Genomic DNA, 246,740 nt, shown 5'->3' on the forward strand with positions numbered 1-246,740 from the left:
TATTGTATTCTTTCTCTTCTGTTCTACTGTGTTCAATTCTATTCTTCTCTATTCTATCCTACCCTACTCTAATCTGTTCTACTTGAGTCGTTTCCACGCATTTCGATGCGATTCGGCTCAAATCGGCTCCATTCCACTCCACTCATCCCCATTCAGTTCAAATCTGTTCGATTCGGCTCTAATCGGCTCCATTTGGCTCTAGTAAGTTCTATTCGGCTCTAATAGGCTCTATTCAGCTCTATTCTCCTCTATTAGACTCTACTCAACTCTATTATCTCTTTTCGACTCCATTCGACTCCATTCTACAGCATTCTACTGCATCATACTCTATTCTCTATTCTATTGTCTTGTACTTTATGCGACTCTAAACAAAAATGTGTTTTTTAGAGTAGTAGTCTATTCTAATCGATTGGATTGTATTTGACTTGAGTCGATGGGATTCAATGCAATCCGACGGGATTCGAAGCGATACGGCACGATTCCACGGGATTCGTCACGATTCGTCTTGATTTCTATCGTTTCGGCTCTTTTTTTCTCTTTCTGGCTCTATTTGTTAATATGGAACTCTATTCTACTCTACTCTTCTATACTCTACACTACTCGACCCTATTCTATTCTTTCAGTTCTCTTTTGTTCTTTTCTACTGCATTCTATTCTACCCTACCCTACCCTACCTTACCCTACTGTAATCTGTTCGATTCCATGTGACACACTTGAAAGAGATTCGACCTGATTTAGGTCGTATCGGTTCGATTCAGCTCCTTTTCCTCCATTAGATTCAAGTCGGTTCTACTCGGCTCTTTTCCGCCCTATTTGGCTCTGTTCAGCAGTATTCGACTCTATTTGTCTCTAGTCTACTCTACCCTACTTTTCTCTACTCTACTGTTTTCTTTCAGTTCTGTCGTAGTCTACCCTACCCTAACCTTACCTGCCCTACACTAATCTATTTGATTCGATTCAACACATTTCAACGCGATTCGACATGTTTCATCTTGATTCACCTCGAATTTGGTCGATTCGGGTGTATTCAGCTCTGTTCGGCTCTTTTCGGCTCTATTCACCTCTATTCAACTCTATTTCACTCTCTTCTACTCTACTTAATTCTATTCTATTCTTTCTGTTGTGTTCTCTTCTCTTCTCTTCTAAACCTCTCCTACCCTACCCCCCTCTACTCTAATCTATTCAATTCACTTCAATGCATTTCGACGCGATTCCATGTGATTAGGCTTGAATCGGCTCCATTTAGCTCTATTGGACTTGAATCGGGTCGATTCGGCTCAATTCAGCATAGTTAGGCTCGATTCAACCTTATTCAGCCCTTTTTGGCTCTATTCAGCTCTTTTCTACTTTAATCGTCTCTATTTGGCTCCATTCGACTCCGTTCCACACGATTCGACTCCATTCTACTGCATTCTGCACTATTCTATTCTCTTCTACCCTACCCTACTCTTATCGATTTTAATCAATTTGATTCATTACGATTTGTCTCATTTCCTCTCCATTTGACTCGATTCAGCTTGAATTGGATCTATTCATCTATAGTCGTCACTGCTCGACTCTGACTATTCTACTCTGCTCAACTCTACTCCATTCTACTCTTTGTGTTCTCCTCTATTCTATTCTACTCTGCCCTAACCTACCGAATCCCAGCCTAACCTACACTACTCTAATCTATTCAATTTAATTGGATTCCATTCAATTCCATACCATTCTGCTCTATTTGACACAGTTCAATGTTATTCGGTGAGACTCCACGAGATTCGATGGGTTTTGGTTGGATTTCATGGGATTCAATGAAATTGGATGCAATAGGATGCGATTAGTTGTGATTTGGCTCAGTTTGGCCCGGTTCATTTTTTTGTCTCTCTCTGGCTTGTTTCAGCTCCATTCGGCTACATTCAGCTCGAATCTGGTTGATTCGACTCGATTCGGCTCGATTTGGCTTGATTCGGCTGGATTTGGCCGTATGGGGCCCTGTTCGGCGCTATTCAGCTCTATTCCACTCTTTTCTGCTCTATTCATCTCTATTCGACTCCATTCGACTCCATTCCACACCATTCTATTCCATTCTACACTATCCTATTCTACAGAACCCTACCCCACCGTACCCTATCCTAATCTATTCTATTCTGTTGTATCCTATTCTCTTTTTCTATTTTCCCTATTCCATCCCATGCTACTCTACCATACCCTACACTAAACTAACCTACCCTGACCTATGCTGTTCTATTCTATTTTCTCTGTTCCACCGTATGCTACCCTACCCTACGGTACCCGACCGTACCGTACCCTACTACTTAGGAGTACTCAATAAGGGTAGTAATTAAGGGTACTAGTTAGGGCAAGGGTACTATTTCCGGCTACTAGTTCATGCCAGGGTACTCGTTACGGGTACTAGTTAAGCTAAGGTTTATTAGTTAATGGTACTAGTTAATGCCAGGGTAATAGTTAAGGGTACTTGTTAAGGCACTGGTACTTGTTGAGGGTACTGTTTGAGACAAGGGTCGTATTTAAGACCACTACTTAAGGCAAGGCTACTAGTTAGGGGTACTAGTTAAGGCCAGGGTACTAGTTAAGGTAAGGCTACTAGATAAGGCTACTAGTTAAGGCAAGGGTACTAGTTTAGGGAACAAACTCAGGGTACTTGTCAAGGCAAGGGTACTGTCCAAGGCTAGTTGTCTAGGCTACTGATCTACGCCCCTAGTCTAGCTCACTAGTCCAGCTTATTAGTCTAAGCTACTACTCTAGCCTTTTCTTGTCTACTGTACCATAGTCTACCTTCATCTACCCCATCCTAAAATACCGTACCGTACCCTATTCTCTTCTAATCTATTCGATTTGATTCGATTCGAAGCATTTCGATGCAATTGGACGCGATCGTGCTTGAATCGGCTCCATTCGGCACCATCAGCTCCATTCAGCTTGATTCTGCTCGTTTCAACTCGATTTAACTCAGTGCAGCCTTATTCGGCCCTACTCAGCTCGATTCGACTGTTTTCTACTCTGTCTCTAGTCAACCCCATTTGGCTCCATTCTACTCCTTTCTACACTATTCTACTCTATTCTTTTCTACCCTACCGTACCCTCCTCTAATCTATTCTAACGGATTCGATTGGACGCGGTTCGAAGCAATTCGACACGATTCATCTTGTTTTGTTTCCATTTGGCTCGATTCGGCTCGAATTGGCTCTATTCAGCTATATGCTGCACTATTTGTCTCTATTCGACTCAATTCTACTCTACTCTTCTCTACTTTTCTTTGCTCTACTCTACTGTACTATATTCTATTCTTTCTCTTCAGTACTGTTCTATTCTATTCTACCCTCCGCTCCCCTCCCCTCCCCTTCTCTAATCTGTTCGATTCGATTTTATTTGACACATTTCCACGCGATTCGAAGTGATTAGGCTTGAATCAGCTCAATTCGGTTCGAATCGGCTCCATTCAGCTCGATTTCACTCCATTCATCTCGATTTGGCTCAGATTGTGTCGATTCTGCTCGATTAGGCCTTGTTTGGTCCTATTCGGCCCTATCCTGCTCTATTCCACTGTTTTCTACTCTATTCATCTCTATCCGTCTCTATTCGACTCCTTTCAACTCCATTCTATTCCATTCCACACCATTCTCTCCTATGCTCTTGTACTCTGTTCTATTCTACCCTACCCTACCCTACTGCACCCCACCCAGAACTACCCTACTTTAATCTATTCAATTCAGTTCGACGTGATTTGATGGGATTCGACGGAATTGGACGAGATCTGAAGGGATTCAATGGGATTCGAAGACATTTGAAGAGATTCCATGCGACTCGACGTGATTCAGCAGGATTCTATGAGATTCGATGTAATTCGAAGTTAATCGATGTGATACGAAGCGATTCGGCGTGATTCGATGACATTCGACCTAATTTGACGCGATTCGACCCGATTTGACCCAAAGTGATGTGATTCGATGGGATTCGATGGGCTACGACTCTATTCAGCTACAGTCGGTGTGATTCTGCTTGATTCAGCTCGATTAGGTGCTTTTCGGCACTATACGGCTCTTTTCAGCTGTATTCACCTCCATTCAGCTCTATCCGTCTCTATTCGGTCTATTCGACTCTACTCTTTTCCAATCTATTCCATTCTTTATATTCTGCTCTAATCTCTTCTATTCTACTCTAGTCTATTCTACCCTCCCCTCCCCTTCTCTAATCTATACGTTTTGATTCGATTTTACGAAGTTAACGTGATTCGGATCGATTTGGCTCTCTTCGGCTCAATTAGGCTCCATTTGGCTCGTTTTGGATTGAATCGCTTCGATTCTGCTCGAATCGGCCTTATTGGCCCTATTCTGCTCTATTTGACTCTTTTCTACTCTATTCATCTCGATTTCACTCCATTCTATTCATTCCACACCATTCTACACTACTCTATTCTGCTCTACCTACCCTACTCTAACTCTAATCGATTCAACGCGATTCCTCTCCTCTTGTCTGCATTCGGCACTATTCAGTTCTATTCGACTCTATTCGACTCTATTGTACTCTAGTCTACTCGTTTGTACTCTAGTCTACTCTTAGCTGATGTATTCTATAGTATGGTTTCTATCCTGTTCTATTCTACTCTATTCTACCGTACCTTATGCTACCCAACTCTAATCTATTCTCATCCATTTGATTGGATACGATTCGACCCATTTCGACGCGATTCGGCTCGATTTGGCTCTATTCTCACTCTATTCCCCTCTACTGTACTCTAGTCTACTCTTTTCTGTATTCTTTCTGTATTGTTCTGTTCTGTTCTATTCTGTTTTATTCTATTCTACTCTACTCTAGTCTACCCAACCCTACCATACCCGAACCTCCCCTACTCTAATCTATTCAATTCCATATGATGAATTTTGACCCAATTCGGGTCATATCGTTTAGATTCGTGTCCATTTGGATCGAATAGTGTCGATTCAGCTTCATTCGGCTCCATTAGGCTCGATTCACTGGATTCGGCTCAGTTTGGCTTGATTTGGCTCAATTCCGCTCGATTCGGCCCTCTTCGGCACTATTTAGCTCTATTTGGATCTTTTCTACTCTCTTCGACTCCATTCGATTTCATCGCACCCCATTCTACTCCATTCTACACTATTCTACTCTACTGTACTCTAATTTACTGTAATTGATTCGATGGGATTCGACGTGATTTGTCTTGTTTCGTCTCCATTCGGCTCGATTTGACTCTATTCGACTCTGTTTACTCTACTCTCCTCTACTTTTTTCTACCCCATTCTATTGTATTCTTTCTCTTCTGTTCTACTGTGTTCAATTCTATTCTTCTCTATTCTATCCTACCCTACTCTAATCTCTTCTGCTTGAGTCGTTTCCACGCATTTCGATGCGATTCGGCTCAAATCGGCTCCATTCCACTCCACTCATCCCCATTCAGTTCAAATCTGTTCGATTCGGCTCTAATCGGCTCCATTTGGCTCTAGTAAGTTCTATTCGGCTCTAATAGGCTCTATTCAGCTCTATTCTCCTCTATTAGACTCTACTCAACTCTATTATCTCTTTTCGACTCCATTCGACTCCATTCTACAGCATTCTACTCCATCATACTCTATTCTCTATTCTATTGTCTTGTACTTTATGCGACTCTAAACAAAAATGTGTTTTTTAGAGTAGTAGTCTATTCTAATCGATTGGATTGGATTTGACTTGAGTCGATGGGATTCAATGCAATCCGACGGGATTCGAAGCGATACGGCACGATTCCGCGGGATTCGGCACGATTCGTCTTGATTTCTATCGTTTTGGCTCTTTTTTTCTCTTTCTGGCTCTATTCGTTAATATGGAACTCTATTCTACTCTACTCTTCTATACTCTACACTACTCGACCCTATTCTATTCTTTCAGTTCTCTTTTGTTCTTTTCTACTGCATTCTATTCTACCCTACCCTACCCTACCTTACCCTACTGTAATCTGTTCGATTCCATGTGACACACTTGAAAGAGATTCGACCTGATTTATGTCGTATCGGTTCGATTCAGCTCCTTTTCCTCCATTAGATTCAAGTCGGTTCTACTCGGCTCTTTTCCGCCCTATTTGGCTCTGTTCAGCAGTATTCGACTCTATTTGTCTCTAGTCTACTCTACCCTACTTTTCTCTACTCTACTGTTTTCTTTCAGTTCTGTCGTAGTCTACCCTACCCTAACCTTACCTGCCCTACACTAATCTATTTGATTCGATTCAACACATTTCAACGCGATTCGACATGTTTCATCTTGATTCACCTCGAATTTGGTCGATTCGGGTGTATTCAGCTCTGTTCGGCTCTTTTCGGCTCTATTCACCTCTATTCAACTCTATTTCACTCTCTTCTACTCTACTTAATTCTATTCTATTCTTTCTGTTGTGTTCTCTTCTCTTCTCTTCTAAACCTCTCCTACCCTACCCCCCTCTACTCTAATCTATTCAATTCACTTCAATGCATTTCGACGCGATTCCATGTGATTAGGCTTGAATCGGCTCCATTTAGCTCTATTGGACTTGAATCGGGTCGATTCGGCTCAATTCAGCATAGTTAGGCTCGATTCAACCTTATTCAGCCCTTTTTGGCTCTATTCAGCTCTTTTCTACTTTAATCGTCTCTATTTGGCTCCATTCGACTCCGTTCCACACGATTCGACTCCATTCTACTGCATTCTGCACTATTCTATTCTCTTCTACCCTACCCTACTCTTATCGATTTTAATCAATTTGATTCATTACGATTTGTCTCATTTCCTCTCCATTTGACTCGATTCAGCTTGAATTGGATCTATTCATCTATAGTCGTCACTGCTCGACTCTGACTATTCTACTCTGCTCAACTCTACTCCATTCTACTCTTTGTGTTCTCCTCTATTCTATTCTACTCTGCCCTAACCTACCGAATCCCAGCCTAACCTACACTACTCTAATCTATTCAATTTAATTGGATTCCATTCAATTCCATACCATTCTGCTCTATTTGACACAGTTCAATGTTATTCGGTGAGACTCCACGAGATTCGATGGGTTTTGGTTGGATTTCATGGGATTCAATGAAATTGGATGCAATAGGATGCGATTAGTTGTGATTTGGCTCAGTTTGGCCCGGTTCATTTTTTTGTCTCTCTCTGGCTTGTTTCAGCTCCATTCGGCTACATTCAGCTCGAATCTGGTTGATTCGACTCGATTCGGCTCGATTTGGCTTGATTCGGCTGGATTTGGCCGTATGGGGCCCTGTTCGGCGCTATTCAGCTCTATTCCACTCTTTTCTGCTCTATTCATCTCTATTCGACTCCATTCGACTCCATTCCACACCATTCTATTCCATTCTACACTATCCTATTCTACAGAACCCTACCCCACCGTACCCTATCCTAATCTATTCTATTCTGTTGTATCCTATTCTCTTTTTCTATTTTCCCTATTCCATCCCATGCTACTCTACCATACCCTACACTAAACTAACCTACCCTGACCTATGCTGTTCTATTCTATTTTCTCTGTTCCACCGTATGCTACCCTACCCTACGGTACCCGACCGTACCGTACCCTACTACTTAGGAGTACTCAATAAGGGTAGTAATTAAGGGTACTAGTTAGGGCAAGGGTACTATTTCCGGCTACTAGTTCATGCCAGGGTACTCGTTAAGGGTACTAGTTAAGCTAAGGTTTATTAGTTAATGGTACTAGTTAATGCCAGGGTAATAGTTAAGGGTACTTGTTAAGGCACTGGTACTTGTTGAGGGTACTGTTTGAGACAAGGGTCGTATTTAAGACCACTACTTAAGGCAAGGCTACTAGTTAGGGGTACTAGTTAAGGCCAGGGTACTAGTTAAGGTAAGGCTACTAGATAAGGCTACTAGTTAAGGCAAGGGTACTAGTTTAGGGAACAAACTCAGGGTACTTGTCAAGGCAAGGGTACTGTCCAAGGCTAGTTGTCTAGGCTACTGATCTACGCCCCTAGTCTAGCTCACTAGTCCAGCTTATTAGTCTAAGCTACTACTCTAGCCTTTTCTTGTCTACTGTACCATAGTCTACCTTCATCTACCCCATCCTAAAATACCGTACCGTACCCTATTCTCTTCTAATCGATTCGATTTGATTCGATTCGAAGCATTTCGATGTAATTGGACGCGATCGTGCTTGAATCGGCTCCATTCGGCACCATCAGCTCCATTCAGCTTGATTCTGCTCGTTTCAACTCGATTTAACTCAGTGCAGCCTTATTCGGCCCTACTCAGCTCGATTCGACTGTTTTCTACTCTGTCTCTAGTCAACCCCATTTGGCTCCATTCTACTCCTTTCTACACTATTCTACTCTATTCTTTTCTACCCTACCGTACCCTCCTCTAATCTATTCTAACGGATTCGATTGGACGCGGTTCGAAGCAATTCGACACGATTCATCTTGTTTTGTTTCCATTTGGCTCGATTCGGCTCGAATTGGCTCTATTCAGCTATATGCTGCACTATTTGTCTCTATTCGACTCAATTCTACTCTACTCTTCTCTACTTTTCTTTGCTCTACTCTACTGTACTATATTCTATTCTTTCTCTTCAGTACTGTTCTATTCTATTCTACCCTCCGCTCCCCTCCCCTCCCCTTCTCTAATCTGTTCGATTCGATTTTATTTGACACATTTCCACGCGATTCGAAGTGATTAGGCTTGAATCAGCTCAATTCGGTTCGAATCGGCTCCATTCAGCTCGATTTCGCTCCATTCATCTCGATTTGGCTCAGATTGTGTCGATTCTGCTCGATTAGGCCTTCTTTGGTCCTATTCGGCCCTATCCTGCTCTATTCCACTGTTTTCTACTCTATTCATCTCTATCCGTCTCTATTCGACTCCTTTCAACTCCATTCTATTCCATTCCACACCATTCTCTCCTATGCTCTTGTACTCTGTTCTATTCTACCCTACCCTACCCTACTGCACCCCACCCAGAACTACCCTACTTTAATCTATTCAGTTCAGTTCGACGTGATTTGATGGGATTCGACGGAATTGGACGAGATCTGAAGGGATTCAATGGGATTCGAAGACATTTGAAGAGATTCCATGCGACTCGACGTGATTCAGCAGGATTCTACGAGATTCGATGTAATTCGAAGTTAATCGATGTGATACGAAGCGATTCGGCGTGATTCGATGACATTCGACCTAATTTGACGCGATTCGACCCGATTTGACCCAAAGTGATGTGATTTGATGGGATTCGATGGGCTACGACTCTATTCAGCTACAGTCGGTGTGATTCTGCTTGATTCAGCTCAATTAGGTGCTTTTCGGCACTATACGGTTCTTTTCAGCTGTATTCACCTCCATTCAGCTCTATCCGTCTCTATTCGGTCTATTCGACTCTACTCTTTTCCAATCTATTCCATTCTTTATATTCTGCTCTAATCTCTTCTATTCTACTCTAGTCTATTCTACCCTCCCCTTCTCTAATCTATACATTTTGATTCGATTTTACGAAGTTAACGTGATTCGGATCGATTTGGCTCTCTTCGGCTCAATTAGGCTCCATTTGGCTCGTTTTGGATTGAATCGCTTCGATTCTGCTCGAATCGGCCTTATTGGCCCTATTCTGCTCTATTTGACTCTTTTCTACTCTATTCATCTCGATTTCACTCCATTCTATTCATTCCACACCATTCTACACTACTCTATTCTGCTCTACCTACCTTACTCTAACTCTAATCGATTCAACGCGATTCCTCTCCTCTTGTCTGCATTCGGCACTATTCAGTTCTATTCGACTCTATTCGACTCTATTGTACTCTAGTCTACTCGTTTGTACTCTAGTCTACTCTTAGCTGATGTATTCTATAGTATGGTTTCTATCCTGTTCTATTCTACTCTATTCTACCGTACCTTATGCTACCCAACTCTAATCTATTCTCATCCATTTGATTGGATACGATTCGACCCATTTCGACGCGATTCGGCTCGATTTGGCTCTATTCTCACTCTATTCCCCTCTACTGTACTCTAGTCTACTCTTTTCTGTATTCTTTCTGTATTCTTTCTGTATTGTTCTGTTCTGTTCTATTCTGTTTTATTCTATTCTACTCTACTCTATTCTACCCAACCCTACCATACCCGAACCTCCCCTACTCTAATCTATTCAATTCCATATGATGAATTTTGACCCAATTCGGGTCACATCGTTTAGATTCGTGTCCATTTGGATCGAATAGTGTCGATTCAGCTTCATTCGGCTCCATTAGGCTCGATTCACTGGATTCGGCTCAGTTTGGCTTGATTTGGCTCAATTCCGCTCGATTCGGCCCTCTTCGGCACTATTTAGCTCTATTTGGATCTTTTCTACTCTCTTCGACTCCATTCGATTTCATCGCACCCCATTCTACTCCATTCTACACTATTCTACTCTACTGTACTCTAATTTACTGTAATTGATTCGATGGGATTCGACGTGATTTGTCTTGTTTCGTCTCCATTCGGCTCGATTTGACTCTATTCGACTCTGTTTACTCTACTCTCCTCTACTTTTTTCTACCCCATTCTATTGTATTCTTTCTCTTCTGTTCTACTGTGTTCAATTCTATTCTTCTCTATTCTATCCTACCCTACTCTAATCTCTTCTACTTGAGTCGTTTCCACGCATTTCGATGCGATTCGGCTCAAATCGGCTCCATTCCACTCCACTCATCCCCATTCAGTTCAAATCTGTTCGATTCGGCTCTAATTGGCTCCATTTGGCTCTAGTAAGTTCTATTCGGCTCTAATAGGCTCTATTCAGCTCTATTCTCCTCTATTAGACTCTACTCAACTCTATTATCTCTTTTCGACTCCATTCGACTCCATTCTACAGCATTCTACTGCATCATACTCTATTCTCTATTCTATTGTCTTGTACTTTATGTGACTCTAAACAAAAATGTGTTTTTTAGAGTAGTAGTCTATTCTAATCGATTGGATTGGATTTGACTTGAGTCGATGGGATTCAATGCAATCCGACGGGATTCGAAGCGATACGGCACGATTCCACGGGATTCGTCACGATTCGTCTTGTTTTCTATCGTTTCGGCTCTTTTTTTCTCTTTCTGGCTCTATTCGTTAATATGGAACTCTATTCTACTCTACTCTTCTATACTCTACACTACTCGACCCTATTCTATTCTTTCAGTTCTCTTTTGTTCTTTTCTACTGCATTCTATTCTACCCTACCCTACCCTACCTTACCCTACTGTAATCTGTTCGATTCCATGTGACACACTTGAAAGAGATTCGACCTGATTTAGGTCGTATCGGTTCGATTCAGCTCCTTTTCCTCCATTAGATTCAAGTCGGTTCTACTCGGCTCTTTTCCGCTCTATTTGGCTCTGTTCAGCAGTATTCGACTCTATTTGTCTCTAGTCTACTCTACCCTACTTTTCTCTACTCTACTGTTTTCTTTCAGTTCTGTCGTAGTCTACCCTACCCTAACCTTACCTGCCCTACACTAATCTATTTGATTCGATTCAACACATTTCAACGCGATTCGACATGTTTCATCTTGATTCACCTCGAATTTGGTCGATTCGGGTGTATTCAGCTCTGTTCGGCTCTTTTCGGCTCTATTCACCTCTATTCAACTCTATTTCACTCTCTTCTACTCTACTTAATTCTATTCTATTCTTTCTGTTGTGTTCTCTTCTCTTCTCTTCTAAACCTCTCCTACCCTACCCCCCTCTACTCTAATCTATTCAATTCACTTCAATGCATTTCGACGCGATTCCATGTGATTAGGCTTGAATCGGCTCCATTTAGCTCTATTGGACTTGAATCGGGTCGATTCGGCTCAATTCAGCATAGTTAGGCTCGATTCAACCTTATTCAGCCCTTTTTGGCTCTATTCAGCTCTTTTCTACTTTAATCGTCTCTATTTGGCTCCATTCGACTCCGTTCCACACGATTCGACTCCATTCTACTGCATTCTGCACTATTCTATTCTCTTCTACCCTACCCTACTCTTATCGATTTTAATCAATTTGATTCATTACGATTTGTCTCATTTCCTCTCCATTTGACTCGATTCAGCTTGAATTGGATCTATTCATCTATAGTCGTCACTGCTCGACTCTGACTATTCTACTCTGCTCAACTCTACTCCATTCTACTCTTTGTGTTCTCCTCTATTCTATTCTACTCTGCCCTAACCTACCGAATCCCAGCCTAACCTACACTACTCTAATCTATTCAATTTAATTGGATTCCATTCAATTCCATACCATTCTGCTCTATTTGACACAGTTCAATGTTATTCGGTGAGACTCCACGAGATTCGATGGGTTTTGGTTGGATTTCATGGGATTCAATGAAATTGGATGCAATAGGATGCGATTAGTTGTGATTTGGCTCAGTTTGGCCCGGTTCATTTTTTTGTCTCTCTCTGGCTTGTTTCAGCTCCATTCGGCTACATTCAGCTCGAATCTGGTTGATTCGACTCGATTCGGCTCGATTTGGCTTGATTCGGCTGGATTTGGCCGTATGGGGCCCTGTTCGGCGCTATTCAGCTCTATTCCACTCTTTTCTGCTCTATTCATCTCTATTCGACTCCATTCGACTCCATTCCACACCATTCTATTCCATTCTACACTATCCTATTCTACAGAACCCTACCCCACCGTACCCTATCCTAATCTATTCTATTCTGTTGTATCCTATTCTCTTTTTCTATTTTCCCTATTCCATCCCATGCTACTCTACCATACCCTACACTAAACTAACCTACCCTGACCTATGCTGTTCTATTCTATTTTCTCTGTTCCACCGTATGCTACCCTACCCTACGGTACCCGACCGTACCGTACCCTACTACTTAGGAGTACTCAATAAGGGTAGTAATTAAGGGTACTAGTTAGGGCAAGGGTACTATTTCCGGCTACTAGTTCATGCCAGGGTACTCGTTAAGGGTACTAGTTAAGCTAAGGTTTATTAGTTAATGGTACTAGTTAATGCCAGGGTAATAGTTAAGGGTACTTGTTAAGGCACTGGTACTTGTTGAGGGTACTGTTTGAGACAAGGGTCGTATTTAAGACCACTACTTAAGGCAAGGCTACTAGTTAGGGGTACTAGTTAAGGCCAGGGTACTAGTTAAGGTAAGGCTACTAGATAAGGCTACTAGTTAAGGCAAGGGTACTAGTTTAGGGAACAAACTCAGGGTACTTGTCAAGGCAAGGGTACTGTCCAAGGCTAGTTGTCTAGGCTACTGATCTACGCCCCTAGTCTAGCTCACTAGTCCAGCTTATTAGTCTAAGCTACTACTCTAGCCTTTTCTTGTCTACTGTACCATAGTCTACCTTCATCTACCCCATCCTAAAACACCGTACCGTACCCTATTCTCTTCTAATCGATTCGATTTGATTCGATTCGAAGCATTTCGATGTAATTGGACGCGATCGTGCTTGAATCGGCTCCATTCGGCACCATCAGCTCCATTCAGCTTCATTCTGCTCGTTTCAACTCGATTTAACTCAGTGCAGCCTTATTCGGCCCTACTCAGCTCGATTCGACTGTTTTCTACTCTGTCTCTAGTCAACCCCATTTGGCTCCATTCTACTCCTTTCTACACTATTCTACTCTATTCTTTTCTACCCTACCCTACCCTCCTCTAATCTATTCTAACGGATTCGATTGGACGCGGTTCGAAGCAATTCGACACGATTCATCTTGTTTTGTTTCCATTTGGCTCGATTCGGCTCGAATTGGCTCTATTCAGCTATATGCTGCACTATTTGTCTCTATTCGACTCAATTCTACTCTACTCTTCTCTACTTTTCTTTGCTCTACTCTACTGTACTATATTCTATTCTTTCTCTTCAGTACTGTTCTATTCTATTCTACCCTCCGCTCCCCTCCCCTCCCCTTCTCTAATCTGTTCGATTCGATTTTATTTGACACATTTCCACGCGATTCGAAGTGATTAGGCTTGAATCAGCTCAATTCGGTTCGAATCGGCTCCATTCAGCTCGATTTCGCTCCATTCATCTCGATTTGGCTCAGATTGTGTCGATTCTGCTCGATTAGGCCTTCTTTGGTCCGATTCGGCCCTATCCTGCTCTATTCCACTGTTTTCTACTCTATTCATCTCTATCCGTCTCTATTCGACTCCTTTCAACTCCATTCTATTCCATTCCACACCATTCTCTCCTATGCTCTTGTACTCTGTTCTATTCTACCCTACCCTACCCTACTGCACCCCACCCAGAACTACCCTACTTTAATCTATTCAGTTCAGTTCGACGTGATTTGATGGGATTCGACGGAATTGGACGAGATCTGAAGGGATTCAATGGGATTCGAAGACATTTGAAGAGATTCCATGCGACTCGACGTGATTCAGCAGGATTCTATGAGATTCGATGTAATTCGAAGTTAATCGATGTGATAGGAAGCGATTCGGCGTGATTCGATGACATTCGACGTAATTTGACGCGATTCGACCCGATTTGACCCAAAGTGATGTGATTCGATGGGATTCGATGGGCTACGACTCTATTCAGCTACAGTCGGTGTGATTCTGCTTGATTCAGCTCAATTAGGTGCTTTTCGGCACTATACGGCTCTTTTCAGCTGTATTCACCTCCATTCAGCTCTATCCGTCTCTATTCGGTCTATTCGACTCTACTCTTTTCCAATCTATTCCATTCTTTATATTCTGCTCTAATCTCTTCTCTTCTACTCTAGTCTATTCTACCCTTCCCTCCCCTTCTCTAATCTATACGTTTTGATTCGATTTTACGAAGTTAACGTGATTCGGATCGATTTGGCTCTCTTCGGCTCAATTAGGCTCCATTTGGCTCGTTTTGGATTGAATCGCTTCGATTCTGCTCGAATCGACCTTATTGGCCCTATTCTGCTCTATTTGACTCTTTTCTACTCTATTCATCTCGATTTCACTCCATTCTATTCATTCCACACCATTCTACACTACTCTATTCTGCTCTACCTACCCTACTCTAACTCTAATCGATTCAACGCGATTCCTCTCCTCTTGTCTGCATTCGGCACTATTCAGTTCTATTCGACTCTATTCGACTCTATTGTACTCTAGTCTACTCGTTTGTACTCTAGTCTACTCTTAGCTGATGTATTCTATAGTATGGTTTCTATCCTGTTCTATTCTACTCTATTCTACCGTACCTTATGCTACCCAACTCTAATCTATTCTCATCCATTTGATTGGATACGATTCGACCCATTTCGACGCGATTCGGCTCGATTTGGCTCTATTCTCACTCTATTCCCCTCTACTGTACTCTAGTCTACTCTTTTCTGTATTCTTTCTGTATTGTTCTGTTCTGTTCTATTCTGTTTTATTCTATTCTACTCTACTCTATTCTACCCAACCCTACCATACCCGAACCTCCCCTACTCTAATCTATTCAATTCCATATGATGAATTTTGACCCAATTCGGGTCATATCGTTTAGATTCGTGTCCATTTGGATCGAATAGTGTCGATTCAGCTTCATTCGGCTCCATTAGGCTCGATTCACTGGATTCGGCTCAGTTTGGCTTGATTTGGCTCAATTCCGCTCGATTCGGCCCTCTTCGGCACTATTTAGCTCTATTTGGATCTTTTCTACTCTCTTCGACTCCATTCGATTTCATCGCACCCCATTCTACTCCATTCTACACTATTCTACTCTACTGTACTCTAATTTACTGTAATTGATTCGATGGGATTCGACGTGATTTGTCTTGTTTCGTCTCCATTCGGCTCGATTTGACTCTATTCGACTCTGTTTACTCTACTCTCCTCTACTTTTTTCTACCCCATTCTATTGTATTCTTTCTCTTCTGTTCTACTGTGTTCAATTCTATTCTTCTCTATTCTATCCTACCCTACTCTAATCTGTTCTACTTGAGTCGTTTCCACGCATTTCGATGCGATTCGGCTCAAATCGGCTCCATTCCACTCCACTCATCCCCATTCAGTTCAAATCTGTTCGATTCGGCTCTAATCGGCTCCATTTGGCTCTAGTAAGTTCTATTCGGCTCTAATAGGCTCTATTCAGCTCTATTCTCCTCTATTAGACTCTACTCAACTCTATTATCTCTTTTCGACTCCATTCGACTCCATTCTACAGCATTCTACTCCATCATACTCTATTCTATTGTCTTGTACTTTATGTGACTCTAAACAAAAATGTGTTTTTTAGAGTAGTAGTCTATTCTAATCGATTGGATTGGATTTGACTTGAATCGATGGGATTCAATGCAATCCGACGGGATTCGAAGCGATACGGCACGATTCCGCGGGATTCGGCACGATTCGTCTTGATTTCTATCGTTTCGGCTCTTTTTGGCTCTTTCTGGCTCTATTCGTTAATATGGAACTCTATTCTACTCTACTCTTCTATACTCTACACTACTCGACCCTATTCTATTCTTTCAGTTCTCTTTTGTTCTTTTCTACTGCATTCTATTCTACCCTACCCTACCCTACCTTACCCTACTGTAATCTGTTCGATTCCATGTGACACACTTGAAAGAGATTCGACCTGATTTAGGTCGTATCGGTTCGATTCAGCTCCTTTTCCTCCATTAGATTCAAGTCGGTTCTACTCGGCTCTTTTCCGCTCTATTTGGCTCTGTTCAGCAGTATTCGACTCTATTTGTCTCTAGTCTACTCTACCCTACTTTTCTCTACTCTACTGTTTTCTTTCAGTTCTGTCGTAGTCTACCCTACCCTAACCTTACCTGCCCTACACTAATCTATTTGATTCGATTCAACACATTTCAACGCGATTCGACATGTTTCATCTTGATTCACCTCGAATTTGGTCGATTCGGGTGTATTCAGCTCTGTTCGGCTCTTTTCGGCTCTATTCACCTCTATTCAACTCTATTTCACTCTCTTCTACTCTACTTAATTCTATTCTATTCTTTCTGTTGTGTTCTCTTCTCTTCTCTTCTAAACCTCTCCTACCCTACCCCCCTCTACTCTAATCTATTCAATTCACTTCAATGCATTTCGACGCGATTCCATGTGATTAGGCTTGAATCGGCTCCATTTAGCTCTATTGGACTTGAATCGGGTCGATTCGGCTCAATTCAGCATAGTTAGGCTCGATTCAACCTTATTCAGCCCTTTTTGGCTCTATTCAGCTCTTTTCTACTTTAATCGTCTCTATTTGGCTCCATTCGACTCCGTTCCACACGATTCGACTCCATTCTACTGCATTCTGCACTATTCTATTCTCTTCTACCCTACCCTACTCTTATCGATTTTAATCAATTTGATTCATTACGATTTGTCTCATTTCCTCTCCATTTGACTCGATTCAGCTTGAATTGGATCTATTCATCTATAGTCGTCACTGCTCGACTCTGACTATTCTACTCTGCTCAACTCTACTCCATTCTACTCTTTGTGTTCTCCTCTATTCTATTCTACTCTGCCCTAACCTACCGAATCCCAGCCTAACCTACACTACTCTAATCTATTCAATTTAATTGGATTCCATTCAATTCCATACCATTCTGCTCTATTTGACACAGTTCAATGTTATTCGGTGAGACTCCACGAGATTCGATGGGTTTTGGTTGGATTTCATGGGATTCAATGAAATTGGATGCAATAGGATGCGATTAGTTGTGATTTGGCTCAGTTTGGCCCGGTTCATTTTTTTGTCTCTCTCTGGCTTGTTTCAGCTCCATTCGGCTACATTCAGCTCGAATCTGGTTGATTCGACTCGATTCGGCTCGATTTGGCTTGATTCGGCTGGATTTGGCCGTATGGGGCCCTGTTCGGCGCTATTCAGCTCTATTCCACTCTTTTCTGCTCTATTCATCTCTATTCGACTCCATTCGACTCCATTCCACACCATTCTATTCCATTCTACACTATCCTATTCTACAGAACCCTACCCCACCGTACCCTATCCTAATCTATTCTATTCTGTTGTATCCTATTCTCTTTTTCTATTTTCCCTATTCCATCCCATGCTACTCTACCATACCCTACACTAAACTAACCTACCCTGACCTATGCTGTTCTATTCTATTTTCTCTGTTCCACCGTATGCTACCCTACCCTACGGTACCCGACCGTACCGTACCCTACTACTTAGGAGTACTCAATAAGGGTAGTAATTAAGGGTACTAGTTAGGGCAAGGGTACTATTTCCGGCTACTAGTTCATGCCAGGGTACTCGTTAAGGGTACTAGTTAAGCTAAGGTTTATTAGTTAATGGTACTAGTTAATGCCAGGGTAATAGTTAAGGGTACTTGTTAAGGCACTGGTACTTGTTGAGGGTACTGTTTGAGACAAGGGTCGTATTTAAGACCACTACTTAAGGCAAGGCTACTAGTTAGGGGTACTAGTTAAGGCCAGGGTACTAGTTAAGGTAAGGCTACTAGATAAGGCTACTAGTTAAGGCAAGGGTACTAGTTTAGGGAACAAACTCAGGGTACTTGTCAAGGCAAGGGTACTGTCCAAGGCTAGTTGTCTAGGCTACTGATCTACGCCCCTAGTCTAGCTCACTAGTCCAGCTTATTAGTCTAAGCTACTACTCTAGCCTTTTCTTGTCTACTGTACCATAGTCTACCTTCATCTACCCCATCCTAAAACACCGTACCGTACCCTATTCTCTTCTAATCGATTCGATTTGATTCGATTCGAAGCATTTCGATGTAATTGGACGCGATCGTGCTTGAATCGGCTCCATTCGGCACCATCAGCTCCATTCAGCTTCATTCTGCTCGTTTCAACTCGATTTAACTCAGTGCAGCCTTATTCGGCCCTACTCAGCTCGATTCGACTGTTTTCTACTCTGTCTCTAGTCAACCCCATTTGGCTCCATTCTACTCCTTTCTACACTATTCTACTCTATTCTTTTCTACCCTACCCTACCCTCCTCTAATCTATTCTAACGGATTCGATTGGACGCGGTTCGAAGCAATTCGACACGATTCATCTTGTTTTGTTTCCATTTGGCTCGATTCGGCTCGAATTGGCTCTATTCAGCTATATGCTGCACTATTTGTCTCTATTCGACTCAATTCTACTCTACTCTTCTCTACTTTTCTTTGCTCTACTCTACTGTACTATATTCTATTCTTTCTCTTCAGTACTGTTCTATTCTATTCTACCCTCCGCTCCCCTCCCCTCCCCTTCTCTAATCTGTTCGATTCGATTTTATTTGACACATTTCCACGCGATTCGAAGTGATTAGGCTTGAATCAGCTCAATTCGGTTCGAATCGGCTCCATTCAGCTCGATTTCGCTCCATTCATCTCGATTTGGCTCAGATTGTGTCGATTCTGCTCGATTAGGCCTTCTTTGGTCCGATTCGGCCCTATCCTGCTCTATTCCACTGTTTTCTACTCTATTCATCTCTATCCGTCTCTATTCGACTCCTTTCAACTCCATTCTATTCCATTCCACACCATTCTCTCCTATGCTCTTGTACTCTGTTCTATTCTACCCTACCCTACCCTACTGCACCCCACCCAGAACTACCCTACTTTAATCTATTCAGTTCAGTTCGACGTGATTTGATGGGATTCGACGGAATTGGACGAGATCTGAAGGGATTCAATGGGATTCGAAGACATTTGAAGAGATTCCATGCGACTCGACGTGATTCAGCAGGATTCTATGAGATTCGATGTAATTCGAAGTTAATCGATGTGATAGGAAGCGATTCGGCGTGATTCGATGACATTCGACGTAATTTGACGCGATTCGACCCGATTTGACCCAAAGTGATGTGATTCGATGGGATTCGATGGGCTACGACTCTATTCAGCTACAGTCGGTGTGATTCTGCTTGATTCAGCTCAATTAGGTGCTTTTCGGCACTATACGGCTCTTTTCAGCTGTATTCACCTCCATTCAGCTCTATCCGTCTCTATTCGGTCTATTCGACTCTACTCTTTTCCAATCTATTCCATTCTTTATATTCTGCTCTAATCTCTTCTCTTCTACTCTAGTCTATTCTACCCTTCCCTCCCCTTCTCTAATCTATACGTTTTGATTCGATTTTACGAAGTTAACGTGATTCGGATCGATTTGGCTCTCTTCGGCTCAATTAGGCTCCATTTGGCTCGTTTTGGATTGAATCGCTTCGATTCTGCTCGAATCGACCTTATTGGCCCTATTCTGCTCTATTTGACTCTTTTCTACTCTATTCATCTCGATTTCACTCCATTCTATTCATTCCACACCATTCTACACTACTCTATTCTGCTCTACCTACCCTACTCTAACTCTAATCGATTCAACGCGATTCCTCTCCTCTTGTCTGCATTCGGCACTATTCAGTTCTATTCGACTCTATTCGACTCTATTGTACTCTAGTCTACTCGTTTGTACTCTAGTCTACTCTTAGCTGATGTATTCTATAGTATGGTTTCTATCCTGTTCTATTCTACTCTATTCTACCGTACCTTATGCTACCCAACTCTAATCTATTCTCATCCATTTGATTGGATACGATTCGACCCATTTCGACGCGATTCGGCTCGATTTGGCTCTATTCTCACTCTATTCCCCTCTACTGTACTCTAGTCTACTCTTTTCTGTATTCTTTCTGTATTGTTCTGTTCTGTTCTATTCTGTTTTATTCTATTCTACTCTACTCTAGTCTACCCAACCCTACCATACCCGAACCTCCCCTACTCTAATCTATTCAATTCCATATGATGAATTTTGACCCAATTCGGGTCATATCGTTTAGATTCGTGTCCATTTGGATCGAATAGTGTCGATTCAGCTTCATTCGGCTCCATTAGGCTCGATTCACTGGATTCGGCTCAGTTTGGCTTGATTTGGCTCAATTCCGCTCGATTCGGCCCTCTTCGGCACTATTTAGCTCTATTTGGATCTTTTCTACTCTCTTCGACTCCATTCGATTTCATCGCACCCCATTCTACTCCATTCTACACTATTCTACTCTACTGTACTCTAATTTACTGTAATTGATTCGATGGGATTCGACGTGATTTGTCTTGTTTCGTCTCCATTCGGCTCGATTTGACTCTATTCGACTCTGTTTACTCTACTCTCCTCTACTTTTTTCTACCCCATTCTATTGTATTCTTTCTCTTCTGTTCTACTGTGTTCAATTCTATTCTTCTCTATTCTATCCTACCCTACTCTAATCTGTTCTACTTGAGTCGTTTCCACGCATTTCGATGCGATTCGGCTCAAATCGGCTCCATTCCACTCCACTCATCCCCATTCAGTTCAAATCTGTTCGATTCGGCTCTAATCGGCTCCATTTGGCTCTAGTAAGTTCTATTCGGCTCTAATAGGCTCTATTCAGCTCTATTCTCCTCTATTAGACTCTACTCAACTCTATTATCTCTTTTCGACTCCATTCGACTCCATTCTACAGCATTCTACTCCATCATACTCTATTCTATTGTCTTGTACTTTATGTGACTCTAAACAAAAATGTGTTTTTTAGAGTAGTAGTCTATTCTAATCGATTGGATTGGATTTGACTTGAATCGATGGGATTCAATGCAATCCGACGGGATTCGAAGCGATACGGCACGATTCCGCGGGATTCGGCACGATTCGTCTTGATTTCTATCGTTTCGGCTCTTTTTGGCTCTTTCTGGCTCTATTCGTTAATATGGAACTCTATTCTACTCTACTCTTCTATACTCTACACTACTCGACCCTATTCTATTCTTTCAGTTCTCTTTTGTTCTTTTCTACTGCATTCTATTCTACCCTACCCTACCCTACCTTACCCTACTGTAATCTGTTCGATTCTATGTGACACACTTGAAAGAGATTCGACCTGATTTAGGTCGTATCGGTTCGATTCAGCTCCTTTTCCTCCATTAGATTCAAGTCGGTTCTACTCGGCTCTTTTCCGCTCTATTTGGCTCTGTTCAGCAGTATTCGACTCTATTTGTCTCTAGTCTACTCTACCCTACTTTTCTCTACTCTACTGTTTTCTTTCAGTTCTGTCGTAGTCTACCCTACCCTAACCTTACCTGCCCTACACTAATCTATTTGATTCGATTCAACACATTTCAACGCGATTCGACATGTTTCATCTTGATTCACCTCGAATTTGGTCGATTCGGGTGTATTCAGCTCTGTTCGGCTCTTTTCGGCTCTATTCACCTCTATTCAACTCTATTTCACTCTCTTCTACTCTACTTAATTCTATTCTATTCTTTCTGTTGTGTTCTCTTCTCTTCTCTTCTAAACCTCTCCTACCCTACCCCCCTCTACTCTAATCTATTCAATTCACTTCAATGCATTTCGACGCGATTCCATGTGATTAGGCTTGAATCGGCTCCATTTAGCTCTATTGGACTTGAATCGGGTCGATTCGGCTCAATTCAGCATAGTTAGGCTCGATTCAACCTTATTCAGCCCTTTTTGGCTCTATTCAGCTCTTTTCTACTTTAATCGTCTCTATTTGGCTCCATTCGACTCCGTTCCACACGATTCGACTCCATTCTACTGCATTCTGCACTATTCTATTCTCTTCTACCCTACCCTACTCTTATCGATTTTAATCAATTTGATTCATTACGATTTGTCTCATTTCCTCTCCATTTGACTCGATTCAGCTTGAATTGGATCTATTCATCTATAGTCGTCACTGCTCGACTCTGACTATTCTACTCTGCTCAACTCTACTCCATTCTACTCTTTGTGTTCTCCTCTATTCTATTCTACTCTGCCCTAACCTACCGAATCCCAGCCTAACCTACACTACTCTAATCTATTCAATTTAATTGGATTCCATTCAATTCCATACCATTCTGCTCTATTTGACACAGTTCAATGTTATTCGGTGAGACTCCACGAGATTCGATGGGTTTTGGTTGGATTTCATGGGATTCAATGAAATTGGATGCAATAGGATGCGATTAGTTGTGATTTGGCTCAGTTTGGCCCGGTTCATTTTTTTGTCTCTCTCTGGCTTGTTTCAGCTCCATTCGGCTACATTCAGCTCGAATCTGGTTGATTCGACTCGATTCGGCTCGATTTGGCTTGATTCGGCTGGATTTGGCCGTATGGGGCCCTGTTCGGCGCTATTCAGCTCTATTCCACTCTTTTCTGCTCTATTCATCTCTATTCGACTCCATTCGACTCCATTCCACACCATTCTATTCCATTCTACACTATCCTATTCTACAGAACCCTACCCCACCGTACCCTATCCTAATCTATTCTATTCTGTTGTATCCTATTCTCTTTTTCTATTTTCCCTATTCCATCCCATGCTACTCTACCATACCCTACACTAAACTAACCTACCCTGACCTATGCTGTTCTATTCTATTTTCTCTGTTCCACCGTATGCTACCCTACCCTACGGTACCCGACCGTACCGTACCCTACTACTTAGGAGTACTCAATAAGGGTAGTAATTAAGGGTACTAGTTAGGGCAAGGGTACTATTTCCGGCTACTAGTTCATGCCAGGGTACTCGTTAAGGGTACTAGTTAAGCTAAGGTTTATTAGTTAATGGTACTAGTTAATGCCAGGGTAATAGTTAAGGGTACTTGTTAAGGCACTGGTACTTGTTGAGGGTACTGTTTGAGACAAGGGTCGTATTTAAGACCACTACTTAAGGCAAGGCTACTAGTTAGGGGTACTAGTTAAGGCCAGGGTACTAGTTAAGGTAAGGCTACTAGATAAGGCTACTAGTTAAGGCAAGGGTACTAGTTTAGGGAACAAACTCAGGGTACTTGTCAAGGCAAGGGTACTGTCCAAGGCTAGTTGTCTAGGCTACTGATCTACGCCCCTAGTCTAGCTCACTAGTCCAGCTTATTAGTCTAAGCTACTACTCTAGCCTTTTCTTGTCTACTGTACCATAGTCTACCTTCATCTACCCATCCTAAAATACCGTACCGTACCCTATTCTCTTCTAATCTATTCGATTTGATTCGATTCAAAGCATTTCGATGCAATTGGACGCGATCGTGCTTGAATCGGCTCCATTCGGCACCATCAGCTCCATTCAGCTTGATTCTGCTCGTTTCAACTCGATTTAACTCAGTGCAGCCTTATTCGGCCCTACTCAGCTCGATTCGACTGTTTTCTACTCTGTCTCTAGTCAACCCCATTTGGCTCCATTCTACTCCTTTCTACACTATTCTACTCTATTCTTTTCTACCCTACCCTACCCTCCTCTAATCTATTCTAACGGATTCGATTGGATGCGGTTCGAAGCAATTCGACACGATTCATCTTGTTTTGTTTCCATTTGGCTCGATTCGGCTCGAATTGGCTCTATTCAGCTATATGCTGCACTATTTGTCTCTATTCGACTCAATTCTACTCTACTCTTCTCTACTTTTCTTTGCTCTACTCTACTGTACTATATTCTATTCTTTCTCTTCAGTACTGTTCTATTCTATTCTACCCTCCGCTCCCCTCCCCTCCCCTTCTCTAATCTGTTCGATTCGATTTTATTTGACACATTTCCACGCGATTCGAAGTGATTAGGCTTGAATCAGCTCAATTCGGTTCGAATCGGCTCCATTCAGCTCGATTTCGCTCCATTCATCTCGATTTGGCTCAGATTGTGTCGATTCTGCTCGATTAGGCCTTCTTTGGTCCTATTCGGCCCTATCCTGCTCTATTCCACTGTTTTCTACTCTATTCATCTCTATCCGTCTCTATTCGACTCCTTTCAACTCCATTCTATTCCATTCCACACCATTCTCTCCTATGCTCTTGTACTCTGTTCTATTCTACCCTACCCTACCCTACTGCACCCCACCCAGAACTACCCTACTTTAATCTATTCAATTCAGTTCGACGTGATTTGATGGGATTCGACGGAATTGGACGAGATCTGAAGGGATTCAATGGGATTCGAAGACATTTGAAGAGATTCCATGCGACTCGACGTGATTCAGCAGGATTCTATGAGATTCGATGTAATTCGAAGTTAATCGATGTGATACGAAGCGATTCGGCGTGATTCGATGACATTCGACCTAATTTGACGCGATTCGACCCGATTTGACCCAAAGTGATGTGATTCGATGGGATTCGATGGGATACGACTCTATTCAGCTACAGTCGGCGTGATTCTGCTCGATTCAGCTCGATTAGGTGCTTTTCGGCACTATACGGCTCTTTTCAGCTGTATTCACCTCCATTCAGCTCTATCCGTCTCTATTCGGTCTATTCGACTCTACTCTTTTCCAATCTATTCCATTCTTTATATTCTGCTCTAATCTCTTCTATTCTACTCTAGTCTATTCTACCCTCCCCTCCCCTTCTCTAATCTATACGTTTTGATTCGATTTTACGAAGTTAACGTGATTCGGATCGATTTGGCTCTCTTCGGCTCAATTAGGCTCCATTTGGCTCGTTTTGGATTGAATCGCTTCGATTCTGCTCGAATCGGCCTTATTGGCCCTATTCTGCTCTATTTGACTCTTTTCTACTCTATTCATCTCGATTTCACTCCATTCTATTCATTCCACACCATTCTACACTACTCTATTCTGCTCTACCTACCCTACTCTAACTCTAATCGATTCAACGCGATTCCTCTCCTCTTGTCTGCATTCGGCACTATTCAGTTCTATTCGACTCTATTCGACTCTATTGTACTCTAGTCTACTCGTTTGTACTCTAGTCTACTCTTAGCTGATGTATTCTATAGTATGGTTTCTATCCTGTTCTATTCTACTCTATTCTACCGTACCTTATGCTACCCAACTCTAATCTATTCTCATCCATTTGATTGGATACGATTCGACCCATTTCGACGCGATTCGGCTCGATTTGGCTCTATTCTCACTCTATTCCCCTCTACTGTACTCTAGTCTACTCTTTTCTGTATTCTTTCTGTATTGTTCTGTTCTGTTCTATTCTGTTTTATTCTATTCTACTCTACTCTAGTCTACCCAACCCTACCATACCCGAACCTCCCCTACTCTAATCTATTCAATTCCATATGATGAATTTTGACCCAATTCGGGTCATATCGTTTAGATTCGTGTCCATTTGGATCGAATAGTGTCGATTCAGCTTCATTCGGCTCCATTAGGCTCGAGTCACTGGATTCGGCTCAGTTTGGCTTGATTTGGCTCAATTCCGCTCGATTCGGCCCTCTTCGGCACTATTTAGCTCTATTTGGATCTTTTCTACTCTCTTCGACTCCATTCGATTTCATCGCACCCCATTCTACTCCATTCTACACTATTCTACTCTACTGTACTCTAATTTACTGTAATTGATTCGATGGGATTCGACGTGATTTGTCTTGTTTCGTCTCCATTCGGCTCGATTTGACTCTATTCGACTCTGTTTACTCTACTCTCCTCTACTTTTTTCTACCCCATTCTATTGTATTCTTTCTCTTCTGTTCTACTGTGTTCAATTCTATTCTTCTCTATTCTATCCTACCCTACTCTAATCTCTTCTACTTGAGTCGTTTCCACGCATTTCGATGCGATTCGGCTCAAATCGGCTCCATTCCACTCCACTCATCCCCATTCAGTTCAAATCTGTTCGATTCGGCTCTAATCGGCTCCATTTGGCTCTAGTAAGTTCTATTCGGCTCTAATAGGCTCTATTCAGCTCTATTCTCCTCTATTAGACTCTACTCAACTCTATTATCTCTTTTCGACTCCATTCGACTCCATTCTACAGCATTCTACTCCATCATACTCTATTCTATTGTCTTGTACTTTATGTGACTCTAAACAAAAATGTGTTTTTTAGAGTAGTAGTCTATTCTAATCGATTGGATTGGATTTGACTTGAATCGATGGGATTCAATGCAATCCGACGGGATTCGAAGCGATACGGCACGATTCCGCGGGATTCGGCACGATTCGTCTTGATTTCTATCGTTTCGGCTCTTTTTGGCTCTTTCTGGCTCTATTCGTTAATATGGAACTCTATTCTACTCTACTCTTCTATACTCTACACTACTCGACCCTATTCTATTCTTTCAGTTCTCTTTTGTTCTTTTCTACTGCATTCTATTCTACCCTACCCTACCCTACCTTACCCTACTGTAATCTGTTCGATTCTATGTGACACACTTGAAAGAGATTCGACCTGATTTAGGTCGTATCGGTTCGATTCAGCTCCTTTTCCTCCATTAGATTCAAGTCGGTTCTACTCGGCTCTTTTCCGCTCTATTTGGCTCTGTTCAGCAGTATTCGACTCTATTTGTCTCTAGTCTACTCTACCCTACTTTTCTCTACTCTACTGTTTTCTTTCAGTTCTGTCGTAGTCTACCCTACCCTAACCTTACCTGCCCTACACTAATCTATTTGATTCGATTCAACACATTTCAACGCGATTCGACATGTTTCATCTTGATTCACCTCGAATTTGGTCGATTCGGGTGTATTCAGCTCTGTTCGGCTCTTTTCGGCTCTATTCACCTCTATTCAACTCTATTTCACTCTCTTCTACTCTACTTAATTCTATTCTATTCTTTCTGTTGTGTTCTCTTCTCTTCTCTTCTAAACCTCTCCTACCCTACCCCCCTCTACTCTAATCTATTCAATTCACTTCAATGCATTTCGTCGCGATTCCATGTGATTAGGCTTGAATCGGCTCCATTTAGCTCTATTGGACTTGAATCGGGTCGATTCGGCTCAATTCAGCATAGTTAGGCTCGATTCAACCTTATTCAGCCCTTTTTGGCTCTATTCAGCTCTTTTCTACTTTAATCGTCTCTATTTGGCTCCATTCGACTCCGTTCCACACGATTCGACTCCATTCTACTGCATTCTGCACTATTCTATTCTCTTCTACCCTACCCTACTCTTATCGATTTTAATCAATTTGATTCATTACGATTTGTCTCATTTCCTCTCCATTTGACTCGATTCAGCTTGAATTGGATCTATTCATCTATAGTCGTCACTGCTCGACTCTGACTATTCTACTCTGCTCAACTCTACTCCATTCTACTCTTTGTGTTCTCCTCTATTCTATTCTACTCTGCCCTAACCTACCGATTCCCAGCCTAACCTACACTACTCTAATCTATTCAATTTAATTGGATTCCATTCAATTCCATACCATTCTGCTCTATTTGACACAGTTCAATGTTATTCGGTGAGACTCCATGAGATTCGATGGGTTTAGGTTGGATTTCATGGGATTCAATGAAATTGGATGCAATAGGATGCGATTAGTTGTGATTTGGCTCAGTTTGGCCCGGTTCATTTTTTTGTCTCTCTCTGGCTTGTTTCAGCTCCATTCGGCTACATTCAGCTCGAATCTGGTTGATTCGACTCGATTCGGCTCGATTTGGCTTGATTCGGCTGGATTTGGCCGTATGGGGCCCTGTTCGGCGCTATTCACCTCTATTCCACTCTTTTCTGCTCTATTCATCTCTATTCGACTCCATTCGACTCCATTCCACACCATTCTATTCCATTCTACACTATCCTATTCTACAGAACCCTACCCCACCGTACCCTATCCTAATCTATTCTATTCTGTTGTATCCTATTCTCTTTTTCTATTTTCCCTATTCCATCCCATGCTACTCTACCATACCCTACACTAAACTAACCTACCCTGACCTATGCTGTTCTATTCTATTTTCTCTGTTCCACCGTATGCTACCCTACCCTACGGTACCCGACCGTACCGTACCCTACTACTTAGGAGTACTCAATAAGGGTAGTAATTAAGGGTACTAGTTAGGGCAAGGGTACTATTTCCGGCTACTAGTTCATGCCAGGGTACTCGTTAAGGGTACTAGTTAAGCTAAGGTTTATTAGTTAATGGTACTAGTTAATGCCAGGGTAATAGTTAAGGGTACTTGTTAAGGCACTGGTATTTGTTGAGGGTACTGTTTGAGACAAGGGTCGTATTTAAGACTACTACTTAAGGCAAGGCTACTAGTTAGGGGTACTAGTTAAGGCCAGGGTACTAGTTAAGGTAAGGCTACTAGATAAGGCTACTAGTTAAGGCAAGGGTACTAGTTTAGGGAACAAACTCAGGGTACTTGTCAAGGCAAGGGTACTGTCCAAGGCTAGTTGTCTAGGCTACTGATCTATGCCCCTAGTCTAGCTCACTAGTCCAGCTTATTAGTCTAAGCTACTACTCTAGCCTTTTCTTGTCTACTGTACCATTGTCTACCTTCATCTACCCCATCCTAAAATACCGTACCGTACCCTATTCTCTTCTAATCTATTCGATTTGATTCGATTCAAAGCATTTCGATGCAATTGGACGCGATCGTGCTTGAATCGGCTCCATTCGGCACCATCAGCTCCATTCAGCTTGATTCTGCTCGTTTCAACTCGATTTAACTCAGTGCAGCCTTATTCGGCCCTACTCAGCTCGATTCGACTGTTTTCTACTCTGTCTCTAGTCAACCCCATTTGGCTCCGTTCTACTCCATTCTACACTATTCTACTCTATTCTTTTCTACCCTACCCTACCCTCCTCTAATCTATTCTAACGGATTCGATTCGACGCGGTTCGAAGCAATTCGACACGATTCATCTTGTTTTGTTTCCATTTGGCTCGATTCGTCTCGAATTGGCTCTATTCAGCTATATCCTGCACTATTTGTCTCTATTCGACTCTATTCGTCTCAATTCTACTCTACTCTTCTCTACTTTACTATTCTCTGATCTACTCTACTGTTCTATATTCTATTCTTTCTTTTCAGTACTGTTCTCCTCTATTATACTCTCCCCCCCTTACCCTTCTCTAATCTATTTGATTCTATTCGATGCGATGCATTTCCACGCGATTCGACGCGATTAGGCTTGAATAAGCTCAATTCGCTTTGAAACAGCTCTATTCAGCTCTATTTGGCTCCATTCGGCTCGATTTGGCTCGGATTTCGTCTATTCTGCTCGATTCGGCCTTCTTTGGCCCTATTCGGCCCTATCCTGCTCAATTCGACTCTTTTCTACTCTAGTCATTTCTATCTGTCTCAACTCCATTCTATTCCATTCCACACCATTCTACACTATTCTCGTCTACCCTTCCCTACCCTAATCTATTCTAATCAATTTGATTCGTTTTGACCAGATTCGAAGCGATTGACTCAATTCATCTCGTTTTGTCTCCATTCCGCTCAATTTGGCTATGTTCTGCAGTATTTGGCTCTATTCTACTCTGTTGTATTCTTTCTATTCTGTTCTGTTCTGTCCTATTCTGTTGTACTCTGTTCTATTCTTCCCTACCCTACCCTACTGCACCTCACCCAAAGATACCCTACTTTAATCTATTTGATTCAATTTGATTCAATTCAACGAGCTTTGATGGGATTCGACGAGATCTGAAGGGATTCAACAGGATTCAAAGAGATTCCATGCGATTGGACGTGATTCAGCAGGATTCTATGAGATTCAACCACGTGATTCACTGTGATTCGATGACATTCGATGCAATTTGATGTGATATGAAGCGATTCGACCCAATTTGACCCGAAATGATGTGATTTGCCTCGATTCCATGTGATTCGACGCTATTTGAGGACAGTGGGAGCGATTCCACTTGATTCAGCTCGATTAGGTGCGTTTCGGCACTATATGGCTTTTTTCGGCTCTATTCAGCTCCATTCAGCTCTATTCGTCTCTATTCAACTCCATGTGACTCTACTCTTTTCCACTCTATTCTGTTCCTTTTATTCTGTTCTAATCTCTTCTGTTCCACTCTACTCTATTCTATTCTACCCGCCCCTCTCCTACCCTTCTCTAATCTATACGTTTTGATTCGATTTGATGCATTTAACGCGATTACACGTGATTAAGCTTGAATCGGCTCGATTCGGATCGATTTGGCTCTATTCGGCGCCATTCGGCTTGTTTTGGCTTGAATCGCTTCGATTCTCCTCGATTCGGCCTTATTGGCCTTATTCTGCTCTATTCAACTCTTTTCTACTCTATTCGTCTCTATTTGACTGCATTCTACTCCATTCTATTCATTCCACACCATTCTGCACTATTCTCCTCTACCCCACCCTACCCTACTCTGATTTACTCTAATCGATTTGACGCGATTCCTCTCATTTTGTCTCCATTCGGCTCTATTCAGCTCTATTCCACTTTATTCGACTCTATATTTTTTTTATTATACTCTAGTCTACTGTATTGTACTCAAATCTATTCTTTTCTATTGTGTGGTTTCTATTCTGTTCTGTTCTATTCTACTCTAATCTGCCCTACCCTATGCTACCCAACTCTAATCTATTCTAATCCATTTGATTGAATTCGACTCGACCCATTTTGACATGATTCAGGTCGATTTGGCTCTGTTCGACGCTATTTTACTCTAGTCCCCTCTACTCTACTCTAGTCTACACTTTTCAGTATTGTTCTATTCTATTCCGTTTTATTCTATTCTACGCTATTCTACCCTACCCTACCATACCCGAATCTACCCTACTCTAATCGATTCAATTCGGTTTGAAGATTTTTGACGCAATTCGGGTCGAATCAGTTTGATTCATGTCCATTCACCTCCATTTAGCTCGAATAATGTCGATTCGGCTTGATTAGGCTCGATTCGGCTCGATTTGGCTTCATTAGGCTCGATTCACTGGAATTGGCTCGATTCGGCTTAATTTGGCTCAATTCAGCTCGATTCAGCCCTCTTCGGCTCTATTCAGCTCTTTTCTACTACTCTCTTCGACTCCATTAGATTCCATTGCACATCATCCTACTCCATTCTACACTATACTCCATTCTACACTATTCTACTCTACCCTACTCTAATTTATGTAATGGATTGGATGGGAGTTGACGCGATTTGTCTCGTTTCGTCTCCATTCAGTTAGATTCGACTGTATTCGACTCTGTTCTACTCTACTCTCCTCTACACTATTCTGCTCTGCTCTACTCTTTTCTACTCCATTCTATTGTATTCTTTCTATTCTGTTATACTGTGTTCAATTCTATTCTACTCTATTCTATCCTATCCTACTCTAATCTATTGTACTGGATTCGCTTGCATGCATTTTGATGCGATTGGCTGAAATCGGCTCCGTTGCACTCCATTCATCCCATTTGGCTCAAATCGGTTCCATGCAGCTCTAATCGGCTCCATTCGGCTCTATTCAGCTCTAATAGGCTCTATTAGACTCTACTGAACTCTATTATCTCTTTTCGACTCCATTCAACTCCTTTCTACACCATTCTACTCCATCCTACTCTATTCTCTATTCTATTGTATTGTACTCTACCCTACTCTATTCTAATTGATTGGATTTGATTTGACTTGAATCGATGGGACTCAATGCAATTCGATGGGATTTGATGTGATACGGCACGATTCCTTGGGAATAGGCGCGATTCGTCTTGACTTCTATTGATTCGGCTCTTTTTGGCTCTATTCAGCAATATTGGACCTTATTCAACTCTATTCTATACTCTACTCTATTCGACCCTATTCTATCCTTTCAGTTCTGTTCTGTTCTAATTCTGTTCTGTTCTACTGCATTCTATTCTACCCTACCCTACCCTAACTTACCCTACTGTAATCTGTTTGATTCTATTCGACACACTTGAACCTGATTCGACATGATTTGGGTCATATCAGCTCGATTCAGATCCCTTCCCCTCCATTAGACTAGATAGGTTCTACTAGGCTCTTTTCTGCTCTATTCGGCTCTTTTTGGCAGTATTCGACTTTATTTGACTCTAGTCTACTCTACACTTCTCTACTCTATTTTTTCTGTTCTGTTCTATTCTACCCTACCCTACCCTAACCTTACCTGCCCTACACTAATTTATTTTATTCGATTCGACACATTTCAATGCGATTTGACCTGATTCGTCTCGATTCACCTCGAATTTGGTCGATTCGGCTGTATTCAGCTCTGTTTGGCTCTTTTGGCTCTATTCGGATCTATTCAACTCGATTTGGCTGTATTCTACTGTACTCTACTTTATTCTGTTCTATTCCTTCTATTGTGTTCTGTTCTGTTCTATTCTAACCTCTCCTACCCTACCCTCTTCTACTCTAATCTATTTGATTCAATGCATTTCGACGCGATTCCATGTGATTAGGCTTGAATCAGCTCCATTTAGCTCTATTTGACTTGAATCGGGTTAATTCAGCTCGATTCTGCTCAGTTCAGCATAATTAGGCTCAATTCAAACTTATTCAGCACTTTTCAGCTCTATTCAGCTCTTTTCTACTTTAATCGTCTCTATTTGGCTCCATTCGACTCCATTCCACACCATTATACTCGGCTGTACTCCATTCTACACTATTCTGTTCTACCCTACCCTACTCTAATCTATTACAATCAATTCGATTCATTGCGATTTGTCTCATTTCCTCTCCATTTGACTCGATTCAGCTTGAATTGGATCTATTCATCTATAGTCTGCACTACTCGACTCTGACTATTCTACTCTACTCAACTCTACTCCACTCTACTCTGCATTCTCTTCTGTTCTGCTCTATTCTATTCTACTCTGCCCTACCTATCCCAGCCTAACCTACACTACTCTAATCTATTCGATTTAATTTTATTCCATTCAATTCGACACCATTCTACCCTATTTGACACAGCTCGACGGGATTCGGTGAGATTCCACGAGATTCGATGGATTTGGGTGGGCTATGATGAAATTCGACGAGATTCAATGCAATAGCATGCAATTAGGTGTGATTTGGCTCGATTTAGTTCAGTTCATTTTGTCTGTCACTATTTGGTTCGTTTCAGCTCCATTCGGCTCCATTAAGCTCGAGTCTGGTCGATTCTACTCAATTCGGCTCGATTTGGCTTGATTTGGCACAATTCGGCTCGACTGGGCCCTATTCAGCCCCATTCGGGGCTATTCAGCTCTATTCAACTCTTTTCTACTCTATTCATCTCTGTTCGACTCCATTCCACACCATTCTACTCCATTCTGCACTATTCTATTCTACAGAACCATACCCCACCCTACCCTATCCTAATCTATTGTTTTTTCTCTTCTATTCTGTTGTATTCTATTCTCGTTTTCTCTTTTTTCTAATCCATCCTGTGCAACTCTACCATACCCTACACTAAAATAACCTACCCTGACCTATGCTGACCTATTCTATTTTATTCTATTTTCTCTGTTCCACCATATGCTATGCTGCCCCACCGTACTGTACCCTATTACTTAGGGGTACTCAATAAGGGTACTAATTAAGGGTATTAGTCAGGGCAAGGGCACTGCTTAAGGCAAGAGTACTAGTTCAGACTACTAGTTAAGGCCAGGGTACTGCTCAAGGGTAGTAGTCAAGCTAAGGTTTATTAGTTGAGGGTACTAGCTAATGCCAGGATACTAGTTAAGGGTACTAGTTAAGGCACCAGTACTTGTTGAGGGTACTGGTTGAGGGAAGAGAACTACATAAAACTATTTCAGGCCACTAGTTAAGGCAAGGGAACTAGTTAGGGCTACTAGTTAAAGCCAGGGTACTGGTTAAGGCTACCAGTTAAGGCAAGGCTAGAAGTTAAGGGTATTAGTTAAGGCCAGGGTATTAGTTAGGGCTACTAGTTAAGGGAAGGCCTTTAGTTGAGACTACTTGTCCAGGCAAGGGTACTAGTTCGGGGTACTAATTCAGGGTACTTGTCAAGGCAAGGGTACTCTTCGAGGGTAGTTGTCTAGGCTACTGATCTATGCCATTATTCTAGCTGATTAGTCCAGCTTACTAGCCTAGGCTACTACCCTAGCCTTCTCTTGTCTACTCTACTGTAGTCTACCTTCGTCTACCCTATCAAAAACTACTGTACCATAACCTATTCTATTCTAATCTATTCGATTTGATTCGATTCAAAGCATTTCGATGCGATTGGACGTGATTATGCTTGAACTGGCTCGATTCGGCTCGATTCGGCACCGTCAGCTCGATTCAGCTCGATTTGGCTCGAATCGCTTCGATTCAGCTCGATTCTGCTCGTTTTGACTCGATTCAGCTCGGTTCAGCCTTATTCGGCCCTATTCGGCTCGATTCCACTCTTTTCTACTCTATTTGTCTCGATTCGACTCCATTCTACACTATTCTCCTCTATTCTGTTCTACCCTACCCTACTCTAACCTATTCTAATGGATTCGATTCGACGCGAATCAAAGCAATTTGACAAGATTCGTCTCATTTTGTTTCCATTTGGCTCGAATCGGCTCGAATTGGCTCTATTCAGGTATATCCTGCACTATTTGACTCTATTTGACTCAATTCTACTCTACTCTTCTCTACTTTGCTCTGCTCTACTCTACTGTACTATATTCTATTCTTTCTATTCAGTACTGTTCTATTCTATTCTACCCTACCCGCCCCTCCCCTGCCCTTCTCTAATCTATTTGATTTGATTCGATGCATTTCCACGTGATTCGAAGTGATTAGGCTTGAATCAGCTCAATTCGGTTCGAATCGGCTCTATTCAGCTCGATTTGGCTCCATTCAGCTCGATTTGGCTCGGATTGCGTCGATTCTGCTCGATTCTGCTCAATTAGGCATTCTTTGGCCCTATTTGGACCTCTCCTGCTCTATTCGACTCTTTTCTACTCTATTCATCTCCTTTCGAATCCTTTCAACTCCATTCTATTCCATTCCTCACCATTCTACACTATTCTACTCTATTCTAGTCTACCCTTCCCTATGCTAATCTATTCTAATCGATTTGATTCGTTTTGACCCGATTCGAAGCGATTGACGCGATTCGTCTCGTTTTGTTTCCATTCGGCTCAAATAGGCTATGTTCTGCACTATTTGACTCTATTCTACTCTTTTCCTTTCTGTTGTATTATTTCTGTTCTGTTCTCTCCTATTCTGTTGTACTCTGTTCTATTCTACCCTACCCTACCCTACTGCACCCAACTCAAAACTACCCTACTTTAATCTACTTGATTCAATTCGATTCAATTCGACGTGATTAGATGGGATTTGATGAGATCTGAAGGGATTCAACAGGATTCGAAGAGACTTGAAGAGATTCCATGCAATTCGACGTGATTCAGCAGGATTCTATGAGTTTTGATGCAATTTGAAGTTATTCAACGTGATACGACGTGATTCGCCATGATTCGACGACATTCGACACAATTCGACACAATATGAAGCAATTTGACCCGATTTGACCTGAAACGATGTGATTCGGCGCGAGTCAATGTGATTCAATGCGATTTGACGCTATTCGGCGACAGTGTGATTCTGCTTGATTCAGCTCGATTAGGTGTGTTTTGGCACTATACAGCTCTTTTCGGCTGTATTCCGCTCCATTCAGCTCTATTCGTCTCTATTCGACTATTTGACTCTACTCTTTTCCACTGTACTCTATTCTATTCCTTCTATTCTGTTCTAATCTCTTCTAATCTACTCTATACTATTCTACTCTCCCCTCCCCTACCTTTCTCTAATCTGTACATTTTGATTTGATTTGACGCATTTAACACGATTACACGCGATTAAGCTTGAATCGGCTCAATTCGGATCGATTTGGCTCTATTCGGCTCACTTAGGCTCCATTTGGCTCGTTTTGGCTTGAATTGCTTCGATTCTGCTTGATTTGGCCTTATTGGCCCTATTCTGCTCTATTGGACTCTTTTCTACTCTACTCATCTCTATTTGACTCCATTCTATTCTTTCCACACCATTCTACACTCTTCTCTCTACCCTACCCTACCTTACTCTAATTTACTCTAATGAATTTGACGCGATTCCTCTCTTTTTGTCTCCATTCGGCTCTATTCAGCTCTATTCAACTCTATTCTACTCCATTCTACTCTATTGTACTCTAGTCTACTCATCTCTATTCTTTTGTAGGGTTTCTATTCTGTTCTGTTCTATTCTACTCTATTCTAGTCTTTTCTACCCTACCTTATGCTACCCAACTCTAATCTATTCTAATCCATTTGATTGGATTCGATTCGACCCATTTCGACGCGATTCGGCTCGATTTGGCTCTGTTCGACTCTATTCTACTCTAGTCGCCTCTACTCTACTCTTTTCTGTATTCTTTCTGTATGTGTTCTGTTCTATTCTATTCTGTTTTATTCTATTCTACTCTATTCTACCCTATGCTGCCATACTTGAACCTTCTCTACTCTAATCTATTCAATTCAATTTGATGAATTTGGACGCGATTCGGGTCGAATCGGTTCGATTCGTGTCCATTCAGCTCCATTTGGCTCAAATAGTGTCGATTCAGCTTGATTAGGCTCGATTCAGCTCGATATGGCTTCATTACGTTCGATTCACTGGAATCGGTTTGATTCGGCTTAATTTGGCTCAATTCAGCTCGACTCAGCCCTCTTCGGTATTATTCGGCACTATTCGACTCTTTTCTACTCTATTCGACTCCATTCAATTCCATTGCACTCCATTCTACACTATTCTACTCTACCCTACTCTAATTTACTGTAATTGATTCGATGGGATTCTACTTGATTTGTCTCGTTTCGTCTATTTGGCTCGATTGGACTCTGTTTGACTCTGTTCTACTCTACTCTCCTCTACACTATTCTGCTCTGCTCTACACTTTTCTGCTCCATTCTATCATATTCTTTCTATTCTTTCTACTGTGTTCAATTCTATTCTACTCTATTCTACTGGATTCGATTCCACGCATTTCGATGTGATTTGGCTCATATTGGCTCCATTCCACTCCGTTCATCCCCGTTTGGCTCAAATCGGTTCCGTTCGGCTCTAATCGGCTCCATTCAGCTCTATTTAGCTCTAATAGGCTCTATTTGGCTCTATTAGACTCTACTCAACTCTATTATCTCTTTTTGACTCCATTTGGCGCCATTCAACTCCATTCTACACCATTCTACTCCACCCTACTCTATTCTTCTCTATTCTATTTTATTGTCCTCTACCCTACTCTAGTCTATTCTAATCGATTGGATTTGATTTGACTTGAATCGATGGAATTGAATGCAGTTCAACAAGATTCGATGCAATATGGCACGATTTCGCAGGACTCGGCATGATTCATCTTGGCTTCTATCTATTCTTCTCTTTTTGGCTCTATTTGGCTCTATTCGGCAATATTCGACTCTATTCTACTCTACTCTTCTATACTCTACTCTACTTGACCGTATTCTATTCTTTCAGTTCAGTTCTGTTCTATTCTGTTCTGTTCTACTGCATTCTATTCTACCCTACCCTAACTTACCCTACTGTAATCTGTTCGATTCTTTTCAACACACTTGAACGCGATTTGACCTGATTCGAGGCGTATTGCTTTGATTCAGCTCCTTTCTGCTCCATTAGACTCGATTCGGTTCTACTCGGCTCTTTTCCACTCTATTCTGCTCTTTTTGGCAGTTTTCAACTCTATTTGATTCTAGTCTACTCTACTCTACTCTTCCCTACTCTCCTCTATCCTTTCTGTTCTGTTCTATTCTACCCTACCCTAACCTTACCTGCCCTACACTAATCTATTTGATTCGATTTGACACATTTCAATGCGATTCGACATGTTTTGTCTTGATTCACCTCAAATTTGGACGATTCAGGTGTATTCAGCTCTGTTCGGCTCTTTTTGGCTCTATTCGGCTCTGTTCAACTCTACTTAATTCTATTCCATTCTTTCTATTGTGTTCTGTTCTAGGCTAACCTCTCCTATCCTACCCTCCTCTACTCTAATCTATTGGATTTGATTCAATGCATTTCGACGTGATTCCATGCGATTAGGCTTGAATAGGCTCCATTTAGCTCTATTTGGCTTGAATCAGGTGAATTCGGCTCGATTCTGCTTGATTCAGCATAATTAGGCTCGATTCAACCTTATTCAGCCCTTTTTGGCTCTAGTCAGCTCTTTTCTACTTTATTCATCTCTATTATGCTCCATTCGACTCCATTCCACACCATCCTACTCCATTCTACACCGTTCTACACTATTCTATTGTGTTCTACCCCACCCTACTCTAATCTACTATAATCGATTCTATTCATCGCGATTTGTCTCATTTCCTCTCCATTCGACTCAATTCGGCTTGAATCGGATCTATTCCTCTATATTCTGCACTACTCGACACTGACTATTCTACTCCACTCAACTCTACTCCATTCTACTCTTTGTATTCTGTTCTACTCTATTCTATTCTACTCTGCCCTATCCTACCGAATCCCAGCCTAACCTACACTACTCTAATCTATTCAATTTAATTCGATTCCATTCAATTCAACACCATTCTATCCTATTTGACCCAGTTCGACAGGATGCGGTGAGATTCCATGAGATTCAATGGATTTTGGTTGGATTTCATGGAATTCAATGAAATTCGATGCAATAGGATGCGATTAGGTGTGATTTGGCTCGATTTAGCTCGGTTCATTTTGTTTGTCTCTATTTGGCTCTTTTCAGCTCCATTCGGCTACATTCAGCTCGAATCTGCTCGATTCGAATCAATTCAGCTCGATTTGGCTTCATTCGGCTCAATTCGACTCTATTTGGCCCTATTCGGCACTATTCTGCTCTATTCCACTCTTTTCTACTCTATTCATCTGTTTTCGACTCCATTCCACACCATTCTACTCCATTCTACACTATCCTATTCTACAGAACCCTATCCCACCCTACCCTATCCTAATCTATTCTGTTCTTTTCTCTTCTATTCTGTTGTATTCTATTCTCTTTTTTATTTTCTCTATTCCATCCTATGCTACTCTACCATACCCTACACTAAGCTAACCTACCCTGACCTATGCTGTCCTATTCTATTCTATTTTCTCTGTTCCACCGCATGCTACCCTACCCTATGCTTCCATACCATTCCATAGCCTACTACTTAGGAGTACTCAATAAGGGTAATTAAGGGTACTAGTTAGGGCAAGGGTACAACTTAAGGCAAGGGTACTACTTCAGGTTACAAGTTCAGGCCAGGGTACTAGTTAAGGATACTAGTTGAGCTAAAGTTTATCAGTTAAGCATACTAGTTAATGCCAGGGCACTAGTTAAGTGTACTAGTTAAGACACCGGTATTTGTTGAGGGTACTGTTTGAGATGAGGGTACTAGTAAAGGTTACTACTGAAGGCAAGCCTACTAGTTAGGGGTACAATTTAAGGCAAGGGTACTAGATAGGGCTACTAGTTAAGACAAGTCTTAAAATTAGGGGTCCTAGTTAAGGCAAGGGTACTAGTTAGGGCTACTAGTTAAGGTCAGGGTATTTGTTAAGGCAAGGGTACTAGTTAAGGCTACTAGTTAAGGCAAGTGTACTAGTTTGGGGTACTAATTCAGGGTACTTGTGAAGGCAAGGGTACTATTCAAGGCTAATTGTCTAGGCTACTGATCTATGCCAGTAGTCTAGCTGACTAGTCTACCTTACTAGTCTAGGCTACTACTCTAGCCTTCTCTTGTCTACTCTACTGTAGTCTACTTTCGTCTATCCTAGTCTACCCTATCATGAACTACTGTACTGTAACCTATTCTATTCTAATCTATTCGATTTGATTTGATTCAAAGCATTTCGATGTGATTGGACTCGATTATGCTTGAATCGGCTCGATTCGGCTCGATTCGGCACCATCAGCTCGATTTGGCTCGAATCGCTTCGATTCAGCTCGATTCAGCTTGTTTCAACTCAATTCAGCTCAGTTCAGCCTTATTCAGCCCTATTCGGCTCGATTCCACTCTTTTCTACTCTATTTACCTCTATTCGACTCCATTCTACACTATTCTACTCTGTTCTATTCTACTCTACCCTATCCTACTCTAATCTATTCTAATGGATTCAATTCGACGGGATTCGAAGCAATTCGACACAATTCGTCTTGTTTTCTTTCCATTTTGCTCGATTCGGCTTGATTTGGCTGTATTCAGCTATATCCTGCACTGTTTGTCTCTATTTGACTCATTTCTACTCTACTCTTCTCTACTCTTCTCTGCTCTACTCTACTGTATTATATTCTAGTCTTTCTATTCAGTAGTGTTCTGTTCTATTCTACCCTCCCCACCCCTCCCCTACCCTTCTCTAATCTATTTGATTCGATTCGATTCGACGGATTTCCACGCGATTCGACGCGATTAGGCTTGAATAAGCTCAATTCGGATCAAATCGGCTTTTTTCAGCTCGATTTGGCTCCATTTGGCTTGATTTGGCTCGGATTGCATCGATTCTGCTCTATTAGGCCTTCTTTGGCCCTATTCGGCCCTATCCTGCTCAATTCGACTCTTTTCTACTCTATTAATCTCTATCTGTCTCAACTCCATTCTATTCCATTCCACACCATTCTACACTATTCTACTCTATTCTAGTCTACCCTTTCCTACCCTAATCTATTCTAATTGATTTGATTCATTTTGACCTGATTCGAATCGATTGACGTGATTCGTCTCGTTTTGTCTCCATTCGGCTCAATTTGTCTATGTTCTGCACTATTTGACTCTATTCTACTCTACTCTATTCTGTTCTGTTGTATTCTTTCTATTCTGTTCTGTTCTCTCCTATTCTGTTGTACTCTGTTCTATTCTACCCTACCCTACCCTACTGCACCCCACCCAAAACTACCCTACTTTAATCTATTTGATTCAATTCTATTCAACTAGACACGACTTGACGGGATTCGACGAGATCTGAAGGGAATCAAAGGGATTGGAAGAGATTTGAAGAGATTCCATGCGATTTGACGTGATCCAGCAGGATTCTATGAGATTTGGCACAATTCGAAGTTATTCGACATGATACCACGTGACTTGCCGTGATTCCATGACATTCGACACAATTCGATGCCATATGAAGCGATTCGACCCGATTTGACCTGAAATGATGTGATTTGACACAATTCGCTGAGATTTGACGGTATTCATTGCCAGTCAGTGCGATTCTGCTTGATTCAGCTTCATTAGGTGCGTTTCGGCACTATACGGCCTTTTTCGGGTGTATTCACCTCCATTCAGCTCTATTCGTCTCTATTCGACTCTATTCGACTCTAGTGTTTTCCACTCTAGTCTATTCTATTCCTTCTATTCTGTTCTAATCTCTCCTCTTCTACTCTTCTCTATTCTATTCTACCCTACCCTTCCCTACCCTTCTCTAATCTATAAGTTTTGATTCAATTTGACGAATTTAACGCGATTAGACGCAATTAAGCTTGAATCCGCTCGATTCGTATCGATTTGGCTCTATTCGCCTCAATTAGGCTCCATTTGGACCCTTTTGGCTTGAATCACTTCGATTCTGCCTGATTCGGACTCATTGGCCCTATTCTACTCTAATTGACTCTTTTCTACTCTATTCGTCTCTATTTCGCTCCATTCTATTCATTCCACTCCATTCTACACTATTCTCTCTACCCTACCCTACCCTAAAAAAAAAATACCCTACCCTACTCTAATTTAATGGATTTGACGCGATTCCTCTCATTTTGTCTCCATTTGGCTCTATTCAGCTCTATTCTACTCTACTCTATTCTACTCTTTTGAACTCTAGTCTACTCTAATCTATTCTGTTGTATGGTTTTTATTATGTTTTGTTCTACTCTATTCTACCATACCCTATGCTACCCAACTCTAATCTATTCTAATCCATTTGATTGGAAAAAATTTGACCTATTTCGACACTATTTGGCTCTATTTTACTCTATTCCCCTCTATTATACTCTAGTCTACTCTTTTCTGTATTCTTTCTGTATTGTTTTGTTCTATTCTGTTTTATTCTATTCTACCCATACTCTATTCTGCCCTACCCTACCATACCCGAACCTCCCCTACTGTAATCTATTTAATTCAATTTGACGAATTTTGACGCAATTCCGGTCGAATCACTTCGATTCCTGTCCATTTGGCTCCATTTGGCTCGAATAGTGTCGATTCGGCTTGATTAGGCTCGATTTGGCTCCATTAGGCTCGATTCGCTGGATTCGGCTCGATTTGGCTCAATTCAGCTCGATTTAGCTTTCTTTGGCCCTATTCAGCACTATTTTGCTCTATTTGGCTCTTTTCTACTCTATTCGACTCCATTTGATTCCATCGCATGCCATTCTACTCCATTCTACACTATTCTACTCTACCCTACTCTAATCTATTGTAATTGATTTGATGGGATTCGACGCGATTTGTCTCTTTTTGTCTCTATTCAGCTCAATTCAACTCTATTCGACTGTGTTCTACTCTAATCTCCTCTACACTAATCTGCTCTGCTCTACTGTTTTCTACTTCAATCTATTGTATTCTTTCTATTCTGTTTTACTGTGTTCAATTCTATTCTACCCTACCATACTCTATTCTACTGGATTCGATCCCATACATTTCAATGCGATTGGCTCAAATCGGCTCCATTCCACTCCATCCCCCTTCGGCTCAAATCGGTTCGATTCAGCTCTATTCGGCTCTATTAGACTCTACTCAACTCTATTATCTCTTTTCGACTCCATTCGACTCCAATCAACTCCATTCTACAGCATTCTACTCCATCCTACTCTATTCTCTATTCTATTGTATTGTACTCTACCTGACTCTAAACAAAAAATGTGGGTTTTTTAGAGTAGTAGTCTGTTCAAATCAATTGGATTTGATTTGACTTGAATTGATGGGATTCAATGCAATTTGACGGGATTCGAAGCGATACGGCACCATTCTGCGGGATTTTGCGCGATTCGTCTTGATTTCTATTGATTCAGCTCTTTTTGGTTCTATTTGGCAATATTGGACTCTTCTACTCTACTCTTCTATACTCTACTCTACTCGACCCTATTCTATTCTTTCAGTTCAGTTCTGTTCTATTCTGTTCTAGTGCATTCTATTCTACCCTACCCTACCCTAACTTACCCTACTGTAATCTGTTCAATTCTATTCGACACACTTGAAAGCGATTCAACCTGATTCGGGTCGTATTGGCTCCATTCAGTTCCTTTCTGCTCCATTAGACTCGTTTCAGTTCTACTCGGCTCTTTTCCACTCTATTGAGCTCTTTTTGGCTGTATTCGATTCTATTTGACTCTAGTCTACCCTACTCTTCTCTTCTCTACTCTATTCTTTCTGTTCTGTTCTAGTGTACCCTAACCTACACTAATCTATTTGATTCGATTTGACACATTTCAACGGGAATCAAAATGTGTCCTCTCGATTCACCTCGAATTTGGTCGATTCGGGTGTATTCAGGTCTATTCGGCTCTTTATGGCTCTATTTGGCTCTATTCAACTCAATTTGACTCTATTCTTTTCTATTCTACTTAATTCTATTCCATTCTTTCTATTGTGTTCTGTTCTGTTCTATTCTAACCTTTCCTACCCTACCCTCCTCTACTCTAATCTATTCGATTCGATTCAATGCATTTCGATGCGATTCCATGTGATTAGGCTTGAATCAGCTCCATTTAGCTCTATTTGGCTTGAATCGGGTCAATTTGGCACGATTCTGCTCGATTCAGCATAATTAGGCTCAATTCAAATTTATTCAGCCCTGTTTGGCTCTATTCAGCTCTTTTCTACTTTATTCGTCTCTATTTGGCTCCATTCCACACCATTCTACTCCGTTCTACACTATTCTATTTTGTTCTGCCCTACCTTACTCTAATCTATTATAACCCATTCGATTCATTGCGATTTGTCTCATTTCCTCTCCATTCGACTTGATTCGGCTTAAATTGGATCTATTCATCTATAGTCTGCACTCCTCGACTCTGACTCTTCTACTCGACTCAACTCTACTCCTTTGTACTCTTTGTATTCTCTCCTGTTCTTCTCTATTCTATTCTACTCTGCCCTACCCTACCAAATCGCAGCCTAACCTACACTACTCTAATCTATTCAATTTAATTCGATTCCATTCAATTCAACACCATTCTACCCTGTTTAACACAGTTCGACAGGATTCGGTGAAAGTCCATGAGATTCAACGGGTTTTGGTTGGATTTTATGGAATTTGATGAAATTCGACGCAATAGGATGTGATTAGGTGTGATTTGGCTCAATTTAGCTCTGTTCATTTTGTTTGTCTCTACTTGGCTCGTTTCAGCTCCATTCGGCTACATTCAACTCGAATCTGGACGATTTGACTCGATTCAGCTCCATTTGGCTTGATGAGGCTCAATTCGACCCTATTTGGCCCTATTCAACTCTATTCCACTCTTTTCTACTCTATTCATCTCTATTCGACTCCATTCCACACCATTCTACTCCATTCTACACTATCCTATTCTACAGAACCCTACCCCACCCTACCCTATCCTAATCTATTCTATTCTTTCCCTTCTATTCTGTTTTATTCTATTCTCTTTATCTATATTCTCTTTTCCATCCTATGCTACTCTACCATAAAAAAAAAACATACCCTACACTAAACTAACCTACGCTGACCTATAGTGTTCTATTCAATTTTATTCTATTTTCTCTATTCCACTGTATGCTACCCTACCCTATGCTACCCCGCCGTACTGTACACTACTACTTTGGAGTACTCAATCAGGGTAGTAACTAAGGGTACTAGTTATGGCAAGGGTATACTTAAGGCAAGGTTACTAGTCCAGGCTAATAGTTAAGGCCAGTGTACTAGTTAAGGGTACTAGTTAAGCTAAGTCTTATTAGTTAGGGGTACTAGTTAATGCCATGGTACATGTTAAGGGTACTAGTTAAGGCCAGGGTACTTGTTACGGCAAGGGTACTAGTTAAGGCTACCAGTTAAGGCAAAGGTACCAGTTTGGGGTACTATTTCAGGGTACATGTCAAGGCAAGGGCACCATTCAAGGCTAGTTGTCTAGGCTACTGATCTATGCCCCTAGTCTAGCTGACTAGTCCAGCTTACTAGTCTAGGCTACTCCTCCAGCCTTCTCTTGTCTACTCTACTGTAGTCTACCTTCGTCTACCCTAGTCTACCCTATCATAAACTACTGTACCGTAACCTATTCTATTCTAGTCTATTCGATTTGATCCAATTCAAAGCATTTCGATGGGTTTGGACTCGATTATGCTTGAATCGGCTAGATTCGGCATCATCAGCTCGATTCAGCTCGATTCGGCTTGTTTCAACTCGATTCGGCTTGTTTCGACTTGATTCGGCTCGGTTCAGCCTTATTCAGCCTTATTCGGCTCGATTCAACTCTTTTCTACTCTATTTGTCTTTATTAGACTCCATTTGACTCCATTCTACACTATTCTACTCCATTCTTTTCTACCCTAGCCTACCCTACTCTAATCTATTCTAATGGATTCGATTCGACGCAATTCGAAGCAATTCAACGCGATTTGCCTCGTTTTGTTTCCATTTGGCTCGATTCGCCTAGAATTGGCTCCATTCAGCTATATCCTGCACTATTGGACTCTATTCGACTCAATTCTACTCTACTCTTCTACTTTATTCTCTGCTCTACCCTGCTCTCCTATATTCTATTCTTTCTATTCTGTACTGTTCTATTCTATTCTACCCTCCGCACCCCTCCCCTTCCCTTCTCTAATCTATTTGATTCGATTCAGTTCGATGCATTTCCACGTGATTTGACACGATTAGGCTTGAATCAGCTCAATTCGGTTCGAATCGGCTCTATTCAGCTCGATTTGGCTCCATTCGGCTAGATTTGGCTCGGATTGCATCGATTCTGCTCTATTAGGCCTTCTTTGGCCCTATTCGACTCTATCCTGCTCTATTCGACTCTTTTCTACTCTATTCATCTCTATTTGACTCTTTTCAACTCCATTCTATTCCATTCCACACCATTCTACACTATTCTAGTCTACCCTTCCCTACCCTAATCTATTCTAATCGATTCGATTCGTTTTGACCCGATTTGAAGCGATTGACGCAATTCGTCTTGTTTTGTCTCCATTCCGGCCAATTTGTCTGTTCTACACTATTTGACTCTATTCTACTCTATTCTATTCTGTTGTATTCTTTCTATTCTGTTCTGTTCTGTCCTATTCTGTTGTACTCTGTTCTATTCTACCCTACCCTACTGCACCCCACCCAAAACTACCCTACTTTAACCTATTTGATTCAATTCGACGCGATTTGACGGCACTCGACGAGATTTGAAGGGATTCAACGGGATTTGAAGAGATTCAATGCGATTCGACGTGATTCAGCAGGATTCTATGAGATTCGATGCAATTCGAAGTTATTCAACGTGATACCATGCAATTTGCCGTGATTCCATGACATTCGATGTAATTCGACGCGATATGAAGCGATTTGACCCGAAACGATGTGATTTGACGGGATTCGATGGGATTCGACGCTATTTGGTGACAGTCTGTGTGATTCTGCTTCATTCAGCTCAATCAGGTGCGTTTTGGCACTATATGGCTCTTTTTGGCAGTATTCACTTCCATTCAGCTCTAATTGACTCTATTCGGCTCTATTCAACTCCACTCTTTTCCACTATATTCTATTCTATTCCTTCTATTCTGTTCTAATCTCTTCTATTCTACTCTATTTTGTTCTACCCTCCCCTCCCTACCCTTCTCTAATCTATACATTTTGATTTGATTTGACACATTTAACTCGGTTAGATGCCATTAAGCTTGAATCAGCTTGATTGAGATCGATTTGGCTCTATTCGGCTCAATTAGGCTCCATTAGGCTCGTTTTGGCTTGAATCGTTTCGATTCTGCTCGTTTCGGCCTTATTGGCCCTATTCTGCTCTATTCGATTGTTTTCTACTCTATTCGTCTCTATTTGACTCCATTCTATTCATTCCACACCATTCTACATTCTTCTACTCTATTCGGCTCTACCCTACCCTACTCTACTCTAATTTACTCTAATCGATTTGACGCGATTCCTCTCATTTTGTCTCCATTCAGCTCTATTCAGCTCTATTCGTCTCTATTCTACTCTACTCTATTATACTCTAGCCTACTCTGTAGTACTCTAGTCTATCCTCTATTCTACTGTATGGTTTCTATTCTGTTCTGTTCTATTCTACTCTATTCTACCCTACCCTACGCTACCCAACTCTAATCTATTCTAGGCCATTTGATTGGACAGGATTCGATCCATTTCGACGCAATTCGGCTCGATTTGGCTCTATTCTACTCTATTCCCCTCTACTATACTCTAGTATATTCTTTTCTGTATTCTTTCTGTATTGTCCTGTTCTATTCTGTTCTGTTCTATTCTATTCTACTCTATTCTATTCTACCCTACCCTACCATACCCGAGCCTCCCCTACTCTAATCTATTCAATTCGGTTTGACGAATTTTGACGCTATTCAGGTCGAATCAGTTTGATTCGTGTCCATTTGGTTCCATTTGGTTCGAATAGTGTCGATTTGGCTTGATTCAGCTCGATTCGGCTCGATTCACCTCCACTGGGCTCAATTCACTCGATTCGGCTCAATTTGGCTTGATTTGGCTCAAATCATCTCCATTCGGCCCTCTTCGGCCCTATTCGACACTATTCTGCTCTATTCTGCTCTTTTCTACTCTATTCGACTCCATTGCACACATTATTCTACTCCATTCTACACTATTCTACTCTACCCTACTCTAATTTACTGTAATTGATCCAATGGGATTTGACGAGATTTGTCTCGTTTTGTCTCCATTCGGCTCGATTGGACTCTATTCGACTCTGTTCTACTCTACTCTCCTCTACACTGTTCTGCTCTGCTCTACTCTTTTCTACTCCATTCTATTGTATTCTTTCTATTCTGTTCTACTGTGTTCAGTTCTCTTCTACTGTATTCTATCCTACCCTACTCTATTCTACCGGATTTGATTCTATGCATTTCGATGCGATTCGGCTCAAGTCAGCTTCATCCCATGCCATTCATCCCCATTCAGCTCAAATCGGTTGGATTCTGCTCTAATCGGCTACATTGACCTCTAGTCGACTCTAATAGTCTCCATTCAGCTCTATTCGGCTCTATTAGACTCTACTCAACACTATTATCTCTTTTCGACTCCATTCGACTCCATTCAACTCCATTCTACGCCATTCTACTCCATCCTACTCTATTCTTCTCTATTCTATTGTATTGTACTGTACCCTACTCTAGTCTAGTCTAATCGATTGGATATGATTTGACATGAATTGATGGGATTCAATGCAGTTCGACAGGATTCGACGCGATACAGCACGATTCCATGTGATTAGGCTTCAATCGGCTCCATTTAGCTCTATTTGGCTTGAATTGGGTCAATTCGGCTTGATTCTTCACAATTCAGCATATTTAGGCTCGATTCAACCTATTCAGACCTGTTCGGCTCTATTAAACTCTTTTCTACTTTATTTGTCTCTATTTGACTCCATTCCACACCATTCTACTCTATTCTATTCTGTTCTACCCTGCTCTACCCTACTCTAATCTATTCTAATCGATTCGATTCATCGCGATTTGTCTCATTTCCTCTCCATTCGACTCGATTCGGCTTGAATTGGATCTATTCATCTATATTCTGCACTACTCGACTCTGACTTCTACTCTACTCAACTCTACTCCATTCTACTCTTTGTATTCTCTTCTGTCCTACTGCATTCTATTCTACTGTGCCCTACCCTACCGAATCCCAGCCTAACCTACACTACTCATCTATTCTAACCTATTCAATTTAATTCGATTCCATTCAGTTCGACACCATTTGACCCGATTTGACACAGTTCGACGGGGTTCAGTAAGATTCCAAGACATTCGACCAGTTTTGGTGGGATTTGATGGAATTCGACGAGATCCGATGCAATAGGATGAGGTTAGGTCCGATGTGGCTCAATTTAGTTCCGTTCATTTTGTTTGTCTCTATTTGGCTCGTTGCAGCTCCATTCGGCTACATTCAGCTCGAATCTGGTCGATTCGACTCAATTTGGCTCCATTTCGCTCCATTCGGCTCGATTTGGCTTGAATTGCATCGATTCTGCTGGATTCTGCTCGATTAGGCCTTCTTTGGCCCTATTCGGCCTATCCTGCTCTATTTGACTCTTTTCTACTCTCTTCATCTCTATCTGTCTCTATTCGACTCCATTCTATTCCATTCCACATTCTGCACTATTCTACTCTATTCTATTCTACCTTTCCCTACCCTAATCTATTCTTATCGGTTCGATTTGAATCGATTGACCCAATTCGTCTTGTTTTGTCTCCATTCAGCTCATTTTGGCTATGTTCTGCACTATTTGACTCTATTCTACTCTATTCTATTCTGTTGTATTCTTTCTATTCTGTTCTCTCCTATTATGCTGTACTCTTCTATTCTACCCAACCCTACCCTACTGCACCCCAACCAAACCTACCCTACTTTAATCTATTTGGTTCAATTCCATTCAGTTCAACGTGATTTGAAGAGATTTTAAGATATTCCATGCGATTTGACATGATTCAGCAGGATTCTATGAGATTCGACGTAATTTGAGGTTATTTGGCGTGATGCGACGCGATTCGCCGTGATTCGACATTTGAATCAATTTGATGCGATATGAAGCTATTCGACCTGATTTGACGTGAAGCGAAGTGATTTGACGCAATTCGACGTGATTCGATGCGATTTGATGCTATTTGGCGACAGTCGGTGCGATTCTGCTTGATTCAGCTCGATTAGTTGCGATTCAGCACTATACAGCTCTCTTCGGCTGTATTCAGCTCCATTCAGCTCTATTCATCTCTATTCGGCTCTATTCAACTCTATTTGACTCTACTCTTTTCCACTCTATTCTATTTTTCTATTCTGTTCTAATCTCTTCTATTCTACTCTATTCTATTCTACCCTACCCTCCTCTACTCTAATCTATACATTTTGATTTGATTTGACGTATTTAATGCGATTCAACACGGTTAAGCTTGAATCGGCTTGATATGGATCGGTTTGGCTCTATTCAGCTGAATTAGGCTCCATTCGGCTTGTTTTGGCTTGAATCACTTCAATTCTGCTCGATTCGGCCTTATTCGGCCATATTCTGTTCTATTCGACTCTTTTCTACCCTATTCGTCTCTATGTGACTCCATTCTATTCATTCTATACCATTCTACACCATTCTACTCTATTCTGCTCTACCCTACCCTACCCTACTCTAATTTACTCTAATGGATTCGACGCGATTCCTCTCTTTTCATCTCCATTTGGCTCTATTCGGTTTTATTCAACTGTATTCTACTCTATTTTATTCTTTCTGTTCTATTCTACTTTACCCTACCATACCTTAACCTACCCTACTGTAATCTATTCAATTCGATTTGATACATTTCGACGCCATTTGACACGATTCGGTCAATTCAGCTCGATCCGGCTCAGTTCAGCTCGATTATGCTCGATTTGGCGAGATTTGGCTTGATTCGGTTGTATTCTGCCCTATTTGGCTCTGTTCAACTCTTCTACTCTATTCATCACTATTCAACTCAATTCGACTCCATTCAATTCCATTCCCCACCATTCTGCACTATTCTACTCTACCCTACCCTACTCTAATTGATTCAATTCGATTTGACGCGATTCAAAGCAATTTGTCTCGTTTCATCTCCATTTGCCTCTATTCGGCTCTATTTACCTCTTTTTGACTCTATTCAACTCTACTCATTTCTGCTCTTCTCTACTCTATTCTATTGTATGTTTTCTATTCTGTTCTATTTTATGCTATTCTATTCTTTCTACCCTACCCTACTCTAATCTATTCGATTGGATTCGACTTGACGCATTTCGACACGATTAGACGCAATTCAGCTCAAATCGGCTCCATTTAGCTCCTTCCGGATCTGTTTGTCTCCATTCTACTCCATTTTTCACTTTTCTACGCTACTCTTTTCTTCTCTATTCTATTGTATTCTACCCTACTGTAATCTATTATAATCAATTTGATTCGATTCGACGCGATTCGACGGGATTCTACAGAATTCGACACAATTGGAAGCGATACGACGCGATTCGGCGTGATTTGTCTCATTTCACCTCGATTCATCTCGATTTGTCTTGATTTGTCTCGGTTCGTCTCTTTTCTGCTCTATTTGGCAATATTCGACTTTATTCTACTCTGTTCTCTACTCTGTTCTTTCTGTTCTGTTCTATTCTATTCCATCCTACTTTATTCTATTCTACCCTACCCTACCCTTACCTAGCCCACTCTAATCTATTCAATTCGATTCAAAGAGTTTCAATGAGACGATGCAATTCAGGTCGAATCGGCTCGATTCACGTTGATCTGGCTTGATTTGGATTGATTCAGCTCGATTAGGTTCGATTCAACTTGATTCGGCTCTATTCGGCTCTATTCGACTTTTCTACTCTATTTGTCTCTATTCGACTCCATTCTACTCCATTCTACACTATTGTACTCTATTCTATTCTATTCTACCCTACCCTACCCTACTCTAATCGATTCGATTCGAATAGACGCGATTCGTCTCGTTTCATCTCCATTCGGGTCGATTCGCTTCCATCCGACTCAATTCAGCTCGTTTCTACTCTACTCAACTCTATTCTGTTCTGTTCTGGTCTGTTCAGTTGAATTCTACTCAATTTTTTTCTATTCTACCCTACTCTACCCTCCCCTTCCCTATTCTAATTTAATCTATTTGACTCAATTCAACGTGATTCAACGCAATTTGACATGACTCAGCTTGAATCGGCTCGATTCAACTCCATTCTACACTGTTCTACTCCCTTCTGTTCCATTTTACACTATTCTATCCTACCCTACTCTACCATATTCTAATCTATTTTAATCGATTTGATTCAACTCGATTCATCTCCTTTTTGCTCTATTCGACTGTATTTGACTCTATTAGACTCTTTTCTACTGTACTCTCCTCAACTATACTCTGTTCTCTTCTACCCTAATCTATTCTTTCTATTCTGTTCTGTTCTACTCTATTGTATTCTATTCTACCCTACACTACCCTACCCCACCCTATGCTACCCTACTCTAATCTATTCAATTTGATACAATTCGATTTGAGGTGATTTGACACAATTAGAGCCTTGCCTTGCCTTGCCTTTTTGCCTTGACTTGCCTTTTTGCCTTTACTCCTTCTCGTCTTGCATTTGTGCCTTTTTGCCTTGACTTGCCTTTTTGCCTTTACTCCTTCTCGTCTTGCATTTGTGCCTTTTTGCCTTACCTTACCTTTTTGCCTTTTACCTTAACTTGCCTTTTTACCATTTTGTGCTTTTGCCTTGCCTTTTTCCGTTTGCCTTTTTGCCTTGCATTTTTGTCTTTTGTCTTGCCTTGCCTTATTGACTTTTTGCCTTGCCTTGCCTTTTTGTCTTTTTGCCTTACATGCCTTTCCTTTTTACCATTTTGACTTGGCTTTTTGCCTTACCATTCTACCTTTTTTCCCTTTTGCCTTTCCATTTTACCTTTTTTCCCTTTTTGCCTTGCATTTTTTACTTTTTGCCTTTTACCTTGCCTTTTCGCCTTTTGTCTTGCCTTTTTCCATTTTTGCCTTGCCTTTTTTCCTTTTTGCCTTACCTTGTCTTTTTGCTTTTTTACCTTTTTGCCTTACCTTGTCTTGCATTGCCTTTTTACAGTTTTAAATTTTTGCATTGCCTTTTTGCCTTTATGACTTTTGCCTTGCATTTTTGACTTTTTGCCTTGTCTTCTCGCCTTTCCTTGTCTTGCCTTTTTGCCTTGATGCCTTTTTGCCTTTCCTTGTCTTGCCTTTTTGCCTTGCCTTCTTGCCTTGCCTTGTCTTGCCTTTTTGCCTTGCCTTCTTGCCTTTCCTTCTCTTGCCTTTTTGCCTTGCCTTCTTGCCTTTCCTTCTCTTGCCTTTTTGCAGTGCCTTGCCTTTTTGCATTACCTTTTTGCCTTGCCTTGCCTTTTTACCTTTTTGCCTTAGCTTGCCTTGCCTTTTTACAATTTTGCCTTTTTGCCTTTACTTTTTGCTTTTAAGCCTTTTTGCCTTGCGTTTTTGCCTTTTTGCCTTGCCTTGCCTTTTTGCCTTTATACCTTTTTGTCTTGCATTTTTGCCCTTTTGCCTTGCCTTGCCTTGCCTTTTTGCCTTGCCTTGCCTTTTTACCTTTTTGCCTTACTTTCCTTTTTGCCTTTTTGCCTTGCCTTTTTGCTTTTCCTTGTCTTGCCTTTTTGGAGGGCCTTGCCTTTTTGCAGTGCCTTGCCTTTTTGCATTACTTTTTTGCCTTTTTGTCTTGCTTTGCCTTTTTACCTTTTTGCCTTACCTTGCCTTGCCTTTTTACAGTTTTGCCTTTTTGCCTTGACTTTTTGCCTTTAAGCCTTTTGCCTTGTGTTTTTGCCTTTTTGTCTTTCCTTGCCTTGCCTTTTTGCCTTTTTGCCGTGCCTTGCCTTGCCTTGCCTTGCCTTTTTACCTTTATAACTTTTTGTCTTGCATTTTTGCCTTGCCTTGTCTTTTTGCCTTTTGCCTTGCCTTTTTGTCTTTTTGCCTTTCCTTGTCTTGCCTTTTTGCAGTGCCTTGCCTTTTCGCCTTGCCTTTTTGCCTTACCTTTTTGCCTTGCCTTGCCTTCCCTTTTTGCCTTTTTACCTTTTTGCCTTACTTTGCCTTGCTTTGACTTTTTACCGTTTTGCGTCTTTCCCTTTATTCCTTTTTGCCTTGCCTTTTTGCTTTTATGCCTTTTGCCTTGCCTTTCTGCCTTTCTGCCCTTTTGCCTTTTTGACTTGCCTTTTTGCCTTGCCATTTTCCCTTATCTTTTTGCCTTTTGTCTTGCCTTTTTCCATTTTTGCCTTTTTGTATTGCCTTTTTGCCTTACCTTGCCTTTCCTTGCCTTTTTACCTTTTTAATTTTTTGACTTGCCTTTTTGCCTTTATGACTTTAGCCTTGCATTTTTGCCTTTTTGCCTTTCCTTGTCTTGCCTTTTTGCCTTTTTGCAGTGCCTTGCCTTTTTACTTTGATGCCTTTTTTCCTTACCTTACCTTGCCTTTTTACCTTTTTGCCTTACCTTGCCTTGCCTTGCCTTTTTACCATTTTGCCTTTTTGCCTTTATGCCTTTTGCCTTGCCTTTTTGCCTTTTGCCTTGCCTTGCCTTTTTCTCTTCTTCCTTGCTGTGCCCTACCTTGCTTTTTTGCCTTTTTACCTTTTTGCCTTGCTTTGCCTTTTTGCCTAGCCTTTTTGCCTTTTTATCTTCATTTTTGCCTTTCGTTTTGCCACGTGTTTTTGCCTTTTTGCCTTCATGCCTGCCTTTTTGCCTTTTTGCTGGTTTGCCTTGCCATTTTGTCTTTTTCCTTTTTACCTTATTGCCTTGCCTTTTGCCTTTTTGTCATTCCTTGTCTTGCCTTTTTGCATTTTTTACCTTTTTGCCTTGCCTTGCTTTTTGCCATTTGCCTTGGTTTTTGACTTGCATTTTTGCCTTTCCTTGCCTTTTTCCTTGCTGCGCCTTGCGTTGCCTTTTTGCCTTGCCTTGTCTTTTTACCTTGCCTTCCTTTTAGTCTTTTTGAGGTGTCTTTTTGCTTTTTTGACTTGCCTTTTTGCCTTAACTTTTTCCCTTTTTGGCTTTCCTTTTTGCCTTTTGTCTTGCCTTTTTCCCTTTCACCTTATTGTCTTTGCCTTAGTGCCTTTTTGTCTTGACTTTTTCCTTTTTGCTTTTTTGTCTTTTTACCTTGCTTGCCTTGCCTTTTTGCCTCTTTGCCTTGCCTTTTTCCTTTTTGCCTTGACTTTTTGCACTTTTCAATTGTCTTTTAGGCTTTTTGCCTTTTTTTCTTTTGCCTTATCTTTTTGCATTTTTGCCTTGCCTTTTTGCCTTTTTGCAGTGCCTTGCCTTTTTGCCTTGATGCACTTTTGCCTTACTTTTTTGCCTTTAGGCCTTTTTGCCTTGTATTTTTGCCTTTTTCCCTTTCCTTGCCTTGTCTTGCCTTTTTTTCCTTTTTGCCTTGCCTTGCTTTGCGTTTTTTCCTTTTTGCATTTTGCCCTGCCTTTTTGCCTTGTCTTCTTGCCTTTTTGACTTTCCTTGTCTTGTCTTTTTGCCTTTTTGCAGTGCCTTGCCTTTTTGCCTTGCCTTGCCTTCTCTTTTTGCCTTTTTACCTTTTTGCCTTACCTTGCCTGGCCTTTTTACCATTTTGCCTTTTCGCCTTTAGGCTTTTTTGCCTTTTATTTTTGCCTTTTCTTGCCTTTTTCCTTGCTGTGCCTTGCGTTGCCTTTTTGCCTTACCTTGTCTTTTTGCCTTTTTACCTTGCCCTGCCTTGCCTTTTTGCGTTTTGCCTTGCCTTTTTGCCTTCTCTTTTTCCCGTTCCTTTTTGCCTTTTGTTTTGCTTTTTTGCCTTTTTACCTTATTGTCTTGCCTTTTTCCCTTTTTCCCTTGCCTTTTTGCCTTTTTTCCTTTTGCCTTATCTTCTTGCCTTGTTTTTTTGGCTTCTGTTTTTGCCTTTTTGCCTTGACTTGTCTTTTTGACTTTTTTGTCTTTTTGCCTTGTCTTCTTGCCTTTTTCAATTGTTCCCGTGCCTTTTTGCCTTTTGTCTTGCCTTTTTCCCCATTTTGCCTTGCCTTCTTGCCTTCATGCCTTGCCTTTTAGCCTTTTTACCGGTTTGCCTTACCTTTTTGCCTAATTGCCTTCCTTTTTGCTTTTTTGCTTTGCCTTTTTCCCTTGCCTCTTTACCTTTTTGCGTATTCCTTTTGACATTTTGCCTCTTTGACTTTTTCCTTTTGCATTATCTTTTTGCTTTTTTGCCCTTTTGCCTTGCCTTGCCTTGCCTTTTTGCCTTGCCTTGCCTTGCCTTTTTGCTTTTTGCCTTTTTGCCTTGACTCACATTGCCTTGCCTTGCCTTTTTGCTTTCTTTCTTGCTGTGCCCTACCTTGCCTTTTTGCCTTACCTTGCCTTGCTTTGCATTTTTGCCTTGTCTTTTTGTCTTTCTACCTTTTCTGGTCTTGCCTTTTTGCCATTTTGGCTTTTTGTCTTTCCTTTTTGCCTTTTTACTGTTTTGGCTTTTTGTCTTTCCTTTTTGCCTTTTTACCTTGCTTTTTTGCAATCATGCCTTGCCTTTTTGCTGGTTTGCCTTGCCTTTTTGGCTTTTCCTTTTTACCTTATTGCCTTGCCTTTTTGACTTTTTGCCATTCCTTGTCTTGCCTTTTTGCCTTGCCTTGCTTTTTGCCTTGCCTTGCTTTTTGCCTTTATGCCTTTTTGCCTTTCCTTGCCTTTTTCCTTTTCCGTACCTTGCATTCCCTTTTTGCCTTGCCTTGTCTTTTTGCCTTTTTTGCTTTTTCCCTGACTTTTTGCCTTTTGTCTTGCCTTTCTTGCCTTGCCTTTTTCCCTTTTTGCCTTGTCTTTTTGCCTTTTTACCTTATTGCCTTGCCTTTTTGCTTTTTTGCCTTTTTGCCTTGTTTTTTTCCCTTTTGCTTTTTTGACTTTTTACCTTGTTTGCCTTGCTTTTTTTGTCTTGCCTTTTTCCCTTGCCTTTTTGCACTTTTGCCTTGCCATTTAGGCTTTTTGCCTTTTTACCTTATCTTTTTGCCTTTTTGCCTTGCATTTTAGCCTTTCCTTGCCTTCACTTATTGCCGTTTTGCCTTGCCTTGCCTTTTTTAATTTTTGCCTTTCCTTGCCTTTTTGTCTTTTTGCCTTGCCTTTTTGCCTTGCCTACTTACCTTTACTGATTTTTCAGGTAAATGTTTGATGTACCTACCGTTTTCTCATAGTGCCATTCCTGTCTGATTTGTTCTTGTTTCCAGACAATAAAATAACATTTTCAGAATCCTGCACTCTGAAGATTGTAAATTTTAATTGCTTCTTCATATAAAGCAGAACAGATGGCCAGTGTGGAAAGAACATTACGTCTGACTGTATTTTTGTGAAGAAGAAATTAAAGAAGTTGGTCTCTAAAGGGTATAGCAGAGCACCTGTGTTTAAAAAAAAAATAAGTCATCCAGTATTGGTTTTCATGGCAAGTTGCAACCCCTGAAAATAAGAGTTTTACATTAGAAAAGGCAACCAACATGCAATGATAGCATACAGTCCCCCAGCTGTGAGATGACATGGGACTGGATACCAAAATATGAGAGAAAAAGAACTCGACAACCTAAAAACCAAACACTGAAAATGTCTTTGTATGTACAAAAATAAGGAGGGTTTATGTTTAAAACTCAGTTCTGGTCATGTGTTATCCAAACATAGCAAATTCTAAAAATATGTTCCCATAGATTCTACAGAACTATGTAAAATAATATATTATGTAAAATGCAGAAGAAAAGAAAGCTCAAGAAAGTCACAATATTTAGATATATATTTTCCTACCATTTATTTTTAGTTCGAGGACATTTACTCTTATAGGAATGTTAGCAGTGTATTGCCATTTTAGGAAAACAGACCACTTAAAGACAGAGGAAACAAATCATACTCTTCCTGTCACTGTAATTCAAGTTACTTATCTCACTGGGAAACCAAGAGGTTTTTTTTTTTAACTATAACTACTTAACATGAAAATCCCATAAAAGGATATTTCTGAAGAAAGAGATAGATACTTAATCTAAACTGAATATTTTCTGTGAATAAAAATGACTTCAAACTTCTGAAATTTTAAGTACTTATGACTTTAAATTTTTGTATTTGGAAAAAAGAATACAAAATCTCTTTTCTCATTCTTGCCGTGTTTTACATTAGCAACTCTTAAAACAGTTTCCTTTGTGGACATGAGGTCAACTTCAAGAGATACTAGAATCTGTTTTCTATGGAATAAAGACTAAACCAAGTTTATTTTTGTAGTTTTCTTATCAAGTATGTTTTATTATTGTATCTTTTTTAAATCTAAATATGTTTCACATCTGTCCCATATTATCAATTTCACATTTTTTGCGAGGTTTTTGCCAATGCCTCTTAGATAGACGTCACAGTCACTTGGTAAACCTCTTATATTAGGGCTTTGCTCCTTTCCTCCCAAGCTTTCCCTTATAAAAACCATATTAGCTACCTTTTTGCCTTTCCTTGTCTTGCCTTTTTGCCTTTTTGCAGTGCCTTGCCTTTTTGCCTTTCCTTGCTTGCCTTTTGGCCATTTTTCCTTGAATTGCCTTTTTTCCTTTCCTTGCCTTGCCTTTTTGCCTACCCTTGCCTTTGCCTTTTTGCCTTGTCTTGCCTTGCCTCGCGCTTTTGCCTTTTTGCCTTGCTTTGCCATTTTGCCTTTTCCCCTCTTTGCCTTTCCTTGCCTTGCCTTGTGTTTTTGCCTTTTGGACTTGCCTTTTTTCTTTTGCATTTTTTGCCTTTTTGTTTTTTTGCCTTTTTCCGTGCCTTCCCTTGCATTTTTGCCTTGCCTTTTTGCCTGTTTTCCTTGGGTTATCGCTTTTTTGCCTTTTTACCTTGCCTTGCCTTTCCTTTTTGCCTTACCTTTTTGCATTTTGCCTTTTTGCCTTGCCTTGCCTTTTTCCCTTTTTCCTTGCCATGCCTTGCCTTGCCTTTTGCCTTGCCTTGCCTTTTTGCCTTGTCTTTCTGCCTTGCCTTTTTCCCTTTTTGCAATGCCTTTTTGCCTTGCCTTTTTCCCTTTTTGCAATGCCTTTTTGCCTTGCCTTTTTCCCTTTTTGCCGGTTTTCCTAGCCTTTTTGCCTTTTTACTTTATTGCCTTACCTATTTGCCTTGCGTTTTTGCCTTTTTTCCTTTCCTTTTTGAGTTTTTGCTTATTTGCCTTTTTGCCTTTTTACCTTGCCTTGCGTTTTTGTCTTTTTGCCTTGCCTTTTTGCCTTTTTCCCTTGTCTTTTTGGCTTTTTTCCTTGCTTTTTTTCCCTTTTTCTTTTGCCTTATCTTTTTTCCTTTTTGCCTTTTTACATTGCCTTTTTGCTTTTTTGCCTTGCGTTTTTGCCTCTTTGCTTTGCATTTTAGTCTCTTTGTCTTTCTTTGCATTGCCTTTTTGACTTTTGACTTTTTACCTTTTTGCCTTGCCTTGCCTTGCATTTTTGCCTTTTTTCCTTGCCTTACGTTTTTGCCTTTTTGCCTTGACTTGCCTTTTTGCCTTATTGCCTTGTCTTTTTGCCTTTTTCGCTTTTTCCCTGACTTTTTGCCTTTTGTCTTGCCTTTTTGCCTTGCCTTTTTTCTTTTTCGACGTGCCTTTTTCCTTTATGCCTTTTTGCCTTGCATTTTTGCCTTTTTGCCTTGCATTTTTGCCTTTTTGCCTTGCCTTGCTTTGCCTTTTTGCCTTGCCTTGCCTCGCCTTGCCTTTTTTCCTTTGCCTTTTTGACTTTTTGCCTTGCTTCTTTCCCTTTTTGCCATTTTTCCTTGCCTTTTTGCCTTTTCCCTTTTTGTCTTGCCTTGGCTTGCCTTTTTTCCTTGCCTTTTTCTTTTTGTCCTGAGTTTTTGCCTTTTTGCCTGCCTTTTTACCTTGCCTTTTTGCCTTTCCTTGCTTGCCTTTTTGCCTTCTCTTTCCTTTTTTTTTTGCCTTGACTTGCATTTTGCATTTTTTGCCTTTTTGCCTTTTTCCTTGTCTTGCCTTGCCTTTTTGCCTTGACTTTTTGCCTGTTTTCCGTGGCTTTCTGCCTTTTTGCTTCTTTGCCTTTTTACCTTGCCTTGCCATGCCTTGCCTTTTGACCTTTTTACATTTTGCCTTTTTGTCCTTTTGTCTCGCCTTTTTGCCTTGCAATTTTGCATTTTGCCTTTCTGACTTGCCTTTTTGCCTTGCCTTGCCTTTTTTCCTTGCCTTGCCTTGCCTTCCGTTTTTGCCTTCTCTTGCCTTTTTGCCTTGCTTTTCCTTGCCTTTTTGCATTTTTGTATTTTTTCCTTACCTTGCCTTTCCTTGCCTTTTTGCCTTGTCCTTCCCTTGCCTTGCCTTTTGGCCTTTTGCCATTTTGTCTTGCATTGCCTTGCCTTTTTGCCTAGCCTTGCGTGTTTGCCTTTTTGCATTGCCTTGCCTTTTTCCTTGCCTTGCCTTGCCTTGCATGACTGCCTTTTTGCCTTTTTTCCTTGCCGTTTTGTCTTCTTTCTTGCCATACCTTGCCTTGCCTTTTTACCTTTTTGCCTTGCCTTGCCTTGCTTTGCCTTTTTGACGATTTGCCTTTTTTCCTTTTTGACTTGCCTTGCCCTTTTGCCTTTTTACTTTCTTGCCTTGGCTTGCCTGGCCTTGCCTTTTTGCCATTTTGCCTTGCCTTTTTCCTTTGCCTTTTTGCCTTTTAGTCTTTTTCCCTTCTTGCCTTGTCTTGCCATGTCTTTTTGACTTTTTGCCTTGCCTTTTTGCCTTTTCTTGTCTTCTTTTTTCCCTTTTTGCAGTGCCTTGCCTTTTTGCCTGTTTGCCTTGCCTTGCCTTTTTGCCTGTTTGCCTTGCCTTGCCTTTTTGCCTGTTTGCCTTGCCTTTTTGCCTGACCGTTTTGCCTTTTGCCTTGCCTTGCCTTTTTGCGTTTTAATCTTTTTGCCTTACCTTGACTTTTTACCGTTTTGACATTTTGCCTTTAGGCCTTTTTGCCTTGCATTTTTACCTTTCTGCCTTGCCTTGCCTTGCCTTGTTGCCTTCTTTCTTGCCGTGCCTTGCCTTGTTGCCTTCTTTCTTGCCGTGCCTTGCCTTTTTTCCTTTTTGCCTTGCTTTGCCTTTTTGACGATTTGCCTTTTTTCCTTTTTGCCTTGCCTTGTCTTTTTGCCTTTTTACCTTTTTGCCTTGCCTTTTTCATTTGCCTTTTTGCCTTTTTCCCTTCTTCCCTTCTTGCCTTGTCTTGCCTTGTCTTTTTGACGTTTTGCCTTTTTGCCTTTCCTTGCCTTGCCTTTTTGCCTTGATACCTTTTTGCCTTCCATTTTTGCCTTTTTGCCTTTCTTTTTGTTTTTTGCCTTGCCTTGCCTTTTTGCATTTTTACCTTTTTGTCTTACCTTGCCTTGCCTTTTTGCATTTTTACCTTTTTGCCTTACCTTGCCTTGCCTTGTCTTTTTACCATTTTGACTTTTTGCCTTGCCTTTTTTGCCTTTAGGCCTTTTGACTGGCATTTTTACCTTTCTGCCTTGCCTTCCCTTTTTGCCTTGCCTTTTTCCCTTCCCTTTTTGCCTTGCCTTTTTTCCTTTTTGCTTTGCCTTCTTTCCTTGCTTTTTTCCCTTTTTGCTTTGCCTTTTTGCCTTGCTTTTTTTTCCTTTTTGCCTTGCCTTTTTCCCTTTTTGCATTGCCATGGCTTGTGTTTTGGCTTTTTTGCCTTGCCTTTTTCTTTTTGTCTTTCGTTTTTGCCTTTTTGCCTTGTCTTTTTGCCTTTCCTTGCTTGCCTTTTTGCTTTCCCTTTCCTTTTTGCCTTTTTCCTTATCTTTTTTCCTTTTTGCATTGCGTCTTTGCCTTTTTACTTTGCTTTTAGCCTTTTTTCCTTGCTTTGCTCTGCCTTTTTGCCATTTTACCTTTTTGCCTTTTTCCTTGCCTTGACTTGCCTTTTTGACTTTTTGTCTTTTTGCCTTTTTCCCTTTTTGTCTTTTGTCTTGCCTTTTTCCCTTTTTGCCTTGACTTGACTTTTTGTCTTTTTGCCTTTTTCCCTTTTTGTCTTTTGTCTTGCCTTTTTCCCTTTTTGCCTTGCCTTTTTCCTTGCCTTTTTGCCTTTTTACTGGTTTGCCTTCCCTTTTTGCCTTTTTACCTTATTGCCTTGCCTTTTTCCCTTTTTGCCTTGACCTTTTGCCTTGTCTTATAGGCTTTTTGCTATTTTGCCTTTTTCCCGTTTTGCCTTTTGCCTTATCTTTTTGCCTTTTTCCTTTTTTGCCTTTTTGCCTTGCCTTCCCTCGTTGCCGTTTTGCCTTGCTTTGCCTTTTGCTTTTTGTCTTTCCTTGTCTTGCTTTTTTGCCTTTTTGCAGTGCTTTGTCTTTTTGCATTGATGTCTTTTTTTCCTTTCATTTTTACCTTTTTGTCTTACCTTTTTGCCTTGCCTTGCGTTTTTACCGTTGTGCCTTTTTGGCTTTATGCCTTTTTGCCTTGCATTTTTGCCTTTCCTTGCCTTGCCTTTTTGCCTTTCTGCCTTTTTGCTTTGCCTTGTTGCCGTTTTGCCTTGCCTTTTTTTCCTTTTTTCCCTTTTGCCTTGCCTTTTTGCCTTTTTACCGTTTTGCCTTTTTGCCTTGGCTTTTTCCCTTTATGCCTTTTTGCCTTGCATTTTTGCCTTGCCTTGCCTTTTTGCCTTTCTGTGCCTTGCCTTTTTGCCTTGTCTTGCCTTTTCGCCTTTTAGACTTTTTGCCTTGCCTTGCCTTGCCTTGCCCTGCCCTGCCTTGCCCTGCCTTGCCTTTTCCCTTTTTGTCTTGCCTCGGATTGCCTTTTTCTTTCTTGCATTGCCTTTTTTCCTTTCCTTTTTCTTTTTGTCCTGCAGTTTTGCCTTCTTTTCCTGCCTTTACCTTGCCTTTTTTCCTTTCCTTGCTTACCTTTTTGCGTTCTCTTTCCTTTTTGCCTTTCTTCCTTTTTTCCTTTTGCCTTATCTTTTTTCTTTTTTGCATTTTTACATTGCCTTTTTGCCTAGCCTTTTTGCCTTTTTGCTTTGCCTTTTTGCCTTTTTCTTGCCTTGCCTTGCGTTTTTGCCTTCATGCCTTGCCTTTTTACCAGTTTGCCTTCCCTTTTTGCCTTTTTACCTTATTGCCTTGCCTTTTTCCCTTTGTGCTTTTTTGCCTTGCCTTTCTCCTTTTTTGCCTTTTTACCTTGCTTGCCTTGCGTTTTTGCCTTTTTGTCTTGCCTTTTTCCCCTTTTGCCTTGTCATTTTGCCTTGTCTTTTAGGCTTTTTGCCTTTTTTCCTTTTTTCCTTACCTTTTTGCCTTGCCTTGCCTTCACTTATTGCCATTTTGCCTTGGCTTGCCTTTTTGCCTTGTCTTCCTGCCTTTTTGCCTTTCTTTGTCTTGCCTTTTTCCCTTTTTACAGTGTCTTCCCTTTTTTTCCTTTATGCCTTTTTGCCTTGCTTTTTTGCCTTTTTGCCTTGCCTTGCCTGTTTGCCTTACCTTTTTACCTTTTGCCTTGCCTAGCCCATTTCCGTTTTTACCTTTTTGCCTTACTTTGCCTTTTTACCGTTTTGACTTTTTGCCTTGCCTTTTTGCCTTTTTACCTTGCCTTGCCTTGCCTTGGGTTTTTGTCTTTTTGCCTTTTTCCCTCTTTGCCTTTTTGCCTTGCCTTACATTTTTTCCTGTTTGCCTAGTCTTGCCTTTTCACCTTTTTGAATTGTCTTTTTGCCTTGCCTTTTTATCTTTTTCCCTTGCTTTTCTGCCTTTACTCTTGCCTTTTAGCCTTGCCTTTTTCCCTTGCCTTTTGGCCTTGCTTTTTTGCCTTCATGTGTTGCCTTTTTGCCAGTTTGCCTTGCTATTTGCGTTTTTGAGTTGCCTTTGTGTCTTTTTGCTTTTTTGCCTTTTTACCTTGCCTTGCCTTGCGTTTTTGCCTTTTTACCTAGCCTTTTTCCCTCTTTGCCTTTTTCGTCGCCTTTTTGGCTTTGTGCCATCTTGCCTTGCCTTTTTCCCTTTTCACCATTTTACCTTGCCTTTTTGTCTTTTTACTGGTTCGCCTTGCCTTTTTGCCCTTTTTAGCTATTGCCTTGCCTTTTTGCCTTGCCTTTTTGTTTTTTTCTTCCCTTTCTGCTTTTTAGCCTTTTTGCCTTGCCTTTTTGCTTTTTTGCCTTTTTACCTTTCCTTTCCTTTCCTTTTTGCCTTTTTGCCTTCCCTTTTTCCCTTGCTTTTTAGTTTTTTACCTTGTCTTTTTGACTTTTTGCCTCTTTGCCGTTTTTCCTTTTGCCTTGTCTTATTGCCTTTTTGCCCTTTTGCCTTCCCTTTTTGCGTTTTTTCTTTGCCTTTTTGCCTTTTGCCTTGCCTTTTTGCTTTTTGCTTTTTACCTTGCCTTGCCTTCTTGCCTTTTTGTCTTGCTTTTTTCCCTGGGCTTTTTGGATTTTTGCCTTTTTTCCTTGCCTTTTCTCCATTTTTACTTTTGCCTTATCTCTTTTCCTTTCTGCATTTTTGCATTGCCTTTTTGCTTTGCCTTTTAGCCTTTATTCCTTTCCTTGCATTGCCTTTTTACTTTTTTACCTTTTTGCCTTTTTCCTTGCCATGCTTTGCGTTTTTTTCCTTTTTCTCTTGCCTTGTGTTTTTGCCTTTTTGCCTTGACTTCCCTTTCGAGTTTTTGCCTTTTTGCCTTTTTCCCTTTCCTTTTTGCCTTTTGTCTTGCCTGTTTGCCTTGAATTTTTCCCTATTTGCCTTGCCTTTTTCATTGCCTTTTTGCCTTTATGACTTGCCTTTTTGCCTTTTTACCGGTTTGCCTTCCTTTTTTGCCTGTTTACTGTATTGCCTTGCCTTTTTGCCTTTTTGCCTTGCATTTTACCTTTTAGCCTTGTCTTTTGACTTTTTGCCTCTTTGCCTTTTTTCCCTTTGCCTTATCTTTTTGCCTTTTTGTCCTTTTGCCTTGCCTTTTTCCTTTTTTCTTTTTTCCAATTTTCTTTTTGCCTTCCTTTTTTGCCTTTTTTCCTTGCCTTTATTCCTTCTTGCCTTCATTCCTTCTTGCCTTCCTTTTTTCTCTTTTTCCCTTTTCTGCCTTCCGTTTTAGCTTTTTGCCTTGTCTTTTTGGCTTTTTCCCTCTTTGTCTTTTTTACTTTTTGCCTTTTGCCTCATCTTTTTCTCTTTTTGCCTTGCCTTTTTGCCTCTTTCCCTTGCCTCTATTCCTTTTTGCCTTGCCTTTTTGCCTCTTTCCCTTGCCTCTATTCCTTTTTGCCTTGCCTTTTTGCCTTTTTTCTTTTTGCCTTGTCTTTTTCCCTTTTGCCTTTTTGCTGTGCCTTTTTGCTTTTTGCTTTTTTGCCTTGCCTTTTTCCCTTGTTTTTTTTTTTGGCTTTTTGCCTTTTTTCTTTGCCTTTTTTCTATTATTAATTTTGCCTTATCACTTTTCTTTTCTGCATTTTTGCATTGCCTTTTTGCATTGCCTTTTTGCCTTTCCTTGCATTGCCCTTCTGCCTTTTTGACTTTTTACCTTTCTGTCTTTTTCCTCGCCTTGCCTTGCGTTTTTGCCTTTTTGCCTTGCCTTGCATTTTTGCCTTTTTCCTTGATTTGCCTTTTGAATTTTTGCCTTGTCCTTTTGCCTTTTTCACATTTTGCATTGCCTTTTTGCCTTTAGGGCTTTTTACCTTGCATTTTCGCATTTTGGCCTTTGTGCCTTGCCTTGCCTTTTTGCCCTTTAGTCTTTTTGCCTTGCCTTGCCTTGCCTTTTTCCCTGTTTTCCATCCCTTTCCTTGCCTTCCCTTTTTGCCTAGCCTTTTCTTGCCTTTTGCCTTTACCTTTTTGCCTTGCCTTGCCTAGGCTTTTTGCCTTTTTGCCTTGCTTTACCTTTTTTGCCTTGCTTTGCCTTTTTGCCTTTTTCCTTGCCTTGCCTTTTTGCCTTGACTTGCCTTTTTTCCTTTCTGTCTTTTTCCTTGCCTTGCCTTGTGTTTTTCTCTTGCCGTTTTGCCTCTTTTCCTTGGCTTTTTGCCTTGCCTTTTTTCCTTTTTGCCTTGCCTTTTTGCATTTTGCCTTTCTGCCTTGCCTTTTTGCTTTTCCTTACCTTGCCTTTTTCCTTGCCTTGCCTTGCCTTTTTGTTTTTTTGCTTTTTTTCCTTTTTCTCTTGCCTTTTGCCTTCTCTTTTAGGCTTTTTGCCTTTTTGCTTTATTTCCTTTTTTATTAACTTTTATTGAGCTTCAAGTGAACGTTTACAAATCAAGTCAGTCTGTCACATATAAGTTTATATACATCTTAGTCCATACTCCCACTTGTTCTCCCTCTAATGAGTCAGCCCTTCCAGTCTCTCCTTTCGTGACCATTATGCCAGCTTCCAACTCTCTTTATCCTCCCATCCCCCCTCCAGACAGGAGATGCCAACACAGTCTCAAGTGTCCACCTGATATAATTAGCTCACTCTTCATCAGCATCTCTCTCCTACCCACTGTCCAGTCCCTTTCATGTCTGATGAGTTGTCTTCGGGGATGGTTCCTGTCCTGTGCCAACAGAAGGTTTGGGGACCATGACCGCCGGGATTCCTCTAGTCTCAGTCAGACCATTAAGTATGGTCTTTTTATGAGAATTTGGGGTCTGCCTCCCACTGATCTCCTGCTCCCTCAGGGGTTTTCTGTTGTGCTTCCTGTCAGGGCAGTCATCGATTGTGGCCGGGCACCAACTAGTTCTTCTGGTCTCAGGATGATGTCAGTCTCTGGTTCCTGTGGCCCTTTCTGTCTCTTGGGCTCTTAGTTGTCGTGTGACCTTGGTGTTCTTCATTCTCCTTTGCTCCAGGTGGGTTGAGACCAATTGATGCATCTTAGATGGCCGCTTGTTAGCATTTAAGACCCCAAACGCCACATTTCAAAGTGGGATGCAGAATGTTTTCATAATAGAATTATTTTGCCAATTGACTTAGAAGTCCCCTTAAACCGTGGTCCCCAAACCCCCGCCCTTGCTCCGCTGACCTTTGAAGCATTCCTTTTATCCCGGAAACTTCTTTGCTTTGGTCCAGTCCAATTGAGCTGACCTTCCATGTATTGAGTGTTGTCCTTCCCTTCACCTAAAGCAGTTCTTATCTACTAATTAATCAGTAAAAAACCCTCTCCCTCTCTCCCTCCCTCCCCCCCTCGTAACCACAAAAGTATGTGTTCTCAGTTTATACTATTTCTGAAGATCTTATAATAGTGGTCTTATACAATATTTGTCCTGCCTCTGACTAATTTCGCTCAGCATAATGCCTTCCAGGTTCCTCCATGTTATGAAATGTTTCACAGATTTGTCACTGTTCTTTATCGATGCGTAGTATTCCATTGTGTGAATACACCACAATTTATTTACCCATTCATCCGTTGATGGACACCTTGGTTGCTTCCAGCTTTTTGCCATTGTAAACAGAGCTGCAATAAACGTGGGTGTGCATATATCTGTTTGTGTGAAGGCTCTTGTTTCTCTAGGGCATATTCCAAGGAGTGGGATTTCTGGGTTGTATGGTAGTTCTATTTCTAACTGTTTAAGATAACGCCAGATAGATTTCCAAAGTGGTTGTACCATTTTACCTTCCCACCAGCAGTGTATAAGAGTTCCAATCTCTCCACAGCCTCTCCAACATTTATTATTTTGTGTTTTTTTGATTAATACCAGCCTTGTTGGAATGAGATGGAATCTCATCGTAGTTTTAATTTGCATTTCTCTAATGGCTAATGATCGAGAGCATTTTCTCATGTATCTGTTAGCTGCCTGAATATCTTCTTTAGTGAAGTGTGTGTTCATGGCCTTTGCCCACTTCTTGATTGGGTTGTTTGTCTTTTTGTGGTTGAGTTTTGACAGAATCATATAGATTTTAGAGATCAGGCGCTGGTCGGAGATGTCATAGCTGAAAATTCTTTCCCAGTCTGTAGGTGGTCTTTTTACTCTTTTGGTGAAGTCTTCAGATGAGCATAGGTGTTTGATTTTTAGGAGCTCCCAGTTATCTGGTTTCTCTTCGTCATTTTTGGTAATGTTTTGTATTCTGTTTATGCCTGTATTAGGGCTCCTAACATTGTCCCTATTTTTTCTTCCATAATCTTTATCGTTTTAGTCTTTATGTTTAGGTTTTTGATCCACTTGGAGTTAGTTTTAGTGCTTAGTGTGAGGTATGGGTCCTGTTTCATTTTTTTTTGCAAATGGATATCCAGTTATGCCAGCACCATTTGTTAAAAAGACTATCTTTTCCCCAATTAACTGACACTGGGCCTTTGCCAAATATCAGCTCCTCATATGTGGATGGATTTATATCTGGGTTCTCAGTTCTGTTCCACTGGTCTATGTGCCCGTTGTTGTACCAATACCAGGCTGTTTTGACTACTGTGGCTGTATAATAGGTTCTGAAATCAGGTAGAGTGAGGCCTCCCACTTTCTTCTTCTTTTTCAGTAATGCTTTGCTTATCCGAGGCTTCTTTCCCTTCCATATGAAGTTGGTGATTTGTTTCTCTATCACCTTAAAAAATGACATTGGAATTTGGATCGGAAGTGCATTGTATGTATAGATGGCTTTTGGTAGAATAGACATTTTTACTATGTTAAGTCTTCCTATCCATGAGCAAGGTATGTTTTTCCACTTAAGTATGTCCTTTTGAATTTCTTATAGTAGAGCTTTGTAGTTTTCTTTGTATAGGTCTTTTACATCCTTGGTAAGATTTATTCCTAAGTATCTTATCTTCTTGGGGGCTACTGTGAATGGTATTGATTTGGTTATTTCCTCTTCGGTGTTTTTTTCGTTGATGTAGAGGAATCTAAGTGATTTTTGTAAGTTTATCTTATAACCTGAGACTCTGCCAAACTCTTCTATTAGTTTCAGTAGTTTTCTGGAGGATTCCTTAGGGTTTTCTGTGTATATAATCATGTCATCTGCAAATAGTGATAACTTTACTTCTTCCTTGCCAATCCGGATACCTTTTATTTCTTTGTCTAGCCTAATTGCCCTGGCTAGGACGTCCAGCACGATGTTGAATAAGAACGGTGATAAAGGGCATCCTTGTCTGGTTCCTGTTCTCAAGGGAAATGCTTTCAGGTTCTCTCCATTTAGAGTGATATTGGCTGTTGGCTTTGCATAGATGCCCTTTATTATGTTGAGGAATTTTCCTTCAATTCCTATTTTGGTGAGAGTTTTTATCATAAGTGGGTGTTGGACTTTGTCGAATGCCTTTTCTGCATCAATTGATAAGATCATGTGGTTTTTGTCTTTTGTTTTATTTATGTGATGGATTACGTTAATGGTTTTTCTGATATTAAACCAGCCTTGCATACCTGGTATAAATCCCACTTGATCAGGGTGAATTATTTTTTTGATGTGTTGTTGGATTCTATTGGCTAGAATTTTGTTGAGGATTTTTGCATCTATGTTCATGAGGGATATAGGTCTATAATTTTCTTTTTTTTTTAATGTCTTTACCTGGTTTGGGTATCAGGGAGATGGTGGCTTCATAGAATGAGTTGGGTAGTATTCCGTCATTTTCTATGCTTTGGAATAGCTTCAGAAGTAGTGGTGTTAAGTCTTCTCTGAAAGTTTGGTAGAACTCTGCAGTGAAGCCGTCCGGGCCAGGGCTTTTTTTTGTTGGGAGTTTCTTGATTACCGTTTCAATCTCTTTTTTGTTGTTGTTATGGGTCTATTTAGTTGTTCTACTTTTGAATGTGTTAGTTCAGGTAGGTAGTGTTTTTCCAGGAATTCATTCATTTCTTCTAGGTTTGCAAATTTGTTAGAGTACAATTTTTCATAATAATCTGAAATGATTCTTTTAATTTCATTTGGTTCTGTTGTGATGTGGTCCTTCTCGTTTCTTATTCGGGTTATTTGTTTCCTTTCCTGTATTTCTTTAGTCAGTCTAGCCAATGGTTTATCAATTTTGTTAATTTTTTCAAAGAACCAGCTTTTGGCTTTGTTAATTCTTTCAATTGTTTTTCTGTTCTCTAATTCATTTAGTTCAGCTCTAATTTTTATTATTTGTTTTCTTCTGGTGACTGATGGATTCTTTTGTTGCTCACTTTCTATTTGTTCAAGTTGTAGGGAAAGTTCTCTGATTTTGGCTCTTTCTTCTTTTTGTATGTGTGCATTTATCGATATAAATTGGCCTCTGAGCACTGCTTTTGCTGTGTCCCGGAGGTTTTGATAGGAAGTATTTTCATTCTCGTTGCTTTCTAAGAATTTCCTTATTCCCTCCTTGATGTCTTCTATAACCCAGTCTTTTTGCAGGAGGGTATTGTTCATTTTCCAAGTATTTGATTTCTTTTCCCTAGTTTTTCTGTTATTGATCTCTAGTTTTATTGCCTTGCGGTCTGAGAAGATGCTTTGTAATATTTCGATGTTTTGGACTCTGCAAAGGTTTGTTTTATGACCTAATATGCGGTCTATTCTAGAGAATGTTCCATGTGCACTAGAAAAAAAAGTATATTTTGCAGCAGTTGGGTGGAGAGTTCTGTATAAGTCAATGAGATCAAGTTGGTTGTTGTAATTAGGTCTTCCGTACCTCTATTAAGCTTCTTACTGGATGTCCTGTCCTTCTCCGAAAGTGGTGTGTTGAAGTCTCCTACTATAATTGTGGAGGTGTCTATCTCACTTTTCAATTCTGTTAAAATTTGATTTATGTACCTTGCAGCCCTGTCATTGGGTGCATAAATATTTAATATGGTTATGTCTTCCTGATCAATTGTCCCTTTTATCGTTATGTAGTGTCCTTCTTTATCCTTTGTGGTTGATTTAAGTCTAAAGTCTATTTTGTCAGAAATTAATATTGCTACTCCTCTTCTTTTTTGCTTATTGTTTGCTTGATATATTTTTTTCCATCCTTTGAGTTTTAGTTTGTGTCTCTAAGTCTAAGGTGTGTCTCTTGTAGGCAGCATATAGACGGATCGTGTTTCTTTATCCAGTCTGTGACTCTCTGTCTCTTTATTGGTGCATTTAGTCCATTTACATTCAGCGTGAGTATAGATAAATAAGTGTTTAGTGTTGTCATTTTGATGCCTTTTTATGTGTGTTGTTGACAATTTCATTTTTCCACTTACTTTTTTGTGCTGAGACGTTTTTCTTTGTAAATTGTGAGATCCTCATTTTCATAGTGTTTGACTTTATGTTTGTTGAGTCGTTACGTTTTTCTTGGTTTTATCTTGAGTTATGGAGTTGTTATACCTCTTTGTGGCTACCTTAATATTTACCCCTATTTTTCTAGGTAAGGACCTAACTTGTATTGTTCTATATCGCCTTGTATCACTCTCCATCTGGCAGTTCAATGCCTCCTGTATTTAGTCCCTCTTTTTGATTATTGTGATCTTTTACATATTGACTTCAATGATTCCCTCTTATGAGCATTTTTTTAAATTAATCTTAATTTGTTTTTGTGATTTCCCTATTTGAGTTGATATCAGGATGTTCTGTTTTGTGACCTTGTGTTGTGCTGGTATCTGATATTATTGGTTTTCTGGCCAAACAATACCCTTTAGTATTTCTTGTAGCTTTGGTTTGGTTTTTGCAAATTCTCTAAACTTGTGTTTATCTGTAAATATCTTAATTTCGTCTTCATATTTCAGAGAGAGTTTTGCTGGATATATGATCCTTGGCTGGCAGTTTTTCTCCTTCAGTGCTCTGTATATGTCATCCCATTGCCTTCTTGCTTGCATGGTTTCTGTTGAGTAGTCTGAACTTATTCTTATTGATTCTCCCTTGAAGGAGACCTTTCTTTTCTCCCTGGCTGCTTTTTAAATTTTCTCTTTATCTTTGGTTTTGGCAAGTTTGATGATAATATGTCTTGGTGTTTTTCTTTTTGGATCAATCTTAAATGGGGTTCGATGAGCATCTTGGATAGATATCCTTTCGTCTTTCATGATGTCAGGGAAGTTTTCTGTCAGCAGATCTTCAACTATTTTCTCTGTGTTTTCTGTCCTCCCTCCCTGTTCTGGGACTCCAATCACAAGCAACTTATCCTTCTTGAGAGAGTCCCACATGATTCTTAGGGTTTCTTCATTTTTTTTTAATTCTTTTATCTGTTTTTTTTTTTCAGCTATGTTGGTGTTAATTCCCTGGTCCTCCAGATTTCCCAGTCTGCCTTCTAATTGCTCGAGTCTCCTCCTCTGACTTCCTATTGCGTTGTCTAATTCTGTAATTTTATTGTTAATCTTTTGGATTTCTACATGCGGTCTCTCTATGGATTCTTGCAACTTATTAATTTTTCCACTATGTTCTTGAATAATCTTTTTGAGTTCTTCAACTGTTTTGTCAGTGTGTTCCTTGGCTTTTTCTGCAGTTTGCCTTATTTCGTTTCTGTTGTCTTGAAGCATTCTGTAAATTAGTTTTTTATATTCTGTATCTGATAATTCCAGGATTGTATCTTCATTTGGGAAAGATTTTGATTCTTTTGTTTGGGGGGTTGGAGAAGCTGTCATGGTCTGCTTCTTTATGTGGTTTGATATCGACCGCTGTCTCCGAGCCATCACTAAGATATAAAAAAAAGTAGTGGTTTATTCTATAATTGCTCACTGAGTCTTATCTTGTTTTGTTTTCTTTCAATATACATAGATGGGCTACCAGATTGTGCTGTCTTGTTTGTTGTAGCCCTTGAGCTTACTTATGACCTATTACCAGCTGGTTTGGGCTGTTGCCAGAGATATATGCCTGAGTCTATTCACTATTCTTGAGTAGAATCTGATTTTGGGTCATCAAGTGTGTGCTGCACCCTAACACCTATCCACCTCGAGAAGTAGTGGTGATAGTTGTGTGCACCAGATTCTATTAGCAGCTGGGGTTCACAGGGGGGGCAGGATGCTGACAGGCTTCCCCCAAGTGTCAGTGAGGTAGGTGTGTCTCTATTCCTATAGCACCTTGGTGGGAGGGTACTGCAGCTGTACCTTAGGCCCCCAATCCAAGTACCTCTACTGATTGGTAGGTGTCACCCTCCTTAGACCCCTAAGGCAAGAGGCTAGGTGGTCTGGGGGGAGCTTCAGCCCTCAGTTCCCTGTTGTGGGTCAGTTAGGGCTCTGTTGAATAAGCAGACCTGGGAAACTTGTTTTTCCAGAAAATCCGCTAAAAAAAATGCAGTCAGATCCCTATCAGAGCTGCCTTTGGATTATAACTACCACCTTGTTCCCTGTAAGGATGAAAGTCCGTGATTTGTATCATATATGCTTGGCTGTACGTGGTTCTATGTTTTTAGTCCAATTAGGCATGGATTTTTGGTCCCTGGGTTTTTTGTGGTTCCTTCTCTCAGGCCAGAAGAATGGGTTAGGAAACGACCAAAAAAAAAGGGGGGGAAGCAAAGCCGCCAAGGAGCCGGAGCCGTTCTCCCTCTGGCTCAGGAAATTCCAATGTTAATGAAGCCGCCTGGGAAGGGTGGGGGAGGGTTCAGAGAAATAGGAGAATAGCACCTCGGAATATAGCCAAAGTTGCTTGTCTTGCTTGGAATGACTATTTTATCTGAGATTCCCGAGGGGCTTGTCGCCTATGTGTGCTGGCTGTGTGGAGATTGCCCCCGGGGGTCTGGCCCGCTGAAGCCGCGGTCAGATCCTCTGCTGCCAATCCAAAGCCCAGTGTCAAGGTTCCCCTGCTGGGATGCTGCACTCCCGGCTCCAAAATCAGTCACTGCCTCCTGGGGACTTCTCGTCCCGCCAGCCGCGTCGCCGCGCAGCCCTCGCGGACCGGCTGGGCCCCCTCCCGGGGTTAGTTCAGGGGAGTAGAGCTGCGCCCCATGCTTGCGCCGTGACAGCACCCAGTCAAAAGTTCGGCGCCAAGGTTCCTCAGCTGGGACGCTGCACTCCCGGCTCCAAAACCAGTCACTGCCTCCCGGGGACTTCTCCCACCAGCTTCGTAGCCACGCCGCCCGCACTGACCAGCTGGGCCCCCTCCCGGGGTCAATTCAGGGGGGTAAGGCTGCACCCCTTGTTTGCTCCATCACAAGATTTTTGAGTTCAGCTCCCCTGGGCCCAGACCTAAGCCCGGCGCCAAGGTTACCTGACTGGGACGCTGGCTCCAGGCTCCGCAGTCGCTGCTTCCCCGTATTTGTTCATTCTCCATCTCTAAATCTGTGTTTGTTGTTCAGGGTTCGTAGATTGTTATGTATGTGATCGATTCACTTGTTTTTCCGAGTCTTTGTTGCACGAGGGATCCGAGGTAGCGTCTACCTAGTCCGCCATCTTGGCCCCGCCTCCACTTTATTTCCTTTTTGACTGTTGCCTTAACTTTTTGCCTTTTTACCTTCCCTTGACTTCACTTTTTGCCTTTTTGCCTTACCTTGCCTTTTTGCCTTTTTCCTTTTTGCCTTGCCTTGCCTTTTTCCCCTTTTCCCTTGCTTTTTACCTTTTTGCCTTGTCTTTTTGCCTCTTTGCCTTTTTTCCTTTTTCCCTTATCTTTTTGCCTTTTGCCATGCCTTTTTGCCTTTTTTCTTTTTGCCTTGTCTTTTTCCCTTGCCTTGCCTTCCCTTTTTGCCTTTTTGTCTTGCCTTGCCTTTTAGCCTTTTTCCTTGCTTTGTCTTGCCTTGCCTTTTTGCCTTTTTTTTTTACTTTTTCCCTTTCCTTTTTGCCTTCTCTTTTAAGCTTTTTGCCTTATTTCCTTTTTGCCTTTTTACCTTGCCTTGCCTTCACTTATTGCCGTTTTGCCTTGCCTTGCCTTGACTTTTTCCCTTTTTACCTTGCTATTTACCTTTTTGCCTTGTCTTTTTTACTTTTTGCCCCTTTGCCTTTTTTCTTTCCTTTTTCATTTTTGCCTTTTGCCCTATCTTTTTGCGTTTTTGCCCTTTTGCCTTGCCTTTTTGCCTTTTTTCTGTTTGCTTTGCCTTTTTCCTTGCCGTGTCTTGCCTTGTCTTTTTGCCTTTTTCCTTGCCATGCCTTGCCTTACATTTTTGCCCTTTTGCCTTTTAGCCTTTTGCCTTGCCTTCCCTTCTCTTCCCTTGCCTTTTTACTTTTTTGCTTACTAGTCTTGCCTTGCCATGTCTTTTTGCCTTTTCCCTTTTTGCCTTGCCTTTTTGCTGTTTTGCCTTTTGCCTTCATGCCTTGCCTTTTTTGCCTTTTTACTGGTTTGTCTTTTTGCCTGTTTTCCTTGGCTTTCTGCCTTTTTGCTTTTTTGCCTTTTTACCTTGCCTTGCCTTCCCTTTTTGCCTTTTTGCCTTGTCTTTTTCCCTTTTTCCTTACCTTTTTTCCTTTTTGCCTTGCCTTTTTGCCTTTCCTAGCCTTGCCTTTTTGTCTTTTTGCCTTTTTGCCTTGCCTTGACTTTTTGCCTTTCCTAGCCTTGCCTTTTTGTCTTTTTACCCTTTTGCCTTGCCTTGCCTTTTTGCCTTGTCTTTCGCTTTTTTTGCCTTGCCTTATTCCCTTTTTCCTTTTGCCTTGCCTTTTTGCCTTTAGGCCTTTTTTCCTTGCATTTTTGCCTTTTAGCCTTGCCTTGCCTTTTTGCCTTTTAGTCTTTTTGCCTTGCCTTGCCTTTTTTCCTTGCCTTTTCCCTCTATGGCTTTTTGCCTTGACTTTTTTCCTCTTTGCTTTGCTTTTTTCTCTTTTTCCTTGCCTTTTTGCCTTTTTTGCCTTGCATTGGTTTGCCTTTTTGCTTCGTTTCCTTGCCTTTTTGCCTTCCATTTTTGTCTTTTTGCCTTGCCTTGCCTTCCCTTTTTGCCTTTTAATCTTTTTGCCTTGCCTTTCCTTTTTGCCTTTTTTCCTTGCCTTTTTTCCTTTTTGCATTGCCTTTTTTCCTTTTTGCTTTGCCTTTTTGCCTTGCTTTTTTCCCTTTTTCCCTTTTTTCTTGCCTTTTTGCCTTTTTCCTTTTTTGCCTTGCCTTGGCTTGCCTTTTTGCTTTTTTGCCTTGCCTTTTTCTTTTTGTAGTACGTTTTTGCCTTTTTGCCTTACTTTTTTGCTTTTTCTTGCTTGCCTTTTTTCGTTGCCTTGCCTTGATTTTGCCTTTTTTCCTTTCCTTTCCTTGTCTTGACTTTTTGACTAGGCTTGCCTTGCCCTTTTGCCTTTACCTTTTTGCCTTGCCTTGCCTTGCCTTTTTGCCTTTTTACCTTTTTGCCTTGCTTTGTCTTTTTGCCTTGCTTTGCTTTTTTCCCTTTTTCCTTGCTTTGCCTTGCCTTGCGTTTTTGCCTTTTTGCCTTCTCTTATCTTGCCTTTTTGCCTTTTTCTTTTTTACCCTGCCTTCGCTTGCCTTTTTGCTTTTTTGCCTTGCCTTTTAGCCTTTATTCCTTTTCTTGCATTGCCTTTTTGCCGTTTTGCCTTTTTCCTTGCCTTGCCTTGCTTTGCGTTTTTGCCTTTTTGTTTTGCCTTGTGTTTTTGCCTTTACTTACCTTTTGCCTTTTTGGGTTGTCTTTTTCCCTTTTACCCTTTTCTTTTTCCCTTTTTCCCTTTCCTTTTTGCCTTTTGTCTTGCCTGTTTCCCTTGAGTTTTTCCTTTGCCTTTTTCGTTGTCTTTGTGCCTTTTTGACTTGCCTTTTTGCCTTTTTACCTGTTTGCCTTCCATTTTTGCTTTTTTACCCTATTGCCTTGCCTTTTTCCTTTCCCCTTTTTGCCTTCCATTTTACCTTTTGCCATGCCTTTTGCCTTTTTGCCTTTTTCCTTGCCTTGCCTTGCGTTTTTGCCTTGCCTTTTGCCTGTTATCCTTGGCATTTTGTTTTTTGCTTTTTTGCCTTTTTACCTTGCCTTGCATTCCTTCCCTTTTTGCGTTTTGCCTTTTTGTCTTGCCTTTTTGGTTGCAATTTTCCATTTTGCCTTTCTGCCTTGCCTTTTTTGCCTTTCCTTGCCTTGCGTTTTTGCCTTGCCTTGCATTTTTGCCTTTTCTTGTCTTGCCTTTTTCCCTTTTGCCTTGCATTTTTGCATTTTTTCCTTACCTTGCCTTTCCTTGCCTTTTTGCCTTTTTTCTTGCCTTGCCTTTTGGCCTTTTGCTTTTTTGTCTTGCATTGCCTTGCCTTGCGTGTTTGCCTTTTTGCATTGCCTTGCCTTTTCGCCTTTTTCCCTTTTTCCTTGCCTTGCCTTGACCTGTCTTGCGTGTTTGCCTTTTTACCTTTTTTTCCTTGCCTTTTTGCCTTCACTTGCCTTGCCTTGCCTTCTTGCCTTCTTTCTTGCCGTGCCTTGTCTTGCCTTTTTGCCTTTTTACCTTATTGCCTTGCCTTTTTGCCTTTTTTCCTTGCCTTTTTGCTTTTTTACGTTTTTGACTGGCCTTTTTTCCTTTTGCCTTATTTTTTTCCTTTTTGCATTGCCTTTTTGCTTTGCCTTTTTTCCTTTCCTTGCATTGCCTTTTTGACTTTTTACCTTTTTGCCTTATTCCTTGCCTTGCCTTTCTTTTTTGCCTTGCCTTTCTTTTTTGCCTTTTTGCCTTGACTTACCTTTTCGAATTTTTGCTTTATTTCCTTTTTGTCTTTTTCCCTTACCTTTTTGCCTTTTTTCTTGCCTTTTCCCTTTTTTGCCTTGCCGTTTTCCTTGCCTTTTTGCCTTCATGCCTTGCCTTTTTGCCTTCATGCCTTGCCTTTTTGCCTTTTTACCGGTTTGCCGTCCCTTTTCGCCTTTTTACCTTATTGTCTTGCCTTTTTGCCTTTTTGTCTTGCCTTTTTGCCTTGCCTTTTTCCCTTTTTGCCTTGTCTATTAGGCTTTTTGCCTTTTTCCTTTCTGCGTTTTGCCTTATCTTTTTGCCTTTTTGCCATGCCTTTTTGACTTTTTGCCTTGCCTTCACTTATTGCCATTTTGCCTTGCCTTGCCTTTCTGCGTTTTTGCCTTGCCTTTTTACTTTGCCTTTTTGCCTTTCCTTGTCTTGTCTTTTTGCCTTTTTGCCTTTCCTTGTCTTGTCTTTTTTGCCTTTTTGCAGTGCCTTGCCTTTTTGCCTTGATGCCTTTTTGCCTTGCCTTTTTGCCTTTATGCCTTCTTGCCTTGCATTTTTGTCTTTTTGCCTTGCCTTGCCTTGCCTTTTTGCCTTTATGCCTTTTTGTCTTGCATTTTTGCCTTGCCTTTTTGACGTTTTGTCTTGCCTTTTTGCCTTGCCTTTTTGCCTTGCCTTTTTGCCTTCATGCCTTGCCTTTTGCCTTTTTGCCAGGTTGCCTCACCTTTTTGCCATTTTACCTTATCGCCTTGCCTTTTTGCTTTTTTGCCTTGCCTTGCGTTTTTGCCTTACCTTTTTCCCTTGCCTTTTTTCCTTTTGCCTTATCTTTTTTCCTTTTCGCATTGTCTTTTTGCCTTTTTGCTTTGCCTTTTAGCCTTTCCTTGTACTGACTTTTTACCTTTTTGCCTTTTTAATTGCCTTGCCTTGGGTTTTTGCATTTTTGTCTTTGCCTTGTGTTTTTGCCTTTTTGCCTTGACTTCCCTTTTTGACTTTTTGCCTTGTCTTTTTGCCTTTTGTCTTCTCTTTTTGCCTTACCTTTTTCCCTTTTTGCCTTCATGCCTTGCCTTTTTGCCTTTTTAACCAGTTTGCCTTCCCTTTATGCCTTTTTACTTTGCCTTTTTGCCCTGCTTTTGTCCCTTTTTGCTTTTTTGCCTTGCCTTTTTACTTTTTGGTTTTTTGCCTTTTACCTTGCTTGCCTTGCTTTTTTGTCTTTTGGCCTTGCCTTTTTCCCTTGCCTTTTTGCCTTGTCTTTTCGGCTCTTTGCCTTTTTTCCTTTCGCCTTATCCTTTTTGCCTTTTTTGCTTTTTTGCCTTTTTGCCTTGCCTTGCCTTCACTTATTGCCATTTTGCCTTGCCTTGCCTTGCCCTTTTGGCCTTTTTGCCTTGCCTTGCCTTTTTTATTTTTGCCTTTCCTTGTCTTGCTTTTTGCCTTTTTTCAGTGTCTTGGGTTTTTGCCTTGATTCCTTTTTGCGTTTCGTTTTTGCCTTCTTTCCTTGCCTTGCCTTTTTGCCTTTTTGCCTTACCTTTTGGTCTTTTTGCCTTACCTTTTGGCCTTTTTGCCTTGCCTTGCCTTGCCTTTTTACCATTTTGCCTTTTTGCCTTTATCCCTTGCATTTTTGCCTTTCCTTGCCTTTTTGCCGTTTTGCCTTGCCTTGCCTTTTGCCTTTATGCCTTTTTTCTTGCATTTTTGCCTTTTTGCCTTGCCTTGCCTTTCTGCCTTTTTGCCTTGCCTTGTTGCCGTTTTGTCTTGCCTTGTTGCCTTTTTACGTTTTTGCCTTACCTTTTTGCCTTTTTGTCTTGCCTTTTTTCCTTTTTACCTTAATGTGCCTTTTTACCGTTTTGCCTTTTTGCCTTGCCTTTTTCCCTTTATGCCCTCTTGCCTTGCATTTTTGCCTTTTTGCCTTGCCTTGCCTTTTTCCCTTTCCATGCCTTGCCTTTTCGCCTTGTAGACTTTTTGCCTTGCCTTGCCTTTTTGTGTTTTTCCCTTTTTGCCTTTTTGTCTTGCCTTGGCTTGCCTTTTTGCCTTGCCTTTTTTCTTTTGTCTTGCGTTTTTGCCTTTTTGCCTGCCTTTTTACCTTTCCTTGCTTGCCTTCCCTTTCCTTCTTGCCTTTTTGTCTTTCCTTGCCTTGCCTTTTTGCCTAGCTTTGCCTTGTCTTTTTGCCTTTACCTTTTTGCCCTGCCTTGCCTTGCCTTTTTGCCTTGCCTTGCCTAGTGTGTTTGCTTTTTTGTCTTTTTGCCTTGCTTTGTCTTTTTGCCTTTTTGTCTTTTTCCTTGCCCTGCCTTGCGTTTTTGCCTTGACTTGCCTTTTTGCATTTTTTGCCTTTTGCCTTGCCTTGCCTTGCGTTTTTGCCTGTTATCCTTGGCTTTTTGCTTTTTTACCTTGCCTTGCCATGCATTGCCTTTTTGCCTTGCTTTTTCACCTTGCCTTTTTCCTTTTTGCCTTGCCTTCTTGCATTTTGCCTTTCTGCCTTGCCCTTTTCCCTTTATGCCTTTTTGCCTTGCATTTTTGCCTTGCCTTGCCTTTTTGCCTTTTTCCTTTTCCATACCTTGCCTTTTTGCCTTTTTTGCCTTGCCTTGCCTTTTCGCGTTTTAGGCTTTTTGCCTTGCCTTGCCTGGCCTGGCCTATTTTGCCATTTTGCCTTCCCTTTTTGCCTTGTCTTTTAGCCTTTTTGCCTTTCCTTGCATTGCCTTTTTGACTGTTTGCCTTTTTGCTTTTTTCTTGCCTTGCCTTGTCTTTTGGCTTTTTCTTTGCCTTTCCTTGCTTCTTTGCTTTTTTGACTTGACTTACCTTTTTGCCTTTTTGCCTGTTTGTCTTTTGGGCTTTTTCCCTTGTCTTTTTGCCGTTTTTACCGGTTTGCCTTGCTTTTTACCTTATTGGCTTCCCTTTTTGCCTTTTTGCCTTTTTACCTTGCCTTGCCTTGCGTTTTTGCCTTTTTGCTTTGCCTTTTTACCTTTTTGCCTTTTCTTATTGCCTTTTTGCTTCTTTGCCTTTTTCCTTTTTGCCTTTTGCCTTCTCTTTTCCCTTTCTGCCCTTTTGCCTTTGCCTTTTTGCCTTCCCTTTTTACCTTTTTGCCTTTATCCCTTGACTTGCCATTCCATGCCTTTTTGGCTTTTTTATTGCCGTGCCTTGCCTTGCCTTTTTGCCTTTCCTTCCCTTGCCTTTTTGCATTTTTGCTTACTAACCTTGCCTTGCCATGCCTTTTTGCCTTGCTTTGCCTTTTTGCCTTCTTGCCTTTTCCCTTGCCTTGCTTTGCCTTGCATTTTTGCCTTTTTGCCTTGACTTGCCTTTTTGCATTTTTTCCTTTTTGTCTTTTTCGTAGCCTTGCCTTGCCTTTTTGCCTTGGCTTTTTGACTTGCCTTTTTGCGTTTTGCCTTTTTTCCTTGCCTTTTTGTCTTGCCTTTTTGCCTTCATGCCTTTCCTTTTTGACTTCTTACCTTATTGCCTTGCCTTTTTGCCTTTTTACCTCATTGCCGTGCCTTTTTGCCTTGCCTTTTTGCCTTCATGCATTTCCTTTTTGACTTCTTACCTTATTGCCTTGCCTTTTTGCCTTTTGTACCTTATTGCCGTACCTTTTTGCCTTACCTTTTTTGATTTTTTGCTTTTTTACCATGACTTGCCTTGCTTTTTTGCCTTTTTGCCTTGCCTTTTTTCTTTTTTCCCCTTTGCCTTCCTTCTTGTCTTGATTTTTCTTTTTGCCTTCATGCCATGCCTTTTTGCCTTGCCTTCTTGCCTTCTCTTTTACACTTTTTCCCTTCCATTTTAGCTTTTTGCCTTGTCTTTTTTACTTTTTCCCTCTTTGCCTTTTTTCCTTTTTGCGTTTTGCCTTATTGTTTTGCCTTTTTGCCTTGACTTTATTCCTTTTTGCCTTGCTTTTTTGCCTTTTTACCTTGCCTTACCTTGGATTTTTGACTTTTTGCCTTGACTTGCCTTTTTGCATTTTTCCTTTTTATCTTTTTCCTTGCCTTGTCTTGCGTTTTCCCCTTGCCTTTTTGCCTCTTTTCCTTGGCTTTTTGCCTTTTTAACTTGCCTTGCCTTTTTCCCTTTTTGGCTTGCCTTTTTGCATTTTGCCTTTTTGCTTTTCCTTGCCTTCCCTTTTGCCTTCATGCCTTCCCTTTTGGCCTTTTTACCTTATTGCCTTGCCCTTTTGCCTTATTGCCTTGCCTTTTTACCTTGCCTTGCCTTGCCTTGGGTTTTTGTGTTTTTGTCTTTTTACCTTGCCTTTTTCCCTCTTTGCCTTTTTGCCTTGCCTTGCCTTTTTTCCTGTTTGCCTAGCCTTGCCTTTTTGCCTTCTTGAATTTTCTTTTTGCCTTGCCTTTTTGCCTTTTTCCCTAGCCTTTCTGCCTTTTCTCTTGACTTTTTGCCTTCATGTGTTGCCTTTTTGCCAGTTTGCCTTGTCTTTTTACGTTTTTGCCTTGTCTTTGTGTCTTTTTGCTTTTTCGCCTTGTTACCTTGCCTTGCATATTTTTGCCTTTTTACCTAGCGTTTTTCCCTCTTTGCCTTTTTGCCTTTTTCCTTGCCTTTTTGGCTTTTTGCCATCTTGCCTTGCCTTTTTTCCTTTTGCCATTTTGCCTTGACTTTTTGTCTTTTTACTGCTTTGCCTTGTCTTTTTGCCTTTTAATTTAAGTTATTGCCTAACCTTTTTGGCTTTCTGCTTTTTTGCCTTGCCTTTTTGCTTTTTGCTTTTTTGCCTCTTTACCTTCCCTTGCCTTGCGTTTTTGCCTTTTTTCCTTCCCTTTTTCCCTTGCTTTTTAGCTTTTTGCCATGTCTTTTTTGCTTCTTTGCCTTTTTTCCTTTTGCCTTATCTTATTGCCTTTTGACCTTTTGCCTTGCCTTTGACTTTTTTCCTTGACTGTTTTCCTTTTTGCCTTGCCTTTTTCCTTTTTGCTTTTTTTGTCTTTTTACCTTGCCTTGCCTTTTCGCTTTGTCTTTTTGGATTTTTGCCTTTTTTCCTTGACTTTTTTCCATTTTTACTTTTGCCTTATCTTTTTTCTTTTTGCATTTTTTGCATTGCCTTCTAGCCTGTTTGCTTTGCCTTTTAGCATTTATTCCTTTCCTTGCATTGCCTTTTTGCCTTTCTGCGTTTTTGCCTTGCCTGAGGCCCTGGGAGAAAAAGGACTTTTGCATTCTCCTTCCTGCCTGAAGTCGGTAAATTTCCACTTGCAAAGGCCAGGTTTCCTAGCACAAACTGCAAAGCACTAATCTCTCTACTTGCAGAGTAAATACTAGGTAGTGCTGCCCTGAGCAGATACTGTAAGCACAGTGAGGCCCAGGGAAAACACAGTGCATACTGAAATCCTAACAAACCCATGTCTTTCCCCGCTTGAATGTTATGTCAATTTCAGTTATTTGCGAAGAACAGATCTCAAAGGCAACATCAGCTTTTGTGTTTCTCAGTGAAAGAAAGAACACTCTGACTTCATCCATTCCTCTAAGAAAAGCAGTTACAATGAGAAAACCACCATTTGATTTTGCTTTCCTGCAATGAGCTCGTCACATCTGCCCTTTGTAAACGGAAGGTTTTCCTCAGGAATCTACATTGCCGTATCCCTGTTCTGGATGTGGAACAAGTACTTAGAGTTAGCGTTAAGACTTTGTGAAAGCACATTGTTCCCCAGGAAAAACAAAGTGCATGCTGAAATCCTAACAAGCCCATGTACCTTTCCACAATTCAAAGTGTATAACTATACACTCTTTTCCAAGTAAGAGAGCGCAGAAGCAACGTCAGTCTGCATGTTTCTCTGTGAAAGAAAGAACTTTCTGACTTCATCCACTCCTCTGAGAAAAGCAGGTATTATGAGAGACTGTCTATCCTTTTCTCTTTTATTCAATGAGCACAGAAAATCTGACCCTTGCAAACGGAAGCTTTCCTCAGGAAAAGTCAATGGCGCTAGCCCTGTTTTTGAAGCAGAAAAAGTATGCAGTGTTAGCGTTAAGATAATGTGAAGGCACTTTTTTGCCCAGGGAAAACAAAGTGCATGGTGAAATCCTAACAAACTCCAGTGCCATTCCACAGTTCAAAGTGTGTAACTACACACTCTTTTCCAAATAAGAGAGTGCAGAGGCATCAACAGCCTGCATGTTTCTCAGTGAAAGGGAGAACTCCCTGACTTCATCCAGTCCTCTAAGCAAATGAGGCGTAATGAGAGAAACTCTTTTCCTTTCTCTTTCCTGCAACGAATTCATAATTTGCTCTTGCACACGCAAGGCTTCTTCTGAAAAATTACATTGCATTAGATTTATCTTTCCAGAGGAGCAACTACATAGTCTTAGCTTTAAGAGATTGTGAAAGCACCCAGAGAGAAAAAGGTCTTTTGTATTCTCTTTCCTCCCTGAACTAGGGAAATTTGCACTTGCCAAGGCAAGTTTTCCTGGCTCAAACTGCAAAGCAGTAATCTCTCCCCCTGCAGAATAAATACTATGTAGTGTTGCCCTGAAGAGATACTGTGAGCACAGTGAGGCCCAGGGAAAACACAGTGCATACTGAAATCCTAGCAAACTCATGTCTTTCCCCACTTGAATGCATGTCAATTTCAGTTATTTGCCAAGAACAGAGCTCAGAGGCAACATCAGATTTCGTGCTTCTCAGTGAAAGAAAGAACACCCTGACTTCATCCATTCCTCTGACGAAAGCACTTAGAATGAGAAAACCGTCATTTGTTTTTGCTTTCCTGCAATGAGCTCAGCAAATCTGCGCTTTGCAAACGGAAGGTTTCCTCTGGAGAACTACATTGTGGTAGCCCTTTTCGTGGAGTGGAACAAGTATGTAGAGTTAGCGTTAAGAGATTCTGAAAGCACTTTGTTGCCCAGAAAAACAAAGTGCATGGTGAAATCCTAACAAGCCCAAGTGCCTTTCCACAGTCCAAAGTGTATAACTCTACACTCTTTTTCCAAGTAAGAGAGTGCAGAGGTAACGTCAGTCTGTATGTTTCTCAGTGGAAGAAAGAACTCCCTGACTTCATCCACTCCTCTGAAAAAAGCAGGTATCATGAGAGACTGTCTATTCTTTTCTCTTTCCTGCAATGAGCTCAGAAAATCTGACCCTTACAAACGCAAACTTTCCTCAGGAAGGGTCCAGTGTGGTATCCCTGTTGTTGAAGTGGAAAAAGTATGTAGTGTTAGCGTTAATAGATCGTGAAAGCATGTTGTAGCTCAGGGAAAACAAAGTGCATGGTGAAATCCTAACAAACCCAACTACCTTTCCACAGTTCAAAGTGTGTAATTACACACTCTTTTCCAAGTAAGAGAGTGCAGAGGCAGCATCACCCTGCATGTTTCTCAGGGAAAGAAAGAACTCTCTGAATTCATCCAGTCCTCTGATGAAAGCAGTTTGAATGAGAAAACCGTCTTTTGGTTTCGCTTTCCTGCAGTGAGCTGAGCAAATCTGCCCTTTATGAATGGAAGGTTTCCTCAGGAAAACTTCATTGCAGTAGCCGTGTTCTGGATGTGGAACAAGTATGCAGTGTTAGCGTTAAGCTATTGTGAAGGCTAGTTTTTGCCCAGGGAAAAGAAAGTGCATGGTGAAATCTTAACAAACCCAAGTGCCTTTCCACAGTTCAAAGTGTGTAACTGCAGACTCTTTTCCAAATAAGAGAGCGCACAGGCAACAGCAGCCTGTATGTTTCTCAGTGAAAGAGAGAACTCCCTGACTTCATCCAGTCCTCTGAACAAAGCAGGCACAATGAGAGAAACTTTTTTCCTTTCTCTTTCCTGCAATGAACTCATAGTTTGCTCTTGGAAATGCAAGGCCTCTTCTGAAAAGCTACATCGCGGTAGGGTTATCCTTGCAGAGTAGAAACTACATAGTGTTAGCTTTAAGACATTGTGAAAGCACTCTGACACCCAGGGAGAAAAAGGCCTTTTGTATTCTCTTTCCTGCATGAACTCCATAAATTTGCACTTACAAAGGCAAGGTTTCCTAGCACAAACTGTAAAGCAGTAACCTCTCTCCTTGCAGAGCAAATACTATGTAGTGTTGCCCTGAAGACATACTGTGAGCACAGTGAGGCCCAGGGAAAACACAGTGCATACTGAAATCTTAACAAAACCCATGTCTTTCCCCACTTGAATGCATGTCAATTTCAGTTATTTGCCAAGAACAGAGCTCAGAGACATCATCAGATTTTGTGTTTCTCAGTAAAAGAAAGAACTCTCTGACTTCATCCAGTCCTCTCACCGAAGCAGTCAGAATGAGAAAACATCATTTGGTTTCTGTTTCCTGCAACGAGCTCCGCAAATCTGGCCCTTGCAAACAGAAGGTTTCCTCGGGAAAACTCCATTGTGGTAGCCCTGTTCTGGAAGTGGAATAAGTATGTAAAGTTAGCGTTAAGAGATTGTGAAAGCACGTTGTTGCACAGGGAAAACAAAGTGCATGGTGCAGTCCTAAGAAACCCCCGTGCCTGTGTTTTCCCTGGGCCTCGCTGTGCTCATAGTGTCTCTTCAGGGAAACACTACGTAGTATTTACTGTACAAGGAGAGATGTTACTGCTTTGCAGTTTGTGCTAGGAAACCTTGCCTTTGTAAGTGCAAACTTACCCAGTTCAGGTAGGAAAGAGAATACAAAAGGCCTTTTTCTCCTTGGGCATCAGGGTGCCTTCACAACCTCTTAAAGCTAAGACTATGTAGTTGCTCCTCTGCAAGGATAAAGCTACCAGGATGTAGTTTTTCAGAAAAGGCCTTGCCTTTGCAAGAGCCAATTATGAATTCATGGCAGGAAAGAGAAAGAAAAGTTTCTCTCGTTACACCTGCTTTGCTCAGAGGACTGGATGAAGTCAGGGAGTTCTTTCTTTCACTGAGAAACATGCAGGGTGATGTTGCCTCTGTGCTCTCTTACTTGGAAAAGAGTGTGTCGTTACACACTTTGAACTGTGGAAGGGCTCTTGGGTTTCTTAAGATTTCACCATGCACTTTGTTTTCCCTTGGGAAAAACGTGCCTTCACACTACTTAACGCTAACACTGCATACTTTTTCCACTTCAACAACAGGGATACTGCAATGGACTTTTCCAGAGGCAAGCTTGCATTTGTAACGGTCAGATATTCTGAGCTCATTGAAGGAAAGAGAAAAGAATAGACAGTCTCTCATGATACCTGCTTCTCTCAGAGGAGTGGATGAAGTCAGGGGAGTTCTTTCTTTCACTGAGAAACATACAGACTGACGTTGCCTCTGCGCTCGCTTACTTGGAAAAGAGTGTAGAGTTATACACTTTGGACTGTGGAAAGGCACTTGGCCTTGTTAGGATTTCACCATGCACTTTGTTTTTCTGGGCAACAAAGTGCTTTCACAATCTCTTAACGCTAACTCTACATGCTCGTTCCACTTCAAGAAACGGGCTGTGGCAATGTAGTTCTCTGGAGGAAACTGTCCGTTTGCAAAGGGCAGATTTGCTGAACTCATTGCAGGAAAGCGAAACCAAACGACGGTTTTCTCATTCTAAGTGCTTTCGTCAGAGGAATGGATGAAGTCAGAGAGTTCTTTCTTTCCCTAAGAAACATGCAGGGTGATGTTGCCTCTGTGCTCCCTTACTTGGAAAAGAGTGTGTAGTTATACACTATTAACTTTGGCAAGGCACTTGGGTTTCTTAGGATTTCTCCATGCACTTTGTTTTCCCTGGACAACAACGTGCTTTCACAATCTCTTAAAGCTAAGGCTACATACTTTTTCCGCTTCAAGAACAGGGCTACCACAATGGGCTTTTCCTGAGGAAAGCTTGCGTTTGCAAGGGTCAGATATTCTGAGCTCATTGCAGGAAAGAGAAAAGAATACATAGTCTCTCATAATACCTGCTTTTCTCAGAGGAGTGGATGAAGTCAGGGAGTTCTTTCTTTCACTGAGAAACATGCAGACTGACGTTGCCTCTGTGCTCTGTGGAAAGGCATTTGGGCTTGTTAGGATTTCACCATGCACTTTGTTTTTCCTGGGCAACAAAGTGCTTTTACAATTTCTGAACGCTAACTCTACATACTCATTCCACTTCCAGAACAGGGCTACCACAATGGAGTTTTCCTGAGGAAACCTTCCGTTTGCATGGGGCAGATTTGCGGAGCTCATTGCAGGAAAGCAAAAGCAAATGACGGTTTTCTCATTCTAACTGCTTTCATCAGGGGAATGGACGAAGTCAGGGTGTTCTTTCTTTCACTGAGAAACACAAAATCTGATGATGTCTCTGAGCTCTGTTCTTGGCAAATAACTGAAATTGACATGCATTCAAGTGGGGAAAGACATGGGTTTGCTAGGATTTCAGTATGCACTGTGTTTTCTCTGGGCCTCACTGTGCTCACAGTATGTCTTCAGGGCAACACTACATAGTATTTGCTCTGCAAGGAGAGAGGTTACTGCTTTACAGTTTGTGCTAGGAAACCTTGCCTTTGTAAGTGCAAATTTATGGAGTTCATGCAGGAAAGAGAATACAAAAGGCCTTTTTCTCCCTGGGTGTCAGAGTGCTTTCACAATGTCTTAAAGCTAACACTGTGTAGTTGTTCCTCTGCAAGGATAATGCTGCTGCGATGTAGCTTTTCAGAAGAAGCCTTGGGTTTGCAAGAGCAAACTATGAGTTCATTGCAGGAAAGAGAAAGGAAAAAAGTTTCTCTCATTGTGCCTGCTTTGTTCAGAGGACTGGATGAAGTCAGGGAGCTCTCTCTTTCACTGAGAAACATGCAGGCTGTTGTTGCCTCTGTGCTCTCTCAATTGGAAAAGAGTGTGTAGTTACACACTTTGAACTGTGGAAAGGCACTTGGGTTTGTTAAGATTTCACCATGCACTTTGTTTTCCCTGGGCAAAAATGTGCCTTCACAATATCTTAACAATAACACTGCATACTTGTTCCACTTCAAGAAAAGGGCTACCACAATGGAGTTTTCCTGAGGAAACCTTGCGCTTGCAAGGGCCAGATTTGCTGAGCTCGTTGCAGGAAACAGAAACCAAATGACGGTTTTCTCATTCTGACTGCTTTGGTTTGAGGGCTGGATGAAGTTAGAGAGTTCTTTCTTTCACTGAGAAACATGCAGGGCGATGTTGCCTCTGCGCTCTCTTACTTGGAAAAGAGTGTGTAGTTACACAGTTTAAACTGTGGAAAGGCTTTTGGGTTTTTAGGATTTCAGCATGCACTTTGTTGTCCCTGGGCAACAAAGTGCTTTCACACTACTTAACGCTGACACTACATACTTTTTCCTCTTCAACAACAGGGCTAGAGCAATCGACCTTTCCTGAGGAAAGCTTGTGTTTGCAAGGGTCAGATATTCTGAGCTCATTGCAGGAAAGAGAAAAGAATACACAGTCTCTCACAATACTTGCTTTTCTCAGAGGAGCGGATGAAGTCAGGGAGTTCTTTCTTTCACTGAGAAACATGCAGACTGATGTTGCCTCTGCGCTCTCTTACTTGGAAAAGAGTGTAGAGTTATACACTTTGAACTGTGGAAATGCACTCAGGCTTGTTAAGATTTTGCCATGCCCTTTGATTTTCCTGGGCAAAGAGAAACCAAATGAGGGTTTTGTCATTCTAACTGCTTTCCTCAGAGAACTGGATGAAGTCAGAAAGTTCTTTCTTTTACTAAGAAATGTGGAAGCTCATATTGCCTCTGAGCTCTGTTTTTTGAAAACACTGTAAATTGACACACAAGTAAGTGCAGAAAGAACACTTGGGTTTGCTAGGTTTTCACTACGCACTTTGTTTTCCCTGTGCATCAACATTCTCTCAGTATCTATTAAGGGAACGACTGTGCAGTTGTTCCTCTGCAAGGAGAAATGTTAATGGGATGTAGTTTGGCCTAGGAAACCTAGCATTTTCAGGTGAAAAATTACTGAGTTCATGAAGGCGAGGGAATGCAAAAGACCATTTCTTTCATTCTGAGTGCTTTCATCAGAGGTCTGCAGTCACTGAATTCTTTGTGTTCCTGAGAAACATGCAAGCTGATATTGGCTCTGAGCTCTCTGATTTGGAAAAGAATGTGAGTTACACAGAGTGAACTGAGGAAAGACACTTGGGTTGGTTAGGATTTCACTATGCACTTTGTTCTTCCTGGGCTTCAGTGTGCTTTCCCAATCTCTTAATGCTACCACTGGTTAGTTGTTCCTCTGCAAGGATAGGGCTGTCATGATGTAGTTTTTCAGAAGAAGCCTTGCGTTTGCAAGAGCAAATTACTGAGATCATTGCAAGAAAGAGAAAAGAAAAGACATTTGCTCTCATACTGCCTGCCTTTCTCAGAGGACTGGATGAAGTCAGGGAGTTCTTTCTTTACTGAGAAACATGCAAGCTGATGTTGCCTGTGAGCTCTCTCACTTGGAAAAGAGTGTATAATTACATACTTTGAACTGTGAAGAGACACCTGGGTTTGTTCGGATTTCACTAGGCACTTGTTTTCCCTGGGCAACAACGTGCTTTCACAATCTCTTAACAGTAACACTACATACTTGTTCTGCTTCACGACAAGACCTACCCCAATGTACTTTTCCTGAGAAAACCTTGCATTTGCAGGGGTCAGATTTACCCAGCTAATTGTAGGAAAGAGAAAACAAATGACAGATTTCGAATTCTGACTGCTTTCATCAGAGGACTGGCTGATGTCACAGAGTTCATTCTTTGGACTGAGAAACATGCAAGCTGATATTGCCTCTAAGCTGTGTTCTTTGGAAACACTGTAAATTAACACACATGGACCTGCAGGAAGACACTTGGGTTTGCTAGGATTTCACTATGCTTTCCCTGTGCGTCAATGTGCTGTCAGCATCTCTTAATGGTAAGACTATGTAGTTGTTTCTCTGCAAGGAGAAATGTTACTGGGCTGCAGTTTGGCCTAGGAAACCTAGCATTTTCAAGAGAAAACTTACCGAGTTCATGCAGGAAAGGGAATGCAAAAGACCATTTCTATCATCCTGTGTGCTTTCATCAGGGACTGGATGAAGTCACTGAATTCTGTCTCTTAATGAGATGCATCCAAGCCGCTGTTGCCTCTGAGCACTCTTATTTGGAAAAGAATGTAAGTTACACAGTGTGAACTGTAGAAAGACACTTGGGTTGGTTAGGAATTCACTATGCACTTTGTTCTCCCTGGGAATCAGTGTGCTTTCCCAGTGTCTTAACGTTAATGCTAGGTAGTTGTTCCTCTGCAAGGATAGGGCTGCCGCGATGTAGTTTTTTGGAAAAAAACTTGCTTTTGCAATAGCAAATTACCGAGTTTATTGCAGGACAGAGAAAAGTCATTTCCTCTCATACCGGCTGCTTTTCTCAGAGGACTGGATGAAGTTAGGGAGCTCTTTCTTTACTGAGAAACATGGAAACTGACGTTGGCTGTGAGCTCCCTCATTTGACAAGGAGCGTACAGTCAGTTACACACTTTGAACTGCGAAGATACACTTGGGTTTGTTCGGATTTCACTACGCACTTTGTTTTCCCTAGACAACAACATGCTTTCACAATCTCTTAACGCTAACACTACATACTTCTTCGGCTTCACGAAAAGGTCTCCCAAATGTAGTTTTTCTCAGTATCTCTTAACGGCAAGACTATGTAGTTGTTCCTCTGAAAGGAGAAATGTTACTGGGATGCAGTTTGGCCTAGGAAACCCAGCGTTTTCAAGTGAAAAATTAGTGAGTTCATGCAGGAAAGGGAATGCAAAAGACCATTTCTATCATCCTGCATGGTTTCATCAGAGGACTGCATGAAGTCACTGAATTCTTTCTCTCACTGAAGAGCATCTGAGCTTTCCTGTTTGGAAAAGAATCTAAATTACACAGTGTGAACTGCGGAAAAACACTTGCATTGGTTAGGATTTCACTATGCACTTTGTTCTCCCTGGGCGTCAGTGTGCTTTCGAGATGTCTTAACTCAAACGCGAAGTACTTTTTCTTCTGCAAGGATACGGCTGCCACGATGTAGTTTTTCAGAAGAAGCCCTGCGTTTGCAAGAGCAAATTACCGAGTTCATTGCAGGAAAGAGAAAAGAAAAGGCATTTCCTCTCATACTGCCTGCTTTTCTCCGAGGACTGGATGAAGTCAGGGAGTTCTTTCTTTACCGAGAAACATGCGAGCTGATGTTCCCTCTGAGAGCTCTCATTTGGAAAGGGGTGTATACTTACACACTTTAAGCTGCAAAGAGACACTTGGGTTTGTTAGGATTTCACTACGCACTTGTTTTCCCTGAGCAACAACATGCTTTCGCAATCTCGTAACACTAACACTACATACTGGTTTCGCTTCACGAAAAGGGCTACCGCAATGTGGTTTTCCTGAGGATACCTTGCCTTTGCAAGGGCCATATTTACTGAGCTCATTGTAGGAAAGAGAAACCAGACGACGGTTTTCTCAGACTGCTTTCGTCAGAGGACTGGATGAAATCAAAAAGTTCTTTCTTTTACTGAGAAATATGCAAGCTCATATTGTCTCTGAGCTCTGTTTTTTGAAAACACTGTAATTCGACACACATGTAACTGTGGAAAGAACACTGGGTTTTGCTAGGATTTCACTAGGCACTTTTTTCCCCGTGCGTCAATGTGCTCCCAGTATCTCTTAACGGTAAGACTATGTAGTTGTTTCTCTGCAAGGAGAAATGTTACTGGGATGCAGTTTGGTCTAGGAAACCTAACGTTTTTAAGTGAAAACTGACCGAGTTCATGCAGGAAAGGGAATGCAAAAGACCATTTCTATCATCCTGCGTGCTTTCATCAGAGGACTGGATGAAGTCACTGAATTCTGTCTCTTAATGAGATGCATCCAAGCTGCTGTTGCCTCTGAGCTCTCTTATTTGGAAAAGAATGTAAGTTACACAGTGTGAACTGCAGAAAGACACTTGGGTTGGTTAGGAATTCACTATGCACTTTGTTCTCCCTGGGAATCAGTGTGCTTTCCCAGTGTCTTAACGCTAACACTAGGTAGTCGTTCCTCTGCAAGGATAGGGCTGCCGCGATGTAGCTTTTCAGAAGAAACCTTGCTTTTGCAATAGCAAATTACCGAGTTTATTGCAGGACTGAGAAAAGAAAAGTTATTTCCTCTCATACTGGCTGCTTTTCTCAGAGGACTGGATGAAGTTAGGGAGCTCTTTGTTTACCGAGAAACATGCAAGTTGATGTTGCCTCTGAGCTCCCTCATTTGACAAGGAGTGAACAGTTACACACTTCAAACTTGGGTTTGTTCGGATTTCACTACGCACTTTGTTTTCCCTGTGCATCAGCGTGCTCTCAGCATCTCTTAATGGTACGACTATGTAGTTGTTCCTCTGCAAGGAGAAATGTTACTGGGATGTAGTTTAGCCTGGGAAATCTAGCGTTTTCAAGTGAAAAAATTTAGAGTTCATCCAGGAAGGAGAACACAAAACACAGTTTTCTCTCTTTGTGACAATGTCCTGTCCCAAAGTCTTAACGCTAACACTATGGAGTTGTTCGTTTGCAAGGACAGCACTACCGTGATGTAGTTTTCCAGAAGAAACCTTGGGTTCTCAAGAGCAAATTAATGAGTTCATTGCAGGAAAGAGCAAAGAAAAGAAATTTCCTTTCATCCTGCCTGCCTTTCTCAGAGGACTGGATGAAGTCAGGGAGTTCTTTCTTTACTGAGAAACATACAAGCTGATGTTGCCTCTGAGCTGTCTCATTTGGAAAAGAGTGTACAGTTACACACTTTGAACTGCGGAGAGACACTTGGGTTTGTTAGGATCGCAGGACGCACTTTGTTTTCCTTGGGCAACTACGTGCTTTCACAATCTCTTAAAGCTAACACTACATACTTGTTCTTCTTGAAGAACAGGGCTACCGCAATGCAGTTTTTGTGAGGAAACCTTGCTTTTGCAAGGGCCAAGTTTACCGACCTCATTGTAGGAAAGAGAAAGCAAATGACGGTTTTCTCATTCTGACTGCTTTCGTCAGAGGACTGGATGAAGTCACAGAGTTCTTTCTTTTACTGAGAAACGTGCAAGCTGATGTTGCCTCTGAGCTCTGTTCTTTGGAAATAAAGTAAATTGACATGCATTAAACTGTGGAAAGACACAGGTTTGCTAGGATTCCACTATGTACTCTGTTTTTACCGGGCGTCACTGTGCTGTCAGTATCTCTTCATGGTAACACTTTGTAGTTGCTCCTCTGCAAGGAGAGTTGTTACTGCTTTATAGTTTGGCCTAGGAAACCTTGCATTTGCAGGTGCAAAGTTCATGCAGGAAAGAGAATACAAATGACAGTTTTCTCCCTGGGCATCAGAGTGCTTTCACAACCTCTTAACGCTAACACTATGCAGTTGCTCCTCTGCAAGGATAGCGCTACCACGATGTAGTTTTTCAGAAGAAACCTTGGGTTTGCAAGAGGAAATTACTGAGTTCGCTGCAGGAAAGAGAAAAGAAAGTACACTTTCTCTCATACTACCGGTTATTCTCAGAGGACTGGATGAAGTCAGGGAGTTCTTTACTGAGAAACATGCAAGCTGATGTTGCCTCTGAGCTCTGTCCTTTAGAAATAAAGTAAATTGACACACATTAAAATGCGGAAAGACACTTGGGTTTGCTAGAATTTCACTAGGCACCTTTTTTTCCCTGGGTGTCAATGGGCTCTCTGTATCTCTTAACAATAACACTACGTACTTGTTTCTCTGCATGAAGAGATGTTACTGGTTTGTAGTTTGGCCTAGAAAACCTTGCGTTTGCAAGTGCAAAGTTACCGAGTTCATGCAGGAAAGAAAACAGAAAAGACAGTTTTCTCCCTGGGCTTCAGTGTGCTTTCACAATCTCTTAAAGCTAACAATACATACTTGTTCGGCTTCACAAAAAGGGCTACCGCAAGATAGTTTTTCTGAGGAAGCCTTGTGTTTGCAACAGCCAAATTAACCAAACTCATTGTAGGAAAGAGAAACCACATGACAGTTTTCTCATTCTGACTGCTTTCGTCAGAGGACTGGATGAAGTCACAGAGTTCTTTCTTTTACTGAGAAACGTGCAAGCTGATGTTGCCTCTGAGCTCTGTTCTTTGGAAATAACATAAATTGACATGCATTAAACTGTGGAAAGACGCGGGTTTGCTAGGATTACACTATGCACTCTTTTTTTACTGGACATCACTGTGCTCTCAGTATCTCTTCAGGGTAACTCTACGTAGTTGCTGCTCTGCAAGGAGAGATGTTACTGCTTTGTAGCTTGGCCTAGGAAACCCTGCGTTTGCAAGTGCAAAGTTACCGAGTTCGTGCAGGAAAGAGAATACAAAAGGCAGTTTTCTCCCTGGGTGTCAGTGTGCTTTCACAATCTCTTAACGCTAACACTATGTAATTGTTCCCCCGCAAGTATAGCATTACTGTGATGTAGTTTTTTCAGAAGAAACCTTGCATTTGCAAGAGGAAATTACCGAGATCGTTGCCAGAAACAGAAAATAAAGGGCAGTTTCTCTCATACTACTGGCTTTTCCCAGAGGACTGGATGAAGTCAAGGAGTTCTTTCTTTAGTGAGAAACTGGCAAGCTGATGTTGCCTATGAGCTCTGTTCTTTGGAAATAGAGTAAATTGACAGGCATTAAAATATGGAAAGACACTTGGGTTTCCTAGAATTTCACAATGCAGGTTTTTTCCCTGGGCATCAATGTGCTTTCAGTATCTCTTCACTACGTAGTTGTTCCTCTGCAAGGAGAGATATTAGTGGTTTGTACTTTGGCCTAGGAAACCTTGCGTTTGCAAGTGCAAAGTTACCGAGTTCATGCAGGAAAGAGAATACGAAAGAACGAAAGAACGTTTTCTCCCTGGACATCAGTGTGCTTTCAGAACCTCTTAACGCTAACACTCTGTAGTTGCTCCTCTGCAAGGATAGCGCTACCACAATGTAATTTTTCAGAAGAAAGCTTTCCTTTGCAAGAGCAAATTACTGAGTTCATTGTCGGATAGAGAAAAGAAAGGAAAGTTTCTCTCATACAGCCCGCTTTTCTCAGAGGACTAGGTGAAGTCAAGGAGTTCTTTACTGAGAAACGTGCAAGCTGATGTAGCCTCTGAGCTCTGTCCTTTGGAAATAAATTGGCACGCATTAAACTGTGGAAAGACACTTGGGTTCGCTAGAATTTCACTATGCACTTTTTTTCGCTGGGCGTCAATATGCTCTCAGGCTCCCTTAACGGTAACACTACGAACATGTTCTTCTGCAAGGAGAGATGTTACTGGTTTGTAGTATGGCCTAGGAAACTTTATGTTTGCAAGCGCAAAATTACCAAGTTCATGCAGGAAAGAGATTACAAAAGAGCGTTTTCTCCCTGGGCGTCAGTGTGCTGTCATAATCTCTTAGCACTTACACGATGTAGTTGTTCTGCTGCAAGGAGAGGTGTCACTGTGATGTAGTTTGGCCTAGAAAACCTTGAATTTGCAAGTTCAAAGTTGCCGAGTTCATGCAGGAAAGAGAATATAAAAGACCTTTTTCTCCCTGGGCGTCAGTGTCTTTTCACAATTTCTTAACACTAACGCTCTGTAGTTGATCCCCTGCAAGGATAGAGCTACCGCGATGTAGTTTTTCAGAAGAAACCTTGCGTTTGCAAGAGCAAATTACGAGCTCATTGCAGGAAAGAGAAAGTTTCTCTCACGCTGCCTGCTTTTCTCAGAGGACTGAATGAAGTCAGGGAGTTCTTTCTTTACTGAGAAACCTGCAAGCTGATGTTGCCTCTGAGCTCTGTTCTTTGGAAATAATGCAAATTGACATGCATTAAAATGCGGAAAGACACTTGGGTTTGCTAAAATTTCAGTATGCACTTTTTTCCCCTGGGCGTCAATGGGCTCTCAGTATCTCTTCATGGTAACACTTCCTACTTGTTCCTCTACAAGAAGAAATGTTACTATTTCCTACTTTGGCCTAGGAAACCTTGTGTTTGCAAGTGCAAAGTTACCCTATTCACCCGAGAAAGAGAATACAAAAGAGGGTTTTCTCCCTGGGCCTCAGTGTGCTTTCGCAATCACTTAACGCTAACATCCTGTAGTTTCTCCGGTGCAAGGATATTGGTACAATGATTTTTTTTTTTCCAGAAGAAACCTTGCGTTTGCAAAAGAAAATTACCGAGTTCATTGCCAGAAAGAAAAAAAAGAAGGGACAGTTTCTCTCATACAGCCTGCTTTTCTCAGAGGACTGGATGAAGTCAAGTTCTTTCTTTACTGAGAAACATGCAAACTGATGTAGCTCCTGAGCTGTCTCATCTGGAAAACAGTGCACAGTAACACACTTTCAACTGCAGAGAGACACTTGGGTTTCTTAGAATTTCACTACACACTTTGTTTTCACTAGGCAACAACGTGGTTTCACAATATCTCAACCCTAACCCTGACCCTGACCCTGACCCTGAAAGTGACCCTGACCTAACCCCGAAACCGACCCCATCACCAATCCCGACCCTGACTCCAACCCCGACCCCAATCCCAACCCCACTCCAAACTCAACTCCAACTCTAACCCTATCCCTAACCCCTAACACTAACCCAAAACCTTAACCCCTAACCCTAACTGTAACCTTAACCCTAACAATAACCCTAACCCCAACCTGAACCCTAACTCAAAACAGTAACCCTAAACCCTAAGCCTAACACTAACCCTTACCCTAACCCTGAACTCTAAAACTAACCCTAAACCCTAACCCTAAACCCGAACCCAAATACTAACCCTAAAACCTGACTCAAACCATAAATCCTAACCCTAACTGTAAAACTTCACCCTAAACGCTAACCCTAAGCATAACCCTAACCCTAACACTAAGTCCAACCCTAAAAACCCTAAACCCTAACCTTAACCCTAAAGCCCTAACCATAATCCTAAAGGCCTAAACCTAATGCAAACCCTAAACCCTAAACCTAATCCTAACCTTAACACTAACTTTAACCCTAAACCATAACCCCAAACCATATCCCTGAACCCCCAAACCTAACACTGACCCTAACCCCTAATCCTAACCCTAACCCTAACCTTAACGCCAACCATAACCCTAATCCAATCACAGCCTGAACCCCAAAGCTAACCCCGAACCCGAACCCTAACCCTAACAGTAAAACCCTAACCATAACCGTAACCCTAGCCAAAACGCTAACACTAACCGTAACCCTAATCCTAAACCCTAATCACTAACCCTAACCCTAAAACCAAATGCTTTCCACCCAAACCCTTAACCCTAACCCTAACCCAAACCCTAACCTAAGCCACCCTACCCTGAACCACCCTTACCCTAACCACCCTCACCCTAGCCACCATCACCCTAAACACTCTCACCCTAACCACCCTAAACCTAACCACCCAAACCCTAACCACCCTAAACCTCACCCTAACCCCTAACCCTAACCTCTAACCTTAACCCTAACCCTAACCACCCTAACCCTCACCCTAAACCCTAACCCTAACCTCTAACCCTAACACACTACCCTAACCCTAACCCTAACCCTAACCCAACCCCAAATCCAACCTCAACCCCAATCCCAACCTCAACCCCAAAGCCAGCCCTAACCAGAACCCAAACACAAACCCCAACCCGAACCCTAACCCTGACCCTAACCCTAAACCCCTAACCCTAACCCGAAACCCTAAACCTAAACCTAACCCAAAATCTAACACCTAACCCTAATCCTAACCCTAGCCCTAACACTAACCCTAACCCCTAAAAAAAAAAAAAATGCTAACCCTAAAACAATAAACCTTAACACTAACCCTAACCCTCTAACCCTAACCCTAACACTACCCCTAACCCTAACCCCGCACCGTAACCCTAACACGACCCCTAACCCTAACCCGAACCCAAACCCTAACTCTAAAACCCTAACCTGAACCCAAACCCTAAAACAATAAACCTTAACCCTAAACCTAACCCTAACACCTACCTCTAACCCTAACGAAACTCCCCCCCAGCCAGCCCCCCCCCACTCAACCCATCTGACTGTCTGTCTCGGATCCCTCTAAAATTTTGATATTTTGTTCCTCATAGATTGTTTTTTAATGTACATTTCATTAAAGTGTCATTAATCCTGACCTCCGAGTTTCTTCTCTCCGCTTAAATAGGTTTCTCATTTACCCTCATCAGGCCGTGTGGGCAGGGCAGGTGTGGGAGCCCACAGGTCAGAGTCCAGGCCAAGGGAGCCCCAGCCTCTCTGTTTCTTTGCCCCTCCACTCTCCGCCTGTTTCCTCCCTCCACATTGTTCTAACAGTCAGTGGACTTTTTTTTTTTTGTGCTTTAGGTGAAAGTTTACAGCTCAAGTTAATTTCTCATACAAAAATTTACACACTTATTGTTTGCAGACATTAGTTGCAATCCCCAAAATGTGAGGGCACACTCCCCCTTTTCACCCTGTGTTCCCTGTGTCCATTCAACCAATTCCTGTCCCTTCCTGCGTCCTCATCCTGCCTCTGGACAGGAGCCGCCCATTTGTTTTTTTGGATCTGCTGGAACTAAGAAGCACACTGCTCACGAGTATTATTTTTTGTTTTATACTCCTGTCTAATCATTGTCTGAAAAGTGGACTTTAGGAATGGTTTCAGTTCTGGGTTAACAGAGTATCCGAGGGCCATAGTTTCAGGAGTTCCTCCAGTCTCAAATATTTTTTTATTGTAATTTAGATGAAGGTTTACAGAACACACTAGCTTCTGATTAAATAGTTAGTACACATATTGTTTTATCACATTGGTTAACAACCCCACAACATGTCAACACTCTCCCTTCTCGACCCTGGGTTCCTTATTACCAGCTTTCCTGTCTCCTCCTGACTTCTAGTCCTTGCCCCTGGGCTGGTGTGCCCCTTTAGTCTCGTTTTGTTCTATGGGCCTGTCTAATCTTTGGATGAAGGGTGAACCTCAGGAGTGACTTCATTACTGAGCTAAAAGGGTGTCCAGGGGCCATATTCTCAGGGTTTCTCCAGTCTCTGTCAGGCCAGGAAGTCTGGTCTTTTTTTGTGAGTTAGAACTTTTGTTCAACATTTTTCTCCAGCTCTGCCCAGGACCCTCTATTGTGATCCCTGTCAGAGCAGTCGGTGGTGGTAGCCAGGCACCATCTAGTTGTACTGGACTCTGTTAGAGGCCATGGTAGCTGTGGTCCATTAGTCCTTTGGACTAATTTTTTCCTTCTATCTTTAGTTTTCTTCATTCTTCCTTGCTCCCGAAGGGGTAAGACCAGAGGAGTATCTTAGATAGCTGCTCACAGGCTTTTAAGACTCCACACACGCAGTGGACTTTTGAACATTGAGCTCTCGCTTTGCTTCCTGTCTCCACATCGAGACACTCTGACCCCACGTCAGTTTCAACTTCAAGACCATGGCTTATAAACAGCGGACACTGAATTTCAGCGATTCGGCTGTCGGCCGCCAGAGGGCGCGCGAGCCGCGGGTTCTGCGCACGTGGTCTCCCGGAGCGTGGGACCTGTCTGGTGCTCGGCCCGGTAGGACCTGGGCGCCGCTCCCACGCCGAGAGCCGGCGCTTTCCTTCCCGCGGGACCCACCGCCCCAGGCGGAGCCGCGGCCGCTTGGAGACCAAACCGGCGCCGAGTCAGCAGTGAGGAAAACGCTCAGTCTTGACAGCCCAGACTGCGGAGGACGGAGGTTTTCTGCAGTAGCGAGCACAGAACCGCGCGTTTTCTAGACGGTTTCCGTGTGCTGTGTTCTTTGCTTTCTCATATGATATTTTAGCAAGATTTATGCAAACGGTTTCTACTTGACTACTAGCCTAAAGGTTGACGGTTCGAACCCACTCCGAAGAACGGGGAAGAAAGGCCTGGAGATCTGCTTCCATAAAGATTCACACTTAGCCAAGAAAACGCTATGAAGCAGAATCCTACTCTACAACGAATGTCGGAATCCACTGGACAGCAACTGGTTTGCGTTTTTTGGTTTTTTTTTACAAAAGTATTCAACCATTCTTTGATTGTTTAGGTGAGTTGAAATCATAGTATGCCCTAGTTTTTTGTTTTTCTTTTTTTTACAGATTCAGCATTGCTGCTGGGGAGAAACTCCACAGATTCAGATAAGATCATAAAACGAGTGTACAAAATATTGGGACCCTCCAGTCCAGTCAGCTGGGTACAGAGGCAGTGCCAGGTTGGGCCCTATCCTGAAACTCAAGGAACGATTGAACATGGACGTCCTTGTACACATACTTTTGTTAAAAAGTTTAATGATTATTCTTTCCTACAACATTAAAGCAGTTAAACAAAAATTTAAAACTTTAAAAGTAGATGTATTAAAAGTCACACTATTTTAAATTTATAAATAAAAATATTATATAAATAAAATATTATTGTTTTATTCCAAAGCCATCATTTCTCATAATTTTACTTCCCTGGCTTTGTGGTGGTTGTTGTTAGTTGCCATTGAGTCAGTTTCTACTCAGAGCAGCCCCAGGTGTGCAGAGGTGAACTGCTCCACGGGGTTTTCAAGGCTGTCGTCACCTTTCAGAAGCACTTCTCTAGGCCTGTCTTCCCAGGAGCCTACGACTACGTCTGAACCACCAACTTTTTGGCTAGTAATTGAATGCTTAATTGTCTGCAACTACCCAAGGTCTCCTAGGAAACTAGTTCATCAATGATATTTTATAAATATATTTCTTAGCTCATCTTATGTTCAAATGACAGTATTGCCACGCCCAGCATTTTCTCATGACATAGTAATGATCTTAAATAATTTTTAAATAACTTCAGCTTACTGAAATGTCTTTTACCGGACACCACGGTGACTGATGTTGTTAAAATAAATAAGTAATAAGCAAAGAAATCATGTTACTTCCAAACATTTTGTAAGACTGTACTAAGAATTTCCAAATCATCTCGAAGGTGATTGTTTAATACCATCGGTTGCCCACTGCCTAAAACCATTAAAGATGAAATATCTACAGGACTTGAATTGTCAGAATATTTAAAAGCCAAGAGCCAAGACAGTGGCTGCTTTTGTAAATCAGATGTATTAATTGAAAATAATTTTTCTCCTTTTAAAAATTCAAATTCTGAATATACTTGGTTTAGTTTTGTATATCTCCATTTCAAAGGTGAATTTAGGATGTATCTAGCATCCTTTTTGGGGCATGTTATATGCCTCTTTCCCATAATAACTGACACTTTCATGCAGCAATTCAAATATTTCACATTACTTCCCTGTTTCTTTTCAAACTAAGAAATTATATTCATATGTCTTGTTAAAGTTTTCTATTCATCTAACATATTTTCAAAATACTTTCTGTCCTTTACTGTAAGAAAGGGGACAGGCCTTCTAATAAGCATGCAGCTTTCTTATTTTCAGGATTTCTCCTTGGAGAGCTTCATTAAATGCTCCCACTTGGTTTAAAATATCATTCCATGATGATAAATTACATAAGAACTGGTAAACTATTTGCAATCAAGTGCCTTGATTTCATTTAATCAGCTTCACAGACGGGAACAAAAGGGCAAATCTCTGCATATTGTAATCCCCAAGCACTTCTCCACCTGGAAATTCCCTGACCCTGGCGCTGGTCATGTCTCTGACGATGAACCTGACCCTGGCTATGGTCCAGTCCCTGACTCTGGCCCTAAACATGGCCCTGGTCATGCTCTCTGGTGCTCTGGGAGCGTTGGTAATGTTCTGTTTCCTGTGGGTGCTGGCTACCAGGTGTGCTCCCTTTGGATGATTCATCAAGCTGTACACTTACACCATTTCTACACTTTTGCTATGTATGCTGTGCTTTAGTACACGAATCTTAATAGTTGATTACAAACTTTTTAGGGTTAGTTCCAAGACCAGATAACAGTGGTTGGTACGAGACTATGTAATTACAGGGTCTAGATTCAAATCCTGGCTGTAATCACCTCCTATCTGAGAGATCCTGGCCAAGTTACCAAGTCTCTGAGCTTCAGTTTCTTCATCTGTAAAATAGGGTTAATTACGTTCCCCTTCTCATAGTTGTTGAGAGAATGAAGTCCTTTCTGGCATACAGCAAGAGCTCAGTACGTCATAGCTCCCATGGCTGTTTTTGTTGTTCTCATTCTATGGTCTAGGGAGATAGGGGACAGTGGCCTGTGGCAGAGGGAGAAGGATGAAGATCAAGTCAAGAGACATTTTCAAGGTGAGGGGTGAGGGGAAAAGATCAGAAATGATGCTGAGGTGCAGGAGAAAGAATCCAAAGGCCTGGCTTTCCTGCCTCCACTCCCTATCTTGGCCTGCTGCCCATCTGTAAACATGGCAGGTGGACTAACCAGGTGGTCTCTAGCTGGTTAGTCCTTCCAGCTATGACACTGTGGTGTTGGGAGGGCAATGGCAACGCCAACCAAAAGCCAAACACATGTTTCCCAGTTTGACCCAATCTCAACAGTAAGGCCTAGAAGTACAGGAGTTAAGGGAGGAAATTCTCAGCGGTGAGATTAGGAATCATTTCTATACTTTTCATTGTACTTTTTTCAGTTTTCTAATTTTCTGCAATCATGTGGCAACAATCAGAATAAAATACCATACATGCTATATCTATACCTATAAAACCAAACCCAAGCCCATTGCCACTGAGTTGATTCCGACCCATAGTGACCCTATAAGACAGAGTAGAACAGCCCCATAGGATTTCCAAGGAGTGGCTGATGGATTCAAACAATCAACCTTTTGGTTAGCAGCCAAGTTCTTAACCACTGTGCCACCAGGGTTTCATCCATACCTATATATCTGTATAATTATAAAAGAAACCTAAACTTACAATGTGTCAGCAACTAGAACTCAGAAAGTATCTTGGCAAGGATGCACTATTTCTTATGTACAACAACCAACCCAACAAGGTGCCCTGGAAGGGCCTGAGGGTGTCTCTCTCAGGGTATGGGTGACTGCAAATGATTGTTAGATGCTTGTTTTTTAAAATTGTAATTCCAACCCTTCCCCTCAGTTCTCTTTCTTTTGCTTTTCCAGCTGAAACAAGTCTAATCTTTTGTGGCAACGTTTTACCTTATAAATAAAACCCAGATCAGAAGAATGAGAATGAAAGATTTTCCTACTCACTGTTCCTTAATTTCTGAGACTAGACTGGATGGAATGATCACTTGTTCTAGGACCTTGGTGTCGAGAGGGTTGTCAGTGAGCACAGCCAAGGGGTGGCAGTGGGGCCGCTGGTACCTCTGTTCTTCTTCCTCCACGGGGAGAGAGATAAGTATTTCCACTGGAAATGGTGAAGGAGGCCATGTCCTCGTTGGAGATATCCCCAGACTCTCTTTTTTTTGGACTCAGCCTAAAAGGGTCATGCACCTTTAGACTTGAGATCCTTAAATGGACTTTAAGATCCCGACCACAGTTTCCTTGCTAGCAGAGGTTGTAAAGTCACAACTGTGTAAAGCAGCAACTCTCCCAAATCTTGCCTACTTTTTTTTTTTCTTTTTTTTTTTGCTCACATTGTGCCTTGAAAATTTGGAAATTGTGCACAAAATCTGGATTTCTGATTTCTCCTTATAAACCAGAATGTCTGGCAATTCCAAGGCTGCATTCCTTCAGGACATCCTGGGCTGGAGCTGAGTGACAACTGCACAATCTCCCCCACTCCTCGCGGTCTTACACTTGGTCTCCTGCCCTCTTTTCTCTTACATGTACGTGGGCATTTCAGTTTGGGATTCCTGCTCTAAAAAAGCCCCCATATGCCAACCCCCCACAGCAATGTAGGCAACATGGCTTTTGCAATTTCATGATTATGGAATTGAGGGTACTGCTCTGAGTTTGAGGGTGTGTTGAGGAAAGGATGTACTCACATGAGTCACTTCCCTGCTCTCTACAGAGAGGTTTGCATGCCCTGTGACTACGGGTCTTTTGTGTTACATGAATTAAAACCCACTGCCATCAAGTTGATGACAGTTTTGGCCATCAACTTGACTCTGACTCATAGTGATCCTATGGGACAGAGTAGAACTGCCCCATAGGGTTTCCAAGGAGCCGCTGGCAGATTCAAACTGCTGACCTTTTGGTTCGCAGCCAAGTTCTTAACCACTGCACCACCAGGGTTCCGTTACATGAATGGAGAATGGGAAAGGAGAAGGGATGCAGAGGCTGGAGTGGAGCAGGGAGCGCTTGCACAGTGGCTAAGGTGATCTGTACAATCTAGACAGGAGCTGAGGAAGGGAGAGGGCCTAGAGAGATGAGGAAAGCAATAGAGTTGGGGGTGACTCCAGAGCAGGTTGAGGAGAGAAAGGGGAATTTTTACTAAACATTGCTGTAAGTTCACAATTGGATTCTTGTTGACAAAAATAAAAAAAGACGTGAATGCCTTTGTCATTCTTTATATGCACCTCTGTGGAGACTGGGCCGTGGGGGACCTTGCTTGTATCAGGAATACACAGAGAATGAACACACCACAATTTCTCCACACTCAAGCGTGAATCCATTGCTGGCCTACCTCACCCACAGATGAAATCTCATCTTCTTCCTCACCCTCCTCCTCCGCATCTTGAACCATCACATTTTCTTGGGTCAGGGTGGTTTTAAGGAGCTTTCTCTGAGTCTGCATTTCCTCTACTGCTTTTCCTTTAGACCTTGAAAATGACTTCCCCACCCAAGTTCTATAAGGAAACAAACACAGGACACTGACTGAATGGAGGTATGTTTGCCCAGAGGGCCTCTTCCTCTCTTTTCTCTTAAGTAGAAGGACCCTCTTCTCTTCTTCTGCTGTCTTTTAATGGAGTAAAACCTCTTTCTGATACATTTTGGATAGTGATCTGATGCAAAGAGTAAGACAATATAAACAGCGAGATCCAAACAAAGGCACAGGCAGCCTCTTATGAACATAAGCAGACTTAAGGAGCATAGGCTACATGATCCCAGGAGCCTCCTTGTTTACCCTACAAATCCCCTAGGGTCACAGGCTCTGAGTGAAGTCCTGGATGTGCTGTGTGATGGATCACAGTGTGGGCTCTGGATTCTGCAGGCCTCCTTACAAGCTGGGTGACCTGGAGCAGGTCCGTTAAACTGTATAGGATCAGTGTTCTTCCTTGTGAAGTGAGGATAAAATAGCACCTCTGTCTTCATCTGGGGGACCAGAATGATCTCAAAGGGCCGATGATGGGCTCCATTTTCACCCCCCTACAGCTCCAACCTCCACCTCAAGCCAGAAAGTGTCACAGGAAGCATTGATTAGCCATCGGAACAGGGACTTCTGCCAAGTAGAGGGAGTCCCTGAGAAGGATCCTTGTGTCCCCTTCCATGGTAAACTCGTGGCCTTTTGGGGCCAAGCACAAGCATTTTCAGCTCTCTGTCCATGCCGCACTCTGGCTGGGTCTGTGGGGAAAAAAAACACTTGGAAAGTCAAGCTGCTCCACGGGAACAAAGACAAAACTCAGAGCCCTGGAGGGCAAGGGCTGCTTGGGCTGCTGGCACTGGGCCTGGGGCAACCTCCTGGACATTCTTGCATCCAATTGTCTGGAGGCAGCAGGAGCCCCACAGCATCCCAGAGACCAGTCATGAGGACTGTCCCCTACTTGGGAAGCCTCCTGACCCTCCACATCTTCACTCCCTACACCTCTGCCTTCTACTGCCTCCACCTACTGCCTTACTCTCAACATCTCAGTGGCTTTCTGGTCCTTTGTACCTTCTCTTCTGCCACACCTGTGCATTTGCTGACACCCTCCCTTCTACTTCCTCCAAAACCCGTGCCTTTTGTGGTCTGTCCCTCCTCCTCATTCCCTACACCTTCATCACTTACCATGACTGGACTGCTTCCTGGCCCCTCCTACCTCATCATTACCCACACCTGGTGGTGTTGTTCTGGCCCCTGCCATCTTCCCGGTTCTTCAACAAGGCCTTCCCACTTATTCCTCCATCTCCTCAGTCACCACACAAGTGCTGCCTCCTGAGCCCTCCTGTCTCCTTTTACCCACATCTAGGCCTCCCCCATGTCCTCATCGTCCATAACTTGCCTCTTGATCTCTCCAAACTCTCACTCCTCATACCTGGGCTGTCTCCTCGGCCTCCCTTCCTCCTCCTTACCCACCCCTGGCATTTATCATGAAGTCAGGCAGGCACTCAAGCAAATATTTGTACTTGATGCTCACAAAAGCACTACTCATATTAGTCAAAAGGTGGAAACTACCCAGGTGTCCATCAACAAATAAATGGATAAACACAGTGTGGTAAATCTGTACAATGGGATAACATTCACCCATAAAAAGGAAGCAGACACTGACACATGGTACACATTGGATGAACCTCAAAAACACTGAGAACAAAAGGCAATGTATTGCATGCTTCCATTTAGATGAAAAATCCAGAGTAAGTAATCCTGTAGACACAGAAAGCAAATTTATGAATTCCAGGGGCTAGGGGAGAAGGTACTGGAGAGTGACTGCTTCATAGTTACAGAGTTTCTGTTTGGGGTGATGAAAATTCTCTATAAACAGATAGTGGCTATGGCTGAACAGCATTGTGAAAGCATATAAAGCCACTGAATTATGCACTTTAAAACTTGATTTTTGGCCAAACTTAAAATTAACTAGGGGATAAAGTAAAAGTTGAACAACAAAAAAAGATGCCCTCTCAGGTAAGGGACAGGAAGGGTCTGGAGCTGAACTATGCCTGCTTTGGCTCAGGACCTGATGCTGGAGAAGATGCTGAGGCTGGCTCTGCCTCAGGAGCAGGTTCCAGAGGCAACACTCAAGGTAGATCTGGAGCGGGCTCTAGAGGTAAGGCGTGATGTGGATCTGGAGTTGTTTCCAGAGGTGACACTTGATGTGGACCTGGAGAGAGCTTTGGAGGTGAATCTTCACGTGGATCTGGAGCAGGTTGCAGAGGTGATCCTCGACTTAGATCTGAAGCAGGATCCTAAGGCGATGCATGAGGTGGATCTGGAGCGATTTCTGGAGGTGAATCTTCATGTGGATCTGGAGCGTGTTCCAGATGGATCCAGACGGATTGCTTTTGTGTGGCCTTTCTCCCCATAATCTTGTAACTCTCACCCAGGTGATTGGGCAAAACTGTGCAGATAGGGTTATTGTAGCCCACCAAAGGGATTGGTCAGTTTTGTCATCCTGCTGGGCTTGAAATGAGCCACCCCAGAGGCAGAAAAGAGAGGCGATTCCACCACCACCAAGGAAGAAGAGTCACTGCATCCTTTGGACCCAGGATCCCTGTGCTGAGAAACTCCTAGAACCAACAGACTGAGAAAGAGACGAGGGCCAGGGAGAGGTGTGCCTGCGAGGTTGTCCTAATGAAAGAACTGTATCCTGAGTGTTCCTGAGCCTGAATTGTAACTGTTACTTCCCTAATAAACCCCATAATCATGAGTGCTGTCTGTGACTTCTGTGTGGCAATTGCAATGAATTATTAAACTCAGCAGAGAAGTAGAGAGTGTTGTGGGAGGGATGGTTGGTGTCAGAATTGGTAAAGATGGCAGAGAGAGGAGGCATGTCTGACCTCTGCCTCATAGGAATCGGCCTTGGGCTGTTGATGTTGATTCTCCTTTCCCCTTGTGAATTTAGAGGAGGTTAGACGCTGCCCCCACGCCATTGTTGTAAGAGGCAACACTCAACATGATTCTGGAGCGTGTTCCAGAGGTGATGCTCAATGAGGATCTGGAGTGGGTTCTGGAGGCAACACTTGATGTGGACCTGTAGCATGCTCCAGAGGTGAATCTCGATGTGGGTCTGGAGCATGATCCTGAGGCGACGCTTGATGTGGAGCAGGAGTAGGTTCTGAAGGTGAATATAGATCTGAAGGTGAATATAGATCTGGAGAGAGTTCCAGAGGTGATCCTTGATGTGGATCTGCAGTGGGTTCTGGAGGCGAATCTCAATGTGGACTTGGAGGGGGATCCTGAGGCAACACTCAGTGTGGAACTGGAATAGGTTCCAGAGCTGAATCTTCATGTGAATCTAGAGTGTTTTCCGGATCCAATACTTGAGGTGGATCTGGAGCAGGTTCCAGAGGTAAATGTTCATGTGGATTTGGAACATGTTTGGGAGGTGACACTTGACATCGACCTGGAGCAGGATCCTGAGGCAATGCTCGATGTAGATTGGGAACAAGTTCCAGGGGCGAATCTTCATGTGGATCTGGAGTGGGTTCCAACTATGACACTCAATGTATATCTGAAGCAGGTACTGGAAGTGCATGTTCCAGAAGTGACACTTGACATGGAACTGGACCAATTTCTGAAGATAACATTCTATGCGGACCTGGAGTGGGTTCCAGAGTCAACACTTGATCTGATTCTGGAGCGGATTCCAGGAGGAAGCCTCGAGGTGGCTTAGGAGTGAATTCTGGAGGGAATGCTAGAGGTGAATTTGGAGAGTGTTCCAGAGGTGATGCTTGACGTGGATCAGGGGCGAGTTCTGGAGGCAATACTCAAGGTGGATTTGGAGTGGGATCCAGATGTGATGCTTGTGCTAGAGACACAAAAAGAAAAAAGTTCACCAAGGCCTAGGAAAGGAATGTGCCTTTCCAAAAACAAAAAACTTCTTACTGCCATTAAAAGAAGCCCAGCCGTAAGAACTCTCCAGGAAGTTTTCCCAGACAGCAGTCCACCAGATGAGTGGTCTGAGATTACTCTGAGCTCTGGCCCAACATCAGCCTCTGGAGACAATTCCCTGTGTAGTCCAGCCCCTTGCCCCTGCACATATGCTCAGAGGCACACACCCCACTCTCTTCACCCTCTGGCTCTGTTGCAGTGGGCCCTGGGTGCTCCAGCTGGGTAAGGAGCAGGCAGACATGACACTCCATGTCTGAGCCCAGCATGTTCATCTGAGCGTAGACCGTCAGCACCTTGAGGGGGAGGAAGTCCAGGGGCTGATGGAAGCCCTTCGAGTGCTCTTCAAGCCAGGTGCTCAGGATGGAGGAGATGGCACTGAGGGTGTAAAGGAGGTAAACAGGGTCAGAGGCCTGGCCTTCCTTTCACACTGCCATCCCACAGCACCTCTGCAGGGACTGGGCCTCTGTGCCAGCCCCTGACCTTCCAGAATCCAGCCCCACCCGGCTATCCCTCATGACTCTGGCTGTTCTGGCAATCACAGGCCTGGTCACCCAGCATGGGGCTAGGAAAGAGCCTTGATCCCAGAAACTCTTCTTCAATGGTCTGACCAACTCTCTCCATTATAGGGAAGCCTGACATACTTCCCTGTCTCCCCAACTGCCTCCACCCTGGGAGGAAAACTCCCTGACACCAGGGAGGGGCTATGTCTGTGTGTTCACTGCAGGGCCTGGCACACAGTAGGTGCCCTGTGAATATTTGATGGCTGAGGGAGAAACGGTGTCCATCCTCCTGCCCCAACCTGCCCAGTGCCCTTACGGCTCCTCGACCTGGAGCTTTCGTGCCAAACTGCTGCCTTATTTTCTGAGTGAATGTGAGTCTCTTCATCCCGCTGACACCATTCTCCCGAAGGGCCAGGGTCCAGCTACCCAAGCCACACATGCAGCTGACCCCACAACTGGAGTTCAGGAGACTGGGGCTCTTGGATCTGGGAGGAGGTCAAGCAGAGCTGGGAGGGGACAGTGGTGGGGATGGGTTCTCTAAGGATCCAGCCTCCCCTCTACACCCCCCCTCCCAGGACACCCAGGCTCCATGCAAGGCTCTCTGTGTCTTCTTTCCTCCTGCAGGGTGAAGCCTCTGAATTCATTCCTCTAGGGGGAATCTAAATGTGTGAAACCCAGGGCTCTGCCCAACCCCTCCCCAACCACAGCCCCCCAACAGCTCCACATCCTTCTGTGGAGGCAGGAGCCCCTCCTTCTTAACCGAAAGTCCACTCACTGTTTCTGCTGGCTCTGGGATCTGCCATCCCCGTCAGAATAAGGAAGGATGCTTCCGTACCTGGAGGAGGCATGAGAGCATCTACATCTAATGCACCGTGCACACTACCTGCTCACTATGTCTGGCGTTCCTGCCTGACTCTCTGACTAGACTGGAGGCTCAGGAGAGAAGGAGTTTTTGCATGCTGTGTTCATTGGACCATACTTAGTGCCTAGAAAAGTATCTGCCCTGATTAGGTGTTTGCTATATATTTATTAAGGAGCCCTGATGGCACAATGGTTAAGCACTCATCTGATAACCAAAAGGCTGGCAGTACAAACCCATCCAGCAGCTGCATGGGACAAAGACCAGACGATCTGCTTTCATAAAGATTACAGCCAAGAAGGACAGGAACGATTCTCGAAGACAACTCATCAGACATGGAAGGGACTGGACAATGGGTTGGAGAGAGATGCTGATGAAGAGCGAGCTACTTGTATCAGGTGAACACTTGAGACTGTGTTGGCATCTCCTGTCTGGAGGGGAGATAGGAGGGTAGAGAGTTAGAAACTGGCAAAATTGTCATGAAAGGAGAGACTGGAAGGGCTGACTCATTAGGGGGAGAGAAAGTGGGAGTATGGAGTAAGGTGTATATAAGCTTATATGTGACAGACTGACTTTATTTGTAAACGTTCACTTAAGGCTCAATAAAAATTATTAAAAAAAAAAAGATTACAGCCAAGAAAAACCTCCTGGGGCAGTTCTGCTCTGTCACGTAGGGTCACTATAAGTCGAAATTAACTCGACAGTACCTAACAACACCAGCATATATTTGTTGGATGAATGAACTCAACCAGCACCTTCCTCAATATCTAAGTGGCCCGGGGTCCCTCTCCCAGCCCCCAGGGATCCCTCTTCTGGCTACACCAAGTACAGGAACCCACTAGATAGAATCTCAAACTCCCTTTACAAATGAGAAATGGCTTTGATCTATCTAGGTCGTGGAATCACTGAGAGGTGAGGCATAGAGCTTCTTCTCTGGGGAGAGGTAAGGATCAATGTAAACATCCCCAACCCCTTCAGCAGACTTTTCTGCAGAGCCAGGCTCTGGGTTTAGTACCGTCCATGGCTTTTTTTTTTTTTTTTATGGCTTATCCCAGGGGGCCCTCACAATACCCCTAGGTGTTACCACTCCACTTTTCAGAGGAGCAGAGACCCAGAGAGGTGAAGTCATATTCCCAAGATGCATAGCTAGTAGGTGGCAGTGTCACCACTGGGCTGTGGAGGGATAGGGGGCTCACCTGAGGAAGAGCAGGTCCAGGACCTGCTGGGTGGTTGTGAATGCTCCGTAGGTATCCAGGAAGGTACAGCTGTAGGAAAGGTTGGCCCCCAGGAAGGCAGGCACCAGGTGCTCCACCAGATTCTCCAGGATACCTGCCTTGACTGTCAGCACTGCACAGATCTCATCCAGGTCCAGGGCCCACTCATGTTCACATTGGATGTGGGAAAAAGGAGTGACACACAGAGATGGCAACATGAGGGTCATGTAGCCCCAGGAGGGTTGGGGGCTGGAGTTCAGACCAGGAACACTCAGGCCCTCGGTGACTTGAGGCAGGTGAGACACAAGTATCTAAAGCAGAAAGCAGTTCTCAGCTTTTAAAGGAGAATTTGAGGTGGGGTATGATTAAAAATATCATGAAGCTCAAGTCATTTTATTAACCAAGTAATCATGGTATCTCCCTGTATTAAGAGAATAATCCTCCCAGTGAGTCCTCACAAGACACCCCCATTCTAGAGATGATAAAACAGACTTAGTAATGTCAAGCAACTGCTCAAAGTCAGGGTCAGAGCCCAGAAACCTCCACCGGTAAGGCTACATGATGTTCCCTCTGTGCTGTGTTAGGCTTGCTTTGCTTCTACCGTGGAAAGGAAGGGTCTGGTGTAACCTCATTTCCTCCCTAGTTTTAAGACAATGCACAGAGCAGACACACCCCACGACATCCCATTTGATGGCAAAGCAAGACACGTATTTTTCTTTCTTTATATTAAAAGGGGTTTTGAGAACTTGAAGCTGTGGTGGTCCCAGATCCAGCCATGGGTGAATGCCCAGAGATCCTGGGGTGGGAGAAAGACCCCCTCAGGGTCAAGGATCTGAACAGATGACTCAAGGAGAGCAAATGCAAATGACTGTAAACAACTAAAAGGGGGGCTCAGTTCTCGCAGATCAATTGTAAATCGAAGTAACACTGATTCCATTGGCCACCCTGATACCAGATTGCCAGGAATTAAATCGAACAATTACACCCCTGGCCAGGCTAGATGCAGGGACACAGCTACCATCACAGACTGCTGGTGACCACGTAACTGACACAGCTGTTTTGGAAAGGAGTCTAGCTCTAGCGATCTTAACTTTAAATGGGCATTTCTTTCAACTCCGCAATCCCATTCCTGGGAGTCTCTCCTGGGTGGGGGATCCATAGATTAGGACACACACAAGACGTTCCCTGCAGCACAGCTGATAGGGCAGCAGAAAGGAATCACGTTCAGGTCCACCAGCGGTGAAAGGCTCAGTCGCTGTGGTAACCGTTCTCCCTTCTGGAATATTAAGCAGCCCAGTCAGGACACAGCTCCTGACCTGGAGAAGTCACGGTATTGTGTTCCATGAGATTGCAAGTTGCAAAGAAAGGTATATCATAGCATGAACCCTGCCTTTTTTGGTAAAAAGAAGCCTACTAAGGGTGAAGATGTATGAGACTGGTTGGTGTACAAGGACAGTCAAACTGACTGCTCCGTGGGACACCTGGGGTCATGTGTGAAAACACTAAAAACAGTAGCAAAATGCAAAAGTAGTCTCACCCTGTCTTAGTGGTCTAGTGCTACTATAACAGAAATACCACACGTGGATGGCTTCAACAAAGAGAAATTTATTCTCTCACAGTCTAGTAAGCTACAAGTCCAAATTCAGGGCATCGGCTCCAGGGGAATGCTTTCTCTTCTCAGCTCTGGAGGAAGGTTCTTGTCATGAATCTTCGCCTGGTTGAGGAGTTTCTCAGCGCATGGACCCTGAGTCCCAAAGACACACACTCCTGCTCTTCGTTCTTGGCGGTATGAGGTCCCTATGTCTCTCTGCAGCTTCTTTCTTTTATATCTCAAAAGAGATTGGCTTAAGACACTGTCTAATCTTGTAGATCTCATCGATATAACTGCCACTAATCCATCTTATTACATCATAGTGATAGGATTTACAACACCTAGGAAAATCACATCAGACGATAAAATGGTAGACAATCATACAATACTGGGAATCAGGACCTAGCCAAGTTGACAGATATTTTTTGGGGGGGGACACAATTCAATTCATGACACACCCTAACATGAAGAGAAAGCAGTATCAAAGACTTGTTTCTGATGTTTCTTTGATATGGGAAAAGTGACTTTGCACTGGGCCAAGGCTGGGGTTGGGCGGTGGGCGGTGGGTGGTGGAAGAGGAAAGCAGTGGTGGTCAGATTCCTTTGGGAGGGAGCTGGGGGCCCTCAAGGGGAAAATCCCCAGAAAAGAGCTCGAGGGAATCTCCAGGGCGGTATCTGGCCCCTGGAACCCCCTGCGACCACCTCAGGGACCTAGGTATGGACCCTGCCCCATCTGCACTCACCCCTGAGCCTGCATTGGCCCTTTCTAGCCCCTTTCTCAGGGGAGAAGGAGTGCATGATGCCGTTGCCCAGCTCTTTACAAATCTCCCGCAGGGAGGTCTGCAAAGACGGTGCCCTGCAGACTCAAGGGCCTGACTTCAAGGCTGCTTCCTTCCCTCTCTGCCCCCTCTGGCCCTGGTGCCAGTCTGGGCATCAGAGAAGCTCCCCATTCCCTGTCTGTCACCACGTGGTAGGGGCAGGTGTCAAACATGACAGTCCTGGGGTATGGGCTGATGGCTGGGGATCCACAGAACCCAAAATCATGAGGTCTTAGCTAGGACAGGAATGGGGACTCCTTTGGCTGCTCCCCAATCTGCGGGCGGAAAGGAAAGGCCCTTGTTGAAAAGGCATTAATGCCTCCTACTGGGCAGCCTGCCTGAGGGCTAAACCACCAAACCCTGGACAAGTCCACTGGCCACAGCCACCCAGGGACGAGGAAAGCTTACAGCAGAGAGGGGGGTGCTCAGGAGCTGAAGTATAGATATCGACCTCTGAGACCTGCAGGAGGATCTGGGAGGGCCTAGACCAGCACAGGGGCATCAGTGGCCCTGTCAATGAAGCCACTAGGACAGCAGGGTGACTACCCCACACATGGAGAGTATGCAGCTCAGAGAAGGCCCAGGCGAGGGTGCCGACTCGGCATGTGACCCGCTGACAGTCCCTTCCCCAAAGCCCTGAGTCTAAACTGGAACTTCCAGGTAGACACTTAGGTCCCAGTGTCTTATGTGATCTGGGGGTAGGGGCAGGGACTTGAACCAGGTCTCTATCTATGCCACCCCTGCCCCCCAGTCCCCAAGGTACCCAACCTGATGGACTAGACCCAGCCACACCTAAACTCCTGGTCAGACCCAGCCTCAGAGAACCTGGTGATAGTGAGACGTTGTGAGGATAGAGCCTGGGTTGTTGTTGTTAAGTGTCGTCGAGTCGGTTCTGACTCATAGCGACCCTATGCAAAACAGAACGAAACACTGCCCAGTCCTGTGCCATCCTTACAATCATTGTTATGCTTGAGCTCATTGTTGCAGCCGCTGTGTCGATCCACTTCGTTGAGGGTCTTCCTCTTTTCCGCTGACCCTGTACTTTGCCAAGCATGATGTCCTTCTCCAGGGACTGATCCCTCCTGACAACATGTCCAAAGCATGTGAGACGCAGTCTCATCATCCTTGCTTCTAAGGAGCATTCTGGTTGCACTTATTCCAAGACAGATTTGTTTGTTCTTTTGGCAGTCCATGGTATATTCAATATTCTTCACCAACACCACAATTCAAAGGCGTCAACTCTTCTTCGGTCTTCCTTATTCATTGTCCAGCTTTCACATGCATATGATGTGATTGAAAATACCATGGCTTGGGTCAGGCACATGCTAGTCTTCAAGGTGACATCTTTGCTTTTCAACACTTTAAAGAGGTCCTTTGCCGCAGGTTTACCCAATGCAATGCATCAATTGATTTCTTGACTGCTGCTTCCATGGGTGTTGATTGTAGATCCAAGTAAAATGAAATCCTTGACAACTTCAATCTTTTCTCTGCTTATCATGATGTTGCTCATTGGTCCATTTGTGAGGATTTTTGTTTTCTTTATGTTGAGGTGCAATCCATACTGAAGGCTGTGGTCTCTGATCTTCATCAGTAAGTTCTTCAAGTCCTCCTCACTTTCAGCAAGCAAGGTTGTGTCATCTGCATAATGCAGGTTGTTAATGAGTCTTCCTCCAATCCTGATGCCCTGTTCTTCTTCATATAGTCCATCTTCTCAGATTATCTGCTCAGCACACAGATTGAATAGGCATAGTAAAAAGGATACAACCCTCAAGGTCGGAATAACAGGCCCGTTGATCTGGGACTCTATCCCATGGGGGATATTACAAGACAACCCACACACACAGCCCATGATGCACAAAGTCTTACATATCTCTCTCTCTCAAGTTGTTTCTCATGACCCCACTATGGGGGTGGCGTCCTGCGTATCTCTCTTGTAAGTTGTTTTTCAGGACCCCACCATAGAGGGTGGTGTTACAAGATAACCCACATCCTGGACTCTAACACATGACGTTCCACACATCTTCCCTACAAGCTGCTTTCCAAAATGAACAGAATCAGCCAATCCCCCGGGTATGCGCAGTGAGAATGGGTGAGACCTGACAGTCTTGTCAAGTGGCCACTGAGACTGCGCAGTGCTGATGTGACATTGCCCAAACTGACCCTGCCTTGGATTCCAGATGTGCACACTCCTAATTTTTTTAACCCCTCTATTTCTCAGAAAGCCCCACCTTTTTCCCCAGAAAGCAATGAATAAAACATGAGATCCTTCCTGCCTAAAACCCCTTATAATCTCCAAGAAAACCTCCATTCAGAGAGAGACTGGAGGCTAGCATAGGCAGAAACCCCTCTCCATCCTTCCCTTGTGAGCTCTTTTTTTCCTCTGTCACTAATAAACCTTTGTTTGTGTGGAACTTCTGAGCCTCTTCTGGTCATTCTTGGTCAGCAGAAGGCAAGAACCTAAACAGGACTTGGTCCCAAACTGGGGAGCCTTGTCTTGCAACAAAATTAGGATGTCTATAACTTGAGGGCACTGGGTTTGGCTTTTTTGGTTTTATAATACTCTTTTTTTTTTTTTTGACATGTTACATGCCTCTTTCCCATGACAACTGATACTTATACCAGCAATTCAAATATTAGTATGTAGCACCATACTAACTCAAATATAACAGTAATGCCTTCCTATTACCGAAGGGAAAACACATCTTAGAGAATATTTTCTTAGGAAATGTATATCAGTGACAGATGCTTGACCATAAAAGAGGTCCCCCCCCTTTTTTTTTTTTACTTAAACCCCGTTCCAACAGATTTAAAGTCTTAGTGACCAATTAAGTTTAATAAATCATTTGCAGAACTGGTTCTTGCTTATAGTTGAATCATTCAAAATACAATCAACCTACAAAAAACTACTTTAAGTATTTTTGGGGAGACCAGAGGCTTTTGGATATGTCACCTGCATGGGTATGTCATAGCAGTAAGAGATGATTTTCCAAAATGGAGTTTGGTCTTTCCTTCTGCCCAACAGGAGGCCCCCCTTTTGCCCCCATATGCACTAGGTTAGAATTAAAAGTCAGTGAGGTGGAAAGAGGGAAGGGCACACTGCCAGGAGCTAGTAAGGCAAGCTGTACTGGCCTGACATGCATTCACTGCTAGGCTGGAGCAAGGGCTGTTCCTCTATCTACGGTTCCACACAATAGAGCACCGAGGCAGCTTATTATCAAGTCTGGCACCATTACGGGAAGAAGGTGGCTCAGATGTAGATCTCACATAATCCAGTTTACCAGTTACCACTTATGTCTGGAAATCCTCTTCTTGGAATGATTCCACGGTGTCTATCCTTTGCCCATAAATTTTACACGATCACCATTAGAACCAGTTTGTAGTTAAAGAAAAAAAACAATTCTTCAGCTAGAATTAGCCATTTTTATTTTGATAGTCCCCTGGGAATTTGAACATACGTGTGGGTTTTCCTATTTGTAAGCAATTACTATACAAGAGTGAATGACCGGGTCTTTTGTTCCACAGTAACTGCCACATTATGTGGTTAGATGATATTCAAAGGTATCCACATTCACGTAACAACTTCCATCTGGAAGGATTCCCAAATCTCAGACCCACTTTATCGTATACCACAAACTTCATCAAGGCTGGCACAGTGCTGTGGAGGTACAAGGAGAAACACAAGCTTCCCGCTCCTCAGGATCTTACCGGCACACTGTTCCAGGACAACAGATCCAGAATCCACCCATCTTTCTGTTGCCGGAGAACGGCCTCGGGTCTTGTCTTCAGTGTAGGAAAGAATTCAAACACTGAGACAGACAGTGCCAAGCGAGCAGAGGTTTATTAGCAAGCAGAGGGTGAGTAGTAAAAGTACACTTGACTAGGAAGCGTCCTGCAGACTCTCAAGTACAGAAAGAATCTGAGTGCCCCAGTTTTTTTAGGGTTTTATACTCCTTTTGTCTCTTGATCTGTCTCTATTAACATTTAAAAGCCAGGACAAGACACCCCCCCCCCATGAAGACTATTTCCTTGGCTTAAGGTTTAATTACCAAATTAGAGATCTATCAAGTTAGGGACTTTATCAAGTCAAGGATTTTATCAAATCAAAGACCCCTGTAAAGACCATTTCCTTGGCTTAAAGTTTAACTATGTAGGGACCATTTTATTGAGGAATGTCACCACCCTCTGCCTCTTCCTCTTCCCGAGTGCAAGCTCTCCCCCTCCCCCTTACGTTTCCACCCACTCATCCACCATCCATCCATTCATCCACCCACCATCCACCCAGCCCTAACCCCAACACTGACCCTAAACCTTAACTCCAGACCCTAGTCCCCAACTCTCCAACTCCTTAATTCTTAACCTAAACCTCTTATCCCAATCCCAATCCCAACAACTCTAAACATTTATAACCAAAAAAACACAAACGCACTGACATTGAGGCTTTAAATCTCTAAGGAAGCTGATTGCCACGCCTTTCTCCCGCAGAGCGGCTGGTGGTTTCGAACCAACCACTGGCCTTTTGGTTGGCAGCTGATCACTTTAACCACTGCCCCACCTACAAATACCTAAATAAAGGAAAACACAGGATCTTATGTGGGGGACAAAGAACTTGGTTTGGACTTTGTCTCTGGTGTCTGAAAATAGCCCTTGGGATTTGCCAGCAATAAAGGGGCCTTTGTTTTATAAAATATCCAGGCAACGCTTCCAATAAATGTGTGCAAATCAGTTGGGAGACCTCGATTCCACCCTCGCAGGCTACAACCCTCTGAAAAGGAGGGAGCAATGCAGTTAATCATGAATATTCATTGATTGGCTAGCTCCTACCTTGTATTAAGGCCCCAGTCAAGCATATTCATCAAGGCCCCAGGGACTAAGGCACCTTGGACTTCAGGCTCTTGCTTTTGCAACGTCCTGGAGTGGTGAGAACACCTGTGCAGGGGGGAGCATGGCACACCCTGAGGACAGTGGAGGCCCCGCGCCAGGGCTTCTCCCAGACCTTGCCTGATGAGTGTTACGTGTCAACTTGGCTTGGCTTTGATTTTCAGCAGTTTGGCACATACTGGACTGGTGCAGTGCAGTGGTTAAGCGCTCGGCTGCTAACCAAAAGGTCAGCAGTTTGAATTCACCAGCCGCTCCTTGGAAACCCTATGGGGCAGTTCTACTCTCTCCTATAGGGTTGCTATGTGCTGGAATCGACTTGACAGCAATAGGTTTTTTGGACTGGTTGTTCTTCCAAAATGTAATATAATCACCTTCCATGATGTGATCTGATGTGAACAGCCCATTTGTTGAAAGGGGAGTTTCCTTGGCAGTGTGGCCTACCTACAGAATATAAATGGATGTTCTCGTAACGCTCGCTCTCTCTCTGGACCCCACACTCTTCTCTTCACCTATCTTTGGTTCCTGGGATGTAAACCTGCCACCTGACCTGCAGACTTTGGATTCGCAGGTCCCCCACAATTCCCTGAGCCGGAAGAGGTCTCCAGCCTGTCGCCTGGCCTATGGATTTGGGACTTGCCAGTCCCTATAATTGCACGATCCATTTCTTTGAAGTAGGTCTCTATGTTTATATACATATACATCTCACCAGTTTTGCTCCTCTAGAGAACACAGGCTAAGGCAGTCACTCACTTGTATCCTTTCTGGTTATAATAAATGGGTAACTGTAAGTATGGGTAATATTCTCTGTGAATTTTTTGAGCCACTAGAGAAAATCAACAAACCCACAAGGGGCAGTGGGACTCTTACTTAGCTCAGGGTGGTTAATTCAGAGAAAGGCAGTCCATTTGTGAAGACCTCAGCTCTGGGTAGCTGCTGGTCAGGGAAAGGATGCACAGCCAGTTGATGAAGGATAGAGTCCTTCTAGCTTGTGACCTAGCCCAGGGGGCTAGAGAGAAAGAGTGAGGGGTTGGCTGGTCAGAAGTGCAGGGAACTGTGCAGACCCCTGAGCTTACCCTGGGACCTGATGACCTGGCTCAGGGCGGCTGGGGAAAAAGTCTGACCTAATTCTGGGTGGTCAGAGGAAGAGGAAGTGCCTCAGAAGTGGCTGGTGACGAGGAATGGAGATGTGGGACGGTGAAGCCTGGGTCCACACTCATCCTCGCCACACAGTGAGCCAGAGGTGGGGTTTGCCCACCTTGCCTCTTTAGTAGTGCATTTAGTGACGACACATCTTAATAAAAAAAAAAAAAAATGCATGTTTTGAAAAGAATGAAATCAAGAATTTAAATCTCACACAAGAGACAGCCGAGAAGGCTAAAATGTCTTAACTGACTTTATTGCCATATTTTGTATTTATCCATGTACTGTGTTTATTTTTAAACCCTATGTTTCAAATATCTTGCATTAACCCCCTGAAAGTTCCAGACTGGCACAAGTATTTTTACATGCATATTCGATTTTTATATTACATACCAAATATTTATAAATTTGAAATGTTTTGCACAAGGCTATGGCCTTATTACTTTTCAAGATAAACATCATTAAATTACAGACTACTCAAAACATCAATGTAAACAGCTGTCAAGACATGGTTTTACAATATATTTCATAAAACAGCCTGCAGAGAATACAGATTATATTTTATCCATCTGAAAACAGATAATAATACACTATACTGGACTCTTGTATAAGGTGCTTAAGCACTGGAAAATGTATTCACAATTCCCCTTTATTTTTGCTGAGATAAATGCCAACCTATTTCATACATACATCTATATATTTTTCAACCAAGTTCTGGGTTTGAAAAAAGCACAAATTGACAACATGTAAATATAAAATCTTGAGAAAAGTTTTACAGACATGGGAGAAACATGTCCTACGCATTGTACAGAGTTTTTTACAATCAAGCGTAAGGACAAACGTGGTAAAAATATACACGCTCCATATGAAATTACGGGGGAAAATCGAGTCAAGCAACCTCGCATGACAGATGTCACAGACACTGCTCATTCAATATTAGGTACAGAAATGTCCATGTGCCTGCTGAGCTCTCCATGTGTTAGAAGAGTGTGGACAAGTATCTGCAAACTACACAGTGTCAGCAAGTGAACCAAGCAAACTATGGGCTTCTCTCTGAAAGAAGGAAGCTTGACTGACTTTGAACTTTCTTTCAAATAGCTTCAATTTACAAATCAAGGGCGGTATGCATGTTTTCCTGCTATGCATGCAGGTGGCAGCAGGGTGAAAACAATTCGGATACCAGGAGACAGAAAAGGTCCAAAATAACCAGCGCTCAGCTGAGCAGGTGAAACTGGAGATGCTGAGCCCCAGATGGTTCCAGTTATCAAAAATCTGGAGGCCCAATCCCACACAAGCACTCTGAGGGTCTAGGTTCATCATTAACATTTTATATATTTTTATTTTGGTGGAAAAAAAAGTTTTTTAAAATAATCAACGTTTTCGAGTAAGCAATGTAACTTCAAAACAACTGACCGATGTAAGTAAGGATTGCCATTTCTTCCACACCCACAGTTGGATATAGACGCGATGCTCTCACTACCCGAGGGCCTCCTGACACCCACCCAGGGCCTGGAGAAACCTAGTTCACAACTCACTACAAGTTAAACTGTTCTTATACAATTGAGTGCCTAAAATACATCCGTTCTCCAGAAAATCACAAAACTAACAATGTTTTTTTCTCCAGAATTATAAAAGATAAAATCTATGAATCAGTACTAAAGTATAAAAAGTATAGTTGCTGAAAAACCGCAAACTGAAGCCAAGAAAGCAGAGGCCGTCCACACATCAGTCCCACCACTAGGAGAACAAGTGAAGAATCTGAAATGGTCTCAGGAGTTGGATGAGGAGTCACATCTTTTGTTAGTGTAATTTCACTTATTAAATACACAGACACAACTTGTTTCATTTTTCAGGATATTCTTTCAGGGATCTCTTGATAATGGTTCTTTTAAAAGTAACAAAAGGTGCCAGGAAAAAAATGTCTTAGAATCCTTTTGGAATTACAGAAAGACATCTGGCAACTTGAGAATTTTATTACTCTTTCTCAATCAATTCCATTTTCTGCTTTAAAAATTACAACTGACAAATCAGGTAAGATTTAATCAATTTACCTAAAAACAAAGAAGGGTTTTCCAAGGATGTTTCCTCCATCTAGAAAAATCAAGGTTAGTGAAACTCAGTGCTAGTACATAAGATGCTGATACCATAAAAGGAAAACTTAGACGTAGGCAACCAGAAAGAATTCTATACACTTATAAACTTGTGCTTTGTTTCACGTTTCATAAGCAAAATGCTTCCAATTTCTGTTCTCATCTGAGTGATTCATGCACGTACCCTGGCGCGGGGCAGGCAGCAGGTGGTGCTGGCACCGCACGGCACTTCAACCAGTGAGACAAAGACTCCTCCCGGAGACCCTCTTCCCTTTGGGAAACATACTTCCAGGCAGTTAACATTTGTCAGATTATTTGTAAAGAAATCATACTATTGTGTGAAAATCTGAGAGGACTGTCAAGTACAAACGAGGAAGAGGAACCAAGGCGTGGAGGCGGCAGCTCCCACAGATGCTCCTACCAGCAGATGCTCCCCACGGCAGTAGGGCAGCCCCCGCCCATCCTGGGCCCTCCACGCCCCCCTGCCTCATCACGGGAGTCTTACTTCTCTCTGTAGTAGAGCAGGTAGTACTTCAGGGGGTCTGGCAGAGGGAGGCTGAGGACCCTCTCACGTAGGAAGTTCATTGGGGGATCTGGCTTCACTGCAGGTGGGGCCCTGCCTTCGTTTTCCTGCCGCTCCTCTTCCCAGTCCTCACAAGCGTTGTCATCGGAGGGGTTGGAAATGCAGCTAGCAAAGACCTCTTCGTCCAAAAAGACTATAGTTTCCACCCGATGGCGGCGAGTTCTTCTTCGTTTGAACCTGGGAGTGTTCTGTCCGTTTCCATTTTTGCTCGCTGTTTCCTGATGGATTGTTTTCTTTATCGTGGCCCGGATGGCAATGCGGGCCAGGTCCTGGAGGCTTCGGACCACCAGCAGCGCTACAGGCATAAGGACAGACATGACCCAAGCTAGTGTAAGCAATGTGACATGAAGCCGCAACATCTAAACATCTAAACACCCTGCACAAAGAGCAGTGGCCCACAGCCTCCTGCAGGGAAGGATCCAGGGAGAGGACAGTGTTCTCCGATCAGAGGGGCCCCCAGCATGGTCCAGAGTGCTCAAAGCAGCACATTCAGCTGTCCCAGAAGACAAAGTGTCCCCTCCCTTCCTGGGGATGGGGTCCCGTGGCAACTCCCCTCTACCTGGCTTCCCCCTCACAATCTGCCACTTTTTCTTCCCTTACCACGCCTTCTAGAAAGACTATTTCCACAGCTCCTGTATGACCTGCAGGTGTTCCCCGTAAGACAGTAATGAGATGGCGCCCCACAGGCCACTAGGACCCCAGGGCGGCTCTGGCCCTTCTGTGCTCCCATTCCCCTTTCTACGTGGCTTCTCATCCCTGGCCTTTACTGCATTCCACAGCTTCAAACAGCACTTACCAGACCACAGCCCAAGCCTCAGAGGCCACACAGAAAATAGCTTCCCACAAAGGAAAAGGCAGAGTGATCCCCCGAAGTCTTTCTGCTCCAGAGGCCAGGATCTCAGTCTCCATCTTTATCGCTCACCTGGGAACTTCCCCCAGCCTCCTAGCCAGATTCCTGGCCTCATCTTTCTGCTTCCATCCTCTGAGACCTGCACTGCTGAGCTCACCGTCTACAGTGATGTGACTCTTCACTGTTCTAGGAAACTCTGGTCCACAAACTCTGAAGTTGAAATAACTTTATTGCTTATTCCAGGAGCCCTGAATAGCATCAAATGATTGTTCACGGTCAAAGACTTACCTCGAAACCTGCCTCACACCGTGTGTCCACACCATATTGAGAAGCCACCCTGGTCCTCATCCAGCCCTTGCACCAAAAGATGTGCCTGAAACCGGGCACCCTGAGAAGCCTCTCTGCACCCCGCCTATGCCCTCGCCTCATACACTCCACCAAGATGCTGGCATGGTGGTGGCCTCCCCACCACAGGCAGCAAAAAGCACAACTTAGCTTCTTGTTACCTGCCATCGAGTCAACTCCGACTCATGGCAACCCAAGAGGTTATTCTGGTGGGCTTTTCAGGGAGCTGCCTTAGACAAGTTCACCCTCCCTCGACCACCAAGGTTATCCAAAGCACAGATGTGGTGCTCCACAGCCAACGTGACAAGTTCGACTCTCACCGTCCCATCTAATTTCCCCCAGGCCCTCCTCACCTCACTGGGTCAGGTGCCTCCTGAAGTCTCCATGTCTCTGCTGAGACCACTCTTCCACCAGGAGGGTCTTTCTTCCCTCTTTAGGGAATTCCTTGTCACCCTTGAGAGCCAAGCACAAGTCAAGCCCCTGAGCCAAGCCCCTCTGCTTGTGCCATTGTTGTCCTGGTCTACGACCCACTGCCTGGGCTCAGCAGAGACCAAGGCAAAGCATAAGTATTCAAAACAGCCCAAACCACCGTTCTGGAAGGAATCCACCAAAATGTTAACAATGGCTGTCTTAGTACTAAAAAAGATGACTATGTAAAATTGTTTTTCTCCCTCACTTTTTTTCTTTTTTTTTTTTTTTTTGCATTTTCCTCATTTCCTAAAGGATAAAAAATGAGAATGCAAGCACAACGGTTTTAAGTAAAACCTACTGGAATTCTCATTGTATGTGAATTTTTGTTTAAATAATAAAATGAAACTAGGATGTCTGCTGGCTGTGAAGGAGCGAAATGGGCAAAGTGGGCAGCTAAAACCCCCTCCTGCTGTGGAGAGGAGGGGTCTTTTGCCCCACACATCATCAGACTCCCAGCACGTGGGTCCTGACAGCCCTGAGGGCTCTCTGGAGCCCTGTGCTCAGTCATGCCTGGAACTCTCCGAACTCATCTCCCTGTGGAGGAGGCCAAACGTCTAGCTCCCCGTTATGAAGGTCTTCTGCTTGCAAAGGCGTAAAGAGCAACAGCTCTCTGAGACTTAGAAGGGGAGACTTAGAAGGGTAGAAATGGATTGTAATTTTTTACATGCCAAAAAATCCCTGGTCAGGTGTGAAGGTTTTGGAGGTGGGGGCAAAGGGGGAAATACTGATTAATATTAAAAGTTCCTTGTAAACTTTGTTTCCCTTCCCATTCTACTGAAATTAAGAACATCTACAAGACAAAACCATTTGAAATCCTTGTACTTACGTAACTGGACAGGGTGTGATATTCCCGACTCTGAGCGGCAGGGCTGGATCAGAGGAGCAAAAGAAACAGCCAGAATCTTTTTGGTTTCCCAAGCAGAAGGACCAATACGTGTTATCTTTGTCAACTATCCCAAAGACAAAATGAGAATACTGAAAAGATTTGGCTACTAGATAGCCTATAATTAAAATATAATCACTCCTATATATAATCCTTAAAAACAGTGATGCACAAATAATGAAATATCACTGCAGAAATGTTGACCCCCAACACACTCACGCCTCTAGGCCTAACATGGTTATGGTGATACATGCGGTAGAGAAGCAAGGTGGAGGAGGAAAGAGGAAACTATCAGGTGTATCTGGGAGCGAGGGTTCTCACAAGATCCTGGGCTTTCGGAAAAAGTCGATGCCTGGGGAAAAGGCAGGGGGGAGGGGGCTGCTCTAAAGTAAAAGCAGTTACAACCAACTCAATACCTGACCTCATACTGAACCCTGGGCTGGGTTCTGTTTGTTTTTTAGAAGGGGCTACAAAAAACACTCTTACAGCAACTGCAGACTCTTGGCCATGTCCCATAGAAGACACTGTTACAGAACTGTTGATAAGGTCCCTAAATGTGAACCTGGCACCCTGGGCATATGGGAGACCACCCACCCCTGGGAGGTGCTATCTCAAGGGTGCAATAGACTTCCTGTGACACCCACGGTAACACGGTGCAGCACAGGTGAGTTCCCGGGGAGACCAATAAGACCAGCACACTGCTAACCACAGGGCATGTGTGACCTGCGCAGCTGCCAAGTGTCCAGCAGCTTCTAGTGTTATTTTTGGTCAGCTCTGCCTTGCAAAGAGTACTTGTTAATCTTGTCTAAAAATAGCTAAGCTAGCAAATCCTCTAAAAACTAAGATTCTATGTGCTGAGTATTAAAACTAAAAGGATGTAATAAAGGAGCCGTATACCAGATAAACATCAAGAAGTTATTCACATTCATGTATACCAGCAAAAACATTTTTAAAATGGAGAATTTCTAGTTATAATGAGCACCAATCATTTAAATACAATCAGTGATGTATGAAACCTTAAACAAAGCCAACTATAAACCCTGATTTAATATTTCTGGATGTGCAGAATAAATACTGTACGGACATCTGCAATCTTCCAATTAATCTAGATGTGACACAATTCCAGTCAAAAGCCCAACACCTTTCTGCAATGCAAACAGAGATTTCTAATATCATTTGTATAAAGAAAGACATCTTTAAAATAATGTTCCAAAAACAAAGAGCAAAGACGGGGGCCATCGCCCATTGTGCACAATGTCCTCGTAAAGACAGCAGCACTGAGACAGAGGGCAGCCATTAGCACCCACTGTCCCAGGGCGTCCCCACTGCTAATGGTGCTGGCAGCACCTAGCGAGTCCACGTTGGGGACCAGGACTTTCCCTTCACACTGCTCAGAGTACAGACTTTGGAAGGGCGGCAGGCAAGACTTTCTAAAATGCAGAGCCTTTGGTGGGACATGAGCACTTTTGAGACTGTGGCTGGAGAAGATCCTAGAAGCTGGCTGAAAGTGAGACACAAAAATGTCCATAGCGGGTGCACAGGTCCTTCATGTTGGCACGCCTCTAACAGCAGAAAAACCTAGGAAGAGCACAAACACCCCTCAATGAATCACATTCCAATGTATCAATAAAAGATTGTTAAAAATAAGCAAAACAGAGGAAAAAAGGATTTGGTAGTTAAAATGAACACCCACTAGTTAGAAATAAACAATAAATGATGCACAAAGCCTGGAAAAGACAGTCTTTTTAACAGATGGTGCTGGCAGAACTTGATATCCATCTGCAAAAAAATGAAACAAGGCCCGTACCTCACACCATGCACAAAAACTAACTCAAAATGGATCAAAGACCTAAATATAAAATCTAAAACGATAAAGATGATGGAAGAAGAAATAGGGACAATGCTAGGAGCCCTAATACATGGCATAAACAGTATACGAAACATTACTAACAATGCAGAAGAGAAACTAGATAACTGGGAGCTCCTAAAAATCAAACACACATGCTCATCCAAAGACTTCACGAAAAAAGATTACCTACAGACTGGGAAAAAGTTTTTAGCTATGACATTTCCGATCAGCGTCTGATCTCTAAAATCTACATGATACTGCAAAAACTCAACCACAAAAAGACAAATAAGCCAATTAAAAAATGGACAAAGGATATGAGCAGATACATCACTAAAGAAGACATTCAGCTAGCTAACAGATACATGAGGAAATGCTCACGATCATTACCCATTAGAGAAATGCAGATCCAAACTACCATGAGATTTCATCTCACTCCAACAAGAATAGCTTTAATCCAAAAAACACAAAATAAGAAATGTTGGAGAGGTTGTGGCGAGACTGGCACTTACTTAATACACTGCTGGTGGGAATGTAAAATGGTATGACCACTTTGGAAATCGATTTGGTGCTTCCTTGAAAAGTTAGAAATAGAACTGCCACACGATACAGCAATCCCACTCCTTGGAATATATCCTACAGAAACAAGAGCCTTTACACGAACAGATATAGGCACACCCATGTTCAATGCAGCATTGTTTACAATAGCAAAAAGATGGAAGCAACTAAGGTGCCCATCAACAGATCAATGGATAAATTATGGTATATTCACACAGTGGAATATTACACATTGATAAAGAACAGTGAGGAATCTGTGAAACACTTCATAACATGGAGGAATCTGGAAGGCATTATGCTGAGTGAAATTAGTCAGTTGCAAAAGGACAAATATTGTATAAGACCACTATTGTAAGAACTCGAGAAGCAGTTTAAACAGAGAAGAAAATATTCTTTGATGGTTATGAGAGGGGGGAGGGAGGGAGAGTGGAAGAGGGGTATTCATTAATTAGATAGTAGATAAGAACTACTTTAGGTGAAGGGAAAGACAACACACAATACAGGTGAAGTCAGCACAACTGGACTAAACCAAAAGCAAAGAAGTTTCCTGAATAAACTGAACACTTTGAAGGCCAGCATAGCAGGGGCAGGGGTTTGGGGACCACAGTTTCAGGGGATATCTAAGTCAATTGGCATAATAAAATCTATTAAGAAAACATTCTGCATCCCACTTTGGAGAGTGGCGTCTTGGGTCTTAAACGCTAGCAAGCAGCCATCTAAGATGCATCAACTGGTCTCAACCCACCTGGAGCAAGGGGGAATGAAGAACACCAAAGACACAACGGAATTACGAGCCCAAGAGGCAGAAAGGACCACGTAAATCAGAGACTACATCCTCCTGAGCCAGAAGAACTAGATGGTGCCCGGCTACACCTGATGACTACCCTGACAGGGAACACAACAGAGACTCATAGCAACCCTATGGGACAGAGTATAACTGCTCCATAGGGTTTCCAAGGAGGGCCTGGGGGATTCAAACTGCTGACCTTTCGGTTAGCAGCCATAGCTCTTAACCACACCACCACCAGGGTTTCCAGGCTTAATGTAGCAAACCCTAAAAACTGAAAGAAAATAAGCTGTGTATCTGGCTGGTAGTGTAACCTCCCAGGAAGTATTATTCCATGCTCTTTCTGGCTCTAAACATAGTGACCTGAACATCCCTAGTGCATTACAAAGGCTAAAAAGGCAAAAAAAAAAAAAAAAAAAAAAAACTTCATAAAAAATTGAACTATTTTCAGTAACCAGATGGCTGGTGATATGATGTATTACAGGATAAACAGTAAGCAGAAGTGGCTGGGCACCAGAACTCAGCATGTGAGAGAAGGGAGATACTGATGTGAGATGGAAGAGGTTACTAGAAACCCCCCTGGTCCTAATTCTGAATTGAAATTAGCAGTACGAATTCATGGTACCTTTTATCTTTTCAAAGTGTGTGTGTGTGTGTGCGCGCGCGCACAGGTATGTGTGTGTATGGGTGTATGTGGGATATGTGTGGCGGGGTTGTGTGTGTGTGGGATATGTGTGAGAGTGTAGGATATGTGTGGGGGGGTTGTGTGGGGGGGATATGTGTGTGCGTGTGGGATATGTGTGTGGGATACGTGTGAGTGTGTGTGGGATGTGTGTGTGTGGGATGTGTGTGGGGGGATATGTGTGAGTGTGTAGGATGTGTGTGTGTGTGGGATACGTGTGTGAGTGGGATATGCGTGTGTCTAAGATGTGTGTGTGTGCGCTGTGTGTGTGGGATGTGTGTGTGCGATGTGAGTGTGTGTGGGGTGTGTGTGTGGGACGTGTGTGTGGGATGTGTGTGTGGGATATGTGTGTGGGCTCTGTGTGTGGGATGTGTGTGTGTGAGATGTGTGTGGTATGTGGGATGTGTGTGTGTGGGATATGTGTGAGTGTGTGTGGGATACGTGTGTGTGGGATGTGTGTGGTGTGTGGGGCATGCGCGGGTGTATGTGTGTACCTCCTGGCTCTAGAGGTCGGCAGAAAAGGCTAAAAAAAGATTAAAAAAAAAAGAGAGACTAGCTCAACAGCAGTGAGTATCTACTCCTAATACCCCGATTGTGTCTAAAAACCAATCCCCATCACAATGGAACAGGCATTCTCTGAAAAATGGTTAATTCCAAGTCTGTGGTAAAAAAATGTATAAACCGAGTCAGGGACACCTTTTCTTACCAGAAAGCAATGAGACTATCAAAGACACTGAGGCCACCAAAGGACTCAAGATCCAACCTGAAGAGGCTTCCACTGGCCAAAGACAGAACAATTTCAGCTTCAGTCAGAATAATGCAGGTATGTTTAAATCCATGAATTCATAGTGATACTAAAACACAGACAAACACACCACATCGGTCACTACCTTTGGCAGAGAGCTGATAAACACAGGTGGAGGATCAAATTCGTCCCATCTCTTCTGTACAGGATATGCCAGTGACAGAAGGACAAAATGACAGAACTATGAGGCATTATTCTGGGGCCCCCAATGGACAAATGGATCAGACAAAGAGGCCTCCAGTCATGCTATGCCTTGGCATGGAAGGACATTTCCCCACCAAAAACTGTTCTTAAAAAGATAAATAAAACCTGGATCTACCCAAATCTCTGGGTCCCACTGCCAGCTTGAACAGTAACTTTATGAGACAAATGACCTGATTGCTTCAATAAGTACATTACAAGGAAATAAGATAGAAAGGAGAACCTATAGATTAGAAAAACACTTAAGACATATATTAACCAAATGTAACATACGAACCTTAAATGCATCCTCACTTGAACTATTAAAAAATTTTATAAGACAACTGGGAAAACCTGAACACTAGTGGAATATTTGAAGATACAAACCGAAATCCAAATCAAACCCTTTGCCAATGAGTCAATTCTGACTCATAGCCATCATACAGGAGAGAGTAGAGCTGCCCATAGGGTTTCCAAGAAGTGACTGGTGGATCTGAACTGCCAATTTTTTGGTTAGCAGCTGAGCTCTTAACCACTGTGCCACCAAGGCTCCTTGAAGATGCTGTTGTTAGGTGCCATTGAAACTGTCCCAACTCACCGCGACCCCGTGTACAACAGAACAAAACACCGCCCGGTCCTGCACCATGCCCACAATCATTGTTCATTGTTATGCTTAAGCACATTGTTGCAGCCACTGTGTCAATCCATCTTGTTGAGGGCCTTCTTCTTTTTTGTTGACCCTGTATTTTACCAAGCATTATGTCCTCCTCCAGGGACTGATCTCTCCTGACAACATGTCCAAAGTATGTAATTCATTTTTTAGGTTATGATAATGGTTTTTTTGTGGTGATGTTCAAAACCAGACACATATTATAGACACATAATATTTATCGATGAAAACTTTTTAAATCTAAGGGTACTCACTAAAGCCTTTGTATAAGAATAAATAACTGAAAAAGCACACACAGCCTGATGTTCTAACAATGTAGAACAGTACATGATTTTTTAAGTGAACACTGCAAGTTACAAACCACTATGTACAATAACATTTTTAAAAAGGAAGGACTACAAACGGAAAGAAAAGTGCTGGAAGAATTATACATTAATGGCAGTTACATCATTGACTATGAGTGGTTTTTCTTAATATTCTTGTCTTCTGAACTTTCTAAAACGGATATTTTAGAACAAAGTTAATTAAATGCTAACACTTAAAAACAGCACAAAATTGCACAATCTTTTAATTTTTATCATTTCTGTGTTTCCTAATTCTTTGTGTCTGACACATTCATGTCTATTAATGATTTATTACAATCTATTTTTCCCAATGAAATACAGTATCTAAAACACACACAAACATTCAAGAGCAAATAGCAAACTTGGAGAAGATTCCTACAAAATACCATCAAGGCAGCAAACACTCAGAAGAACAGTTATATGCTGACTTGGGGCGGGGTAGGGGGAAAGATGGTGGAGGGGAAAGAGGGGAACAGTGAAAAAAGGAAAGAAGCAAGGGAGAGGAGCAAGGAAAAGAGGAGAGAGGTGAAGAGAAGGTTCGGAGCACAGGCCTTGCGCCTGGAATGGCTACCTGTACGACCTGGGTGAGCTCCTTACCTATCCCTGCCTCTGTTTCTCATATGTGAAATGGAGAGGTTGCTGCGAGGGTTCCGAGGGGAAATCTGTGCGTGTGAAATGCTCAGAACAAACATCTGTGAGGGAGGGACTCTGACCTTCTCTTCCAGCGGCATGACAAGGATACCCCCAACTTTGAGCAGATTCTTCATGTAGTCTTCATGCTCTTTCTGAACACCAGCCCCACAGTACACACGATCATACTGAGTACAATCTGGAGAGATTTCTAGGCAATTGCCAGTAACAAACGATGGTTCACAGAATTCAAACCTGAAAGTAAAAAATGTTTTCTGCAACTAAATCTATCACGTTGTGACATGTCTATGAGGAGCACTGTCGGCACAGTGCATTAAGTGCTCGACTGCTAACCAAAAGGTCAGTGGTTTGAATCCACCAGCTGCTCCTTGGGAGACAGATGTGCCAGTCTGCTTCCATAAAGGTTACAGCTTGGAAACTCTACGGGGCAGTTCTGTTCTGTCCTATAAGGTCTTTATATGAGTCACAATCAACTTGACAGCAATGGGTTAACATGTCGATACAGTTATCTATTCTATCTGTGGGTTATGTTTTAATGGTAAAATTCCACAGTAATGTAATACATTTATAAGGTCAGAAGCTGAAAGCCGGATGTCCAAAAAGAATTATCTGATATAAATAGAACCCTAGAAATTCTAAACAAAATATTATGAGAATGAATATATAAGCATAATTCAAATTTAAAACAATCTCCGATCATCACTGTTTTTGCTCTGTCTCATGGAAGAACTACTACACAATGAATAAGATGAGGGAAAAATAGATTAGGTTTCTCTAAAAATTTTAATCCGTAAAATAAGAACTTCAATGTTTTATTGGAAAATGGCAAGAGCTAGTTATATACACTGTTTAAAGATAAATACAGCAATTTAATTTTACAAACAATTAGGTGATATGAACTCATCTACACTGGAAACGTGCTAAGTGAGCAAAAAATTCTGTTTTCTTCTCTTATTATACTGGTGAAAATTACCTGGACCTAGGTACCTTTGTTGGGAGTGGTTCCTACCCTCAAGAAGTTTAAAGCCCTTAAAAACACAGAACATCAAAAACAAAAACTAGACAAGGCACATAACCCTATGGTTACTGCACCACGGCTTCACCGATTCTGTCGGTGTGTGAACGCTGATGCGCCACTTCCACACATCTGATCAAAAGCCCATTAAACGGCAGTCATAGCCTTTGACAGCTGAACAGCCCTGCCTCTTACTTGTCAAAGCTGTCACTGGTCTTGATAAAAGAAGTCCAGCTTCTGCCTCGCGTACTCAGTCACATCGGAGTGAAGCTCTACCCCGTGGTTGACACCAAAAGGACCTGAAGGTTTACAAATAGGAACACTTAGAGCTAGGGCGAGGGCTCTTCCTGATTGTTCACTTCTGTTTTATTAGCCACAAAGCACCAATCTGACAGTATAATTACAGAAATCCATGAGGTCTCAAATTGTAAACACATCACTGGGCCTAAATTCCCCACCAATTTCTCCAGCATCCGGGGCAGCCCCACTCACACACTGTAAAGACATCTTTCCATCATACTGCTGATTCCACAGCTAAAGGCTGGCAGGTCTTCAGAAGCCAGGTAACCCTGCTCTCAAACTTTAAAGAATCATTTTAAGATGGAACTAAGCCAAGTTCATTTGCAAATGAGACTGGGCAGTGGTCTCTAAGTGGGACAGGGGTTCTAGTTATGGGAGGAGGCATGAGAAGCCCTCAGGGGCTGCTCACACTCGGTACCTTGGCCCAGGTGGTGCCCCCAGGGTAGAGATACAAAAATCCACCAAGCCCTAACTAACACTTTTGCACACCATACCTCCATGTACGTCACACCCCCGTTATAAAAATCTGTGTGAAAACCAGTGGAACATGCAAGGGGACTTCAGTAAGGTGTCCCCATGAATTAGCAGTGTGACACTCACCCACAGTCCAGCAGGAACAGTGGCAAACAGGCCAGAACCTCTGCACTTTGTATTGAGCACCCAGCCCCTTCCTTGATAAGCAGCCCCAGCCAAGGCTCTGCTGCATGTCTGCCACCTGGCCCCTCTCCCAGCACCTTCTCACATACTTGTCTCTCCCGTTACTCTGGCATGGGATCACTGTGCCAAGACCAAGGACATCTGCTTGCTGTTTTCACTCATGATATTCTCATCGACACTTCATCTTCACAATCACACAGTAAGTAGTTAATTCCAGTAACAGATGCAATAGATGTGGGATGTGATCCCTACCCCTCAGAAGTTTAAAACCACACAGAGGAAGGACCCATGCGCCTACCTGCCCCCAATAAAAAGTGACAAGCAGGCAGGGGTACACAGCAGATGCTGCGGATCCCAAACAAGAGGGCTCCTCATGGCTGGTGACTCCTGGCACAGTGCTGAGGCCAGAACCACTGTGACAGAAACCCCTACACTGCAAGGGATGTGACAATGACCCCTGGTCACCTGCACCCTGCAGGCCTGAGCCTCTCTACACCCTCCAGGCTGCACAGCCAAAGCAGCAGCAAGGCCCATCACCGCAGAAAACTTGTCTTTTCCTCTCCCCGGATCCTCTTCCCAACAGCTCATGAAATTCTCAGGAACCGAAGAAACAACAATCTCAAATTTCAGCTCATTCTTTATAACTTTTAGGGAATGTCGAGTGCAACAGACATTCCAGTTATTTTCAGCAGCACTTCTAATCTAGTCAGTTTGATAGCCCACTTCCCCCACACACCAACTACAAGGGAGAGAATCACGATTTCATAATTCCAGCCTGATAAATAAAGCGAGCACCGTGTTCCCATCACAATGCATGCAAACGTGTCGCATCCAAGACGAGCTAAAAAATAAGGTCAGAAAGCAGGTGGCTGAAAACAACACACGTTTAAAATTACGAAGGCAGCACTCCATAGCCTAAAGCCAAATGGTCAGAGTCTCAAAAGAAACCAAAAATTTCATTCCATACACAAAAAGCTATTATTATCACTGAGATTTTCTAAAATGACAGCAACTACAAAGACACAACGCTATGACATAAAATACTAATCCGTTCTTACGTGGCTTCTAAGCCACTAGAACTTGAAGTCACCAATATTCAGAGCTCTTACACTGATTTGTTACAAGGTCAAGATACTTAAGTCAAAATATTATCAGTCATTCTTCAAGGATGTCCTTTATCACTGCTCTTATTCTACATTGTGTTGGAGGTCCTAGCCAGAGCAATTAGGCTAGATAAAGAAATAAAGGGCATCCAGATTGGCAAGGAAGAAGTAAAAGTACCTCTATTTGCAGATGACATGATCTTATACACAGAAAACCCTAACGAATCCTCAAGAAAACTACTGAAACTAATAGAAGAGCTCAACAGAGTATCAGGATACAAGATAAACACACAAAAATCAGTTGGATTCCTCTACTCCAACAAAAAGAACATGGGAGAGGGAATCACCAAACCAATACCATTTACAGTAGCCCCCAAGAAGATAAAATACTTAGGAATAAATCTTACCAGAAATGTAAAAGATTTATACAAAGAAAACTATAAAACACATCTGCAAGAAACCAAAAGAGATCCACATAAGTGGAAAAACATACCTTGCTCATGGATAGGAAGACTTAACATTGTAAAAATGTCTATTCCACCAAAAGCGATCTATAGATTTAATGCAATTCTGATCCAGATAGAGAAACAAATCACCAACTTCATATGGAAGGGAAAGAGGCCCCAGATAAGTAAAGCATTACTGAAAAAGAAGAACAAAGTGGCAGGCCTCATTCTACCTGATTTTAGAACCTATTATACCACCACAGTAGTCAAAACAGCCTGGTACTAGTACAACAGATACATAGACCAATGAACAGAATTGAGAATCCAGACATAAATCCATCGACATATGAGCAGTTGATATTTAACAAAGCCTTCAAATCAGTTAAATGGGGAAAAGACAGTCTTTTTAACAAATGGTGCTGGCATAACTGGATATCCATCTGCAAAAAAATGAAAGAAAACCCAGAACTCACACCATGCACAAAAACTAACTCAAAATGGATCAAAGGCCTAAATGTAAAATCTAAAACGATAAAGATCATGGAAGAAAAAATAGGGACAACGCTAAGAGCCCTAATACATGGCATAAACAGTACACAAAACATTACTAAGAATGCAGAAGAGAAACTAGATAACCGGGAGCTCCTAAAAATCAAACACCTATGCTCATGCAGAGACTTCACCAAAAGAGTAAAAAGACCACCCACAGACTGGGAGAAAGTTTTCAGCTATGACAATTCTAATCAGCACCTGATCTCTAAAATCTACACGATACTGCAAAAATTCAATTACAAAAAGACACATAACCCAATTAAAAAATAGCAAAAAGATATAACAGACACTTCACTAAAGAAGACATTCAGGTAGCTAACAGATACACGAGGAAATGCTCATGATCATTAGCCATTCAAACCCAAAATCAAACCCAGCGCCATCGAATCTATTCCGACTCATAGCAACCCTAGAGAAATGCAAATCAAAACTACAGTGAGATTCCATCTCACTCCAGTGAGGCTGGCATCAACCTAAAAAACACAAAATAAGAAATGTTGGAGAGGTTGTGGAGAGACTGGAACACTTCTACACTGCTGGTGGGAGTGTAAAATGGTACAACTACTTTGGAAATTGATTTGGTGCTTCCTTAAAAAGCTAGAAATAGAACTACCATAAGATTGAGCAATCCCACTCCTTGGAATATATTCTAGAGAAATAACAGCCTTTACATGAACAGATATATGCCTACCCATGTTCAATGCAGCACTGTTTACAATAGCAAAAAGATGGAAACAACCAAGGTGTCCATCAACAGATGAATGGGTAAATAAATTATGGTATATTCACACAAAGGAATACTATGCATCAACAAAGAACAGTGATGAACCCACGTAACAGTTCATAACACAGAGGAATCTGGAAGGCATTATGCTGAATGAAATTAGTCAGTTGCAGAAGGACAAATACTGTATAAGACCACTATTACAAGAACATGAGAAACAGTTTAAACACAGGAGAAAATATTCTTTGATGGTTACGAGAGGGGGGACGGAGGGGGGGTTGGAGGGGGGTATTCATTAATTAGATAATAGATAAGAACTACTTTAGGTGAAGGGAAAGACAACACACAATACAGGGGAGGTCAGCACAACTGGACTAAACCAAAAGCAAAGAAGTTTCCTGAATAAACTGAACACTTTGAAGGCCAGCGTAGCAGGGGCAGGGGTTTGGGGACCACGGTTTCAGAGGACATCTAAGTCAACTGGCATAATAAAATCTATTAAGAAAACATTCTGCATCCCACTTTGAAGAGTGGTGTCTGGGGTCTTAAAAGCTAGCAAGTGGCCATCTAAGATGCATCAATTGGTCTCAACCCACCTGGAGCAAAGGAGAATGAAGAACACCAAAGACACAAGGTAATTATGAGCCCAAGAGGCAGAAAGGACCACATAAAGCAGAGACTACATCATCCTGAGACCAGAAGAACTAGATGGTGCCCTGCTACACCTGATGACTGCCCTGCTACACCTGATGACTGCCCTGACAGGGAACACAACAGAGAACCCCTGAGGGAGCAGGAGAGGAGCAGGATGCAGACCTCAAATTCTCATAAAAAGACCAGACTTAATGGTCTGACTAAGACTAGAAGGACCCTGGTGGCCATGGCCCCGAGACCTTCTGTTAGCCCAAGACAGGAACCATTCCCAAAGCCAACACTTCAGACAGAGACTGGACTGGACAATGGGATAGAAAAAGATGCTGGTGAAGAATGAGTTTCTTGGATCAAGCAGACACCTGAGACTATGTTGGCATCTCCTCCCTGGAGGGGAGATGAGAGGGCAGAGGCGGTCAGAAGCTGGCGGAATGGACATGAAAAGAGAGAGTGGAGGGAAGGAGCGGGCTGTCTCATTAGGAAGAGAGCAATTAGGAGTACATAGCAAGGTGTATATAAGTTTTTGCATGAGAGACTGACTTGATTTGTAAACTTTCACTTAAAGCACAATAAAAAATTTAAAAAATAGTATTTTCAGTCATTCTTTGTATTTCTTTCTTTCACAACCACATCCAGTGCATCAGCAAATCCTGTCAGTTCCAACATCAAAAAAATGCACAGATCCTATAAACAACTGTATGGCAATAAACTAGATAATCTAGATGAAACGGACAAATTCCTAGGAGCACACAACCTACCCAAACTGACTCAACAGGGAACAGAAAGTCTCAGTAGACCCATACCAAGTGAAGAGACTGAGTCAGTGACCAAAAACCTCCCAACAAGAAAAAGTCCTAGACCAAATGGCTTCACTGGGGAATTCTACCAAACATTTAGAGAAAAATTTACACCAATACTGTTTAATCTCGTCCAAAAGATCGGGAAGGAAGGAACAGTCCCTAATTCATTCTATGAAGTAAACATAACCCAGAAACCAAAACCAGACAAAGACACCACAAGAAAAGAAAACTACAGGCCAATATCTCTTATGAGTAGATACAAAAATCCTGAACAAAAACCAGCGAACAAAATACAACAGCATATTAGAATTATATACCATGACCAAGTGGGATTTATTCCAGGAATACAGGGATGGCTCAACATTAGAAAATCAATCAACATAATACAACACATCAATAGAAAAAAAGGAGAAGAAATACATGTCATCTTGACGCAGGCAGCCTCAGAGCCCAACCCTTCTAAGAGATACCTGCTCTGACTTACCCTCCTGCAAAGGGCAAAATAAGCTGCCCTTTCTTCTGAAACTGTCCTTGACAAGATAACCACAGAACGGGCCATAGATGGCCTCAACCTCCTTCTGGGTGGAGACTTAACATCCTAATGAAGAAAAATTCATCGCTTCCTCCATGCTGGGGAATCAAACCCTTGTCTAAGCTCTGAGCTCTTGCGTGAAAGTCAATCCTGAATATCCATGATGAATTTGCATTTCCTTGACTGCTCTCTGTAAAAGCCCATCTTCCCAAGCTGCCTGCGAGCAGTCTTGGAGGCAGCAGCCCTGATTGCGGCTTTCCCTGTACACCTCAATAAAGACATCTTTCTCATCTCCCACCTCGGCTTCTTGTTAATTGACTGTAACAAGTCGCACCAAGCAAAGCCTAGGGTTTTCACCCGGCAACAACCTCTGTGGATGCAGAAAAAATATTTGATAAAATCCAACACTCTTTCTTGATAAAAAACCTAAAGATGATTGAATAGAAGAAAAATTCCTGAATATGATTCAGCGCATACATGAAAAGCCAACGGCCAACATTATACTTACTGGAGAAAGACTGAGAGCTTTCCCATTGAAATCCGGAACAAGACAAACGTACTGACTCTTACCACGTCTATTCAGTATTATATTAGAAGTCCTAGCCAGAGAAATCCCTGAGACTATGGCAGTCCTAGCCAGAGGAATCCCCAAGACTACGGCCCTAAGGCACTATTCTGACCTGGAATTGAAGCCACTCCCAAGAGACCACATTTCAGCTAAACAATAGATAGGCCCATAAAATAAATAACACCCAAGAAGAATGTGTTCCTTGGAACAATCAATTATATAAGATCAAAAAGACAACATTTGCCCAAAAGCAAAGATGAAAAGGCAGGAAGGGGTAGAAAATCCAGAGGAAAAGAAACGGGAAATGCAGGGCAGAAATGGGGAGAGTGCTGACCCATTGTGGGGAATGCAACCAATGTCATGGAACACTTTATGTATAAACTATTGAATGGGAAACTAATTCACTCTGTAAACTTTCACCTAAAGCACAATAAAAATTAATAAATAATAAAAGCACAGATGAGAACTTTAAGGGGCAGAGAAGATTAACCAATATGGGTAGAGATAGAATAGTGACACGACGTGAAGTATGTAGTCTGTGACTGAACTGTTCCTGTAGAAACTGTGAATGGAGGTATGTTTGGTTGTGTATATTGACACCAAAAGTAAATAAATTCTAGTTTGGGCAATCAAAACAAACAGAAAAAAAAAGTCCTAGCCAGAGCAATAAGACAAGAAAAAGAAATAAAAGGTAACCGGATTGGAAAAGAAGAGGTAAAATCATCTCTATTTGAGATAATATGGTCCTATATAGAAAATTTGGCTGAAGATCATTCAAAAGATGTTACAATAGTACATCGACAAGGAACTGCCAGAAATTCAAGCTGGATCCAGAAGAGGACATGAAACAAGGTATAGCACTGCTGATGCCAGACGGGTCATAGCTGAAAGCAGAGAATACCAGAAAGATGTTTACCTGTGTTTTACTGATTACGCAAAGGCATTCAATGTGTAAATCATAACAAATTATGAATAACATTGCGAAGAATGGGAATTCCAGAACACTTAATTATGTTCACAAGGAACCTATACTTAGACCAAGAGGCAGTCATTCAAACAGAACAAGGGGACACTGCGTGGTTTAAAGTCAGGAAAGGTGTGTGTCAGGGCTGTATTCTTTCACCACACTTACTCAATCTGTAAACTGAGCAAATAATCTAAGAAACTGGATTATATGAAGAAGAACGGGGCATCAGGATTGGAGGAAGACTCATTAACAACCTGCATTATGCAGATGATACAACCTTGGTTGCTGAAAGTGAAAAGGACTTGAGGCACTTACTGATGAAGATCAAAGATCACAGCCTTCAGTGCGGATTACACCTCAACATAAAGAAAACAAAAATCCTTACAACTGGACCATTAAGCAACATCACGATAAACAGAGAAAAGATTGAATTTGTCAAGGATTTCATTTTATTTGGATCCATAATCAGGCCCACGGAAGCAGCAGTCAAGAAATCAGATAACGTGTGCCACCAGAGATCTCTTTAAAGTGTTAAAAACCAAAGATATCACTTTAAGGACTAAGGTGCATCTGACCCAAGCCATAGTGTTTTCAATCGCCTCAAATGAATGTGAAAGCTGGACAATGAATAAGGAAGACCTAAGAAGAACTGACACCTTTGAATTATGCTTCTGGCGAAGAGTAATGAATATACTGTGGACTACCAGAAGAACGAACAAATCTGTCTTGGAAGAAGTACAGCCAGCATGCTCTTTAGAGGCGGCGATGGTTAAGACTTCATTTCATATACTTCGGACATGTTATCAGGAGGGAACAGTCCTTGGAGAAGGACATCATGCTTGGTAAAATAGAGGGTCAGTGAAAAAGAGGAAGACCTTCAACGAGACAGACTGACACAGTGGCTGCAACAATGGGCTCAAACACAGCAACAATTGTGAGGATCGCGCAAGACCAGGCAGTGTTTCTTTCTGTTGTGCATGGGGTCACTATGAGTTGGAATCGACTCAACAGCACCTAACAACAACAACGTATAGAAAATCCCAAAGAGTCCACAAGAAAACTTTTAAAGCTAACAGAGTAATTTAGCAAAGTTGCAGGGTACTAGGTCAACAAACGGAAATCAGCTGGGTTTCTCTACACCAGCAATGAGAAATCTATAAGGGAAATTAGGGAAACAATATCATTTACAACAGCATCTAAGAGAATAAAGTACCTAGGAATAAATCTAACCAGGGATGTGAAGGACTTACACAATGAAAACTATAAAACACTACTGAAAGAGATTAAAGAAGACTTAAATAAATGGAAAGATGCTCCACGTTCAGGGACTGGAAGACTTAATATTGTTAAGATGTCAATCTTACCCAAAGCAACGTATAGATTCAACACAATCTTGCTCAAAATTCCAACAGCCTTCTTTATAGAAATAGAAAAACCAATCCTCAACTTTATATGGAATGGCACGAGGTCACGAATAGCTAAAGCAATGCTGAAAAAGAAGAACAAAGCAGAAGGACTCACACTTTTTATTTTAAAACATACTACATAGCTACAGTAATCAAAACAGCCTGGTACTCATATAACAATAGACACACAGACCAATGGGACAGAGTTTAGAGTCCAGAAATAAGCTCATACAACTACGGTCAACTGATTTTTGACAAGGGTGCTAAGTCCATTCAATGGAGAAATATGAGTCTCTTCAGTAAATGGCGCTGGGAAAATTGGATTTTCACATGTAGAAAAATGAAACAGGATCCATGCCTCACACCATACACAAAAACAAATTCAAAATGGACTAAGGACTTAAATGTGCAAACTAAAACCATAAAATTCTTAGAAGAAAAAGCAGGGCAACACTGACAATGGATTATCTAATGTAATAACAAAAGCACAAACAGCAAAAGACATAATGAATAAATGGAACCTCATAAATATTAAAAACTTTTGTTCAGCAAAAGGCTTTACCAAAAAAGTGAAAAGACAAGCTGCCAACTGGAAGAATATCTTCGGAAACCACATGTCCAACAAGAATCTACTACCCAAATTACATATAAAACTCCAACAACTTAACAACAAAAAGAAAGATAACCCAATCATAAAATGGGCAAAGGACTTGAATAAATATTTTACCAAAGAGGACATCCAAATGGCCACCAAACACATAAAAAGACACTCAGTGTCACTGGCCATCAGAGATGCAAATCAAAACCACAATAAGATACCATTTCACTCCCACTGGGATGGCTAGGATAAAAAAATAAAACAAATGATGGCAAGCATGTGGGGAAACTGGAACCCTTACCCATTGCTCATGGGAAAGTAAAATGGGACAGCCACTGTGGAAAACGGTGTGGCAGTTCCTCAAAAAACTAAAACCTAGCAATCCCACTCCGAGATATATACCCAAAAGACTAGAAAGCAGAGACTCGAAGAGAGATTCGTACACCAAAGTTCACTGCAGCACTATTCACAACAGCTAAAAGGTAAAAACAACCTAAATGTCTGTCATGAATGGATAAACAAAATGTGGTATATAAATACAATGGAATACTACTCAGCCAGCAGGAGAGACAAAGTCTTGATACATGCCACAATATGGATGGTGCTAGAAGACATTATGCTGAGTGAAGTCAGTCAATCACAAAAGGACAAATATTGTATGACTTCACTTAGATATAAAAAAAGGAAAAGGCAAATGTATAGAGAACAAAGTTTATTAGTGCTTACCAGGCAGGAGAAAGGGGGTAAGGGGAGGCTAACGGTGATGGAAATATTGCGTTGATTAAGCATAGGGTCGAACAGCCAATTATCGTAATTGCTGTCAATAAGCTGTATACCTGTAAAGAGTTGAATTGGCAAAAGTTGTGTGATAGATATATTTACAGTGACAAAAAACAAAAAAGGAGCAGCTACTAAGGCTGCCTGTGTACAACCAAAAACCTCATGGGATTTGGCTTCCTGGTTTGGCAGTTTAAGGTCATGGTTTCAAGGGACATGCCAGTTAATTGGCCTAATAACACGTTTAGTGCTTCTGTTCTACCTCCTAGTTCAATGTGTAGTACCAGGGATCTTAAAAACTTGTAAGGAGCGATCCAAGGCACAATGATTGGTCTCTATCTGCATGGAACAACAGAGAAAGAGGGAGAGTCAGGAATAGGATATAGATTGTGTGGCAATTTGCCTCTATGAACAACCGCCTCCTTTGCCATGAGGCCAGAAGAACTGGATAGTGCCTGGCTACCATTACTGAGCATTTTAACCAAAGATTTCATAGAAGAAGCCTGACCAAAAGGGGGAAAATAAAGAACAGAATTTCAAATTCTCACGGACTCCAGACATCCTGGAGCCTTGAGGGTTGGATGAACTAGTGAAACTACTGCCTTAAGATAATCTTTAAACCTTAAATCAAAAATATCCCCAGAAGTCTTCTTAAAACCAAATAATAATTTAGCTTAACTTAGTAAAAAATATCTGCCTTGAGCATTATGCTCTTTTAAGAATTATCCACATGGTAAGAACACCAAGGTCACACGATAACTAAGAGCCCAAGAGACAGAAAGGGCCACATGAACCGGAGACTGACATCATCCTGAGACCAGAAGAACTAGTTGGTGCCCGGCCACAACCGATGACTGCCCTGACAGGGAGCACAACAGAGAACCCCTGAGGGAGCAGGAGATCAGTGGGATGCAGACCCCAAATTCTCATAAAAAGACCAGACTTAATGGTCTGACTGAGACTAGAGGAGTCCCGGCGGTCATGGTCCCCAAACCTTCTGTTGGCCCAGGACAGGAAACATTCCCGAAGACAACTCATCAGACATGAAAGGGACTGGACAGTGGGTAGGAGAGAGATGCTGATGAAGAGCAAGCTAATGATATCAGGCGGACACTTGAGACTGTGTTGGCATCTCCTGTCTGGAGGGGGGATGGGAGGATAGAGAGAGTTGAAAGCTGGCATCATGGTCACGAAAGGAGAGACTGGAAGGGCTGACTCATTAGAGGGAGAGCAAGTGGGAGTACGGAGTAAGGTGTATATAAACTTATATGTGACAGTCTGACTTGATTTGTAAACGTTCACTTAAACCTCAATAAAAGTTAAAAAAAAAAAAAGCCTTATAAAACCTGTAAAAAAAAAAAAAAAAGAATTATCCACATGGGATCAAACTGACAACAGCAACCCAGATTAGAAGCCTTAGAGGACAGTGAATTTATGTTAATAGGGGAGGAAAAACTCAGAAAAGGAAGGTGCGAATGGTAACACAATTCGAAGAACGTAATCAATGTCGCTAAATGGTACACGCGCAAACTGCCGAATCGGTGTATGTTTTGCTGTGCATATTCGCAACAACAAAACAAATAAAATTATTAAAAATGCACAGACTCCAGCTACTTCACACCAGCTATACCGCCGCCACCTCTGGTCTAAGCCCCCTCATCTGTGGCACAGCCTCTGGGCCTGCCTCCTCTTTGGAGGGACCTGGAAAGACCCAGCCCAGCACCTGCCACTCCTGTAAGTGCCCATGTGTCACACTCAAAAAGGCACTTTTCCCAACTAGAGCACTTAAAACAAAGTGGGAACTCAACAGATACTTAGTTACCTGACACTGCTTTTATTATGATTAAAAATGACCGTATTCCCGTGTACATTGTCACAGCTTATTTATGAAAATACGCTAAATGGCTTCAAACAAGATAACCTTTGAAATCCCTTTCATCCTTGAAATCTATTTAAAAATAAATAACATAGTTATTATTCTATTTTAGTATTAAAACAAAAACTACTTGGAAGAACTATGATCCCATTATCCTCACTGTAGAGATGGAGTGAGGAGGCAGTCCATGAAATTGAGCGGAGGGCGTGGTGAGGTCAGGTCACACAGACCTTTTGGGCCCATCACCCCTCAGGACGATGGTATGCTGAGCTACCTGTGGGGTGTGGATGGAACGGGAGAGGTGTGGGAAAGACAAGGGACAGAGTAGAAAATGTGATGTGGCTTTCCCACCACGTCTCCAGCCACCACCTGGGTACCAGGTGCAAAAAGCACTGGGTGACTTCTGCAGAAGCCAGGACAAGAGGGTCTGGTCCCCACTCACATAGGACACACAGTAACTAAACACACCTTCTCTAGGAAGAAGACCAAGCCCTATGCCACGCAGACACTGTGCTTCACAGCAGGGCCTCCAGTCCTCCTGATTTACCTAGAATGAGCCCAACCATGGAGCTGAGGTAGCCAGTGCCACTGCCCAGGTTCAGGAATGAGAGTCCAGGCTGCAGGTCCAGGGCTTCCATCACTTCTGAGTAGACGCATGGGGCGGAAAGGTGGATGTTCCCATGCCTCCACGCCAGGTCCTTGTAGGCGTTTTCCTTAAACTCCTCAAGATAATAGTCCGCACGATCGATAGCACGGAAAGCCTGCTCCACCAGCTCAGTGCGGATGTACTGGGCCTCCTTCAGGTTGTCAATGAGTTCATCATTGTCCTCCCCGGCACTCACGGCACCTCCCATCCTCAGGGCAGCACTAGGGTGAAAAGAGCTAGTTACGTTAAAGTAAGGGCAGCACAGGACAACAAAATATACTAATTCCAGATTCTGGTTCTGCAAATAGAGATGGAATACCTTGTTAACACCCACCCATCCTGTTCCCTAGGGATACCAGATTTAGGGGGAAAAACCTTCCAGTTAAATCTGAAATTCAGCTAAACAACCAATACTAAAAAATTATTTGTTGTTTATTTGCAATTCAAATTTAATTGGCATCCTATATTTTATCTGGGAGCCCTACACACCCACATAAACACAAAAAAAAAATTTTTTTTTTTAAACACAACATTCACCTAAATCAAGTAATCCACTCAATATGGTGATATGTATACTTTGATGATAAAATTTTACACAAAGGCAACATCAACAAAACTGTCTTCCCAAATTTAACATATTGTGACAAATACCTTATTGTTTCAAGGCCTAATCTTAGGAGTAAGAGAAGCTGCCACTAGAACTTCCTACGCCCACTTTAGAAGTGTGTACTGTGTACCTTCCCAGCTCTTCAAAAACAAAAAACCACATTTCTCACCTTCTTCCAAACTGCCCTCAAGAAGAAAAGGCACGGCACTTCCTCCTCTCTGAGCCCAACTACTTCATGCAGTGTCCCTTCTTACACTCCACAGTCAAACTTCTCCCACAACTATACAAATATCCTCTCCAAGACTATACTTGCCCCGGGAGTAGCTTTAACATACTTGGTCATGTTAGGGAAAAACTACCAGGCCTCGTAAACACTGACCTGTTCTCTGAATCAGTCTTCACACACTGTAATACTTTCATACAAAGTTTATATTTGTTTTCCCCTCACAATCCTCTAGATTTCCAAAAGCAGAATTAGAAACATAAAGAAATATTGGAAGAGAAACTAGATAACTGGGTGCTCCTAAAAATCAAACACCTATGCTCATCCAAAGACTTCACCAAAAGAGTAAAAAGATTACCTACAGACTAGGAAAAAGTTTTTAGCTATGACATTTCCAATCAGCGTCTGATCTCTAAAATCTACATGATACTGCAAAAACTCAACTACAAAAAGATAAATAATGCAATCAAAAAGTGGGCAAAAGATATGACCATGCACTTCACCAAAGAAGACATTCAGGCAGCTAACAGATACATGAGGAAATGTTCACGATCATTAGCCAGTAGAGAAATGCAAATTAAAACTACAGTGAGATATCATCATCTCACCCTAACAAGGCTGGCATTAATCCAAAAAACACAAAATAAATGTTACAGAGGTTGTGGAAAGACTGGAACACTTACAACTGCTGGTGGGAATACAAACTGGTACAACCACTTTCAAAATCAATTTGGCACTTCCTTAAAAAGCTAGAAATAGAACTACCATATGAGCCGGCAATTTCACTCCTTGGAATATATCCCAGAGAAATAAGAGCCTTCGCACAAACAGATATATGCACACCCATGTTCATTGCAGCACTGTTTACGACAGCAAAAAAATAGAAGCAACCAAGGTACCAGTCAACGGATGAATGGAGAAATATATTATGGTATATTCACATAATGGAATACTATGGAACGATTAAGAACAATGATTAATCTGCGAAACATCTCATAATATGGAGGAATCTGGAAGGCATTATCCTGAGAGAAATTAGTTAGTTGTAAAAGGACAAATATTGTATAAGACCACTATTATAAGAACGCTAGAAGAAGTTTAAACACAGAAGAAAATATTCTTCGATGGTTATGAGGGTGGGGGCGAGGAAGAGGGGTATTCACTAATTAGATGGTAGACCAGAACTATTTCAGGTGAGGGAAAAGACAACACACAATACAGGAGAGTTCACCACAACTGGACTAAACCAAAAGCAAAGAAGTTTCCTGAATACAACAGAACACTTCTAAGGCCGAAGCAGCTGGCACGGGGGGTTGGGGACCATGGTTTCAGGGGACATCTAAGTCAACTGGCATAACAAAACGCATTAAGAAAACATTCTGCATCCCACTTTGGTGAGAGCCATCTGCGGTCTTAAACACTAGCAAGCGGCCATCTAAGATGCATCAATTGATCTCAACCCACCTGGGGGAAAGAAAAATGAAGAATACCAAAAACATATGCTAAAGATGAGTCCAAGAAACAGAAAGGGCCACATAAACCAGCGACTACATCAGCCTGAGACCGGAAGAACTTGATGGTGCCCAGCTACCACCATCACTGCCCTGACAGGGAACATAAAAGAGAATCCCTGATGGAGCAGGAGAACAGTGGGATGCAGATCTCAAATTCTCGTAAAAACACCAGACTTAATGATCTGAATGAGACTGGAGGGACCCCAGAGGTCATGGTCCCTGGACGCTCTCATAGCCCAAGACCGGAACCATTCCTGAAGCCAACTCTTCGGACAGGGATTGGACTGGACTATAAGACAGATGATGACACTGGTGAGGCGTGTGCTTCTTGGCTCAAGTAGATACATGAGACTATGTGGGTAGCTTCTGTCTGGAGGCGAGATGAGAAGGAAGAGGGGTACAAGAGCTGGTTGAATGGACACAGGGAATACACGGAGGAGAGGAGGAATGTGCTATCTCATTGGGGAAGAGCAGCTAGGAGTACATAGCAAGGTATGCATAATTTTTTGTATGAGAGACTGACTTGATTTGTAAACTTCACTTAAAGCACAATAAATAAATAAATTAAAAAAAAGAAATATTAGGGGCAGGGGAGATACTCTACTCTTACACACACACACTCACAACTGGAAATTGTGATGTGATGGCTTGTCCCAGGAATATGCCATGATGAACCACTGGCCTTTTACAACAGGTAAAAAAAATGTCTGAAGGGTATGGCATAATAAAATACTCTTCCCATTTTACAGTCGGGACATCAGTACAGTTAACCTTCATAACCGACTTTAGAACTGAATACTAGGCTTTTCAGACCACTGCAATGGTCAAGGATTGATTTCTTATACCCTTTTTAAACAGTTTCAGAGCCCTTATATTATAGTCCATGGCCAGTTAACACAGCTGGACAGGTAAGTGTTAATGAGGCCAAGTTTAATCTGGATAAGCCACTGAGACCTGAGCTAAAGACTATGCCCCGAGCCTGGGACAGTCATCTAAATTGTGGGCTACTGCTCAGAAGTGGAGTCATGAGTTTGGATATTTAAGGGTCTATCTGGGAAAAGACCTAAAATCACATATCCTACTAAGAAATGTTGGGTCACCCAGAGCCTGTATACAACGTTGTACTACTCTATCTCGATACCATCACTCTATCTTTACAAAATCAAAATAAACCAAATATTAGGCATGTTTCATTTTCTACTAAGTACTTACTGCTTATTTTGAATTCTTCCTCAGTTTGAAAGCTCATTACATATCTAAAGGCTAGCTTTGGTTGGCACAAACAGTAAAGCGCTCAGCTACTAACTGAAAGGTTGGCAGTTCAAACTCACCCAGAGGTACCTAGGAAGAAAAGCCTGAAAATCTACTTGGAAAGATCACAGCCACTGAAAACCCTATAGAGTGCAGTTCTATTTTGGGACAGAAGAGGTCACCAGGAGTTGGAATCGACTCCACAGCAACTTGTTTACCTGCCAGTCACGACTTCACTTAGGCTATGACATCATGCGGCAAATCAGGGCCAAGAGGTTACTCTGCTCATGGTCGCACAGCCAGGAGGAAGGGCTGGAATTCACACCCGTGATTGTCTGGCCAAAGCCCTGTGTGCTTTATACCACACCAAAATGCAGCCTTAAAGGTTCTCAAGTGAGCAAAAAACAGGTGGGCAATCTTTGTTTATTCCACAATGACAGGCTCCATGACTAGGGGGTAACCCCATCTACTGCCACTGATGGGGTGCCAAGGAACACACGATGAGCTATCAATCACTGACCATGGATGTGAGCAGTGGTGAGGTCACCGAAACACCACCAACAGCAGGCCCAAAGATGTCCTTGCCAAACCAAATCCTATCACTGTCACCTAATTTCAAAACACAGTCAAGGTAGTGGTGGTGAAGCTGCACTTGGCTTTCAAACATGTATTAAACTCTGCAAGCCTTAATGCAATGCACTACTCCGCATGAACCGTCCACAGCGCAACAACTTTGCTCACAGTAGCAAGGGCAGAGTGAAGAGGCTCTGCTGAGCAGCAGCAGAAGGGGAAGGCCTCACGACTGTACCCTATGGGGAGGCAGTGATTCTGTGTCAGCACAAGCTCAAAGCCCACGTGGGAGTGGAGAAGTGCTAAGTTTGCCAGAATGCACAAGGAGGACCACGGTCCAATCTGAGTGTCACTTCTTAAAACAGATCCCAGTAAAAAAAGGAGCCTTGGTGGGCAGGATGATGGGAAAAACTCAGACTTCTAACCCTGGAAACCAGAACTCTTACAAAGAATCAGGCTGGTTTTTTCCAGACACTTGAAAGACTCACATGAGGCCCCGCTGACTTGGTATTCCTGGGAGAGCAGGACCAATGGAACAATTTCTACTAAATACAAACGAAGTTTTTTAACAACAAACTGCAAAATAGGAAATGAGCTCCTCCTCTGGGCGCAGGGTCCTATACCCAGGCCATGTTCCACGTCCACATCTGAGCAGAGCGGGGTTTTGGGGCAGGGGTGCTGGCCTGAGGAGCAGGACGCCATTACCTCCAAGTCTATGCCTCTATTTCCCCTGAGCACAACCACAACAATTTAAGCTATTACAGAGAAATCTGGACTTCACTAGTTCTTGGATGACATTCTACTGTAAACCCAGGATGGAGTTGTTTACTTTAGCCATTACTTTGTTGAGAAGAAAAAAGGAAAATACATAGGCACAGGAGTTTGGGGGTAGGAGGGTTAGGTACTTAGATGGCCTTTTGAGGTGTGTTAACACCGGAACAAACATCAGTTTGAAGGCTTCCCCTGCTGCCCGCACAAAAACAAAGCACAAACCCTGGTGAGTTCTCCCCCGACTTTTACAGTCTGCTCCAACCCTGAGTACCTCCAAGGCCCGGGACTCTGCCGTTTTCTGAAAAAGCCCAAGGTTGAATTTATTTTAAACGCGTCAATTCCTGACTTTCCTTAAACTATTACAAACACTACGGTTGGGAGAGCGAGTAATCCAAGGGTGCAAGCAACGGGCATGGGGTGGCTACGGGGGCTCCAGGACGCGAGGGGGGCGCACGGGACGGTCCCACTCCGGGGAGTCCAGAGACTGCAACACCCCGCCGGGAGAGCACCGAAGTTGGGGACACGCCCCGAGGTGGGAGGCCGAAGTGAGCAGGGGGCCGAGGTGGGGGCGACGCCCCCCGGTGCGAGGAGGAGGTTGAGGTGCTGGAGGCCGAAGTGGGGTGCAAATGCCCCCGGGGAGGGGACCGAGGTAAGGGAGATGCGCCCCCAGGAACGGAGACGAGGGAACGGAGACGGGGAGACCGAGAAAGGAACGAAGGGGAGACACCGCCCGCCCGCCGCAGGCCAGGCCCGAAGGGCGGCGGCTCTACCTCCGGGCTCGGCCCGCCGCGACCAGGCGCCCCTACGGCCCTCCCCACCGCGCTCCACCGCCGAGGCCGCCGCCTGGGCCGCAGGCAACAGCCGCCGACAGCGCCCGCGCGCAGCGGCCCCACTGCGCCTGAGCGCCAGGCTCCGCTCTTAAAGGGGCAACGGCGCCGTGCGGTGGGCCCGGGATGGGTGGCCGCCGGCCTTCCGCCAGGGAACGAGAACCGCCTGGGGGTCCTTGCCCTTGTGGGGCGAGCGCAAGAGAAGGACACGTGACACAGAGCGGGGAGGCCGGGTGGCCTGTGTGCTAAGCTGCCTCGGCTTGCCCAGGAGCGCGGCCCGGTCTTAGTTGTGCGGAACGCCTCGGGACGGAGACCCAGTGACTCTGAAGGACAGCGAGCCCCGCGGGCGGCCAGGCCCTGTCCCAGCGGGCGCGGGGTGGGGGGGTGCGGGGCAGGTCGTGCCCGGGGTGGGGGACGGGGTGCGGGGCAGGTCGTGCCGGGGGGGCGAAGGGGGGTTGCGGGGCAGGTCGTGCCTGGGGGGGGAAGGGGGTGCGGGGCAGGTCGTGCCGGGGGGGGGGCGAAGGGGGGTGCGGGGCAAGTCGTGCGGGGGGCGGCGCGGGGCAGGTTGTGTCTGGGGGCATGGGGGCCGGGGGAGTCCCAGGGTGTGGGGGCAGGTCCTGTCTGGGAGGCCGGGAGGGGTCTGTATTTATAATCCATCCAGTTTCGGCCACCAGGCAGAGGTTCAAGGCACATTCTTCTCTCTTCTTGAAACTTGGAGGTGGCAAAATTGACATTCTGCTTTTAATTAATCATTACAAGATATGAAGAACTCCCTAATAGTTTTTTTCTTTTAAAATCTACTTTTTCCTAAATGGAATTAAATGTAATTTTTTAAAAGTTAATTTGAGATTTAAAAATGTGCAAAAGACCTGAACAGACACCTCATCTAAGAAGATATAAATACAGATAGCAAATAAGTACTTGAAAGGATGCTAGACCTTATAAGTCATGAGGGAATTAACAAATTAAAACAACAATAACACTGGACACCTATTTGTTGTTGTCAGTCACCATAGAGTTGACATACCTATTAGAATGGCTAAAATCCAAAACACTGACAACACCAGATGCTGATCAGGATGTGGGGCACCAGGGACTGTCATTCATTGCCCCTGGGAATTCAAAATGGGACAGCCACTTTTGAAGACGGTCTGGGAGTTTCTCATAAAGCGTACAATCCAGCAATCATGCCCCCAGGTATTTACCCAAATGAGATGAAAACATATCCACACTTATATCCTGCACACGAATGTTTATAGCAGTTCTATTCATATTTGCCAAAAAATTGGAGGTAACCAAGATGTCCTTCAATAGGTGAGTGGATAAACTGTGGTTCATGTCTTAGTCATCTAGTGCCGCAACAACAGAAGTACCACCAGTGGATGGCTTTAACAAAGCAAAATTTATTTTCACAGAGTCTAGTAGGCTAGAAGTCCAAATTCAGGGCGTCAGCTCCAATGGAAGGCTTTCTCTGTCTGTCGGCTCTCGAGGAAGGTCTTTCTCATCAGTCTTCCCCTGGACTAGGAGCTTCTCTGCACAGGAACTCCGAGGCCCAAAGAACACGTTCTGCTCCCGGCACTGCTTTCTTAGTAGTATGAGATCCCCAACTCTCTGCTTGCTTCCTTTTCCTTTTGTCTCTTGTAAGATAAAAGATGGCACAGGCCACATCCCAGGGAAACTCCCTTTACATTGGATCAGGGATGTGATCTGAGCAAGGATGTTACATCCAAACCTAATCCTCTCTAACCAGAGAGATTTTGATTTATAACACATAGGGAAATCACAAAATGGAGGACAACCACACAACAGTGGGAATCATGGCCTGACCAAGTTGACACTTATTTTGGGAGGACACAATTCAATCCATGACAGTACATCCATACAATGAATTATTACTCAACAATAAAAACAAATGAGCTCTCAAACCACAAAAAGACATGGATGAACCTTAAATGCATACTGCTAAGTGAAAGAAGCCAATCTAAAATGGCTATATACTGTATGAGTCCAACTACATGACATTCTGGAAAAGGCTAAACTATAAAAAAAAAAAACTATAGAGAAAGCAAAAAGATCAGTGCTTGTCAGGGGTTCAGGGGAAGGGGAGAGATGAATAGGTAGGGCACAGGGCACTTTGAAAGTAGTGAAACTTCTGTAAGACACTGTAGTGGTGGACACATGACATACATTTGTCAAAATCCATAGGACTCACAAAAGGACAAATATTATATGAGTACCTGTATATGAAATGTCTAGAACAGGCAATTGTATACAGACCTAAGGTTATTTGTGGTTACCAGGGGCAGGCGGAAGGGAGGGAGGAAGAAAAGGGGACTCATTGCTTAGGAGACAGGGAGCTTCTGTTAAGGGCGATGGATGGCCACAGTTTTAAAGGACAGTGCTGATGGTTGTACGACATGATGAATGCAACGAATGTCACTGAACTATACATGTTCAGAGTGTGGAAATGGCAAATATTTTGTTACATACATATTTACCACACAAAAGAATTTTAAAAACACCCGTAAGACTGAACAACACCAAGAGTGAACCCTAAACTATGGACTTTGGTTAATAATAATATATCAACATTGTTTCATCAATTGTAACAAATGTACCACAGGGATGCAAGTTGTTAATAATAGAGAAAACTGTATGGTAGTAATACTGGAGACCCTCGTGGTGTAGTGGTTAAGAGCTTTGGCTGCTAATCAAAAAGCTGGCAGTTCAAGTCCACCAGGAGCTGCTCGGAAACCCTACAGGACAGCTCTACCCTCTCCTACAGGGCTACTATCAGCTGGGACTGACTCGGCGGTGATGGGTTTGATTCTTGGATTTTTATGTGGAGGTGGAGGGGGTGGGTATGTGGGGACTCTCTGCACTTTCTGCACAATTATTCTGTAAACCTAAAATTGCTTTTAAAAAAATAGCCTATTAAAAGATAAAATAAATTTTTCTTTTGACATATGAAAGCTAGAAGAATTCATGAACAGCAGACTCACAAAACACAAAATGTTAGTCTTTCAGGCAGAAAGCAAATGACACCAGATTTCCACAAAAGAATGAAGCGCACTGGGAAGGATAACTACATGAATACAAGATGATTTTCTTACTCAGCTTCTCAGCTCTGGTAGAGGGCATCACCTCTTACTTTTTTACCTCTGTGCCGTCAAATTGTTTTTACCATGGGCAAATATTGCTTTTGCAATTACAGTAATTCAAAAATATTTTTCATCCTCTAAGAGTTTTAAAAACAGCAACCTGAGCTCCACGTCTAAGGCTTGGGCGGTAGCTGCCCTTGGTCCTGCCCTGCTTTGTGCTCAGTGCTGGACAAAGGCTCACCACTCACTCAGTGCTGTCTGGGGAGGGGTCACCATGTGCTGCTGCCCTCCCCCAACCTTCAGCCCTAAAACACTTCTTAGAGCCCCCCTCAGCCCTTTTGCAGTGAAAGTCTCCTCCTCAGCCCCTTGCCTGCCTCCCTCTTTTCTGCCATCTCCTCTGGCTGCTCTTTGCAGTCCAGGGAGGAAAGTCTCATACTCACCGTTGGTGCTCTGGGCCTCTGAGATCCTCCCACAGACAGGGCAAACACTTGTCAGCGTTGTCATGGCCACAGGGGCAGCAGCATCCCTACTAATGGCTTTGCACCTGGGCCAGGTGTCACTTTGCATTGGGCTGGGGCCACAAGCGAGGACAAGATGCAAAATTTACCACAAGGTGTCACCACTTCACAGCTGTTGGAAGAAGGTGCTAGAGAAAGGATGTGGTCGCCTGTGTGCTATTGATCTGAAAATACGCATTTCTCAAATGTATTCACATATGTTAAATGATTGAAAGAGGAGTCTCTAATTTCTCACCTTAAAAGGTTGTTGGTTGCTGTCAAATTGATTCCAACGACCCCCATGTGTACAGAGTAGAACTGCTACACAGGATTAGCAAGGCTGTACCTTTCTACAACAGATCGCTGGGCCTATCTTCCCAGGCACCGCTGGGTGGGTTCCAACTGCAAACCTTTCTGCTAGTTTATGCCACCCAGGGATTCATCTTTAAAAAATCACCTAAATAAAAAGTTAGCAAGACCTAGGTCAGGGAAGGGTCCTAACAAAGAAGTGGTGTTGAACCAGGACTCAGAGGTCTGTCCATAGGACACACAGAGGGTGCAAGCCCCTGGAGAGCTGACCCCCCTCTCTTAGGATCTGGAACCCCTACCCCAGCCCTTTCCCCCCACCAGTCTTCACTGCCTCCTGTGAACACGAGAGGGGAGCCTGGGGAGGGATCCGGTTGGGGTGTGCACTCGGGAACCCTCGGGCAGAGCGGCGTCTGGGCCTCGGGGCGCACAGACCTTGACCTTTGCACTGCGGGGGCTCCGGGTAACGAACCGAGCGAAGACAGTGCTGTCTAGTCCCGGGCACTGAACACAGGGTCCGCTTGCGCACCAGTGGCTGTCTACCCACTGATCTTTTGAATGGGTGGGGAGGGCACAGAACAAACACCTTGGCTACACTGGGCGAGGACGCCCAGCACTGGTTCTGGGGGGTGGGGCGTGCAGAGAGGCGGGGCGGGGCGTGCGGAGCAATGGGGCATAGGGAGGGGTGGGAAGGGTGTGTGGACGTGGGGAGTGCAGGGGGTGGGGTGGGACCTGGTGAGCTAGATGGGGCAGGTGGGGCCCCCCAAAACGCAGGTTCACTATTGGGATGGACGAGGGGGTCAGATAAACCTTCCAGCTGAAAAAGGAGCAAGACCCACTGGGTGGAGGGAAGTGGCCGTTCGGACCACCAGAGCCGGAGCCGCCCGCGAAGGGAGGGACCTGCCCACAAGCCCTGTGCTTGCATGTCCCATGCTGACTCTCAGGGAGGCCAGAGCCGCGTTGGCATTCAGGCTGAGTCTGACCAGAAGCCTCAACCAAACTCTCACGCAGGAGGTCTAGAGCCCCATCGGAAACAAAGCGTGGCAGTGGTGAGGTGCCATCACAAGGCGGAAGAGCCCACTCAAACCAGCTTAAGGCAAAAAAAAAAGGGGGGGGGAGGGAATCCATTGCCACACGTAACTGAGTCCCAGAGCGGCAGGATCAGGAGCTGAAAGGGTGTCAGGGGAATGGTCTCACTGCCTCCCCTCCCACCCCCACCTTTCCTTCTCCATTGCTCAGCTCTGCCTCCCTCCAGAAGGTCTGAACTCTCTCCAAATGCAGATGGTTTCCTCCTGGTCGTCAGGAAAGATGGCCCAGGGGGCCCAATTCCACACACACACACACACACACACACACACACCCCGCCACCACCGCCACCACCACCACCCCACCACCCCCACCCCCCCGTTTAACAACCCCAGCAGAAAGGCTTTTCCTCTTTAACTCCAAGAGAAAACTCGTGGGTAGAACTCTGATGTGCGCACGCCCAGTAGTGTGGTAAGAGGTAGATACAGTCACTTAGAACCATCAGCACCACACAGAGGGGGAAGGTGCTGTTGGCCAAGCCAAAAAGTGGCCGCTGCGTGAGGTATTAGGGAGAAGGAGGACAGAAGGAGGAGAACCTAGCGCAAGCTCCAAGGAGTCGTTCTATCCTGCCCACCCGACCCGACACCAGTGCTGGGCTTGGCCCTCCTCCCCCAGCCTGCCTGTACCCAGGAGGGTGAACAAGAGCTGCGTCTTCACAACAGACCACAGCACCACGGTCACAATCAGAAGTGGACTTTTATTAGGAAATCACCCTGCAGATACATCATGAAGTGCTGTGGGTTTAACACATTTCCTGAGGAAGGAGGGTCACAGTATTAGAGCTGTCAGAACAGGTGAGTAGCCTGCCATTACACGGAGGCTACGGGTACTGCAGTTGACAGTATTCCTTCACAGAAACACTATGTAGCCATCACAGAACTGACACACACGAGGACACGCCAGCGCACACTCCGCCGCATACACGTAAATAAACAAAGAACAAAGAGCCCCATCCTGCCGTCAGTGCCGAAACAAAAGGAACCCAGAAGGGAAAAAGAAAACCAAAAAGTCTCTCTCTCCATTGGGCCAAGGGGAAAAGCCCCAAATTATCAAAATTCCTCAGTTACAAAATACTTTTTTAAAAATTCCATTATTAAAAGAATAAATAACAAAATATATAAAAAATAACTTGGTTGCATCAAAATTATAACTAGAAGTTATATCAAGATTTTTTGTGGTCTTATAGTCAGTTACCTTTGCTTTGAATTTCATTCATTTCCCTTTCCTGGTGCCCTGGGTGGGGTCTGGTTAAAATAGTATAAAATTAATAAATAAAAATGTGAAATAAATAGTGAATGTTAACATAGGAGGTTGTGAATATAAATACTTACATCTTGACAAAATTAAATAATTTACAGAATAATTAAACTAACTACTTTTTATTTCTTCCAGGAAGTGCAATTTCTCTACTTTTAAAGACTAACTCGGAATTGCAGTCACAATTTGGACTCTATTTACATGTAGGAACATTGTGTTTTTAACACATTAAATTTGTCTTTTTTTGCATCTTGAGTGAATCTAAAAGGAAGTGAAATCTTTGTGGTCTCCCACTGGGACTCTACTCGCCTCCCCACCCCCGCCATGCAGCATCAGCGTGACAACTTGGTCACGAAGGTGCAGGGTCAGTCTTGCCAGTACTCTCGACGCGGCCACTCCTTGCATGTCAGGGGGGCTTTAAGCGTCCCAGTCAAAGCTCTCTGAGCCAAAGGCGGCAAGCAGAGTGGCTCTGGGAGGCCCATTCCCAATTTTTCCCTGGGACAGGCTTGTTCTATCCTTAACACAAAACTGAATCAAACAAAACTGTGAAAAACACGCTGGCACGCGCAGCCCTTGCCAGCAGATGTGCCCCGCCGAGCCTCCTGCCACGGTGCCCTCCCAGCCACTACAGACAAGGAATACTGTGGTTGCAAACTTCAGAAGCTTCCCTGAGAACCTTTTCCGCTGAGCTTTCCGCTAGAGGTTTCAAACTGCTCTTCAGGTGTCTTTCAGAAAACAAAAATAAATTGCTTTGTAATACTTCAGTGGCCCATGGCCTCCGTGCACAGGGCCTTGGGGAACACTGACCTGTAGGCACCCCTTTGTATAAACCTGACAAGGCCCCCCAGCATGATTTTACCCCACCGCTGCCCAGCAGAGTCCTGTGGGGGAGGCCCTCTGTAGCAGGTTGGGTCTGGAGGCGAGGTGGCCCACACTGCTCATTAGACCTGGATGCCCCTCACAGCCTGCTTGATGCTCTCCAGGAGGGCCTTGTTCTCGGGATTCTGGTAGCAGTCCTGGTCGGTGTACATGTTGGTGAGGGTGCTCACATACGCATCGAAGTTCTGCTCACAGATTGGCTCCTGGGCCCAAGAGAGTGGCACCAGGTTAACAGCCCACCACAGGGCTCTGCACTGGGGTCACCAAACCTGGGTTCTGTACTCCCACCCCATAGATACAGCCATAATACTGGTCCCACAGTGACACAGGCACCACCGGACAATGGCGGGCCACTTTGGGCATCAGAACCGAAGGGCCAGCACCCACCCGGCCGGGTAAACGGGATCAGGATCCCAGAAGCAGCTGGGGCCTCCACCAGGCCGCGGGTCAAGCACCAGGACCCCAGGGACAGGGCACCCCTCCCAGCCCTGACTGCCTACCATGTGCGGGAGGCGGATGTTGGCAAGACTTTGGATGAGGGCCTGGCTCAGGCCAGACAGCTCTAGGAACAGTGCCTCATTCTGCTGCTCAATGACCTTGTTCTCCTCCTCAATGTTCTGGAGGTTCTTCTCCATGGAGGATATCTGGAGAGGGAGAGGGATGTGCACCCTCACCAACCACACCTCCCATCTCTCTGGGAGCACAAGGGGCTGGGGGACAGGCGGAACCCTGCCCTAATGCGTGTTGGTCGTACTGCCAGCGAAGGGGCTGCAGTGGCCTGGGGTGCTTGGTGTAGGGAGGGAAAGAGGGGTCACCTGGCACACAGCCTGACCCCAGGGGAGCAGGGAGGGGATGAGGTGGCTAGGCCAGTGCTTGTGGGGCTGGACCTCGAATCCCTATTGTGTGGTTGTGCTCTGTGCTCCTCATCAGTAAAGTGGGAAAAGAGCCCCACCATGGGGGTGTTGGGGCTACCTCTGGGTTTCAGCTCACTAAACATACCAACGATGGCCTTAAACAAAGCTTTAGAAGGCGAGCGTGTCAGGCAGACACCCTCCCCCTGCATGTTCATGCCCAGCAAACTGGGCTGGAAACTGAGGACCAGGGCAGCCACGACGCTCGCGGAGGAAGGCCGGGCAATGGCTGGACCCGGCTCCAGAGGTCACATCCTTGGGCACAAAACTCATAGGACACTGACCTTGATGGCACCCCTAACCCTGATGGGACCCTTGAGCCTGAGGGGGCCCCTGACCCTGACAGGACCCCGGACCCTGATAGGACCCCTGACTTTGAGAGGGACTCCTGGCCCTGAAGGACCCCTGACCCTAAGGGGAACCCCTGACCCTGAGGGTACCCCAGCCCTGATGGTGCGAATCCCAGTACAGCAACGTTGGCTGCTGTGTGGATGAGTGTGGCTGGGCCCTCCACTGGCTGAGCCCTCACGGCAGTCTTGGCTCCGCCGTCCTCCACCTCCCCGGAGAGAAGGCCAAGGAACAGGGAGGGCATTGCTGGGACCTGCCACGCCAGCTGTCCCTGAGAGCTGGACATAGGTTGTGGGAGGGGCTCTTGGCTGCAGCGCTCACCTGGGACTGCAGCTTGACCATGGCAGCCTCCATCTCTGAGTTGGACTCGCTGAGGTCGTGGATCTCCTTGTTCAGCTGCTTGATTTCCTCGTCGTTCTCCAGCACTGCAGAGAGAGGCCCTGGCATTGCCTTCTGCCCTGAGCGGACAGGGGGCCTCAGAGGGCGGCACAGACCAGCGCCCCATGTCAAGCATAGGCCATCACACCTGGCCTGCTCATCTTTCTCCAGAGCTCATGGACCCACATGCCAGTGGGCTCAAGAGCCTGAATTGGGACAGGAGGCTGGGAAGCCCCGTTTCAGAGACTGTTGAGTCTGCCTTTGTCGCTGGTCTCCTGCCCCATGTCACAGGTGGGAAGGTGTGATCTCTGAGATAAACCAGACCTGTTTCTAGGCGATGGTGACCATCCTCAGTCCTGTCTTTGCTGTGGCCAAGCAGGAGCAGCCAGGGCTCTCTGCATCGTCGGGAATGAGGCTTCCTCTGCTACCCGCAGCTCACTGGCCCCAGGGAAGTCATGGATGCCCCAGGCCACAGCAGGCTGCTCGAGGGGCTTCATGGGTTTCGGAGCCAGAGTCAGGAGCCGCCAGCTCAGATGGAGGGTCTGTTTCCACCAAGCCTCCCAGTCCTTCCACTGGTTCCAAGGGGCTGAGTGCCCAGGCCTGGTTACCAAGGCCCACGGTCTCACACATGGACATCTCCACAGACGGTAAGGGGGATAGCTTACCATCACTTGTCTTGAATTTAGTGCTGAGAATCTCATCCCCTGAGAGTTTTCCCTTCTTTCCAGCAAAAGTTGCTCTGGGACAGCCAGACAAGCTGGAAGGAAAAGGTCACACATCAGGATAGGTCTGAGATCACAGGTCAGGACAGGTCTGAGGTCACAGGTCAGCACAGGTCTCAGGTCAGGACAGGTGTGAAGTCACATGTCAGGACAGATCTGAAGTCAAAGGTCAAGACAGTTGTGAGGTCGCATGTCAGGACAGATCTGAGGTCACAGGTCAGGTCAGGTGTGAGGTCACACATCAGGACAGGTGTGAGGTCACAGGTCAGGACAGGTGTGAGATCATACGTCAAGACAGGTGCGAGGTCATAGGTCAAGACAGGTCTGAGGCCACAGGTCAGGACAGGTGTGAGGTCTCAGGTCATAACAGATCTCAGGTCACAGGTCGGGACAGGTGTAAGGTCATGACTGGTGTGAGGTCACAGGTCTGAAGTCATGAGTCAGGACAGGTGTGAAGTCACAGGTCATAACATGTCTGAGGTCACAGGTCGGGGCAGGTGTGAGGTCATAGGTCATAACAGGTCTGGACCCGGCTGAGGTCACACATCAGGATAGGTCTGAGGTCACAGGTCAGGACAGGTGTAAGGTCACAGCCCAGGACAGGTCTGAGGCAACCAGGTGGCTGGATAAATGCTCACGACTATATTTGTTTCTTGCCTGCCTCCATCCCCCTGCTGAAGTACTCGCCCATGGGGGTGGTGCAGCTTGCTCTCAGCTCTGTCCTGAGAGCCCAGGGCAGGGGACTCTACTGAGTGCTAGCTGAAGGAATAAGCTAGGCAATCCTGTGGGTGGAGAGGCAAAGGCATAAAAGAGCGTGACCTGGACCAGACGCAGGGTTTCTGATGGGACCAAGTGCTGACCTGCACAGAGAGGGAGCACGGTGGGTAAGGGGTAACTCAGGAGGGCTCACCCCTGAACATGTCCCAGAGCACCTGGCTAGGTGGGCACACATCAGGTGTGCAGAAGGGAGGCTTGTACCACAGATACAAATGGTGAAATGTAACACACCCCGCAGTCTGACACCACAGTTTCCTGGAGCTTCCTCCAATTTGGGGTTGGCGCCCCCTTAGAAACTTCCAGCAGCACCTGAGCCCTTCTCTGCTCCCTTCTGGGGTCTCACCCCACAGTCCCAGGCCAGGTGTAGCCATCCTGCAGAATATTACCTCCGGTGGGTGAGGAAGCTTCCATTGGCATGGCCAGAGCCATCACAACCAGGTGTGGGGCAGGTAGGCCCCTCATTCTTCAGTGATTTCCAGGAAAACGATGAGCCGTTGAGGGACCCTTCTTTCTGCCTGCGGGCGGCCAGCGGGCAGCCTGATGCACTCCTGTGCGAGGCATACTTGCCACTGATGTGGCCAAGCCCCACGCAGCCAGGAACCGGGCACCTGGGCACAAAAGGTCAGAGGTGAACCCAGGGTACAAGGCTGCAACCTAAATATCCCAACCCTCCCAGGCAAGCATCAATTCTGAAAACTGCTGGGGGCTCCTGGATCAACTCTCAGCGCAACTGGAGCTGATGACCAACAGGGCTGGGTCCCGCCTAACCTCAGCCTCACCACCTCACATCCCTGCATGGCAGAGGGGGTGGTGTCTGGTCAGCACCTGCATTCTCACCTGACCCCAGTGGCCACAACACCTGGGCAGGTCTAGGGCCAGCTCTTGGGGCCTCTGGGCCAGGCCAAGTTCTTGCTGTGACAAGCCTGCTGCCACCACCAGTGGGATTACAGTGCCAGCTGAGACCACAGAGCTGCTCACCGCCCCAGGTGTGACACGTGCACCCCACCCAGGGACTGCAGTAGTCACCTGTCATCAGTGCTGAAGGGAAGAGTACATGGTCACAGTGCATCTGGGACTCAGTGCAGACACCCACTCCCCTGCTTCTCAGGATAACTTGGCATGTTAGGGTAGAATCCCTTATGAAAATTGCATAAACGCAGCGGATAACTTCAGAAGGGCTCAGAGGAACAGGGAGAGGCAGGATTCAGGGTCTGACCCAGGAGGAGACCCTCTGTGTTCTCATGACCACAGACGAAGGCCGTCTAAGTTACTATCTGCCTGCAGGAGTCAAGTACAGCGCCCCTGCATTTGCATTTCTAATTACAGCACCACCGCGTGTTCCAAGGTCCTGGGGCGCCCAGGGCTGACAGCCTCCAGCTGGCCACAAAGTGAGGTCATAAGTCACCACACACGCGGTCGGCCTGGGGTGGGGAGCAGAGGTGGGGTCAGGTGTCCAGGGCTAGGAGAGCTCCAGGGAGGGCCCAAGGGCGACAGAGGGTGAGTCAGGGTCTACCCCACACACGCACCGCCCACTGTAGCCCCGCCACTGGGGGCCTCTTCTCAAAAGGGGCCTCCCTTCCCAGTTCCCTTTGCCCGGCTCTGCGCCCCGCCCCTGGGCCTCGCAAGTCCCGCCCAGCCGCTCCCCTTTCCCCCAGGGCCCCACCCTCTCCATAGTACCGCCTCTCGCTTGACCTGCCCCCTCCTCTGCGCCGTCTCTCCCTTGGGGTGCCCCCCTTCCTTGCCTCTCCCGGCCCCCTCAGTGACTCCGCCCCACCCCACCTCTAGCCCCATCCCTCCCCTCCTCCCAATCCTCTGCGGCCCCACCACCCCGCCTACCCCACCGCTGCCTCTCCTCTTCCCATTGCCCGCTCCGCCCTCCGTGGCCCCACCCCACCCTTTCTGCTCTTTCTCCCACTGTCCCACGGAGCTAAGGCCTCAGACGCTCTGGAATTCTCCCGGTATTCCTACAAAGCGGAGGCAAGGGCTAGGCCAGGGGCCCTGAGGGGTCTTTGAGGGTCCACGTTATTCCCCAGGCAGGTCTGTCTCGTAGAGAACCGGCGCCGGAGCCGACACGCCACGAGAGAGGGGCTAGTCATGGCCACACCAGCAGCTGAGCTGCTCTGTCACAGGCGTCTGCGGCGCTGACTGCGTGTTTCCCTTGTATCCTTAGAAACCCGGCCTTTTCACCCTCCACAGCTCAAATCGGGAGGAGGGGCGCTGTGGTCCAAGCTCCTCAGTGAGCTTAGTGGGAGCCGGTCTCCCCAGGCATCGCCCCAAGATGGGTCCGGTTTTTATGGAGTTATAAAGCTGTGGCAAAAGGGCTTTACCACAAAGTGCTGACGTGACTTAATCTCAAATTGGTGCAGCCACGAGATGCCATAAAAAGGGGGCCCTCCTCCGCCAGCTGGAGAAAGACGTGGGAGTCTGCTCCCTTAAAGATGACAGCCTTGGAAACCCTTTGGGGCAGTTCGACTCTGTCCTATACGGTTGCTATGAGTCGGAATTGACTCTATGGCAATGGGTTTGGTTTGGATTCTCCTCCACCAGCCCCACCAAAATCACTGCATAAGGAAACGGCTTCCTGTGCACACCGGAGCACCTATTAAGGTTTCTCCATGTCAGCACCTATTTAAAGGTATTGGTCAATTCTAAACACAGTAAAAGTTTATGGCTGGGGGCCTACAGGATCGGAGGCACTGAAGGGGCCAAGCGGCCTTGCAGCCTCCTCGTGTGAGGCCAGGGTCTCATCCATCCCAATACAGCTGAGCTCTCCAAATCCACACTCTCCACTTGGCTGCAGAGTTCCTGCCTTTTTTTTTTTTTTTTTTTCTTTTTAAAGCAATGGCAGCACACTAGAAAGAGAAAAACCATTTTTCCAAGTTAATTTGAAAAATGCTGATCCTGACGATAGTCATTTGCAAATGCAGCACAATTCGTTTGTGATATGCCTGCCAGCAGGATCCTTGCTAAATCCATAACAGCACTGCATTTATATGATCACAAACAAATTCCTGCATTTTCCAGAGGAAAAATACTTTTACCCACCCCACACTGAGTGTGCAATGTTCATGATGCCAACAACCACACGATTTATGTTGTAATTTAACACTCATTACAGCTTTGCTGTAAAAAATAACTGCATAAGCAAACAAGCCCTGGCCTTCTGACACTGACAGCTGTTGGGGATGCTCCCCGAGGGTTCACGCTGCTCAAGCCCTGGCACAGCTAAGTTGCTTGCCCCTGGCAGGGGTAAGCAAGGCCCCTGGCTGTTCCTGGCCCACAGGGAAGTGGCCATCCTGCCTCCCCTGAGCCTGGGCCTGCCACAAGGAGAGAAACACTGGCCCCAAGCCCTGGGAGGAGAAACCATCCTTCCACTTTCTTGGCTGAGTGCTCCCCTTTCCTACCCTGTGGCTGTGCCAGCTCCCGAAATCTCACCACTGCAAGCCCCAGGTTCCAGGAAACCCCCAGTCCTGTGCAGCCCCACTGGTACCCTGCCAGTGGTGCCTCCTCTCCCTCCCACACTCCCTGGGGGTGGGGAAGTGAGGTTCCTAACCAGAAAATGAGCTTGCAATTGTTCAAGCCCCAATCTGAGAGGTCATACACAAGGTCCAGGCAGTACAAGTCAGTCTTTTTGCCTCAGGAACTGGCACCAAAGTCCCATGCAGGTGCATGAGTGTGACCTTCCCTCATGCAGACTGGGGTGCCCATGAGTGCCTGGAGGGCCACCTCTCAGTCTCATCCTCACATCCCCAGGTGTGAGAGGCTTGTGTGCCTGGGGTGTCAGTGTGTCAAGTGCAGAATTAATGTAGCTGTCGATCACCTTGACAATCAGTGGTATGAATGAAAAGAAAACCTCAACCGAGCTTGTATAATGACCAAGCTCAGGGAAGCCCTTGTATCTGAGCGGCACTCACTTCATCAGCTCAGGGTCCTCCTTGTCGTCCTTGGTGGGCGTGATCTTGATGCCACTCTTCTTCGCTCGAGGGCAGCCCGACAGGCTGTATAGAAAAAGGGGCCACTTCAGCCCCAGTAGCCCCCACCCTCTGCCCCCCACTGTGTCTACTGAGTTTTATCCCTCTAGAAGGGCTCCCTGACTCTGACCTTCCTCTCTGTCTTACTGCAGAGAAACCTAACCAGGTTCTGGAAACATCCAAGGCTCAGGGTGATGACAGGAAACAGGCCTTAGCCATCAATGTTGTGTTCACACTTCATACTCTGAGGAAAGACCCCTCACCCCCACTGACTGAGGGGTTCACTGAGGAAGGGACCCCATCCCCACCTGACCGAAGGGCTCACCTCCGGTGTGAGGCGTAGTTTCCCGTGATGTGGCCAGAGCCATCGCAGCCGGGCGTGGGGCACCTGCGGAGGGAAGCAAGGTTGGGGCCAGCCTGTGAACAGGCCCACTCACTCCAGGAGGGAGCCTCTGCCCTCCTCCCCAGCACCAGTGTCCCACAAATGGCCCACCCTCTGTCAGCACTCTCCACAAATGAGAGTCACCAATGGCACCCAGCTGCATGCCAACGCCACGCCAATAACCTGCCAACAACAAGGTGTCTGAATACAGTGACCTCAGCATTTTGCCATCCAGGGACAACCCGGTGCGGAAAGCACGTCTCCACTGCAGAGAAGCTGGGCCGGCTCGGCCGTCTGTCAAATTCCAGAATGGACTAGAACCATCTGCTGTGCATGAACACACGGACTATGAACTCCAAACGCGGGAGCCCAGGAGAGCGGGCTCAGACCTGAGGACCAGGCCGTCTTTCTCACAGGAAGGATGTCACCCGTGGTTACAAGTGAACGAATGTCCATTATTGAGCACCAACAGTGTGCCAAAATAGCGCTGCCTGCCACGGTTCCTTTAGTGGGTGGGGAGTGCCAGCAGAGGGGCGACACAAACGCAAGCCCGATGCAGCATCCGTCATGGTGAGTGACTGTCACAGGCAGTGGTAACAACTCCATTCTGATCGCATGAGCATGGGGTTCTGTCCCTCCAAGTATCCACTGAGGAAAACCTGCTCACTCCAGAGTGGCGGCGCCAAGCCAACTTTGCAGTGGCTCCATCTCCTGCTGGCACCTAGGTGGGCCTCACATGTGGAGCCTGTCACTCCTGCAGAGGGAGGATCAGGGTATGCTGATGCTTTTCCTCACACAGAAGTGACTAGAGAGGTGGAGGGCCTGGCCAAAGTCACCAGCTGACACCCACTGTTCAGAGTTGCCCAGCACAGGGCTCCGTGGTGCTCAGTACCCATTCGAGGCTGTGACCATGTCTGCTGGAGCCTTTTGCGTGGAGCCCACCTGTAGTGGGCAGCTCCTGCCAGTACAAAGAGACTGGGCAGCCCCTGGTGCCTGAAGGCCTCCTAGGCACCAGCTCCATCTGCACCCCTCTGCGGCCTACCTCCGGAGCCTCAGTCCCTGCAGGAACCAGGACCAGGGTCTGGACAGGGCCTGAGAGGTCCCTGGTCCTTGCCTCCAGGACACTGTGTCAGCCTGTCAGCCAGCCAACCAGTCACACCGTTCTCCCTCAGCATGTGGGTCCCTCGAACCTGACTGTACTTCTGTCACGCTGGCTCCCATCATGCTGGCTCCCGCCATCACACATGGTCACATTTGCACCACAGGTTTGGGATGTGGCATCATCTCCGTTTCACTTCCTTGAAGTGGGGTTGCACCTTCTCCACACATCCCAGCTCCTCTAACACCCTCCTGCTGGGCAGATAGGGCCTCCTGAGGGTCCCAGGTCCTGGTGGTTCCAGGCCGGCATGAGCTTCAGTGGCCTCCCCAGTCTCTGTGGTGCCATGCTGTAGGCTCTGGGCTTAGGCAACTCAGGCCTTGCCCCTTGGCTGCATTGAAAAGTTAGATGCAGACTCAGCAGCTGGCTACCCCTGGGATGCCCCAGGACTCAATGGTCTGGGCCCTGAACGGAGGCCAGTCCTGTGGGTAAGCCTGGGGGCACCAGTGAGCCTGGCCCTTGGCACAGTGGGCCCTACTGCACGCCCTCCCTGAGATGACTCCACTGCTCTTCCAGGAGCCCTGTCCAAGAGAGGGAGCTATGTCTGCGATGAAGGAGTGATATCCCGTCAGGTGGCCACAGCCCTGTGGGCCACCTGTTCCTACACTGTCTTGGCTGAAGGACATGCCCGGGCTGGCAGCACACAGGCCTCACCCTAGCCCTGTCCTGCCTGGCTCATGGGCCACCCCCACCCCCACATGAGACAAGCAGCACCCAAGGAGTTGTGGGAGGTGGCACAGGACCCCAGGAGGAGGAGCCTCAGGAGGGAGTCAGGGGCCGCCAAGGACACTGCTGAAGCTGAGAGTGACTCATTTCCATAAAAGGAGGGCTCCTTGTGGCCATTTCGTAGGAGGTGCTTGGTTAACCACTCCCAGATCACAGTTGGGAGGTGCCAGCCCTTCCACGGGCTAGGCTACATCCAGGCTCAGAGCCCAGGGCTTTCCACCCACCCTGTCTGGCTACCACACTCACGCTCTTAGTGAGTCAGCCCCTTAGATCAGAAAATCACAAACATGCTTTTTTCTAGTTAGAAGAGAAAGGAAAAGCGAGACCAAGAACACCGGCAGGAAAGGAGGAGAAGGAAGTGGGGTCAGGGCAGGGCAACAGGGCAAGAAATGCAAGACGGCTGAGTCTGGGCCTCAGAATAGGCTCATGCTAAAGCTGCTCACTCCTGAGAAGAGTGCCCTACCGAAAACCAACCACAGGTTCCACTGGCCATGGAACACCAACATGCCCCGGGCTCTCTGACCAAAGGTGGTAGGCGATAGGCCCAGGGACACTCAGCCCCCAGGGCATCTAAAGCTTTCTGTTCTGTTTCCAAACCAGCTCAGGTCCTGAAAGCCCTCAGCAGCCCCAGTGCCTCATCTTGGAGGCAGTGTCCCGTTCCTGTACACCCCAGTGTGGGAGAGCCAGGACACAGGGGCCTGGACCCACAGCCTCCATATGGAGACGTGGGGTGGCACGCAGGGACAACTGGGAGAGGGAGTGACTGAGGGGACAAGTGGGCCCTCTGGTGGCCAGGATGAGACTCTGGCTCAAGATCACATAACTGTAGTGCCACAGGCAAGGACAGCCCCCAATTCCAGCCCCAAAGGGTACCAACACCTGGGAAACCTCTGGTCAAAGCAGGCCAGCTAGAGCCCACAGCAAAAGCAGAAGGAGGCAGCTCAGCAAGACAGAGGTGAGCAGGGAGGCCCGCCTGGGCGCCAGGAGCAGAGACAGCAGCTGGGGGCAGTGGGGACCAACAAGGTCAACGAGGACAGGACAGAGGGCAGTGGGGACAGATAGGGGACAGCAGGTATGAACAGGGAGACGGCGGCCTCCTCTTTTGTCTCTGCACCTGGTTCACTCAGCAGGAGCCACAGGCTGTGGCCACTGGGCCTCGCAGGATTGACAAGCCCAGACACTTGAGGCTGTCCCTAAATCTCTGGAGTGGCAAGAAAAGTAGTGCCCAGGCAACCCCAGTGGGCTTCGCACGAAAGGCTGATGTTGGAGGCACCAGGGCAGATCCTGTGCCCCTTAGGAGGCTAGCAGATTTGAGAGCCACATGGCAGCAAAAGAGCCCCTGGCGGCCTCTGAGGCTAGTCAGTGGCACTGGTACAGTGCAGGGGCACAACAAGGTGCCCAGAGCAGGGGCGCAGAGCAGGGGTGAGGAGTAGGGGCGCAGAGCAGGGGTACCGAGCAGGGGTGCAGAGCAGGGGTGAGGAGTAGGGGTGCAGAGCAGGGGCGCAGAGCAGGGGTGAGGGGTAGGGCCGCAGAGCAGGGGTACAGAGCAGGGGCACAGAGCAGGGGTGCAGAGCAGGGGTACAGAGCAGGGGCACAGAGCAGGGGTGCAGAGCAGGGGTACAGAGCAGGGTCACAGAGCAGGGGTGCAGAGCAGAGGTGCAGAGCAGGGGCGCAGAGCAGGGGTGAGGAGTAGGGGCACAGAGCAAGGGTGCAGGGCAGGGGCGCAGAGGAGGGGTGCAGAGCGGGGGGTGCAGAGCAGGGACATAGAGCAGGGGTGCAGAGCCAGAATGGAAGGCAGGGGTGTAGAGCAGGGGTGCAGAGCAGGGGCACAGAGCAGGGTCACAGGGCAGGGGCACAGAGCAGGGTCACAGGGCAGGGGCACAGAGCAGGGGTGCAGAGCAGGGGTGCTGAGCAGGGGCGCCGAGTGGGGGCACAGAGCAGGGGTGCAGAGCAGGGGTGCAGGGCAAGGGTGCAGAGCAGGGATGCAGAGCAGGGGTACACAGCAGGGATGCAGAGTGGGGGCACAGAGCAGGGGTACAGAGCACGGGTGAAGAGCAGGGGCTGGAGTAGGGGCTGGAGCAGGGACACAGAATAGGGGCCAGACTGGGGTACAGAGCAGGGGTATAGAGCAGGGGTGCAAAGCAGGGGTGAAGAGCAGGGGTGAAGAGCAGGGGCGTGGAGCAGGGACATAGAGCGGGGTGCAGAGCAGGGGTACAGAGCAGGGTCACAGGGCAGGGGCACAGAGCAGGGGCGCAGAGCAGGGTCGCTGAGCAGGGGTGCCGAGCAGGGGCACAGAGCAGGGGTACAGAGCAAGGGTGCAGAGTGGGGCACAGAGCAGGGGTACAGAGCAGGGGTGAAGAGCAGGGGCTGGAATAGGGGCCAGAACAGGGGCTGGAGCAGGGGCTGGAGCAGGGACACAAAATAGGGGCCAGACTGGGGTGCAGAGCAGGGGTATAGAGCAGGGGTGCAAAGCAGGGGTGAAGAGCAGGGGTGCAGAGCAGGGATGTGGAATGGGTGAAGAGCAGGGTTACAGAGCAGGGGTGAAGAGCAGGGGTGCAGAGCAGGGGCCCCAGCCAAGCAGATTCGGCCCCTCCGTGACCCTGCCTCCTCCACCCTGATCAGGAGGGCAGAGGCCCTGGAGAGGCTGATTTTGGCTGGAGCCTCACGGAGTGAGGGCAGCTAGGGTGCCGCCCAGGAGACAGGAGGCCAGGGAGCGCAGACGTACTTGAGGTCAGCAGAGTGGGCAGCCATGAGGTTTCTGAGGCTCTTGTCAGCAAGAGGGCAACCAGAAAGGCTGAAAGAGAAGAGATGGGAGACAGGGGTAAGCACGGGGGGGGGGGGGGCGGGGGCGCAGAGGAAAGAGAGGGAGCAGACCCACCACACAGCGCCCAGACTCGGCTGGACCCGGGCAGACGAACCTGCGGTGGGAGGCATAGTTTCCGGTGATGTGGCCGCTGCCATCACAGCCAGGGGTGGGACAGCTGGACAAAGAGAGAGAAGGTCAGAACCAATAGCAGCACACCACACCAGGCCGCCCAGGCCAGTGCCCACCTGGCTTATCCACCCACCCTCCTCCTTGGGCTGAGCCCACACCTCTTTGATCAGTTTTCCCCCAAACAACTTAACTGGAGGAGGGAAAGGGACCTAAAAAACTTTCATGTGAGGTGGGGATACCTCTGAGGCATGGTGGGGTGTGTGCATGCATGTGTACATGTGTAGGGCATGTGTTTGTACACATGTGTGGGTGTGTGCATGTGCGTGCACATGAGTGGGGGTGTGTCCACATGTGAGTGTGCACACATGTGTGGGGCATGTGCATGCATATGCATATATGTGGAGCGTGTGCTTGTGTGTGTGTGCACACGGGGCATGTGCTGACATGTGGGACATGTTGGGTATATACACATGTGTGTCTATGTGTGCACGTGTATATGTGCTGATGAACAAGGAGACCAGGAATCCCTTCTCCAGGCCCTGAAGCAGGATGGCTGTCCCTAGGGCTGTGGCTGCCTAGAAGGGGCACCTACAGTGTCAGACCAAACTATGGAATCCTGAGCAGGGTAGGAGGAACCCCAGAAGTGAGCCCTGAGCGTGCAGAAGGGGCTGGTACCTAGGGTCAATGGGAAGAAAGGTACCACATCTGGGTGTGAGGAGTCCTCCAAGGAGGTGGCCCAGAGTGCCCCAGCTCAGAGCCCATGTGAACCTGACTGACCCAGGGCTAGTGAGAGAAGTGAAATTGCTCGTAGTATAGAAAGGCAGCACCAGGGCCAGCTGAGCAGTGGGGCAAGGGTCACCTTCGCATTCCCTTGTACACACCCAACATGCCTTCACACACCCTCACACACACAATGCACCCTTGTAGCCCTTGCATGCCCTCGTGTACACATAACACACCCTCCCAGTCCTCATACATCCTCACATACCCTCATAAATCTTCACATGACTTCACACGCCCTCCTAGTCCTCACACACTCTTGCACACCACTGCAGTTCTCATACACACTTGCATGCCCTTGCACACACACACAATACACCCTCATGGTCCTCACAGTTCCTTACAAACTCCCCACAGACACACATGACACATCTTTGCACACCCTTGCACACATGTCCTAGCATGCCATTATATGCCCTTGCATACCCTCACATGTCCACACACGACACACCCTCACACATAGCACACACTCATATGCTTGCACAACCTTGAAATTCTTGCATTCCCTTGCATACGACATGCCCTCACAACTATTGCACACCCTTGCAACACTCTCACACACACACAACATGCCTTAACACGCCCTCACATACGACACATGCTCACATGCCTGCATAGCCCTCTCACACTCTTGCACACCTTTACACACGACATGCCTTTGCATGCCCTCACACACATGACACGCCCTCACATGCTCTCACTCACTCTTACACATCCTTGCACACCCTCTCTCGCACATACATAACATGCCCTTACACAGAACACACACTCATATGCCTGCACATATCCTCACATGCTCTTGCACACCCTCACCTACCCTCACACATGACAAGCCCTCGCATGCCTTCATACACACACACAACATGCCCTTGCACATGGGCAAGTGCATGCGTACACACACACGCACACACAACACGATCTTTGTCCCTCAAGGTGAATCAGCTAGATGGTGGCCTGTCATTGGGCCCTGGGAAAGGAAACTGTCTGGATGAGCAGACCCAGCTGACCTAGGCTGGATAAAGGTGCATTCCCCTCCAGACATAGAAGGTTCTCAGAGGAGCCCTGCCAGCCAAGGAGGGAGACTTACGTGAGCAGCTCCTTCTTTATGTCCTTGGAGAGAAACTTCAGCTTAAAGTTGGTTAGGGTGACTTCCCCCGGATATTTCCGCTCCTCAAAACTCTCTTCCGGCACTTCTTGGTCATCTGCTTCAGAAGAAGCAAAAGAATGGGCTGCTGGCTCTGACTGCAAAAAACCAGCAGGGAGACATTTTAACCGCGGGGGAGCCAGGTGGGTGGTTGGGCTAGGGGTGCCCTCAGACAGTGTCCAGAGAGGCATCTCCTAGCCTCCTGTCTTCTTGAAGAGGTAGACCTCTCCATGCTTAGGAGCATGCCCTGAGGTGTGGGTCCCCGCTAAGCCAGAGGCCACATTTCTGGGGCCAGCATGTGGCTGCTCCTTAACACTGCTGCTGGCGTCTTCCTCCCTGAACAGGAACTGAGCCAGAGGCACTGCACAGATGTCTGCAGAAGGCCAAGAAGATGAGACGCAATGTCTTGTCAACCTCATGGTAAAAGTCTTCTCAGAGCCTGTGACACCGGCCTAGCCCTTGGCACCTGGTGATGCCTGACTTAAGTGTGGAGTGAGGTCATGGTCATTCAACACAGGCTGACCTGGGGCTCGGCGGCAGACCAGCCAGCCAGCCATTGGGGGCCCCAGGCCAGCTTGTTGACCGGGCAGCCTCAGGGGTCATCTGTGGTCCAGGTCCTTCTCATCAAAGTACAGTAACAGCACCGCTAAGACTGTGTGAAGGTGGACAGGGCGTGCCTCTGAAGCGTGTGCCGGAGGAGTCACTGAGAACTTGTTAAGCCCCGTGGCCTGGCTGCTGTCACTGTTGCTGCTACTGCACGTGCAGGAAGAAAAGTGTCCAGAGCAGCCTGAGTGTGCTGGACAAGCTCCCCTGGGACCAGAGGCACAGTGGTGGGGAAGGAGGGCAGAGGGGGGCACTTGTCCCAGGGCACAAGCCCAGTGGGGTGCCGGGTGAGGCGGGGAATGATGTTCAGAGGCGGCACAAATATGAAGGGCACCTAAATGAGGCAGCTGGACAAGAAGGGGGAAGGCATTTCTGCTGACCCGTAGCTGCTATCAATGTCTATTCGTGTTGAAATTGCAGAGGGTGGGGGGTCACAGCTTAGAGATGGCCCCTGGGCACTTGTTACCCTCCAGGTGCCCCTGCTGGGGACACATGGAGGCCGAACCCTCAGGACGAGGGGGGTCTCGCAGAAGAAGTGAAGCAGGAGCTGCGGGTCATGTACCCTCTTAGAGCACCACAAGGACAGGGCAGCACCCGGGGTGAGCCAAGCTGTGTGAGCACAGAGGGAGGCTGTGGAAGAGAGGAGGAGGAGGGGAGGGTGGCAGCCAGCACAGCCCCAGTGAGGGTGCAGGAAGAAGTGGACGTTCAGCCCTGGGGTCGGACCCTAAGGTCAGCAAGTTCTAGGCCTAAGGCTGAAAGCAGACAGTGGAGACACCACATTCCGTGCTGAGGGGTCCCCAAAGCCTTGTGTAGATACAGTCATGGGTGAAGCTTTATGCAGTGGTGGCTCTGAGGCTGCCCTGCCCCTTGTGGGACCTGATACAGGTGGCCTGTCCCCTCCAAATAGAGGACGGTGAGGCTAGCTATGGCCAGCCTGGGGATCAGAGGTCACGCCGGAGACGCTGAGGGGCCAGCTCAAGGTGCGGCGAGAACCTTGGGTCCATTGCTCTGGCTCCAGGGCCTGTGCTCCACCCAACAGGCATGACACTACTGCCACAGCACCCGGGTCCCCCCTCCCCCCACCCAGCTAACTGTCCACAAGACACACACCTCTGTGGAGAGGCGCCCTGTCGGCCCAGGCCTCGGGTTCTGGTTTTCCAAATCAGGCAGTTGGACAAGCAGATGGAAGAACAAACCATAGTCCCCCAGCACAGCCTCAGTTCACATCCTCCAGCTGCTCCTCTGAGACTCAGGCCAGCCTCAGGGTCCAGCCCCTCAGCATCGCAAGCAGCTTTTCCAAATGATCACATAGGATCCGAAGTAGGTTTTTCTCCTCCCTCTTCCCTCAGACCCCTACACTAGTGCACACGTGTGTTCTGTGGGGCAAGAGATTAGCATGGTCTTTGCTGAGCGCCAGGGGGCCAAAAGGTCCCCAGCAGGTGACCCCAGATTCCACCTGTACCAAGGGATAAGAACTCCCCCAGAGGCTCTGCTGGGGACATAGGGGTGACCTGGAAAAGCAGCACTTTATAACGACCTCCTGCACCCACCTATTCTGAGCAACTATGAGACCATGGGGCTCAGTGGCACCCACCTCCTCGGGCTCCTCTTCGCGCTGGCGGCTGGGCTTAGTGTAGTCCAGGGGCCCATCCCACTCATCCTGGCGGGAGGCCTGGCTGGACTGGGGCGAGGTCATGGAGCTGCTGGTCGTGCTGACGCTGCCCTGGCGTGGGGCCACATCAGGAGACTTCACACCAGGGCTGCTGCTGCAGCTGCTGCTAGCGGGGAGAGCACCGTCTCGCCGGCGGTGTTTATGCGTGCTCAGGTCCAGGGTCCCATTCTCATCCACCTCGATGTCTACAGGCTGTGGCGCCAGAGAGGAGGCTGTGTTAGTGCCCCTTCGTGCATGTGCCTTCCAGGTGCACCCTGAGTCATACCACAGAGGCCCAAAGCACACTTCCCTGAGCACACCAGCAAGAGCTAGCCAAGAACAGGACACCCTGAGGACCAATTCCCAGAAAGTCACATGGAGGAGACACCTCCAGCTCCCTCTTGCCTCCCAACAGTGTTAGCCTGAGACCTGGACATGGTCAGACTGGGCACCTGAGCCAAGAACACATGTGCACACCTCCCAGACTCAGTCCGGGATCCATGGGGTCACAGCAGGTACAGAGCCCCCAGACTCAGAAGGGAACACAGCGTGTGCACAGGCCTCAGTCTCACTACAGGACACAGTGTGTGCACAGTCATCTGATCACACTTAGGAACAGCACACAGAGCACTCTCAGAGAGGATCCATCCACGCTGTAGATTGTAGGGGACGCCAGGCAGGAGGGAGGAAGGGAGGAAGAGATAATCACCAGCCAGACACTGGCCATGCCCAAGGATGTTTGTGCAGGCAGTGAGTGAGTCTCTGCAAATCTCCCACCTCCCACTCAGCAGGGCCCTGCAGACAGACCCACCTTGCCCGGGAGGTCCTGTGGCTTTGTGCTGAGGTTCTCCGGCATTTCCCAGCAGCGGGTGGAGAGGTTCAGGATGGCTGTGGCGGCCATGTGGGCAGCCTCGGCATCATGTGAGTAGTCGAAGCCTGTGGAAGAGGATGGAGTGCTCTTCACATAACTGCTGGAGGGGCTGTGCCTGGGGGAGGAGGCCTTTAGGAAAGGTCTGGCTGCAAAAGGGAACAACACCAGGTGGTAGGCAACGAGAAAGGGGCAGCAAGTGCAGACACATCAGGGCTGCAGGGCACGAGGGCGCTGGGCACGGTGATGTGAAGCAGGCTGGGGCTCAGGAGGAAGCCCACTAGCACAGACCACCCTCCCAGCCATGGTTCTGGCCAAATCACACTCTGGGGAGAAAATAAAACCCTCCAAAGGCATTTCAGCAGCCCTGATATTTCAAACAAAACAACCTGTCAGCAAACGAATGCTAACTGAGAGACCGAAGAATTCTATATGCAGGGTGTAGTGTTGAGAATATCACTCAAGGAAGAAAATTTTATAGCAACGTCTCAAAAGCGTGTTACCACATTTAGGCTGACTTTGATGTCCCCAGTAATTCCGTGGAGTTGATTTTGACTCATAGTGATCCCGTGTGTTACAGGGTAGACCTGCCCCACAGGGTTTTCTGGGAGCAGGTTGCCAGGTCTTTTCTCCAGCAGAGCTGCTGATGGGTTTAAACCGTCTACCATTGGGTTAGCAGCGAAGTGCTTGGCCGTTGCACCACCGGGGCTCTTTGTGCCCGGTGATAGTCACTGTTTTAATAAGGTAATATTATTATTTATTTCATGTTCGCATACTGTCTCCTAGTACCTGTCCTGCACCGTAAATGGTATTTCTGAGCAGTCCCAATACCACTGGTATGTCCTGGAAGGACTAAGTGTATGCAAAGCAAACTGTGCGTTCACTCTCATGTGCACCACTGCAGTAGACCCTCAGGAAGGAGGGACACGTGTGCTGGAGGCCCGAGGCCTGAATTTAGTAAGTTCTGCCAAAGGAAGGAAAGACTGGTCACACTGCAGCTGGCAATTGCATCAGCTGGGTATTTTTCATTATTAACATGTAGGAACTCATCGGTGCTCAGCAATAAGTAGGGGCTGGCAGCCGCCTCGAAGAGATGCCTGTCTCCACCCCACTCCATCCAAACTCCAGGCCAACAGGCTTGCAGTCCACAAATTAGTGACATAACCGACAAGAAAAGACAGAGAGGATTGTTCTTGAAGGTTTGCAGGGTTCGTTCTTGTCAGTACAATTACACAGATTTGTTGCTAATATTGTAACTAATACATTGTATCCAGCAAGATAGTGCCCATCCATGATGGCCTGTTGGAGCCTTCCCCAACTCAGGGCTGGCAGCAGACACCCCGTTTCAAGCACAAGCTCTCTTTAGAGAGAAGCCAGGTTGGAATCAAACAGGGGTTGACCAGGAGGTTCTCTCACAAGGTGGACCCATCAGGCAAGTCAGTGTTAAGCTGTTGGACAGATACACCCACAAACACCCTGGTTTTGTTCCCCAGAATGACTGAGGAGACATGTAATGCTAATGGAGAAGATGGAGAGAGCAGCTCAGCGGGACTCAGGCTCCAGACAGGCCAGCAGGGATATCCAGCGGCATCTGGGCTGCTGAGACCCAAGTCAGCCCCCCTCCCCCAGGAGAGATCACCACTAGCTTTCTAGGGACAGACTCAGAAGGGGTGGCCTCCTCGACTGCCCCACGAGTCCTGCACCTCCAGAAGCAATGCAGAAAGGGAAAAAGGATGATTCTCCCCAACTTACATTTAAAGGCTTTAGGTGAGGTTTCGCTGGTCTGAATCTTTGGGGCAAGCATGCGTTTGCCAAAAACCTGAGCATCGAAACTTGCGTAGTCAAAGGTGACCTTGGAGAACTTCTCCAGCTCCTTGGCCAGGTTGGCCCTGGGTGTGGCAGGAGCCACGCTGGGCCGGTAGCTCCCATATGGAGGGACCTCCAGCTGCTTCACGAAGCACATGGGCCTAGGGTGCAAGGACAGAGACAGAAGCCGTGAGGATGAGACCTGGGGGCCCGTGCTTGCCTCCCACCTCTGCACCTTACACTGTGGTCTAGGCAGGACCCCTCAGGGCCCGGGAGGTTGGAGAGGTAGGGAGCCCCTCACTCCATATCCCACCACTAAAGCCTGTCAGAATCCAGGCTCTTCAGGGGCCCAGGGAAAAGGATGGTGGGCCAGGCTCAGATATGTGTGAGAAAAGAGGAAGCTATAGGGGGCCGGAGGGAAAACTGGCCACATCCTCGTACTGGGGGCGTGGCCAGAAGGGGAGGCTGAGACAGAGAACTGGGGAGCCCCCTTCACCAAATTGTAACTGCTCATGTCAGCCCTTGAGAGGGCCCAGCAGGAGTTCAGCCCCCCAGGAAGTCACTCAGTGCAGAACTCTAGTGGTAGGTGAGGAAGCACCCTGTGTGGTGGAAGAAAAATTGATGGTTTCTCAGGAGCTGCTGCTCTTACTGGGCCCTTCACCTGGCTGGCATAATTAACCCTCAGCTGGCCTGACCTCATAAGAGGTGGAGGGGCTCCTCCAGCTGTGGGAAGCCCTGGCCCAGGTCCCAGCATTGTTCAAGTGCATGTCCTTGTTCCTGAGCTCTGGGGGAGTTAGGTTTCGTCAGTGCACCAAGCGAGCGTGGCCGGAAGCATGCAGAACAGGAGAAGGTAGTACAGTGAGCCAAGCTGCAGAGCCTACGGCTACCTGTGTACAGGACACAGTCGACCCAAGCCTCAGGGGAGCCATCTGTGCTGTGGCCACAACCACTGAAGGTCAGCAGGTCCTTACCACAGGCTGCAGTGGGCAGTAGGTCGCTGCCCCATTTAAGCCTCGTGAGAAGCCTTTGCCAATCAGTAACAGTCTATCCACTTTACAGGCAAATAAACTGAAGTCAAAGTTGCAGGGAGTTGTTTTTGTGTTGTTGCTAGGTGCTGTCGAGTTGGTTCCAACTCATAGCGACCCTATGTACAACAGAACGAAACACCGCCCAGTCCTGCACCATCCTCACAATCATTGTTATGCTTGAGCCCATTGTTGCAACCCCTGTATCAACCCATCTCCTTGAGGGTCTTCCTCTTTTTCACTGACCCTCTATTTTTCCAAGCATTACATCCTTTTCCAGGAACTGATCCCTCCTGATAACACGTCCAAAGCGTGTGAGATATAATCTCGCCAACCTTGCTTCTAAGGAGCATTCTGGCTGTACTTCTAAGACAGGTTTGTTCATTCTTTTGGCAGGCCATGGCATATTCAATATTTTTTGCCAACATCACAATTCAAAGGCGTCATTTCTTCTTCGGTCTTCCTTATTCATTGGCCAGCTTTTGCATGTATATGATACAATTGAAAATACCATGGCTTAGCTCAGGCACACTTAGTCTTCAAGGTGATATCTTTGCTCTTTAACACTTTAAAGAAGTCTTTTGCAGCAGATTTGCCCAATGCAACGTGTCCGTTGATTTCTTGACTGCTGCTTCCATGGGTCTTGATTGAGGATCCAAGTAAAACGAAATCCTTGACAACTGCAATCTTTTCTCCGTTTATCATGATGTTGCTCATTGGTCCAGTTGTGAGGATTTTTGTTTTCTTTATATGGAGGCGTAATCCATACTGAAGGCTGTGGTCTTTGGTCTTCATCAGTAAGTGCTTCAAGTCCTCTTCACTTTCAGCAAGCCAGGTTGTGTCATCTGCATAATGCAGGTTGTTAATGAATTTTCCTCCAATCCTGATGTCCAGTTCTTCTTTATATAGTCCAGTTTATCGGATTATTTGCTCAGCATACAGATCGAATAAGTATGGTGAAAGGATATAACCCTGACACATACCTTTCCTGACTTTAAACCAACCAATATCTCCTTGTTCTGTCCAAACAACAGCCTCTTGGTCCATGTAGAGGTTTCTCGGGAGCACAATTGAGTGTTCTGGAATTTCTATCCTTCACAATGGTATCCATAATTTGTTACAATCCACACAGTCGAATGCCTTTGCATAGTCAATAAAACACAGGTAAACATCCTTCTGTTATTCTCTGCTTTCAGCCAGGATCCATCTGACATCAGCAATGATATCCCTGGTTCCACATCCTCTTCTGAATCCAACCGAAAGTTCTGGCAGTTCCGTGTCGATGTACTGCTGCAGCTGTTTTTGAATGATATTCAGAAAAATTTTAGTTGCATGTGATATTAATGATATTGTTTGATAATTTCTACATTTGGCTAGACCACGTTTCTTTGGAATAGGCATAAATATGGATCTCTTTCAGTCACTTGGCCAGGCAGCTGTCTTCCAAATTTCTTGGCATAGATGAGATTTCTTGGCACCGCATCCGTTTGTTGAAACATCTCAATTGTTATTCCATCAATTCCTGGAGCCTTGTCTTTTGCCAGTGCCCTAAGTGCAGCTTGGACCTCTTCCTTCAGTACCATCAGTGGCATCTTTGCTTTTTAACACTTTAAAGAGGTCTTTTGCAACAGATTTGCCCAATGCAATGTGTCATCTGATTTCTTGACTGCTGTTTCCATGGGCATTGATTGTCAATCCAAGTAAAATGAAATCCTCGACAACTTCAATCTTTTCTCCATTTATCATGATGCTGCTTGTTGGTTCAGTTGTTCAGGGAGTAGCTCTGAACTGAGAGCCCAGGTCCCACGACTCCCTGGGGACCTGTGACCCTAGGCTATGCCCTGTCCTTGGCCATGCCCCTCCCCCAGGTTGTCCTGCTCCCTTGCCTTGCCCCCAGGCATGCCCCATCCCAGATGCCCGCCTCCCAGTGACCCCACCCCCTCCATTTGGCCTCATCCCCCCCCACCTCATCCATTCTATTGGTACTTAGATCAAGGTAGGAAAGTATCAAACTCACAACTGACAGGAAGCCACAAGGAGCAGCAAATAAGGTGGAGGAAAGCCCCCAAGGACATGAGAGGTGGACTGAAGCCAGCCAGAGAGCTAGGATATCAGGTGGCAAGGGGGACCAAGTTCATCTGGCTGAGATTTTGTCAGGCATGCACCAGGGGAGGGAGGCACAGAGAGGGGGGCATGGGGAAGGGGATACAGGAAAGGGGGCATGGGGGAGGGGACCAGGGATGGGTGCCCAGGGGTGGGTGGGGGGATTGGGGGAGGAGGATGGGGGGACCATGGGGAGGGACCTTGAGGGAGGATGATGGGGAAGGGGTGGGGCCACAGTGGAGGGGGGCCATGGGAGAGGGCTCAGGAGTGGATGGTGCCCAGGGGAGGGGAAGGGGGTGGGGGACCACAGTAAGGGGCTATGGGGAAGGACCACAGAGAAGGGGGCATGGGAAGGGTCTCTGGCCTCTCACCCTTATTTGGGGAGACAGACATCAAACAGTTCTCCCACAGGACCCTCGATGGCCTTGGATGGAACATGGTGATTGAGAACAGGACTTGGGTCAGCCCAGCTCCTCCAATGACCCTATGGACTTGGGCGGGTCTTGTGCCTCTGGCCCTAGTTTCCTCCCCTGTACACAGGGACTGCATGAGTTAGCCCACTCTCAGGCTCAGTCTGGCCATAGTGACTGCCACCTCCTACTTTATGGAGGAGGCCAGTAGAGCTGGGACATTGAAGGAGGGAATCCCTTCCATTTTGTGGTTTATTTCACTCACCTAAGGATGCGATCAGAATTGGAGCTAGTCTTGGAAGGGTCTCCCGTCTGTGGCTGTTGCTTCTCGTGAGATTTGGCTAACTTCTCGGCAGCAGCAATGGGACACCCAGACAAACTAGAAAAAGGACAAGGAGGAGCATCTGAGCCTTCAGCATCATTCAGGCATCAGGGGGCTCACAGCAAAGTGGGGCACAGATGCCTGCAGGAGCCCGGGGGCGGCATGTGGAGTCCTGCCCATGTCACAGCACAATGCATGTTTTCAGAGGTAGCTTCCTTCTTGGAACACACAAGGTACCCAATGAAAGGGATTTTCTTCTCAGGTTTCTGAGCTCAGGCTTCAAAGCACCAGCTGCTTGCTCATTGTCTGTTTTGGGAAATTCTGAGCCAAGGACACACACAAAGAAGACATGGACGGGACGCCCCAAGTCTCTGAGGCAGGCACCTCTCTGGATGCCTGCGTGGACAGGTCCTGCCTCTCCTTGCCCTATCCCAGGAATGAGTCCTGCAGCCACCACTGGCTGCCTCCCCTTGGCTCTGGTCCTGTTAGCTGGCTCGGGCTAGCATAGGGCTCTCAGCCTGGCTGGAGACCTGGGCTCTGGCCCTGGAGGGCACAGGCTCTTGGGTGACCCCCAGCCCACTGCTTGGGGCAAACAGGACGGGACAGCGCCCTTCTCACGAAAGAGCCTGACCCAAGACCTCAAGGAGGGGCTGCTTCTGTTATGAGGGAGAGGACTGAGCTCAGGGCTAGTGCTTCACTTGGTTTACAGGTGATGAGGCCATTGCAGCCTCTCTCTTTCTCGGGTGTCCCTTCGGCGGAATGTATGCCTAATGGAAGCAAAGGCAGGAGCCTGGCCCAGACTGAACATCTCATCACAGCAACGGCCACCATGCTGCTGGGCACGGCTGAGATGAGGGCCTCTCTGGCCATGGAGACTGGCACACAGCACCAGACCAGCATCAGAGCGTGGCCAGAGGTGCAGCACTCCATTCCAGTAGCCGTAACTCAAACTGGCTCACTGTGGCTCCTGCCAGATCCCACCCTCTCCTTCCCCAAAGGGCAAGAGCTGGTCTGCAGATGTTTTCCAAGTATCGCGGTGCACTCATTCTCCACTGGTGGGCCACAAGGGCCTCAGACCCTTCCTCACTCCCTTCGAGCCCATCCTCTGGTCTCTCAGGACCCCTGGCTCCCAGGGGTGCACACAGCAGACCCCGGCCCACCCCCACCGCGCTCTGGCTCTGCCAAGTACCTTCTGTGGGTGTTGCGGTTGCTGTTCACGTGACCCTGCCCCGTGCAGCCGGGAGTGGGGCACTTCAGCACGTTCTCGTGCATGGCCAGGACTGTAAGAGGGGAGGGGGGCAGTGAACATTGCCACGCAAGGAGCCCGGCTAAAGGGAGAAACCACAGCTCGGCCAGGGTGGCCCCAGCCCACAGGCCCTAGCCTGGCTAAGAACCCCCCGCCCACATTGTGACCCCACCCCCTGCCTCCCTGAAGAAATCAGACAGCCCCAGAAGCTGGCTGTTCTATGTCCACACCCTCTACACCTAATTCTCACAACTGCTGCTTCTGGCCTAAAGGTAAGAGCAAGCCTCGTGAGCCTTCCGGAGCCCAGAGGTCACCGTGTTGCTGTATAGACTGTGTCCTTCTTCCTCCCCTAGCTCCGCTGACCTCAGCCTGTCCCCTCCATCATCCGTTCCTGCAAAATGCCAGCTATTCTGTTCTGTGGGGGTCACTGGGGGCTTTGGCTAAGCTGGCATCTCTAGGTCCCCAGGATTATAAGGCTCAAGTTAGGGCCGGGTGGTTTGGGGGAGTGGAAATTGAATGGATGGTGCTGAGCCAGTGGCAGGACACAGGGCTGGCCCCTTGCCACATGGGCACCACCTAAGCCCCCAGGAGACGGCCACGCCCTGTGGTTCAAGCAAATGCTGGCAGAGCCACTCACTCTCCGGGGGGATCCTGTCTTTGTGAGGGCAGCCAGACAGGCTGCGATGGTGTGGGTACAAGCCAGTGACGTGGCCCGTGCCATCACAGCCCGGAGTCGGACACTTGATCTCACGCTTTTCAGCTCTTGAAGGGTCTGAAATGCACGAGGAGCAGCAGTGAGTCTATATCTGTGACCCCCTGTCAGTGCCTCTCCCCGACTATGTCCCACTGATGTCTGCCCTGATCTGTTGGCTTCTCCATGCCCCAAATGACATCTCGGGCTGACACCCCACAAAGGGCCCCCCAAAACCTGTCCCTGAGTCTGCCTCACCCTGAACTGGCATCCCCTCAATATCTGTGCTTCCAGACCCATCTCACCTGGAATTCTGTCCCCATATGTGGCTTCTCAACATCCTTCCTCCAGGTTCATCTCATCCTGAAATCATGGCCCCAACTGTGTCCCCTCAATATCTGCCCCTGAAATGCTATCCTTTTGACAGCTGTCTTCTACGTCTATCTCATCCTGAATCCTGTTGCCTGTCTGTGTTTCCTCAATACCTATCCCCTGAGCCAGTCTTATCTGCATAGGTGTTCCCAGAAAATCTGTCCCCCGAGTCTCTCTCTACCCCCACCCATGGTGCCCCTGAGCTCTGTCTTGTACACATCTGTGTCTCTCCCAATAATCCAGGTCCGTGCTTCCAGGGTCTGCCTCCATGTCTCTCTCCCATTTCCTCAGTCCTGGCTCTGGTGTGAGTTGCCCCCACACTAGGCTCTTGGTTCTCCCTCTTTGTGTACTCTTCCCTGGCCTCAGCCCATGTGCCTTGGTGGGGTCAGTGGCAGAAGAGTGTGGGGGCCCCACTGTCCACTTCCATCTGGAGGCCAAGCTGGTAAGGTTGGGGGGGGAGGCAGCTGAGGTAGGTGGCTCCTTGGACCGTGGAGAAGAGAGACCACCTCTGTGGAAGGGATGAGGGGTGAGTATGGACCTACCTTTGCTATAGTAGCTCTTTCGCACAGCGTCCAAGGGCTTCCCAGCCTGCCCCTCGCCTGGGCCCTGCTCGGCTGACCCCCGGGCCACGCGCACCTGCTCGGCCTTCAGGGCAATGGCCTGCTCCAGGAGGCCCAGGTTCCCTCGGGTCATCATGTCGTACATCTCTGACTCATCTGTGACAGCTGACTTCTGGGAGCGTGAATCTTCGTCCTTGTCATCGTCAGAACGTACCTCCACAATGACTGAGTACTCAGGCTCAGGGCGTGGGGGCTCAGGGTGTGGGGGCTCAGGGGCCTTCTGAGTGGAGGCATGGGGAGCATCCTCGCATATCACATCAGGAATCACCTCCTCCTCCTCCTCGTCCTCCTCTTCTTCCTCCTCCTCCTCGTCCTCCTCTTCTTCCTCCTCCTCTTCCTCCTCTTCATCCTCCTCCTCGTCATCCTCAGGACCCAGGGCACCTTTCTGCCTGCCAGACTCCTCGTTGACCAGGCCCTCTAGGGAGGTGGGGCCCAGCTCCCTAGGCTGCTCGCCAGTGGCCTCCACAACCTCCTCAGCGTCCTCAGGCTGGATGAAGACATCTTTCTCACCCTCATCGCTTGTGGCCCCCTCCCCAGCCTCCTCCGGGACCAGGTGCACAAGGCTGGGGCCTGGCTTGGCTCCCTGGCCCAAGTCCTCTCCAGCCAGGGTCTCCTCAGCAATTTGGCCCAGATTGAGGAGAGACGTGGCGATGATTTCTTGGTAGCTGCTGTAGCTGCTCTTGGAGGGGCCGGCAAGACTGGCTCCAAAGGGTGACGTGGCTGGGCTCCTTCCTGCAGAGTCAGGGCCATGCACGTGGGTGGTGGGGCATGTGAGGGTCCCCAGGTCTCCTGGTCCCCAGGCCCCGCTCTCCCCCTCCCCGTGACACCGATGCCTGGGGAACATGGGGCTCCCAGGACCAGGCTGTGCGCAGTCACTGCCCTCAGCCTCTGCCTGGACCCGGAGGTCCGGAAGGCACTTTTTTAAAGCTGAGAATTACTTTGGTATTTTTGATTCAGGCTCCTCTCCCATTCCAAGTACTTTCTCAAGTCAGATACACTTACATGTTATAAAGTGGAGCTACTCCTCCAAGGAAGGTGCAAATCAAATTTCACAAAATTGTTTCATAGTTGAAAAGCAATAAGGAACTTTATATCTTTAAAGGAGCCAAATTTAAACACTGGGTGTCTGTGTGTCTCTGTGTGTGCTGATGTCCCTAGACAGGGCCTAGGGCCAGTACAGGAGGACATCTTGTGGAGAAGCCCCCTCCACTAGGAGCTGGGGGCCAGTCAGCAAAAATGTCCTGCAGAAGGGCCCCTTCCACCAGGAGATGGGAAGAGGAGGCTGGCCTGGAGGACACATCCCCTTCCATAGGGCCAGGGCACCCTCAAACCAGCATTGCTAAGGGCTGGGTTCCACCAACATGGCCAATCCTCAGGGACCCACAGGGAAGGGGTGCAAGCAGGGAGCCCACCTCAGCTTCTCTCCTTCCCCTCCCAACTCCCCTGGTGCCCCCACCTTCAGAGGACCCCACAAGGCATCAACCAAGCACTCAGCATCTGCCCTGTGAGCCCCTCGGGGCCAAGCAGACACCTGACCTGCCCCAGGCTCTCACAGAGGACCAAGCTTCCAGGGGTCTCCAGCCCCAGACCTGTTCTATCTGGGCCACACCTGTGCACAGACAGATACACACAGACACCCACAGACATGCACATGGAGATATACAGATATGCACATAGGCATACACAGAGACACACACACAGACATGTACGCAGAGACACACAGACACGCATAAACACATACACACAGACACCTACAGAGACACGCAGACACGCACACAGATACACACATACAAGTGCAGGGCGCACACCCTGGACAGCCCCTCTCCCAGGAAACCCACCACGTCCGTACAAGCACCCCTTGTTCTCGAGGGCTTTCACTCGCCTCACATGCCCTCCCCCTCACATCGATCTGCAGGCTGCACTGAACGCCCTTTATTCCAGGAGGAAGAGCACAAAGCACCTTCAGCTGGCTCGGGGCGCTGCGTCCCCTCCTGCCCGGACATCTTAGCCTCGTCCCCCTCCAGAGTTCCTTCCGACTCGTCTGAGACAGAGGCGTCCTTCACCTCGGCGTCCTCGCTGCTGTCGCTGTCCATGCCATAGCCCTCGTCCAGAGCCAGCTTCAGGGGCTGCGGCTTCCGCTTGGCCGCCAGGTGCTCGGCCTCAGCAACCCCCAGCCGACGCTTCTTGGCCAGGGGGCAGCTTTGCAGGCTGAGAGGAGGGTGAGAGCAGGCTTGAGCCTCTCACTGCCCTTCTATCTCCAGGCCCACACTGTCTGCAAGGATCACCTAGCTCTCACCTCCATTCCTCCCGCCACCTCCCAGCTAGATGGTGCTGAGTGTCTACCATCTTACACCTCCCGCCTGCACTCTTCTCTATCCTGCATTGCCACAGTGTCCACTCAGGGTGCAGAGTCGTTGCCCTTGGAGGGCCCCACCCAGCCCATCAGGCCCTGCAGCACCAAAGGGCCCCCTTTCTCCACCTCCAGACCCCAATGCCCACGCCCACCTGAGCCTGACCCTGCAGTGAGGGCACGTGAGGTCAAGCCAACAGGACAACAGAACAGCTGCTGCCACAGCTCACACGCCCCCCACCAACATGCACCTCCAAACATGCCCCCCAACACATGCATCCCAACATGCATCCCCCAGTATATGCCCACAGAGGGGGCCAGGCTGCTGTGAGTCCCTCTGGCCACACCTCATCCACACCCTGGAAGGCCGAGGGAGGGGTCCCACAGGCACCACGCCTCTCGACTTGGTCCAGGCCTGACCCCACAGCTGCAGGGTTTCAAATCCCTGAGGGCCCAGTGCAGCAGCATGGGGCCACATCCCACCAAGCCTCCTCCCTGGGCCTCACCTCCGGTGCCTGGAGTATTTTCCCCGGACATGTCCAGAGCCTGTGCAGCCCGGGGTGGGGCAGCTGCAGGAAACAAAAGGGGGGGTCACTTGGGTGTGGTCACTGTGGGGAGAGCCAAGTAGGGCCACCCCAACCCTTGGCTGGGAAGCAGAGGACTGGGAGCCACCAGCTACATGTGCTAAAAATGAAAAAACTTACTCGTTTAGATAAGCAAGCACCCATCACAGTTTTACAAGTGTGTTTAACTAAAGCTCTGTAAAGGCATGTCCTGAGGCTTCACTGGGCCCTTCCCTCCCAGGACCAGTCTTCCCACTGCCCGGGCACTTTATGAACAGGGATTGCGGAGGTGTCCAAGGCGACTAGTCACAGCACCCCCTTCGCTGAGGGCTCACAGCTCCACAACACCACTGATACTGCTGCAGCCCTAACAGGCCCTTTACCTGGACAACCAGCTCTGGCAGATATGCACAGCTGGCCAGGGCTCCAGGCCCCACTGGACATGGTGCAGGATGGCAGATGATGGGAAGGAAGGAGACTTGGGGAGTCCTTCACCCTCCACCCCACCTGTTCTCAATGGAATTGGCCCAGCAGTGGGTCCAGGTACTCTGGTCCAGGCACTGACCACGTGGTAAGACTGTGCCTGGAGTCTGTCCTGGGCAGCAGGCAGGGCAGCTACAAGGGCATCCAGGAGAAGGGTCAAGCACAAGTGCTACAAGGGGTCTGCCATTGCCCAGTGGGCCATACATGGGGCTAGCCAGCTCAGGCAGTGAGGAGCCTGCCACAGGCTGCTAGGATTTGAGGGGGAGGGAGGCGCTGGGCCAGCCTGTTGTAACAGGACTGACATCACAGCCCAGGCCCCTGCCAGGTCAGGCCATCCTAAAACCCATATCCATGGACCAGAGGATAAGAGTACATCTCCCTGGGCACCAAAGAGAGAAGGGTGTGGGGCCAGCACCTTCCCATCTTGTCCCCATGCCTTGACAGCAGATGACTGCCCTGCCAGCCACACGCTCACTGACCAAGACACACGCAGTCCCACCCACCCCCAAGCTCCACCACAGTCGCTGGGAGTGAGGGGGAAGGGACTGTTATGGTGACCAAAGCCAACCCTTGGGGTGGGACCACCACAGCAATCCTAGTGCTGGATTCATTCTGTTAAAAAGATGGAAGGTTGGTTACTATTTGTCTGGAACAGCAGCGGAAGAGTGAGACCCAGGAATAGGAGAAGGAAATGGATGGCAGGCTTAATTGCCTCCAGAACCACTACATCCATTACCATGAGACCAGCAGAAACAGATGGTGCCCAGCTATCATTACGGAATATTTAAATCAAGGAACCAACAGATGAATCCTGATCAAAAGGAGGAAAAGCATACAAAACTTCACACTCGTTTGGAAACCAGACTTGCTGGATCCATTGGGATAGGGAGAACCCCCGAAACTAATACCCAGAAATAATCTTTAAACCTTGAACAGAAACTATTCCATGAAGCCGTTGTTAAGGTAAACAACAATTTAGCCCAATTAATAAAGAACATTTGCCTTGGGCATAGCGCTCTTATGAACTATTACCTATATGAGCTAACCTGACAACAATTAATCTAAAGCACAGATGAGAACTTTAAGGGGTGGAGAGTCTAATTTCATAGTGATGAAACAATATGGATAGAGACAGCGAGAATGGTGACACGATGTGAAGCATACAACCGATGTCATTGAACTATTCGTGAGAAATTGTGAATGGATATGTGTTTGGTTGTGTATGTCGCCACCAAAAATAAATAAAAATTAAAAAAAAGAAGGAAGGAAGGAGGGAGGGAGAGAGGGAGGGAGGGAGAGTGCACGACAGGAGACTGAGGGGAGCCTGGCGGAGGAGCATAGATTCCCCTCCCTCCCCGCTGCCCACGCATGTCCAGTTCTAACATCTCCACCCCACACTGCTGTCTTTGCTTTCAGTCTCTCAAGAACCAGCTTGGAGACTTTTCACAAAAAGCTCCTTGTTGTTGGTATTTGAAGCTGAAGTCCCAATTAGCTGGTTAATTACTGAGCTAAACAGGCAATTAGGTGACAGCTGCAGTGGTAGCAGTGGTGGCTTCGGGGTGGGGGGGCACTGGTGCTGCCTGAACACATCACCCAAGCAGCCACACCCCACCCTTTGCCGGATGGCTGGGTCCTCCTAGACAGGAAGCTGGGGACCCCATCCCTGTCCCCAGGTGCATCTAGAGCCCACGGGAGCCCCCGTGGTGGGTGGGGAACCTCCATGGTGGGGAACCCCCATGGTGGGGAACCCCTATGGTGGGGAGTGGATCTGCATGTAGCACATCTTCCCTGACCTCACCCCTTGCTCCACATGGAGGGGGGCAAGGGCTCAATAAGACGGAGCAGCTCAGGTGCTCCAGGTAGCCCCTAGGTGGGTGCTGGAATGATCAGAGGGATTTGCATTCATGAGGGATGTCAAGGAGAATACTTCTAGAGAACTTCCAGAAATGCTCATCTGTGACCGGAATCAAGGTGGATGGGTGCCAGGTCCCAGCATAAGGCCCAGCTCCACACCCAGGGCCCCAGGCAGGTAACCTCAGTGAGGAGGTGGCAGGAGCAGATTTGATACACTACTGTGTCCACACAGACCCGCCCCCTCCAGGGACCCTGCTGAGTCCAGAAGGAAGTGCAAAGATGGTTAGTCTTCTCAGGCACTTGGAGCACTAAACTCAGGGCACCACATACTTGACATCCACTCAGGAGGTAGGAGAAGGTGCTGGCCAAGCCCGAGCCTCTCCCCAGTGACACAGTGTCATCAGGCCAGCAGCTTCCTGCTCTGCTGAGAGGCAGGTAGGACATGCAGGTGGGCGGGGCCTATGGGGCCATGTCCCTCTTCCTGCACACAGTGCCTCACCCCAGCACAGTTTCTCCATCATGTTTATATCCAGAACATGACTTTCCTCCCAAGATGATGGTGGAGTGTTCTCTGCAGTCATGCTCCCACCACAGCCCTCCCCACGCTGGCTATGTGGTGTGAACCCTACAGTGTAAGCCCCATGGTGTGAGCCCCAAGGTATGAGCCCTGAGTGTGAACCCCAAGTGTAAGTCCCATGATGTGAGCACTGAGGGTGAGCCCTGAGTGTGAGCCTTGCATGTGAGCCTCATGGAGTGAGAGTCAAGTATAAGCCCTGAGTGTGAGCTCCAAGTGTAAGCCCTATGGTGTGAGCATTGAGTGTGAGCCTCATGGTGTGAACACCAAGTGTAAGTCCCATGGTGTGAGTACCGAGTGTGGGCCCTGCATGTGAGCCTCATGGTGTGAGGACCAAATGTGAGCCATGAGTGTGAGCACCAAGGTGTGAGCACCAAGTGTGAACCCTGAATGTGAGCCCCAAGGTATGAGCCCCAAGGTGTAAGCCCCACCATATGAGCCCCGAGTGTGAGCCCTGAGTGTGAACTTCACCAGGTCAGGGCTCATCACCTCATCTACCATAACTGGCTATGCTGTGCATGGACTTGGGGGTCCATGTCAGAGGTATAAACACTTCCACGTGGCTGATCCAAGCTACGATGTGATGCCGGGAAGAGGCGGCTGTCAGCTCGTGTGGCCACATGTCCAGGGGTCAATTAGTGTCTGCTGGATACATGAAGGACGGCGTCTCCACAAGGAACATGTTTTCATTCCTGCCGCGTCTTTCCTCTATTGAATTCTAAGCATCACTTTTCAGAACCTGAAGAGTTGCTGAGAAAATAGTTGCTAGAAACCTGGTGTCATTGCACAAGCCCCTAGTTTCCCCACAAAGCACATAAGGACCTCACCTTTGCCAAAGGCACAGGTGGGGCCATATGACCCTGAGCCAGGTGGTCATGTAACCCCTAGCTCTGGAATCAGCATGAAGGCACGGGGCAGATTGTAGGCCAAGTGTCTGACCACACTCTGCCTCAGGGCATGGTGTGTCCCACCCAGTCCTCTCCATTTCTAAGCAAATAAGCCTATTTTGAGGTTTGCCTCCCCCTGCTGCTTTGAAGTGACAAGAGAACACCTCGCCCCATGGGTCTGTCTTTCCAATTCACTTTATGACTTCATCTACTGCCAAAATTAATAGCCATTATGAAAACACAGAGTTCTCAGGTCCCCGGCCTCACTGTGGTGCCTCTTCTGCCTGTGTGCGCTTCCCCCACGTTCCCCACGATGCTCCCCAAGGTGGGTGCCGCAGGGCGCCTCCTCCCAGAGCACCCCCAGGGTAACGCGGAATCAAATTGTTGAGCCTACCAGGCCCCCTTACCCCCGACTACCCCAGTGACCCTGTTCCTTGGGAGGACTGGGTAGGGAATTGAGCACACGGGACCATCTGCCATGATCCTCCCCACCCAGACACAGACCTGGGCTTTGGACAGTAGGACATGAAGCAGCTCCTCTGGTTGAACTTTGACCCACTGAGCCTCAGTTTCCCCTTTCACAATGGGCTAATCCAACCACCAGCAGGCTCTTGTGAGGGTGAGTGGGTCAGGTCTATGACATGCCCCCTGCTCCCTTGGAGCGTGGCTCCGGACCCCACGCCTGCACAGGGTCACTGTGGGTCCCTTCCAGTTCTAGGCTTTGTCATCGTGATTGAACAAAGGCTTTGTGATGAGCAAGATGCAGGCCCCAGGCTCGCTCAGAGCAGAAAGTGTGCTGAGGCAAGAGGGCGGGGCCGAAGCCCTGAGCCCAGGCAGGTCAGACAGGAAAGCGTCTTTGGGGCCACTGACTATTGGCTTTGAAATGGTTGGTCTTGTGTTCCGCGAATTTCACCGCATCGGTGCCTGACTGTGCTGTGAGCACCAGCCACTGCTGTGGGGGAGAGAGCCTACCCCCACCCCGCTTGGCCCTGGGAGGGTCCCTGGCTGGTCCAAGTCCAGCCCAAGGAGACCCTCAGCACCATTACCTCCCTCCTCTCATGTTGTCATACAAAATGCACCATCTCCACCCTCCTTGGAAAAGGGGAAATCAGGGCCAGTGTTCTTTGCTGACTGCTGGGCACTGAGCAGGGTCAGCCCTCAAGACCTCTCCTGGCTCCCCAGTTTCCCTTGCCCACCCCAAGGCCTTGGCCGAGCCAGCAGAGAGGCAGAACTCCATGGGCTCCAGGGAAGCCTTCTCTTCTGCACTCACACCAACCCCCAAGTCCAGGCCGTGCCCTTCCCATTCCCACCCGCTCATCCTGGCACAAGGCTCTGCCTCAGATCCCGAATCTATCAGAGCATACAAGCCCATGCTCAGCCCCATGCCCATTGCCTACACAGGGAGCATTGTTCATGGCATTGAGAGGAGACCCTGCTCTCATGCTCTGGCTGAACTTGGCCCCCAGGCCTTTGGCACAGAAGCATTTGTGGGGCCCAATGATGGACCCCCTTGCTGCTGGTCTGGTAGTGACCAGTGTGAGCAGGGCCACCCTTGTCATGAGCTGGGCATCTGGTGGGGCCGGGCAGAGAGGGGGAAGGGCAAAGGTAGGATAGAATGGAGAGAGGGGGCTCATCAGGAAAGAAGAGGGTCCCAGGCTACCTGGACACCCCGAGGTGGGCTCAGACCTGCAGCCAGCCCAGCTTGCATGCGATGCTTACAAGAACCTTCCTTACCTGAGGTCGGTGCCTGCGGTCTCTGAGGGTGCTGGTGGGGGTGGGGGGGGGAGAAACACAGGTGGAAATTAGAGCACAAAAGACACATTTCCTAACAGCCCCGAGTGCACGAAAACTCAGCCCGGATCTGCCAAGTACAGCGTAGATAATCCTCAGGAGAACTGAACCGCTCTCCAGGGCCCTCTAGAAACTTCTCCAAGGCCTAACTGAGCAAGGCTTCTTCCAACCCCAGTGCTGACACCTGTGCTCAGGCCTCAGCCCAGGACCCAGGACATGCTGAGGGGCAGCTGTCTCCTACTCTAATTGCAGGTGAGTTTCTCTTGCAGATGTCCAGATGAAACGGACAGAGGGAAGGACAGACAGGCCAAGCAGCCAGCCTATTGCTGAGATAGGTGACTGCCAGGGCAAGACAGCAGAAGTCACAGGATGGCCTGCCCAGAGGGGCTAGGGACCTGGCCCCCACCACAGGGACCCTCACCCAATGCACCCTCGGCACAACACGCCCCAGGTGCAGGCTGGGCTCATCCTCACGGGGCTGCACTCACCCCTGAGCAAGAAGCCCCATTTGCCATTCCAGACCCTGACCTGCAATCCCCACCAGCACCAAGTCCTTGTCCTGGAAGGGACAGAGGCCAAGGAAGGAAGTGCTGGGTGTGGTGAGGAACCGCCTTGTCTCTGCACCAGGCAGGCGCCTATGCAAAGGCCCCAGAGCCAGTTCTCCCCAGCAAGCACTGAAGCAGCTGAAGGGCTTCAGGCATCTGCTGGGGGCATTCGAGGGATGTGAGTCCTGCCATGGACTTTTCCCTGAGGACACCATCAGGGAGAGTGCCTCAGTGAGGCAGTCGCCAGGCCTGGGCACTCACCTCGGCCAGCCTTGGACCGTGTGCGAGCCCGCTTGTCCTCATTCTCTAGGCTCATCTGTAAGCAAAACAGCCACAGATTAGTGAGAATCCCAGTATCGGATCAGTTTCTGGCTCAAGCTCTGTCTGTGAAGGTAGACTCTGTCCCCAGAGACAAGGGGAGGCCTGGGACCAGGAGCAGCAGGTAAGGATACTGCTGGCAGAGAAGGTTCCACCTGTGGATGAGGACACGGCTGGCATCTCCTTGCCCTCTGCCCCCCACCCAGAGATGTCACCTGGGAGACCCAAGGCATTGGGGCCACCCCCAGTCGGTATGCTCAGAGGTTGGCTGCCCGCAGGACCCCCCACCCTGCCTGAATAGTCAGGTGTCTGTTGGCCCCCAGACCCCAGAAGGGGGTTCCTGTATAGGCCAATGCCACCGTTTGCGACATGTGGTTCTGGGCGGCCCAGGGAGAGGCTTCCCTGGTGATGCCACATTTCTGACCGTGTGTGCCCTATATACACAGAACCGTGTGGGATCGGCAGCAGTGTTCTGAAGAATAGGGGCCAGCTGCCCACAAGACGGACATATCCTAATGACCACATTAAAATGTAGAAAGAAGCAGGTGAAAAACTTGACACTAAGTTTTATTAACCCAATATAACCAAAATATCGTTTCAACATGAGACCAGTATAAAAACTATCAGTGGGTATTTTCCATTCTTGCTTTGCACCAACTTTAGCAACCCAGTGCGTATTTCTCATATCTTGATTCGGGTTGGCCGCATCTCAACGGCTCAGTGGTCACAGTGTCAGGACCACTGTGTGGGGCAATGCAGCTTGGGGCAGAGGGGTCTTGAGTGAAAGCCCTGCAGAGGCTGGAACCCAGTCCCCAAGGCTTGGACCCATGCATCCTCACTGCCTGCACCCATTGCACCTCTCACCCCACCTCTATGTTCTCTGCTCCTGCCCACAATCTCACCCAGCTCAGGTAGTTGAGGGGGAGTCCCCAGCAGGTGACATCCACAGAAGAGGTGGGCCTGGGGACAGGGGTCACGGGGGAGCTCTTGAGGAGGAAGTGGTCCCAAGGCCTTCGGATCACACATAGACTCCTCCATGGCAAATCTGGGTGTCCCGGGCTCAGGGGGAGGATGTTCTCCACAGAGAGAGGCCAGCTGGCCAGGCAGCCAGGCAGCTGCGGGTCTGTGCCTGGCAGGTGTCAGAAGCCAGGGTGGCGCCAGACATGCCCCGGAAGGTCTCACCCCAGCGTCAGGAAGGAAAGGGGCATGTCGAACCTGCCCAGAGCATCCCCGACTGTGGCCACAAAGCCCCAGACAGCCAGGGCTTCGTCTGTGAGGCTGCCACTGGGGAAAAGCAGGCATTTGGAGAAGGAGGAGAGGCGGGAAGGGGGACAACAGGATAAAGTCTGAAAGGATTTTTGTTCCTAAAAGCCAGCAAGAGGCAAGTCTCTCAGGAACCTCCCAGGGAGAAAGAAAAAGGAATTCCCCAAATTAGTAAGACAAAATGTGCAAGGGAATCACCCTCAGGCAGCACCGCTAACACATGATTTACGTGATTTGTTAAGGAAGAAAAATCAAAACCTAAGGTAATTTATGCAACCTGTCAGCCCGGGCAGTGGGCCACACGGTGAGCTTGTTACAGTTTCCAGTAACACCAAAGAAGATAATCGCTGTAATTTGTATTTTTAAAGCAGAGACTCCCCATGGGGTGATGGCTCACATGGAAAGGGAGAACAGGAGCAGGTGTCAAAGGTCCTTCATTAGTTTACAGCCTCGCACCCGGCTCTGAGTGCACGTGCCTCCGAGGCTCCACAATGGAGCTAATGCACCTGATTGCTGGGCCCGCTCAGCTAAAATGCCATCTACGGCCTTTTTTGTCAGTTTTCCCAAGGAAATTGGCAAGCATTCTGCTAGGTTAAAGCATGCCTTGGCAATTTGGATTTTCTGCAGATAAATTATTCAAAAAGCAGACAGTAGAGAGGGCTGCAGAGATTCCTAATGGGAGATGCTTGCAACCACGTTCCCTCTGCAGGAGCTGACAGCTGTACAATCATCCAGCCGTGCCCCCGATTTGCAATTTATCTGCATCAAATGGTCAATAAGCCAGAAATTTTCTTCCCTTCATGCAACTTAGATTTTAAAAGGGAAAACTCTGAACTACAAGGAAAAAATCAGCCTCTTTAATGTGAGAATGAGTTTGTGAAGTGCGGTGACTTGAAATGTCAACAACAAAGCGGGGAAACTTTGATTTACAGGTTGTTTGGAACCAGCGGTGTGGCCACGCAGATGCCTCTTGGTGGTAGGGGAAAGGATGGAAGAAGTCAGCAGTCTACCTTTATGCCATCTTCCTTTCCAGAAGATTCTGGGGCTGTGCACCCAGAGCCCAGCACCATGTCTGCTGGCCTGGTGGTCATCCGCCCCAATCACACGCCAACCAGGCTGTGCCCTAAAGGGCATCTCTTTGGCACAAAGACAATGAGTCATTTTCCAATATTTCCTTGATTTATGAAAAGAAAAAAAAAAAAAAAGGCCAGTGACTTGTTTCAAGCACAAAACAGCCAGGTCCCTGTTTCTGCTCAGCCAAAAGACAACCTGGCTGACTCTGCTGCCTCAGACAGAATGCAGACTTCTCTGCTGCTCACCACAAGGCCTCCAGCTCTCTCAAGAGGGACACTGCTTTTGCATTTGACCACTTCCAGCGTGGTCCAGTGTGTTTCACAGGTTCTGTGCTCCATAACCTTTTTGTACCCGGCAGTTCATATAATAACCATGAAATTTTTCAGCCTCTGGAGTTTATTGGGAAGCTGCTGTACCACTGACACTGCAAGCTGCCACAGGCAGGGGCCTTTACGACTGTTTGAGACCTAAGAAACAAGCATGTGTCACAAATTACTCTTTACTGAGTATTGTATGAGATGTCTGAATTTTTGGTAGGAAAAATGGAAATTTTGTAAATTTTTATTTGTAACGCATATGACCAACAGACCCTGATAGGAACTCTTGAGTAAAATTAGCGGTACTTCACACAAGGCCATAAAAGTGGAAATCAATAACAGAAAAATTAGAGAAGAGAAATCCAATACTTGGAAACTGAACAATACCATCCTGAAAAAAGACTGGGTTATAGAAGACATCAAGGAGGGAATAAGGAAATTCATAGAATGCAACGAGAATGAAAATACTTCCTATCAAAACCTCTGGGACACATCAAAAGTAGTGCTCAGAGGCCAATTTATATCGATAAATGCACACATACAAAAAGAAGAAAGAGCCAAAAGCAGAGAACTGTCCCTACAACTTGAACAAATAGAAAGTGAGCAACAAAAGAATCCATCAGTCACCAGAAGAAAACAAATAATAAAAATTAGAGCTGAACTAAATGAATTAGAGAACAGAAAAACAATTCAAAGAATTAACAAAGCCAAAAGCTGGTTCTTTGAAAAAATTAACAAAATTGATAAACCATTGGCCAGGCTGACTAAAGAAATAGAGGAAAGGAAACAAATAACCCAAATATGAAACGAGATGGGCCACATCACAACAGACCCTACTGAAATTAAAAGAATCATATCAGATTATTACGAAAAATTGTACTCTAACAAATTTGCAAACCTAGAAGAAATGAATGAATTCCTGGAAAAACAATACCTACCTAAACTAACACAATCAGAAATAGAACAACTAAATAGACCCATAACAAAAAAAGAGATTGAAATGGTAATCAAAAAACTCCCAACAAAAAAAAGCCCTGGCCCGGACGGCTTCACTGCAGAGTTCTACCAAACTTTCAGAGAAGAGTTAACACCACTACTACTAAAGGTATTTCAAAGCATAGAAAATGACGGAATACTGCCTAACTCATTCTATGAAGCCACCATCTCCCTGATACCAAAACCAGGTAAAGACATCACAAAAAAAGAAAATTACAGATCTATATCCCTCATGAACATAGATGCAAAAATCCTCAACAAAATTCTAGCCAATAGAATTCAACAACATATCAAAAAAATAATCCACCACAACCAAGTGGGATTTATACCAGGTATGCAAGGCTGGTTTAATATTAGAAAAACATTAATGTAATCCACCATATAAACAAAACAAAAGACAAAAACCACACGATCTTATCAACTGATGCAGAAAAGGCATTTGACAAAGTCCAACACCCATTTATGATAAAAACTCTCAGCAAAATACGAATTGAAGGAAAATTCCTCAACATAATGAAGGGCATCTATACAAAGCCAACAGCCAACATCACTCTAAATGGAGAGAGCCTGAAAGCATTTCCCTTGAGAACGGGAACCAGACAAGGATGCCCTTTATCACCGCTCTTATTCAACATTGTGCTAGAGGTCCTAGCCAGAGCAATTAGGCTAGACAAAGAAATAAAGGGCATCCGGATTGGCAAGGAGGAAGTAAAATTATCTCTATTTGCAGATGACATGATCTTATACACAGAAAACCCTAAGGAATCCTCCAGAAAACTACTGAAACTAATAGAAGAGTTTGTCAGAGTCTCAGGTTATGAGATAAACACACAAAAATCACTTGGATTCCTCTACATCAACAAAAAGAACATCGAAGAGGAAATAACCAAATCAATACCATTCACAGTAGCCCCCAAGAAGATAAAATACTTTGGAATAAATCTTACCAAAGATGTAAAAGACCTATATAAAGAAAACTACAAAGTACTACTACAAGAAACTAAAAAGGACCTACTTAAGTGGAAAAACATACCTTGCTCATGGATAGGAAGACTTAACATAGTAAAAATGTCTATTCTACCAAAAGCCATCTATACATACAATGCACTTCCGATCCAAATTCCAATGACATTTTTTAATGTGATGGAGAAACAAACCACCAACTTCATATGGAAGGGAAAGAAGCCTCGGATAAGTAAAGCATTACTGAAAAAGAAGAAGAAAGTGGGAGGCCTCACTCTACCTGATTTTAGAACCTATTATACAGCCACAGTAGTCAAACAGCCTGGTACTGGTACAACAACACGCACATAGACCAGTGGAACAGAACTGAGAACCCAGATATAAATCCATCCATATATGAGCAGCTGATATTTGACAAAGGCCCAGTGTCAGTTAATTGGGGAAAAGATAGTCTTTTTAACAAATGGTGCTGGCATAACTGGATATTCATTTGCAAAAAAATGAAACAGGACCCATACCTCACACCATGCACAAAAACTACCTCCAAGTGGATCAAAGACCTAAACATAAAGACTGAAACGATAAAGATCATGGAAGAAAAAATAGGGACAACGTTAAGAGCCCTAATACAAGGCATAAACAGAATACAAAACATTACCAAAAATGACGAAGAGAAACCAGATAACTGGGAGCTCCTAAAAATCAAACACCTATGCTTATCTGAAGACTTCACCAAAAGAGTAAAAAGACCACCTACAGATTGGGAAAGAATTTTCAGCTATGACATCTCCGACCAGCCTGATCTCTAAAATCTATATGATTCTGTTAAAACTCAACCACAAAAAGACAAACAACCCAATTAAGAAGTGGGCAAAGGATATGAACACGCACTTCACTAAAGAAGATATTCAGGCAGCTAACAGATACATGAGAAAATGCTCTCGATCATTAGCCATTAGAGAAATGCAAATGAAAACTACGATGAGATACCATCTCACTCCAACAAGGCTGGTATTAATCCAAAAAACACAAAATAATAAATGTTGGAGAGGCTGGGGAGAGATTGGAACTCTTATACACTGCTGGTGGGAATGTAAAATGGTACAACCACTTTGGAAATCTATCTGGCGTTTTCTTAAAAAGTTAGAAATAGAACTACCATACAACCCAGAAATCCCACTCCTCGGAATATACCCTAGAGGAATAAGAGCCTTCACACGAACAGATATATGCACACCCATGTTTATTGCAGCTCTGTTTACAATAGCAAAAAGCTGGAAGCAACCAAGGTGTCCATCAACGGATGAATGGTTAAATAAATTGTGGTGTATTCACACAATGGAATACTACGCATCGATAAAGAACAGTGACGAATCTGTGAAACATAACATGGAGGAACCTGGAAGGCATTATGCTGAGGGAAATGAGTCAGAGGCAAAAGGACAAATATTGTATAAGACCACTATTATAAGATCTTGAGAAATAGTATAAACTGAGAAGAACACATACTTTTGTGCTTACGAGGGGGGGAGGGAGGGAGGGTGGGAGAGGGTTATTTACTGATTAGTTAGTAGATAAGAACTACTTTAGGTGAAGGGAAGGACAATACTCAATACACGGAAGGTCAGCTCAACTGGACTGGACCAAAAGCAAAGAAGTTTCCAGGATAAACTGAATGCTTCAAAGGTCAGAGGAGCAAGCCCGGGGGTTTGGGGACTATGGCTTAAGGGGACTTCTAAGTCAATGGGCAAAATAATTCTATTATGAAAACATTCTGCATCCCACTTTGAAATGTGGAGTCTGGGGTCTTAAATGCTAATAAGCGGCCATCTAAGATGCATCAATTGGTCTCAACCCACCTGGATGAAAGGAGAATGAAGAACACCAAGGTCACACGATAACTATGAGCCCACGAGACAGAAAGGGCCACATGAACCAGAGACTTACATCATCCTGAGACCAGAAGAACTAGATGGTGCCCGGCCACAACCGATGACTGCCCTGACAGGGAGCACAACAGAGAACCCCTGAGGGAGCAGATCAGTGGGATGCAGACCCCAAATTCTCATAAAAAGACCAGACTTAATGGTCTGACTGAGACTAGAGGAATCCCGGTGATCATGGTCCCCAAACCTTCTGTTGGCCCAGGACAGGAACCATTCCCAAAGACAACTCATCAGACATGGAAGGGACTGAACAATGGGTAGGAGAGAGATGCTGATGAAGAGTGAGCTACTTGTATCAGGTGGACACTTGAGACTGTGTTGGCATCTCCTGTCTGGAGGGGAGATAGGAGGGTAGAGAGGGTTAGAAACTGGCAAAATTGTCAGAAAGGAGAGACTGGGAGGGCTGACTCATTAGGGGGAGAGTAAGTGGGAGTATGGAGTAAGGTGTATACAAGCTTGTATGTGACAGACTGACTTGATTTGTAAACATTCACTTAAAGCTCAATAAAAATTATTTTAAAAAAATTAGCTGTACTTCATATGCACAGGAGCCCTGGTGGCGCGGTGGTTAAGAACTCAGCTGTTAACAAAAGGGTCAGCACTTCGAATCCACCAGCCACTCCTTAGAAACCCTATGGAGCAGTTCTACTCTGTCCTATAGGGTCTTTATGGATGAGAATCGACTTGATGGCAACAGTTTGTTTTGGTTTTCATATGTACCACTAAAAACTTAGGGTAAACTTGTGGGAGGGGGCAAAAAACAAATCCACACCATTGTTGTCATTAGGTTCCGTTGAGTCAGTTCCGACTCATAGTGACCCTATGCACAACAGAACGAAACAATGTCCCAGTCCTGTGCCATCCTTACAGTCATTGTTATGCTTAAGCCCATTGTTGCAGCCACTGCGTAAATTCATCTTGTTGAAGGTCTTCCTCTTTTCCACTGACCCTCTGCTTTACCAAGCATGATGTCCTTCTCCAGGGACTGATCCCTCCTGACAACGTCCAAAGTATGTAAGACGCAGTCTCGCCATCCTTGCTTCTAAAGAGCATTCTGGTTGTACTGCTTCCAAAACAGATTTGTTCTTTCTTCCGGCAGTCCACAGTATATTCAACATTCTTCACCAACGCCACAATTCGAAGGTGTCAATTCTTCTTCGGTCTTCCTTATTCGTTGTCCAGTTTTCACATGCATATGATGCGATTGAAAATACCATGGCTTGGGTCAGGTGCACCTTAGTCTTCAAGGTGACATCTTTGCATTTCAACACTTTAAAGAGGTCCTTTGCAGCAGATTTTCCCAGTGCAATGCATCTTTGGATTTCTTGACTGCTGCTTCCATGGGTGTTGATTGTGGGTCCAAGTAAAATGAAATCCTTGACAACTTCAATCTTTTCTCCGTTTATCATGATGTTGTTTATTGGTCCAGTTGTGAGGATTTTCTCTTTTTTTTTTTTTAACATGTTGAGATGTAATCCATACTGAAGGCTGTGGTCTTTGATCCTCATCTGTAAGTCCTTCAAGTCCTCTTCACTTTCAGCAAGCCAGGTTGTGTCATCTGCATAATGCAGGTTGTTAATGAGTCTTCCTTCAATCCTGATGCCCCGTCCTTCTTTATATAGTCCAGTTTATCAGATTATTTGCTCAGCATACACATTGAATGGGTATGGTGAAAGGATACAACCCTGACACATGCCTTTCCTGACTTTAAACCACTTAGTATTACCTTGTTTTGTCTGTACACATTCCTCATGAGCACAATTAAGTGTTCTAGAATTCCCATTTTTTGCAATGTTATCCATAATTTGTTATGATCCACACAGTCAAATGCCTTTGCATAGTCAATAAAACACAGGTAAATATCCTTCTGGTAGTCTCTGCTTTCAGCCAGGTTCCATCTGACATCAGCAATGATATCCCTGGTTCCACATCCTCTTCTGAATCTGATCTGAATTTCTGGAGGTTCCCTGTCAATATAGTGCTGCAGCCACTTTTGAATGATCTTCAGCAAAATTTTGCTTGTGTGCAATATTACTGATATTGTTTGATAATTTCCACATTTGGTTGGATCACCTTTCTTGGGAATTGGCATAATGTGGATCTCTTCCAGTCAGTTGGCCAGGAAGATGTCTTCCATATTTCTTGGCATAGACAAGTGAGCACCTCCAGCACTGCATCCGTTTGTTGAAACATCTCAGTTGATATTCCATCAATTCCTGGAGCCTTGTTTTTCACCAATGCCTTTAGTGCAGCTTGGACTTCTTCCTTCAGTACCATCAGTTTCTGATCATATGCTACCTCCTGGAATGGTTGAACATCAACTAATTCTCTTTGGTATAATAACTCTGTGTATTCCTTCCATCTTCTTTTGATGTTTCCTGCGTCGTTTAATATTTTCCCCATAGAATCCTTCACTACTGCAACTCGAGGCTTGAATTTGTTCTTCAGTTCTTTCAGCTTGAGAACAACAGAGCGTGTTCTTCCCTTTTGGTTTTCTATCTCCAGCTCTTTGCACATGCCATTATAACAATTTACTTTGGCTTCTCGAGCTGCCCTTTGAAATCTTCTGTTCAGTTCTTTTACTTCATCATTTCTTCCTTTTGCTTTAGCTGCTCAAAGTTCGAGAGCAAGTTTCAGAGTCTCCTCTGACATCCATCTTGGTCTTTTCTTTCTTTCCTGTCTTTTCAATGACCTCTTGCTTTCTTCATGCATGATGTCCTTGATGTCATTCCACAACTCGTCTAGTCTTCGGTCATTAGCGTTCAATGCATCAAATCTATTCTTCAGATGGTCTCTAAATTCAGGTGGGATATACTCAAGGTCATATTTTGGCTCTCGTGGACTTGCTCTGATTTTCTTCAGTTTCAGCTTGAACTTGCATATGAGCAATTGATGGTCTGTTCCACAGTTGGCCCCTGGCCTTGCTCTGACTGATGATATTGAGCTTTTCCGTCATCTCTTTCCACAGATGTAGTCGATTTGATTCCTGCATGTTCCATCTGGTGAGGTCCATGTGTATAGTCACCGCTTACGTTAGTGAAAGAAGGTATTTGCAATGAAGAAGTTGTTGGTCTTGCAAACTTCTGTCATTCAATCTCTGGCACTATTTCTATCACCAAGGCCATATTTTCCAACTACCTATCCTTCTTCTTTGTTTCCAACTTTCACATTCCAACCACCAGTAATTATCTATGCATCCTGATTGCATGTTTGATCAATTTCAGACTGCAGCAGCTGATAAAAATCTTCTATTTCTTCATCTTTGGCCCTAGTGGTTGGTGCGTATATTTGAATAATAGTCATATTAGCTGGTCTTCCTTGTAGTCATAGGGATATTATCCCATCACTGACAGCATTGTACTTCAGGATAGATCTTGAAATCCTTTTTTTGACCGTGAATGCAACACCACTCCTCTTCAAGTTGTCATTCCCAGCCTAATAGACTATATGATTGTCTGATTCAAAATGGCCTATACCAGTCCATTTCAGTTCACTAATGCCTAGGATATCAATGTTTATGCATTCCATTTCATTTTTGATGATTTCCAATCTTCCTAGATTCATACTTCCATACATTCCAGGTTCCAACTATTAATGGATGTTTGCAGCTATTTCTTCTCATTTTGAGTCATGCCACATCAGCAAATGAAGGTCCCGAAAGCTTTACACCACCTGCTTCATTAAGGTTGACTCTACTTTGAGGAGGCAGCTGTTCCCCAGTCGTCTTTTGAGTGCCTTCCAACCTGGGGAGCTCATCTTCCGGCACTGTATACTACAACGTTGTGCTGCTATTCATAAGGTTTTCACTGGTTAATTATTTTCAGAAGTAGACTGCCGGGTCCTTCTTCCTAGTCTGTCATAGTGTGGAAGCTCAGCTGAAACCTGCCCTCCATAGGTGACCCTGCTGGTATCTGAATACCAGTGGCATAGCTTCCAGCATCACAGCAACACTCAGGTCCCCATAGTACGACAAACTGACAGACACGTGGGGTAAGCTTGTGGGAGGGGGCAAAAAAAACACATTACCTACCAAAAATTCAGACACACTCAATGATCCCACGTACTTCCATTAATGAAAGCATATTATATCAACAAAAAATTCAAAGCAGAAAATAATTGGGTCACGAAAGGGTTAAGCCCTCTCTTCACTCTGGTTAATGTCTGAGGAGAGCAACACTCAGAGGTAAATGCACCCTGTTTGCCGCCTCTGCTCACAGAGGGCATTGTGGCTCATCATCCCTTCAACGTGCTTTAAAGCATCATATAAAAGTGGTCTCACAAAGGCCCAAAGTCAGTTAAATGGGGAGAAGGTGGTCTCTTTAACAACTAGTGCTGGCATAACCAGATATCCACCTGCGAAAAAATGAAACAAAACCCGTACCTCACACCATGCACAAAACTAACTCGAAATGGATCAAAGATCTAAATATAAAATATAAAACAATAAAGGTCATGGAAGAAAAAATAGGGACAACGCTAGGAGCCCTAATACATGGCATAAACAAGTATACAGAACATTACTAACAAAGCACAAATATCAGAAGAGAAACTAGATAACTGGGTGCTCCTAAAAATCGAACACCTATGCTCATCCAAAGATTTCACAAAAAAAGTAAAAAGATTACCTACAGACTGGGAAAAAGTTTTTCGCTATGACATTTCCGATCAGCGTCTGATCTCTAAAATCTACATGATACTGCAAAAACTCAACCACAAAAAGACAAATAACCCAATTAAAAAATGGGCAAAGGATATGAACAGGCACTTCACTAAAGAAGACATTCAGGTAGCTAACAGATACATGAGGAAATGCTCGCGATCATTAGTCAGTAGAGAAATGCCAATCAAAACTACAATGAGATTCCATCTCACTCCAACAAGGCTGGCATTAATCCAAAAAAGCACAAAATAATAAATGTTGGAGAGGTTGTGGAGAGACAGGAACACTTACACACTTTGGAAATCGATTTGGCATTTCCTTAAAAAGCTAGAAATAGAACTGCCACACGATACAGCAATCCCACTCCTTGGAATATATCCTAGAGAAATAAAAGCCTTTACACAAACAGATATATGCACACCCATGTTCATTGCAGCACTATTTACAATAGCAAAAAGATGGAAGCAACCAAGGTGCCAACATGAAAGGATAAATAAATTATGATATATTCACACAATGGAATACTATGCATCAATAAAGAATAATGATGAATCTGTGAAACATTTCATAACATGGAGGAATCTGGAAGGCATTATGCTGAGTGAAATTAGTCAGTTGCAAAAGGACAAATATTGTATGAGAACACTTTTATAAGAACTCAAGAAATAGTTTAAACAGAGAAGAAAACGTTCTTTGATGGTTATGAGAGTGGGGAGGGAGGGAGGGAGGGAGAAGGGTATTCACTAATTAGATAGTAGACAAGAACTATTTTAGGTGAAGGGAAAGACAACACACAATACAGGGGAGGTCAGCACAACTGGACTAAACCAAAAACAAAGAAGTTTCCCGAATAAACTGAATGCTTCAAAGGCCAGAGTAGCAGGGGCAAGGGTTTGGGGACCATGGTTTCAGGGAACACCTAGGTCAATTGGCATAATAAAATCTATTAAGAAAACAGACTGCATCCCACTTTGGAGAGTGGTGTCTGGGGTCTTAAATGCTAGCAAGTTGCCATCTAAGATGCATCAATTGGTCTCAGCCCACCTGGAACAAAGAACAATGAAGAACACCAAAGACACAAGGTAATTATGAGCCCAAGAGACAGAAAGGGCCACATAAACCGGAGACTATATCAGCCTGAGACTAGAAGAACTAGATGGTGCCTGGCTACAACCGATGACTGCCCTGACAGGGAACATGGATGGAGCAGGAGAGCAGTGGGATGCAGACCTCAAATTCTCATAAAAAGACCAGACTTAATGGTCTGACTGAGACTAGAAGGACCACGGAGGTCATAGTCCCCAAATCTTCTGTTAGCCCAAGACAGGAACCATTCCCAAAGCCAACTCTTCAGACAGGGATTGCCTGGACTATAGAATAGAGAATGGTAATCGTGAGGAGTGAGCTTCTAGGATCATGTAGACTCATGAGACTATGTGGGCAGCTCCTGTCTGGAGAGGAGATGCGAAGGCAGAGGGAGTCAGAAGCTGGCTGAATGGACACAAAAACAGAGGGTGGAGAGAAGGAGTGTGCTGTCTCATTAGGGGCAGAGCAACTAGGAGTATATAGCAAGGTGTATATAAATTTTTGTATGAGAGACTGATTTGATTTGTAAACTTTCAGTTAAAGCACAATAAAAAAAAAATTTTTTAAGTGGTCTCACATCATGCTTGCTAAAGTAGAGGGTTTGTGAAAAGGAGGAAGACCCTCAAGGAGATGGATTGACACAGTGGCTGCAACAATGGATTCAAACATAGCAAAAATTTTGAGTATGGTGCAGGATCAGGCAGTGTTTCATTCACTTTGAAATGAGTGATTGTATCAACTTAAGATCCATTGTGTTTCATTCTGTTACACATAAGGCCACCATGAGTTGGAGCCCACTGGACTGCAACTAATAACAACATGCTTACAGAAACTGGAAAAGAACAATTAATATCCATAGAGTTCCCACCTAAAATAAATAAATAAAAGTGGTCTCACTCAAGAGGGCATTTTTGCTTTGTTGTGTTTTGTGGTTTTTTTTTTCAGTGAAGACAAGATTAATCACATAGCTCTTTTTAAATGCTCACAGTTTTTACAAGAACTGGCTGCAAGGACCAGCCACTTTCAGATTTGCTGCATAGCACCCTGGCAGGACTGAGCTTCCTTACGTTGACCTTTACATACTCGGAGCCCAGAAGGCCAGTAAGAGGAGTAGTTGGAGAAGGGCAAAGCCTCTCGTGCCTATCTTTAGGGGACATGACTCTCCCAGCCTCCAGTAATGCCGGGGTTGATGTTCGCACAGGGCATCCTCCATGCCTGGCAGCTCTGTACCAATCTCCCTTTGCAGCGGAGGTGAGGCTGCCACTGGCCCAGGGCATGAGGACCCTGCAAGGTAACCCTGCTCTCTTTTCTCTTTGGTTCCTCCAAGGGCCTTGAGAACTACCTCTCTCCACCCCGCCTGACCCTGCCCTCCTGCATAATGGCCAAGGGCTGCTCAGGGGACAATCAGTGCAAAAGCCCAGGTAATGGGCCCTCGGACCTTGCTCTCATCTCCGCTTGGAGCACCAACGCAGCCAATACCCACCCGCAGCTGGGCCCAGAGCAAAGGCCATAACTGATGCTGGGTCATCTGCAGAGAGACTGCTGCTTCCAGAGGGAAACGAGAGATCCTCGCACCAACCCATGCGTAGAGCACAAACGCCACTCATAACTGTGCAGACCAGGCCTGAGACCACCAGGGAGCACCTACCCAGGGAAGCCAGCCCTCTTAGGGAGCCAGCAGGATACCAGAGCCTGGTGAAGGCCGAGGAAGAGCCCTGGTAGCCTTGGCTCTCGTAAAGCTACATGCATGCTCAAGTTAGAATAGTGACAGCATCACGGCCCAGCCTTCCCAAGTGTAACCGTCACCCCAAAGGCACTGCCCAAAGGCCAGCGCCCCAGGACGATGCTCCTCTGCTGACTCGGAAGCAGCCTGGAGCGTCACAGCTGGTGCAGGGCTGTCCCCATGATTGAGGACCCTGACCTCCAAGGTCACTGGTGCCCCACAAGCTACCTCTGCCACTGTTTGTAGACCCCGCCCAGGTCCCCGCTTTCTTCAACTGCTCTTCAATCCTTCAGTATCCTGCCCGCCCCTTCCTGGCCAGGGTCCCCATCAAAGTAAGGTGCCCAGGGGGCTCAGGACGAGGTCTGGACAGTAAGGGGAGGGTGGAGAGACCAGTGGGAGCTATTGACTACATGAGTGGTCCACTCAGGTGCATCTCTGGGAGGAGCTGCAAGAGAGGGATTTGGATTTGCAAAGGCCCTGGGCCAGCTTCTGTGAGAACAGCAGGCTGCTGACAAAGAGCGGTGCATGGGGTGGGCTCAGAGCTGACAAGATGGAGGGGCTGGGGCTGAGCAGAGGAAGCTCAGCACACCCTGTTGCCAGGCAGGCAGTGAGGAGGCACTGTCTGCGACCTCGGTGAGAGCACAGTAGGAGAGAGGATGGGCTGACAGGGAGGGAGGAGGGCTTAACAACACTGAGGCCCGCTAAGAAAGAGGTGGGGCAGGTTTGAGGGCACAGGAGGTATAGGAGGTGCTTTGGACCTGTTATTTTTGAGGGGTGCACCCTCTTGAGGGGTGCACTGGATGTCTAAGGAGGCACTGAGATGTGGGACATCCATGAGGGCTCATCAACTTGGAGTCAGCTGAAGACTCCAACTCCCAACCCTGGCCCATCCCTCCCTCAACACCCTGGAGGGTCCATCTGCTCATGAGTGGGACCCGCCCAGACTTCCCAGGGTTGGTGGTGTGTCCTGGGCCATAGTCCCTTCCCTCCCTGGATTCAACATCCCTTTGTGGGATGAGAGTTGGAGCATCGATACTTCCCAAAGGCAACCCTGAGCACCTGTGTTAGAATCACTTGTTAAAATGCAGGTGCTCAGGCCCCTCCCAAATGGACTGAGTGGGCTCTGGGGACTTGCAATTCTCCAGGGTCTCCAGGTGATTCTAAAGCCCTCGACAGTCCACTGTAGGGGGAGACAAGCTCAGGGTTCTCCTGTAGATGTGGCCTGGTGCTGGTACCAATAGGAGAGGCTCAGAGGCTCAGCCCAAGCTGCTGCTGACCCCACAATGCTTGGCACCCCCACAGCTCTGCACCAGCACCAGGAGAGGCCAGTGCTCTGTGCTGGAGAGACATCATCAGCAGGGAGAGTAGAGGATGGGAATGGGCTCCATGGGGTGGTAAGAAGGAGGCTGGTATAGGTGACGGGGATGCACAGAAGAAGCTTCTGACCAAGTGCAGGACAGCATGGAAGCTTCCTGGAGGAGGTGTCCCAGGGAAGGAGACCTAAGGGAAGGCATGGGGTTGCTCAGGTGCAAGTGGGGCAGAAATGCCACAGATAGAGAGACAAGCTCTCACAAAGGCCTGGAGGAGGAACATGACTGATTCAGGGGTCCATGAATGACTGGGTACAACCAGAGCCCAGAGTTTGGGTAGGTGTGGGAGAGACAAAGCTGAAGAGGTGTGGGGCAGCTCAGGACATGGTGGGCAAGGTGAGAGTGGGGGCTCATCCTGCAGATGAAGGAGCCCAGCAGGGTTTTCCACAGGGGTGAAGGGGCATATCAGATTTGTCTTTGGAAAGATAGCACTGATAAGGAGCCAAGGCCACCTCCTGGTGCAAGCAGTGGGGACCGAGGTAGCAGGCAACCACCCTGAAGACTGGCTGGATGTGTGAGGGAGGGAAGGCAGGGCTGGCCTAGCCTCCGACTTGATGGTCAGCCTCGAGGAGAAGGGAGCCTGAGGGAGAGGAGGAGCAAACTTAGACAGGTGGGTTGCCAGTGGGACATCAGGGAGCTGTCCAGTAGCCACTACAAATGGATGTCAGTGCTCAAGTGAGCAGTGTGGGCAGGGTCTGGAGATGGGAGTCCACACTTGAGGGCAGTATGGGTTGTAAGCGCTCTTGTGAGTAACAGAACAGAGGTGGCAGGTGGGCCCCAAGCACAATGACTGACACTCAAGAGACCAGGTCCTGCCCCCTGAGAATGGTGGGCACAACTCAATGCCAGCCACACTTCCTGGTAGCCACCAACAACTACTCATCTCCTCTTTTTTCTCCTTTTCAAAAAAAGTCCACCCTCCTGTACAAAACTGAGGGCTAGTCCCTGACCTGACGATGAGATATAAGGGTGTCTGCAGGGCTGTCTGGGGAAGGTTTACTGGCTTATCATAGAGAGGCCACAGGAAAGGCACGGTTTCCCACTGCAAGATGTTTCAGAGTCTGCATGTGATGCCTGGAGCTGCAGCATCCACACTGTGACCATGGGGCACACAGTGTGGGAAGGTGTTGGTACATCACTAAACTACCGAAGTAGCCTACCCTGGAAGAGAAGGTGATAAACATTCCTTATTGTTTAAACCAATTTTATTTGGATTCTGTTACTTGAAGATGAAAGCCTGATGAAGAGGTGCAGAAAACAAGGCACATCACAAGAGAATGTGTAAATGCTATGTGGGCTGTATGGACTCTGTAATGAATTGAATTGTGTCCCCCAAAAATATGTATCAACTTGCCTGGGCCATGATTCCCAGTATTCTGTGATTAACCAGCATTTTGTCATCTGATGCTATTTTCCTGTCTGTTGTGGTTAATAAGCCAGGATTAGAAGCAGTTATGTTAATGAGGTAGGACTCAATCTGCAAGATTAGGTTGTATCTTGAGTCAATCTTTTTTGAGGTATAAAAGAGAGAATCAAGCAGAGAGACAGAAGGACCTTATACCACCAAGAAAGTAATGCCAGGAGCAGAGCACGTCCTTTGGACCCAGGACCCCTGCACAGAGAAACTCCTAGACCGAGGAAAAACTGATGACAAGGACCTTCCTCCAAAGCTGACAGAAATAGAAAACCTTCCCCTGGTGCCCTGAATTCAGACTTCTAACCTACTAGACTGTGAAAGAATAAACTTCTGTTTGTTAAACCCATCCATTCGTGGTATTTCTGTTATAGCAGTACTAGGTAACTAAGACAGACTTCAAGTCAAGGATCTCAGGGAGGAGGAGACAGATATGAAGCAGCTTCCTGGAGGAAGAGGATGGCCCAAAGAGCATCAAGCTCCAGAGGAGCAGAGGCTGAGGGGGTCCAGGGTTGGTGGGGTCACCTTGGTGTATGGCGGGTGGTGAGGGCTCCCTCTCTCCAGCCACCCCCCCTCGCACTGTGTCCTGCTGATTTCTGTCATGGTCTTCATCTTGACCTGTAGTAACCTCATTGTCTGCGTTTTCAAGTTTCTAGTCTTCTCTCCTGCAGAAGTAAGCCCCGAGGGCAAAGTGCTACTGGTGTGCTCACTGCTGGGTCCAGTGCCAAGAAAACAGCTGGTGCTCATACATGTTACTGAAGGACAGACAGATGGGCAGATGGGGGTAGTTAGAAAGTCTCTGGAACCCCAGACCAGGAAGGTGGTGAGGAGTGGTCAGATGCAGGGAGAATGTCTCCCCAGAGCCTGAGCTGCAGAAGGAGGCAGCCTAGGGTCTTGTTTTATTTGAAATGTATTCTGGCAGCCAGCAAAACTGGGAAAGCTAGAATGCACCTATGGCAATCCCTGGGGACCTCAGAAGGATGGGACTGGGGAGACAGAGTAGAGAGACACAGCAGGGACACATGGTTGAGGCCTTCCCACCCTGCTCAGGTCAGCCAGCATCTCACACGCCAGCATTGCACTCAGACTCCCCTTGTTGGGGAGGGGGTGAGCAGAGCAACAGCTTCGGTTTGTTTTGCCCTCTCACCTGTGCACAAGGGTAACACCTGTGGAATCTCAAAGAAGGTAGTATCTGCTTGGGACCCACATTTCCCACTACAGCGATGCTCTGTTCAAGCAGCCCTCTGCTTCAAAGACGTGCAAGTTTCCCATCTGGGGACCCCAGTGAACAGCCTGCCTTCCATTCTCTGAGTCTCCAAGGCTAAGCCACATGTCCACTACCCTGCTCTCCCCAAAAGCCATCAAAGCCCCCACCCCTTGCAGTAACAGTTTCTGCCCCCTCCCCTTGGGTTGCATCCTGCCATGTGTCTGGAATTCTCCTGGCATCCAACCATTGTGCAGCCCACTCCAGCAGAATAAGCCAGCAGTTGCTATTTGCTCCTCCCAGGGCTGTAAAAGACCCCCCATGAGGTACATTCAGCACATGTCTTAGAAAGTCTCTTCTCCCACCTCTAAGCATGGGACGTGGCTCCCTCCAACCCCAGATTAAAAACCACAGATGTTTAACAGGCACCCTAATGAAGCAGTCACGTCTGTTCCATCTGTCAAAATCCCAGCATAAACAGGCTTCTGCCCACCCGGGGTTTACAGTGGTTTCGAGACAGGCAGCAGAAAGGCTGCACTGTCAACAGGAGGGTCCGCCCAGTGTCCTACTAGTGTGCCGTTTGGGCCACAGGAGGTGGCCTAGCTGAGCCCCATCAAATCACCAGCCTTCTCCATGAAGCCATACTTGTACCGTAATTCATTGACCATTATGTAATTTTGCTGGAATATTTCATTCTTCAAGGTCAAGAAAGGGCTTCAGGAGGCACCATCAATCCCCACTCCTTTTCTCCTTAACAGAAACAAAGGCACAAGCCCAGGGCTTCTGAAGACATGCCCCCTAACTCTTCTCTGACAGCTGCTGCCACTGTGGCGCTGTCCGAGTGCCTGGTGCTGAAACGGGAGGGTTCTCCCCACAAACCCCACCCACCCCACCCACCCCACCCACCCCACCCACCCCACCCCCCCGCCGCAGCCGTGACCACCTCCCGCTCAAGTCTCCTCTCCCTGCTCACTGTGCAACTGCTACGTTCACCCTTTCCCCCCTAGATGTGGCTGAGCGACAAAGGCTCATCCCTGAGCACTGTGACACCTCTCCCTGTCCCCCTCCCACCCCTTTACCTCCTCAGCCTTCTCAGTGAAAGCTGTGACCTGCCCCCGCCCAGCAGGTCCTGCTGGAATTCAACTTTCACACACAAGTCCTCCCCTGGGCCCCTCTTCATCTTAGATTCTCTGCTCATAACAGTAGTTTGTTCCCTATTTTCAGGCCCAACTCGAGGACAAGGACTCTCAAATGGAACAATTATGAAACAGTCAGTCCTGCCCAGGCATGGGCTCCTTGTGTTTGTGGTGCAGTGCCTGGGCATGGGAGCCTGAATCTTCACAGAAGTTGAGTTTTGAACAGTCACAAGTTGTCCCAACCCCCCTGACCTCATCTTGCCTGGGCAAGGAGATGATCTCAATCTCTTACCCATCCCTTACACGGCTCCCAGACAATTGTAGATAACACTGCACCAAGAGCCCCTGGTGTCAAATCAGGTAATTCTGTGATTTAGTGGCTTCATGCCAGGAAGGCTCCATTTGAATCCTCGGTGCTGGGGTAGGGTGAGGTGGGTGAGGCAAAAAAATTTAAGGGGAACCAAAAACTCAATAATCAAGACAAATAATATTTTAACATAAATGTCATGGGTTGAATTGTATCCCCCCAAAATATGTGTCAACTTGGTTAAGCCATGATTTCTAGTATTGTGTGGTTGTCCTCCATTTTGTGATTATAATTTTATATTAAAGAGGATTAGGGTGGGATTGTAACACCCTTACTAAGGTCACATTCCTGAGTCTGCACAACCTTTTATCTTACAAGAGATAAAAGGAAAGGGAAGCAAGCAAAGAGCTGGGAACCTTATATCACCAAGAAAGCAGTGCCAGGAGCAGTGCACATCTTTGGACTGAGGGTTCCTGTGTGGAGAAGCTCCTAGTCCAGGGGAAGATTGATGACAAGGACCTTCCTCCAGAGCCAGCAGAGAAAGGAAAGCTTTCCCTGGAGCTGACACCCTGAATTTGGACTTCTAGCCTCCTAGACTGTGAGAAAATAAATCTCTTTGTTAAAGCCATCCGCTTGTGGTATTTCTGTTATAGCTGCACTAGTGACTAACATAAATATTTTTAAAAACGAAATTTAATGCAAAAATCCATGTTTAACAAAAATACCAAATTCTTAAGTAAGGACAGTCTCAATGGTACTGATGTTTCCTTTTGCCTGTAGTCATCCACTGGGGAAAAGTGTGAGGGGAAGTGCTTAACAAGGAAGATGCAGTGGCCCGGTTAAATGAGTACATTGCCACCAGAGCGAAAAGAACATTGTTGGGGCTCAGGGGGCAAGCCCCTCAAAGAAGTTCACGTGTCAACACTCAAGTTCCTTTCTATCTACAGCCTGGGTGCAACCCCAGTGGCTGTTTCTGGGCTGTGGCTGTAATCCTTGAGTGAGAACACGTCAGCATGTCAGGTGAGGGAGGTCAGAATCTGACCCCTGGCAGGACCACCCTCCAAGCTTGTGGCCAGCCTTGACCCCAGGACCTGGCCTGCCAGACAGGCAGTGGGAAGTTCTAGGATCAGAGGTTATGCATGCACGGGACATGGTAGGGCTTGAGAATGTCCATGGAGGCAGGGGCCTGGATCACCTCCATCAGAGGGCGCCAGACACGTCTGTGGAAGGTGTCCACTACCCGCCTCCAAGTGGGGAGATCAGAGTAAAATCATCACAGCCTCCGGAGTTCATGCCAACAAACCATGTTGGACCCTGGCGGGGCTCAGACAGCCCCAAGGAGAGCAGGTGTGCAGACTGGGGGCAGGCAAGGTGCATGATGGAGCCCAGGTGTGGTCACACCTGCAAGTGGGGAACTGGATGGGAGGCAAGACTCTCTGTCTCGTTTTAGTCTCTCCAACATCATTTTTCTTCCTCTAATTTTAAAGTGATCAGATTATTGATGGGCCTATTCCCCCCTCATCCCCACCAAATCTGGACTCTGAGGAGGATGAGACCAAAGGCCACCTCTGTGTTCCATGCCTGGGACCTGGAAAGACCTGCACAGACAGCCAAGGGAGTGGGGGGACTGGGAAGGTTCCTGCCACAGCCCTTCTGCCCTACAGCGTCTCACCTTGTGTCGTCTGCCCAAGAGGCTCTCTGAGGTCCTGCAGCTGCTCGTCTTGTCACTGTGGGTCCACCTCTGGCTCAGCAGCTCACCCCGGAACTCATTTTCTGAGGGTGTAAAAAACACAGGATCAGGGAAAGAGAGCTGACAGCTGCAGTGCCAGCTCGGGGGTACACACAAGAGAACCTGGGCCTCTCTGCACCCTGTCTCAGGAAAAGAAAACTTTCAGTCCAGTCAGTGAGTCAGAGGCATAATATGCTGACCATGCTATCTAATTTTAGTCTGAATTTCTAGACTAACAGCTATGTTTTTTGTTTTTTAAAATAAAAAATACGTTTTTTATTTTAAAAAACATAGCTGTTAGTCTGTAAAAACCAAGATGTGAAACCATGTCCCCCAAGAGGTCTTAACCAAGTAATCATCTGCACCCCTCAGAATACACATACTCAGGAAGAGTGCTGCCTGGGTGTTGTTGCCAAGAAGATATTTTTGCAAACTAGACAAAAAAATACATGTAAGCATCTTGTGACCATGATCTTAGCATCCTGTGAAACTATCCGTAATCACTAACTATACTATTGATAATCAGTAACCAGTCAGAGTGTTGCTATGACAATATTCATTGATTTTCCTGTAACTGCTCTCCCTACAGTTTGGTTCCTCTTTTTACCCTGTAAGAATACTTGCATGAAGAAACTGCCCTGGGACTACCTGGCTCCATTTTCAATGAGCTATGTAGTTCCCCAATTACGATTGTTTTAAACCCTTAACAAAGCTCTCTGTTTTAATATGAAACATTATTCAAGTTTTTCTCTACAATATTTTGGTATCAGAAGTGGGATCCAAAGGCAATTTGCCTGCTAAGCAACCTAGGAAGGGACTGTGGAACGTTGGCACTTCGTATGCTCAATCCACTTTTCTAACTCTTGGGAGTTGTCTTCAGGTAACTTGGACCAAGGACCTCCACCCTCTTTGTGTTTGAAGTCCTTTGAGGTTTGTTAACGGTCTTTTATCTCTTTACTTTTGGCTCACTTGAGAGCATTTTGACAATTTTGTTATCTGGCAAGTTGCAGCTTGATTCAGGCTGTGTGAACTCACTGTGTTTTTCTCTAAACGCCCATTAAAATTTCTTCAGGTGTGTCTTTGGTGAAGGCTCTGGAGTGGTTTTCACATGTGTGTTTGCAGTCTTAGTGAGGATACAGAGTGCCATTAGCCACTGGTATGCACTCATTAAAGGGAATTTAGAGTTTTCTGTGCAGTGACTTGATATCTAAAATCAGTTTGAATGGTTACTCACTATAATTTAATTTTTAGACCAACACTGCTATTCACTGGCATAAAATTGTCTAAGAGAAACCTAAGTTTTCTTTTAAACTGTGGTGCATCCTTTTGGTTTCCCATTTGTTTCCTGAAACACTGACTATTTATAATAAGAGACTAGAACTTCCTGCCAACATGGCGCCATAGATAGAAGCCCCACAACTTCCCTCCACAACAAAGACCTGAAAAACTAAGTAAAATGGAGACAAACGTCATCCCTGGAACCTAAAGTGCCAAACAAAGAGATAGAAAACTCAGCCAAGCATTGAATGGAATACGAAACTGACAGAGGATGGAAAGTGAGGAGAGATACATGTAGAGGGCCACATCAGCTAACACAGCATGAATCTGCCATCTTGGACTCCAGTTGGGGATCGACAGACAGGGAGCACGGGAAAGCAGCTTCACAGAACTCCCAGCAGGAGACAGAGCACCCGGTAACCACCAGTACAGGCTTTCCCATCCCCCATTCACTCCCCACTGCTTTACTTCCAAGCTTCCTGGCTGGCTGCAGTGGCGTGGCCAACTGAGAAGTGTAGCATTCATGCTGCTTGGATTCACCCCAATCACGTTGGAGATCAGTGGACAAGGAGTACGGGAAAGCAGCTTCACGAAGTTCCCAGCAGGAGACAGAGCACCCAGAGCGATATATGCTTTCCTAACCACTACCACCCCCGCCCCCCCCCCCCCGGCAGCCTCCTCTGCTTCCAGCCAGCCACAGACTCTTGGCAGGGAGGCAACTGCTTTGGCCTCAGGCTGCTTGGATTCACCCTGCCCACACTGGCTGGGCCCCTGAGCTGGTGTTGGTTCTTTCCATCTCTTTTGGTTTCTTCTATCCCTCTTACCACCTCCCCCTCCTTTCTCTGGAACACATGGCTCCACATGCCATCTTTGCTTCTTCTTGAAAGGCTGTGAAGCCATGCTCAACTAGGGAACCACTTCCCTGGCCTGCAACACCTTGATGGTGGGGATCTCTGGGGCTTTTTTTTCCTTGTTTTGCTTTGTTCTGTTCTGTTTTGTTTGTTTGTTTTCTCCTTTTTGCAACTTGGAAGGCCCCTTCTAGCCAGGCTGCATTGCAGGGCTTATGAGCCACTCCCCCTTTCTGTGCACCCATGTAGATGGGATCCCTGGGGGCATCTGGTTTTTTCTTCTTCTTTTTTTTTTTCTTTTCTCTCTCTTTTTCCCTTTCTGTCTGTCTTCATTTCTCAGTTCTCATCTCTCCACACTTATCTTCCTTTCCTGTCTCTTGAATACCTGGTGCTGTGTGACATCTATACCCCCTTGAGCCAGGCTATACTGCACAGCCTGGGAACCACTTCCCCAGTCTTAGCAGCCCCACTGGTGGGACTCTGGGACTCCTGGGGACTTTTTTTTTCCCCCAGATTTTTATGTAGTTATTTTTTCTTTCTTTTTCCCTTTTTGCTTTTCTCCATTTCTTGGTTTCTCATCTCTCCACTCCAATGGCAAGCTGCTTTAGCACTTTTTTTTTGTTTTCTCTTTCTTTCTTTGCTTGTTTGTTTTTGGCTCCTGTTTTTCTCTCCACCCTATTCTCTTTCACATTCACCTATCAGCTCCAAACATCACAGCCTCCCCCTCTTTCCTGCCTACCTGCACTGTACACTGAACATCACACCCCCAAGGAGCACAGGCACAGCCTATTGGAACCTGCCAAGCACTGACTCCTGGCCCACCCTGTTGGCCCTAGTACATGCCACAAACAACTCATCCCAGCCCCTCCCCTTCAGCTAGCCCTGCCCTGCTGCACCATAGCTGAATGACTGGCCCTGCCCATTGGACAAGGAGATAAAAAGCTTCGTGACTATAGACAAGCAAACAACAAAAAACACACAGCCCGCCTGCTCAGGTTTAACCAAATAAAACAAAAAAGCAGGATGAAACAAACAAATCTACAATCAAGAAACAAAGAAAATAACTACTGAATGTCCCAAAGACAGCAGACAATATCAAAACATATTTAAATAAATAAAAAAAAAAAGACAGGATGGGTCCAGTAGACATCCAAAATAAAACACCAGATGACTTTCCAGTAGAAGAAAAGGCACTAGAACTATCTGACAGGGAATTCAAATCTCTAACATTCAGAGCAATCCAAGAGTTGAAGCAAAAAGCAGACAAAAAATGAGGAAAAAACAGACAAATTTTTGGAAAAGGCAGACAGATTCATGGAAAACACAGACAAAAAAATGGAACAATTCAGGAAAGTAATACAGGAACTAAATGCCAAAATAAATTCACAACTAGAAATCATACAAAAACAACAATTAGAAATCCAAAAGATAAACAAGATTTCAGAAATAGTGTCATAGAAGGGCTGAGGAGCAGATTGAAATGATGGAAGACAGAATCAGCAAAATTGGAGACAAATGCTTGGATATGACTCTGTTTAAGGGAAAATCAGAAAAAAAGAAGGAAGAAAAATGAAGAAACCCTGAGAATTATGTGGGATACAATCCAAAGCAAAAATTTGCAAGTGATCAGAGTTCCAGAACAGAGAGAGAATACAGAAAACAAAGAGAGGATCATTGAAAAATTGCTGACAGAAAAATTCCTTAATATCATGAATGATGAAAAGCTGACCATCCAAGAAGCTCATATAGGATAGAACCCAAAAGAAAAACACCAAGGCATATCATAATCATACTCGCTAAAACCAAAGACAAAGGAAAAATCCTGCAAACAGCTTGAGAAAAACAAAAAGTCACATACAGAGGAGAAACAATAAGACTAAGCTCTGATTATTTGGCAGAAACCATGCAGGCAAGAAGGCAATGGGATGACATATATAAATTGCCAACCAAGAATAATATATCTTGCAAAACTTTCATTCAAATATGATGGTGAAATTAGGACATTTCCAGATAAACAGAAATTAAGGGAATATGTGAAAAGCAAGCCAAACTTACAAGAATTATTAAAGGGAGTCCTTCAGTCTGAGAACAAACAACATCAGACCATAGCCTGAATCTAGGACACAAAATTGTACCAGTCAGATACCAACCTAGGAAGTAAACTCCAAAACCAAAACACTTGCAACAGGGAACCAGAGAGGTTAATCCGTCAATGACAACAACATCAGAACAATACAAGAGGGAATAAATGGTATAGGCATAGAACTTTTTAATGGAGAGGAAGGCAAGGCAATACTGAGTAATAATATACTGGTTCAAACCTAGGAAGATAAGGGTAAGTTTCAAGGTAACCACAAAAAAAGTTAACAAACCTACTCATCAAAATAAAGAAGAAAAACATGAAGTCTCAATAAAAACAAAATCCACAAAAACAAAAGAAATTCATAAACAAAAGGAATTCAGCACAGGAGAGTAAGAGGAACAAAGAAAACATTAGATGAATCTGTGAAGCATCTCATAACATGGATGCATCTGGAAGACATTATGCTGAGTGAAATAAGTCAATCACAAAAGGACAAATATTGTGTGAGGCCACTGCTGTAAAAGCTCATGAAAAGTTTTTCATACAAAAAGAAACAATATTTGACAGTTACGAGGGAGAGGAGGGATGGGGATGGAAAAACACTTAATAGACAAAAGATAAGCAGCAACTTTGGTGAAGGGTAAGACAGTACACAACACTGGGGAAGCCAGCACAACCTGTACAAGGCAAGGCCATGGTAGCTCTATAGGCATACACAAACTCCCTGAGGGACCAAATTGCTGGGCTGAGGGCTGTGGGGACCATGGTCTCAGGGAACATCTAGCTCAATTGGCATAACAGAGTTTATAAAGAAAATGTTCTACATTCTACTTTGGTGAGTAGTGTCTGGGGTCCTAAAAGCCTGGGAGCGGTCATCTAGGATACTCCACTGGTCTCACCCGTTCGGGAGCAAAGAAGAATGAAGAAAACTAAAGACACAAGGTAAAGATTAGTCCAAAGGACTAACGGACCACATCTACCATGGAATCCACCAGACTGAGTCCAGTATAACTAGATGGTGCCCAGCTACCACCACTGACTGCTCTGACAGGGATCAGAATAGAGGGACCTGGACAGAGCTGGAGAAAAATGTAGAAAAAAATTCTAACCCAAAAAGAAAGACCGACTTGCTGGCCTGACAGAGACTGGAGAAACCCTGAGAGTATGGCCCCTGGACACCCTTTCAGCTCAGTAATGAGGCCACTCCTGAAGTTCACCCTCAGCCAAAGATTGAACAGACTCACAGAACAAAACAAGACTAAAGGGGCGCACCAGCCTTGGGGCAGGGACTGGAAGGCAGGAGGGAACAGGAAAGCTGATAATAGGGAATCAAGGGTTGAGAAGGGAGAAGGTTGATGTGCCGTGGTGTTGTTAACCAATGTCATACAACTGTGAGTGTACTATTTGATGAGAAACTAGGTTGTTCCTGTAAACCTTCATCTAAAGTTCAATAAAAAAAAATAAAATAAAAGACTAGACCTCTAGTCAGCACAATAAAGTTCAAAAAGAATGCCTTATATGTTGTCTTGTATGTTATTTGAACTAGCCTTATGGAATCACAAATTTATGTAATTGTCTCATTTCATGTTTAACTTTTTGTATGTCTTGACTCGAAAGCCGTGACTAGTAGTTGTTTGTTTCTTTTTGTTTTGTTTTGTTTTTTTCTCATAAGGAAGTCTTTTAAGTAACTTAAGCTGAATTGAATATATAGGAAAATTTTAAAATCTGAAGTCTGAGTTCTCAGAGGTAATGGCTGAATTTTTCACAGTTGAAACCTGAAGTTTCTTTTAGCCTCTACTTTTTAAAGTATACACAATTTTTCTTTTCTGGTCAGAAGCCACCAGAGACCTTAACTTCCGCTTTTTCAGCAAAAAGAAAGAATGAAAATTTTTGAGAGCCATTCTAGCTGCTGAGGTACATTCCTGAAGACTATTACTGACCTCAACAAATCTCTTCTATCCAAATTCTGTAACACTGAATTCTTCTTGTCCTTTTGATGTCACTTGCTAAAAAGTTATTTGCATTTCTCTAAGCACACGAAGATCTTTTTTTTTATGTGCCTTTTCAGCTCTAAGAGAAGGTTTTAACATCTTCAAGAACCTTCAAGACCTCATCCACAAAAACAGCAAATGGCATCATCAAGGCCATGGTTTGACTTGAGAATTCACATCATTTATCCATGAAGATTTTTTTTACTACTATTCAGATATTTAGAGACTTGATAATCTTGGTGTATTTTAGTATATTCTGACTATATGGTATCATATCGCAAGATTATTGTGTGTTATGTCTGAAGCTTTCTTGAAAATAAGGTTAATCATTATGTTTACAGATATTTTTTAATTGACTTTTGCCTTACCTTACTTTTGTAATTTGCATCAAATCTTGCATTCTTAAGAATTATTATTACTATAAGTTAATCATGGTCATATTAAGTTTTGCTGTCTGCAGATAAGTCTTTACTTTGATGACTTACTGAAAACCTTTGACCAAAATATCGCAACAGAAAATTGGGCTGTCTTGGACTCATGAAAAACACTGAGACTAGACTGAATCACAATTTTCAGAACTCTTATGTAGAATAACATGGAACCAAAATTAGCTTCATGGAACTAAGTAAACTAAAAAAATATTTAAATTGAGCTCATAGACGAAGTTTACTTGTATTGATTTCTCTGCTCTTCTATTTGTTTTGTTTGCTATATTTTTTTAATTGCTTTTCTCCATGAACTTCAAGTTATTCCGTGTTTTGATATAAAATTTTTCCCATGTAAATGATAGAAGTTAATGCTGCCTAGTGCATTTACTTATTGTTAATTAGCAGATCAACTACCTTATTTATTTTATTTTCCATGATGACAGTTATAACTATTGCTTAAAATTTCTAGAAGAATTGAATATTTCATATATGAGCCATTAAAATTCTTAGGGCTTCCTTTTTATTATCAAACATTCCTTTTCACCATTATCAAATTGCATTCTAGCTTAAATCCCATTTTGACATTTGGGTTTTTTCCTTGTGAACCCAGACCTCTTTTTATGAAACCACTTTTAGAGAAAATTTGTTCACTAGAATTATGATTTTAATCATCATTTTCATCATAATAGACACTATTAAATGTTACATAAAATTAATCGCCCATGTTTTAACCTCAAGAACTAATACGGTGCCCATGAAAAAAAAAACAGCATATATAGAAACCATCCAGGTCAGTGAGGGACTGAAAGAATAAGTCAGCCCTTTGTGCCTCTGATCCATTTTACCTAACACTGTCACCTCTTTCCCTCCCTCTTTTGAGGCCCACCAGGGTGTCTCCCTCTAAAGCATGTCCTGAAGCTAGGGAAAACTTGGCAGAAGACGAATTACTCCTCTGTAAGCAACATGAGGCCAGCCCGGCCTGAAGAGGAGAACTCCACTATGTCAAGGAAAACAGAAAACAGTGGTGCTCGGTCACAATTGCAGTGTGGCATCTGAGGTCTTAAATGCTTAATAATTCAAGCAGCCACTGGAGTAAACAATGGTAGCAAGCATGGCCATGTGAGAGAGACTACTCGATTCATCAGTGATCAACAGATGCTCTATGAGATCTTTGATCAAAAGGAGGGAAGTGTCTTGGGAAAAAACAACTTTCGGCGCAGTCAGTGAAACAGAGGCGTAATACGCTGACCGTGCTGTGTAATTTCAGTCTGAGTTTCTAGACTAACAGCTATTTTTTTTTTTAAATAAAAATCATGTTTTTCCTTGGTGGTAAAAACCAAGATGTGAAACCATACCCCCCAAGGGGTCTTAACCAAGTGACCATCTGCATCCCTCAGGAAGAGTGCTGTCTGGGTGCTGTTGCCAACAAGATATTTTTGCAAACTAGACGAAAAAAATACATGTAAGCATCCTGTGACCATGATGTAAGCATCCTGTGACCATGATGTAAGCATCCTGTGACCATGATGTAAGCATCCTGTGACCATGATGTAAGCATCCTGTGACCATGATGTAAGCATCCTGTGAAATGATCCGTAATCACCAACTATACTATTGATAAGCGGTAACCAATCAGAGTGTGATTATTATAATGTTCATTGATCTTCCTGTGATTGCCCTCCCTATGGTTTGGCTCCTCTTTTTACCCTAAAAGAATACTTGTATAACGAAGCCGCCTGGTTCCATTTTCAATGGGCTATGTAGTTCCCCAATTCCAATTGTTTTAAACCCTTAATAAACCTCTCTTTTAACTTGAAACAGCACTCAAGTTTTTCTCTACAATTCCATGTGCAGAACCTCCTTTCTGGAACTCCTGGGATGACAGACAACGCCTGTGTCCTGTGGCTGTTCCTGGAACAAGACAGGAGCTCTTTGGGGGAAAGCACCCCTGACCTGGGACACTCCCTGGGGCTCAGCGTCCTGCGCCTTCTCCAAAGCCGTCTGCCAAATGGCTTCCCTCCTCACATGCACGCTGCCTCCAGGGCCTCCAGTTAATGTTTAATTCCTCACATGAACCCACATCTGAGCAGAGGCCGCATGCATCGCTGGACGTGACAGAGACGTGCTTTGTGCACCTATCCCTGCACGTCACTCCCGTTGCCACGACAACTGCTCTCTCTGCAGGAGCGCTTCAAAAGAAGGTCATTAAGTAACCAACAATAAAAACAGGAAATGAATATCCCTGGATTTTGTTCCTGGCTCCTCCTTGGAAATGAGTTGAGCTCCGCTAAATGCAGGTCAGCATGCTGTCACGCCCGCTATCTCTTCCCCTTGAATTTTTTTCTAGAATTCCTCTTCTCCCGGGCCCAAAACAGCCCCATGGGCTGGCCACAGCATCCCCTTGCCACCTGGAAATGCCTCCATCCCATTACAGGCCTCATTGTGTCCCCAGGGAGCACAACCACAGAGGAAACAGGTCTGGTTGCCAAGAAGATGGCAGACCTGTGAGGCAGTCTTCAAGGGACTGGTGAAGCCACCACGTTTGGTCCCTCTGCACACCCCTACTGCACACCTCTCCTGTGCACGCCCCCCTGCTGAAATGTACTTCAGTCTGAGAACCTGTGAGTCCTGGGGCTTTGGCTCTGGGCGAGCCAGAGCCCTCAATTATCATGCCAAGCAGGGCATCAGGGTCGATGTGGGGCCAAGCCCCACCCACCACAGGCATTCAGACTCCCAGAGCAAGGATGGGAACATGGATGAAGGCACTTAGAAGCCTTGCGGGGAGCTGATCAACAAGGAGGAGGACTCAGCTGAGGGTTAGGAACATGGGACCAGCATGGGAAGTGTGGGGAGCCTCATCCACGAGGTGGGAGGCAGATTCCTTGTGTCTCCTCCACAGAGAGGGTGGGGTTGGGCACGGCTGGACATGAGGCACGGGTTCCACTCTCATTCACACACCTGGGCTTGAGGACGTTGGGGAGCGAGGCATCTCAGACCTGTAGGCGGAAGTGAGTCCTCATCACGGTGACCGTCACAGTGACACATGTGGTCAAGGAGCTGGCATGACTCATGCTGACACTGGATGGGAAGGGCACAGGCCTGGACAGCAGGAGGACGATGCCTACCAGGCCACCCCAGGCAACTCCTGACACATTTTCTGCTCCTCAGAGAACCTGGCCAGCATGAGTGGTGCAGGCTCCCTGAGAAAGGGCCTCCGTCTGCTACCCAACAGGAACAGCCAGCTGCCTCGTGCTCCTGCCGCCCACGGCCCTAGAAGCTAGGTGAACCCATGCGGGGCCCATTCTCCCCAGGCACCCTCGGAGCGGGGCCCACATCTGCTCAGGCAATGTGATGGACCCAGAGCATCTGCTCCAGCATTGTCACTTCCTTGTGACCGTGGAACAAGGCATCCTTATGGACCATGACCTTGGGTGGGAACACACGCAGACCACAGCCTGAAGGCCCAGCCCCATCTCCTCGGGTGCGGCTCTATTCCTTCAGGCTGCTGGCCAGCAAACTGCAGCCTCTTCCAGAGCCCAGGAGAGCCAGCCAGTCTCTTCCTTGGCCAGGCTCTGCCCCCAGGCACCCCACCTGCATTTGGGAAGATTGGGCTCAGAGACACTGGGCAACACACCCAAGCCTGACCCCTGGTTTCACCTGGCCCGTGGCAGCTGGACTCTCTTGGACTTAACTTTTCTGTGAGTCAGAGAGGAAGGAACACTCTGGAGAGTCAGAAACGTGGACAGGAAGTACGTAGCTAGTGCCACATGCCACCGAGCTGCTGTCGCTATCCTGTGGGGCTCCACTGCCAGAAGTCTCATCAGAACAGGCTCTTCTTCAACCCACCCAACTCATAGTGACCCTGTAGTACAGAGTAGAACTGCCCCTTAGGGTTTCCAAAGCTGTAAACCTTTATGGAAGCATGCTGCCACATCTTTCTCCCAAGAAGCAGCTGGTGAGTTCGAACCACAAAAATTCCGGTTAGCAATCGAGCACTTTAACCACTGCACCACTATGGCTTAGGTCTGCACTAATTCCTGGAATCCCTGCTCAGCCAGGCACATGGGTAATGGATGTCAGAGCCACTGCATCTCTCCTGCAGCAGCCAGCCAGGAGTAGCTCCTGGAGCCCGAGAAGTGTAAGCTATGCTGTAGCCTCTCTCTTTAGGGGAGCCAGAAGAGGCCTGGAGTCTTTGGGGGGCCTGAAACCTTCAGGGGACCCAGAGTCTTTGGGGGACCCAGAGTCTTCAGGGTGCCTTGAGTCTTTGAGGAGCCCCGAGTCTTGGGGAGTCCTGGAACCCTTGGATGACCCAGAGTCATTGGGGGCCTAGAGTGTTTGGGGGGCCAGGAGTTCCTGGGGAGCCCAGAGTCTTTAGGGAGCCTGAAGTTTTTGGGGTGCCTGAACTCTTCAGGGGACCTGGAGTCTTTGCTCTTTGAGTCCTCCCTGCTGAAGGCTCACCTCAGTATTGCCGGGCATCCATCCCCACAATGGCCCATAACATCTCTTCACAGAGGCAAGATTCCCCGCCCCCCCCCCCGTCTCAGCCATCAGCTCCTCAGGCCAGAACCCGGGGAGCTGGCCTGACCCCAAATCCTGCCAACGCTCCCTTCTAAATCTCGCCAGAATCCAGCCACATTTGACCTCACCATGGCCACACCTCAGCCATGCCAGCACCACCTTGACCCAACCCCAGTCTGGCCAGCCACCCACCCTCCACTGCCTCTCTGCTCCCTCTCCTCCTTTTTCGCAGCTCTATGGTCCAGGGACCTGCCTCCAGTGGTGGATGCTCCTCCTCGGGCCATTTATTGCAGCTGTAGTTGTCATAGGTATGTCAGACTCCACGCCACCATCCACTCCAAGAGCCAGCACAATGCCTGACTGGTAAGTTGGGCTCAGTGAAGATGTGTGGGATAAATCAGTGAATCGTGCATGCATGTGAGTGTGTGTATGTGCACATGTGTGTGTTGTGAGTGTGTGTGTGCATGTGTGTGAGTGTGTGGGTATGTGTGTGTGCATGTGCATGTGTGGGGGGGTACGTGTGTGCGTGTGTGTATGTGTGGGTGCGGGTGCATGTGTGCACGTGAGTGTACAGCCACTCTCTGGCACTCGTGCTCAGCATCATAACACACATCCCAGAGGCCCCCTCTCTCAGCTGTGAGCTCCCTGGAGGAAAAGAGCACATTAATTTCATATTTCCATCCTCAAAGTCTAGTGAAAGGCCAGACATGATGTGGCAGTCCAGTAGCTCTTTGTTGAATGAATGAAAGAGTGAATAAATGAGAGTGCATCACCAACTTCTAATCAGACCAGGATAGATGATTCTCACAAAGTCTTGAGATAAAGGCTCTAAATTTGGCAGGTGGAACATTGGGAAGTAGAGGTATGACCCCTCAAAGGACATATCAGAACCATCAGGGGGTGGAGTTGGGGGACAAGTGCAAATCAGAACCTCCAGCATACTTCCCGAAGTTGACAAATAGTTGATGTAATATAAATTCTACTGATGAAAGGGTGTGTATGCCAATAAGTACTTGAAAAGATGTTCAACATGGTACGTCATCGGGGAAATGCAAATCAAAACCACAATGAGATACCGCTTCACACACACTAGGATGTTGTTGTTGTTGTTAGGTGCTGTCAAGTCGGTTCCCACTCATAGTGACCCTATGCACAACAGATAGAAACACTGCCTGGTCCTGCTCCATCCTTACAATCGTTGTTATGCTTGAGCCCATTGTTGCAGCCACTGTGTCAATCCTCCTCTTTGAGGGTCTTCCTCTTTTCTGCTGACCCTGTACTTTGCCAAGCATGATGTCCTTCTCCAGGGACTGATCCCTCCTGACAACATGTCCAAAGTATGTAAGACGCAGTCTCGCCACCCTTTCTTCTAAGGAGCATTCTGATTGTACTTCTTCCAAGACAGATTTATTCGTTCTTCTGGCAGTTCATGGTATATTCAATATTCTTCGCCAACACCACAATTCAAAGGCATCAACTCTTCTTAGGTCTTCCTTATTCACTGTCCAGCTTTCACATGCATATGATGCGATTGAAAATACCGTGGCTTGAGTCAGGCACACCTTAGTATTCAAGGTGACGTCTTTGCTTTCCAACACTTTAAAGAGGTCCTTTGCAGCAGATTTACCCAATGCAATGTGTCCTTTGATTTCTTGACTGCTGCTTCCATGGCTGTTGATTGTGGATCCAAGTAAAATGAAATCCTTGACAACTTCATTCTTTTCTCTGTTTATCATGATGTTGCTCATTGGTCCAGTTGTGAGGATTTTTGTTTTCTTTATGTTGAGGTGCAATCCGTACTAAAGGCTGTCGTCTTTGATCTTCATTAGTAAGTGCTTCAAGTCCTCTTCACTTTCAGCAAGCAAGGTTGTGTCATCTGCATAACGCAAGCTGTTAATGAGTCTTCCTCCAATCCTGATGCCCCATTCTTCTTCGTACAGTCCAGCTTCTCAGATTATTTACTCAGCATACAGATTGAATAGGCATGGTGAAAGAATACAACCCTGGTGCACACCTTTCCTGACTTTAAACCAATCAGTATCCCCTTATTCTGTCCGAACAACTGCCTCTTGTTCTATGTAAAGGTTCTTCATGAGCACAATTAAGTGTTCTGGAATTCCCCTTCTTCGCAATGTTATCTATAATTTGTTATTATCCACACAGTCGAATGCCTTTGCATAGTCAGTAAAACACAGGTAAACACCCTTCTGGTAGTCTCTGCTTTCAGCCAGGATCCATCTGACATCAGCAATGATATCCCTGGTTCCACATCCTCTTCTGAAACTGGCCTGAATTTCTGGCAGTTCCCTGTTGATATACTGCTGCAGCCATTTTTAAACAATTTTCAGCAAAATTTTGCTTGTGTGTGATAGTAATGATATTGTTCTATAATTTTCCACATTTGGTTAGATCACCTTTCTTGGGAACAGGCATAAATATGGATCTCTTCCAGCCAGTTGGCCAGGAAGATGTCTTCCATATTTCTTGGCATAGACAAGTGAGCACCTCCAGCGCTGCACCTGTTTGTTGAAACATCTCAATTGATATTCCATCAATTCCTGGAGCCTTGTTTTTCGCCAATGCCTTCAGAGCAGCTTGGACTTCTTCCTTCAGTACCATCGGTTCCTGATCATATGCTGCCTCTTGAAATGGTTGAACATCAACTAATTCTTTTTGGTATAATGACTGTGTATTCCTTCCATCTTCTTTTGTTGCTTCCTGCATCATTTGGTATTTTCCCCATAGAATCCTTCACTATTGCAACTTGAGACTTGAATTTTTCTTCAGTTCTTTCAGCTTGAGAAACACCGAGCGTGTTCTTCCCTTTTGGTTTTCCATTTCCAGCTCTTTGCGCATGCCATCGTAATACTTTACTTTGGCTTCTCAAGCTGCCTTTGAAATCTTCTGTTCAGTTCTTTTACTTCATCATTTTTTTTCTTTTTCTTTAGCTGCTCGACGTTCGAGAGCAAGTTTCAGAGTCTCCTCTGACATCCATCTTGGTCTTTTCTTTCTTTCCTGTCTTTTCAATGACCTCTGGCTTTCTTCATATATGATGTCCTTGATGTCATTCCACAACTCGTCTGGTCTTCGGTCACCAGTGTTCAATGCATCAAATCTATTCTTCAGATGGTCTCTAAATCCAGGTGGGATATACCCAAGGTCATATTTTGGCTCTCGTGGACTTGCTCTGATTTTCTTCAGTTTCAGCTTGAATTTGCATATGAGCGATTGATGGTCTGTTCTACAGTTGGCCCCTGGCCTTGTTCTGACTGATGATATTGAGCTCTTCCATCGTCTGTTTCCACAGATGTAATCAATTTAATTTCTGCATGTTCCATCTGGCAAGGTCCATGTGTATAGTTGCCGTTTATGTTGGTGAAAGAAGGTATTTGCAATGAAGAAGTCGTTGGTCTTGCAAAATTCTATCATTTGATTTCCAGCATTGTTTCTATCCCCAAGGCCATACTTTCCAACTACTGATCCTTCTTCTTTATTTCCAACTTTCGCATTCCAATCGCCAGCAATTATTAATGCATCTTGATTGCATGTTTGATCAATTTCAGACTGCAGTAGCTGATAAAAATCTGTTTCTTCTTCTTGGCCCTAGTGGTTGGTGCGTATATTTGAATAATAGTCATATTAACTGGTCTTCCTTGTAAGCGTATGGATATTATCCTATCACTGACAGGGTTGTACTTCAGGATAGATCTTGAAATGTTCTTTTTGACGATTAATGCAACACCATGCCTCTTCAAGTTGTCATTCCCAGCGTAGTAGACTATATGATTGTCCAATCCAAAATGGCCAATACCAGTCCATTTCAGTTCACGAACGCCTAGGATATCGATGTTTATGCATTTCACTTCATTTTTGATGATTTCTAATTTTCCAAGATTCATACTTTGTACATTCCAGGTTCTGATTGTTAATGGATGTTTGCAGCTGTTTATTCTCACTTTGAGTCACGCCACGTCAGCAGACGAAGGTCCCAAAAGCTCTACTCCATCCATGTCATTAGGGTCGACTCTACTTTGAGGAGGCAGCTCTTCTCCAGCCATCTTTTGAGTGCCTTCCAACCTGAGGGGCTCATCTTCCAGCACTATATCAGACAATGTTCTGCTGCTATTTATAAGGCTTTCACTAACTAATACTTTTCAGAAGTAGACTGCCGGGTCCTTCTTCCTAGTCTGTCTTAGTCTGCAAGCTCGGCTGAAACCTGTCCTCCATGGGTGACCCTGCTGGTATCTGAATACTGGTGGCGTAACTTCGAGCATCACAGCAACACACAAGCCCCCACAGTACAACAAACTGACAGACATGTAGGGGCACACTAGGATGGCTAGAATTAAAAAAAAAAAAAAAGACAATAGCAAGTGCTGGTGAGGGTGTGGAGAAATTAGAACCCTCATGTAAAATGGGAATGTAAAATTCTAGTGGGAATGTAGAATGGTGCAACCACTAGGGAAAACAGCCTGGCAGTTCCTCAAAATGTTAAACATAGAGTTACCATATGGCCCAGCTTCACTCACAGGTATCAACCCAAGAATGGAAGCTCATCCACACACAGTCTTGTATACCCTGTTTATAATAGTTTTATTCATACTAGCCTAAAAGTGGAAACAGCACATACGTCTATCAGCTGCTGAGTGGACAATACAAGGCACAGCAGAATAGCATTTGGCGGTAAAAAGGGATGAAGTTTTGATACATGCTACAACATGGATTAACCTTGAAAACATTATGCTCAGTGAAAGAGCCAGAAGCAAAAGGCCACATATTGTGTGAAATGTTCAGAACAGGCAAATCCATAGACACAGAAGTTGGATTAGTGGTTGCTTGGTACTCGGGGAGGGAGGCTGGGAGTGACTGCTAATGCCACAGGGTTTCTTTTTGGGGTGATGAAAATGTCCTAAAATTTACATTGTAGTGACGGTTGCACAACTCTATGTCAGTTGCTGTTGAGTGGACTGATTCATAGTGGCTCCATGTGCATCAGTGTAGAAATGTGCTCCATAGAGTGTTCAGTGGCTGATTTTTTGGAAGTAGATTGCCAGGCCTTTCTTCTGAGGTGCCTGTGGGTGACTCAAACCTCCATTCTTTTCAGTTAGCAGCAAGCAATTAACCATTTGCACCACCCGGGGGCATCTATCTAACTATCTGAGAACCCCTGAATCGTATACTTCTAGTGGATGAGTTTTATGATATATAAATTGCATCCCAATAAACCAAACCAAACTCAGTGCCATCGAGTCGATTCTGACTCATAGCAACCCTATAGGACGGAGTAGAACTGCCCCATAGAGTTTCCAAGGAGCGCCTGGTAGATTTGAACTGCCAACCTTTTGGTTAGCAGCTGTAGCTCTTAACCACTATGCCACCAGGGTTTCCCATCCCAATAAAGCCATATAAAAAAAGTCAGTGGTACACATGAGGGAGCCCATGTGTGCAAGTTCCCCAGGCATCCACCCTCGCCAGAGCCGGAGAAGTCCTCACATGCACATCGAGGCCTGGCAGCCACATCAAGGTCAAGGCCTGCACAGTCAGCCACCTCACAAGTCCACTTACCTGGGGAGAGGGGCCTTGAGGATGATGGGGGGAGGGCATGACACATGTAAACCAGGCTGCAGAGTGAACCCCCCTTACTCCTTACTCCTGGAGGCCAGGGGCTGTGTCCAGGATGAGGAGCAGCAATTATACAGGGCAAGCCATGGAGGACAGGCCAGGCCCCTAGGACCACCTGCTGCCCTGGTCAGCAGTAACACACATGGTCAGCACCAGCACTGTCACTCATGGACCGAACCCCGGCTGGGCAGAAGGGAGACAATAGCTCCATACCCACAAGAGGGCCAGGAGACGGTGTGAGCTGGGGGGGCACAGACCAGCCTCTCACTGTGCTGGTCATCCCAGGGCTGCAGCTGCTACCCATAGGTTACCAAGCACTTAGCCCCGCCTGCCCAGTGGCTCTGTGGGGCAGGTCTCCTCAGCTCCTCACTGCCCCTGCAGAAGGAAATGCTGGCAATGCAGATTCCTTGTCCCTCACTGTTCCAGTCCACCAAAACCATCAACTGAATGTCCACTCCAAAAGGTCAGGCCCTGGAATCACACATATGCTTGCATCGTGCCATTTCAAAGGGGAAATGTTTTCTTGCTTTTCTTCTCAATCTCCTTCCACCCTCTCCTTCCACTGCTCAGACATGAGGCAGTGCCCAGCAAGGCAGGTGGGAAGGGTCACAATAGAAATGTAGAAACAATTTAAAGCCCACACAAAATTGACCCATAAGTCCCAGTGGACGTATGGAGAGTGCTCCTAGCCCAGATCCCACCCTCTGCATCCAAAGAGGCCCAAGGACACAGGAGGACAAGGACCTAAGGGATACTCGGACCACGCCCACACCACACCACACCCAGAGATGGCAGTAGGACCAGAACCAGATCCCCAGCCCAGCCCCAGACTACCAGGGAGCTCAACAGTGCCTGTCTTGGGGCCTTTCTGAGACCTGATGGAACTGAAACTTGAGGGAGTGCACCCAGAATCCTGCATTGGATGGATGGATGAGTGGTTGGATGAATGGGTGGATGGGTGGATGGATGGATGGATGGATGGATGGATGGATGGATGGATGGATGGATGGATGGATGGATGGATGGATGGATGGATGGGAGGGGTGGATGGGTGGGCAGGTGGATGGGCAGGTGTGTGGGCAGGTAGATGAGCAAACAAATGGATGAATGTTTTAGGAAGTTCACTCCACCCATAGTACAGTCGGTGGCACAGAGCCTCTGGGAGGCTGGGCAAATGTCGTCCAGTAACAATGGGACAGAGCAGAGGAGCCAAGCTGAGCAGAAGGTGGAGGTTTGTGCAGGACATGTTCTGGAAGCACGATACTGTTGTATATTGTCTTTCTCAATTTGGAAATGAAATATAAAGCTAAAATGATAAATCCAGTAGGAGAGTTGAGAGACAGAACTGGAGGAATCTACTAGAGAAGTGAACAGAAAAACAAAGAGATGGGAATCAGGAAGAAAAACTGGATAAAGCGAGGGCCCTGTATCTGACTTGGAGTTCAGAAAGAGAACCAATAAATTAACCAATAAAGAATAATTTCCCAGAAATTGTAGTTTTCAGTTAAAAGGTCCAGCACAGTGGCTTGAAAAAGACTCACCTGCAGTTACTCCCAGCACTGTAGGATTTTAAAACACCAGGAACAAAAAGAAAATACTAAAGTCTGCCTGATGCAGAAAAGGGCATCATCAAAAGAGGTTCTCAGAACAGCAGCAGATTTCTCAACAGGAGCATGAGGCTAAAAGACAGCAGATGAAGCAAGACCTCCAAAATGTTAAGGGAACTTAACCCTCTATACATAGACAAACTATCATCAAAGAGAGTGGTAGGATAAAAATACTTTCAGGTGTGCATGGTTTCAAAATGTGCCTCACATGCTCCCTGTATCAGATTGGAGACTGTGTTTCCATAAAAGTGTGGTGTAAACCAAGGCTGAGGAAGACACTGGCTTCAGGGGACAGTGGAGACACATAGAAGGACAAAGAAGCAGCCTGGGTGGCATCAAATAAATAACAATCAAAAAAAACTGCTGCCATCGAGTTGATTCTGACTCATAGCAACCCTGTAGGACAGGGTAGAACTGCCTCATAGTGTTTCCAAGAAGCTGATGGTGGAGTCAAACTGCCAGCCTTTTGGTTAGCAGATGAGCTCTTAACCACAGTGCCACCAGGGCTGAATAACAACCATAACCCATTGTCTTAGTCATCTAGAAAAAAAAAAAGTTTTTTTTTTTTCTAGTGCTGTTATATCAGAAATACCATAAGTGAATGGCTTTAACAAAGAGAAATTTACTGTCTGACAGTCTAGGAGGCTAGAGGTCCAAATTCAGGGTGCCAGATCCAGGGGAAAGCATTCTCTCTCTGTTGGCTCTGGGGGGAGGTCCTTGTATCAGTCATTCCCTGGTTGAGGAAATTTTCAACTCAGGGACCCGGGGTCCAAAGAAAGAGCTATGCTCCCAGTGCTTCTTTCTTGGTGGTATGAGGTCCCCATGTGTCTCTGCTTGTTTCTCTCTTTTATATCTCAAAAGAGATTGATTTAAGGTACAACCTAATCTTTTAGATTGAGTCCTGCCTCTTTAACATAACTGCTGATAATCCCACCTCATTAACATCACAGAGGTAGGATTTACAACACAAAGGAAAATCACATCAGATGACAAAATGGTGGACAATCACGCAGTGCTAGGAAACATGGACTAGTCAAGATGACACACATTTTTGGGAGACACAATTCAATCCTTAACATCCATTAAATAAAATAAGAAACCATGAGTCTATACAAACACCAATGAAGAAGGAATAAATTAAGAGCTTGACAAGGAATGGGACATTCCCATAGTCTCAAAGTGCCCCCACATACAAATTCACTGCAAAGGGAAAGGATTGTGTCTCAGTCATGCAATCAAGGTGGCTCATCAGCCCAGGCAGGTTTGGCACCAGAGCTACTTCGTAACCTGACCCAGTGAAGGAAACAGGCAAACCTAAGCTGAAGGACATCCCTCAGAATCACTGAGTATCGACCTCAGGGGCCACTGAAGACAAGAAGAGACAAGGGACATTCCAGACTGAGGAGACCACTGAGGTACATGGCAAACGCAGCCCGTCATGCTGAACAGGTCTCATTGCAGGAGTTTGGGGACATTGGTGGGGAGTGAGCCACAGACACAGGAAGGCATGGTGTGCTACTGACTGGACAGAGGCCCCAGGACAGTGCCCTCTAGTTGGGCAATGGCATAGTGCCTGCACTTACTCTCAAGTAGTCAGGAAAAACAGTCTGTCCTGTACTTGAAACTATTCTCTAAGTTGGATGTTGTTTCAAGAGCAGAGGTATGATCTAGGTAACAGCCTTGGAGACCTCGGTGAAGAGAAAGATTGATGCCAGACCAGGAGTCTGCGGTCTCCCAGGCTGGGCCAGTGCCTCCTGCAGTCTCAGGACACCCACAGTGTCCACAATATCCACAACGTCCACAATGTCCACAACACCCACAGTGTCCACAATATCCAGTGTCCACAACATCCACAGTGTCCACAACAACCATAGTGTCCACAACACCCACAGTGTCCACAGCACCCTCAGTGTCCACAACGTCCATGATGTCCACAACACCCAGTGTCCACAATGTCCGCAACATCCACAGTGACACAATGTCCACAGTGTTCACAATGTCCACGTCTACAGCACCCACAGTGTCACAACGTCCGCAATGTCCACAACACCCACGGGGCCCTGCACTTGAGAACCCCTGACTCGACCCACTCAGACTCCCCGCTCCCTGCCCCTTGGCATGACGTCCAGCTTTCATGGCACCTTCTAACACCCCTTCTCCAGCCTTTCTCTGGTGGGAGATACAGGGCAGAGGGTTCTGTCCTGGGTTGGGGGCATTGGGAGCACCCTCCCCATTGCAACAGCTTTTGGCAGAAAACCCGAACAGGGCCGAAGGGAAAACTAGGGCAAGGCTTGCTCTTTTCTTCCTTTTTTTTTTAGCTGGAATTCGAAGGAACATCACGGTAGATTGCTGAGTGAGGCAGAGACAAACCTGCTTTTGCTGAGTTTAGGTGAAAATGAGACAAGGGCAAGGTGGGGGTGGGGCTGGCGGTTCACAGCTTTGCACATTTCTCTCATTATTTTGCTTCTAAACCAGCCTCGCTGGTACTTTCTCTATTCAATAAAAGCCAAATGCTAGCCTTGTCCCTAATCTCCCCAACAGCAGCTCACTGCTGAGAAAATAATACAGATGTAACTTCCCGCAGTACACACTTTCTTTCCCATTTATATGCAAATGGTAACCTCTCACCCAGCCTGTCTCTAAGACGTGTTCCCTTAAACATGCAAATAGCATGTTACAGGCAGTTTTCTGTGCTAAGTCTTTTTTATATTATTATTATTATTTCTTTTAACCTTGCCAGCACGGTAGAAACAACAGCTAGCTGCTCCACAGTGATCACGACTTTCCAAACCAGATAGCAGGCCATTTGCCAGAGCCTGTCACCCAGGCTGCCACAGGGCAGGCGGGGGGGGGGAGGGGGAAGGAGTGTGGGGGCGGGAGGCAGAGGCTTAGTTCCCTAGACTACAGTGCCTCAGCACCACTGACATGATCAACCACCAGGACACCCTTGGAGGGAGCTCAGAGGTCAGAGCCATGTGGGGTGACTGGGAGAAGAAGGGAAGGTGACTGTCTTGAGCCCTTCATGGAGAGGGAACAAGAGGAGGGATACCAGGGGAAATGGGTATACATCCCCCAGCCCACCGACCATGCCAGGTTACAGGAGGAGCGGCGGGAGGGCTGTGACTCTCACCCACCCACTAGCTCCTGCCCTCCAGACCCCTTGGGACCCCTATGTGGCCTCTGCTCCACCTCCCATTTCCATCTCGGCTGAGTCCGGTGCTGGCTTTGGCCTGCACGTGTGATCAGGTAAGGCCCTGGACATGCAGGGTGGTGGACACCAGGGCCTCCTGGCTCAAACAGGCTGACCACTCAGAGAAACACCCAACCAGGTGCAACAGGGGCCCCACGTTTGAACCTGGGACACAGATGAGGGGCCAGAGGAGAGCTGAGCCTGAGAGAGGGGCCTGCATGGCATGGCATGGCCTGCCCCACTGCAGGGCCTCATCCAATACCCCTCATTCCTGTGCCTCGTCCAGGCTAACTTCCCAGGTCCCTCCTCTGGGTCTCTGGGAAGCCCTCAGGGTCGAGAGGAGGTGCCTCTGGAATTCTGTCCCAGCTTCTCCCATTCCTGAGTACCAGAAAGTTCTCTCTATCAGAACTGCCCATCTCTCCAGCCCAGAGAGAGGTGGAATGGCCGCTGCCTTCCCAGAAATCACACTCATCAGGCCCTTGGGAATCACCAGCTGGATGCGGAGCAAGTGAGGCTCTCAAATCACTGGCTTAGGGCCTCTCTAGGCCCTTCACACAGAAAGGTAGTGGCTGGCTGTTGACTCCACCTCATGCACCTCCACCGAGACAGGGCCCACAGGGAAGGGCCCTGATATAGGCTCCACTCTCCTTCTGCCAGGACCCCCACCCTTCATTGTGACCTTGGTGCTCAGAGTAGCCCCAGTCTGGGCTCAATTCCTGCGGCCACCCACCCGTCTGCCCCCCCAGCACTACCCAGCCCCTGTTAGGATTGTAAATATTGAGGAGCAATTAAATATGCTAATTTCCCAACCTGGACTTACAGGGTTCGGTTCCCAGGGAGCCAGCACTTAGTGGGATTTGGAGAAGCACAGATACTCGCAAAGGCAAGAGTTGCCCAGCTCCAAAATGACTCTGGTGCAGTAAGTGGGGCATCCCCAGGAAAAGGCAGGGTGGGGTGAGGGGCTATTGGGGGAAGTAACCCCAGCAGGTGCCAGAAGCACCCCCACCTGCAGCCAATGCCCCCAAAGCCACCAGAACACTCCCAGCAGAACCCAGGGCCACATGGCCACAGTTCTAGTGCTGCTAGGGAAGTGAGTTTGGGCTCCTCTGACCGCCTGGGGCCGGGGACTCAAGACTCTGAGCCTATTCAGAGAATAGTGTGTCAGGTCCTGGGAGGGAAGAGGACCGGAGCCAGGAAGCTCTACCCTCTCATATTCCATTTAAATTACAAAATTCTGTTTTCTTCTCGTTCCAGACTGAGTCGGCTGTGAGACAGACCCGGGCTTCCGAAGGCCTCAAGGTCTGCGGGGGTTTTCTGGAAGCCCTGGAGGGATTTCTGGGAAAGCCTCAAGCAGTGGCCTGAGAGAAGGCAGCAGCCCCAGCACCTCACGCACTCCTAGCACCTGTCACAAAGGCAGGGCCCTACCCACTGACCTCCCAGCTGACCTTGCTGGATACAGCAGCAAGACCCCAGGGTGGCCATACAAGAACAGGACCACCCAGGGCAGGGGCACAGGCTTCATGGAATGACGGGGGTGGGGTGGGCAGAAAGACTGGCAAAACCAAACCAAGCCACGTACAAGAGGCTCTTGGTTGGATCACGCAGCCCCACTTTCCAGACACCCAAAGGTAGACACCTACTTCAGAAGGGGCAGATGATGAGGAAAGTCAGAGCTGAAAACCCTTCAACCAAGCACGTACTGGCTTTTCTCCCTCCCGAAATCCCTTCAAAGCAAAGCTCAGAGCTTCCCTGGAGTGTCCAGCCTGAGGGTTAGGACTCTGCCTCCCACACTGAAAACTGGGAGCACCATGTTCCATGGCCCCTGGAAGTCATGTGTGTCTACATCAAACCAGTGTCAAGGTGAGTCTGGTGCAGGCAGCCGGAGTGGGCCGGTGCCCAACACACTGAGGTGATGGGTCTGTGAGACGGGCTCTCAGCAATGACACACCAGTCACAGGAGAGTGCAAGAGAGCATGGAAGAAGAAGGGTGGCAGGGCATGCTCTTGGGGTGATCCCGCTGCAGGATGGGGAGGGCAGGGGGAAGGCAGGCAGGACCAGACCTTGTAGGGATCCCAGGCAGGGAGACTGGGTGGGAGGGTGAGCGGGTGGAGGGGGCACTTGCTGAAGCATTCCAAATCCTAGCTGTACCCTTTCTGGAATGTCCATCATCCCTCATCCATACAGCAGGTGATGTCCACCACCAAAAAAAAAAAAAAAAACCATTGTCGTCAAGTCAATTCCAACTCATAACAACCCCATAGGACAGAATAGAACTACCCCCATAGAGTTTCCAAGGACCAGCTGGTGGATTTGAACTACAATCTTTTGGTTGGCAGCCGAGCTCTTAAACACTGTGCCACCAGGCTACGATGTTCACCACAGGGGACTTTAATGAGAGTAAGTGGGCTGCGTGATCCCACTAATATCACAACAGTTAAAACATCACCACTAAGCAAGCTCCCATGACCTCGTTACAGACAACAGCCAGCCCTGGGGACTGCAGGGTCAGTTCCCTGGCCTGCCCACTTTCGGATCTGTTTTTGCCTAAACAAAACACTGGCAAGGGTGGAATGTGTGCAGAATCCCAAAATTCCACATTTGAACCATTGATTGAAAAGCCAGTTATTGGTAAGCATCGGGTAACTGAGCTGCCCTGAGTCTGGGTGGCCAGGTGGTCAAGGCTCGAAGTTCCTTCCCCAGGCCTATGAGCACCGGTGGTGGGTCAGGGGCCCCTTCTGCTGGGAGTCACCTGGGCGGCCCAAGAGGAGGGCAGCTTCAGCACTGTCCTGTGCTCAGGGTATGAGGTGGTCTGACAAGTTGGGAGCAGAGGGTGAGCCTGAGGCTGCTGGGGCGGGACCTAGGTCAGCCAGAGATCACTGAGGCACTTGGCCACTGCACTCTGCACTCTGGGGGACCCTCCAGAGGCCTCCTCACACCTCCTCGGGGCACAGTGGGATACGTCTTGTCAGAGTGAGACCCTGACCCAGACACCCTCCTCCTATAGGCAGGTGGCCTGACTCTGACCCTGGGGTGCCGGGGACAGACCCAGCCCTGGGCATTCAAGGACCCGCTCGCCCACACAACACAGGTAATGCATGCTGTTTAGAGAGCAAAAGGGGAAACCAGAAGCTCTCTGTCCACCCTCCGCTGGTGTGGGTGACTGCGTCTCCTCTCAAACCTGCTACTGGACTGCATGCCCACTCTGTCACCCACCATGATGCCCCGCCCAGCCACGGCCAGTGACCCCACAGCCACGCTGCCAGCCTAGGCTCAGGCCCTGAGCAGGCTGGTTGGGCACTGTTGGCAGGGCCAGCGCAGGGCTGCAGGGTGGAGGGTGGAAATGAGGCACAGGGCCAGACTCATATCCATTATGGCAGATGTGCCAACCTCTGACTTACTTCTCATTCCATCTGGTTAAATGACATTGCATTTTTTTCAAGTGCAAATTTAAAAAGAGAGGAAAGGAGGGTGAGGCCGTCTCCTGGAAGGAGGCACGCCCCACACAGCAGACCGGAAAAGGGGATCACACTTGCACCAGGCGGCTGCACCGCGCACAGGACAAAGGGAAGACGTCTTCAAGCTGCATCTCCACTTGGGAGTATTTGTTATTTATTTCCTCTGAGGCAGGCTCTGAGAAGCCTGAAACCAAAACACTTTAACTCGGGTGGAAATACCTCTCTCATTTGAGTTTTCCAGTGACACCCAGAGTCTATTAGAGACAGAAAGTGCTCAGAGTGCCCCCAAGACCCTGGTTCTCAGCCTGCTGGCAGACTCCAATGGGTCATGGCGAGGGGGCTCCCTGAGCAAGGACAAGTGGGTGACTGGGGAAGCCGCCGCTGGCCACCTACCCTTCTGGGAAACATGGCATTTTCAGGTTGACTAAGCTTCTAATGATGCCAGTTACCAAGGCCATGTTATTGTAAGCACTCACGAAACGAGTCCCACGAAAGTGACATCTCAGAGGCAGACCCTCCTCTCCGGCACAGGAGGCATTGAGGCAGTGGGTGACCTGCATTTGCTGGAATCTTCCAAGAGATTTCAAAGCGTAGGCTCTGAACATGTCAGGGGCCTGAGGCCCCTGACTGTACTCAGATGGGGTTCAGGGTCGGGGCAGGCACCCCAGGACAGAGAGGCCCCACGTCTGTCTCCAATCTCCCACAGCTCCTCTTAACCCTGGATCAGGGACCCCGAGGGCCCCAATGACCTACAAGCCCTGTGGGGACTCCAGGCCACCACCTTCTCTGGGCAAACAAACCATCCTCCCCCGGCCCCTCTGTGGGGAGGCTGCCAGCTGGGGGGCCAGGCCCTACCTCCCTTTTGTTGACCCCCCCCCCGCACCGCAAACTCTGACTCCTCCTCTCCACTCTTTTGTTTACCACTAATTAAGGGACCATATGGAGGGAGACAGCATCACACCATGGACCCAGGGACGTGATGGCCGGGAGCCTGGGTGAGGCTGTCGCAGCCCCTCCAGCTGGAGAGAGGTTCTCCTCCCCAAATGTGCTCCCTGGGGTTTGTTTGGGCTGCTGGCCGGCCCAGGCCTTTGTTTACTGGGCCACGGGCATGTGAGATGCCCTCAGTCACCTCTGAGCGTTTAAGCTGCCAGAGCAAGATTCCTCACCCTCCTCTCCCCAAAGGGTTGCTGCGACAATCTCTGTCATCGTCACCATGGTCGCAACAGACGGAGATATGACTGGAGACAAGCCTGTGTCTGCTACCACCCCTTCTAAGATGTCTTCTATCAGAAGAAATTAAATGCCCAACTTCACCCACCGCTGATGTCCATGGCACAAAAGAGAGGCCATGACGAGAAAGATCAGGGGCTCCAAGGACAAGGACCAGCCCACCACAAACAAAGCAGGTGCTCTGCTTGTCTCCTGGTCTTAAGGAGGCGCCTGAGTATGACAGAGCCTCGGGCCAGAGCACATGGCCCAGGGCAGTGACGCTGTGTCAGTCAGAGCTCAAACGACTTCTTGCAAGCCCTGATTTTTAGTTTTTAATATGAAAATTCAGTTTCGCTAGAACCACTAATACCTCCCCCCAGCCACAGGAACACAAGAACAGGTGTGTTCATCTGCGCAACGTCCCACAAACACAGACACGGAGACGCCGCTCTGTGAGTTCAGACGTACATGGCACGCTGGACTGAATGCTCACAGGATGCTTTGAGTCAGTACCTGGAGGAGGGGTCCCACACAAGAGACTCTCTGCTTCAGGAATCAGTATTTCCCACGTGCGGCCCCCAGCTCACACAGTTGCAGACATATCTGTGTTCCTCCTCCAGAAATACACGGAAAGTTTCTCCTCTTGGTGCAGGCTTTCCCTGGCTAAAAGTCTTTTCTGTCAGATGCATAACATGTCCACTAGAATCCCAAAGGGGCCGCGTGCAAGCCAGGAGGCAGAGACAGAGACGGAGAAGCAGCCCCAGTCCCCAAAGCAGCTTAAAAAGTCATCCCCAGACCTGTCCCCCCCTCCCCCGGCAAAGGGTGCCTTCATCTCAGAAATTAACTCTCCTCCCGGCCCTCTCCTGCTCTGCCCAAGGTGAAAAGCCAAGTCTTTGTCAGCGAAAGAGCACATCAACTTACCTTTCCCACAGCTATTGTCTGTCCTCTTCAAAATGACATCATGGAAAGCAATCATGAAATTTACATGGGGATGTGGGCACCGGGAGAGAGGCAGCTGCCTCCTCGCAGGGTCACATGTGGGGGACCGTGTGCGGCTCCATTAAATACCTTCTCCCCTCAGAGTGCGAACTCGGAACCCAGTTCGCCGCGACGTCTCATTTACTTAATGACGGCACTCATTAGCAGCAGTGGCACGGGCTGGCGAGAGGCTCCTTTGTAAACACGCTACCCATGAACCCTTGGGGCTCCAATAGATCTGTTTACTCTGCGAGGTGAAATAAATTTACAGTAGAGCATCCGAAAGGTGGGTCTGCTGACTTGGAGCGGGCGGCGCCCGGCCCGGGGAAGCCCTGTCGCCTGACCCGATCCACAGCCAGCAGCAGGGCCTGCATCGCCCACACCGGCTCATAATTAATATGCAGCATGATTGGGACTCTTTTATGCAAAACACACAAAAGGGCAGGGCGAGCTATAACCGCCGCGGGCACACATCCCCCCCTCCTCCGCCAGTGGTTCAGTCCAATAATCACTAATAGCAGCGGCGGGATGACAGATGCCTGGGTGAGCTCCACTACCTCGAAGGCACTTCACAATATTTATTGGTGGTTAGGAATATGACCTATCGTCGTAAAGAACGGACTGCAGGGTTTATTCCCAGATGGACCAGGATTACATGTTGGCAAATCTGCATATTCAAGCACTTAAAAGGATGCGTGTTTTTTAAGTTCATAAAAGGGATCTATGGCCACAGAGAAAAGCAATACATTCATGCAAAGGGTAGGTAAGGAAAAAACATCTTTCTTTTTTTACACTTTCCCTTTTCGTTTTAATTTTTTAAATAATAAAATCATCTCAAATAACTGTTGGACTCCGTAAGAAGCAGATATTCTGCCCCTAAAAACATGAAGTTTGACCCACCAGAGGGAAGCACGCTGATCAAGTTTTCTGTTCCGTCTTTTTTACATGGCCTGAAATCAGCTATCCAATGAAAATCAAGAGGGGAAAATCTATAACATACACGGTGGAAGTTCCCACCCACACCAAGCAAATCCAACTGTCCATTTTCTCAACTGTCAGTTTTTTTTTTTTTTTTTCTCCACATTCAGGGACAAATGGAGGAATTTCCTCCTAAGAGTATGCAGGAGCCAAAACATTATGGCTTACTGTCCAAATTCCCTCTTCTTCCTTATAAAGCAGGCAGAGGGTAGCCCATTACCACAATCAGGATGGTAGGAAACACACTGTGAAACACAAGGCAACAAACTGAGTTTCGTAGCCGACAAAGGGGCTGCTGCTACAGCTGCAAAGGCCGGCTTGGTAGCTCAGAAAAAATCATGAGCACGGAAGTCCAATGCAGAGATTTCAACTGGCAGCAATTGTTATTTCTTGATAAATTACGCAAGAACACAACACCCCAACTTAATTGGCACAAAGGAGTCAGGCCACCAAAAACATGAAGGAGACAGAACTAAAATATTTTGCTTTCTCTAGGAGAGCATGTTTTGAAAATCAACTAAATCTCCTATAAGCACTTATTTTTGACATACAGCATGGGCTCTCCACATTACATATAAACTTTGATTCTTAAACACACATTATCCTCAACAAATGAAATACACAATGCACACAGAGCTATCTTCTAAATTGGGCAAAAAAAAAAAAAATACAAACCGGTACTGGTCAAACTCAGGATGAAACATTAAATAGCCAAATGAGAATAACTTGAGGCTCCCACAATGTCTGCCTAGCATTTTTTTATTCTTCCCTAAGTTCATATCCATTAACATAAAAGGACATTTCAGTTGAGAGCACTCCTGAAAAGCCATTTTCCATCTCCTCTGGACACACTATGAGTGCTGGGATATTTTACTTCCCAAACCTTTGGCATTCAGAAATTCTATTAAACTCTTATCGGCAGGCTGCAGGCATGGGGCAGCCCCGCACTCCATTGTTGTGCAGAGAAGATAGGATCAAAAGGAGGTCAGTGCTGAATCAGCCTTATTCCGCAACAACACCCAGCGCTTGGTGAAAGCTATTTAATTCAAATATGTAATAGTCAGTCTTCAGAAACAGCAAAAAACAGGAGTGACAACAGGAGGAAATAAATATGCACAACAAAAAGACTTCAAGTCGCATAATTATTTTTTCAGGTAAAGGAAATTATATTTGTGCAACCCTAAGTCTTTCAGTGGCTAATGTTTTCTTCCAATAACAATGGTGGCTGGGCATTCAGAATGAACTCCAGGGCTTCAATCAGTGCCTGTGTTCAGGACCCAGGTAAGCCAGCCCTGGGCCCCACTGGGCAGTGAAAATTGTACAAGCCTTCAGATGATGGTTTTGATGAGCCAAGTTTCAAAATCATTAGCCGACTCATCAACAGAACAAAGGAGAAGTCACAGGAAAGGAGCAGGGTGCAGAGGGACTCTGCCAGCCACTCCCCCGCCCATTCGGCTGCCCCTTCAAGTCCAGTGAGCCGGCCTGAGAGTGGGGTAGAGCGAGTGTGGGGAGAGCACCCAGATCTGATCAGCACTCTGGACAGCGCTCCCCACACTGCCAGCCTTTTGTCCTGCTGGCAGTCTCAGCACCGGCTAAAGGCAGGGTTGGGAGAGGAGATGCCAAACCAGGCTCCAGATCCAGCTGACCTGCTTGTGAGAGGCAACAGCAGGTAGAAACAAACTTTTTTCTTTACATGAAGTAAAAATTAGTCAGGGTTTTAAAAGTATTACGCTATTTTCTTTCCCATAGCCAGGCATTTTTCCTTTAAGTTTTATTTCATAAAAACCTGTGGGGAAGTTGCAGATGACTTTCTGATTTTGTGATTGGGAAGATTCATTGAGGCAAGCTCTGCCTGGTTGGTGGGCCCTTGGACACCACACTGGGGCTAGAAGGGCAATTTGCAGACCCTGAGCCTGGGGCTGCAGTCATACAGAGAAAGCGCTTTGTGTGAGTTGGGGGGAGACAGGCTTAATGGTGGCTTAGCTAGTAAGATCATTTCAAATAAAGTGTAATTACTTGTGCAAATCTGCACACAGACACTCTGAGTGTCAGTTCATTTGCTTTATAAAAACTCTTTTAAGTCATTTTGCTCTAAACTTTCTCCATCTGTAATTGGAACCACCTTCTCCGGTGACCAGCTGGGGGTGAGAGTTTTCTTGTTCCTTTCTGAAAGCTTCCCTGCAGATGGGCGCCTGCCTTAGTGCTGCAGATGACAATTAGGGCCGTTGTGTGCGGAGAGAGATGGTCAGCATTAATATTGTATACGAACAGCTGAGGGCTGGGGGGGCGCTGCCCCAGGCAGCCCTGGCAGATGGAGCAAACAAACCAGAGCCACTTCGCTGACACTCTGGGCTGACTTTGTGTGCTGGTCTCACACTCGCCTGTGGACTTGCACACACGTTCTGCACCCGTGTTGTGAGACCCTTGCTCAGCCACCCACACATACGTGCACACATAAATGCACACACGCATACACATGAACACATGTACCTGCACACACGCACACATGCTCTTTAGTCACAATACCTAGTACCTAGTGCCGTTGAGTCGTTTCCGACTCATGTGAGACATCGAATACATCAGCCGTTTAGTCTGACAATGTGTGAGCACATTTGCACGCACACATGAGTACACACACACATATGCACACACATACACCTGTATACGCACACTAACCCTGGGTGGGGGTTACCATGGTGGTGGCTCCAAATGGTCCCTCTCAGAGCCTGCAGTCCTGGCCTCAGTTCCAGCCTGGCCAGGGACACACAGGGCCTCCCCTTACCTGAAAGGTAGGCGAGCAGCAGAAGGAACACCCTGGCTGGCCACCCACCCCACCTCAGAGCCTCACTCCAGCCTTGTGGAGCATGCACTCAGGGGTGGGACAGTCCTTGGCAGAGCTCCTGGCCTCAGCATCTCTGAGAGCCTACCGATTAGTCAGGAGCTTTTTTTCAGCCTGAGGGCCTGGCCCCGTGCCGGAGGGAGCAGTCTGTCACCCCCGAAGCAGCCTTGAAAAGCGCACGGAGCGCTGAGGGGGTGGGGGGCGATCAGGCGGGGGCATACGCACCCAGGAAGGTCCCACACAGCTTCATCCTGGCAGGGAGCTCCACTCCAGAGCCGGGACAGCTCACTGCACGCTGGAAAAGTTTCTGCACAAACTTCTGCGACCCGGAGCCTGGGAGCCCCGCAGCAGCCAATCAGGGCCGGAGCAGGCAACCACACAGAATGCCCAGCAGCTGCCGGTGGGGCCCCGCCCACACAACCGCCGCGGGACAATGGGCTTCGCCTGCGGGGGGCGGGCAGATGCGCAGTCCCCACTAATGGGAGGGGCTGGCGGAGACGCAGACTCTGCCCCTCCCCACTGTGCCCCCAGTAATCACAGTCTCAGTAACCACAGACTCTCCTGTCTAGGGGTGGGATTGCCAGAGCCAGGCGAGGCCCGAAACTGGGGGCCAGACTGGATTGGGTTGGCTCAGGGCAGGGGAAGCCCTGGCCTTGCCGCAACAGGGCCAGCGGCCCCAAGAGGGTCCTAAGCTAACTCCCCCAGGGCAGGGGCCTGGGGTCCTGAAGCGGGAGGACATACCAGGAAGGTTAACAACCTCAGCCCCCTCAGGGAGTTGAGCAGGCAGGGAGAAGGGGGCTGGAACCCCTGGGAGGAACTTGAGTTTGGACCTCCCAGCAGCTCCATCTGGTTCAGGGGAGGGGAGGGGAGAGGCAAGGCATGGAGGTGGGGGTGGGGCCGTCTGTCGTGGGGTGATGCCTGCCTCCCCCAGCTGGGCACCTTCACTGCCTATGGTGCACTCTGCAACCATGAACTTGGCTGCACCAGACACTGTCCTTTGGCCCAGGCCTCCTGACTGGGAGGAACCCCTACCAAACGCAGGGTAGCTCAGGAGCCACCTCCTTGGGCTTCTCCATCCTGGGGTCCCCACAGCCCTGGCTGTGGCAAACGAGAAAAGAATTCCAACTCCTCAAGCTCAGGGGAGGCCAGGGAACACTGCTGGGCAGTGAACACACTCTCAGCTTCCTGACAGGAAAGAAACAACTCCAGGACAAGGGGGCCCAGAGGGACCCTGGGAGGTCAGGTAGGGACAGAGAAGGAGCCCAGACATCTGGGTCTGGAACAGCCCTCAAAGCCAG

The 246,740-nt window shown here is 45.7% G+C and overlaps 2 protein-coding genes across 2 annotated transcripts; both read right to left on the minus strand.

The window, feature by feature from the left end:
• Window positions 1-119,915: 119,915 nt before the first annotated feature.
• Window positions 119,916-150,830, minus strand: PCMTD2 (protein-L-isoaspartate (D-aspartate) O-methyltransferase domain containing 2). The gene is given in 6 exon segments (XM_049869404.1): window positions 119,916-122,634; window positions 124,832-124,955; window positions 131,474-131,645; window positions 132,622-132,650; window positions 132,652-132,725; window positions 144,931-150,830. Coding segments are annotated over 6 exon segments (1,083 nt in total). The 5' UTR covers window positions 145,238-150,830; the 3' UTR covers window positions 119,916-122,257.
• A 6,335-nt stretch (window positions 150,831-157,165) lies between these two features.
• Window positions 157,166-241,683, minus strand: MYT1 (myelin transcription factor 1). The gene is made up of 23 exons (XM_049869122.1): window positions 241,569-241,683; window positions 214,362-214,462; window positions 193,174-193,228; window positions 192,311-192,341; window positions 186,722-186,784; window positions 185,793-186,073; window positions 183,788-184,585; window positions 182,820-182,954; window positions 182,126-182,216; window positions 180,880-180,993; window positions 177,023-177,237; window positions 175,214-175,338; window positions 174,346-174,615; window positions 172,092-172,246; window positions 170,208-170,270; window positions 170,015-170,083; window positions 165,351-165,413; window positions 164,969-165,052; window positions 161,441-161,662; window positions 160,221-160,312; window positions 159,499-159,602; window positions 158,419-158,562; window positions 157,166-158,121 (listed from the first exon to the last, which is right to left on the minus strand). Exons 1-23 carry the CDS (start codon window positions 241,621-241,623, stop codon window positions 157,981-157,983), a joined length of 3,471 nt encoding a protein of 1,156 aa, XP_049725079.1. The 5' UTR covers window positions 241,624-241,683; the 3' UTR covers window positions 157,166-157,980.
• Between the last annotated feature and the right edge of the window lie 5,057 nt (window positions 241,684-246,740).

This window comes from Elephas maximus, chromosome 25 (assembly GCF_024166365.1).
Source record: "Elephas maximus indicus isolate mEleMax1 chromosome 25, mEleMax1 primary haplotype, whole genome shotgun sequence".
Classification (NCBI taxonomy): domain Eukaryota; kingdom Metazoa; phylum Chordata; class Mammalia; order Proboscidea; family Elephantidae; genus Elephas; species Elephas maximus.

Bases quoted from the DNA above. Each gene is read 5' to 3' on its own strand.
- MYT1 (XM_049869122.1), bottom strand. From the start codon at position 241,623: ATGATTGCTTTCCATGATGTCATTTTGAAGAGGACAGACAATAGCTGT. The intron at 165,053-165,350 runs GTGAGCCCTTCG...TTTTCTATACAG, and splicing joins AACTACGCCTCACACCGGAG to CCTGTCGGGCTGCCCTCGAG. The intron at 158,122-158,418 runs GTAGGCAGTCAG...TCTTGGGCCCAG, and splicing joins ACATCCGCCTCCCGCACATG to GAGCCAATCTGTGAGCAGAA.